The sequence below is a fragment of the Hemicordylus capensis genome, chromosome 2 (genome assembly GCF_027244095.1).
Source record: "Hemicordylus capensis ecotype Gifberg chromosome 2, rHemCap1.1.pri, whole genome shotgun sequence".
NCBI lineage: Eukaryota > Metazoa > Chordata > Lepidosauria > Squamata > Cordylidae > Hemicordylus > Hemicordylus capensis.
In genome coordinates this window covers 104,955,430-105,243,787 of record NC_069658.1, presented here as the reverse complement: position 1 = coordinate 105,243,787, position 288,358 = coordinate 104,955,430, and the positions used below count along the sequence as shown (strand labels likewise).

General features: G+C 43.5%; 3 protein-coding genes, 2 long non-coding RNA genes and 1 other non-coding gene across 9 annotated transcripts in view; 4 read left to right on the top strand and 2 right to left on the bottom strand.

Annotated features, from left to right (window-relative positions):
- The window catches only part of TMC1 (transmembrane channel like 1), a 108,351-nt gene extending 17,587 nt beyond the window's left edge, over positions 1-90,764 (top strand). Inside the window, exons 5-20 of one of the 3 annotated variants that reach the window (XM_053302876.1) lie at positions 5,297-5,387; positions 6,076-6,157; positions 10,956-11,062; positions 18,206-18,304; positions 31,943-32,085; positions 36,342-36,486; positions 37,886-38,080; positions 48,201-48,380; positions 49,601-49,753; positions 53,002-53,130; positions 59,551-59,618; positions 68,808-69,047; positions 72,694-72,819; positions 73,550-73,628; positions 73,724-73,832; positions 89,330-90,764. In XM_053302876.1, coding sequence (XP_053158851.1) covers positions 5,297-5,387; positions 6,076-6,157; positions 10,956-11,062; positions 18,206-18,304; positions 31,943-32,085; positions 36,342-36,486; positions 37,886-38,080; positions 48,201-48,380; positions 49,601-49,753; positions 53,002-53,130; positions 59,551-59,618; positions 68,808-69,047; positions 72,694-72,819; positions 73,550-73,628; positions 73,724-73,832; positions 89,330-89,577 — 2,194 coding nt within the window. In that variant the 3' untranslated portion in view covers positions 89,578-90,764. Of the gene's footprint in view, positions 1-5,296; positions 5,388-6,075; positions 6,158-10,955; positions 11,063-18,205; positions 18,305-31,942; positions 32,086-36,341; positions 36,487-37,885; positions 38,081-48,200; positions 48,381-49,600; positions 49,754-53,001; positions 53,131-59,550; positions 59,619-68,807; positions 69,048-72,658; positions 72,820-73,549; positions 73,629-73,723; positions 73,833-86,584; positions 86,861-89,329 lie in introns of those variants that run through there. The other 2 variants (XM_053302877.1, XR_008317702.1) reach the window with 2 other exon arrangements.
- A 30,133-nt stretch (positions 90,765-120,897) lies between these two features.
- Positions 120,898-208,062, bottom strand: ALDH1A1 (aldehyde dehydrogenase 1 family member A1). The gene is made up of 15 exons (XM_053295366.1): positions 208,030-208,062; positions 204,240-204,319; positions 181,927-182,036; positions 168,009-168,113; positions 163,242-163,382; positions 155,742-155,871; positions 152,737-152,798; positions 151,547-151,675; positions 140,068-140,181; positions 137,683-137,785; positions 136,053-136,237; positions 132,082-132,246; positions 127,248-127,405; positions 124,111-124,185; positions 120,898-121,271 (listed from the first exon to the last, which is right to left on the bottom strand). Exons 3-15 carry the CDS (start codon positions 182,020-182,022, stop codon positions 121,199-121,201), a joined length of 1,536 nt encoding a protein of 511 aa, XP_053151341.1. The 5' UTR covers positions 182,023-182,036; positions 204,240-204,319; positions 208,030-208,062; the 3' UTR covers positions 120,898-121,198.
- On the top strand, positions 198,749-260,804 carry LOC128344680 (uncharacterized). The gene is made up of 3 exons (XR_008315985.1): positions 198,749-198,798; positions 234,777-234,852; positions 260,610-260,804. It is a non-coding gene; the product is annotated as an uncharacterized LOC128344680 (long non-coding RNA).
- On the bottom strand, positions 215,904-263,662 carry LOC128344681 (uncharacterized). Its single transcript, XR_008315986.1, has 3 exons — positions 263,248-263,662; positions 219,283-219,368; positions 215,904-216,808 (listed from the first exon to the last, which is right to left on the bottom strand). It is a non-coding gene; the product is annotated as an uncharacterized LOC128344681 (long non-coding RNA).
- On the top strand, positions 263,452-276,971 carry LOC128344678 (cytochrome P450 1A1-like). 2 transcript variants are annotated; one of them, XM_053295365.1, is made up of 7 exons: positions 263,452-263,759; positions 267,755-268,606; positions 271,018-271,141; positions 273,078-273,167; positions 273,271-273,391; positions 274,974-275,060; positions 275,809-276,971. In XM_053295365.1, the coding sequence occupies exons 2-7, from the start codon at positions 267,770-267,772 to the stop codon at positions 276,089-276,091; spliced, it is 1,542 nt and encodes a 513-aa protein (XP_053151340.1). In that variant the 5' UTR covers positions 263,452-263,759; positions 267,755-267,769; the 3' UTR covers positions 276,092-276,971. The 2 variants fall into 2 exon arrangements, with proteins under 2 accessions (XP_053151340.1, XP_053151339.1); XM_053295364.1 differs by having other exon boundaries at positions 263,452-263,918.
- A 906-nt stretch (positions 276,972-277,877) lies between these two features.
- Positions 277,878-277,986, top strand: LOC128348386 (U6 spliceosomal RNA). The gene has a single exon (XR_008318116.1). It is a non-coding gene; the product is annotated as a U6 spliceosomal RNA (small nuclear RNA).
- Positions 277,987-288,358: the final 10,372 nt, after the last annotated feature.

Sequence of the window (288,358 nt, the reverse complement as noted above, 5' to 3'; positions counted from 1 at the left end):
ATGCTCTAGATAGAGTAGGCTATTGACTTCAAAGGTTCATGGCACAACAAGTTGAGGGAGTGTAGTGTAGTGGTTAGAGTGCTGGACTAGGACCAGGGAGACCCAAGTTCAAATCCCCATTCAGCCATGATACTGGCTGAGTGACTCTGGGCCAGTCAATTCTCTTTCAGCCTATCCTACTTCATAGGATTGTTGTGAGGAGAAACCTAAGTATGTAGTACACTCCTCTGGGCTCCTTGGAGAAAGAGTGGGATATAAAATGTAATAATAAAATAAAATAAAATAAAATAATAATAATAATAATAATAAATCTTTAAGACTCCTTGTCAGTTTTGGTGCTTTTAAGTGAAGTTGGGTCACACCTTCAGCTGTGAGTGACCACCAGGTGTTAAGAAATCAAGTGATGGAAATGCATGTGTGAACCACCTCAAAGATGCAGATTTAAACAAGTTCTCCCCAATATGTATGAATGGAAAGCTGCAACAGATCCAAAAACGGGAACGAAACAGTGTTTATAACCCTTGAACTGGACTCCCTCCTTCCATGGTGGAAGTCCAGTCCATGAACTGGACTCCCTCCTTCCATGGCGGGCTCTGAGGAAGTCACTCCAACATCACCACACAAAGGCTATGGCACAGAGGTGAACTCAGGGGTCAGCAATGGGCTGTTCTGAGGGCTATGGGTCTTCAGCAGCTGCCCAGTGATGCTGACCCTGTGTGTGATGATGCCCTGTGTCATTAATGTGGGTACAAAGTTGCATTGGTTTTTTAAAATAAAAAACACCCAGCATTACATCCCTGGCACACTTTAAATGGAGCTATCACCTAGCAACAACTATGTTTTTGTCATTTTTTCAAAACCAACCTTTTAAATGAGTTGAGTTGGAGTCTAAGCTGGTTGATATTAAGACCGCATGTCTCTTTAATGAGATTTGAGCTGGTGACTGAAACCATCTTGACCTGTTACTGAAAAGTTGAGCAATCCACCTGAATCCTCTTCTTCAACTATGACCTCTTAAGTTCAGTAACCCATTCTCCAGTTTTGCAGGCCTGAAACAGCCTAAGTACAGTACACCTAGCACTTTGGGAGCTGCAACCCCATACTTGCCATGAATTATTAAGACAGGCCATTTAAGGACAATAATACCTGTGCTCATGAAACATTGATGCTCCTCCTTGTGTTGGTAATTAGATTAATGTTTCTTTGAATTTAATAAAGTTTTCATGGCTAGCTGAAAGGGTACACTTTGGCCTATATTGTGATACTGATAATTTACTTATAACACATGATCCGACAGGTTACAAAGCCCAGTTTTGTATTTCCTATGTTTTTGACACTTTCTCATCTTTGAGTAAGGAAGTACAAGGTTTGCTTTTTGTTTTAAAAGATGCTTAATGAACATACAGACTGTGCAAACACCTTGCATTTATATAGTGCCATTCAAAGAGCTTCATATAGATTATCTCAGTTGTCATTACAATAACCCTGTAAGGTCAGTCAGGATTATTTTCTCTGGCTTCTTTCTTTATTAGTTAAGGTAAACTCTGCTCAGTCTAATCTTTTAGATCTAAGATCTTGCAAGGAAACATCACCCAGCTTGATGTCATTCAATTTACTCCTCATCCTTAAAATACAGGTGAAACTCGGAAAATTAGAATATCGTGCAAAAGTCCATTAATTTCAGTAATGCAAATTAAAAGGTGAAACTGATATATGAGACAGACGCATTACATGCAAAGCGAGATAAGTCAAGCCTTAATTTGTTATAATTGTGATGATCATGGCGTATAGCTCATGAAAACCCCAAATCCACAATCTCAGAAAATTAGAATATTACATGGAACCAAGAAGACAAGGCTTGAAGAATAGAACAATATCGGACCTCTGAAAAGTATAAGCATGCATATGTATTCAGTACTTGGTTTGGGCCCCTTTTGCAGCAATTACTGCCTCAATGCGGCGTGGCATGGATGCTATCAGCCTGTGGCACTGATGAGGTATTATGGAAGACCAGGATGCTTCATTAGCGGCCTTCAGCAATTCTGCATTGTTTGGTCTCATGTCTCTCATCCTTCTCTTGGCAATGCCCCATAGATTCTCTGTGGGGTCAGGTCAGGTGAGTTTGCTGGCCAGTCAAGCACAGTACACTGTATACTTTTCAGAGGTCCGATATTGTTCTGTTCTTCAATCCTTGGTTCCATGTAATATTCTAATTTTCTGAGATTGTGGATTTGGGGTTTTCATGAGCTATACGCCATGATCATCACAATTATAACAAATTAAGGCTTGACTTATCTCGCTTTGCATGTAATGCATCTGTCTCATATATCAGTTTCACCTTTTAATTTGCATTACTGAAATTAATGGACTTTTGCACGATATTCTAATTTTCCGAGTTTCACCTGTATAGTAATGTGGAGATCGTTATTGTTCTTGATTTTTATCATGCATCTAAAAATATTATCTTAATGAATATGTGTGTGCACAAACATGCTTTTTAAAGCTTTGCTGCTATGAATTAAGTACATTTAGTACCTATTTACAAAACAGGTGGAAGAGCTTTAATGTCCCTCTTTTGGATTTTCTAAAGTGGCAGGTGTTGTTGGTTTTGCCAGTAAGAATGTTAAATGGTGGTAGATCTCTTACATAAATTGAATGATGAGAGCCAAAAGCATAATTATTTCCTTTCAAGGTCCTTTATGCTGCTGCAGCTTAGGATACAACTACAGTAGATGTTATAGTAGTAAGACCCAACCCAACTCTGGCTGGGCTGCGCTGGGGTTGGGGGGAAGCACATCCTGCCCACATTTCCCCACCTCCATCTGCTTTTACCATTTATCTCCTTGTGGAGGTTGCTCCTGGGCATGGTGTCCCACCTGGACAAAACCAGTAAAACACCAGTTTAGAGGGAAAGTTCAGGGAGAGTCTTCTCATGGGTCCATGTCAAGTTATAAATCTCCCCTACCATGCTACTTTATAAGGATTTGATGGCAGGCCTAATTCTACACAAGGGCCTGCTGTCATCATGTGAAATTTTACCAGCATGGCGGCTATGCATGGCCATTTGCACATTTAAAAAGTGTTGACCAATTGCCAACTATGCCTCAGGGTGGCGATTATGTTCCTGAAGCCCTCTGACATATGCTGTCTATCCTTATAATATCCTTTAATAATATATAATATATAATAATAATAATAAATAATATAATCCTTTTTATTTTGTACACATTCTAGGCAGCACGTTGGTATTTCCATATTGTAAAAAAAAACTGTTGATAACATGATTTACACAAATGAAGTCAATGCAGTGTAAATCAGTCAGTCTAGAGAAGTTAGTTGGAACAAAAGATAAAGTACTCTAATATCTGCTTGTTGACTGCATCAGCGGACTTTTTCTAATTAGCTCATTGCACATAATAGCATGTACATACTTTTTATCATTACCCAACAGCCCTCTTTTGAGATATTATCCTCTAGCAGCAGATTTGCTTTTCATATGTTATGTTTAAAAAGATCCAGTGAGGATGCTTCCTAGAACAAAATTCTCACTGAGATCTTCAATGAAGAACTCATCAAATAAAACACGAATTAATCATGCATGGTGCCGCTTATGAATAGGTTACTTGAGAATCCATACTAGTTGTTGTGTATACTGGCATGTGGCAGGACTGCCTCTGTGCTGATGTTATGCAGTGTTAGTCAAATTGGCAATGTAATTCAGTCTGAAATGGGTATAATGTAGTATTTTCAGGTGACAATGAACTCTTTCAGTTTATACTTGTCTGTGGCAGAGGCCAGTGAAACAGCTCTTTATTTTCTGTAGACTATTTTGTATTGCTGTGGTATCTAGTTCTCTGTTTTTCTTTGATCTGACTGCTACTATTTTCCTTTCACTGTTCAAATATTTATCTGAAGATGTGTAGGCAAAGTGAGCAAAGCCATGCCTCTTCATGACTTCTGGTCCCAGATTCTCCATGCAGGTCCTAATAATAATAATCACCATCAGCCAATTACAAAAAGCAACTTTACTGGGAACAGCCTATATTTTGCGACGATATCTATAATAACCAACAGTATTGATGATATAATTCAGCCATCCTAGGTCCTTGGGAAGGACTCGATGTCTGGATAAAACAAGCTAGTCAATAACACCTGTCTGACTGTGTAAACAAGAAATAATAATAATAATAATAATAAATGTACACATGTATAAACTGTAGGCATATAGGCTCTGTCCATACAATTGTGGACCTGCCTATTCAGTAGGCCACAATAGCAACAACAGAGCCTATGCACATACAAACTGTCTTCCTACCTTGTCCAGCTGAAAACCCACAGCGCATAAGCAGCTCAGTGAAAGCCTTTTTTTTTTTTTTTTGCAGCCTTCTGGAACTGCAAAACTAGTGTGGCTGCAGCGTGGGGAGGCAGGATGGGCTCTGAGTACCCTTGGGAGCCCTTCAAATACACCTAGGGGTACTAATACTCCTGTTTAGAGGAAATTTTGGAGCCTAAAGGCCTTTGGAGGGGCCCCACCCCGCACCACTGCAAGTTAAGCATCACCCCCCCCCACACACACACAGAGATTATTTTAACATGTGGGTTCTGGAGGGAACAAATAGCAACTGAACTCAAAAGAATAAAACAGGTATATTTATACAAATATGCATTAGCAGAAACATTTCAACACACAACTGAACATATTCACATCCCACCTATTTCTTTCCCCACTCCCCACTCTCTCTCTCTAAAGCAAAGGTCACATTTGCCCCCCACCCCCAGCACAGGTCACAGTCACGCTTGGCTGCCCAGCACAACGGGGGCCGGCATTGTGGCATCACAACCACATCACCTGGGACAGTCTAAAGAGGATCTTGGGGGCCCCAGGGGGTGTGGAAGCCCTTGACTTCCAACCAGAAGTCCAGGGGTAAGATTTCACCTCTGCCCCTGTTAAGAATCCCTGCACTAGATGTTTCACAGGGCAATGGGAAACCAGAGCCATAGCTGCTCTTTTTATGGTGGCATTTAGCATAATGTCTAGTTTGGCCCTAAAATCAGGTGATTTCTATATCAAACATGTGCAAAGCAATAAGACCCCCCCTTTTTATAATAAAGAATATATAACAAACACTGTTGATATGAGTGTCCTTTGTGCTGTTATGTTGGCTCTAAGACAACATGCTGTAGGGAAGTTAAGGCGTGAATAATGTTGTGTGCCCTTTAACATGTCTTTAGAAGAAACAATGAGGGGGACTTTCTTTTAGGATAACCTCCATTGTTTTATGTTTTCCTTTTCCAGAGATGCCAAGCGGTTTGTGGAAAAATTTGAAGGGGCTCTTGGCAAAGGCAAAGGCAAACAGTTTTATGTCTATAAAGTGATGATGATGAAAGTAAGGCTGATCTCTCATTTATTTCTGCCAAATGCACATTGCTTATGCATACACCCTCCCAACTCTTCTAGCTCAGCCACTTTTATGCCCATCCCCAGGAATAAGAGATGAGACATCAAAATCCAGGTTATACTCAGGATACAATATTCTGAATTAATTTACAGAGCAATGCCATGACTATAAACCACACTACAGAGCAGTTCAACTCTTGGGCTAAGGCTGTGTCCACAACACAACTACTGCCTTCTGCTTTGTGAATGAGCAGTGTGGGTTACAATTCTAGGAACGGTCACAAGACTTCTTCTGCCTCCTCATTACCACAGAGCTAGCTATATGGAGAGAGGTTTTGCCCAGGTTATTGCCTGCCTCCCAAGCCCCAAGGCTCCACTCCCAGTCCTTCTAACCCCTAAAACCCTTAGAGGCTGCATGGAACATTCACACCTCTTCAAACACCATAAGCAGGGGGAGTGGTGTGAGGCTGGTTGATGCTTTTCGGTGCTGATACACTGTTGGGAGTCCTCTGGAATGCTGTACACAAGTACAGCCTTTCTTAAAACACCCGAACATGGCTTATGAGCATAGTGGTTGAGCACATCAAACAGTATTAACTGAAATTGTTTTTCTTCCATTTCTTTCCTAGCTGTTATAGTATGAGTGCAATTTTGTTCTTTTAAATCTTTTTTTCCAGAAATGGATGAAATTTCAACGTGATTTTGAGAATTTTAAAACAGCCTGCATACCCTGGGAAATGAAAATCAAAGAAATTGAAAGTAAGTGACCGAGAAAAAGCATATAAACAGTGTGCATGTCACTGGGAAGCATGAATAAAAGCGCTTGAGTTCCAAGAAAATGTCCAAAAGATATAATTTCCAGTATTTAATTGGTTATCAACATCTTATATTGTTAATATTCCTGTTAGTTAATAAATGTAGTTGTTATTTTTGTAAGTTGCTTTGAGAGCTTATTCAGCTGAAAAGCAATTAACAAATGTATAAAATAAATGAATGAATGATCCTTTAGTCATAATGTTTATAGTTATGTTTATATTTATATTTATATCTATATACTGCCCTTCATCCTAAGACCTCAGAGCAGTTAACAGCAAGATAAAAACAATAATAAAATTCCAATTGAAAACAACCTAAAATGGAGAACAAACACAACTTAAAACGAGAGTGGGGGACAGGACACAGGTCTTAGGTATTGTTGAGTGTGTAGCAGCAACCTTTCTGGATTCAAGATTCACATCGAGGCATGAATAATGAAACTTTTGTATGTGGCAACGGGACTAAATTGACAGACCCCTTGGGACTGAAAAAGGCTTTGAGATGCTCTGTCATCCATGGAGGAGAATGGAAACGATGTTAATATCTTGCTTAAGGATTCAGAATATCTGCATCACCCTAGAAGCATGATATAAACTCCAGAGGAGCCATATACAGAAGCTCTGGAACAGAAAATGCCTGCTTACAGCTTGATTCTCAAAAGGATTGAAACCCAGGCTTCATTGGGTTTCAAGTCAAGACAGTGGCAGTCTTCACACATAACAGCAAACCGCGGGTCCAGTGGACCCACAGTTTGCCACCATTCCCCTCCATGTGCTCCCAGATGATCCGATATGCAGTCTGGGAGACTGCAAAGGGGAAAGCCGCCTTTAAATCTGAGGTCTCAGAGGCCAAACTCATTACAGAACTATGGTAAAAAATGCATTTTGTGGACTAAAACTGGTTCAGCTATGAAACCCTGTTTTTCTGCATCCAGACTACTATCTTTTTAAACCTCTGGCACGTTTGCCTCTGGTTTGCTGTTATGTGTGAAGGCGGTGAGATTCTGATAATGAGAACTGAGTCATATTGGGTCCATTTTTGCTCCAACAAGAAAAGAGGGGAAGAAAAATAGCACCTCTGAGCAATAAATAAATAAATAAATAAATAAATAAATGGGGGGGAAGCAACCCCAAGGGATTATGAAAAAAAGTTGTATTGATTTTAACCACAAAATAAATTCAAATAAATGAAAACATTCAATAAGATATTGTCCTTAGCACCTTGGGGTTGCTCCCTTTCTTTTTTAGTCCATTTTTGCTTCACTCAGGGTCCTGTAGCAGAAGAATTGATGCTAGGTATGGTGAAAGCATGGACAAAATGTTCACCCTGGTACTTGTATCGTTCTTCAGACTAGGAGCCTAAAGTGCAAAATGTACTTCTAAGTCAGCCCTAGGCTACAGCAGCCTGGAACATGTCAGCAACCACTCATTTGCCTATATAGAATTCTACTCAGCAACCTCAACACTGCATGCCTTATCAACGTTGGATGCAGGACAAAGAGGTTGTTCTCTAAATGAGACCGCTTCATGGTATGGAGAAGAGGTCACCTTCCCATCACTGATATTTTGTGAAGATTTCGGTGTGACTTCTAAAATATCCTACGTTAATATTTATTTATTTAATTTTTATACCCCCTCCCACAATATCTAGGCGGTATAAAATGACTAATTTTATAGATGCTATAATCTATATATTTTATTCTCTTATGGCCGACTGAGGAGAGAACTGCGTGGGGATGAGGAGATGAGTGGGGATGTTTGGCAAGCCCCGACCCCACTGCAGCCATGACCAATGAAAAGGCAGGGGCGGAGCTGCAGCTCAGTGCCGGGACAGACAACAGGCTTAGGAGGCAATGTGGTGGCAGCATGGGCACACAAAAATGGCTGGCTGGCTGGCTGGCTGGCAGGCAGGCAGGCAGGGAGGGAGTCTGGTGGCGGGCAAGAGGGAAGTGGGGGACAGAACGTGAGCAAGAGGGTGGTGGGGGCAGAGCGCGAGGATTGGGGGCGGCAGAGCATGAGGGTTGTGGGGGCAGACTGCATGAGAGAGAGGGTTGTGGGGGCAGAGAACGCGAGCGAGAGGGTTGTGGGGGAGAGAGTTGTTGGGGAAGACAGAAAAAGAGAGCAAGTTGGGGGGGAGAGTGAGTTGTGGGAGGAGAGAGGGGAATGCCACAGGCTCAGTGTACTACCACACAGATGCTCTATGCGGGTTCAGCTAGTTTTAAACTATTACTCTTACCATTCAGCAGCTTCTATGTACACAAAGGCATTCTCTTACCAGGGGTGCTGCAATGTCTTTGTTATACTGTATAATCACATGTGAATTACTTTTACCAATGTAAAATCAATAACTCTAGCCTCTTGTGATTTTGTCAGGACTGTTAGATAATCAGTAGTAATCTTCTTTTAATGCATAAGACCTCTTTAATGTGTAAATAAAACATAAAAATGTTCAAAGATAGCAAATGTTTCTTTGTGACTCATCAGCTTCAGTGCTATACAGCAATAGCTAAGACAATAACTCAACATCATGACTCAGCAAAACTAGTAGCAATTAGCCATTCCTGTTACCTTTGTGGACATGACATTCCTGTCTCCTGTTGTGAGAAAATAGGCAGGAAACTGAGTGTTATGTTTTCACCATTAAGGGTAGTGAAGGCTTAGCAGAAGTTTGTTCACAATGTAATGTGTTTAGGTTTAATGGGGAATATTATGAGCAGAAATGTGGTTAGCCATGGGAAATCATCTGGCCCCCACTTTTTGGCTATAAGTTACATGCATTCTATTGCAAGGAGATATATAAATCAAAATATTATCTTGTATAAGAGGTACATTGATGATATATTCATTATAACTAAAAATAAAGATAATATGGAACCGGTGTTTATGTACCTGAATGAAATGGGAGTGTTAAATTAACCAGGGAAAAACCTGATGCCAGAGGATGGTTACCTTTTCTGGACACGGAAATAAAATTAAAAGGGAAGGGGGGAATTGAGACAAAGTGGTATAGAAAACCAACTAATAAGAAAATAATAATGAACTGTAGATCAGCAAACCCACAGGGGAGAAAAATACATACAGTGAAAAGTATGATACAGAGAACTATGGGAGTATCATCAAAAGAGAATGTAGAATAATCTAGGAGGAAAGCAGAGGAAATAGGGAAAACTAATGGTTATGAATTTCAATTAAAAGAAGATAGGAGTATTCAATGTAGGTGAGGGTACCCAGTACTTAAAATTCCATATGTGACTGATAGGTTTAATTGGGAGGCACAGTAAGTCAATTTTATTTGTATAGCCCCTATTAGGGGTGTGCATGGAACTGGTTCTGTGCATACCCCGGGAGGCAGGCGGGGGGTCCTTTAAGGTGTGGGCAGGGTGCTCTTACCTCCCCTGCTGCACTTCCCCTCCAGCACTGCTGTAATAACTGCTGGCTGTATTCCCTCTTGCTGCCCTGGTCAGCATAATACCAGAAGTGGTGGGTGCAACCAGTTCGAATGCAGGGGTTCTGAACCTGTTGGGCCTTCTAGGAATAGAACACTGAACAGGTTCATGCACATCCCTAGTCCCTATGACCTTGAGACAGCATTTAGTGAAGTCAAGACTGTATGACAACAAATGTGGAGATGGAGGATTGCCAGATTTGTGAGAACAATGAAGGAAGGTGTCAAACAAAGGGGATGGTATATAACATGGTTTGCAAGGAATGCATCCAGTTTTATATCAGGGAGGCAGGCAGACCCTTGAAAAAAAGATACAAAGAATATCTGGCAGACATACAGCATAAAGAAAGAACAAAACTGTGGGCAGTGCATGTTATAGGGAAACATCAAGGGAAAACAGTGAATATAAAGATATTCACTTTGGCTGTGGTGGCTGATGTGAGTGGAAAATTAGGGAAGCTATGTCCACAGAACAGCTGTATCCAGGGGCATAACTATAATAGGACAAGGGGAGACAGTTGTCTGGGGCCCACTGCCTTGGGGGCCCCCCCAGAGGCAAGTCACATGACTGACTCCTCCAGCCGCGCACCCGCCCGGGCTTCCTTCAGTTGTATTCATCCTCCGAAATTGATGTGAGTGTTAAGACCTGGAGCGACCAGAACAGCATGTCTTTCTCTAGTACCATTAAATGACTTGCATTGTCCACAATTTACAAAACTGTTTTAAAAATAATTTAGAGGCCTATTTTTAAATCTTGTCTCTGGGCCCAATCCAACCTTGCTACGCCCCTGGCTGTATCTCACCATAAATGTAAGGGAAGTGGTGAAATTCATTGGCTATTGAGTGAGGGTGGGAATTTCCACTTTCTCCCTTCTATTATGCGAGAGTGGGGGTTTTAACTCTCTCCCTCCTATTATGAGACATTGGGGGTTTGTAACACAATTGGATGACATTGGCACTGTAACAGGATTGGTTAATTGCTGTCAGTATTGCTGTGTCATGAGCATGTTTCAGCTACTACTGTATAGCACTGAAGCTGATGTGTCACATCAAAACGTTTGCTATCTTTGAACATCTGTTTTTATATTTTATTTACACATTAAAGAGGTCTTTAAAAAAGAAGATTGTGGATTTAGGAAGATACGTATCACATCGCCATTATACCGTCTTAATTGGTAATATGTCATTATGGGAAAAGTGTTTCACTGGAGAAACTGTGATGTGTGATAGATTAAACAAGCATAAGCAAAATAAAAGATGACGATTCTGCTCTTGTATTTCACTTCATATTTCATAGGTCATTTTGGCTCTTCAGTTGCCTCCTATTTCATATTTTTGCGATGGATGTATGGAATAAATGTAATTCTGTTTGGATTGACCTTTGGTCTCATCATGGTACCTGAGGTGAGGATGATGCATTTCATATGCTCCACTTATTTGGTCTTGGTTTTTGAGCTTAAATATCATACAAGAACATGAGTTAAGGTCTTAGATGGAGGGCTAAAGATAGTCAGGCTTTTAGTTTGTAGTTTAGAAGCTTCGGTTTTAGTGTTTTTTAAATTGTATTTTAAATTGTTTTAATTAGGTTAATGTTTGAATAGTTTTATATTGTGAACCACCCAGAGACTTTTTTGTATGGGGTGGTATATAAATGTAAAAAACAAAACAAAACATATCGCAGTAACTGCAAAATTGTTGAAATTTCACAGTGAAGAAGCCATCTAAAGTTGCTGCACCAGCCCATTCAAAATAACATCCTCCCACATTCAATGGATGTGAGGGGAAAATAGGATCATACTCACTAGCCATGTCCCCCAATGTTGGCATGTCTGCTGTCCATGTCCCCCAGTGGCCACACATTTGGCATTTGTCTACAAGGGGCAGTGCTAAACACATGGAAGATTTTTCCATGTTCATCTTCACCATATGGCCTGTCACTATAGATGACTGGCACCCCACACTGTTTTAGCTATTGTACAGTGAGATTCTAAGTCTCCACTATGGTGATGTGTCACCTGAATTTATTCTTAGACTCACTTGTGGCTTTTCAAATGTAAGTACAGTAGGAATTGCAGGAGGTTTTCCAAACGTTGATTTACTCATGCTTCACTATGCATAGGGTAGTGAGGAGTTCATTCAAGGGAGGAATTTTCAGCGACTTCAGTACAGTAACAGGAAATGTCACTGCCATGTCTTCCAGCATCTGGGCAGGTTGACAAGGGAATATCACAGCACGGTTGGAGCAAGCCTCAGAGGTTTTGTAGAACATCCCCTGTGGCAGGGCTTCTTCTACTTCAGACAGCCCCCCTTGATGGTGCTCTTAAGCTGAGTCACAGAGCACTCATCAGCATAGGCCCTCCTCAGAAACTGGCCCCTCATCATCCGCCAGTTCTCCTTTAGGTCTTGGGAAATCTTGCGAGAGCTCAGACTGGAATAAGATCGTGCCCCAAAATCTCACAAGATTGCAGACCACATGAGAATTCAGCCCGTCATTAGGGATGTGCAAATTGATTTGGGTACAAATTGATTTGTAACCAAATCTAGCTGATTCGGGTGATTTAAAGACAAAACAAATCACCCCTGTGGTCCATTGGCTAGATTCGGATCCAAATTGAATTGTGCCTGATTCTATTCAAATCTATTTGAGATGTGGATCCCTCCTATTAATATCCCCAGATTTCCAGCTTTCATTTTTTTAAAAAGCTAAGCTCTAGCCCTTATAGAAGTGGAGTTATAGAAGTGGACTTCTAGCCCTTGTAGAAGTAGAGAATAGTGTGTGTTCACTATTTTTTAAATGTTTGGATTATTTGGTGTATAATAACTTTCGCTCAGTGAATCCCTATGAGGATTCATTACACACTTTCATTTCTTCTATTCATTTTGACTGACTTAGACAGTGAAACATAGGAACATAGGAAGCTGCCAAATACTGAGTCAGACCATTGGTCTATCTAGCTCAGTATTATCTTCACAGACTGGCAGCGGCTTCTCCAAGGTTGCAGGCAGGAATCTCTCTCAGCCCTATCTTGGAGATGCTGTTCCCAGAGAGGCTCCATCCCCTGAGGGGAATATCTTACAGCGCTCACACTTCTAGTCTCCCATTCATTTGTAACTAGGGTGGACCCTGCTTAACTAAGGGGACAAGTCATGCTTGCTACCACAAGACCAGCTCTCCTCGCATGACAGTGCCAAGTGTCAACTGTCATGTGCCAACTATACCCCACTTCCACCCACAAGGCAGTGGAGTACTACTCAGTTTATGTTCTAGGATTCCCCCCCCCCCCAATTATTTAGACTCTTTGGTGTCAAATAACCTTTTCTCATAATGAATCCGTATGAGGATCCATTACATACCAAAGAGTCTAAACACCTCACAAATTCCTAAAATATAAACTAAGTACCCAGCAGCTTGTGGGTTGAGGGGTGGCTGGAATATGGGATGCCACAAATTCCCCACCCCTACCTGCAAAGCAGTGGGGTCAAAATGAACAGAAGAAATGAAGGTGTGTAATGAAGACACCAAATAATCTAAACACTTCAAAAATACCTTAAAAATAAATTGAGTACCCCAGTGTGTGTGGGGGGGGGGAGGGTGTAGTTGGCACATGGCAGTTGACAGTAGTTGGCACTGTCCAGTGATAGTCAAAATGAACAGAACAAATAAAGGCGTATAATGAATCCTCATAGGGATTCATTATGAGGAAAAGTTATTATACATCAAAGAATCTAAACATTTCAATATTCCTAAAAATTTAAATGAGTACCCCACTGCCTTGCAGGTGGGGGCGGGTGGGGTGTAGTTGGCACATGGCAGTTGACAGTTGGCACTGTCCAGTGACAGTAAAAATGAACAGAAGAAATGAAGGTGTGCAATGAATCTTCATAGGGATTCATTATGAGGAAAGGTTATTATTATTAAGAATCTGAACACTTGAAAAATAATGACCGTACATTTTGCTCCGTAACTCCACTTCTACAAGGACTAGAGCTTAGCTTTTTAAAAAAATGAAAGCTGGAGATCCGTGTTAGGGTTAGGATATGGCAACATCGAATACCCATTATTTCCTATGATGGAAATGTTCTAAATCAGTAAAAAATAAAATAATGCATTAAAAATCAACCAAGTGTCCTACTGTGTTGGAATTTGGTTGTTAGGTGGCACCCATGGGGCCCTATCAACCACCCAGACTTGGTGTCCCTAGGACCTTGTTAAGTGGTCCAAATCGATCCAAATCCAAATCAAATCAGAGCAAATACAAATCGAATTTGGGGTGATGGGGGTAGATTTGGACACACACACACAAAAATCAGGGTTGATTTGTCTGGGGCACAAATCAAATCAAAAAAATTGATTTGGGCACATCCCTACCTATCATCCTGTTGAGGCCAACCTGGGCTGAATTCGCCCCCTGCATGCTCACCTTTACCCTCAAGTTGGGGCAGCAGGCATGCTGCATGGCATGATGGCTGGGCTCTCCCCATCATTGGAGTAAGTTCCCCTGCTTTCTCCCACCCCACAATTGCCATCCCCATTTATACAGCTAATGGCTTTTTCCCCATGACGACTGGTCCTTAATACGTACTATAAACATGTTTTAAAACTTGCAGTTTGGGAGTGTTGAAAATGGCAGTGAAGGAGGTTTTTTTGGCAGTCTGGTGATTTTGCTGCACTGTACAGAGAAACCCTGTGGATAAAGCAGTTGAAGTGAGAAGTGGAGGTGTGGCTTCCTGCCTGAAAGTGACTTTAGGGAGTGTCGGCTCCACCCGCCACCCCTCTCTATTCCTAACCTGGCAGACTTGTTTTCTGTGCCCTACTGGAATGGAATGGAATCTTTATTTTGGTCATTGACCAGACAAAAATACAACACAATAGATAAGCAGTAACCTCCAGCAATCATGATTCTGCCAGTACTTTCTTACCAAACACCATTTACAATCTAACAATACATAGTACAGTCGATGTGATTTTATCAATTGCTTCCTTACACAGCTTGCAATGTGGGAAAATTTTGCCACCTTGGTGGAAACATTAATATAATAGTCAGACAAAAGGAGAGACACATAAAAGGCTGATGGCCTACTTGGCCAATCTAGACAAAATAGGGGACAAAAGCGATAGCTGGATATCTATAAAATAAACAGTGAAGCAACATATGACCAATTGTCTCAACCGCTCCTGACAGACACAGGTATAACCTTTGAGCAAAAGGAATACTGAGATAATGACCCTCTAAGAGAGCTGAGGGCATTGCATTCAAGTGTGCAAAGGCAAATGCCTTTCTTGATTTGGCAAGAACAGGCTCATTTAAATATTTAGCTGGTCTAAGAGGGTGAGTTGCATTACCTAAGTAAGGTAAATGTCTGACTTGGGTGTTGTCTTCCTGAGTCACTATGTCCCAAATTCACTGCCTAATTATCTGCTTGGCTTTTAAGATCTCTAAGGGGACCAATATTGGGATACCTAGCCCATAACTTCCTCATTTCCTCTCAACTCCTTCATTTCCTGTAGATGCAAAGTTGTCTTTCAGGACCAGAGCTGCAAGGCCTGCTTGGCCAAGATTTAATTTCAAATAATAAGAGATCTTTGCAACCCAGACATGTGCTTCAGTTGGTACTAACCCCAGTTCCAGCCTTAATGCGCTCTCTCTCTCTCTCTCTCTCTTTTCCCTCCAGTGGTCTTGTGCACTGCCAATGAGCAAGAACAATGGATGTTCAGATTTAAAAAAAAAAAAAAAATCCTATAGGCAGCTGTAGGCTTTTTTGTTTGAGAAGGTGCTCTTGCACAACTGTGCTACTTCAAAATTATTTCTGATTTGTTTTCTTCCTTTTGCAATTCTGGGGATATACAGGAGCACATTGCAAACAAAGAAACAAAATTTCAGAACACAGAAATGACTAGGCAGAGAGCTATGAAAATTGGCACACATGTAGTAGATGATGGCAGGGCTCTGTGTATTTAATTTCAAGTAATTTGGTCCATGTGTTGTTTTTAATGATGTTTTAAAAATTCAGTGATTCTCAGATGTGAAGTTGTTTTTTCCATGAATCTATGTTAGTACGATTTCAACTTAATCTGTAAAAGATAATTAAAAATCAACACATTGACCGAGTAACTTGAAATTAAATGCACAGCCACCCTCAACTACCTGTATGCCAAATTTCAGAGCTCTCTTCCCAGCTATTACCTTGTTTTGTTGTTTTCTCTCTCTTTCCCTATAGATGGCTGTGTCAGTTTGAGAAGGTGCTCTTGTACAACTGTGCTACTTCAAAAGGATCTCTGACTTGTTTTCTTCCTTTTGCCATAGTGAGGGTGTGCAAAAACACCGAAAAAATATTGTAATAATAAACAAAAGTGGGGAAATCCCTGAGAAGTATGCATGCACAGTACCTGGTGCCTGGGCTTCCCGTCCCCTCCCAATGAGAGCCCCAAAGTTGAAGCAGCACTTAATGACAGTAAATGTAATATGGAATACTGGTTTGTGCTCCCATGCAGATATACTTGTGTGCAAGACCACCAGGTCTTTTTAAAAAGCAAACATTTGAAAAAATAAGCAAAATCCTGCATACACACACTTACTCCTTGCCTACTTGGGCACAAGTGAAGGCACCAACAGGAAGCAGTAGGTGGGGTACTCCTTCCTCTGCCACACAATTGCCCAGGAATGGGTGGGACAGATGCGGAGATGCCATATGAAAAAGCCAAGGTTTGAAAAACCACAACAAACTGTTATCAACTGTAATAAAAAGCAGCAATGTGAGCTGCCCAGATTTACTCCCATGTATGCTTATTTTGTACTGATACATGCTTATAGGCACCTTATATACTTTTGTACTAATGCATCCTACCTTAAACCAATTCCTCTTGCAGTAAAGACCCTCATCCTGGCAGAGGGTATCTAGGGAAAAGAGCGCCTAGGGCAAGCACTGAAATTGCGCCCCCTGTCCAAACATCCGACACCCATCTTTCAGATAACTTTACCATAATATCAGCTGAAAAATACAAGTCAAGCTCGTTAATCTTTTAATATTTCAAAAACTATTTAGCTGTGGATGTAGCCAGACAAAAAGTGCTGGAAAACTATAAAAATTTCAGTATGCTGGGGCTCATGAAATACTCAAATACTATGTGGAGGTGTACTTGGAAAACTAATGTCTAATTCTCTACTATGCATTGTAGCATCACTATTACATAAGTTTTAAAAATAAATGGAGAATTTGACTTTTCCCAGATACTCTGAAAATAATTAAAGGATATTCAGAGTAAACTGTTTCACTGCTTGGAATATATTCTAGTATTTCATAAAGACAGTTAAAATGAGAGAAAGAGAGCAAGAAACTCCCAGTGGGGCTTAATACTAAGGATTTCACACTGATTCAAAGACAAACTCACCATTAATAGCCATATTATTAAGACATCACATTTAACTCACTTATCACAAGAAGCAAAGTAAGAGCAAATGAATACAATCCTAGCTCATAAGCGTCAGCTCATTATTCACAAGCCCTGATTCTCTGTACATAGTGCCAAACTGAATATATGTACAGTGACATATTATATTAAATTTAAAAAAAACCTGTAACTCTTTTGGGGGATTCCTAAAGGCTGTGGGGTGGGTCTGCAAAAGTTCCCCCTCCCATCGCTGGCCTCTAGAGCTTTGCAGGGACCATTTGAACATGTGCAGTGGCTATCTATCTATATGGCTACTGAAAACAAAATGGCTGCCATGCATGCTCAAATGGCCTCTGCAAGGCCTGGTATGGCCTAGGGCCTCACAGAGGCCATTTGAGCATGCACAGTGGCCATTTTGTTTTTGGTGGCAATTTTTAAATTTTTAAATTTTTTTAAAAATGGTGCCCCCTTCAAGTGGTGCCCGGGGCACGTGCCCTGCCTGCCCTACCCTAGATACGCCCCTTGGAAATCTCCAGATTAATTAATTGTCAATGAACTTTTCTCCCAATGCACCATAGTCTCAAGATGGAAATTTTGCTGCCCCGAGGATTTAGAATGCGCTTCCTAGTGAAATAAGATCCTCCCCATCTCTGACAGTTTTTAAAAAGTATTTAAAGACGCATCTGTTCACTCAGGCTTTTAACTGATACTGTTTTGCTTGTTTTTAATGTTGTTTTAGAATATTGTTTTTAAAATTTAAAATTATTGTTTTAAATTTCTTGTTTTTGTTTTTAACTAACGTTTTAATGTTGTTTTTATCCTGTTATAAACCGCCCAGAGACGTAAGTTTTGGGCGGTACAAAATTATGTTAAATAAAAATAAATAAAATAATAAATAAAAAGCCTGAATAACTGAGATCTCCCTAGTGTAGTGATTATTATTATTTAATTAGTGCCCAACGTAATGTACATAGATTAATGATTTTGTAAGCTGCAATTTCATGTAAAATGATTAAATAAGCATTAGCAGTGTGTGGTGGGGTACAAAGAGAAGAAGTAGTTAGAAACCTTGTTTCCTGCTGTATTTGTTTATTGGTCTTCTGTTTGTTGGGATTGTGTTTAACATTTTAACACTTCCCCCCTATGTTTAACTGCAGGCACTGATGGGGAAACCCTATGGGACTTTACCTAGAAAAACTGTGCCAAGAGCAGAGGAAGCAAGCGCTATGAACTTTGCTACTTTGTATGATTTCAGTGTAAGCACACTTCCCAACAATCATGTACTAATCTGTTGGGGTTTTTTTTGCTGGTGTAAACTTTTTGATTTCAGCAATACATTATGCAAGTTCACTAATGTAGTGGAATTTAATACAAATTTAAGCCCCAATTATTTTAATTCTGGATAAAGGGACACAACCTGGGACCAAAATTCAGTGGGATTTCCCCATGTCATGAAATAAAGCTTGCTGTTGACTTGACACAGCAGTTTCTGATGTGTACAATCAGTCAAAAGGGGCCAGGATGAAAGGCAGCTCAATGCAGTGTGTTTTTTGGCTTTACATTTATACAGTGTACGTGTCATAAAAGGTCCCCAAGGCCCACTATGTTGAACTATTCCAGGCCAATTTCATGAGGTTCAAACACACTGCAGGTGGACTTGCTTCAGTAGAGTGTGCTATGGTATTAATTTGGCCTTTTCTAGTTATATGAAATAACAAGCCTGCGAAGTGACAAAAGAAAGATAAACAAGGTAGAAGAGCTGAAGTGCTAGGCATGTGTTTCACTGCTTGCTACCTTTAGGGATGAAGGGGTAATGTTCATATCAACAGCCACTGTGGGATTTACTGTAAGCTACTTAGTAGAGTGTGTTATATTATTTTGGGAACATCCTACAGTAGTTTAAAGCGCTCTGGGAGCTGTTTCCTGAGGGACACACACAGTCACACAATTCCTGTAAATACTTGCTACAACCTGTCCTAGCTGCAAAGCATCTTGGAATGCTTTGTGCTATGCAGTCAGGGATTTGACCAAGATTTGAATGTGCTATGTACTGCCAGGTTTTTGATCAAGTCTGCTTCAGTGCCTGCATTGGGGATTAGGGTGAGAAAGCCAGCCAAGTCCTTGCCACTGGTCCTGGCTGGCAGAAGAGAAGGGAAGTTGTCTACACACTCACAACCAAGATCAATGGCTAGGGGATCTTTGGGGGCTGTTGAGAAGAGTCAGTGGCTGGCATTCTCTCAGCAGTCAAGTCAAGCAAAAGTGGTGATTGGTCCCTGCAGCCCATCTGGAGCTGAGAAGAAGGACTGGCTGAATTTCTGCCTGTGCTCGAGATGGGAGAAGGCAAAGGGATACCTTGTTCTTCTCTTTGCACAATGCAAGGGTACTTTCTTGTGGCCTGGATAGATGATGATGATGATGATGATGATGATGATGATGATGATGATGATGATTTTGTTACATATCAGTAGTGAGCAGAGCTCCCATAACCAGGTTTCAAATTTGGATCAGAGCATCACTATATTTTGAACATAAGAACAGCCCTGTTGGATCAGGCCCAAGGCCCATCTAGTCCAGCATCCTGTTTCACACAGTGGCCCACATCTTTCCCACACTCAGAAGATAGCTTAGTTTATTTTTTGGCCAAATTTCAAGCTAATCGGACCCTATCATGCCCCAATGATGTAATCAGGAGCACTCTCCTAGGCAAGTCTCCAACTGCCCCCCCATCTCTCTGCCACCCCCCCCCCCCCCCAGTTACCCACTTTCTTGGGTTGGTGATCCATGAGCGGCAGCAGTGGAATGGAGGAAAGGAGGGACATCTCTCTCTTCCCATTCCCTCTCTGGAGCCAGGCATGCTGGAACAGCTCTAAGCGAAGCATCAGGAGCACTGACAACAGTAGTTTTCTTAGCGCTGCTGAAGCAGCAAGCCTGGATAGGGGGACCAGGGTTTGGAAGTGGGTGGGTGAATAGTTTTTCTCTGGCTAAGGTTGTTCATGCCACTTTTATGCCCCCGTTCAATAGTAGCGTGTTTTATTAATACTACAAAGATATGTTGCTCCTTGAAGATTGTTTCTGTGGTACACTTTCCCTTTAAAGTAAAAATTCTCATTTGTTTTCTTATATCTATTTCTAAGAGAGCTGGAAATGTTATGATCCTCATGGATGAGTAACCAGAGTACTTGCGGATGAGAGGAAGGTACTGGCAGACTTGGGTTAGCTCACAGATACATTTAGTTTCACAAAAACTTGAAGAAACAAACCTAAGGGGATAACGCCCCCCCCCCACACACACACCTGCTCCAGTGTAACTCAATGGAGTGGAATGTTTGTGGATTCAGGGGGCAATAGGCAACCAAGTGGGAGGAACTAATGAAACTCAGTGGTGAGGTGTGGGGAAGGAGGGCTTGAACAAAATGAGCAGGAAATGTCTCAGTTTGAATAATACTCTCTCAAGACAGTCACATTAGGGGTGTGCACGGAACCGGTTTGAACAGTTTGGTCCAAATTCATCCAGTCCGTCTGACTAAACCAACTCAAACCAGCTCACTAGTTCAAGTGCCTTTAAAGGGGAATCTTGTGAGGATTCCCCTTTGCTTCCAAAGGTAATAAAAGGTGCCAGGGGAGTGGAAAGAGAGAGAGGCACCTTGAAATCTGAAAGAGAAGGTACTCACCAGCAGGCCGGTGTGGCACTCCTTCTCAGTAGCGGTGGCGGCATGCAAAGTGGGGGGGGAGGGGCTGAGGGCTGCACAGGCCTGTTGGTAAGTGCCTTCTCTTTCAGTTTTAAAGGCGCCTCTCTCTCGCTGCTCCCCCACTGCCCTTTATTGGCTTTGGAATAATGCTCTCTCACTGGATAATAATCCTCACTGGATTCCCTTTTAAAGGCTCTCAAACTGGTGAGCTGATCTACGGATGAGCTTGGTTTGGTCCAGTTCAATCATGGACTGGACCCCTTTCGCTGGGGCCAGTCCAGCCCACAGTCAAAATGGTCGAACCAGCCCAGTTCGATTGAGGCCAAGTTTGGCATACCCCTAAGTCACTTACTGCTTCTGAGAGAGAAAGGTGCCTAACACTTTCACCATACCGATGCATAGGTTCAGGTAACACATGCACATCAAAGATATACTGCAACACTTTGTTGTGGGTCCATACTTGTATTTATTACTGCTACTACTACTACTACTACTACTACTACTGTTTACACAGTCAGACAGGTGTTATTCACTAGTTTGTTTTATCCAGACATCGAGTCCTTCCGAAGGAACTGAGATGGCTGAATTTTATTGTCAATGTTGTTGCTGTTAGAGATATCGTTGCAGAATATAGGCTGTTCCGAGTAAAGTTGCTTTTTGTAATTGGCTGATGGTGATTTCTTTGGCCCCTATGGTGTTGAGGTGCTCTTCAGGTTGTTTTGGAATTGCACCCAGGGCGCCAATTACCAATGGGATTATTTTGGTCTTTTTCTGCCACAGCCTTTCAATTTCAATTTGCTATCCCCTGGTATTGCTATGTCGATTTATTTTAACTTGTTTTTCTTTCTTCTCGACTACAGTTATATCTGGTGTATTGTGTGGCAGATGTTTGTTTGTAGTCGGAAGTCCCATAATATTTTTACATCTTCATTTTCTTCACCTTTTTCAATTGTATGGTCCCAAAATTTTTTGGCTACTGGTAGCTTGTATTTTTTGCAGATGTTCCAGTGTATCATCCCTGCTACCTTGTCATGCCTTTGTTTGTAGTCAGTCTATGCAATCTTTTTACAACAGCTGATTAGGTGGTATTATTATTATTATCTTTTATTGATCAGTTGACCACATGCAACCATCAAACATTATAATTGTATTGTTGACTCAGTAGTATCAATCCAGTAAATTACTGGATTAATGTGTCAGTCAGAAAGAAATATTTTATTGACAGCAACCACTTCCCAATTAAACACACTGAACCCAGCTGCAATGTTCATGAAACAAAGATCAGTTCTGTTCTCCTGTATAATGCTTTCCCTCAGTTTAGGAATGCATGGTAAATGATATGTCAAGTACACGGGAAATGTTATGTCAAAATGAAAAAATTCCACATGAATTGTTCACGAAAGAGCTAAAAGCAGCTGCTGGTAGGAATGTTGTAATCTGTTCACAGATCTTTCATGTAAAATCCACATTCTGGTGTAATCTCTTTCACATCTGCTCATCTATGGAGTCAAAATATTACATCAAAATTGGCACCTAATTGCACATTAAGCAGGGATTAATTGAAGGCAAATACCAATATGGGCACCATATTGGCAAAGAACCAGAGTCTTAAAGCAGATTTCAGAGGGGCTGCTGTGTTCATCTGTTGCAGCAGAGGCAACAAAAAATCTTGTTATGGCTTATGGGAGAAACTGTGATACAAAGAAGCATGCCAGGAGCATCCATGCATGCATGGATACTTTTCTTTTCTCCCCCTGCCCCAAGAGCTGCTCTCACACGGCAAGCTGCTTTTATCTATCTATCTATCTATCTATCTATCTATCTATCTATCTATCTATCTATCTATCATATGTCTATACAGCCTGACATGGGCATCTCTAGGAAATATAACCCTGTCCAGAACAGGAAGATCTAAACCACCTCTCGAGTTATGACCCCCCACAGTCCATACCTCCGTCTAATTTGGATTCAATTTCAGTTTGTTATCCTTCTTCCAGCCCTTTACCACCTACAGGCAGGCATTTAAGGAAGTTATGTCATTACCTGATAAAGCTGATATTGAGAAATAGATTTTGGTGTCATCAGCATACTGATAGCCCTGCACCAAATCTCCTGATAATCTATCCCAGCGGTTTCATGCAAAAGTTAAAAAGCATTGGATACTGAATGAAGCCTTGTGGAACTACATACATTAAATCCTGCTTTGCAGAGCAACAGTTTCCAAGTGACACTATCTGGAATCTTCCAGAGAGGTAGGAACAGAACCACTATAAAAAGTGCCACCCAATCCCAACTCCCTCAGGTGATCTAGAACGATACCGTAGTCAATGGCCACCAAGATCCAAAAGGATCAACAGAGTCACACTCTCTCTGTCAATACCCAATTGAAGATCACCAGTCAGGCCGACTAAGGCAATCTCAACACATAGCCAACCCGAAAGCCAGTTTGAAATGGGTCTAGATAATCTGTTTCCTCAAAGACTGCCTGGAGCTGAGGTCACCACGCGCTCAGTCACCTTGCCCAACCATGGAAGATAGGAAACAGGTCTATAATTGGCTAACTCTGAGGGATACATGCAGATTTCTTCAAGTAATTTCTAATAATAGCTTCCTTAAGGCAAGGAGGCATCCTGCCCTCCCTCAGAGAAGCATTTAGAATATGTACGAGACCCTCTCTGATAGTACTAATGGCAGCTGAAATGAGCCAAGTTGGGCAAGAGTCAAGAGAACAGGCGATAGGATGTACAGTCTGAGGCAGCTTGTCCACATCCTCAAGAGTCACAAACTGAAAGTCATCAAGTGTTATTCCTTTAGAAGAGTTGTTGGACACCTCCCTAGTAGACTCTATTTGGATGCAAAAGGGAGAGGCAGAAGAATTAAAACCCACTTTACAACTCTGCAAAGCAGCTCCCTAATACAGGGACACTGAGACAATAAACATGATGGAGCCCTTGTAGTGTCTCCTTGGAGAGGAGAGCCAGTCTTGTGGTAGCAAGCATGACTTGTCCCCATAGCTAAGCAGGGTCTGCCCTGGTTGCATCTGAATGGGACACTTGATGTGTGAGCACTGCAAGATATTCCCCTCAGGGGACGAAGCCGCTCTGGGAAGAGCAGAAGGTTTCAAGTTCCCTCCCTGGCTTCTCCAAGATAGGGCTGAGAGAGATTCCTGCCTGCAACCTTGGAGAAGCCGCTGCCAGTCTGTGAAGACACTACTGAGCTAGATAGACCAATGGTATGACTCCGTATATGGCAGTTTCCTATGTTCCTATGTCTCAGGGGCATAGCCCATGACACACCTGTTTTCCTCTTCTCCGGGCCCTATCCAGGAACCACAGCAATGGTGATCAGAACTAAAATGATCCAATGGGAGAGCAGTAGCCTCATGAAATAGCACAGGTTCTGCAAGGAAAAGGTCCACATTTCACCTTGGCCATAGTCACTCAGGTAAAAGGGCTGGGAAGAAGCACACACCTGAAGCAGTGACATGATGTAGTAAATTAAAGGAAGTAGTGCAAGGACCTGTGGCTTCCTTCAGGTAGCTGCCAAACTTCAGGATGTCTTCCATTATGCTGAGTGTTTTATAGCTGCTTCTCGCATAATCACATAGTCTTAACTTGGTTTAACTAAGACTTTATTCAGAAACAACTCATTTTTTCTCCTTACCCTCCCTTTTCTTTCTGACTCCACCCCCACATTCTCTACTGGATCCCCACTGGGACAAACTTCTAAAATCACAAAGCATAAAAGACTACTAGAAAGAATACAACACATCCTTCCCCTTTATAACCACCAGAACTGAATTGATTTAAATTTCAGTGACAAAGTCTTGAAGTTTTTCAGGTGGTCTCCTGTCACACACTCTTCTCCTAATTCTTGGGGTCTCTGGCACAGAAGCTGTTAGTGATTTATTTTCTGGAACAGAGAATTGTCCATCACTTTCATCAGCCTCTTCTGTAAGGTCAAAACTGGAGACACAATTAAATTCCTCTCTGAGATCAGACTCCCTTCCCTCTTTTCTTAAAGTATGCATGCTAGAAAGTTTCAAACTGTTCCATTTCTTTTCAGCATGCAATATGACAGAATCTCCTAAGATTTTGATTATTTATTTTGGTCCAGAATATCGGGAACATCCCTTTTCACATTTTATAAGGCACCCTTATAAAGTATTCAAACCAAGTATTCGAACAAAGAATCCCACCTGAAATGTTTGCTGTTTTGCACCCTGTTTCTGATCCACATACAATTTATATTTTTGTTGCTTTTCCTTTTTCTCGCACCTGTTGCAAAGTGACCTTCTGTACAGGACAGTGAGCAAAATTGGCATTGTGGGCAGAGCCTCCACATAAGTAGCTTTTCCTTTCTTGTGCTGAGACTTTCTGGGGCAGTGCCATATGAGAAGATAGGGATTGGAAGAATTTAGACCAGGCCTGCTCAACTTAGGCCCCCCAGCTGTTTTTGAACCACAACTCCCATAAACCCCAGCCACAGTGGCCAATAGCCAGGGATTATGGGAGTTGTAGGCCAACATCTGCAGGAGATATGAAGTTGAGCAGCCCTGATTTAGACTGAACAACCTGGATTCCAGGAGGTTGGTTTTAGGGGTGTGCAAAGAACCAGGAAGCCCAGTTCATTTCAAACAGAACCAGACTTGAACCGAACCAGGCCCGGTTTGGTTCCGTGAATGTTGAGCTGGGCCCCAGTTCGGCTCAAGGCCAAACCAGTTTGGACCTGGCTTGGAGGAGGGTGTTTTTAGAATGAATGAATGAATGAATAAATAAATAAATAAATAAATAAATAAATAGAAAACTTATTGCCTGGTCCAGTGGCCTCTGGGGGTGCAGCCACAGGAGGTTTCCAATGACGCCCACAGCCAGTAGTACATAATGGCTATTTGCGACCTGGGCACACAAATGGCCAGTCCACATATGCTGAGGCCGCTCGACCAGTTGGTAAGTTTAAAAAAAAAGATTTGTAAAAGAACTTCTAGAACTCCTGAGCCGGCCCAGGGGGGTTGGCTTGAAGTCGTACCGTACCAAACCAGGCCCTGTTGGGCTCGAGGGTGAAAAGGCCCAGTTTGATGGCAAACTGGCTTGACCCTGAGCCGGTTCGTACATCCTTAGATGGTTTTGGAGTATCAAAGAGAGTGATCTGGCACAGTACGAGCATCTTCCACCCGCCTAGCTATCTTGATAACTTTATCCAGGGTTAGTTTCTGCTCTTGTAAGAGTTTTTCACACAGTTTGGAACAGTTTGTTTTCATAACGATCTGATCCCTGATCAGTTCATCAGTAAAATTGGCAAACTCACATGTTACACTTAAGGCATGCAGTGCTATGACATACTGATTGATAGATGCACCAGGCAATTGGACTCTAGAATAGAACTTGTAATGTTCATCAGTCACATTCAAAGTAGGGTTGAATGATCAGCTAAGTTTTGAAGGGCAGCTTCATATGGGTTTGCATCCCCTTCCAAGCTGGTAGAAAAGGGCAAATGGTTATATATTCTTTGGCCTTCAGGGCCCAGGCAGTGAAGCAATGTAGCTTTCTGCTTTGCTGGAACAAAATAAGAGGTATGTATAGTGAGGATGTAATTGCAGAAGTAAGACCTCACCTGTTTCCACGGATCAATAGGTTCTCCTGGGGTGGACAAGAAAAAAGGTGGTTGTGGGATTTGAGCCATGCTGCAGTGGGATCCAGTGAACAACAGAGTCCAGGATTGAAAGGGAAAAGTGCCTTCAGGGATTGTGCAGATCAAGAAGCTGGAGGAGCAATCAGCAGCAGCAATAGCAGAATGAAGCAGTTCAGGAATGCAGACACAGTAATGGAATGAAAGAAAGATGGAGAAACATACACAAGTTTTGCAGACTCACACGCATAGTTGGTTGAAAATCTCATCACCAAATGTGTTACAGCTGCTTCCCTCATAAACAAGAAGTAGTCTTAACTTGGTTTAACTAAGACTTAGGAGCATAGGGAGGCCAGCGGCAGCCCAGGTTCTGCAGCTGCCCCCTAGACCCACCCCCTGCATCTGACGTCAGAAGCAGGGAGCATTTAGCCATGTCCCTGTGTCTGATGTCAGATATGGGGGTGTAGTTTAGCTCCCAAAAAGGGCTGCGCAGCCCCATTTGGGAGCTAAACTGGCCAGGAGTGGCTCTCCTTGCCTCTAAAAGGGGGCAGCAGCCAGGTTCTTTGAACCCATCCGCTCAATGGTGGCTCTGCCCCTGCTACGACTTTATTCTGAACCAACTCTATTTTTCTTCTCCTTTCCCTCCCCTTTCTTTCTGACTCCACCCCACACACTTTCTCACAGGATCCCCATTGGGAGAAATTTCTAAAATCACAAAACGTACAACACTACTCAATAGAATACAACACCCAGTCCCCTCCATTGTATTTGACCACACTTGCTTTGATATCCTATAAAGTTGTTTTAAACAATGGCACCACTTCTATTGCTAGTGTAAGTAAAAATTGACTATCTTACACACTAAATTTTCCTAGGTTTCCAAAATCAGTTCCTGAATGCAAGAATTCTATGAAAATCTCCTAAACATATAGATATGGATCTGAAGTTGAGATTTAAAAGAAAAAAGACTCCTTAGTTTTAAAATAGTTATTGAAATTACTGTTGAGTCTACCTTTTTTTTTAACACTTTGTTTTAACATCCAGGCAAGTGCTGTGCTGGTGTGAGGGGGGAAAGGGCATGGCCCTTAGGGATTTATTTTTGAGAGGCACCATAGGCTTCAGAGGAAAGGGGAAATCAACACAAGCTATTCCTCCATCATAGCACCAGTGCAGCATGAGTCTGGATATCAGGCTGCACTTGACAATTACCCAAACAGGCCTTATCTAACAAAAATCAGAGCTAAAATAATTTTCTTGAACTGTGCTGTCATCTTCTATTGCTGCTTTTGAGTTTTAATATAGCTTTTATGCTGCCCTTGTGCTATTTATAGTGTGTGTGTTTTTAAATCTTGATCTTTGATATTTTAATATTGTGCTGTGTTCTTATTCTAGCCTGGAAACCAGCTTGGCAAACTGAAAGGCAGGAGATATATATATATATATATATATATATATATATATATATATATATATACACACACACACACACACACACACACACACACACACACACACACATATATTCATTCTTAGGCTCCGTGAGCTTTACAAAACTGGAGACAATTCCAAAGGTTGTTAATCAGAATGCTTTTTCAATTACGCATTCTTATTAGGGATGTGCACAAAATGGATTTTCTGTTTTGTTTCAAGCTGATTGAAATGTTTCGCAAAACGCAAATGGTGGAAATGTTTCGTCAAAACAATTGTCGTTTGTTTTGTCAAAACAAAGCTCACACATTTTGAGTATTTCAGCCATAGGGAACAATGGGGAAACTTGAAACACCCCATAGTTCCCCATGGGTAGCTCCTAGGGACATGATGGATCCTATGGGGGTTTGGGGGAAAGGTTAAAATTGTTTGAAATTGCCTGCTTGCCCCATTTCTTTTGTCGATAGGGTGATAGGTAGCACCCATCATGCTCTACCACACAACCCACTTTGGTGTCCCTAGAAACTACCCATGGAGAACAATGGAGTGTTTTGGGTTTCCCCATTGTTCCCTATGGCTGGAACAAGCTGCACTCACAGAATGCACAGATATGTTTTGCATTTCAATTTGCAATGCATTTTGCAATCCTGTCTTGAAAAACACTCAGAAACACACAGTAATAGGGAACCTGTCCCTCCCAACCACAGAACACACATTTCAAACACAGTCCAAAAATGCCCCCAAAAGAATCACTGACCCAGAATCCACTGCCAGCCACAATGCCAGTGCTGCAGTAACGTTATTGGAACAAGTTGCTCTCTCACACACAATTATGACTCCTTACTTCCTAGCATTGCAAGAGCTGCAGCAAGCATAGCCATAAGCTCAACTAGAGCAACTCCAGTCACATTTTGACGGAGTACACCTTGCAATGAAAATTGCAGAGCAGACCAGAGCAGTGACTGAAGCACAAGTTAGTCTCAAGGCCAGACATGGAGTTCATCACAGCAATCACCAAGAAATATTATACACACATACAGAGCTGCCACTGTCAATTTCTCACCACAATTCTATCTCACAAATAAATAAAACTACAACTCAAGGCAGGCAGACAGGCACCCAAGTTCTTCATTTGTCAACCTGAGATCCAGCAAAGCCATATAGCTGTAGCAGCAATAGCACAGCAGTGCCACAAAATTAAACCTCCTTTGATTCCTTCCTCCTCTCCTGATGTATTCTTTTCTTCAGGAAAGACAGACACAGTACAAGGGCTCTCTCTGCCTCCCAGTCCCTTCGAATACATTTGGAACACCCTTCATTTGTGTTCCACTCTCCCTCCCTCATCCATCCAGCAAATGGGGGCACAGTTGCCCATGGAAACACTTGATTTGTATGATAACAGCCATCCAAGAAGCAAGGAGATAGTAAGCCAGTTGGAAGCAGTGCCAGAAAACAAATCTACAAGGGAAAAACAGGTCTCCAAAACAGTATTTGAAAGTGAAACGCTGAAATGTTTCGAATTGAAACAGGGTTGTTTTTCCCCAAGTTCAAAATAGGCCTTTTATTTAAAGGGTATTTTGTTTCGAGCTCAAGAAACTCAAAATTGCCCATTTCAGGTTGAAACATTTCAATGTCAATATGTTTGGAACATCCCTTTTACTTATAACATATTAGGCAGCCAATCGACAGGTCCTTTGGGTCAGAGACAGTGACATGTGTAGACTAGCAAAGGGAAATGAGCAGAGGAGGAAAGAAAGATGGAAAGGACAACCGATTCTGCTCTTCCCTCAGTCTCTGTTGTCGAAAAACCCAGTCAAGAGAGAACTGAGGGGCAGAATTAAGATCCATATGCTTCAACTGTGTGTGCTTTTTCTATTCTGAACATTATACAGTATGTCCAGTAGGACTTGTTCATGGCACTTTAATAAGGGGAAAATACTGGTTATCTGGCAACAATTGTTGACTTTTACACAGACATGAGTAGGTGTTCTGTAAATAATAAAAATGTTGACGATCTCTGAGTTCCATCATTCCCCATCAGAGACCATGTCAGAACCAGCGCAATTGAGGAAACAGGTTGATAACTGTAGCAGAAATCTATTAATCTTTCCTTGTCATGTGTTAAAATATTTCATTTTCACCACTGCCAGGATTGCAAATGAGGCTTAGCAGGCAAACACTGTGACTCATTTCAGACAGCCCAACAGTCACAATATATCAAATGCATGGCTTGTGATTAAATGAAACAGAAGGATGCTAGCCTATTGACTTTTTAATCTACTAATGGTTTACTTTTAAGAAATAACCAGCAGCTAAATAGCAGAAGGAAAGGGAATAAATGCATTTCACTTGCTAGAGGACTAAACCCCTTTGCATTATCGCAGTCAATTAAAACCCTTTCCAATCCATCCACAGGCCATTGGCAGATTACAAGGGCACATGCTGAACTCGCATGTCTGTTCTGGCCACTTGCAAGCTTTACTGTTATGTGATGCTTATCAAAGGGTGATTCCAGCAGTAACAGATGTATATTGTAACCAAAAGACAGAGAGGAACTATGATTGGGACATGTCAGTTATTTTATTTGCAGGCAGTAGAGAGAAATGTTTCTCCCTCTCTCTCAGCTCCAGAACCAGGGGTCATCCCATGAAAATGACTGCCAGGAAATTTAGGACCAACAAAAGGAAGTACTTTTTCCACACAGGACATAATTAATCTATGGAAATCTCTGCCATGTGGTGATGGCCACTAGATTCGATGGCTTTAAAAAGAGCTTAGACAAATTTATGGGGGACAGGTCTATCAATGGTTACTAGTCTGGTGGCTATTGGCCACCTCCAGCCTCAGAGGTATGATGCCTCTCAACCAGTTGCAGGGGAGCAACAGCTGGAAAGAGGGCATGCACATACCTCTTGCCTTTGGACTTTTCAGAGGCATCTGGTGGGCCACAGTGTGAAACAAGATGCCGGAATAGATAAGCTTTGGACCTGATCTAGCAGGGCTGTTGTTATGTTATTATTTACAGCATATTCCTTTGTTTTGGAAAGCAACCACAATTTTATCTAATACATTCATGTTTGTATACTTTAAAAAAAGTTTCTAATGGCAGATGATTTAGTGGGCTTTGATTTATCTATTGCTTTTCAGACACAATCCAAAATGCTGGATTTAATTTTTAAGGCCCTGCCTGGCTCAGTCCCAACCTACCTCAGAATGTAGCCTCCCTTAAGATATGTTCCATTGTGATCTTTCAGGTTGATTAGGAACGCCCTCAGCAAAAGAGCTTTCATATGCTATATTCCTTGTGTGAATAAGGTCCCAGGTCCATCCCAGGTCCTTTGGAATCGATGTCTGGATAAAACAAACCAAAACAAACAAATAACACCTGTTTGTGTAAACAAGAGATAATAATAATAATTACTAATAATAGGTTACCAAAGCATGAGTAACTGTGGCCAAGCTATCTCTATCCAGGTAAGGTCAGTTGGTGTATTAGCTGACTGCAGCCCAGAGCATATACTATCATTTCTTACACAGTTTAATCACTAGGTTGGAAATAGGACATCTGTTGTACCGTATAGAGCCCTGTCTCACAATCAGGGAGAAGGACTTGGTGGAGGAAGGTGGATGTACCTTCCCTGCAGATGATCCCTCGTTGCTCCCTGGGCTGGCGGATCGCCCCTGGGCACGGAGGGTCAGGGGACAGGATGCATCCTCCCAGCCCTCAGAACTCCCATAATACACTGCACAAGTTTAGCCCAGGAGTAGGAGGGCTGAATCGAGCCTTGACTATGGTGATGAAATGTTCCTGTTACAGCCAGCCTTTTGCAAAATGGGGTAGCCTCTTCAGGTGGCAGATGTGGACCTCAGGGGTGGCATGGTAGCCAGAGAGTCAATAAACACAAACACCTTCTCTTTTCAAATGGAATATTTCCCCTTCTGGAATTGGCTCTTGCCCCTTTCCTTCCTTCTGTTTCTTCTGTGTCTCTGGAGACTTCTTTGGTTTGCACAATGATCCCCAAAATTTAGCTGAATTAGCACAGTCAGAAAAATCATTTTGCCTCTTTTGCAAGGCTTATTTCCTTCAGAGTATTGCCTGAAGTATTTTGTTAAAAGTTTTTAAATTGCTCTTTGTCATTGACTTTTCAGGGCTTTGCACAATATTCTGTGCTGTTTTACGGCTACTACAATAACCAGAGAACAATTGGGTGGCTGAAGTTCCGGATGCCTCTCTCCTACTTTCTTGTGGGAGTTGGATGCATTGCTTACAGTTTCATGGTTGTGATCCGCACGTAAGTTTCTTTTAATGGAAAAAATTAGAATATTTATGAAATCTATACCTGTACAGTACATCTGACTAACGACCCCTGTTACTACAGACAGACTCCGAGTTAAGATGCTTCGAGTTAAGATGAATGGTGCTTGGAACCTGTAAATTGTCACCTTGTTTCAACTTCATAACTGGGTATCAACTTTACAACACTCATCACAGGGCAGGAGGCTCACTAGATGGCTGCTGGGCATGGGATGGAGAAGGAATAGGAGGCAACAATGGCGGGTCAGGCTCACATTGGCATTGAGATTGGCAATCCTGGCACCAACTGCTGCTGCACCTGAGGCTGGGGAGACATGGTCTGACTCACCCATCCAACATGCTTCCCCAGCTGCTGCCACTGCTGCTTCGGCTCCTCCTTTTCCAGGCTCAGCTATGGTGCTGTGACAGCAAAAGGGGAAAGAAACTTATTTTCTGTTCCTATTTCCAGTACACATGCTTCTTCCTGCCTACCCTCCTTTATTCCCTAATCCCTGCCCAACCCAATGCTCAGAAGGAAGAGATGGAGTCAAGCTACCCAGTTATCTCCCTTCTGAGTGAAGACATTTCAACCTAAGGCTCCATTTTCAGGAACCAATTGTGCTGTCAATACAAGAAATTCCTGTATTGTGCACGGAGTCACAGCCTATTTGTGTACACTGCTAACTGGGCAAAGAGCCACTTTTAATGTGGTGGTTCTCTTTATTTAGCAGGGGGAGAGTAACTGGCCCTATCCACCCCCAGCACTTTACCTCCAGTGACTGTTGCTGGTGTCTGTCTTACATTTCTTTTTAGATTGTGAGCCCTTTCGGGTCAGGGATCCATCTTATTTGTTTATTATTTCTTTATGTAAACTGCTTTGGAAACTTTCGTTGAAAAGCAGTATGTAAATATTTGTTGTTGTTGTACACTGGGAAGGAAGATGATGATGGCAGAGATGGATAGTGCTCCCCTGAACTGCCTCTGGGCCCTGGCAAATGCCCCACCCTGTCCACTGCTCATGCTGGCCATTCCTGCCTCATCCTAAGGTTCTTCATATTTCATAGTAATGTAAAAACTAAATGCATAGAATTCATTTTAATGATAGGGTGTTCCCCCTCACCCATTAAAACCCCCACCAAGATTAAAAAAGACCCATCAAACTATTTCCTAGCTCAATCGCTGTCCCAAAAAGGAAGGTTTGTGGAAATAAGGGTTTTTTTGGGGGGGGGATGGGTTGTGTGTTGTTGTGGTGCGTAGTTGGTTGTATTTAGTGGCCTTTCCCTGCTGTATTCAGTATCAGGAATAATAAGTTTTGGTTAAAAAAGAAAACTGAGCAGGAAGCCCTGGGTTACTTTACTACTATTTAGCATTCTAAATCCAATGTTTATGTATTCATATTAGAAGGAGTTTCAGTCTGGCAGAAGTGAGGAAAAGTATAACATGTGTTCTGTGCAGTTAAGAAATGTAACATAGATGTATAACAAAGAGAGTAGCAATGTCAACTTTTTTTTTTAAGTTTTCAATCTTACACAGTGTCACATAACACCCAGAAATTACAATCATTCCTCTTTATCTGGCTTTGCAAGGGTGAGAGGAAGGGCAGGAACATATGGTCCAGAATCCGACTGCAAAATCACAGAGTAGTAAATGGCTGTCTGCAGGATTGTGTAGTGGTTAGCTTAAGCCTGCACAGTTGTTTTCAAGAATTAAAGGCAATAGTCATGAAAAAGGATTAATACCTTAAGGCAGAAAGCATGATCTCCACTTGCGTTTTCTCTTTGAAAATCCTACGTAAAACATAGCTCCACCATTGTTTTCCACAGTTCGAATGAAAGAGGATTTCCTCTCCTTTCTTTGGGCCAATATTCTGCCTAATTCAGTGCCCCAGTACATGGTTTCTGGATGCCTAAAGGTCTTATCTGTAATTAAAACATAGAATCGGAAGCTGTTGCACAATGTCTAAGGGCCAATTACCATGTTCACTTTTGACAAGATAATGTCAGAATGAGGTAATTACCTCAAGAGTTAACTCACAAATATTTCTCTTGAAGCTGGTATTTACCACTTTGAGATGGCTAGAATGGAGAAAGATGCCAACAATTAAGGGTGCCATTATCACATCCTCCCTCAGTGCTCAAATCAGTGTAGGTGCTCTGTGTGTGTGTGTGAGAGAGAGAGAGAGAGACCCCCACCTCTCTTTTCCTTGTGAACCTCAGCATGAAGCTATGATGCAACTATCCTAAATCAAATTCTAGTTTCATTATCCTGCTTTGTAAACCAAAGTTAAACCATAGCACCTGGGCTTGAACAATGCATGGAACTGAGGTTTTACAAGGCAGAATTCTGTTGCATGTGAGGTGAGAAGGAAGCATGCAGGCTTGCCCCTCCTTACGTTTGAACTAGACCAGATAGAGAATATGGTTAAGTATAGGATGAGGGTTGAATTCTTTGCTTAAGGCACTGTAATACATTGGCACTAGACTTACAGTATTCAGGAGAAAGTTAAACCAGGTGACAAAGCTCTAAGGCCCAAGAAGTGCATATAGCCAATTGATTCAGTCTTTTCACTTCCAAAATATGCTTAAGTACAAAATATTTCACTGCCAAAATTTATACATTTGATCCAGTTATGAACAAGCTGTTGTATCCTATCCAGTTATCTTTTGCAGTTTGTTTGGACATTTGTTCCAAGGGGAATCCTGTAGAGAGTGTGGGGGAGGAGTCAAAAAGGAAGGGGAAGGAGAAGGAGAAAACTGGGTGGTTGCTGAATAAACCTTTAGTAAAATCCACATAAGATTTCCTTGTGTGCATGAAGGAAGCAGCTATAAAACAGAAGCTGTTAAAACATATTTCTTTGATACCATTATTTGTGAAAATTATTTTCACTGAATTATCTCAGGAAATTATAATTGAGTGGCTGCCAGTCTCCCAGTTTAAAAAAATAAAAATAAAAAACCCTCGCAGCACATTCCCTGGGGCCTAAACAAAAGGAATATCCTTGGGTGAACAAGTACTGTATGTGCTAAATTTCCATCTGGCCAAAAGATAATCTTGATCTATATTTAGGTAACCTTAGGAGTAAATCCTCTTATATTATTTGGCTTGCTGATGATTTCACAGAAAACAATATGATAAGTGCAAAAGACCACTGTAACTGTGAGCTTTTTTTTTGGTTAGCTGTTTTTCTGCCATTGGCCAGATAGACAAAGAAAAGACAAAAAGAAAGGAATTGACACTACATTTATAAAAACCATAAATCAATCCTTAAATATTACCATTTTCCTGTTTCTGACATTTTCAAGAGAATTACCTGTTGGTCTTAATTTTAATGATGCAATAAATCTGTTGCTACTTTAATTTCAGATTCTTTGGAATAAATTCTCAAATTATGAAGCTACACACAGGCCTGGAACATTATTTACTGACATCTTCTCCTGCTCAAGCCCTATTAATTTCCATGGTCCTTGAACAGGAATATTGCTTGGTGTTGCAAATTAACAAATATAAGGGCTACCATTTTAAATCACATTAATCTACGGATAAATCATTTAAAGTTGTAGTTGTTTAATTGGCAGGGATAAATGCTCATCAATGGGGCTACGAGTAGAGAACACTCTGGTCTATTTTAATTTTGGTCCTGGTTAGTTGCTAGGAAAAAGAATAAAGAAGAAAATATGAAAGATGGCCTTTTATTCTTGGAATAAATTGTAGCATTTGTCTATTGAATTGTAATTTATCAAACTTGCTTCAATTTCTCAAAAAGGTACCTATATTGAGATTTTGATAACATGCAAATGCAATTAAATTGACTTGTTTAATTAAACAATTGAAGGGTTAAAGGTAAATGATTAACATGGGATGTTTCAGATGTAATGCAGAGCCAGAATGAAACCCTAATTTTGCAAGAAATCTTCCAGCCTTGGTCATGAGTGCTCCACATTCCCCTTCATGCATGTGGGAGGAAGGATTCTACTCTCTCCCCTCACACATGGACTGGTTCTCTTCCTGGAAAAGAACAAGTCAGGATTCCTCTTAATATATGAACTGGGAGATCTTGGCTTATTCTAGTTAGAGTTCTAAAATAAGGCAGGATCTGATGTTATCATTTTCACTCAGAGTTTCATCTGAACCAGGCCTCAGACCTTTTAATCAGTTTACAGGCTTAATAAACAGAACTGGAACATTATTCTATCCCCCTGTCCCTTCCCCACTAAAGCATTTTCAGGCCTATTTAATGCATTATGTTGTTTTCAGAATGGCAAAGAATGCACATGATGATGGTGGTGGAGATGATACAAGTTTTAATTTCAGTTGGAAAATGTTTACCAGCTGGGACTACTTGATTGGCAATCCTGAAACAGCAGATAACAAATTTGCATCAATTACTACTAGTTTCAAGGTAATATATGGCCCACTGCTTTGTCAATCTGGTCCCAAGCATGAATACTACATCACTGAATGGACTTATATAGTTATAAAAGAAGTGTTATAGTGAAACTAATATCTCTGTAGTTACTATTTCCTCCTATAAAGTAGGTAGCACATCTAATTAACAACCCTTAGAATTCCTGGATGCATTTTAGTATAGCAGTTCATTAGTCTGGAGCTACTATCAGCTAATTATATTTTTGCTCATGACCTACTTATTGGTCCCTACCCTTCCCTCCATCTGAAAGGTCTATGTCTCTTGATTTAAAGCCCACATCTTCTGTGTTGATGCTTTTGCATTCATATGTCTAAATATAAAGTAAAAGCAAATCTCATAGTAAGTCCTATTGTCAACACTTGTTGATGGGAGTAAATATCCCAGATCCAAGGTATTCCTTATTTGTTTGGTGCTTAACATCACACACACAGAGTCATATTTAGAAGGCCCACTTCTGGAAACACGCAGACAATAACACTGCAAGAGAATAAAGGTAAAGTGTGCCATCAAGTCGATTTCGACTCCTAGCACCCACAGAGCCCTGTGGTTTTCTTTGGTAGAATACAGGAGAGGTTTACCATTGCCTCCTCCCACACAGTATGAGATTATGCCTTTCAGCACCTTCCTATGTTGCTGCTGCCCAATATAGTACCAGCGGGGATTCAAACCAGCAACCTTCTGCTTGTTAGTCAAGCATTCCCCTGCTGCGAATAGCACACATACAAAAATGGAAGCTTTGGATGTTGTCAGTGCATCTTTGAAGCCTACTGTTGTATTGTGAATCAATGCCAAATAGCAAAAGCCTAAATTCAAGTAGTGTGATATGATGAAGTTATTGCAGCTGTGATCCTCATATGGGAGTAAGTCCCATTGAATTCAGCTGGAATTTTTTCTGAGTAATTATGCACAGGATTGGACAGCATATTTTTAAAACTAGCCATTCTAGTGTGCTCCTTGAACAGAAGCAGGGTGGTTCTTAGGGTGGGGTCCCACTCTTTGGAGGGGCCCCTGCACTGGCTGATTTGCCCCCCCCCGAACCCACACCTGTCAGGTCTCACTAAGGATGACCCTGATTAGAAGACTAGAAGGCAGTGCACATTTACTCTTACTGAGTAATTTGTGGATGGGTAGAGCAGGGTGTGTACATTTCCTCTCATATTTCCATAAGTTAAGAACAAGATACTTCCCCCCCCCCCAAAGAGAAAACTGAAAATGCATGGAGGAAATCTTGAATATGTGTGGGAGAGGAGGAGATCACATAAGCCTCCACACAATCTAGAACTCTAGCAAGGGAAAATGGTGTTTTTCAGATTGCTCATTTAAAATGAACCCTTTTCTCTCTCTCTCTCTCTTTCCCCCCTAATAAGTACAGGAAGCAATTGTTGAGGAACAAGAGAGTCGGAAAGAAGAGAACATACATTTGGTCCGATTTCTGAGGGTGCTTGCTAATTTTTTCGCATTCTGCACGCTGGCTGGGAGTGGCTATCTCATCTACTTTGTTGTGAGGAGATCCCAGCAATTTGCTTTGGAAGACATGGAAAACCTTGGATGGTGGGAGAGAAATGAAGTTCGTCCCTGCATGCTTTCTAAAATAGATATGATTGAAAAACATGGGTTTTTACTTTGCATAGTGCTAGAGTTCCAATAATGGGATGGAAAACAAACCTTCCAAAGGGGAATTGCCATATACCATTCTTTTCTCCATGATTTGCTTCTATATTTACCTGAATCCAAGACTAGGGTTTTTTTTGCAAGTTCTTTGATGTTAGAAATTGAGGGGTCATCTTAAATTCAAAGTGCTTTTCCTTTTGGGTAAATTTTGGAATAGCCTGTATTTAACCAGTAGATAGCCACTTTCGGGTCTGCTCCATGATTTGCAGTAGATAGACAGGGTCAGCCCTAACATGAAGTAGGGTGAAGAGGCCTCTTCAGGTGGCAGATGTGGGCCTCAGGGGTGGCATGGTAGACAGAGGCACTCTTACCCCTGGACTTCGGGGCCAGTCCAGGGCCTCCACACCCCATGGGGCACCCAAAATCATCTTTAGTCTGTCCTAGGTGGTGTGGTTTGTGCCTTCAAGAACCTAAATGTTAAAAAAATGATGCTTAACTTGCAGCGGGGGGCCTCCAAAGGCCTTTAGGTCCAGGCTCCAAAACTACCTAGGTGCACCTCTGATGGTAGTTCACTCAGCACCCTAACCCATAAATGGCCTGCAGAGGAAGGAGGGCAAAATAGCACATCATTGATTTTCCTAATAGAAAATGAAGAGGGAAGGTTTAAAATAAGGAAGGAACTGAGAGTGTGACTTTAATAGAGAAAAACAAAAATAAAGGGGAGAAAAGAGAAGGGGTAGCATTCAGTGTTTCTGCTTCAGGTAGTAAAATGACAGGAGCCAGCACTGGAGTCTGTCCGTAGATGATGTAAAACTAAATCGGAGTAATAGAATTACATTACATAACAGTTTGTCATCATTTATGCTCAGCTATGCTAGGTGGTTGTGTATTATGTGCCCCCTCTTACTCAGGCTTTCATTCCGATGGTGGGCACAGGAACTGTTACAGACAATTAGTAGTTACTCACTGGTTATTTTAATGAAAGACATTGGATTGAGTGGTAACAATTGCCAAAGCCATCTAATTACCGGTTGCTTGTGTATAATCAATGCAGTAATAGATTTTTTAGTAGAACAGGTGACAAAATTTACTTGTGTTGAAACAAATGTTCACTAACATTTGAAATAGAGCCACATTTTTTTTTTAAATGATGGGCAAAATTTCTTGTCTGATTATGAATTTAGAATTTGATGTTTACATATGGGTGTCATAAAATCTGGAAGGATCATGATTTTTAAAAGTCTCCATCTAGGATGTTTGGTGTTTACCTGTTTCTACCAATGATATATTGAGGCTAACTGTGGCTGGCACACTCAAGTGGGGAAAATCCCAAGAATGCACCGCACACTTGCATGGTGCATTATTGGAGTTCCAGGGAGTGCAGCAACATGCAGCAGCATGTCATGGCACCCTGACCCCCAGAGCGGCTGGGTGAGCTGCTGGTCATCTGGGTGTGCAACCCACCTGCACAGAGACACAGTGGAGATTGTCTGTGGGGAAGGTAGGTCAAACCCGCTTTCTCTCTAGTCTGCCCGCCAGCTCTTCTCACTGATCATGAGAAAAGCTCTATTGAGAGTGGTTGCATGCATTTTTAACAAACCTGAATGCTTGCTTGTCTGGATGTTGACATTTCTTCAGATCTAATATACATAGAATCAGTGAGTGATCTCTCTTGGGTATCAGGAAGGTTAATTATTATCCTGTTCCAGGCAGAGCCAAGGTCTCCACCAAGCAGTAGGGATGTGCACGAAACACATTTTGCATTTTGTTTTGAGGTCGAAACAAAACGCAGGTGGCCAAAATGTTTTGTTGAAATAGTGGTTGACCCAGTTATTTCAACAGAACAAACCTAGAAACATTTCAAGTGTTTTGGCCATAGGGAACAATGGGGAAATTCAAAATACCCCATTGGACAGCTCCCAGGGACACCAAAGTGAGAGTGATAGAGCATGTGGGTGATAGAGGATGATAGTGAATGATAGAACATGATAGGTGCTATCTACCACCCAACCCACCAAAGAAATGGGCAAGCAGGTGATTTTAAACAAATTTTTAACCTTTCCCCCCAAACCCCATAGGATCCTACATTTTTAACAGCCTATCATAGGATTGGATCCCTACATTTTTTAACTCCCTCCTTTTGCCCCCTCCCCCAGCCAATGGGGCACCATTGCCCATGACAAAACTTGATTTGTATAATAACAAGCCAACCAAGAAGCAAGGAGATTGCAAACCAATTGGAAGCCAGTGTCAGAAAACCAATCAGCAAGGGAAAAGCAGGCTTCCAAAATGGTGCTCAAAACATCAAAATGTTTGAATCAAAATAGGGTTGCTTTGTCCCTTTATTTAAAAGGTGTTTTGTTTCGAGCTTGAGACACTCAAAATAGTTCTTTTCAAGTTGAAACATTTTGTTCATCCCTACAAGGCAAGAATCCAGGAGTGCACAGACCTCAGACAGCACCAAGGGCAAGAGTCAGAACCTCAACAAGTGCTGAGCAGGCAGACAGGAGCGGGGCACTATAATAGAGAAGGAATACAGCTCTGGTACCTTCCTGCACAGACTGCTGGTTTTTATACCTGCTGCCCTGACAGGATGAATTGGCCACCACACCACTTCCCTAGGAAAGGCTCTGTTTCTTAAAGGGGCCTTTTCCAATTCCTTAAGCTCTGGCTCTAGCAGCATTGGGGAGTGGGGCTCAATTAAGACTTGTAGATCAGGGGACTCCTCTGAATTTGAGGATGAAGGCAGGGCTGTGAGTTGTAGTAGGGTGCTGACTCAGGTTCCCCAATTCTGCTGGTGTGGGATGTCCCACAGACACAGGATCATCCAGGGTCTGGATCCTAGGTTCCTCTCACCTGTCACATCCCTTGAACTTTCTGCCTCATCCTCAGTTTGGGGAGGAGAGAGCTGGATCCAGGGTCATGACAATTATCGTACCAACTTGTTTTGCCATCCTTCCGTAGGGCCACTTTATACATTAAGCGTAGCAAATGTGTACATGATATTGCATGTTCATCATCCAGCTACAGCAAACCTTGCCTTTCTGGCATATACATTGGCATATTACACACAGGCAGGATGCACTAAAGTTCTATATGTCTTCTCTAAAGGTCAACAGATATATGAAAAATGTTTTGCATATCTATATATTTAATTTCCTAAGGCATACCCATGGCTAATCCCATGCGTGCCAGCTCGAGAGAGAGTTCGCAAGCAGAAGCACCATGGTGATTGGGCAGTGGGGACTCCATATGCAGATAGGGAGGAAGAGCCTGTGGCACCGTGGTGACTGGGAGGTGAGGATTCCATAGGCAGATAGGGAGGAGGAGCCTGTGGCACCATGGTGACTGGGAGGTGAGGATTCCATAGGCAGATAGGGAGGAGGAGCCTGTGGCACCATGGTGACTGGGAGGTGAGGATTCCATAGGCAGATAGGGAGGAGGAGCCTGTGGCACCATGGTGATTGGGTAGTCAGGATTCCATATGCAGATAGGGAGGAAGAGCCTGTGGCACCGTGGTGATTGGGCAGTGGGGATTCCATATTCAGATAGGGAGGAAGAGCCTGTGGCACCATGGTGACTGGGAGGTGAGGATTCCATAGGCAGATAGGGAGGAGGAACCTGTGGCACCATGGTGACTGGGCCTGTGATGCTTAATGTCAATTGGAATGCAACTGTTACTGGTCAGAAGATGTTCTTGATTGTAGAGGAGAGGAATCTCTCTCTCTCTCTCTCTCTCTCTATATATATATATATATACTAGGTTTTTTAAGGCCCGTTAAATTAATGGGCGCTAGGAGAGTTGTGCGCTCCGCCTGTGGCCTCCGCGGGCGGGCTGGGCCGGGCCCGCCGCCGCCTCTCCCCCCCCCCGCAACCCAGTCTCTGGCCAGGCCGTCTCCGGCCAGGCTGCGGCCGGCCTCCGTGGCCGGGCAAGGGCCCCAAATTCTCCCTCCCGCCCGGCTCCGGCGGCGCCGCCAGGCCTCGGCCGGCTTTCCCTGCCGCCTCTTCCCCCCGCCCGGCTTTGGCGGTGCAGCCAGGCCTCAGCCGCGCCGCGTCCTCTGGCCAGGGCGGCGGCATTGCCGCCGCCTCGCCCAGTTCCCCCCGCCGCCGCATACCCGGCTTCTTCGGGACGGCCGCTTCTGGCCGCCCAAGATGGCCGCCAGGTGCTGGTGGTCGTGTCTCCCTTGCCCTGTTCTGGGAGGCCCAGGGAGGCACGAACGCACGCCTTGGTGTCCGTCCATGGACGGACACTAAGGCTTTTATTAGAGAGGATATATATATATATATATATATATATATATATATATATATATATATACACACACACACACACACACACACACACACACATACAGACATATACAGACGTGTGTGTGTGTATATGTATATGTGTGTGTGTATAGTGGGCAGGGGTCTGCAAAGAGAGGGGTCATGAGGGAGGAAAGAACCCCTTCAGGAGAAGGAGGCTGCTGTTGTGTGAATTAGATGAGGAAACAAGATGAACAAGATCTATTAATTCAGGGAGGGAGGGAGGGGGGATGGGAAGAGAGAAAGACGGAAGGGCAAGGGACGGGCCCAAGCCTGTCAGCGGCCTGAGGGAACGAGTGGCCGTGGCGGTGGCAGCAAGGCAGATCCCAGTCAACCACTGCTGCTGTTTGGGGCTACCAAGGCCATTGGCGGAGGCAGTCAGGCAAGGGATGGGCCAGGGCCTGTCAGCAGCCTGAGGGGAACGAGTGGCCATGGTGGTAGCAGCAGTGAGGAAGGGCCCAGTCAACTGCTGCTGCTCCTATGGGAAGGAGCAGGAGCGGGGCTCAGGTGTGGGTAGGAGGTCCCTGGGAATAAGGGGCTGCAGCTTGGCTAATAGGCACCACAATGCTGCAGCCACAACCAAGAGGGGTGAGCAGGATGGAGTAAAGGGATGGAGGAGTAGGAACAGGAGTGCAGCTCAGGTTAGGGTAGAGGTGAGGGGTGAAGTGAAGGGGCTGTGGCAGGGGGTGAGGGGAGCAATCAAGTACCAGTGCCCAGATGCTCTGCACAGGTTAAGCTAGTACCCTTTAAAAATGTAATTGTGTCAAGTGACTCCTAGCCTGTGTTGAATAGAATCTTGCACATTTAATATTTGGAGACAGTGGCCAGGATCTCAGGATCCATTTAACTAGTTCTGTGCATCTAAGTGTGCATCAGTCATGTGTTTCTGGAGCATCTTTGTCCCAATACCGCATGGCAAAAGGCTTTGGAAATTTAGTGGAAAAGCCGTTTGTGATATGATATGTAGGATGTTTCCTATTTTTGTTTCTTCACCTGAAGTAGTTTTTTGGATTCCATCTGTAGAATCCAAGGGAAAGAGTTGTGGTATGCAAGGACAAGGCAGTGGAGTATAATCAGGAATATTAATGAAATAGATACTATGTACAGAGAGGCAAATGCAGACTGCTTTTCAGTGCTCTTGCTGCTGGCTGTTTGTTTGCCCTACTTCTACTCCTGGATTGGAATATAAGTAACAAAAGCCCCATTCAAAAATTGGCCTGGATCAAGGAATGGATTAACCAAAAACATCACACCATTCGGTGTTGAATGCAGTGTTGAATGCATTCTTTATGCAATTATTTCAACAAAGTAAGATGTGCTAGGGTTAAAAATGTTGGCATTCATTTGTGAAGAACAAGAACAAACAATTTCTCAAATGGCTATTGATCGGATACCTTCCATTCAGCTGCATTATCTTACACTTTCTTCCTCTTCTCTGTTTCCCATTCCTACAGATTTTACTTCATATATCAGTCTGACAGTAATGTATCAGGAAATATATCTAACATGCATGAATATTAGAGCAAGGAAACTGCAGAACCTTCTTTAAGTGACCATATTATATAGCCTGAAATGCATATCACTCTTACTTCCAAGCATCTACTATCTTGATAAAATGTCTTGTTTCTAGAAGCTGATATGTGGTATATGAAAAATAATAAATCTAAAGGTCTTTTTAAAAAAAAGATGTAGCTATTTATTACTTTTTGTATCCATAGGCCATGATGAAAGTAGATAAAACATTACCAACATGAAAATACAAGGGGCATATCACATACACGCATAATTAAATATCTGACAAATTTTAAAAAGCTGCATCCTTACAGCAGACTGCATTATTTTACAATAAATCAGAAAATGAAACAATGACTGAAATATATATAAGCTTTGGTGTCAAGACACAATAATGTATATATGCCATTCTAATTTATGGTAAGCAGACACATAATCATGTATTCTTGGCAGGCCACATGGAACCACATGGAGTAGTTTTACAATGTTGGGGGACCATTGGTTTTAGTAGTGTTATAAACAATTCACATAAAGAAAGCAAGATGAAAATCCAGGCTTAAAGAGAGTTAGCAATGATACCTTGACTCAAGCTCTAGGTATGTCTTAGGCTGAGAAATCTCCACAGCATGTAATTACTTAGCAGGATTATTTATTTGTTGGGTTCAGCATGAGATGTTTCTGTACAAACAATAGAAAGAAGGGTTGAATGATAGTAAAATATTTTAATTCTGCTTCCAGAAGCATAGAGGTCCTTTGCTTTTCAGAGCCTCACAGTACATTGCTAAAGGTTGTTCTTGACAGCAATTAACTTCTTATAAGAAGATGCATTCCCAGTTATAAATTCATGGAAATCTGTGAATCCTTGGCCCATCACGATAGGGGTCTAAAAAGCCAAAACAAGAGTTGAAACAAAACAATTTAATTTCGGGCTGACTTATCTAATTAAAAAACCACATTCTGTAGCTATTTACACAACCACATGGGTGGATGGGTGGGAGGGTGGGTGGGTGCAGGAAAGGCAGGGTTCAACCTACCTTCCCTCAGACGATTGCTCTTCCTTTCTTCCTTTCTCAGGCATGCAGCCTCAGGCATGCTCTCCTCTTCCTTTCTCAGGCGTGCAGCCTGAGGAGACTCACGATCCCGGCAGTGATCCCGGTAGCCGAGTTAAGGGAGCACTTGCTCCCGTAACCTCAGCTAAGAGCCATACTAGGAAATGGGGTAGGCTGGGTGGGAGTGTCAGGATCCTCACGGCATTCCCTCTCTCTCTCTGCATGTATGTGTTTGTGCATGTATGTCCCCCACCATCAGCTTTGCAATGCCTGGACCAATATGATCAAAATTTGCTACAGCTGTAGGGACACATAGGGACACCTCAGTGGAGTAGTTTGTAATGATGTCATCCACCCCGATTCAAGTTGGCAGATGCGTGAATGTTTGAGGCGCAAGTGGGCTAACTTGTGGACCATCTAACCAATTTGTCCCAGATTTGGTCGTGAGTGACACATAGGGACACCTCAGTGGTGTAAGCTGTGATGATGTCACCCACCCCAATGATGTCACCCACCCCACAATGGAGGACGTATGAACATTTGACGTATGCACAAGTGGACGTATGCACAAGTGGGCTAACTTGTGAACCACCTAACTGATTTGAACCAAATCTGGAACAGATGTAGGGACACATAAGCAGGGCTGTCCTTAGGGCAGAGTGACCGGGGCAATTGCCCCGAGCCCCGTGCTGGCACAGGCCCTGCTCTTGGCACACTGAAGTGTAGCCTGCCCTCCTCTCTCCCCTAGTCCAGCCACATCTTCCCCCGCAGCCAATTTTTTGTGTCTGTGTGCAGCTTGAAAGGCTCCCAGGCAAACTGCTAGAGTTCCCTCTTTCCCCGCCTCTCAGCTGTTCTGTGGGTGGGTGGAGCTTCCAGAGAGGCCTCCATGCAGGCCTCGCTGAAGCCTGAAGCTCAGGAAAGAAGCTAGCAGGCAGGCAGCGAGAGTCCAACACCAGAGCTCTCTGCAGACCCTCTGCCCAGCCTAGCCCAGCCCAGCCCTAGTAATGGAGGTATGATGTAATTTCCTTTTTGTGGTTATTCCCTCCTCCCACTTGAATATTTAGGGATTGGCTTGCCATAGGGCTTTGGTATTGAGCAGAGATGTAGGGCAGGGTGGGAGGAATGTGTATATTTAAACTGAAATGGATTGGACAAATTGTTGGGTTTTTTAAAAAAACCCATCCAAAAAGTCCTATAAGTGGTTTGTTTCTGGAACAAACAATATATTTTATATTTTTATGTGTATATTGATTGATTGATTGATTCACTATGCTCAAGTTGATTTGCAACCCAGAAGGTCTGAGAACTGTGAAGCATGTGCTGTGCTTTTTAATTTTTATTTCTTTAGAAATGCATTATATGTCCAAGCTGGTTGGACATGTCCAAAAACCTCTCTCACACGATTTACACTGTATGTCATCAATCAGTATGTTTCTGTAACGATATGAAATGTTAAGGAGGCCCCGCATATGCTGATTCGCCCCCAGCCCCACACCCCACTAGGGATGGCCCTGCACGTAGGGACACATGAATTGCATAGTTTGTGATGTCATCCATTGTATTCAAGATGGTGGATGCATGAACGTTTGAGGCACAACTAGGCGAACTTATGAACCGCCTAACTGGTTTGAACCAAATTTGCAACAGCTGTAGGGACACATAGGGACAGCTCAAGTGTGTAGTTTGTAATGATGTCATCCAACGCAATTCAAGATGGTGGACGTGTGAACATTTGAGGTGCAAGTGGGCTAACTTGTGGACCGCCTAACTGATTTAGACCAAATATGGTGCAGTTGTAGTTAGTGATATAACGGGACACCTCAATGGCATAGTTTGTGATGCTGTCATCCACCCCAATTCAAGATGGCAGACATGCGAATGTTTGAGGTGAGAGTAGGAACCAATTTGAAGCAAATTTGGTACAGTTGTAGGGTCACATAGGGACACCTCAAAGGCATAGTGTGTGATGATGTCGTCCACCCAAATTCAAGGTGGCAGACGTGAATGTTTGAGGTGCAAGTGGGCTAATGTGAAATGTCTAACCAATTTAGACCAAATTAAGTCCTGTTGTAGGGATAGTGAAAGAAAAGTAGGCACATTAGTTCTTACCATAACTTCTTGATGAGGTATTATGAAACTCTTCAGTCACTGAAGTAGTGTCAGGGCCCACCTGTACCTGGATTCTGAATCAATGAGACTTCCTCCAAAGAGGAGGAACAGAACCTTACAGAACTGACCCTTCTGTGCTGAGAAGGGTCTCTCAACACAGATTGGAACCCTTAAGGGACAGACTGTAGCTGTCCTTCAGACAACATGTCAGTTGTGGAGGCTACCATATTGAGGGACCCAACCCATCCTTCAGGATTCTGTTTGGGACCACATTTTTTAACTACACAAATGTTCATTGGACCTGCAGGGACCAGCACATTTTGCATCTGGTTGCGCATTATTAAAGAAAAGAGGGGGCATGTTTTTTTCTTTAATAATGCGCAACCAGATGCAAAATATACTGGTCCATGCAGGTCCAATGAACATTTGTGTAGTTAAAAAATGCAAGACCTGCAAAAGTTGCATTGTGTCAGCTGATGTAAACAATGACTGATAACAATGTGAAAAGTAAAGTGAGCAGTCCGGGCTCCTCTAGAACCCCACACCCTGGTACTGCAAGCAAGCTCATTACTGTGAGGGAATATATGAAGCTCTGGTATAGTAGATCATGCTTAAGGATGCTTATTCAAACCTGTTTCCCTATGTATCTATGTATCATGTCCTGACCTTATAAGATTAACTGGAGAAAAGGGTCTCCGAACGTCATCAGAGTTCAATAACCACAATGCACAGGTGTGTTGCAGTAGCATGCACTACACACACACTACACTCACATACCACCGTGCAGTTCTGCATTTTCTTTTTTAAAAGCCCTGGTGGGGAGAGGTGGGCTAAAAATCACCCTCAGAGACACTATTTGCTCCAAAAACAGCTATTTGCCACAAACAGTACAGTAATATGTTGAATAATATGTATACTAGAAATAGTATTACTATAGTATTTGTGGCAAATAGCTGCTTTAGGGGCAAATATTGTTGCTTCCAAAGCATTTGGGGGCAAATAATGCTGTTGACCACAACTTAGAATACGAAATGTAGCAGCACTGGAGGGACATATGAGCATGTAGTGAAATATCTTAAACTTTTTTTTTAACCACAGGTGAACATGGTTATGTCCCTTCTGGGAATGTTTTGCCCCACTGTGTTTGATGTAATCAGTGCTCTGGAAAACTATCACCCTCGAATAGCCCTCCGGTGGCAGCTGGGGCGCATCTTTGCTCTCTTCCTGGGCAACCTATACACATTCATTATTGCTTTGATGGATGAAATAAATCTCAAGGTAAGGAGAATAGTCACTAATACATCTTGTGTTTACCTGCAGCTTTCTACAAGGAGTTCTCAGTCTGAAGTTATGAACTCTCGAAGGTTACAACAATTTACGTTGTATGTGTTGGGAATTCTCTCTGGTAAGAGAAACCCTTTTTCATTATAGCAGAATGCACAGAGGCACAACACAGTGGAATTTAGTGAGGCATGCGTGTATGCTGAGAGTAAAGTAACTTGGAGCCAGTTCATAGATTCAAATCAATGTAAATGGTATTTATTAGAGAACTCCATTCTAGATAGGAAAGTGAGGAGTTAGGATCTCTAATCTATCTATCTAGCTGGATGCAGATGGATTCTGCATCTCTGCACACATGGTGCAGGGGAGAGGAGCTTGCATGTTGCAAGTTAGAAGGAACAGGAAGAGAAGGGAGAGAGGAAGTGCAAAGCAGGAAGGAAGGGAGTTAGTCTCTAAGAGTAGCAATCTACATTCCAAAGGGATAGTTTCAGAGCAGTAGAGAAGAGATGACCAATGTCTTGACCCTCTAGGCCTCTGACTCACTAGTCTGTCCTCCACTGTCTTTGAGACAAGAGCCAGCGCAAAGTCCTTCACTTCCAACAGTATGGACCCTGATCCAGCTATCTTGTCATGAAAAAAATGCCATTGAAACCAATGGAACAAGTTACTCCTTGTTTCAACTGGAATTAACTATTACTGGTGGACACACCTGTGAATTATATCTGACTATTATAATATCTGACTATTGCTGTGCTACTCATTTATATCCTGGCCAAAAGGGAGAAATTTTTTCTAGGGGGAGGGAATTAAGGAAGGGATGGGAGTTCCTAAACAACAACAACAACTAGTTGTTATAATATAATACATTACATTAGATTACATTATATTTTCTGTTATAATAATATTATAGTTATATTACTCTATCTATCTATCTATCTATCTATCTATCTATCTATCTATCTAATTTTAGAAAGATTACAAGTGCCTTACATGCTTTGTCTCAGTCATCCTAACATCCCTGTAAGGTAGGTCAAGAATTATCATCTCCATATTGCACATGATGGGTTTCTGAAGGCTTGCCAGAGATCACCTAATGACTGAGATGTGAACATCAGACTATTGCAGCTCAGTTTACTTCCTGCTATGCTATGTTAATTCTGTATGATATAAGTTAATATGATTTCTGCTATTGAAAAATATCTACTTTTATTTTTTAGCTGGAAGAAGAGAAGCTTGTAGTGCAGAACATGACAATTTGGTTAGCCAATGTGTACAATGGGACCATCCCAGAAAATGTCACTGGTCTTCCACCACATGTAGACCTTGCAGATGTCCCTAGAGGCCCGTGTTGGGAAACAATGGTTGGCCAGGTAATGCTGGTTTATTTTTGGAACACTTGTAGATACAAACCCTGATATATTAAAATAATAGTTGCACACGATTTAACCCTCCATTTTGTGGGAGTAATCAATCAATGTCTGAAAGCAATTTCTCCTTATTAACACAGAATGGCTTCTCATTAGGTACCAGACAGTGGCTCAACTCCACTTTTGTCTGCAGTTACCACTGTACTTTCTCATAGTCTGTGTCATAGTGTCACAGCACTCATTTCAATTGCTATGGGGATGCAGTTGAAAATGGTTCCTGCCCATGTTGAGTGATTCTCACCCTGCCTGCAATGTATTTGGCCAAAGCCTGAAAAACATAATCAGGGGGGCTTTAAACTCTTTCCTGTGGGGGCATGGAGACAAAAGCTCAAAGGTAAGTACCAATGTAGGTACTAAAGATAGAGACTTGGGTGTTAAAGAAGGAATTGGAGGATTTTTGTGGATGCTTAGCAGATCCCACAATAACATAGCAGGAGAGATATTGGAGCATGAGATCTGTGGTTTTGATGTCTATATGCTAATAAACATTCAGGACAATCACACAATCAAAATCTGTGTTCTACCTGGGTTTGGGAGCTTTGTGTGCTCCCAGTTTTTGGTTGTATGGAAGCAAGGCAGGAGGAAAACCTGGGTAGAAGTGATTCTGTGGAAGCAAGGTAGGAGGAAAACCTGGGTGGCTTTTCTTCTTACCTTGTTTCTGTTGGGGATTCTCTGTGGTAAGAGAATCCCTTTTTCATTATAGCAGAGTGTACAGAGGCACAACACAGCGGAATTTACTTAGGCATGCATGTATGCTGAGAGTAAAGTAACTTGGAGCCAATTCATAGTTTCAAATCAATATATAAGGCATTTATTAAGGAACTCCATTCTAGATAGGAAAGTGAGGAGTTAGGATCTCTAATCTATCTATCGAGCTGGATGCAGATGGATTCTGCATCTCTGCACACATGGTGTGGGGAGAGGAGCTTGCCATGTTGCAAGGTAGAAGGACAGGAAGGGAAGAGAGAGGAAGGAAGTAAATCCCTAAAAGTACCAATCTACATTTCAAAGGGATAGTGTCAGAGCAGTGGAGAAGGGGTGACCAATATCTTGACCCTCTAGCCCTCTGACTCACTAGTCTGTCCTCCACTGTCTGAGACAAGAGACAGCGCAAAGTCCTTTAACTTCCAACAGTTTCCACACAATCTCTTCTACCCAGCTTTTCCTCTTACCTTTCCTCCATACAATCAAAAATTGGGAGCACACACAGCTCCCAAACCTGGGAAGAACACAGTTTTTGATTCAGCCTGTTCTCATGAGCAGCCTAGCCCAGGCTGCCTATATTGGTACTTCCGCCCAGCCTGACCTTGCTCCCAATCACGGCTCTAAGTCCAGAGTAAGAGAGCAAGCACTTCCTTAACCTGGCTGCTGGGCTCATGTGTTTCCTCAGGCTCTAAAAGCCTGAGGAGACACAGACGGGTGTCTAGAGCATCCGTCTGATGGAGGATCCCATCAATGCACTATGCTTATTGGATCTCCAGAGGCTGGGATGTGTTGTCCTGGCCTCCGGAGCTCCGTGCTGGGTGGTGCAAAATGGATCATCTGTGGAGCACAGTCCACTCTCAGCAGCCTTTTTGTGATCATCTGGGGTAAGTTGGAGCATCCTTTCCCCTCACCCGACCCCCTGCCCACCAGTCGTGTGAATGCCCCCATTGTGTAAGTGACTAATTTTATAGGAAACAGAAAAACCTGGTACATGAAGGTAAATATGACTTGACAGATAGAACTGAAACTTGGTTGGATGACTCTCAGGATAGGATGCCTCAATTAAAGAAGATAACTTGTTCAGAAAGAACAGATGCAACAGGAAGTGGGGGGGAGCTGCATCATATGTCAAAAACATATACACCTACACAGAAATTCAAGAGAGAAAACATGGTCGCTCATTTGAGAATATTGGGTAAAAATAATGGAGAAAGATTGTGGTTGATCTATGGTTCTGAGATCAATGTTTAGAAATACTTTCTATTTTGAGATTGACCACTACATCATGTGCATATACACACACACACACACGCAGCAGCAGCAGCAGAAACATGAACTGAGGTCACAGAGGCTTTTTTCCTGAGTTACAAATTGGACCAAAGTTTTCCTGAAATGCAATGATTTTGTGACATTTGAAATAATATTTTGTCCTTTTGTTTGGACTTAGAAGCTGTGAAAGATTCCGATGCCTGACACCAAAAACCGAGGGCAGACTGTGTTTAAACATGGATGTGGAAAGGCTTTTAAAAACTAGGCCTTCAGCAAGCTCGTACAGAGAAATTTGTTGGATTTCCCCCCCTAGGACTCATATATTTATTTCCCTAGGACTCGTATATATATATATATCCCCCACACACACACCCCGCAGGACTCATTCTCATATATTTCATTTGTCTCTTCACAAATTTCTGATGACTGCTTTGAAAGAGAATTATCTATATGGATAGCATATCCATGTAGGGAAGAGGCATGCTCACCACATGTAAAGTAAGGTAAAGTGTGCTGTCGAGTCAATGTTGACTCCTGGCAACCACAGAGCCCTGTGGTTGTCTTTGGTAGAATGCAGGAGGGGTTTACCATTGCCATCTCCTGCGCAATATGAGATAATGCCTTTCAGCATCTTCCTATATTGCTGCTACCCAATATAGGTGTTTCCAGTGGGGATTTGAACTGGCAACCTCTGGCTTTCTAGTCAAGTCATTTCCCCGCTGTGCCATGAGGTGGCTCACCACATGTACAGTGCTTAAAAAGTTCTTTTGCTGCCTATACATGTGCTTAGTTTCCAGCATATGCATACCATGAGTGTTTACTCAGCTAGCTAAATGGGTGATCTTCACATTGAACAGAAAGACTATCCATGTATAACATTTCAATGCTTTTGAAAAATAGTAGGCAAAGAACAGAGGGAACGCTCTAAACACTATAGTTCAAAATTTTACAGTGAGGCAAAGGGCACAGAGGAGGCATTTCATAAGATGAATCTGCTGGCAAAACACTTTATGGCTTCTCTTTTATCTGTGTACATAATTCAAAAGCAATGTTACGGTGTTTGTGAAGTATCTGAATGGCTAGTTTCAACAAAAATGAAAGGCAGCAGAAAACACCTTTGCATTTTCAGAGTTTGCCAGACATTCCAGTGAAACAAATGTAGTCAAATGCATTGCTTTTCCTAAAAAAACACAACCCAACTGTTTTTTTAAATGCAGGAATTTGTGCGGCTGACGGTCTCCGACACTGTGACAACCTACGTCACAATTTTAATTGGTGACTTCCTGAAAGCTGTCTTTGTCAGGTTTTTCAATTACTGCTGGTGTTGGGACTTGGAATATGGCTATGTACGTATCATGCATCTTCTTGTCTCCTGAATTTTAAGAATTTAGTTCTGAAATTATTTATTTATTTATTTATTTATTTACACAGTCAGACAGGTGTTATTGACTGGTTTGTTTTATCCAGACATTGAGTCCTTTCCAAGGACCTGGGATGGCTGAATTTCATTGTCAATGTTGTTGCTGTTGTTGTTGTTATTTTTATTTACATATACAACACCCTCTAGGTGCATAGTGCTTTACACAGAATGAAAAAACACATGTCCAAGGGGCTCACAATCTATACATTTTTATTTATCATTATCATAATTATAACCGTGATCAATGTGACTATACACCATGCTGCACTATATTTGCAGTTCTGTTCTGTATTTTCCAGTGTATAGAAGATATATGCCAGGTTCAAAATCTGTGTTACTGAGCCACTATCTTTAGGAAAGTGATGCTAAGCTGTTCTTTAGCAAATTAATACTGCCTAAGAAAAATATTTCCAAAGTGATAGAGCTTGCTATATTTTACTGAACAAACTCCATATTCAAAAGTCAATCATATAAGACAATTTGTCTTCTGTTGTGTGATAAGGAACAAAGAACTTTGCATTGCTGGATGAGACTATGGCCCATCAAGTACCGCATTCTGTTTCCAACCATGGCCACTTCTGAAAGCTCACAAGCAAGGCATGGAGATAATAACCATGCACTCTGGTTTGTCCTCAGGATTTAGTGCTCGGTGGCATCCTGTTTCTATCTCGCTCTCGGCTAACAGTCACTGATAGACCTATCTTCCATAAACTGCCTACTCACTTTTAAAAGCCATTTGTGCAAGTGGCCATCACTACCCTTTGTGATGAATTCCATATGAGAGAGGAACATCCCCTTTTACATCAATCCCAGGCATCTGAATTGAAGTCAGAATGGCTTAGGAACCAATTTAGTGTAAGAACCTGCCTACAAGGGATATGCACCAATTTGTCTGAGTTTCTTGTCAGTGTTTACCCTTGCCAACTGAGCAAAGAAGCACTTTTTAAAAGCACAGCATAATTCCAGTGGCCGTTGCTGGTATCTACCTTATGTTTGTTTTTAGACTGTGAGCCCTCTTGTGGCAGGGAACCATCTTATCTATCTATCTATCTATCTATCTATCTATGTAAGCCCTTTTGAGAACTTTTGTTGAAAAGTGGTATATAAGTAGTAGTAGTAGTGTATCAGTGTGCAAAAAATATTGGTGCTCCTACCACGCAGCGAACCACTGATCCAAGCGAGAAGTGCACTCACTGCTTCAAAATCTCTATAAAGCAGGCCCATGCTGCTTCCAGTGGCAGGGCTACTGCGACCCTGCCATGGATTGTGTCAATGCAGTTGCAGTGGTACCCCCATCATTCCCAATGGGAGTGCCATCACAACTGCATTTACTCAGTAGGCATGCTGCAGCCCTGTTGTTAGGAGCATTGCGGGCTCTTGCTTGGATCGGCATCTCGCTGTGCAGTATGGGAGCCATTTTGATTTAAGTTATTATAAAATTAATTTTTTAAAAAATACAACTACATAAGAATTTTAGATTGCAAAAGCCACCTTAGAAGCATCCAGTTCTATGTGAAAGAGAATGGGATCACCCCTTCTAAGAAGATGCCTGGTATGGAACTTGCCTGGGATGTCTGATGCCTGTTGGATCAGAAAGGTACTGGTGCAATTGAGCTTTGTCTTCAAAACAATTTGAAGACTGAAATCCTAAATGAACTTAATGGAAATAAGACTCTATCAAGCACAGTGTTTGCTATCCAGAGCAGCACTTCATGGGTATGCCAGGAGTGTGCACCTGTACTGAGCAAATCTTTTCCTCCACCACTGCACCCATGTATGTTGGGGGAGAAACAAATTTCATTATTTGTGCTGCCTCTCGAAGTGCCTGGTATCACCCAAAAATATGTCCCTGATGGTCATGCAGCTCTCAGGGGCATATTTTTGAGTGGCACAGGGCACTTCTGGAGGAAGCACAAATCATCAAACTTTGCTTCCCCCTTCTGTGCACCCAATGTGGCACAGCTAGGAAAGCTTTCTGTAGTGCAGAGGCATCTTCCTGATTTGTTTGTGGAGTGATGCTATGCATGTCAGCCAGTGGAACTACCCTGCATAGGATAACATGCATCAGACTGCCCTGCAAGTTCTGCTCAGACATTCAGAAAGAAGGTTCTTATTAGTCCTTTTGGACATTATGTTGTATGTGCATTCACGTGTCTGTGCACATATACATGTTTTTGTGTGAATGACTATACATTCATTCATTTTAAAAGCAAGCCTGGAAACAGACCCTCTCAAATGCAGGTGTAGGAAAGAAGCGTATTGCTGTACATGTACTGAACATTATTTGTGAATAACTGTACATGTGTACAGAGCTGACCTTGCTGACACTATACACAGATGGTCTGTTCATTGAACAAAATGTGTGAATAAGGCTATTGTGCCAGAGAAAATGGGAATGTGGTCAGTGATTCAGTGAGCTGTATGCAGAAGGAAGATAAATAGGCAACACCAAGATGGCCAGATTCCAAGGAGGGCAAAGCGCCTGTGCGTTTAACAGTAGTTGCATTCTGCAAGTATAAAGTCAGTAGGACATAACTTTCAAGGACAAAACTTCTAGCCAAGTCATTAGTTGAAGCACATAATTCACCATGTTTCATTGCCATGTTTAGGTGAAGAAGCCTATAGAACACACTTGGATAGGACTTGGAATCAAATCTTTGACTGCTCTCCCAATATGCCCTGGAAGTGAACATGAGATTTTGGTGCAGTTTTTCCTCCATGCTAAGATTTTAATGACATCCAGGAAATATTTAATATGGCAGGCAACACCTTGCTTTTATTTTATTTATATTATTGTTTGCTATTATTTGTCCAGTGTGAACAAGATATTTTCCCTTTAATGATGTCAGATGAGCCAAGGATGATTAATAATGCCATATTCAAGATGTAATGACTATATGATTTGCTCTGTTTATATGATTACAATTAAGGGAGTATGATATACCATGGGGGCATACCTCCAATACAAAGTATCTGAGCCCAGCCAAGCATTTTGATATATATAGACAATAATGTGTTTGGCAGGGCTCCTGTGTTTTTAACAGCTGGTGACAAGCAGAAATTCGGCAAATGTATTTTTCCATCCAACACTGCATCTGCATGCCAGGAAAAATGTTCTCTGCTGACTTTTCGCTTGTCATGCAATTGCTGAAGACCAAGAAGCCCCGCCAGCAAAAAGTTGATAACTGTAGCAAGTATTGATAGTACTGATGTTGCAGTTTCTCTTTTGCATTTTAAAACTGCATGGAGGAAATTGTTCAGAAAGTGTACTGGGATGTCACTTGAGAATGTTGGATGTTTCAGGTATGAGTAAGAGATATGTGACCCCCTCCACTCAAGAGAAGGTTCAGGGCCTCATTCTTGAGTGTTTCACCTTTCCAAAGACAAGTCATAATCTTCTTGCTTTAATATTTTAAAAAAGAGGAGAAAAATGTAACGTTAGAAGTAAATGGAGGCCCTGCCCCCCGTATTCCCACTTCCAGTACTGTGGATAGTTAATGTCATTTAAAAATCAGTGGACCGGGTCTCACGATCAGTGAGACTCGGTTTTTCCTTGTGAGCAGGAAGAGTGGGTTAAGCCCGCTCCCCCTGCTCACGAGCAGGCAGGGAGCCGTGGGTGGCCAGATCGGCTGCCCACACGATGGCCAGCTCCGTGACGGAGCCGGCGGGGGTGGGGGGAGTGGGGGCCCCACGGCCCCCATAAGCCCCAGTATGCCCTGCACGAGTGCTCAGGACATACTGGGGAGACCCCCAGAGCTGGGAGGTGGCTTTTTGCCTCCCGGCCGGGGGTCTACTCATGAGTAGGCATGGCACGAAGATGGGGTGCAGCTACTCACGATTGCAAAAAGCAGGCTTGCAGGAGCGCTCGTTCCGCAAACCTGCTTTTTAGCAGGGCTTCTTGAGCGGGTTACCCGCTCAAGAACCACTGGGCACTGCTGCGAGCCCAGTGGTTCTTATGGTCACCAAAAATTGGGCTAGCATCTGCTAGCCCGATTTTTGCTGATCATGAGAAGCACCCCAATATGTTTGATTTTCACAGATATATCAGTAATATAGCAATAGCAATAGCACTTACATTTATATACCGCTCTATAGCCGAAGCTCTCTAAGCGGTTTACAATGATTTAGCATATTGCCCCCAACATTCTGGGTACTCATTTTACCGACCTCGGAAGGATGGAAGGCTGAGTGAACCTTGAGCCCCTGGTCAGGATCGAACTTGTAACCTTCTGGTTACAGGGCGGCAGTTTTACCACTGCGCCACCAGGGGCTCATATGAGGGCCATTAAAAGAAAAGGAACCCTGTATAATCAAAAGATGTTCATATCTGTTTTATTCATTATTGCCCATGATTGTGGAATTTTGTTCATTTGCTTCAGGAAACACTGGTCTGGTTCAAATGTAACAACAAGCTATGTTTTGTTGTTAAGTGCATAAGTTATGGTGAGCCTGGGGCTCACACGCTCTGCTTCTTCTTCACATGGGAGGGCAGGAACTCAGAAGCTTCCATTTGTGGTATGCAAAAAATTGCAATTCATAATTTTGGATGAAAGTAGCAAACTGTGTTTTTTGCAAACCATAGTATGCTCCTTTTGAATGGAATGGCAAACTGTGGTCTGTTGCAACCCATGAAGAGAAGCTTCTAACTTTCCCCCTTGTATTTAAAGCAGGTGGAATGAAAAGTGGGAAGCTCATAAACCTGAAACTCACTATGGCCGCCTACAGACATAACAGTAAACCCTTGTCCAATGGACAGCAAACCCTGGTCCCTGGTCCAAACCAAAAAAGTTTGTTTGTTTGTTTGTTTATTATTTATTTATCATATTTCTATATCTCCTGATATATACATCTCTAGGCAGTGTAAAAATTAGATAAGACAACTATTAAAGCAGTTAAACACTATTAAAGCAGTTAAAATCCACAAAACAAAAATTATCTCATAAGATAAAAACACATTAAATAGTTTAGCATTTTCAGTTAAAAGCCTGAGAAAACAGGTACATCTTGAGGGTTTTCCTGAAAGCCAACAGAGAAGGAGATGCTCTTATTTCAACAGGGAGCATATTCCAAAGCTCCGGGGCAACCACAGAGAAGGCCCGGTCCTGAGTTGCCACTAAACGAGCTGGGGACAACTGTAGCCAGACCTCTGCAGATGATCTTAATAGTTGGCAGGGTTCATGACAAAGAAGGTACTCTCTTAAGTATCCTGGACCAAACTGGACCCCTGGCTCACTCCTAGACAAAAGTCCTTTGCAGTACAGGAGACTGCAAAGGTGGAGTAACTGGCTGTGCAAGTTTCTTCCAGTGCAAGAAGGACAGCCATGGCAGCCAATTGCATTTGAGGGGAAGGAGCTTACTTCCCTTAACAAGCTGTACAAACTGGACAACACACTGGAGGCTACGGAGCCTTGGTTGGGTGAGTGAAACCTAATTCCAACCAAGGGTTCATTCCCAAGTTTGGTGGAAGAATCTGAACCGTGGCTGGGTCCAGAAACCACAGTTCCAATCATTCGGCCATCACAGGAGGCCAACCTGAGGTGAGTTTGCCTCAGGTTCCCCGTGACGTCCGAAGGTGGCCAATGGCTCATACACATGACAAACCACGGTTTGTTGTCATATCTGAACTGGGCCACTGTTCATAATGTTAAGATTGCAGTGTAACGGTTGTGCAGTGCAATCCTCTGAATGCTTATTCAGCAATAAGTCACAGAATAAAAGAATTCTGGAGTTGGAAGGGACCTTGGAGGCCTAGAGGCCAAACCTTGCTCAGTGTAGGAGACTGCTGTACAGTAGAGGTAGTTTCAGGGCTCCCAGGGGGTCCTCAGAGCCCTCCTGCCTCCCCACACTGCAGCCACACCATAGATGGCTACTCTAGTCATTGGATTAAGTTACTCAGAAGCAGTCTTACTGGAATTAAAATGAATGGGACAAATGTACTTGCCCCACTAATTTCAATGGGAGTATTCATGAGCAGCTTAGTCTAAATGTAAGCCAGTGACTGGAGTAGCCTATCTCATCACTCACACACACACACACACACACACACACACACACCATCTCTATGGGGATACCTGAGCTGAAAGTTTGGAACAGAAGGAGTACTCTAATAAAACATTTTGAACCCCTGTGCTGCAGCATCCCTGATGGCTGGCTGATCAGCCTCTATTTGAAATCCTCCAGTGAAGAGGAGCCCACCACTGCACGAGGCAGACTTCTCCACTATCTTACAGTGTTCAGTGAAATTTACTCAAGTGTAAAGTGTGTACAGAATTGCATCTTTAGTCTTTGTATATAATTTTTAAACCAATATGCAACTCTAAGGTGATCCACTCTTTCCCTCCCTCAGCCTTCCTATTCAGAATTTGACATTAGTGGAAATGTGCTGGGCCTGATCTTCAATCAAGGCATGATCTGGTAAGTGTGTCCTAGAGCAATACAGCAAAACCAAAGCCTGTGCAAAATGCCAGGGTTAGGCTGTCCAACATGGCTGTGATTTCTATCACGTTGCTTGTGAAGACTAGTTTTAAGAAAATCACACCTGTCATTTCTGGTTTTGATTCCGCACTTCATTCTCCCAGTTGCACTCTGGTGTGACTAAATTGAGATCATGCCTGAATGCTGTGAAAGATACGAGAAGGAACTGAGAGTAACAAAATAGATGCCAGCACTTTCTCTGAAGATTTAGTGCTATCGGGTGTCACTTTTCAGGTCTGACAAATGGCTGCCCCACAGTTATTATTGCTGATGAACGGAAAAGCCAAACATTAGGAAGTATGCTATGAATGTGGCAGTTATTAAAGAAACATTTCTTATTCCGTGCTGCATTTATGCCCCTACATTTTGCTTCTCTTCTCTGAGAAAAACCTCCAGAACTCAAGAAATAATGTGACAAGTTATGTCTATGGGCTAGATGTCATCTCTCGAGAAGGATCAGTCCAGCACTGGCAAGAGCTGCTGTGAATCTTTCTGAACATAAAGCCTGCATGCCTAAGGCTTGCCTGATGGGGGATAACAAAAGAGCTAGGACGTTTAGGAAACCTGCCTTGAAGTGACAGCTTCTTGCTGCAGACAGACTAGCTGCTTTTTCTGATGCTACATAACATTTTTGCAGTGAAGCCCTTGCATAGAATGTATATCACAGTCACAGGGATGTGGACCTGTTGCTCCTGGGTTCTTCGGCCACAGCCAAGACATGATCTGTTAAGTGTGTCATGCAGCAAAACAGAGCAAGGGAAAAGTCAAGAGCTGTTGAGTAGAATTCAAAGAATTGGCTTTTAATGAGGGAAATCCTGGCTTCAATTAGAGCTGCAGCATTTAGTCAACTAGGCCGTTTGATTATTATTATTTTTTTAATTTAAAGCATTTTACAATGGTTTTATATACAAGTACCTATTAAAAAAACCCCTTCAGATTTCAAATGCCACCTTAGAAATGTCCAATCCTATGGGAAAGAGAATAGGTATTCAAAGATGATGTCTTGTGTGGGACCTGTGTGAATAATCAAATGACAAAGAAGTGTTATTTTTTGTTTAAGTGGTTTTTATATGCAAATTGAATTGGTTAATTAATCCATCAATCAATTGTAAAACTCATAAAGATTAATCAATTGAAATTTCTTTAATTCGACAAGAGTTTAAATCATTTATGAATCTCATTGGGTAGCCAGAGGCAAGTTACAATTTCCCAGCCTGGCCTTTCTCTCTTCAGATTGTAGGGGTGGGATAATGACGCCACCGTTTATGCTGCATTGAGCTTGGAGGAAATGGAGGAGATTAATGTAGGAAAACAGGTGCAGCTTGAAGAAGGAAGCATATGGAGAGGAAATCAAAGTAGCCACACTGTGAATATCTGAAGGATTTATGTTCTAAGTTGAACTCTGTAGTATTGTAGCACTCTGATTTAGTGCTGAACATTTGAAGCAGGGGTACTTGTAGGGACAGTTCCCCCATAAGTCAAAATGAGGCAATTGCTTCAAGTGGTGCCTTTGGGGCCTTTTTCAAGGTGACAGCAAGTGTCAGCTGCATCATAATGATCATCATTGCCCCTTGCCCACAGCTCGTGGTGACTCCACTCTGCTCCTTTTCAGGCCTTGCCTCCCACTTAACTGGCCAGATGCTACCCCTCTTCCTTGCCCTTCACTGGCCTCACCTTCTGCCCTCTGGCTCAGCTCCCCACTACTCACCAGAGCAGCACTGACAATGAGGACAGTCTAGTGGACAGGCCAGCATGGCTGTCATGTTGCAAATAACAGCATGGGCCAGAGAGCAGGGTGCACCTGGAACATGAGTCCAGCACACGGGAAAGAGGGGCAGTATTGGGCTGGCAAGGTAGACGATGGGCCAGTGAGGGGACTGGGTGGAATCAGTGCCAGCTCTGGACAAGTGTGGTGGGGCCTATGAAGGAGGCAAGGTAGAGCCAGGAAGGTGGGTGGAGCGGCAACTAAGTGAAAATGGTTGCTTGAATGCCAGAAAGCAGAACTGGGTCTGGCATAACCCATCTCCAGCAGGCCACTACCTTGATTCTGCCTTCCCTCATCCTCTCTAGTCACCTTACCTTCCTTCAGGTTCCTCTTTCTCAGTCCATTGCCTACATTGCACCCTTCCTCCAGCCTCTAAGTGCCCCTTTGTGTCAGGGGCACTTAGCATCCCTATGTTCTGGGACCTTGTCCTGGTCATTGGCATGTGCAGGATTGGAATCCCAGCCAAACAGACAACTTCCTGTTCCCTCACAAAAAGTCAGTTGCAAATTGCTGGATTTCCTAAGTAACTAGACATTTTATTTCATTTCCTATGTAAACCACTTTCAGAATATTTTTGTTAAAAACCAATATATGAACAACATTATGTATTGTACACCAGCTCAGCAAACAAGAAGTTCCATCATCTCAAATGCAAAACAACATAGATATTCATGAATGTTTAGGCTATTATAAATTCAGCTTGACATTTCAGCGATTATATTAAACTATTAAATTAAAAAAAATACTAGCTATTTTATTTTCCCCCATATTTTCAATTCTATTACTACTCACCCAAAGTTATTCAAATGCTGACTTGAAGGGTTCCAATATTAGATGCTATATATTTTTCCTGAAAGCAGTGGTGTCAACTAAAAAGGGTGGAGATCAGCCTGTAACAGGAATTCCCAGATGTTGTTTCCCAGAATCCCCAGAATCCATGGCCAAAGTACATTGCAGCAAGGGATTCTAGGAGCTGGAGGCAACAACATCTGGGAATTATTGTTACAGGGAACACTGGTGAGGGCTGTAGCTCACTGACAGAGCATATATGGTGCATGCAGAAGGCTTGAGGTTCTCTGGCATCTCCAGTAGGGCTGGGAAAGAAACCCTGGCTGAAACTCCAGAGAGCTGCTGCTAGTCAATACAGATAATATAAACAAGATGGGGCCTAAGGATTTGACTCAGTATAAGGCAGCTTTCCCCATTCACAAAGCAATTTGTTCTGATTTCAGAAAATATTAGGGAAAATCTAACTGTGTCAAATTTCAAAGTTATACCCTGTAGTGAATAGCGGATTTAAGCCCAGCCTTTGTCTCAGAGAAAGCCCACGTGGAGGAAAGAAAAATGCTGCATCATTCCTTCCATGTTTGCTTAACAAATGTTGTTCCTTTCAAACTTAACCATTCCTTTGATAGTTATATCCCTGCCACCATGCCCACTTTTTAACAGAGTTTAATCCTTCCCTGGTGTGGGTGAAATTCCAGGGAAAACTCTCCTTCTCTTTGCCAATGGAAAAATACCAAAACCCCTCCACGTGCAGCCTACACATGAAGAGAACACTTGGTAGTGATTTACTGAGCAATCAAATTTGAGATATGTTTGCACCAGAGTAAAATACCTTATTCTGAATTAAAAATCCACTCGGAGGAAGGTAAAATACAAAGAACAAAGAGAGAGAAAATTTATTCAAAATACTATGGACTGCTTCGGTCTGAGGCTCTCTCAGCTTTTAGTTACAGGTAACGGAAACATTCAGTACTTGCAAGAATAGTTCAAAAAGCACCCGCAGATTATATTGGGGTGGCACAATTCAAAAATTGTGGTTACCCAGTTACATAGAACATAAACGTAAGAAAGTACAAAAAGCGCTTTGGGGAGTCTACAGAGACTTTTGTAACGCCCTAGTTGTAAAGAAAGGGCAGAGGCTCAGTTTCTCTTAGTTGGTTACTTTACAAATAAAAACACAATAAACCATTTGTAAGGATTTGCATAGCACAAAAAGAAAGAAATCTAATGCAAGCTAACTAACTGTTCCCTCGCTAAACCCTTCAGAAGCCCCAAAGCCCTGGCTTCCTTCCCCCTTGAAACTCACCCCAAACTCCAGGAGAGATTTCAAGTTTCCTGCAATCCTGTCTCTCAAGGATCTGCAGATGTCCTTCCATGAGAGAATTCTTCAGACTAGCTTTTGATTATGAGGCAGCAAAAGCTCCATTGCTGCGGCTCATTCAGCCTTCCACCTGTCCTCTCTCATCTCCCTCCTAGCTCCTCTGAGAACAAAGAACCCCTTCACTTCCTGCCACAAGGCCCTCCAGGAGCTGCCCACTGTGTGCTGAGTGGCTGATCCCTAGAGGCCACTGTCTGTCAGTTAGGACAGGGTTCACTTCCGGTTCACTCTTTAGGAGAGGGGAGGGCTGATTGTTACATACCCAAATTCAGACATTACATTGTATGTGTGGTTCAGGTATCTGTACACACACATACATGTTTTTGTCTGAACGACTGTACATGTATTCATTTTGTTTGTGGACCTGGGTACAGACCCTCATAAATGCAGATAAAACTGCTATTTATGTGTTCAGCATAAAATGTGAGCAACTCTACCTGTGCTGTACATACATACACTGTACACAGATTTTATTTGTTTGTTTGTTTGTTTGTTTGTTTGTTTGTTTGTTTAAAATATTTATACTCCAGTACCCTACTGCTAGAGGCGGCTCACAACATTTATAAAATAGTTACAATGTAAAATCAAACTAGTAAAATTAACCAAATTAAGCTAAAAAAGTTAAAAATCCAAGATAAAACCACAATCAGAATTACAGATCTTAAAATTCAAATTAAAAGTTATTTTAAAGAACTAAAAATTAAGATTGTGCATATGTTGAGCATCATGTGTGAATAGGGCTTGTCATCCTTTTCCCCTTTTTTTTCTGGTGAAATTCTGTTTCATATCAACTGCTAGATCCCAGTTCACCTTAGAAAAGTATATTATCAAGCAGAAAGGAAAACTAAAAGACAAAACTAAATTAGCTCCCCATGGCTAAATCTAACTGTGTTTACAAATATCAATAACGGCTACCTATGGTGACTGCTAAGATAGTGATCATACTAATTATGATAAACTGAAATGCTTGTCACTTCAGGAAACATGGCCAGTGAGTTGGAAAGTGTAATATAAGATGATAAAAATTACAGGTTAGGTTGTTGTTGTGCTATTCAAAAGGAGTGATAGCTGTGAGCTTTCGGAATATCTGTTTGTAGACATGGATGATTGTTTATGCAATGAGGTTTAATAATCACATTGTTTAATGGAAAGTTATGGGGACTATGTTTGCAGATGCAGCTGGTCAAACATCCTTGAAAATACATTGTATAGGAGGTAAAGAGCTACTTAGAAGCACAAAAGCACGTCCATGTACACACTGTGGGTGACCTTATTTTCCCTAATTAAGGCAGAAGTTCCTTATACTGCAATCAGGGCACAGGCATTTTACCAATTTCTGGTGATCCAGGGGTGGGGTGCTCAGTCTAGCCTGCTGCCCTATTACCATAGGGGGAAAAATTGAGGCGAAATGGTAGATCAAGTTGCAGAATGTGTCTGCAAATATGATTTTGCTGTATCTATATGCAGAAGTGTGGAGAGGGGGCCCATGTTAACCCCTCTCCACTGTGGACCCTCGGAGTGAGGGAGATAATGAAGAAAATAGGGAGGGGTGGACCTGGGGGCCCCCTCAGGAGCTGAGAGGCCTGGGTTCCTTGAACCCATCTGCTCAATTATAACTATGGTCGTGTCTAAATGAGATCTAGTCACATTGGCTGGAGCCAAGATCTAGTCAGATTGGCTGGAGCCAATCAAAGGCAGTTCAGAACAAGCACTATTCAGAACAGTGAGCTGCTGGCCCAGGCCCTCCTCTAGAACAAAGTAGGTCAGAGAGGGAGCAGAGGCGCTCATACCTCCAGACCTTGGGGCCCTAGCCTGTGGCCTCCAAGGTCCAAGGGGGCCTCCAAAGGGCCAGGGGGCTTCCTGCCGCCACCCTGCACCCGCCGCCGCTGCCCTGCCACGAGGCCGATCCACCAATTTTCCAGTAATTCTAGCTGCCAGGGGTGGGGGGTGAGATATGCAGGCCTCCCTGGCCTCCCCTGTGGTGGCGGTAGCAGGTGAAGCGGGAGTGGCTGCTGGGCCTGACCATCGAGCCCTGCAGCCCCTGGGAACTGCGAGGCGCTCGAGCATGATGCTCTATTCCAACTGCGCAGGTGCGCTGCAGTGCCTTGCAGTTCTCAGGGGCTGCTGGGCTGGACAGACAGGCCCAGCGGCCACTCTCGTTCTGCCTGCTACTGCCAGGGGGGAGGCCAGGGAGGCCTGCTCAGCTTGCCCCCACCCCCCGGCAGCTAGAATTATTGAAAAAATTGGTGATTAGGCTTTGCGGTGGCAGGGGAACCCTCGGGGGGGGGGGGTTTCACAGTGGTGGTGGGGAGCCTTGCAGAAGCAGGGGGACCCTTGTGGTGGCGGGGTGGGGGGGCTTACAGTAGTTGCCTTCTGGGTGCCAAAATTACCTAGGTGTGCCACTGAGAGGGAAAGAGCATTAGTTAGTGCAGGGAAAACTAGAACAAGTCATGCAAGGTGTGCGCAGTGTCACCCTACTGTGCCATGCTCTCTGAAGAGCAAGCAGAGTTCCTTAGTTCCAGCCTGCATTTCTGTTTAGAGACAGAAGGAGTCAAGAGGACATGGTAGCCAATGGGCAGGAAAAGGGGAGGGGAGGAGCCATAAAAATCAGCAACGTGGAGATCCAAGAAAGAGTGGGAGCTAGTGCTGTTGAGAGGGTTTACAGGTCCTAGTTTATAGGTCCTAGAGAAGGTTTTACTCACAAAAGTGAGTGATTGAATTGGAACTCTGGTCTCCAGTGTGCATAGAAGAACTGACACTAGATCCAGGGGCATAGAGGGCTTGCTGTCAGCCCATGGACAGGGTGATACCCTCCCTCAACTGCTGCCCACTCCTGCTTACTAGCCACACCTCATGCATTGATGTCAAATGCACATCAATGCAGGGGCACCTAGAAGGGAGGATATGTGGCCCCTCTACTGCTCCTTCCCAGCCGATGCATTGTTTACCTTGCTCAGAGCAAGAGAGAGAGCACAAGGACCAAACAAAGGGCTGGCCAGGAGTGGGCAAGGGGCCACACCTTGTTCTCCCAGCTAGCGAGTGCTTCATTTGCCAGCTGAGTGGGGGAGGAGGCAGGGGCGTAATGATAGGGGGGCAGGCAGGGCACGTGCCTTGGGCACCACCCCGGCGGGCCACTGGGGGGGGCGCCAAAAAGTGGCAATCCCCCCGCCCCCCGGATCGCCCGCCGAGTGTGGCGGCGGGCGTGCGGCGGCAATTCGGCGGTGGCGTGCGGCAGCAGCGGGTCGCCCGCCGAGTGTGGCAGTGGCTGGTGGCTGGCGGCGATGTAGCGGCCCGAGCGGCGGCGGATCGCCCGCTGAGGAGTGCAGGCAGAGCGACGCCGAGGCCTGCCGTCTGGCCCGGCGTCGCTTCCCAACTGCGCAGGTGCGCCTGCGCGTGCCTGTGCAGTTGGGAAGCGACGCCGGGCCAGAAGGCAGGCCTCGGCGTCGCTCTGCCTGCACTCCTCGGCGGGCAATCCACCGCCGCTCGGGCTGCTACAGCCAATCGCCGCCAGCCACCAGCCACTGCCGCACTCGGCAGGCGACCCGCCGCCACCCGCCACCGCCGAATCGCTGCCACCGCCGCCGCACTCGGCGGGCGACCCGCCGCCTCCCGCCACCGCTGAATCGCTGCCACCGCCGGCGATCTGCCACCTGGGGCGCCACCAGTACAGGTATGTGGGGGGCGGGGGGGCACCATTTCAGGGCCAGAGCTTGACCTGGGCACCGTTTCCCCCCGATACGCCACTGGGAGGAGGACAAAGTGTTCTCTGGGGGCAGGGGCAAAATAGCAGCACCCTGATGCAGGCATTTGTCCCCCGCCCCTTTCCACTCGTGGCTATGCCACTGACTAGATCTCATCATTGTCTTAAGGGCATTTATCACTTGTTAACACATGTCCAGATTCCTAATCTGGACTGTGTCCAATGCTCCTTCTCAGACAGAGGGCCAATTTGGATGATACTTTGTCCAGGGGCATAGCAAGGTTGGAGTGGGCCCAGAGACAAGATTTTAAAATGGGCCCGTCACTGATATACACAAACACACTTCACAATATATAGTGCACTCACACTCACATCCCCCTTATGAATACGGTGAATATCTAGTTCACATTGAATCTAGTTTTTTTACTCTCTGCTACTGCTGATCTCCAAGAGACTCAACATAATTCATAGGGGGTGCAACACAGGCGGGTGGGGAGTCATGTGAAGTGCCTCTGGGGGCCCTCTCAAGGCAGTGGGGCCCCAAGACGACTGTCTCCCCTTGCCTAATGATAGTTATGCCCCTGATTTTGTCCACTGGCTGTCCCCCCCCCCCACACACACATACAGAACATGAATGCACTATATGTATACGCATCCCTTCTCCTGATGTGCTGGTGAGCTTTTTTTCCAATTGCATGGAGAGGCAGTTCATGCAAACCATTCCTCTATGTGTGTTAGAAATACTAATTTAAACCAAACCACACCTCATGCAATTAAAAAAACACACACATGCCAGTGTGTTGAGGGGATGGGGGGACGGGCTGGCACATTCATGGTATGTGCACATCTGTATCATGTGTGGGGAGCTGGCAGACAAAGTATTGCCTGAAATGGCGCATAACTGGTTGAATCTTGTCTGCTTGTGCAACCAGGCTTTTCTACTTCCTCATCCCCACAGCAGTCCCCTGTGCTCTCCAAAAATGCTTCTCTTGAGGATAGAAGAATCTTCCAGAAGAGGCTGAGATAAAGTGTGGGTGGCTGCCTGGGGGGAATAGCAGAAATAGATCAGAGGCACTTTCTTTGAGCGGAGCTCTGCTTGTGCAAGGTGCCTCCACCCAATTTTTGGTGAGTGACCCCTCCAGCTGCAACTCCTATGTCCTATCCCCACAGCCTAATAAGAGGCTTTTTGAGGGTGCATTGGGTTTCTGAGTGAGAAGGCAGGAAGAAAGCCTAGTTGCATGAGAGGACTTCAGTTTTCACAACTCTGGATGTAACCCATTAATTAAAAAGTCCCTTAGGGACATGGCAGTTTGGGAAAGAACACTGCATATCTTTGTCTGCATTAATTCAGATACTGATGAGGGTAAAGAACAATTTTTTGCAAACTCCAAGGCACTGATGTAGTAAGCAAAGGAATATAAAGCTCCATTGTGATGGCTATGACATATATTTACTACATAGTGCCTTATTATGACTGAATGATGTCTTGAACGTTTTCAGGATGGGATCTTTTTATGCCCCTTGCCTCCCAGCTATCAACGTGATCCGTCTCCATACTTCCATGTACCTGCAGTGTTGGGCTGTGATGTGCTGTAACGTCCCCCATGAGAGAGTCTTCAAAGCTTCAAGATCAAACAACTTCTACATGGCCATGCTGCTTTTTATTCTCTTCCTCTCCACACTACCAGTTGTCTACACGGTTGTTTCCGTCCCACCATCTTTTGATTGTGGCCCATTCAGGTCTATTGCATTCCATATCCATTTCTTTTTTTGGCTGATGCGGGACCACTAAATAGAAGTGACACAAATGGTTTTCACCAGAAGGGATAGACAAGGTTTTGCTTGCCAAAATGAATTATGCTTGCATGGGTCTATTGACAAAAAAAAAAACACTTGGAAGAAAGAGTGCTTCTTTGAATGAGCAGCAGGTTTGAATGAAAGCCATTGTTCTTAATTGGCTTCCATACTTTTTCATTTCCAGAACAAAGTCCTTCATGGCCGCTTTCGCACATCATGGGAAACCTGAGGCAAATCCACCTCAGGTTGGCCCTCCATGACATCTGAATAATCAGAATCATGGTTCCTGGACCCAACCACAGTTCCAATTCCTTCCCCAAACCTCAGAATGAACCCTCAGTTTGTAGTGAGTTACACTTACCAAACCAAGGGTTGGTAGCCTCCACTGTGTCATCCAGTTTGGGTGATTTGGTCGAGTAAAGGAAGGAAACTCCTCCCACCCCTTAAAATCCATTGGCTCACGTGGCTTTCCTTCAAGGACCAGGGGAAGCCTGCACAGTCAGTTCCACCCTCTTTGTGGCCTCCCAGATTGTAGTTCCTGATTGTCTGGGAGACCGCTGGATGTCTGAGAGGCAAACTGTGAGTTTACTGGACCCACAGTTACACGCACACCCTAAAGTGGCCTATATTTAAAGCTACCTGGAGCTCTGCCCCAACCAACCTTTCTGTCATCATTTGCATGATCTCCTGCTCTCTGCCCGTGTTTGACCTTCCGTCCTCCAGTGCTGTCATCCCCATTGACCAAAAGCCCACAACTCTGCCTCTTCTTCCTTGCACGCAGGATGCCTGGAACTCTTTCCTATGTGGGGTCATGCCCCTTCCTTTACATTCTTCCTCAAAACCCCAGTTTCCCGATAAGCCTAAGCCCTTTGTTCTTGTGCCCAAGTGAAACTACATGCAAGTGAAACTACATGCAATTGCATTTGTTCACATCACGTCTTGGGACTCCCTCCTTTCCATTCCTTTTATTGTCTTTCTCCCCACCCCATTGTTGTTGCCATCAGCTTCTCCTTCTCCTTCGCTGCAACTTTGAAAAGTGCCATTGATGGCACTATATAAATAATGGTTTGTATCCAAAGGGCACCTTGCCTGACTGAAAAGGCGCTTCTCCTCACTCAAGGTGATTTGGTTTTTAGTGAATCCCTCCTTTCTATTGCATTCCCACCCCCCACCTCACCCCCGGTAACCCATCTCTAGAGGGTCCCCTGACCCTCAAGAGCAGATCTTTGGAGGGGGAGGCACAAGGGACTGCAGAGGGGAGATAGGAAATACAGTGAATCCCTGTTGCATGAGCAGGGTTCTACTTTCTACTTTAATACAACTCAATGATCCCAGAGCCTTCTGAAAATCCAGAAATTGTGCTTCACTTTGGGCACAAGCCTGGGCTTTTGCCTAAATTAACAGCATAATCAAAACCAGTTCTGGATCCATAGCTCGCTGCCTTACATTTATCTTCCAAAGAGTTTGTCACTTTTTGTACATGGAAATGTCTTTGGAAAGGCAATAGCCACAAAGTGGGTAAGCTGAGGAAAGTTACTTTTCATTGCCAGTGATGGAAAACCACGGGTGACATCTAGAGGAAGTTATGTGTAAATACAGTTTTATAGCTTGCACAAAAAGGTAGACTTACAAGAAGGTGTTTAATTATAGTCAAACAATTGTATAAATAGTCAGTGTTTTCCCTAGCACTAGTGCCCATTGTGCAGTTTAAAGTGAACCAATGCCAGAGCATTTTCCACTATTAAGAAGATTTTTCAAAAAACTTGAGTCCAATAGCTCTGAATTCTTGTCTGCTCCCACCATTGAGACTTTGGAGAAGCTCAGTATAAAACTCCACTGGGACCAAATGGAATTTGTTGAGTAATTACATTCACCTGTTGGAAATGAGATGTTAATGCAGATTGTGGAATACCTGAAAATGGCTTCTGGGCAGCAGTGCAGCACACCTCCCATTGCATTCTGCAGCCTCGTTGCTACACCATTGGGACTACCTGTTGTGCTGACAGGGCCTTGTCAGTGACAGAAAACTGCCCACCATGTATTTTTCAGACTTCTGTTTCAGCATTTTCTTAATTCCTCACTTTGGTCCATGGCCTGTGCCTTCTGGAATATGGTTGCCCTGTATCTATAATAAGCATGACTTGGGGAAACACCTAACCCCATGATGGGAAATTAGATCACTGACTATTCCTAACCTTGATCTTGTGGTAGCAAGCATGACTTGTCCCCTTAGCTAAGCAGGGTCCACCCTGGTTGCATATGAATGGGAGACTAGAAGTGTGAGCACTGTAAGATATTCCCCTTAGGGGATGGAGCTGCTCTGGGAAGAGCAGAAGGTTTCAAGTTCCCTCCCTGGCTCCTCCAAGATAGGGCTGAGAGAGATTCCTGCCTGCAGCCTTGGAGAAGCCGCTGCCAGTCTGTGGAGACAATACTGAACTAAATAGATCAATGGTCTAACTCAGTATATGGCAGCTTCCTATGAACCTATGGTTCCAGTGTTAGGCTACAGTTTTCAGAGCACCATTTCCCATCAGGCTTACCTGTTGCTTCTCTGGCCATCTGTTTGGCAGGGTTTGCACAGGCAGCAGAATGTGGGTGTGTCATTTCAGAGTACAGGTGAGGCATACCTCATCTGAATGTTTCTTCCATATAAAATGTCTAGAATGGGCCTCAAACATGGTTCTAAATTACCACAAATAGCAAATGAGGTAGCAGAACTCTGCTTCTGTTCCACTTCAGAATGCATATGAGGAGTAATGCAATGGAATGCTTCTCCACTAATAACAATAACAAAAATAATAAATCCAAAACATAGTAAATGAGCATGTCAGGCTAGATTACATCCCTTCTTCCTGACATCTAATCTTTTTCTATACAGGGACTATTTTTGTATGGAGGAGGATTCATTCATGTGAGGCCCAATCTACAATCTGTTATGGTATAGTCCAGACACAGGCCCTCACTCTGCACTTTGTGAGAATTAGGTCAAAAATGGCCAGACTCCATGTACAAGACTTGCATTCAACAGTTAGTGAAAAAAGAAGACAAGATCTTCCATCACTTAGGAACAGTTCACACCTGAAGTGGCTCCTATCTAATCTCAGAAGCACACGCTGTTGTGGCTGGGCTCACAGGTAGACTTGCAAGGCGTACTCCTTGAACCAATGTCTCCCCATGATTGGTTCATATGTGATTACCCTGATTCCAGTTTCTTGAATAACCACTTTTGTGGGAACTGGGATATCTGTGAGAATGCATCATTCATGAGCATGCACCAGTTCATGCAGACTGAACCCCACCAACCTTAATCCAGTAGTGACACCCAGACCATCACACCTGTGAGTCAGCTCCAAAAGAGTAGAAACTGTACATAACAGAATTCTCCCTTCTGCCCTGTTGAGGTTGCATGAGCCCTCTATTGTAGGGAACCTCATAACTATACAGTTTGAAGAGATTATATTCATAGTCAGCAGCACTGATATTTTGGCATTACTATAGATGTGATTTATTTTTATTAGTATTATTTTTACAAAAATACACTCCAATCTCTTCAGCTTTCTTCCCCCTTTGTGTATGTGTGTATTGACAGTGGAAAAGTCAGAATGTTTGAAGTCATTGGAGAAACTCTGGAACACGATTTCCCTTCCTGGTTTCGGAAAGTATTTAGACTCGCCTCAAATCCTGGAGTGATTCTACCCTTCATCCTGCTGATGGTGTATGTATAGCATCATTGTGGAGCTTTTCTGAGGGAATTCACTTCCCTGTTTGGGGGGGGGCGATTTTTGTGCTCGAGGGGGAGGATATGGTGATAGAGGGAGGGATGGGTTAACTTCTTTTCTTGGAATGCTCTCTAATTTCCCTGCAAGGCTTACCTGATGCACTAGAAGTAGGGAGAAATTATGTCAAGGAAGATGAATCAGTGTGTGTGTGTGTGTGTGTGTGTGTGTGAATGGTGGTGAAGGAGATTCAACTGCAAGCACTCTGTGGACATTATATCACATTTTTGTGTAGGATTCAATTAGGATTCAGTTAATTTGGATCAGCTATAGATAATGTAGTTCATTATTATAAATGTATTAAAATGTTTGCCTTAATCATGATATGGCATAGATTCTTGTCATTCATTCATTCATTTTTAAAACACCACCCCCAGGAGTTAGGAAGGCAATTTTAACCTCCCCAGGAGTTAGGAAGGCAAGTGTTTAAGTTTTGATATGTCTATAATAATTTTATAAGTATGAAATGCTGCTGTCTCATTGTTAGTTTAAGCTGTGTACTTTTAGTTGATTTATATATAGAAGGATTTTCTTAGTTTCTTTGGTTTTATTGGTTGAAGTAGAAGTTTGATTAGTTTCTCTTTTATATCTGTTTTATCTTTGTGCTGGTCGTCGACTGAAATAAAGATTTTTTTAAAAAAATTATTTATTTATTTATTTATTCTTTAGCTTGAGTATCTACTATCTCAATGCTACCTCGAAGGCCTACAAGGATATGAACTTGGAGCTTAAAAAGAAATTGCAAAATGTAAGGAAATTACAAAGATTGTGGGTTTTCCCCCTCTCATTAGTGATCATCCTTAATAATTATAATGGGATGCTTATTTTATTCTTCATGAACAGCAAGCTGATGAAAACAAAAGGAAGAACAAACAAAAAGCACAGGAAGCACGACAGGCTCTAGAAAAGGCACAGGAGACTTCCAAACAGGACCCTGCAAAAGCAAGTCAAGGTGAGGAAGGGTTTCAAAGCCATCACACTGACTGCAGTGTCCTTCATTTCATCACCCTGACCCGTTCTCTGCCCTTGCTGTGAGGGGTGTCACTTCCCCCCACCCCTGAGAAAAGCTATATTCCTCTAATAAGCAAGCCAGAAGGCAGAAATCCAGAGGTCCACCTTTGCCCACACTGCAGTTTCATTCCTGGAAAATGGCACCTGTAGAATTCCTGTCTGGGAAGCAGCCATTAAAGGCATGAAGGAAAAAGCCTGCAACAGTGCTTCTTAAATATCCATAAAAACATAACCAGATTGCAAAGAACCAAATTCTGAATCATGAAACCTGCATGGCACTTTGCATCTCATCCCTATACATATCAATAGCTGAGATGGGATGGGATGGGATGTGGTGACGTGAGTGCAAAAGCATGTTGTGCCAGATGTGTGGAGCAGCCTCTTCCTATCAGGCGCCTTGTCACTTGCAGTCCCACTCCAATGCCTTCACCCTATTCCGACAATACATCATACCCACATACAGGGGTTTGTACACATCTGCATGTGTCTGTGTGAATGGCTGTGCATTTTAAAAGGGAACAATAGAGAGTACAGATAGGGAAGGTACTGCTGTATATGTGTTGAACATAATGTGTGAATAACTGTACATGTGTACAGATCTATCTGTGCATATGCTGTACACAGACTGCATATGCATTGAATGTAACCTGTGATATGGCTGGTAATCAGGGATGTGCACAAAACCGGTTCACCTGGTTCAGTTCAAATTTGAACCGGGTTCGAACCCGGAGGGGGAGGTTCGGTTTTGGTTTTGCTCGAACCCCCCCGGTTCATTTTGAATTCAAACTGTTTCAAACTGAATTGAACCTCCAAAAGTGGTTAGGGGTAGTTGGCACCCATGGATGCCTACCACTCCCCAAAGTAATCGGACACTCGTACGATTTTTTAAAATGAATGTTTGAATATTTTCCTCATCAGATATAATGGGACTTGAACCAGACTATTATTCTCTATTGTGGAGCACCCATGGGTGCCAACTACCACCCAAACTCTGAAGCAATTGGACACTCCTATGATTTTTTATGAATATTTGAAATAATTTTAATTTTTCTCATAGGGTAAAATGGGACTTGAACGAGCCCATTTCCCCCAGTTGTGGAGCACCTAGGGGCACAAAAGTGGGGTGGGTGGTGCCTACCACCCACCAAACCCCAAGGCAATCAGACACTCCTCTGATTATTGGTGAATTTTAAAATTATGTTTGAATTTCTCATAGGGAATAATGAGGATTCCAGAAAATGTATCACTTCATGTCAGGGGGAAAGGGGTGGCCTAGAATGGAGTGTGGTGGGTGGTAGGTCCCAAGGGGGGCAAGGAAGCTACCAGAATTATTTCAAAGAAATTGGGCAAAGGGCTGATTTTTAAGTGATTTTTGAAGTTTACAAATCTTTAAGGTTTTTCTCCATAAGGAAGAATGGAGGTTTCAGCAGCCCCATAACTGCACTTAGGGGATGCTGGGGTGGCCCAGAGCGAGTGGTGGTGTTGTGCACATTGGGTGACAACTACCTTCATGGGTTGCTAACCCATGGGGTACAGGGTTTTGTTGTTTCTGAGGTGTCCTGAGTGTAGATTCTCTGGTAGCAAATGAGAGTGGATTAATGGTTTGTCATTGTCCGATTGCCTTGGGGTTTGGTGGGTGGTAGACACCCCTGGGTGCCTACCACCCACCCCACTTTTGTGCCTCTAGGTGCTCCACAGTAGGGGATAATGGGCTGGTTTGAGTCCTATTATACTCTATGAGAAAAATAATTAAATATATTTCAAAAATACATAAAAAATCATAGGAGTGCTTTGGGGGTTGGGTGGTAGGCACCCATGGGTGCCAACTACCACCCCACCCACTTTTGGAGGTTTGAACTGGTTCGAATTGGAACATACACACACACACACACACACAGAGTTGGGTTCAAATTCAAACCTGCATCTTGAACCTGATGGCTGGTTCGGATCGAATTCGAACCATCAAACCGAACCAGTTCAAATTCAAACTGGTTTGCACATCCCTACTGGTGATCAGTATGGTTATTACCAGTCATATCATCATGTTATATTCAATATTCTTATCATCACCATATCTAAGGCACAAAAGGTTTTATGCTGGTCAGAATAACTTTCCGTGGCCATGCTTTAAGCACTTTCATTTCATTTCATTTCATTTTAGGCATTTATATATCACTTTTAAGGCAGAACTCCCAAAGCCGTTTACATAAAAGCTTCAATTAAAAAAACCATACCTCAAGCCTCATATGCTGAGAATTTATGTTGAAAAGTATTTTTGTTTTGCAGATACATATTACTTTCCATTTAAAGGGGTTGCTATGGGGAGTCCCATGGCTCCTAGTATTGCCAATTTATATATGACACATCTAGAAATGGATATTATTTTAAATGGAGATGTAAATCCATACTATAAATATCTGCTGTATTATGGTCATTTCATTGACTAAATTTGTATTATTTCCAAATCGGATTGTCCACTCCAATTGTTTGTTGATTGGATTAACATTATAAATGAGCATATTCAATTTTCCAGTCACATGGAACCACACCATATATCCTTTTTGGATGTATGTATATACAAACAATCCAGTAAAATCATGACAAAGGGTTATCATAAACCCACATTTAGGAATTCTGTTCTACATTATGACAGTTTTCTTCCTAGATGCATTCAAGACAACACAACATTTGGCCAATTTTTAAGACTGTACATCTCTGAAAATATTTGGTCAACAAAGAGCTGCATTTGTATCTGCATTAATATAAATATAATATAATATTAATATTAGGAGGCTACCCCCAGCAAGTTATAGAAGTGGCTAAGAAACAATCTGATGAAGTTCCTAGATCTAAACTTTTTGAAAAGCAAAATGAGGACAAACCAAAGAGATCAAATCTATTGGTCTGTTAGGTTTGGTTCCAAAGCTTGGTCTATAAGACATATTATTTTTAAGTACTGACACTGAGTCCAAGATTACTCTTCCCCCTTGCATTGGATATCATCGTAAATACAGTTTAAAAGACCGGTTAGTTCATTTAGCTATATGCAGGACACAAGTCATTGTTTCCAGTTTGAGAGGACATTAGAAATGTGGACATTGTACATGTTGCCATGAATCTTTACAAATAAAAGAATTCATTTAATCCACCTGATGATAAGAAGATTATATTAAAAACTTTCAGCACTTGCCAATCCACTGGTGCTGTTTATGCAATTGTTTGTCCATGAGAACTCTTTAAATGTAGGTCAGACTAGTAGACTTTGAAGTATTCTCATTATAGAACATAAGAGTAAGATTAGAACTATGAATATGGAGGCTCACTTTATTGTTCATTTTATTAAATATAGACACCAGAAACAATAAATGTTTTGCTATAGAGAAAGTGACAGTCAATACAAGAAGAAATCAGGATTTCTCTTTAAAATTGACTTAAAGGGAAGCCTTCAGTTTATTTACTCTTAAGTCAATTTTAGGGGTGTGCAACCCGACTCGAATTGAGCTCGGCTCACAGGCTTACACTCAAGCCATACCGGTCCATACAGTGAAGCCAGTCTAAGCTCAAGTCGAGCCAGGCCCAGCATGAAGAGCTTGCTTGCGGGCTGGTTCAAGGAGCTTAAGAACACAAGAACAGCCCTGCTGGGTCAGGCCCAAGGCCCATCTAGTCCAGCATCCTGTTTCACACAGTAGCCCACCAGATGCCGCTGGAAGCCTACAGGCAGGGGTTGAGGGCATGCCCTCCCTCCTGCTGTTACTCCCCTGCAACTGGTACTCAGAGACATCCTGCCTTTGAGGCTGGAGGCGGCCTATAGCCCTTCGAGTAGTAGCCGATAATAGAGCTCTCCTCCATCAAGTTATCCAAACCCCTCTTACAGCCATCCAGGTTATTGGCTGTTACCACATCTTGTGGCAGAGAATTCCGCAAGCTGAATATGTGTTGTGTGAAAAAGTACTTCAGTTTGCTGGTCCTAAATTTCCTGGCAATCAATTTCATGGGATGCCCCTGGTTCTAGTGTTATGTGAGAGGGAGAAGAATTTCTCTCTATCCACTTTCTCCACACCATGCATGATTTTACAGACCTCTATCATATCTCCCCGCAGTCATCTTTTTTCTAAACTAAATAGCCCCAGGGGTTGTAGTCTTGCCTCACAAGAAAGGTGCTCCAGGCCCCTGATCATCTTGGTTGCTCTCTTTTGCACCTTTTCCAGTTCTACAGTGTCCTTTTTTAGATGTGGTGAACAGAATCGCAAAGAGTACTCCAGGTGTGGCCACACTATAGTTTTGTATACGGACATTATAATATTAGCAGTTTTATTTTCATTCCCCTTCCTAATGATCCTTAGCATAGAATTGGCCTTTTTCACAGCTGCCGCACATTGAGTTGACACGTTCAACGAGCTGCAGCCTTGTTTGGGAGGGAGACCACATCCCCCTCGTCTGACATCAGACGCAGGGTCAGGGGGCTGCAGCGGCAGCTGCACATGGGCTGCTGCCATCCTCCCTATGCTGCTGGACTCAGTTCTTTAGCCTCCATCCCTGAAAGGCCTGGTTCCTGAAGAGCTATATGCTCAATATCCTCTGCTGCAAAGTTGGATGCAAAGAACTCATTTAGCTTCTCTGCAACCTCCATATCCTCCCTTTCACTCTCTCATTGTCTAATGGTCCAACCGCCTCCCTGGCAGGTTTCCTGCATCTGATGTATTTAAAGAAGTTTTTGTTATCCCCCTTGACGCATTTAGCTAAATGTTCCTCAAACTCTCTTTTCGCTTCCCTTATTGTAACCTTGCATTTCTTTTGCCAGAGTTTGTGTTCCTTTCTGTTCCTTTCATTTTGACAAGCCTTCCAATTCCAGAAGGAAATCTTATTCCCTTTTATGGCTTCCTTGACATTACCAGTTAGCCATGCCGGCATCCTCCTGGGCTTAGTGGTATCTTTCCTCCTTTTGGGTATACAATCTAACTAGGCTTCTAGTATTGTGATTTTGAGTAAACTCCATGCATTCTGGAGCAAAGTGACTCTCCTGATTTTCCCTTTCAGCTTTCTTTTCACCATACTTCTCATTTGGGAGAAGTTTCCTCTTCTGAAATTCAAAGTGTCTGTGTTAGACTTCCTTGCTGATTCTCTCCCTGCATGTATGCTGAATTTGATCGCACTATGATCACTGTTCCTTAAAGCGTCGATGACACTGACATCACATACCAGGTCCTGGGTGCCACTCAGGATCAAGTCCAAGGTCGCCTTCTCTCTGGTTGGTTCCAAGAGCAACTGTTCTAGGGCCCAGTCATTCAGCATTTCCAGAAATTTGACATCTTTGTTATTACCTGACTGTGAATTTACCCAGTCTATGTGTGGGTAATTGAAATCACCCATTATTACTGCCCTGCCTCTCCTTGATGCCTCCCTGATTTCCTGCTGCAACTCCCAGTCACAGTCAGCGTTTTGATCTAGAGGGCAATCCAAGTCCCCAGTAGCACATTTCCTTTCAGGCCTTGTATTTTCACCCACAGGGTTTCTATAGAGGACTCCGGTCCACCTAGGTTTTCTACTTTGTAAGATTCTATCCCTTCTTTAACATACAGTGCTACTCCACCTCTAAGGCACCCCTCCCTGTCCTTTCTATAGAGTTTATATCCAGGGATAACAGTGTCCCACTGGTTCTCACTGTCCCACCATGTTATGCCCACTATATCTATTTCTGTGTTAGCAACCAAGCACTCCAGCTCACCCATCTTGACTCGGAGGCTTCTGGCATTGGCATATAAGCACCTATACGCTGAATCTCTTACCTGGTGTCTGCTATCTTTCTTTGGACTCTTTGACCAGCCTTCTGTCTGCTCTTTATGTGGTTCTGCTCTGTCCCCTTCTGTTTTATTTGAATCCTTTGCACCCTCGCACTTTAAAGAATGGCATTTGCCAAACCGGATACTGCCCAGCTCCCGTCGGCTATTCCACAGGTGTCATTTTAAAAGCTGTTCTGCAAACCTTTTGATTTTAAGTTCCAGCAGTCGGGTTCCATCTTGGTTCAAGTGCAGCCTGTCCCTTTTGTACAGGCCTTGCTTTCCCCAAAATGTGTCCCACTGCCTAACAAATCTAAACCCCTCCTCCCGGCACCAACGTGTCATCCACGCATTGAAACCCCCCAGCTCTGCCTGTCTCACTGTACTTACATGTGGAACAGGCAGCATTTCTGAGAGTGTTATCTTGGGGGTCCTGGACTTCAATACACTACCTATCAGCCTAAATTTGGCTTCCAGGACCTCCCAACTACATTTCCCCACATCGTTCGTGCCAGTGTGCACCATGACAGCTGTCTCCTCCCCAGTACTGCCTAAGAGCCTATCGAGATGCTGCGTGATGTCTGCAGCCTTCGCACAAGGCAGGCAAATCACCTCTCTATACCTCTAATGATCGAATCACCCACTACAAGGAGGCCCCCACCCCCCTGGAGGAGTATCCCCTGTGCGAGAGGACATGGGCTCATCTTCCACAGAAGGGGTCCCTTCTAAAGGAGCATTTCCCTCTTCCTCAGACCGATGTCCTCCTTCCCCGAGGTCTTCATTCTCCCTGACAGTAGAGGAGCTATCAGCCCTGGATGGGATGCCTCTTCCCCATCCCTGGAGTCTTGTCCGCATGCTTCTCTGTCACCCTGAGCTTCTCCAGATCCATCATCTTGGCCTCAAGGGAATGAATTTGTTCCCTGAGAGCCAGGAGCTCCTTGCACCAAGCACACACTCAAGACTTCTGCCCATGGAACAAATAGTCATACATGTGGCACTCTGAGCAATACACTGGAAAGTGCCCCCTCCCCTGCTGACCTTCTATCTTCATACTGGTTTTGTTGGCTGTTTACAGTATTTAGAGATAGTTTATTAGAAGGATAGGCCTCAGCTGTAATAGTCAGCTATTTAACTATCCAAACAGACGTTCTCAAGAATATGAGGGAGAGATCAGTAATTATATGAGGAAGGGATTTGTGTTACCTTCTTTTCTCCATCTCCACCGTGCTCCTTGTGATCACAGGGGCTTGCTCCAGGCTTCCCCACACACTTCCCGCCAACGTCCTGTTGCTATTCCTGTTGGATATGCTCTGTTTGCTATGCTCTCGGGCCTTCACCCCTTATGTAGAGAGTAGGTTTCAAACTGAGACACAGGATGTGGGTCAAAGGAATGTGGAGCCTCCCACAGCCCTAGCCGGCTCCACCCCCTCCAGGGAGGGAGAAACAAAAACACTGGCATTTGCTAGCCCTGGCAAATCACACACACACACACACACACACACACACACACACACACACAGACTTATCCCATTAAGAGAAACCAGCCCCTCAAAATCTTGCCTCCTCAGTAGTGGCCGGTGAGGGCGCTGGTGGAGGGGCGGCAAGAGGCACCTTTAAGATTCAAAGAATTGGTGCTTCCATCTGCTCTCGCTGCACCTGAACGCTAGCAGCATGCTGCCCAGCACCCCCTGCCACGGGATCACCTCCGCCACGCACCTTGCTGCGGGTAGGCATTTGGCTCCATGGAAGCCAGGTGAGTGGTGGAGGCAATCCCCTGTCGCAGGGGGTGCTGGGTAGCATGCTGCTAGCATTCAGGCACAGTGAGAGTGGAGGGAAGCACCAATTCTTTGACTCTTAAAGGTGCCTCTCGCCTCCCCTCAATTGGCGCCCTCACCAGCTGCTACTGCTCCTCTTGTTAGTTTGAAGGGGGGAAAGGCTAGATGTTGTTCTGTTTAGTAAAGCTTGCTCACCTCCTGAAGCTGCTTCTGCTCTTCCCAGAGTAGGCTTCAAACTGTAGGCTTCAAACTTCAAGCTTGAGGGGGTATCCAATACCTTCTCTTGTGTGGTTAAATTGGATCAGTTCAAGTTTGTGATTCCTGAGGATGTGAACCAACTGCTTGGAACTCTGCATCCTACCACCTGCTCTCTTGACCATTGTCTGATATGGCTTATATTATAAAGCAGGGAGATTATGGGAGATGGCCTGGTTGAGAATATAAATGCTTCTCTGAGGGAAGATAGGATGCCTCCTTTTTTAAAGGAGGCAATTATTAGAGCTCTGTTGAAGAAGCCTGCACTTGATCTCACAGAGTTAAGCAATTATAGACCCGTTTCCAGTCTCCCATGGTTGGCCAAGGTGATTGAGAAGGTGGTGGCTTCTTCACTCCAGGCAGTCTTGGATGAAACAGATTATCTAGAGCTATTTCAAACTGGTTTTCGGGGAGGCTTTAGTGGGGAGACTGCCTTGGTCGGCCTGATGGATGATCTCCAAAGGGGAATTGACAGAGGGAGAGTGACTCTATTGGTCCTTTTGGATCTCTTGGAGGCTTTCAGTACCATCAGTCATGGTATCCTTCTGGATTGCCTGAGGGCACTGGGTGTAGGGGACACTGATTTGCTGTGGTTCAGCTCATACCTCTCAGGCAAATTCCAGAAGGTGTTACTTGGAGAGTGTTGCTCTATGAAGAGAGAGCTTTGTATGGTGTTCCTGAGGGCTCCTTATGTCTCCATTGCTTTTTAACATCTGCATGAAACTGCTGGGAGAGACAGGGGATTTGGTGCAGGGTGTTATCAGTACTCTGATGACACCTAAATCTATTTCTCCATGTCAGTTTCATCAGGTGATGGCATAACTTCCCTGAATGCTTGCCTTGAGGCAGTAATGGGCTGGATGAGGAATAACAAACTGAGACTGAATCCAAACAAGGGAGGTGCTTATTGTAGGAAGTTGCAGTTTGAGAAATGGGATAGATCTGCCAGTTCTGGATGGGGTTACACTCCTCTGGAAGGAACAGTTCCACAGTTTGGGAGTACTTCTGGACCCAACCCTCTCTCTGGTACCTCAGGTGGAGGCGGTGGCCACAGGTTCTTTCTATCACAAGTGCTTTCTATTAATTGTAAACCACCCAGAGATGAAAATTTTGGGTGGTATAGAAATATTTTAAATAGATAAATAAAAATCAGCTTTGACTGGTTTGCCAACTGAGCCCTTTCCTGGAAGTGAGTGATCTTAAGACAGTGGTGATCTTGCTAACCTCCAGACATGACTCCTGGGGAGATTTGCTAACAGGAGTTTGCAAACAGATAATGAAGGAGTTTTGCAGGAGTTTAGTCCGAGATTGGTGGGAAAAGCTGTGGGGAGTTAAGGTGTGAAGGTGAACATGTTTTGGATAAACGAGAAGGGGACAGTGTAGAGTCAGGAGTTGAGCAGAAGGCACAGGACAGCTTGCCAAATAAGTCAAATGATGGTAAGGGGGATAGATGAGGGACCCAGTGTATAGGTGTCTGTATACCAGTGCCAGAATCCTCCGAGCCAAGATGGGTGAGATGGAATACTTAGTTACTAATGAAAACATAGATATAGTGGGTGTAACAGAAACCTGGTGGAATGGTGAGAACCAGTGGGACACGATTATTCATGGATATAAACTCTATAGAAGGGACATGGAGAGGAGGGTTGGGGGAGGAGTGGCGCTATATATCAAAGAAGGGATAGATTCCAATAAGCTAGAAAACCTAGGTGGACCAGAGTCCTCCACACAATCATTATGGGTAACATTACGAGGACTGAAAGGAAATGTGTTACTAGGGACATGCTATTGCCCTCTGGATCAAAGTGCTGAGAGTGACCTGGAGTTGGAGAAACAAATAAGCGAGGCGTCAAAGAGAGACAGAGCAGTAATAATGGGTGACTTCAACTACCCACGCATAGACTGGGTAAATTCACATTCAGATTATCTATCTATCTATTTCTATAATGCCCAAAACTTACATCTCTGGGCGGTTTACAACAATAGCAATAGCAGTAGCAATAGTACTTACATTTATATACCGCTCTATAGCCGGAGCTCTCTAAGCGGTTTACAATGATTTAGCATATTGCCCCCAACATTCTGGGTACTCATTTTACCGACCTCGGAAGGATGGAAGGCTGAGTCAAAGCAAAACAACAGAAAAAAGTTAAAACCTTAGTTAAAATAAATGACCACAGAAGGATTAAAACATTAGTTTAAAACAAAATAAATGATACAGAAAAGGTTAAAACATCACAACAGTTTAAAATTTTACAACAGTATTTTTCTAACTCAGGTCTTGTAATGACAGAGAGTCCACATTTCTAGATGTGCTAAATGACTGTGCCTTAGAACAGTTAGTCACGGAACCAATGAGAGAGATGGCGACTTTGGATTTAATCCTGTGTGGTGCCCAGGACCTGCTGCAAGATGTCAGAGTTGCAGGACCATTGGGTAGCAGTGTCCCAATTCAGCATATATGCAAGTGGAGAATTGTCAAGGAAGTCCAACACAGATGCGTTGGACTTCAGAAGAGGAAACTCCTAAAAAATGAGGGGACTAGTAAGAAGGAAGTTGAAAGGGAAAATCAGGAGGGTCAAATCACTCCAGAAAGCATAGAACTTATTTAAAACCACAATACTAGAAGCACAGTCAGAATGTATACCAAGGAGGAGGAAAAGTACCACCAAGTTCAGGAGGATGCCAGCATAGCTAACAAGTAGAGTCAGGGAGGCTATAAAAGGAAAGAAGACTTCCTTCAGAAAATGGAAGTCCTGCCCAAATGAAGAGAACAGGAAGGAACAAAACTCTGGCAAAAGAAATGCAAGGACACAATAAGGGATGCAAAGAGAGAGTTTGAGGAGCATATAGCTAGAAGTGTCAAGGGGAATAATAAAAACTTCTTTAAATATATCAGAAGTAGAAAACCTGCCAGGGAGGCGGTTGGACCCTTAGATGATGATGGTGTGAAAGGGATTATTAAGGAGGATAAGGAGATTGCAGAGAAGCTGAATGAGTTCTTTGCATCTGTCTTCACGGCAGAGGCTACTGACCAGAGGATACTCCTCTCCATAATGGAATTTTTCAGGTTTAGCAGTTGAGGAACTGGGCAAATTTGAGGTGACAAGGGAAGATGTTCTAAAATGTATTGAAAAGCTAAAAATTAACAAATCACCAGGGCCAGATGGCATCCACCCAGGAGTACTGAAGGAACTCAAATGTGAAATTGTCGGTCTCCTAGCAAAAATATATAACTTGTCCCTACAATCAGGCTCTGTACCAGTGTGTACCAGTAGCTCTGTACCAGTAGCCAGTGTGACTCCAGTTCTCAAGAAGGGGTCCAGGGGGGATCCTGGAAATTACAGGCCAGTCAGCTTAACTTTGGTGCTGGGTAAATTGATGGAAAGCATACTTAAGGACAAAATTGTTAAGCATATAGAAGAACAGGCCTTGTTGAAGGAGAACCAGCATGGCTTATGCAAGGGAAAGTCTTACCTCACTAACCTTTTGGAGTTCTTCGATAGTGTCAACAGGCATGTAGATAAAGGTGATCTGGTTGACATAATATACTTGGACTTCCCAAAAGCTTTTGCTAAAGTTCCCCACCAAAGGCTCTTGAGTAAACTTAGCAGTCATGGAATAAGGGGACAGGTTCATGTGTAGATCAGTAACTGATTGACGGACAGGAAACAGAGAGTAGGAATAAATGGACAGTTTTAACAATGGAGGGAGGGAGGGAGGAAGTGAGGTCCCCCAAGGATCAGTACTGGGACCAGTGCTCTTTAATTTGTTAATAAACGATCTAGAAGTTGGGGTGACCAACGAAGTGGCTAAATTTGCAGATGACACTAGACTATTTAGGGCAGTGAAATTCACAACGGATTGTGAGGAACTCCAGAAAGATCTCTCCAAACTGTGGGTGTGGGCGACAAAATGGCAAATGCAGTTCAATGTAAGCAAGTGTAAAGTGGTGCACATTGGGGCAAAAAACCCCAATTTCACATATACACTGATGGGATCTGAGCTGTCAGTGACTGACCAGGAGAGAGATCTTGGGGTCATGGTGGACAGCTCATTGAAGTGTCATCTCTGTGTGGAGGAGTAAGGTTCCTGAACCATCTAGGAAGGTCCAGTTGTGGTTGCCACCGATTTGGTTGTGGAGACGCAAAACCTAGCCTTTTTTAGAGTTGCCCCAGGGACTCTGGAACATGCTTTCTAATGAAATTAGAGTTTTCTCTTCTCAGAATGTTTTTAAGAAGGATCTGAAAACATAGCTGTTTAGCTAGGCTTTTAGTGTATAGTGTTAAAGCTTCACGTTTTAGAGTTTTTATTTATATTTTTAAATTGCTTTAATCATGTTAATGTTCTAATGGTTTTTAGATTGTGAGCCACCCAGGTACCTTTTTGTATGAGGTGGTATAGAAATGTGATAGACAGACAGACAGAAACAATTTGGTGAGATATTTACAATATTCGATGAGATGATTATACAAGTTTGGCTTTAAATGTTATATACTGATAAGAGGAACAGTCTAGACAAGTCTGATTGATAAGAACTTTTAAAAGGATTGTGTAGACATTTATAGTCAGTGAAGGAACTCATATCATGAGTTACCTATGGGGAAGAACTTCTTTTTAGATTTAGTCACTTTGAAATAGTGTTTTATCTTATGGAATATTGATTGGTGTTTGTCACTCATTCACAAGATGTTCTGTAGGAATTCCAAGAATTTTTAGACATGTTAATCATATGATTGAATATTAGCCATTTAGGGACATTTAACATTCTTTGAGTATTGGATTTAATAAAGGAGTATGGAGAAATTTTGTCTGTTCTATAAATAGGATATCATGAAGTTAGTACTAATTTGATGTATATGGGTGGAAATATGTATATTTTATAGGAATTGTTGCATCATAAGAGAAGATTTGAAGTTCCTTATGAAGAGGATTTATTCCATTTCTTCAAAAGTTTTTCCCAACATGATTCTGAAGTCACAATGAAGATATGGTTGATGTTCATGGGAGATAATACAAACTCATAGATGAACACTTGATAAAACAGCTTATCACCAGGTTGCTGTCATCTTAACATATATCATGGACTACATAGTTCTTTTTTGATTGGATGTTGTTTAGTGTTTGATTCTATAATGTGCAATACAGTCAAAGTTTACATATTTCATTTCTCATGTGTGGTTTTTCCCCCCATTTATTGTATCATTGGATCTGTTGGGTTGCAATTTGCATTCTTTGTTTCAGATCCATTTACACTAATTGTGTGGTACAGGTGTTTGTATACATCTGTATGTGTCTTTGTGAATGACTGTTCATGTGTACATTTTGAAAAGGAAATAGGAGGTTCCTCAAATGCAGGGTACCGATAGGAAACATACGTCTGTATATGTGTTGAACATGTGTCTTTCTAACTGCACAAGTGTGCAGATCTGTTTGTACATATGCTGTACACAGACTACATAAGCACTGAACATAACCTGTGATATGGCTGATGAGCGATATGGCTATCATCAGCCATCTCACATGTCATATTTAATATTCTTATCACCATATCTAAGGCACAAAAGATGGTAAGTGTAGCTGGTTTTGTGCTGGGCAAGATACCTTTTAGGTGCCATGCTTTAAGAAAATTTATGTTGAAAAGTGGCATTGGGGGTGTAGGAAGGTTGGCAACAACCCTGGGATAGGATGTGAGGGTGGGCACGGCACACACACACACACCCCGCCAGTGTTGGCCAGACAGACAGCCTGACCCCCTCTCCAGCAGCTAAGGGCAAGTGCTTTCTTTGCTGACTGGTTGCTTCCTTCCTCTCTCTGGCTCATGAGTGACTCTTGAAATGAGTCCTTTATTCATTTATTTTATTATGATATTTATAGACTACTTTTCAACTCATTAAATTTTCAATATAATTTTTTAATTATTATATTTATAGACTACTTTTTTCATGTAAAGCGGGTTTACATGGGGATAGGAATAGGATGGTTTCCAGTCCCAATAGGGCTCAGCATCTCAAAGGAAGCACAAGAGAGCACAAGGAAGCACCAGCATCCACTGGGCCATTCCCAGATGGTGCTTTTACTTTGCTTCACCCCAGGAAGGGCAGGTGTGCATTCACACATTGGGCGGATTTTCGTTGAAGTCCGTGAGAGATATGGGGGAGCACTCCATAAACGATTTGGGTTTCCCCCTGCACCTTGGAGCTTAGCCCACATTATCTCTGTGCTAAGAAGTTACACTTTTTATGGCAGCTTTTGGGGATACTTTGATATATTTGATATACACAGACGTTTCTTCTGAGATTTATGGAGGGACCATGATGATAGAGCGCCTTTTCTTAAGGCTTCACCTTTCTCAATCTTTTTTAAAACATTTGCTTGGTGATCTTGTGGACATGGTTTTATCACTCCCACTGGTGTGGGTGCATAGATAGATGTTCTACAAGATCACCAAGCAAATGCCGCCCCGCCCCTTGAGAAAAATGAATGAACCCTGCACAGATTTGATCAGTCGAGAAGTCCCCTTTCTGCAAAGCTGAAACAAAAAGAAGAAGAAGGAACTGATCTCCAGAAGGGATCAAAGAGAGACCCAGGAGCAAGCAGTATGAATGGGGCATGGGAAAAATTCAGCAGGCACCAAGAGGAACTCTATTAAAGCAGCCCTATGTGAATGGCCCCCAGGTTTCTTCAAATTATTTTTATTGCAGCTAATATATGACCTCATAACTCACTCTGCTTCACTTAATCCTACGATTAAGCCCATTGTTTGGGGGGGCGGGGGAAACCCCCAGAAAGATGTTGTCAGACTGAATAGGGCTAATTGCTGCTAAATACAAGAGAGCCCACACTTTAAAAGGTGTCTCATTGCCTAGTTAGCAGGGGTCAGTACACTTGCTCATCTTCAGAAGGTGTTCACATAAGTGCATTGTTAACCAGGTTGCTCTACCATAGCCTATTAGGGTTGCCTTCTGCTGGCTGCAAGCAGTCTAATGATCTTTTATTTAATTATTTAAAGCAGTCTAATTATCATATTAATAATTGTTAATTGTTTAAGCTAGTCTAATGATCTCTTTTGTTGCCACAGTCAGTTTTTAAGTTCAGCCTGTTGTTTCGGCAATGGGAAATGGGATATTTGCATACCTTTCAATGGTTTGGGTTGTATGCAAGCCACCTTTTGGGAGGCCAAGGAAGGCTATGAAAGAAGTGCTGGCAAGAGAACACCACAAGCAATCAGATTGTTTCTAATAAAAGAAAGAAATACATTTTGTCAATCCACCTTCAGATCTCTGCTTCACTGAAATCCGGTCCTTCTTTCAAGGAGTTCAGGGTAGCTTTTAACCTTGCAAGATAGGACAGGCCAAGAGATACTGACTGGCCCAAGCTTAGACCAGTGAGCTTTCTGGCTGCATTGAGCTTTGAAGCCAGGCTCAACACTCTAACCACTATACCACACTGGCTCTCATGTTCAGAATGAAACCCTGAATACCCTTGATGCTCTGTTGTAGTGTAAATGCAGTCAGCCTTTGCTGCTGCCAAATGTGTACAAAATGTACACCAGCATGCCAAGTTTCAATTAGGAATTCACATTCTGAGTGTGGGTGTTTAAAATTCCTGTTTACCAAAATGTGTTTCAGAGAAAGAAAAAGGAGATAATCCATCCAAGAAAAAGCAGGAAGAAAAGCCCCCTCCAGGCGGGGTTGCAAACGGAAGCTGTCCCCCCGCTGGCAGAGGCGGCAGCGGCAGCGCTGTCCCTCCCCCGCAGATAGCAGTGACTCGGCCACCTGCACCGAGGGGCTATGACATGAATGGGCACCTTCCAGGAAATCCACGCTTTGGAGGTCCCGCTCTGCAAAGGCTGCCGGGACCACCTCCCAGTTACTGAGAAGAAAAATTCCCTGGCTTCTCTGCAAGACAAGCCTTCTGTCATGTTATGTGATATTGCACTTCAAATAATTGAAAAGGATAGATGGCTACAGTGAGGATTTGCACTGGCACTAGGAGATTCAGGGCTTGAACCAGGTGAGGTGGCTGGGCCTGAGCTTACGGAGCCAGTGTGGGATTAGACCTGTTGGGACTCAGAGGTTCTTGGTGTCTAGTAGGAAATGGGGATCTGCTTCATGGATTGGCCAGCAGCATGCCTCTGATCAAGCTAGAGATCAAAGGCAGCCTGGCTTTTGAATCTCACTTAGTCAGCAGAATGAGAATGCAGACTGGTTCCCAGGTTCTCTCTTTGAGACCTCTGTGCTCCACTTCCAGGCTCTCTCTCAATCCATTCTCAGAGGTGCAGCTAAGTAATTTTGGAGCTGGGACCTAAAGGCCTTTTCTCCCCCCCTTCCCTGCAAGATTAAATATCATCCCCCTACTCACACCGTGACAAATGCAGTATTTTTAACACATGGGTTCTTGAGGGCCCAAACAGCAACTGAACTCACAAGGATATAATGATGTAAAGTGACTCTTGATGCAGATTTGCATTAGCAAAAACATTTTAACATGTAATTTAACATATCCCACATAGTCCTTCCTCCACCCACCCACCCAGCATCATGCTCTATTGAACTTTTGCGTAACACATGAGAGAGTCCAGTGATACTGGGAGACTCTTTTTTTCTAAGGGCACCCAGGCAGCAGCACAATCCAACACAGGGCATACCCAGCAGGGTTTAGTCTACATGCTTCTTCAAACGGCAAATTAAGCCAGTACAGCACCACCACCACCACCCCGGCCACCATTCCCAACCTGGGAGCATCTCCCAAAATGCTCATGGGGGTGGGGGCAGCGAAGGGGGTCTGAGAATGAGCAGAGGACTTAAAGGAAGAGACAAAGAGGAGAAAGGAAAGGAAAAGAGGAGGAGAAGAAAAAGGTGCCTGGGAAAAATCGAAGGAGATTTATTTCCCTTCCCAAACTATAGTTGAGGACTGAGACAATTGTTTCACATCTGTTTCTATGACTCTGTTCCTTATTAAATCCCCATATTTCCAAATGCCCATAAACCTAGTTCCTATACTGCACATTCCCACCCCCCACTACTGCAGGAAAATGTGTAAAATTATTTTGTTTCGTCACCAGCCATTTCACAGCTTTATGTTTTTGATGGGGGGAGGGGTTTGAGGGGGGGGGAAGCTGGGACTGAGTGCAAGCCATCTTGCCCCCTCCCCACAAACTACCAGAAAACAGATGATAAAAGTTGAAGCACCAGATTGCTCTCGGAGTCCCAGCACTCTCCGCGCACCCCCCCCCCCCGTGACTCTCTCTCACCCACTTCAAGACCCCAATCCACATTGTAACATAAGAACTCAGTACTGCTTCCTGGGACACCAGTTGGCTTGGTGCACACAACACTCACTTCACCTGTTGTGCTCTCTGTCCTTGGTGGAGTGTGTGTGTGTGTGTGTGTGTGTGTGACACAAGCAAACCAGACAGGCACGTGCTAGTCGGCTTGTTGCAGGTGTGCCTGCTTGGCCACTGCTGCTGCTGCTTTCCCCCCTCCACACGTGGTTGCCCCTGCCTGCCCTGTGGTCACTGGAGCTGGTGCTGATAGGCCTGGGCCAGGAGCTCCAGCCAGAGCCTTTGAGCAGGAGAGTCAGTGCCTGCCTGCCTCTCCCTCACCTGCTCTGGGGGCTCCCGGCCTCACCGTAGGTCCTGCTACCTCGCAGCTTGCGTGGTTCATGCTGGTTGCTCGATCATGCTCAACGCTGTCACGTTGCACATGCACTTGCTGATGTGGCCGGGCAGAGTCGGCTGTTGGCTTGGCAGGCTGCTCATCCGGCCCCACCGCTACTGCGGCGCCCGGGAGAAGATTGGGCCAGCCACAGGCTCACACAGTTGCACTCAGCTGCCGGGCACAGGATCGGCAGCGGTGCAGTGCAGCCACCCAGGACCAAATAGAGGTTATTTGGGGGTGCCAGGCACTGCAGACGACCGGACGTCCGCCCTGAAGTCTGGGAGGAATAGCGCTTCTGTCCATGCTTGCTTCTCTGTGATCTAGCTGTCCCCTCCAAGTCTCATATAATGTCTCCAGATTCTGCTTAGCTCCTGTGTTTCTGAGCAGGGGGAATGCAATCACTCATAACTCAGGTTAGATCCATTTCCAGGCCTGAGTCTCAGGAGAAGTGGCCTATGGTCCAGCTGGGCTTGGACATCCCTATACATAAGTAGTGCACATACAAGCTCTTTCTGTGCATGACAGTTGTAGCTGTGGGGTTTTGCCTTCTAATATCGACTCTACTACAGGACTGCCAGCTCTTCTTGTTTTCCAGTCATCTCCTGGCTTTAATCATCTTCCAAATACCCAAAATCATGAGAGATCAGAAGAATTATTAAGAAATATTATGCACTTGTGGTTGAAAATATAATTTTGGCACATTGCAAAGGTATAGAAATGAAAAGACAAAAGTCAAAGCAGCGATGTAAAACATCCCATTGAAGAAAAGGCCAGTTTTCTTTTTAAAAGATATTTTTTAGATACACTCTGCAGTGCATTAGTAATAGTAAAAGGTAAAGTGTGCTGTTGAGTCGGTGTCGACTCCTGATGACCACAGAGCCCCGTGGTTGCGTTTGGTAGAATACAGGAGGGGTTTACCATTGCCATCTCCTGCGCAGTATGAGATGATACCTTCAGCATCTTCCTATATCATGGCTGTTTCCCATAGTTTGGGAAACATAGCAGCAGGGATTCAAATCAGCAACCTCTGGCTTGCTAATAAAGTCATTTCCCCGCTGCACCATTAGGTAGCTGTGCATTAGTAATGCAACACCCATAATAAAGACCCCTGGTTGGTTTAGTGACATTTCCTCCTGGTTTGTGTGTGCAAGGTTTGTTTTAAAATAAACACGAATCTACAGGGGAAAAAGTTCTAATTATTTCCAATGCTGCGACAAAGGTAGATGTGCAAAAGGAAAGTTGACTCCTTATCTGAGTATTTGCTAATGATGACGTTGGCTTACAAACTGGCTTACACACCCAAAAGGGATGCGAGTTCACTGCTTGTGGGGCACTTACCAGCCCGTTTCTGCTCGTAGCCCAGGCAGCGGGAGCTCCATGCTAATGACACTATGCATCAGTGTAGCTGCACCTGACTTCCATTGGGAGATCTGGGAGTGGGACACACCTGCTCTGATGCACAAAGTAGTTAGCCCAGAGCCTTCCTAGCCTGTGCCAGGAGCAGTGATGGACTCTTAAGTGCCCCACAAGCAGCAAGCCTGCATATCTCTTGACTCCCTGCGCAGTATGGAAGTCCTTGTGTCTTACCTAATGTCTTCGGCAGAGTACAGGAAGCTCTCTTGTGGGAGCCCCATATAAATGGCCTGGGAGTCAATGGGGCTTGTGTAGGAGAACTTAGTGGGGGGGGGAGTTGCACCCCCCCAAATTTGCTAATTAAAATTGAATGTATTGTGGGGAATTCAAAATGTATTATCTGTAAATATTAAATATCACAATACATTTTTACCAGAAAAAGAGGACAAACATAATTTTGCTGTAGTTCTGGTTTTCCAAAGACACTTTTATGGCTTTTGTTATATAAATGAAAAGGAAAGGAAAATAGTCGTCTTGACATGACATTTTCTTTTTGGTGTTTTTTGAATGTCTTGCTTCCTCTCCATCCTCTTCCTTTGCCCTCTTGGATTGCCCAGGGATTTAAAAAAAAATGACACATCAATAAGTTTTCTCTGTTTGAAATCAGGATGAAAGCTTGCCTTTATTGAAAGGTGACTTTTTGTAAGTGGACCAAAGGTTTCATTCATTTGTGTGTAATAGAGCCACAGCACCACCAGAGGGCAGGGCTCAACTTGGCTTAGCTAAACTCTCTCAGCTCTGTGTGACTGAGTCTTTCCTCTCTTATTGAAAAGGTGAGCATCAGTGTAGTGATTGTTGTAATATAGAAATATCTCTATAGGGAATGTAGAGGATGGGAATTTACCAAGGACCCCTGGCAGTTTTAGGGGGCAAAGGAGCTACACTGGCTGCTGATAAGTTTCAGGGCAAAATACAAGGTGCTGGTTATAACCTATAAAGCCCTAAACAGTTTGGGCCCTGGGTATTTAAGGGAACGCATTCTTCTGCATGAACCCCTCTGAGATCTGCTGGAGAAGTCCGTCTGCAGTTGCCACCAGCTCGTCTGGTGGCCACTCAGGGAAGGGCCTTCTCCGCTGCTGCCCCAAGGCTTTGGAACACGCTCCCTAGTGAAATAAGAGCCTCCCCATCTCTGACAACTTTTTATAAGTCTTTAAAGACACATCTGTTCACCCAGGCTTTTAATTAATATTGTTTTAATGGTTTTAATGCTGTTTTAAAATATTGTTTTAAAATTTTTAAATTGTTGTAATGTTTTAAACTTTTTATTTCTGTTTTAACAAAAAAAAATTTACTTTGTTTTTATTTTGTTGTAAAATGCCCAGAGACGTAAGTTTTGGGCAGTATAAAAATATGTTGATAAATAAATAAATAATAAATACAATTAAATAAGTAAAAATGAAGCTGCTCAAGAGGGAGCTTTACCAGAAGCAGCAGGAGCATTTTCAGACAGCAGACCTTACCATGAGTTTAATGCAAGGCTTTACTGTGAGTTTGAAGTTGCCAAAAAAAGGAGGGGAGGGGAGGATTCAGTCTCAGCTTGTTATCTCTCATCCAGCCCAATATCGCCTCCAGGCAGGCACTTAGTGGGGTCGTGCCATTTCCCGATGAAGTTGGGTATGGAGAAATAGATCTGGGTGTCATCAGCATATTGATAGCATCCCAGACCAAACTTCCTGATAATCTCTCCCAGCAGTTTCATGTAGATGTTAAAAAGCATTGCAGACATTATGGAGCCTTGTGGAACCCCAAACTTTAGCTCTCATTTTTCAGAGCAACAGTCTCCAAGTGACACCATCTGGAATCTGCCAGAAAGGTAGGAGCAGAACCATTGTAAAACAGTGCCACCCAATCCCACCTCCATCAAGTGACCCAGCAGGATACCATGGTCAATGGTATTGAAAGCCGCCGAGATATCCAAAAGGATCAGCAGAGACACACTCCCTCTGTCTATCGCCAGCTGGAGATCATCCATCAGGCTGACCAAGGCAGTCTCAACCCCATAGCCCACCCAAAAGCCAGTGTGGAAAGGATCTAAATAATCTGTGTCATCCCAAACTCCCTGGAGCTGAGAAGCAACCACTCCCTCAATCACCTTGCCCAACCAAGGAAGATTAGAGACGGGTCAGTAATTAGCTAACTCTGAGGGATCCAATGCAGGTTTCTTCAAATAAGATATAACAATAGCCTCCTTAAGACAAGGAGGCATCCTGCCCTCCCTCAGAGAAGCATTTGTGATATTTACAGACCCTCTCTGATAATATGATTGCTGCATGAAATAAGTCAAGTTGGGCAAGTGTCAAGAGAGCAGGTGGTGGGGCATACAGTCTGAAGCAGTTTATCCACCTCCTCAGAAGTAACAAACTGAAAGTGATCCAATTCAGTCCCACAAGAGGGGTTGCTGGGTACTTCTACGATAGACTCTGCAGTAAATGTGGAGTCAAGTTCAGCACGAATACAAGATATTTTATCTGCAAAAAAGTTGTTAAACACATCACAGCAAGTAACAGATTGCTCCAAGTTCAAATTCAAGGCAGAGGGGGAATGAACTAGCCCCCTCACAACCCTAGACAACTCAGCTGGATGTGAACTTGTAAAAGCAATGCAGGCAGAGGAGAAGCACTTCTTTGCTGTCTGCACTGCCAGAACATAGATCCTCCATTGAGCTCTGTGTTGCAATCTGCCAGATTCGCCCTGAGTCTTCCTCTGCTTGCGCTCTAGTTGTCTACCTCACCGCTTCAACTCATGCAGTTCATCCAAATACCACAGGGCTGACTTTAAAGCAGGTCAGAGAGGACACATAGGAGCGATTATGTCTACCGCTCTAGTAAGTTCATTATTCCATATTTGCACCAGAGCATCAACAGACTCACTAGCAGAGCCAGCTTGAAACCCTTCCAAGGCTTCTTGGAATCCTATTGGATCCAATAATGTTCTCGGGCGGACCAAATGAATGGATCCTTCACACCTGCAGAGGTAGTTTGTAGCTGCAAGTCCTACCTTAACCAGATGGTGATACATCCATGACAGTGGAGAAATAACAGGAGTCCCCACCCACGGAACACCACCCTGATCAGAGCAGAAGACCAAGTTAAGCGTGTGACTTGCATCATGTGTTGGTCCAGAGAGCACTTGGGATAGGCCCATAGTCGTCATGGCTACTATGAACTCCTCAGTCACCCCTGACAACCCAGTCCTGAAATGGACATCAAAGTCCCCCACCACCAACAGCCTAGTCTACTCCAATGCCAATTCCACAACCAGGTCCATTAGCTCTGTTAGGGACTCCGCTGGACAACGGGGTGATCGGTATACCAACAGAAGTCCCAATCTATCCTTGGTCCCTAGACTTAGGAACACACATTCAATATAGGCAACTCCCTGACAGGGAAATAGTATTCTTATAGACCACAGCCACCCCACCTCCCCGCTCACATCCTCTCACCTGCTCCACCACAGAGTAACCCATTGGGAGGAGCTGGGACCAAACCAGGCCACTAGCCTCTCCCAACCAGGTCTCCCTAATGCACACTAGGGGTGTGCAATTTGGATTTTTGGTGTTTTGATTCGGATCTGAACCGAAAAACCCCTGTTCTGTTTTGTATCCAAATATGGCCCATCCGAATCACCCCTGATTAGATTCGGATCCGAATTAATCCAAATCCAAATCCAAATCGATTCAGATTAAAAAAATGGGTCCCAGGGGCAAAATAGTGGGGTGGGGTGGTAGTGCCCAATGGGTGGAGGCTACCACCCAAATTTCAGGGGGATTGGTCAAAGGGCTGGTTTTTTGGTGAATTTTTGAGGTTTTAGTGTCTTTGGGGCAGATCAGGGGCATAACGTGGGATCTGGGCCAAAAGAGTGGGGTGGGGTGGTAGTGCCTAATGGGTTGAGGCTTATACCCCAATTGCAGAGTGATTGGGCAGAGGGCTGATTTTTGGTGAATTTCTGAAGTTTACGCATTTTTAAGGTTTTCCCCCATTAGGTATAATGGAGGGTGTATCGTTTCACGTCAGGGGGAAAGGGGTGGCCTAGAGTGGTGTGGGGTTGGTGGTAGTGCTGGGTAGGGGCAAGGAAGCTACCTGAATTTTTTCAAAGGATTTGGGCAGAGGGCTGATTTTTGGTTAATTGTTGAAGTTTACGCGTCTTTAAGGTTTTTCCTCATAAGTTATAATATAATGGAGCTTTCAGCAGCCCCATAAGTGCACTTGGGGGATGCTGGGGTGGCCCAGAGTGAGTGGGGGTGTAGTGCACATAGGGTGCCAACCACCCCCATGGGTTTCTAACCCATGGCGTACAGGGTTCTGTTGTTTCTGAGGTATTCTGAGTGTGGATTCTATGATAGCAAATTAGAGTGGATTCATGGTGTCTCATTGAAAATCTCATTTGCTATTATCCGAATAATATTCGGATCCGAATATTTCGGATCCGAAACAGGGGTGATTCGTTTCAGATCCGAAATTATTCGGGGCTCTTCGTGGGTGATTCGGTTCGGATCCGAATCACTCGAAATTCACTGTTTCGGGTACAGATCGTTCTATACCTGAAACGTTTCCCTAATGCACACCAGGTCGGCATCTTCATCAAAGATCAAGTCATGGATGATCTCAGACTTATTTTGGACTGACCAGGCATTACAAAGCAATAAGGTGAGGTTCTATGGGTTGTAGGCACTGCTCTCCAAGGTCAAAGAGGTAGTAGGCCTGATTGAGGGGGAACAACTATTAAATTACTAAATTCCCTTCCTCTGTTATGACCTGCTGATCTATCAGTACCAAATCATGGTCGATTCCTACCACTACTGGAATAGCTGCCCCAGAGACTCCCCCTGCCTTCCCCCATCTCTGGATGACCCAAGACACATACCTACACCAGGGTCAGCTAACCACAAGGCAACAGCAATATAACAGAAGGATCCCTTCCAGGAGTCTAAAAGAATGCATTGACCTCAGCCCCACCCCCAAAGGCCACCACCAAAGGCTATGCTTCCAGCAGAGGCCTCCTCCTTTCAAAGGCCAAAGAGTTGAAAAGCCCAGGCAGCTGACTCTCACTCAGCAAATGGGCAGGCTTGGCCCCAAGTGCTTGGTGTTAGAGCAAATTAGAAGGAAAGGCCACCTCTGTAGGCAGCCTGGGGGTGGAGAGGAGCCTTTGGCAGAGCCTGGAGCTAGCCTGACCACCCCAAACAGGGAAGACAGGGAGGAAGGGGGATGGAATGCACAGTAACCTCCTCCTGAGTCTCCTGCCAGTGCCAGCTCTGACACCCCCCGCCCTGCATTCCGTATGTGAACACACCCCCTCCATTCTGGAGGAGATGCGAGTTAAAGGGCTTCAAAAGCCCCGTGTGAAAAGCTTCCAAGAGACTTTGGTCTTGGGCAGTACACAAATATATTAAGCAAACAAACAAACAAACAAACAATCAAAAGCCTTGTGTGAAAAAGCTCCAGGGAAGCTATATCTGTTCAGTATTAAAATGTAAGCACACAGGAGGGAAAAGCACCGTGCCAACAGGTAAGAAGGAAGGGAATGGGAACGGTGCAATATGGTTTATTAAAGAGTAGATCCTGACATGTTTCAAGTAAAAACTCTTCTTCAAGGGACTACACCATGTAAAATATAACAATGAAGAAATAATAACCAAAACACTATTAAAAGGTAGATAAAAACAAGCCATCATTATGAGCTTATATAAAAAAGGAATAAGATAAACCTCAAATGGAAAGCAATTAGCAAGTTCAAACAGTATAGCAAATATGTTAAAACTAACTGAACCAAGAATATAATAAACTAGCTGACCTGGCGCAGATCATCTGCGCCTTTAGTCCTCCCCTGGCGGCCGGCCATTTGCCAGGTCACCACTTCTCTCCCTGCCCCCTCTGCCCGCAGCCGGCTGTTCGCTGGGCCGCTGCTTCTCCTCTCTTGGTGGCTGGCCATTCCCCTTGCTAATCATCAGCTCGCTTGTGCAGTCTCGCGAGAGCTGCCACACATGAGATTAATGACGGGTACGTCTAGGAGAATTAAATATATAGATTAGGGATGTAGATGTGCAAACCGGTTCGGGGGTTTGCGGATTGTGGTTTTGGGGGTTCGATGGTTCGGGGTCGAACCCCCCCTTGGTTCCGTCCAGAATGGAACTGAAACTCACCCCTGGTGAGTTTGGATTTTTATTTTTTTTAACCTTTTAACCCTTTCGGGAAGCTTCATCTAGGCTGCGGGGGGGGGGGTGTCCACGAAGGTTCCCCCTCCCCCTGCCAGCCTCCCTCATCACTGCCACAGCCCGTTCGGCCACTTTATTAGGCCCATTCAGGCCTCTGTAGACTCGCACGGTGGCCATTTTTTCCACCTGTTGCACATGCCCAAATGGCCTTTGAGAGGCCTGGCATGGCCTAGGGCCTGGCAGAGGCCATTTGCGCATTTGCGGTGGCCTTTAAAAAAAAAATTAAAAATGGCCACCAAAATAAAATGGCTGCTGTGCTTGCGCAAATGGCTTCTGCGAGGCCCTAGGCCATGCTAGGCCTCGCAGAGGCCATTTGCACATAGACAGTGGTGGACAAAAATTTGCGAAACCTCCCCCCTGGACTGGACCGAACCGGGGGAGGGTTCGAGGGGGTGCAGAACCGAACTGGGCTGGTCAGGTCCGAGTCCGAGTCCAGTTCAGACTTGAACTGAACCGGGCCAGCCGGTTCCAGGCATACCTTTGATACAGATAACTTCTTACTAGCAAATTCAAACAAAGATATTTAAACAAACTAAACCATGGATTATAATAAATAAGTTCTCACTTACAAACTAAAAGGTTTAAATAAAAACAAAAATCCTCAAACTGACTAAACCAAGATGAACACAACACATGAGGTGACAAGTCCACATACAGATAAACAAATGACACCTTGACTCAGATTGATATAGGGGTGGGGGAGAGACTAAAATACAGGAAATAGAAAAGAGTAACACAGTGACTCACAGTGGTTTGCAGGGCACAGCTTAGCTGTTCAGGAGAGAAGTCCTCATATTATATAAGGTGAGGAGATCACAGGTGCATGGCCTAATGAGTTTAACAACAAACCATGAGTGAAACACAATGAAACTAACTTAACACTTACAATGCAGGTTTACAAGGTTCAAGCACTTTATTATTAAGATAGAATGAACTATCCATGGAAAAACCCAATAAGAGTGTAAACACAACAACAATACTTGGCTTATATATCAAGGCTGTAAAATCAAGATCCTCATTGAGACCCCTTGGGACTAAGCAGCTCAATCTAAAGTTCTATCTAGCCTCTTTTGTCAACAAGATCCTATTAGGTCATGAAGTTATATGTTGTAAAGCCCAGAATGGAAAATGAGATAAAGTATGTTTTTGTTGTAAGCAGTGTTCAACCGATGGTGCTTTGGTATTTTTATGTTTGATGTTGCATAAATGTTCACCAATCCTCTTTTTTAGAGTTCTTATAGTTTTGCCCACATACAGTAGATGATGGGAACACTGAACAAGATAAACTAGAGGCAAAATTACATGTGATAAAATGATATAAAGTGTGTGTCTTTTGGTTGACAGGATTGGTAAATTCATTATGTTTAGAAGTGTAGCAGCAATATACTAGGGGTGTGCCTGAGCCATTTGATGTTGAACTGGTTCACACCGAACCGGACAGTTCAGCAGCTCGATTGCACAGAAGCTGCAACTGTGCCTCCACCACGCAGGCAGCTTGGTAAATTTGGAGTCCACACACTTGGGCAGTATTGCGAGGGTGTGAGTGGCAGTGCTGGCAGCTGCACTGGCCAGTAAGGAATTTACATTACTTGCCCCACTCCCCCCCACCCCCTTGTAGATTTCCCCACCCCTTTTACAAGTATAACCAAATCGCCAAACTGGTTCACTCAAATGGACCAGCAGTCTGATTCCATCTTGGTTCAAGTGGAGCCTGTCCCTTTTGTAAAGGCTCTGCTTGCCCCAAAACGTACACCAGTGTCTACCAAATCGAAACCCCTCCTCCCAGCACCACTATATCATCCACACATTGAGAACCCTGAGCTCTACCTATCTTGCTGGCCCTGGAACAAGTAGCAATTTAGATCATGCTACTCTGGGGGGTCCTGGACTTCTATATGCTACGTAGCAGCCTAAATTAGGCTTACAGGACCTCCCAACTGCATTTCCCATCCCAACATTGTTGGTGCTGACATGCATCATGACTGCTGATTCCTTCTCATCATTTCCTAACAGCCTATCTAGACACTGAGGCTATTCACACGATGGGACGAAATCGGGCTAGCCTCCGCTAGCCCGATTTTGTCCCATCGTGAGAATCACCGGGCTCGGCTGTGAACCCGGTGGTTCTTAATTGGGTCACCCGCTTAAGTAGCCCTCCCCGAAGCCCGGGTTAGTGGAGCAAGCGCTCCGCTAACCCAGGCTTCTCGATTGTGAGTTGCTGCGGTACGGTTCCGCAGTGCTGCTACTCATGAGTAGACCCCCAGCTGGGAGCCTGAAAAGCAGCCTCCCGGCTCGGGGGTCCCTCCAGCATGCCCTGCGCACTCGCGTAGAGCATGCTGGAACTTCCAGGGGCCACGTGGCCCCCGAACTCCCCAGCCCCGGCTGGCCCCATGATAGAGCCAGCAGTCGTGTGGGCAGCTGCTGCAGCTGCCCGGAACAGACTGTTTGCTCGTCTGTGGGGAGAGTGGGCTAAGCCCACTCTCCCCGCAAACCCTCTAGAGGTTCTTGACAGTAATTGTGTGAAGAGCCTCACTGTGTGATATCTGCAACCTTCGCACCAGGCAGGCAAGTCACCATGTGGTCTACAGACAGGTCACCAATTCATCTTTCTGTGCTCCTAACAATCAAATCACCCACTACTAGGAGGCCCTCAACCCTTGGAGGAGTCTCCTCTGTGTGAGAGCATATGGGTGCATCACCCAAGGAAGGGGTCCCTTCCAAGGGAGCATGCCCCTCTTCCTCAGTCCTCCTTCCTTGAGGCCTTCATTCTGCATGACAGCAGAGGAGCTGCCAGCTTGGGAGTGGGATACCTCTATCCCTGACTGAACACTGAAGTACTTAGATGCATCAGAGTACTTCAGTGTTCAGTCACCCAGGTCTTAAGAAGTTAAATATCTGTTTATGGAGTGGATGAACCTTGAGACAATTCGCATTCATATATATACATGCATATGGACATGAAATGCCAATACAATGGGCTGGTTCTCATGATTCATCTGTGTTAGCTAAGGCACCAAATTTTGGGCATCGAAAGGAGGAGGCAGCATGCACACTCCCGATTCCCAGTTGTTTGCAGAGTAAAAAGGACCGGGAAGTGATTGTGTGGGAAGGATCCATTGCAGTTGCTCAGCGCAGGCAACCAACATCGGCGACCCGACTTAAAACCTGAGACTGCCAATGTCAGTTGACCATGATGGACCCCATTGACTAACCCTGCAAATAGCTGCTGTGCATGCATGGAAGCCATGTGCGTGCTGGCGTCGCACGAGAGAGTAGGGATGTTCACGGAACCGGCTGGCCCAGTTCGGCCCGGCACCCCCTCGAACCCTACCCCCGGTTCAGTTCGGTCCAGGGGGGTTAGTGAGTCACTTTTTAAGTCACCTTTTAAGTCACCCCCTTTGGAAGAGTTCCTTGAGGTGGCGGGGGAGGGGTTGTCCACAGAGTTTCCCCCTCCCGCCACCGGCCTCCCTTATTGCCGCCATCAGCCCATTCGGCCACTTTTTCAGCCTTCGAACTGAGGCACGGTGGCCATTTTGGACACTGCCGTGCCTGCGCAATTGGCTTCTGTGAGGTAATCGGCTCTGTCCCCCTGAACCACCATATTGCATCCCTCTCTGCCTCCCTTGCCCCGCCACTATTTTGTACCTGGCTTCAGTTTGTGAGTTATAGGGTTTCGGTAATAAACAAAGTTGATCCTGTAAGCCTGAAGTCTTCACACCTCAAGCACCAGTGAAAACTGATCCATCCTCTTGAGCAGCTTAAATGGTTCATCTTGCAGAATGTTTGATCAAGAACAATTTCTCCTAGATACTCTGTTGTCTTCAAATGGTTACTTATAAGGGTAAACAAAGCTCGAGACCCTAAGTTGTATAGTGTGTGTGTGTGTGTGTGTGTGTGTTAAAGAGTGTGTGTGTGTGTACACACACACACATTTCACAATGGCAAATGATTCCTCTCAAGCTTCGATGAATACAGATTAGACAGGTGTTTTCTATTTATTTGTACAATGCCTTCTTTAAACAGTGAACATTTTTAGTTTTAAATATTTAGCTTGTTCCTGGGTTCCTTCGCTTCGTGGGCACTTGTCTCTGCAAAGTGTCGTGGTTTGAATTCTGCTTTGTTAGACATTTCCTTAGTGTCTGGTCCAGAGCTGTCATGCAACATTTCACCTTCAAAATAAACCATTTATTCTATGAACATCCCAAAGTTACTGTTGTAGGAAGAGTGGTCTGGTATTTTTAAAAACAAGAGAGCTGGTATGAATCTCTCTAGTTCTCAAACTTTTAGACTGGGTAAAGTTGTAAAAGCAAAAACAATCTTAGGCAGTATTTATAAAACCAGTCTTCCTTTTTTAAAAAAAAAAATCTTGGTCACTTCCAGACAGAGTGTTTACTCTGGTATTGTCACTCATTCTGTACAGGGATTTACAAGGACTTCATTATCTGTCCATTGCTGTCCTGTAAATTCTCTGTGCTTAAATCAGCACACTGATTTAATGGGTGTTTTTCTTACTTATTTAATTTTCAAAAGTGGTATAGTGGCACAATGGCTACATTTATCTGCAGTTATTATTGCTAATATTTTGTACAGGCTATATGCTTTTTACATAGCAATATAAATGCACATGGAATGCTCACTGTGGTAGGCTGCTGTTAAAGGCATAGGAACAATAGCAATCTTAGAGAAAAGTAACCTTGGAATTAGTGCCTAATTTAGTGCTAGCAGCCTTTGTTTCCGGCAGGATTCCATTGCCCTTAATATCTACATGTGAAATTGCCTTTTCACCATATCTCCCTGCTAAGAACAGGTTCTGCTGTTAAAAGCAGCGGAGCCCTGTTGGAAAAGAGATGGCAACCCTACATTAAGTAACCAAAGTGAGCTTAGGTATAAGCAAAGACTTAAGCAAAGTCAGAGATGTCCTGCAACACAAGAAACAAATAATGATCTACCATCTTGAACTAATGGTCTATGGAAGCAGCTACTTGAGCAATGTTGTGGTGCACTGCTCAAGTATTTTGAGGAGAACTAAATCAATAGCTCATTTCCAGTGGATGATGGTAGGCAGTTATTCATCCACTTGTGCATACCCACCCACATGAAGAGGTTTCCGTGGTTGTAGTGAAGAGCTTATTGGAGAAAACCAGGCAAACATGAGGATACAAATAATGTTCAGAGACTCATTTTTGCAGCACACACACCCTTTTTTGAAAGCAGGATTAATTCATTCCCCCCACCCCCGTTTATTGCTCTTTAGAAACGTCTAACAAAGGCTTGTGCTCATACAGCATGCTGCTGTTAACAAATAGCCTAGATCAACCCTTGGACACCAACAGAGGTTAGTCAGTTCACTTTCAATCAAGTGTTTAAAAAACATTTTGTGTGTGTTTTGCTGAATTTCTGCTTCTGCTCACAGAACGCACCATGATGGAAGAAGATGACAAAAAGAGGTATTTTTCAGTTTCACATTTAATATTCAGGCAAGCCTTTGTAATGACATCTGGGATATGGACTTGCAAAAGGACGGGAGTCTGGCCACCCATTGTTTGGAGGTTGAAAAACCATAGTAAAGATTTCCCTCAGGCAAAATATCTTTATAATCTTGTAACATCCAAGTACCAGAGAGCTTTCACCTTAGCCTGGCTTAATACACTGCCATCAGCTCTAAAGGAGGGGAGAGACCTCCAAATTCCCTATGCAGATCGGATTTGTTCTGACCAGATGGGGACATTGGAAATGTGATGTTATATGGCCAGTTTTATAGATATATTCACTTTCTTTTTATAACCACAGTTTTAAGGACATTCCAAAGCAGGTCAGATAAATTCTATACCTCTTTTCTTTTTTCAGGCTACAATACAGACATTTCTTTCAATGTTGCAAAATTTTGCTCCAGGGCCTGCCCCATTAGGAGTCAGGTGGTTAAATCTGCAATTTGGTTTCCTGGGGAAGTGCTGGTCTCTGAAGACTGAATTAGTGTATCCATAATATTGTAAATGGAAGTGATGTAAGCTATACACTGTACTGGTTTTTCTGTAATTTTGCATCCCACCCCATCCCAGTTTGTTTGTTTGTTTTCTGGACTTGGGCCATAGTAAACTTAATTTGATTCTGGGATACTTCTGGTTGATAACCATTCCCAGCACAGCATCCCTCCAGTGGATGGTGCGGGTGTCTATCTTATGTTTCTTTTTTTAGATTGTGAGCCTGTTGGGAACAAGGAGCCATTTGTTTGTTGGTAAACCACATTGGGAACATTTGTTGAAAAGCAGTTCATAAATATTCACCATATTTGCATTCTTATGTTTGCAGTCAGAAGATGAGGAAGCATGAAACAGAGGTTGGGCAATCTGGCCCTTCACTGGATTGGTTCACTCTCCTGGCTATTGCCTGATGTGGACCTGAAACCACTGTGCAAGAAAGCTGATGGCTGAATTGCACATGCCAAGCCAGCGTTTAAAGTGGTGATTCTCTTATATTATTGATTGATTGATTGATTGATTGATTTGATTTATATACCACCCTTCCAAAATGGCTCAGGGCGGTTTACAATTAAAACAAACCACTAAAACAGTAAAGAGCTAAAACAAATTAAGACAATATAACAATTAACAATTTAAAAACATTTTAAAACAACAATTAAACAATTACAGTGATTAAAAGCCCCAAAATCGGGTTAGAATATTAAAACAGATTAAAAAATCCTGGAAAGCCAGACCAAAAAAAAAAAAAAAATGTTTTAAGGGCTCTCCTGAAGGCTAATAGAGAATTCAAATTGCGGATTTCCGCAGGGAGCGCATTCCACAGCCCCGGAGCAGCTATAGAGAAGGCCCACCTCTGAGTCGCCACCAGACGAGCTAGTGGTAACTGGAAACATACCTCCTCAGGTGACCTAAATGTGCGGTTGGGATCATGCAGAAGAAGGCGCTTTCTAAGGTAACTCGGGCCTAAGCCGTTCAGGGCTTTAAAGGTAATAACCAGCACTTTGTATTTTGCCTGGAAACATATCAGCAGCCAGTGCAATTGTTTCAAAATAGGCGTAATATGGTCTCTCCGGGTTACCCCAGAGACCAATCTGGCTGCTGCATTCTGAACTAATTGAAGTTTCCGAACTACATACAAAGGCAGCCCCATGTAGAGCGCATTACAATAGTCAAGCCGGGAGGTTACCAGCTGATGCAGCACTGTTTTAAGGTCATCCTCCTCAAGGAATGGGTGCAGCTGTTTAATCAGCTGAACCTGGTAAAAAGCACTCCTGGCCATGGCCTCCACCTGAGAAACCAGGGTGAGGCCTGGGTCCAGGAGTACTCCCAAGCTGCGCACCTGCTCCTTATGGGGGAGTGTAACCCCATCCAGCACAGGAAGATCCAACTCACCCCTCAGATTCTGAGCCCCCACAATGAGCACCTCCGTCTTGCTTGGATTCAGCTTCAATTTGTTCTCCCTCATCCAGCCCATTACTGCCTGTAGGCAGGCATTTAGAGAATGAGTGCCATTTCCTGGGGATGAAAAGGAGAAGTAGATTTGGGTGTCATCAGCATACTAATAACACCCAGCGCCAAATCTCCTGATGACCTCACCCAGTGGTTTCATGTAGATATTGAAAAGCATTGGTGACAGAATGGAGCCCTGAGGGACTCCATATAACAGCTCCTGCTTTGAGAAGCGACTGTCACCAAGCTCCACCATCTGAGATCTACCCGAGAGATAGGAACAGAACCACTGCAGAGCAGTGCCCCCTATTCTCAACTCCCCCAGGCGACCCAGAAGGATACCATGGTCAATGCTATCGAATGCCGCCGAGAGATCCAAGAGGACCAACAGAGTCACACTCCCTCTGTTGATTCCCCAGTAAAGGTCATCCATCAGACCGACCATCACAGCAGAGAATCCCCGGGAGCTTATTTGAGGCAGAAGGAGCAGAGATTATACTCCTCACCACCCGGGATAACTCTGCCGTACACGAACCCGCAGACGCAATGAGCGCTGACCAAAACCACTTTTTTGCTGCGCGCACTGCCATCGCGTAGGTCTTCAAATGGGTTCTATGCTGTATCCTGTCAGATTCAAGCCGAGTTCTCCTCCACTTGCGTTCTAGTTGCCTACCAAGCCGCTTCATCCCCCGCAACTCCTCCGTAAACCAGGGGGCCATCTTAGAAGCAGGCCTGGAGGGACGCTTAGGAGCAATAATATCTATTGCCCTGGTGAATTCTCTATTCCAGTTTCCCACCAGGGCATCGACAGAATCACCGGCCGCACCAATATCGAAACCCTCCAAGGCCTTTTGGAAACCTGCTGGGTCCAGCAGCCTCTTTTGGGGGACCATCCTAATAGGTCCATCACCCCTGCAGGGGTGGGTTGTGACCATGATACCGACCTTAACCAGAAAGTGGTCCGTCCATGACAATGGGGGAACCACCGGATCCCCCACCCACGGAACACCCCCCTGATCGAACAGAAGACCAAATCCAGTGTGTGGCCGGCAACATGAGTTGGTTCAGAAATTAATTGGGATAGGCCCATAGTTGTCATGGCCGCTATGAACTCCTGAGCCGCACCAGACAAGCCAGCCCCAAAGTGGATATTGAAGACCCCCAGCACCAAGAGCCTGGGAGACTCCAACACCAACTTCGCGACCAGCTCCGACAGCTCAGTTAGGGAGTCAGTTGGGCAGCTGGGGGAGAGCAACTGGCCATATCCAGCCCCAGCACAGCATCCCTCCAGTGGCTGTTGCTGGTATCTGCCTCATGTTTCATTTAGATTGTGAACCCTTTGGGGACAGGGGACCATTTTATTTATGCATTATTTATTTTTCTTTGTGAACTTTGGTTGAAGAGCGGTATATAAATATTCGTTGTTGTTGTTGTCGTCGTCATTGTCATCGTAGTAGTAGTAGGCGGCAGCAAAATCATAGTGCAGTGGCTTTTCCTTGCTGTAGCCATATGGTATAATAGGCCTGTGAACCAGCTTCCTTGTAGTAACATCACAAACTAGTGTCCCCATCTTGAGAAGCTGTAGAATTTCTTTAAGGATAAAGGTAAAGAGCTAGTTCTGTGCTGTCCCAGTCATACGATGGCTGTATCCAGTGCACAGCGCAACTCGTGATGACCTGTCTCTGGGGTCAGCATAGTTGCATGTGAATCAGGTCCTGTCATCAAGGAGTTACTTTTTCACCTTACCAGTGACTGAATTGTGTTTATTAGCTTATGATGGTGGTGGAAAACATAATAAATGTGCAATTTATTTCCATGATTTGAAGGCAATTATGCATTGATTGCTTTCTTGCTGTTTTTACTGTTGTTCTTCACTGCCTTGCATCTGTGTGAGGATATAAGTGGTTGTTTTATCTAAATACATGCATGAAAGCAAGTGTATGTCTGAGGGAGACTGATCTGGATTGCACTGATTGGTGTGGATGGGTGGGTGGAAGGCGTGTGGGCAGGCATGAAGTTGCCACTGCAAGAGAAGAGGAGGCTCTGGGCAATGGGTCTGCTCCAAAAGCTCACCTGGTCTGCCCAAGGCAATGCTTCGAGGCCGTTCCTTTGCAGAGGGAGAACAAGCTCCAGCGAGCCAGCTAGCAGCAGATGTTCTGGTGTTGCCTAGGTGTGGACACTACCATCGTTTGAACAAATAGCCTGTTGCTGAACATTGAGTGCTCATGTGGAAGGATGGAGTGACTGAGCTTTGCAAAGTGCTGAGCTTTGCAAAGCACTTGGGTGGATGCTGCTCTCCACCTACAGAGGAGTGAGGCGGCAGGAAGGCACTTGCATTCCTTCTGGTAGAGCCCAGTTTGAGGAGGTTGCTAAAAAAAAAAAGGCCGCATGGCTTCCTGCTTGCAGTTCATAAGAGGACTCCAGTTCCATGGCTGAGTGATTCTTTTGATCAGGGTGTATCTAGCCAATGTTCACCCCCATCTATCAAGCAGTTATTTTGCAGTCAGGGCTTAATATTCTCGGAGCTTCCCCCACACCCAGACTTTAATGTCATCTTCATTATATTTTATTTTGACGTATAGATTTTCTAGAAATCACCTGTATGAGAATTTCCACTCTTTTCCTGCATAACAGCTGCACAACAGGCAGAAATTCAACAGGCTGTGCTTTCCCCATCAACATTGCTATGTGGTTGTGGGGAACAGAAGAAGTAATACTGGCAGGTCAGCAGGCTGTTACAGGAGAAGGGAAATCATAAATTTAATTGCTGTTTCCCATTACAGCTGTCCTGCCAGCTCTTTGACCTTGGGGAGTGGTGCCAACTACCCTTGGAACCTCACCTTGCTCCTTTGTAATGCCAGGTCTGTCCAGAACAAATTAGAAACCGTCCATGACTTGATTCTGGATGAAGGAGCTGACCTGGTATGTATTACAGAGACCTGACTGGAGGAGGCTGGTGGCCCACTCTGGTCCCAGCTTCTCCCTCCAGGGTACTCCGTTGAGGAGCAGGTGCGAAGTTGTGGGCTGGGAGATGGAATGGCTGTGGTTTATAAGAATAACATATCCCTTACCAGATCCCTTTTGAAGTGTCTGACCATATTGAATGTTTGTACTTCGGTTTGGGGACCAGGGACAGACTACGTGTCCTCTCTGACCCACTTCAAAATTGGCCACTGGGTATATGAAAGAACTTCAGGGGCTGAAGTGGAAAGGTAGACGACTGGAGCGCAAGTTACCCTTTCCCGGTGTCATGCCCTTCCTTCTGCCGTTCTGGAAGGCAAATGCAGGAAGATCTCACTCATGGAAAGGCTTTGCCCCTGTGACTCTGGGGAGGGGGAAACCATAGATCATGCACTCCTCTCTCGTCCCTTTTATAAATACAGCCATGACAAGCTCATATCTCCTCTGCTCCTCAAATACCCTGGTCGCTCTAGTCAAGACTATACCAGGATGCTGCTCTCGGATGATAATCAAGAACAATGCTGCCAGGTTCTGTGTGGCAGCATGCAAGACCCGTCGGGTCCTGACTGCCAGCCAATACCCCTTGCAGCAGTTTTTAAACTACTGATCATTTTACCTGATTGTCTAATTTTAATTGGCTGCTCTACTTCACATGTTAGCTTTTATACGTTATCTTAACTATTTTATAGTTTTAGATGCCCTACTCTTAAAAATAGTTGTATACTTACCCTTATTTTATCTCTATTTTACTAATCTCCCCACAGCTTCTAGGAAACATAATTTTACCCCTGTTTTACCTTGTTTTATTAATCACCCCACAATGTATTAGAGTTGTACTTCACTAATCGTAATCTTATAGTCTAATTAACTAACCCCTGCTAACTTGGCAACCCCTGTTAACTTGGCAAAGAGGCACCTTTTAACATGGTGATTCTCTTTATTTAGCAGGGAGAGTAACTGGCCTATCCACCCCCAGCACAGTACCTCCAGTGGCTGTTGCTGCTGGTGTCTATCTTATGTTTCTTTTAGATTGTGAGCCCTTTGGGGACAGGGATCCATCTTATCTATCTATCTATCTATCTATCTATCTATCTATCTATCTATCTATCTATCTATCTATCTATCTATCTATCTATTATTTCTCTGTGTAAACCGCCCTGAGCCATTTTTGGAAGGGCGGTATAGAAATCGAATAAATAATAATAATAATTATTATTATTATTCGCAGCATTATAGTTGTACCTATCTGATTTATCTTTACTATATCCTGTGCTGGTCTTTGGCTGTAATAAAGATGATTGATTGATTGATTGATATGCAATGGCTACTTGCTGGTATTCAGTGAAGAGAAGTGAAACACTCTGCACATGCTTAGAGGCACCCTTCAAGTTTCAGTGCCAAATCATGCATTAAACGGTTTCATATCTAACAATTGGGTTAAAGGAAGCTCACAGTTCATCATAGGGGTACACAGCATTTCTCTTCTACCCGAGCAGTTTCAAGATTATTTTTCCTGCTGTACAATGCTGCAAACCTTCATCAGATGGCCATACCTATGAAACTATGTATGCCTGATAAATGGCACTGGCTTCCTTGCAATTTTGTTTAGTCCTTTCCCAGACCATAGTCATGTGGACACTCCTGCCCGTAGCCTTTGGCACACTCTCAGCTGTTGCAAAGTAAATGCAGGTATCTAAGAGTGTCTCTTGACAGATCTTGCAGCACCCACAGAGTTTCTGGTTTTCTTCCTTCAAGCATATCTCAGCCTTGAGCAAACATAAACATGTTCAGACTTCAGAATGCTTAATTGACAAAAGACGTATCTCTTTGTTTTGGCAGAACCTGGGGACAAATTCAGCCCAACATCAGATTTGGCTTGGCTCAGCACATGGAAAGAAATGTGTGCTGAATTACTCTTTGGATGAAAGGGAGGATTTCAGAAGTATAATGGCACTACTGCAACCATTTCCTGGATGCTTTAGGTGCTCAGAAGTGCCACATTACATAAGACACATGAAGATCATTCTCATGACCATTGCAGCCCGGCAGGGAAGGTGTGCTGGTGGTGGCGAGGGGGAGGCAAGATAGCTCTTACCTTCCGCCCAGATGACCAGGAAACTTGTGTGGAATGTGAGGTTCGCACACCCACACAATCTGCACTGCTCTGGGCAGCATGGATTTCTGGAGACTGGGAAAATGTAGCCTGGCCTACAGATATCCTTAAATGCACAGCATCATGATTTCCCTTCAAGCTAGGCATTCTAGGCGCCCGGCTATGTGTCTGCTTGGGCTGCCTGCAGGCCGAGCAGACACACAATTGGGGACCGGGGTAAAAAGGTGTGCTCACTCCCTTTTAACCAGGTAAAAGTCTGGGGGAAATTCCTGGGCTACCTGGCGAGGTGGCATGAGGATCAGCCATGATTTGGGTGTTTCATACAAGCAGCCCTACCCAGTTAGATCTGTCCAAACCTGGGTAGGGCTGCTCGTGTAAACAACCTCAGGGAATGGTGACTCGATTTTAACTCTTCTGGGTGCGTTCTAGTTTACCCGCTCAACAGCCTTAAAATGCTTCAGTTTGGGCAGATTGCATTCAAAACGTAAATAAAGGCTGTTGTGCAAAGCTACCAGCAGGGGGAGCAGGCTTGCAAAAACTCCACAACCAGAAAAATACAGGGTTTTTTTGCACTGCAAATGCAATGTTATAGCGATTAAATCCGAAACAAGGCATCCAAAATGTGAATGGCACTTTGCTGACAGTGTAGGGACTGCGGTGTCACAACATAGGAAGTATGAAAGCACACTTAGGAGATACATCATGACCCTGTTGTAGGGGCTAATCTATAAAGCGCCCTGTAGCACTTAAAGAGTTTTACTCATTTTTGTTTACTTATTGTTGCTCAAGACTGATTTTACTTTCTTTCCAGTTTTTCTCTGCCTGCCAAAGCAGCCTCTCTTGCTCCCCTCCAGCCCTGCAGCAAAATTATCCTGGAATTCAGTGGCTCTGTCGATCTAAATGTTTATAATGGTTGCCATTTTGTGACCGGTTCAATTCCTCCAGGCTATTTCATGCTGCTATTGCTGCAGGTTCTGGCAAAAGCCTTAAACTCCCAGCAGCCTTAAGCCGGCCCATCCCTGCATTAGAGTATTGTCTTAATGTAAGCACATGCACACTAAGGTCCCATGCAGTGCATAGCCTGCCGCTTGACACTCTACAGGTGTCAAGGTTTACCTTGGACTATTATTGTATAATCTGGCCATTTCCCCCTCCTAACAGATTTTGACCTAAAAAGACAAACACCCATTTTACTGTTTTAAAAGTGGAGAACAAGCTATTGCAGGAATCAAGAGCTACAGTACATAGGCAGGTGGTGAAGGGCCTTTAGCAATTGGTAATGGCTGGCGCAAAGAAGCTCAGGCAGTGATCTTTGGTATAGAAATAGGCATGTTCCCACTTTCAGTAATAAACCATCAGAAGACACGCCTTCTTCCTCTCTTGTTTTTCCTTTCCTAGCATTTGTCATCATCTTGGCTTCATGATTTTGTTTTTCAAATGGAGGCAGATATGTTTTGTAGAGTGAATGAATATGAACAGGTTAGGATTTTCAAAATACATATAACTTTTTCTAGCACTCCTGCTTTTAACAGCACCTGATACACAGGAATTTAGCAGGTGAAGTCATCCAGACAGGAAATAAGTGATGAGAAAAGCTTTATTGCTCAATTGCGGTGTATCAGGTTGCTGTTAAAGCCCCAGGAGCACAGACAGTTAAGAGGAAAAGTGTCAACCATGGGGTTGGCCTCTATCTGTTTTGTGACGGGACAATGATTTCCAAACTTGCACATGTGATTTTCTTGAAATTTCTCATTTCAGACAAATGGGCAGGCATTCTGCTTGCAACTGCAGAATAGCCCAGTTTAATTGTGCAGCCTGGCATGTCACATTGCCCATTCACTCAGGGCATAGGATGAGATTGCTCTTGCCAGGAACTGCTAAGTCTGCTGGTGGCTATAACACACAGGGCCGATTGGGGGTGGGGAGCTCGTACAAATTACCGGGGCCCGGTGGTCCAGAGCGGGGCACAGCCAGGGTGTGTGCTTAGGCAGCGATAACACTCCTTCAGGGACCGTCGCTGCTGCCTCTTGGTTTTCAAGCAAGAAATGTGGAGTACAGCCTTCCAGGGAGAGGGAGGGAGAAAGAGTAGCAGGGATCCTTAGAAAGATGAAGGGAGAGGAGAAAATCCACCCCCAAACACACACACAGCTCGTCTCTCCCCCCCCCTTCCTGTCCGTGCCTGCGCTGTAAAGCAAGGCACAAAGGAACAGCAGAGCTGCAGAGAAGGCGGGAAGAAGGAGCAGAGGAAAAGAGGCACACTAGAGTCTTCACTTTTTGTTCAGCTGCGTAGAAGGGGTGAGAGATAAAGAGTTGTGTGAGTGCATGCATGTGTGAACAGGCCACCTGTACATTCCCAGGGAGAAACCCAGGACACACAGCCACATGCCCACTCCCCTGCTTACTCATTACTCCTCCTTCCCTTCCCCACCACCTACTTGACAGCCACGAGACATCTCCTCCCTGCACATCTCTCAGAAGAACGCGAGCAAGGCAGGCTTGCAGTTGCTAGAGAGTGACGGTCTGAGTGCACACTGGCAGAGATCAAGCAAAGAGGAAAGGCCCTCCCTACCCACTTCCATAGGGTCTTCCTCCTCCTCTCTCCCCTCACACCTTGGGGGTTTTGCACCCTGCTGCAAAAATGGCTGAGGTGAGCCCTCCTGTATTCAATTCTTTTTCCTGAAGAAGTCTCTCTGATCACTGCAGTATTTCTCTTCCTATTCTGCACCCCCACCACCAAATCTGCTGTTTTCCTCCCCCGCTCTCAGGGAATAAGTGGGCACCCATCCAAATATTTCCAGTTTCCCCTTCTGGTACCTGCCCTACCCCGGGCAAAGACAGAATAGCTTCCATTTGTTAACAGAAGAACGTTTATTTTTATTTTATTTTTTACATTTTATATCCTGCTCTTCCTCCAAGGAGCCCAGAGCGGTGTACTACATACTTAGGTTTCTCCTCACAACAATCCTGTGAAGTAGGTTAGGCTGAGAGAGAAGTGGCTGGCCCAGAGTCACCCAGCTAGTATCATGGCTGAATGGGGATTTGAACTCGGATCTCCCTGGTCCTAGTCCAGCACTCTAACCACTACACCACGCTGGCTTAAGTTAACATCACAGTTAACATCACAGTTAACAAGTTAACATCACAGTCTGAATTCAGCCTGTACGTTCCATGACCTAAGCTTGAAAATGGTTTAACTTAAGCTAATGAGATCATTCTTTCTCTTTTATATTCTGTTAAAGTGTGTGACAAAATCCTTGTCTTTGTTACAAATTCATTCTCCAGTACTCATTTTTAGGATGCATACTGAGATGTCAATTACTACTGAACAACATTCTTGTAATATGTAGAACAGTATGGTTAAAGAATGGCAAAAAGGTGGAGTTAGGTTTATAGTCTATGTTAGTACCTTTGAGTATAGCATCACAAAGTTCTAGTTTAAATGATCCAGAATAAATACATACATGGTTTTATGGCTGAAATGTAAGCTTTACTGCTTCGCCTTCTACAATCATTCTTTCAACTTGTGTTACAGGTCAAGTACCCCTTATCTGGACATCCAAAATCCGGAATGCTCTAAAGTCCGGACACCATGCTGTAACCGCCCTGCCTCAGCTTACTTTAAAAATGTGGTCAAGCCTTCCTCAGGGCCAGGGCCATCCCACCGCCTCCCTTAGGGCCAGGCTGGGCCGTCCCGCTGCTGCCACCACTGGTGCTTCCTGCCTCCTCCGCTAGCCTCCTCTGCTTGCTCACCTCCTTGCCGCCACTGCCACCGGTGCCTCCTGCGCTCACCCACCTCCTCGCTGCAGCCTCCTTGCCGCCATTGTTTTTTGGTGCTGGAACTCTCGCGAGAGTTCCGCCTCACTTTACTATTTATGGATGATTCCAAAATTTGGAAAAGTCCAAAATCTGGAACCTATCCGTTCCCAAGCAGTCCAGATAAGTGATACTCGACCTGTACTTCTTTCCCCATTCTTGTGCTCAATGTATTGTGGTGTCCTAGAACTATCCTCCATGAATTAATCATCTTCTCACCTTTTATCCCATAATTGTTTCTTAAGTTGTTCCCCCTCCCCCATTGTTCCATTCTGTTCTTGTTGCATGGCCCAAAATCCATTGGCAGATTTAGGTTTACTGTCAGTTGAGGCTGAATTAATGAGAAAATGCAATTTTTCTGACATTATTGATGTATTTACAAATTGTAAATCTCCACTGATATAAATATGATACAGTAAATTTTGCAAAATGCAAGCTTCCTGAATCGATTGTCACAAAAATGTAGCTTTGCATGAATAAAATTGCAATTTGGGGATTCGGGGTAAAATTTTATTTTATTGTGACAAAGTATATATTTTATTTTATTTTAGTTATTCTTTAATTACAAAAGGTTAAATGGCCTACATATATATTTTGCAAAAATCAAACACCCAATTTATTTTTAAAAAATATTTATAACTGTATTTTCTCTTAGCTTTCAAATAAACAAGATCTCATGTCAAAATTATAAAAATGTTCCTTAAGAATAAATGTTTTCTTTTCCTGTTCCATGTTTCATTTCTATACCAGGAGGTTATTCGCACTAGGCTTCAGGTTTCAGGGTAAATGTTGAGTGAAGCCACTTCGAAGTACACTCATGGCATTGAAGGAAGCAGCCCCTCCCCTCTGCTCCTGGCTTTCGTTTTTGCAAGTACACATGGCAGGATTCAGTGTTTTCTTTCCTAGCCAATGGAAGCAGGGGGGGAGGAGAGTTCCCCACAGAGACAGATCTGCATTTCTGAAAAGACCATGCCTCTTATCATATGGCAAATATTTTATGGCAAATATTTATATACCGCTTTTCAACAAAAGTTCCCAAAGTGGTTTACATAGATATAAATAAATAAATAAAATGGTTCCCTGTCCCCAAAGGGCTCACAATCTAGAATCATGCTAATGATTCTACGTCAGCACCTCTCCCTGTTAGCTCCGGCATTTTCAGAAAAAGTAGTTTAAAACCAGCATTTTAAAAATCCAGAAATACCTCGAGTTAAGCTAGAATTTGCATCACAAAGCCCAACTTGTGTGTGGAGTGGGTCCAAGGATCTCAAAAGGACTTTGGGGTAGTTTTGGCTGGTGTGTGAACGCACACACTCTCTCCCAAACTAGATTCAGGGCAGAAGCGCTATCTGTAAAGCCTCCAGGCAGGGTATATTGGGGGGGGGGCACAGCAATACATGTCCCGTGTAACGATTTATAGCCACTCCGCCATTGCTGGGGGCCCCCAATTCCACTCCCACCAGGGCCCAAACCAGCTCTCGGAGGCCCTGATAACACATGGTGCTTCATGGAATTTTGTTAGGTATTAATTGCGTCCTTCAGGACATTAGCCCTCTTCAGACATTATTTGAGATGCCTGCTGTAAGCAGACTGGGCCTGCTGATAATGGAAACAGCAGCAGTCATGATAAGGACATTTGCCTCTCCTCAAGGTGAGATGAACACCCTCAAGCGTGTGCGCAGAGCTGGTTGCAAGATGAATGGCGCAGTCAGAGCTTTTCAATTCCCTTTTCCCGGCCTTCAAACTTACAGTGGGCTATTGTCATCTGTCTATGGGGCAGTGAAAGCTGGAATAAATACTCAATAGGGAGCTCCTGCGTCAATAGGCTTAGAGTGCTGAATGCTTCTACTATGATGGCTTCATTCTTCAAGGGGAATGTCTAGTGCCTTGGGAAGTGTGCAGGGACATTGATGAGTTATGTACTGTCTTGAATTCCATGAGGGCACAGTTTCTAGTTCTAGGAACCTGCACCTCTATATAGGAGCAGCTTGCACAGTTATGGTGGCTCAAACAAGAGCTTCTGTGACCACGTAAATGTGGCAGTTGTGCGGACAGACTCCCACGCCCCCACCAAGTAGAGATACCAGTTTATATGAAAGGACCATCCGCATAATCTTGACCAGGCAAAAAGTGCATGCGGGCCACTGTAGGAAATGAACATACATGTATTAGAAATTCACTCTACATTGGTCTGTATGCAACTACCTTGAATCTGTAGAAGGGACTGTATTTAGGGGTGTGTGGTTCAATTTGAACCAGCCTGGTTCAACCAGTTTGAGCTTGAACTGGTCTGGCCCCCCAAAAAAGGGGGCCAGTCTGAGTTCAAGCTGAACTGGGCCCAGTTCGGATTGAACCAGTTCAGTCTAGTTCAACTGGTTCAGGGTGCTTGTAAAGGGAAATCTGGTAAAGATTCCCCCTTTACAAGCATTGGGGATCCCAAGTGACTGAAATGGGGTTGAAAAGGGCAGATAGGGATTGGGTGGGAGGTCACCTTATATGCCGCAGTGGCTCCTCAGTGGTGGCGCCTTCTCGGTGGCCGTGTCTTCTTGGTGGCAGCAGCGGTGGGTTGGTGGCAGTTCCCCCACGCCCTACCAGCATTGATCCATCAGCACGGGCTGGTGGGGGACCTGGTTCAGGCCTGTACACATTCATGGAAGCCATTTGTGTGACTTCTGTGCATGCACAGAAACCATTTTCATCATTACGCTGATGGGGGGAGCGCGCTGATGGAGAGAGTGCCAGCAGGGTCTGGGGAGGGGCACTGCCACTGCTGAGGAGCCGCCACTGTGCATACAGTGACCTCCTGCCTGTACCCCCTTTTTAACCCCCATTTCAGTTGCTAGGGATCCCCAATGCTTGTAAAGGGAAGTCTTTACTAGGGATGTGCACGAACCAGTCTGGCGGTTCGGCACTGAGGGGGGGTCTACCTTTAAGGGCGGGGGGAGTAGTACTTACCCCTCCCGCCGCTCTTCCCCCTCCGGCGCTACATTTAGGCTTGTAGATTTGGGGGAGGCAGCGTTCCTCCCTGCCGCCCCTGCCCCCATCGTTGCCCAGAAGTTGCGAAAATATGAGCACGCATGCGCCCGTCGCAGCGCGCACATGCCTGTTGCCACCATGTGCGTGCGTGCCACATATGTCACACACAGCGTGCGTGTGATGTATGCGGCGCGCACGCACAGCGGCGACAGGCACACGTGCCACAACGGGCGCATGCGTGCTCATATTTTCGCAACGTCCGGGCAACGACGGGGGCAGGGGCGGCAGGGAGGAACGCTGCCACCCCCAAATCTACAAGCCTAAATGTAGCGCCGGAGGGGGAAGAGCAGCGGGAGGGGTAAGTACTACCCCCCCTCCCTTAAAGGTAGACCCCCCTCAGTACCGAACCGTGCTGCAGTTGTTCTGTGCACACCACTAGTCTTTACCAGATTCCCCTTTACAAGCATACTGAACCAGTTGAAATGGGCCAAACCAGTTTGAGCACATGAACTGAACAGTCAACCAGTTCTAATTAAATGGTTCACGGACTGGCAGTTTGGTTCAAATTCAGTCCAAATTCAAACTGGAACTCCTAGAAGGTTCCATGCACATCCCTAACTGTATTGTACCATTGAAAGAGTTCTTTTATTTTTTTGAAACTGTGCATCCAACTTCTTAATGCTCTGTTGACAAGGTACAATTTCTAACTGTAATAACTCAAACCTACAACAGAAAATTATAGTGGAAAGAATAGTGATTTTAATAAAGTTTACATCCAGAATACCTCTGTACAATAGTTAATATGGACAGATTCAAGACTAAGACATGTTCCAAACGCTAGCTAACAGCCCCCCCCCCACAAAGTGGTCAGATTTAGAGAAAATTATTGTTTCACACTAAGAGAACAAGTTAAAGATAGGGCTGTGCAGAATGTTTCAACTTGAAATGGGCTGTTTCGAATGTTATGCACTCAAAACAAAACACCCTTTAAATGAAGGCCCTGTTTCAAGCTCTGAACAAAACAACCCTGTTATGATCATAATGTTTTGACATTTTGAGCACCATTTTGGAGGCCTTTCCCCCCCTTACTGGTTGGTTTTCTGGCATGAGCTTCCAATCTCCTTGCTTCTTTCTTGGCTTGTTATACAGAGCAAGTGTTGTCATGTGCAACTGTGCCCCCATTCGTTGGGAGGAGGGCGGAGGGAACACAAAAGGAGGGAGTTTCAAAATGTATTTGAAGGAACTAGGAGTCAGAAAGAGCCCTTATAGTGTGCTTCTCTTGAAGAAGAGGATACATCAGGAAAGGAATCAAGGAAAGTTTGATTTGGTGGTTTTCTCAGCACTGAGTATAATATGCTGTGCTATTGCTGCTATAACTATCTGCTTTTGCTGGATCTCAGATTGACAAAGGCAAAACTTGGGTGCCTGCCTTCCTTGAGTTGTGGTTTGTTTTGTTTGTGAAATAGTGTTGTGGTGAGAAACGGACAGTGGTACAATGAACTCCAGGTCTGGTCTTGAGACTAACTTGTGCTTCACTCACTGCTCTGGTCTGCGATGCAATCTGCATTGCAAGGTGTACTCAGTCAAATTGTGGCTGAAGTTGCTCTAGTTGAGCTTATGGATATGCTTGCTGCTAAGGGTGCTGCTGTGGCAGCTCTTGCAATGCTAGGAATGTAAGGAGTCATAATTGCGTGAGAGAGAGCAATTTGTGCCAGTGATGTTACTGCAGCACAGGCACTATGGGTGGCAGTGGATTCTGGGTCAGTGGTTATTTTTTGGCCATTTCTGGACTGTATTTGAAATGTGTGTTCTGTGTTGGAAGGAACAGATCCCCTTTTATTGTGTGCTTCTGCTGTGTGTTTCAAGGCAGGGTTGCAAAATGTATTGCAAATTGCAATGCAAAACTTATGTGTGCACTCTGTGAGTGCAGAACACCAATGTAGGTTGGGTGATGAGGCATGATGCGTGTTATCTGCCACCTAACCCACAAAAGAAATGGGCAAGCAGGCAATTTTAAACAAATTTTTATCCTTTCCCCAAAAGGGAAGTTTAAAGATTTGTTAAAAATAGCCCGCTTGCTCATTTCTTTTATGGGCTGGGTGGTAAGTAGCACCCATCATACCTTACTGCCCAACTCACTTTGGTGTCCCTAGGAGCTATCCATGGGGAACAATGGGGTGTTTCAAGTTCCCCATTGTCCCCTATGGCCAAAACAACTGAAACATTTTGAGTTTGTTCTGCTGAAACACCTGGGGTCGACCACTGTTTCGAGGAAATATTTCAGCCATATGCGTTCATTTCAAGCTCGAAAAAGGAAGGTTTGAAGGAAGGTTTGAAGGAAACCACAGTTCTAAGTCTGGGCATAACAAGAACCTATGGTTTCCTTCACACTGAAAGTAAAAGCACTCCCTCCACCTCATGTGTAGAAGAGGGAGGAATGCATAAGCCAGTGGCTTTCCAGGGCCTCTTCTCTAAGTGGGAAACCATGGTTTCCTGTTACATTAGAATCTGCCCACTATCTATTTGATAATACTATTGACATACAAGTGCTTTTGCCAACTTCATTAAAGAAAGAAAGACAGCTATTTAGCTAACAATTCTAGAACAGTGCGCTAACACAAATGATGTAAATATTTATTTTCCACAACACTACAGATATAATCAAATAGGAAAATCACCTTCCCCCCAAAGAAGATTCTAGACTGTGTTAATCGTGTTTTAGATATTAAGATTTCCCTTTTTCAGTTAACCAGATTTAAGATTTTTGAAATTACCTTTTACAGTCACTAAAAGCATTTGTTTTTACAGATAGAAACACAAATTAAATGAAAATGTCTGCTACAAAACATTTCACAATGTAGCTGGTCTTTGCCATTCTGATTAGAACTTGACAACTTCACGAACTGTCTGCTGAGGTGACCTTATGAATTCTTCTGTGGAATTTTGATTGTGACCGTCTTAACTTCTGTATACTCATGAAGACCATATTCTCCCCTTTAAAAGATAAGGAGTGGGGGAGAAACTCATAAGAATACCCTTTTCAACAGTACTGGTGAACTAGAATCTTCATGCATATGAGTTGTGAATGGGACCCAGAAATGAATGTTGATCTGCCAAGATGTTACAGAAGAGCTGTACCTACAGAAATGTTGCCGTCTCCATGGCTGCCATTGGTTTAATAGCTGTGATGACACAGAAGGCTGCCAAGACAACTCCAGCCTGCCCGAGTGCTAAGTAGGACCGGACAACACTTAGAAATTAAATCATATGGGCCATGCCAGTGGCTTTCAAATGAGACCTTGGTGGTCTTAACTAGCTGTATGATTTGGGTGTGTTTGAATGCACATAGAGAGGCAGCATTCCCGGCTTATATAAATGAGCTCTTGTTCAATTCCTATGAATCCCTGTGGGAGCATTCTAGTGTGCTTTATGAAGGACATACTTCTAGTAACTGTGTCCAAGTCTCTGGCGAAGCAACCCTTGCTCTATGAATATCCTTGACCACCTCTGAGGGTTGCCACATGGCCTGTGCTAGACGCTACTTCAGACTACAAAGCAGTTTCTTCACCAAGAAAGATTCTTGTACATCAAGAAAGCACACAGACTTCCATTTTGTATGGCTCTGTGATATCAGGGCAAGTAATGGCTTTTATGAAGCCTTTTCTTGGAGAGTCTGGGTCAGTTCAGGAACTCGCCATGATTTATTCATTATTCTTGCATACACACAGAATAATATAATTAAAAACAAACATCTTTTTGTTTTAATTTCAAAAAATACGTCCCGTAAAAGGTAATTTAAATATTAGCAGCACATTAGCTTTGTTCTTTTTCAGGTCAACGTTACTATTTGAATGGAAAATAGGAACAGATACTTCTAAGATCATACAATGGATTAGCCTATAATGCGTTGAGGCCATTCACGTGACCAGGAGGGCCGGAGGCAGGGTGAAACTCACCTCCCTCCCCGCCAGACAATTGTGAAAATGTTGCTGGCAGCATGAACTGTGCTGCACCAAGCAGTGCGGATCAACAGAGGTTGGGATGCTGTGCCCCGGCCTCCAGATATCCCACAAGGCACCACATGATGAGTGCAGTGCCTTGGGGGATCCTCTCATCAGATGGGCGCTCTAGGTGGCCGTCCTTGTTTCTCCATGGGCTGCGTGCAGCCTAAGGGGGCACACAATCGTGGCAGCTGGGTTAAGGGTACACTCGTGCTGTTAACCTTGGCTAAGAGCCGGGCTATAAAGTGGGGTTAGGCTAGGCAGGAGCGCCGGGATCTGTGCAGATCCTGGTGCTCCATATGAGTAGCCTAGCCCAGGCTCCTTAACCTGGGTTCAGCAGCTCATGAGAACAGCCTTATTCTGTATTATGGTGAACTGAAAATGAATGGCCACTTACCATGAAGCTATTACTTCAAAAATCCCCTCTTTGAGGGCGGAGAGAATGAATAAGTTACAAGTTCACCTCCCACCCAGTCCAAGTGGCCACAGGGGAGGTACTGAAGTGACAAATGTACAGGAAGTCATCCTAACTGAGGAGTGTCAACAATGCCTCAAAGCAGAAGAGTTAGGGCATTTGGGGGCACAAATGCCCCAAAGCCCGAATTTCCATTGCATAGGGTGGTGAGAAATTCACTGCTTCAGACTGAGGCTGCTACAGTCACCTTTTCGAGCAGGCTGGGAATGCGTGCGGATCATATAGCATGGAGTTAAATCCTGCTAAGATGGATACTTTTAAAGCTTACTTTTCACATGTTCTATGAATGGAAGAAAAATTAAGGGAGGAGTGGACACAGCCCAAATTAAGTGGGACATGTCTCTCATCTGCCCTCTCTATAGCCCAGTGTAAGGGAAAGGGACAACATTTGTTGAAATACCCACCCCAGTTGCTCATCCTTAAACATGAAATTTAGGGAGTATGAGAATCCCAGCTAGCTGAGCAAAGAGACACCTTTTAAAGTGGCAATTCTCTGTATATTCACTGTAGAAGGGGGAAAGTGACTGTCCCTATCTAGTTTTTCCACAACATCCCTCCAGTGATTGTTCCTGATGTCTGCCTTATGTTTCTTTTTAGATGGAGTCATTTTGGGCCTGCACAGCATTATTATTTATCGATGCAAGCTGCTCTGAGAACTTTGCTGAAAAGTGGTAGACAAATATTTGTCGTTGTGGTAACACGGGGTCAGAAGAGTTCTGGGAATTGTCCTGGCTGCCTTATTGAAGGACTAATAAGGAAGGAGGGAAGGAAGATCCTGGGGAAAGGAGAGGTTTCATCAGGGAAGGAAGATCCTGGGGAGAGGGAAGGTTCACAGTACCTGCTTCCCCATCTCCACCAGGCACTGCACCTTGTTAAATCTCTCTTGGTTTCTCTAGGGTTCAACTGGAATGCTTCTCCCCGCTGCTGCCTCCATATCTCGGGACCCATCCCTAAACAGTCCCTGGCAGGCCTTGCCAATCTCATGAGAAACCAAAATCCTGCTCGGCGAGATTTTGGCCTTTGCGAGATCTCGGCTGTTGCTTCCTCTTGCCAGCCTCCTTCAGCTGGCCCCAAGTGCCAGGGCATCTCCCTCTGCTCTCTCTTTCTCATCCCAGGTGAGTGTTCCCCGATCATCTCACAGGGATCTCACCCCATGGTCGGGCTCACTCCAGCTGTGGTTGGATCAGTGGGGAGTCCTGACAGTAGTCATGGAACAATCCCCCTAAAAATAGGAATGCTGTATTGATATTTTGCTGTAAAAACTGATAATCTGAACTTGCCAAAAAAATTTAGCAGGTTTCATACAGTTAAATTCCAACATCTGTATATGAAACAAATCATCATTAACATTACTTACAGCTCTCGGCCATTCCCTGACATTTTGAATCCTCCAAAAGGGCATTGAGAAGATATTACACTATAGCAATTAACCCTGGGGGGAAAAATTGAGAAGATGATTACAGCTTATTCATAAACATGATTTGTAGGTAGTCACAACTTACAGCCTCTTGAGTTTCTTTATAGTTTTTCACCATGTACAGAATTTTTAAAATTTAAGAATAAGCTTTATAAAGGAACTATCCTCCAGCCTCTCCCCCTCATATCTTTAATACCAAAAAATTAGTCATCATCTATCTAGTGTTGTAGATCTTCAATGCTGCTTCAAGTTCTTCTGTATGTTCACAGCCACATAGCAGAAACTGTTGTATTATGTGACTCACCTTGTTCCTGCATTCCTTGTTAATATTGTGCAGTGTATGACAATAGAAAACACAGAATGTGCAACTGCCTAGGAAGGGAATGGCATACTATTCAGTTCATGGTAGACCTACTGGATAGTAACCTTGGGGACTTGGACTAAAAACCCTCTTTAGCTAAGGGTTCTGCAGGTGGCAAATCTCTGATTTGTGAAGTATGGGTTAGCACTTTGGTTGGTTCACCAACTGTGCCCTTTTTCTGGAGTGGAATAACCAAGCCATGATTATTAATACTGTAGTCATATCTAGATTAGACTAATGTCATACTCTCTATCTGGAGCTGCCTTTGAAATGTGTCTAGAAACTGCACTGATTCAAAATGTACTTCTTGCCAGGGTGCTGACTGGTGCACCAATTTGCAACCATTTAATCAGCTCCCATTTGATGTCTAGGCCCAGTTCAAAGTGCTGATTTTGACCTTTAAAGCCCTCAATAGCCTGGCCTTTCAGGAGCATATGAACCTACTTGGAGAACTGCCAACTCGACAGAAGCGATTCCTGGATATTCCTCCAGCTCCATATTTTCCCACTATTTTTCACAACACAGGCAAACCTCGCCATTCACGGAACCGACACCCATGGTTCCACATATCTGTGGTTGAGTAACTGACACCTGGCCTTGCCATACGCAGGGGGGAAAGGCTCACAAGGGGTTAATTTTGCAAATCTGTGGGTTGTGGGTGGCTAGAAATGACTTCCAAGGTAATTTCCGGTCATCATTTTGGGAAAAGGGCCATTCTATGGCTCATTTTAAGGGGGGGGGGAAGAATTTTTCCCACATGGCGGAATGAGAACTGGGAGGGGGGCATTCCTGGACAGGTGGAGATCTGTGGAGCATGGTAGGGCACTTTATTTCCCCCCTTTTGCCATTTTCCTCCAATTTTTCCCCAGCTGCCAGGAACCTAATCCCCCATTAACGGAGCGCTCGCTCTGCTAACCTCATTTAAGGGGAGGGTATTTTAGGCAGCTAGCCACCTTGCGAGCACTGGGCTCGCCCCCAAGCCCAGTGGTTCCACAATCAATGGAAATCTCCGTTGATCATGGGAATAGCCTCAATATCACTGAAATAGCCATTGATTCCCTGTTGATTGTGGGAATAGCCTCAATATGTTGTATTGCTCTTAATATGTTTTGTTGACCACTCTGATTAAAAGGCAGGCTACAGGTATTTTTAATCAACTTTCAACTGTAACCCTCAGTTTGTGGAAATAGCAACAAGATTCTCCTTCATAACAGTTAACTGAGGTATGAATACAGTGTGTGTACTGTAATGCAACAAGGTTTAAATCAGGGCTGCTCTCAGCCCTCCTGCAGATGTTGACCTACAATTCCCATAATCCCTGGCTATTGGCTACTGTAGCTGGGGATTATGGGAGTTGTTCAAAAACAGCTTGGGGCCCCACTAACTTGAGCAGGCCTCATTTAAAGTCTTGAGTGTGTACATTCAGTTCATAAATGGTCAGAGGGCTGTGGGCCACCTCCAGCCTCAAAGGCAGGATGCCTCTGAGTACCAGTTGAAGGGGAGTAACAGCAGGAGAGATGGCATGACCTAAACTACTTCCTGTAGGCTTCCAGCGGCATCTGGTGGGCCACTGTGTGAAACAGGATGCTGGACTAAATGGGCCTTGGGCCTGATCCAGCAGGGCTGTTCTTATGGTCTTATGGTCTTATGGCGACAGGTGTTCGATGAACAGAGAAGATCCATTCACAGCAAGGTAGAAAACATAAAGGCAAGGGATTGAATATGAACTTGTAGAGAATGGGACAAACTGGAAGGGGAGAAATACTGACTTACAATGCTAAAGCACAGCACTCTGCCAGTCCAAGAGCAGCACCTGCATGCGTTCATTCAGTGCCTCTCCAAACCATGTCTACAGCTCACAGAGGATCTGTTGCTACCAATGCTGTAGCAAAGTTGCTATCATTGCTGTAGTGATGATCCTTCTATTATTCCCAATGGGAGGCTCGTTGCGACAGTGATGATTCAATTGCTGGTGAGGTAGCCTCTGTAAGCTAGTTAGCAGCACAGATGTGGTAGAGGCACAGAATGAGCATGCCCCACTCTTGGTTTGGCAAGGCACTGTGCTGTATGTATGTTACTCTTTTGGCACAGATTGACTTGTCAGCATCACTCCACAGTTCATACAGATAACACAACAGTTACACCAGTAAGTTGCAACAGAAATCACTTTCTGAAGCATGATTATACATTGGTGTGTTCCCAGTTCATAGCTACAGATTATGCCCATGTGTGACAATCACATACTTTAGGTATGTTTGATTGCACTTGATGAACATATTGAGCCATCACATGGAGTTACATTAATGCTGACATTTCCTAGCTTACCTACAACTACAAAGATTGAAGAAAACAATATTTTGCAGTATTTCTTCTAAGCAAACAGGGGCATTACTAGGTGCTTAAAAGATCTGGGCCTCAGGCCCACAGCCCCACTTCTGACAATGGAACCCACTAATTATAAATGGTGTTTTTAAAAAAGTCTAGTAATATAATACAGCACCTATGAAGGTGGAAGCAGCAGAGAACTGTGAGGCTAGAAACTTTCCTATACTCTGTGCAGGTGCCTCCACTGCTGCAATTCCCTTCTGAAAGAGGTCATGGAGGAGGGAGGTGGCTGATAAGATACAGGACTGAGCAATTCAATGAGGGCCTGTGCCTATGGGCCACCCCATAGAAAAGCAGGTTGGGCAAAGAGAGCAGCAACCAGGATACATACCATACAGTTCCAGCCTGAAGAGCGGCAGCAAACGTCAGAGCTTTATCGATATCTTTGGTGAACACTGCAGCTGATAAACCATAGTGAGTATTGTTTGCTCTTTTGATAACCTCATCTATAGTTTTGAATTTCATGATTTGCTGGACTGGCCCAAATATCTGTTTGAAACCAAAACAAAGCAATTAATAAGCTGTGGGACAAAAATCAGTGGAAAAAACTAGGAGGCATATTATTTACAATGCTGGCATATTCCATGGCAAAGAATGCTTATCAGCCGGCTCTCCATATATTATTTTCACATGTAATAAAATCAGTGGCTTTTGACAAACTCAGCACAATAGACTCCATGGTTGGCACGGAGGTGCACGCATTTGTTTTGGGCACTACTGTCTCCCATCACTTCAACATATGGTGAAATTCAGGGCCGGCATCAAGGGTTAGCACTGTTGGCAGAGATGGGCAGTATCTAAAATACAAGTATTGAAAATATGTATTTTCAATACTTTTGTATTTTGTATCTAAAATACATTTGTTTGGATATTTTGTATTTTTACAATGCATTGCCAAAACCAGAATACATCTCAGCCAATCATTGCTTTGCTTTTTTGCTTCAGGAGCTGCCTTTTTATTGCAAGCAGGTAGCCCATTGGCTTCCAAGCATCCTCGTGTGTGTACTCTGTTCTTCCCTCTCTGTCTAGATTGATAAGGAGCAGCATTCCAGATTCAGATAAATATAGTGTCTCCTGGTATAGTCATTGTCACCTATGTGTTTGGAATGGAGCAGGAAAAGTCCTGCTTCCTATATCATTACATACAGAAGAGGTATGGAGTTTAGTGCTTCTAAATTAGTCCCTTCTGATATCTATGAGGCTGATTTGGATGATACTTTGCCCAACTGGCCTGCCCACATGATAAAGATGGCAATGTACCATGAATGCATGTGTCTCCTTGCAAGCATGCAATTCCTTAAATGCAAAGAGATGTGGTTCATCTCAACTGTGCCTCTGCATGTGCTCCTCCACATACTGTCTTAAATAACCCCCCATGTGAATAAGAAATGGTGCATTTCTGAAGGTGATGTGTGCACTCATGTCTTTATCACATGGAGTGAGCTGGTCAGGCAAAGTATAGTCTCACCTTACCCCTAGGAGGATGGGGGATGAATAGTCCAATTGGGCTGGTCAGCCAATCTTTTTTCTTTAATGACTTGCATCCATAAGTTGGCCAACGCTGAATGCATATAGGATCATTTCTCAAGAAGGAGGTGTAGCATGTAAGCTGCCTTATGCAGGATCAATCACTGGCCATCTTGCTATGGATTGTCTAAACTGGCTGTCTTTCTCAGCCTGATCTGGAGATGCCAGGAATTGAACCTGGGACCTTCTCCATTCAAAACCTGTGCTCTCCCATTGAGCTACAGTCCCATGGGGCAACTGCACAAATCATTAGCAAATGTTGTAAAATAGCTACCTAAATTCACCCTACTTCTGAGCATGGAAGTAACTAAAAAAAAATTGAGTATCTGCGTTGAAGTAAATTGTTGTTAGACTATTTATTTTGGTTAGCTTCTATTTAAAAATTAAAGACACATTTGTGTTTTCTTCTCATAAATGTTAACAAGACTTGTTTTTCTATCTCCACAAGTTGCTGTGTAGGCGAAGAAGCCAAGTAATTTTTTGTTATTGGAACTATTATTACAAGGAAATATTTCCACTAGACTCAGCTCTTTTATTAGTGAGCCATTAGTTAACCTCAGTATTCTCATCCCAATTAAAAAGCATAATATTTTTGTTATTAGAGTTCTGGCAAGAATATTTCATATTAACTTTTTTTTTGTTCCCATCAAATTCATGGAATTGCATCTATTATGCTAGCACTAATTAAAAGTGTAAGGCAGTGGTTCCCAATCTGGGTTCCTCCAGATATTTCTGAACTACAATTGTGGCTGGGGATTGTCATTCAGCAACATCTGGAGGAACCCAGGTTGGGAACCACTGGTTTAAGGACTGGCAGGCCAGGTCACATCTTCAAAAGAAGCCAGCCAGACAATCACAAAGACATTCACAAGCTAGGTATGATGGCATTTCCATATCCTCTTTGTCCCTAATACAAGGGGTGATTATTACTAGTTATCACAGCTGAGAGCTGCTAACTGGAGACTGACAATAGTCTTGAAGGCAGGTGAGAATCATTTGAGAGAAAGCTCATTTCTAATGGTGTTCACATACTTCCTTTTGTCCTGCTGTAGTATTTTTGAAATAATACAAAAACCTGTTTAGAAGAAGTCAAGGTGGGATGAGCAGGAATTGTCCTCAATATGATTCTCTCATATTGTCTTCAATTCTGCAAACTTCTATGCCTCCAGCATCTGGTAGGCTTATTCTCCATTAAGTTATCTAGTTCTTTGAAATCCATCAAAATTGTTGGCTATCATCACATCCTGTGGCAATGAATTCCACAGGCTAAAATCACTCCTTCAGATAAAGAATATTCCCTTTGAAAAATGGATCCCTGCTATCTGGGAAAAGAGACAATTTTTAAAGCCGTGGTTCTCTTATATTTAGGAGAGGGAGAACAACTGTCCCTTTTCAACCCAGCCCAGCCCAGCCTTTCTCCAGCAGCTGTTCGTGATGTCATCTTTGTGTTTTTTGTTTATAGGTTTTGTTTAAGATCATGAGCCCTTCTGGGACAGGGAACCATTTCTCCATATCTTTTGCTAGGTAAATTGCTTTGAGAACATTTTATTGATTTAGTTGTTTGAAAATACATATTTTTAAGAGTGACTCCCTTTGGTCTTAAAACTACTTATTATTATCTCCAAAACATGAGATTTTGTATTTTAAGAAGGAACATTTGCCCCCTCTATACACTCTCTCCACACAACCCTCATACCACTATAAAATTGTATGTTTGTTGATGTCTTTGGTAAACATTACAACTGCTAAGCCGTGTCGTATTTTTCTCTGTCCTCCAAACCCCCTGTAATTAAGTATTCCCTTGAATCTATATATTTAATTCTCCTGGGTGTGCCTTGGAATGTGCATCCCAGCTGATTGGCTGGGCAGCGGACATGCCTGATTGGCTGAGGTGCACCCAGGAGGATTGGTCACCACGGCGGCGGGCCCAGTCGCGGAGGCCAGAGAGGGCGGTGGGCCCGGCCTGGCCATGGAGAAAAGGCTCAGGAGGGGGGAAAGAAAGTGTGGGGGCAGAAGTGGCAGTGGGGAGGAGAGGCGGCTGGGCCTGGAAGCGGAGACTGGGGCAGAAGGTGGTGGGGGAGGAAGAGGTAACTGCCGGCCCCAAAGAGCACACAGATGCTCTGTGCGGGGTTGGCTAGTAGCAAATGATTGTTTTAACTACATGATCTCCAAATGGATTTTGTTGTGCTATATGGATCTGAGGTAGAAAAACCAGAAATGCATGCAGTATTCAAATGCAGTACAGACCGATGCAATGAAATCGAAATACTGGCTTTATTTTTATTCTTTCTGTCACGAGAAACTATACATATTAATATTTCCACTGCCATACATGACCAGAACAGATGCACTGGCATTCATTTGCATACTTCTGAATATTCAAAATAGTGGCTGACATGTTCCACCATGTAACATGAGCTATCTGTGCTGCTGTAGGCTCCTAAGAAGCCACTGGTGGCCTTTCATGGCTGTTCTTTGGAAATAGCACTTCCGAAGTACAGGTGCACTATTTTAATTATGTGCACTCTAATACTGTTGACAACTCCCTAGGAACCCACAGCAGTGTAGGGGGCTTAGGCGAGCCTCTGCTACATTGCAGAACATGTCAACTAGTAATCAGTAATTCAAGTCTATCATTTGTTGTCTAAAAAAAAGAGAGAGAGACCACCCACAAGAATAAGGGAATAGTTTCAAAAATTATGGGAAATCTTAATACAGGACAAATTATCCTCACAAATTAAAGTATTTTTGAATGGTGAGTTATAAATTTTTTAGAAATTCTTAGAATTAAACCTCTTCTTAATTTTGACAATTCTAAGCCCACTTAGACTAGGCCAGAGTGGTTAAAGATAGTTATTATGTGAAACATTTACATTTGAAATATGGATATTTTCTGTGTCCTTTACAATATAAATTGTGTTGAATTTTGTTGGTATTTTGTTTTATTTTGTTTACTAGTTCTGTGTGATGTTTATATTGCATGTGTGTTTAAATGAAATAATTTTTAAAATAAAAAATTCAAGTCCATGACCATCTCAGAACTTGCTTGCAGGGGAAAAGGGGGGTGGGGGGGAAGGAAGATGGCCTCAGCTGCCTGGACAATTAGCAGGACCTGCTGTGGTGGGAAGAGCAGAGAGGCCTGCTTTTCTTGTTGCCTGTCATTTGATCTCAGTTTCCCTCCTTCCACTTCTGCCTCTGGTCCAGCTGGAGTCATGGGCAGCTACTGGTGTTCCCGGATGTGGATGCACATCTTCATTCACATCTGAAGAAGCAGCCAATTGGGCTCAGATACTCATCACAATGGACAAGTGTATCCAGCCATGGCTAGTATGGGTGAATTGAGGGCGAGGTAGTAAATGACCCTCAGGTGAGGCTTGTTATCACTCGTCTCTCCTGGTCACAGCTGCTTTGCTCTCCCTCACTGCACCTGGCTGCAGCATTATTCTTATTTAGCATAGTTATATGCCACATGATGTGTATCCTTAGGCAGTGTACATGATTTAAAAATACAACATAAAAACACAAACTGTGTGTATCAGAAGCTGTATCAACAATGCTCACGAAAGACTGTTTATTACTGCTTCCAATGCGTGTGGAAGACTGTCTTAAAATCTAATGAAAACAGAGAATGAGCTTACCTCTTCTTTGGCAATGCGCATGTCATCAGTAACATCAGAGAAAACGGTCGGCTGGATGAAGAAGCCTTTGTCTCCCCAAGGGCCTCCTCCACATTCCAGCTTGGCTCCTTCTTTTTTCCCACTCTCAATCAGCTTGAGGATTCTATCATACTGCTCCTTATCAATCTAGACAGAAAATATTGCACGGATAAATCACTCCCCAGCCACTTGTTTTGACCTTAGACTAGCAAAGCAGAAACAAATCCTTAGCCAGCAACAATGAAGCAACTGGAGAGCAACAATTTGCTTTTAAGAAGTTGGGTCTTGGCCAGCTTTTCCCATGAAGGTCAGTAATGAGAATTTTAAGCTCAGAGGAAGAAAAAAGCAGCAGTGCCATGTAAGCATCTTAGTATTTACAAGCATCAAGTGTTCTCTTAGCATCAAACTGCACATTATGTTAAGACTACCATTGGCTTCTGTGCTTAGTTTTTGTTTCCCAAGTAGCAACTATAGCGAGCCCTGATTGGAACTTCAATGAGGGCAAAGGGTAAGATCTCCTCTCCCTCATTGCTGTCCTTATCCTGGTGACCCTCCCGCCAGAAGTTGCTATTTAGGAAACAAAAATCCATAATTATTACATGCTTAACATAACATGTAATTTGACCCTCAAACTCCTTTTTCTCAGAACTGCTTTCATTTCTACCAAAAGCAGCTTTCTAGACTATGTTGCAAACTACTTCAGGACCCTTGAATATAGAAACCATTTAATGCTGGCAGAAAATGTCATAGGATGATTTGGTTTTAATTTTATAGAAATTTGATGTGATTTTTAAAACCAACCCCCCCCCACCCCATTATGATGACATGTCTACTATAATGGCTTTTTTGGTATAAACATACAAAATATTGTGTATTATTAAAATAGTAAATAATTCATTCTTCCCACAGTATTTTTATTCAGTGGGTTATGATGTCTTGCAGTTTATCTATTTGCATGGGCCATGCTCCCCCCCCCACTAAAAATCTATATTTGGATATCATCCACAAACCAATTAATCTGGAGCAGTTAGTCTGACTTAACTGATTTTGCAACTACAGTTACATACAGCAGTTAACAAGAGTCAGAAATAAACAGCTTCTGTTTAATTTGCACTGTATTCTTCATTCAGGTCATTTTCTGCATCCCAGGATCATAATCTGAGGGAGCTCTGCAGAATGTCTTTTTACAGTATTCAGAGGTTCTCATTGAAGAACTCCTGATAGTTAGTTAGTTAGTTAGTTATAAACTGCCCCAGCCAGAGGCTCTGGGCGGTGTACAACAACTTTTAAAAAGACATAAAAACAACACAGTGCTAAAAACAATAGAAAAACAATTCAAAAACAATTCAAACCATTTAAAACCAATTAAAATACTTTAAAAAAACAACACTTTATAAGCCTTGGAAAGCCAGGCCAAACAAATAGGTTTTTAGGGCTCTCTTGAAGGCCAACAGCGAGCCTAAACTGCAGATATCTGCCGGGAGAGAATTCCATAGACCAGGAGCAGCTACAGAAAAGGCCTGGTTCCAAGTCGCCACCAGACATACCAGTGATAACTGGAGACAAACCTCTCCAGATGACCTCAGCGAGCAATGGGGATCATACAGAAGAAGGCGCTCTCTAAGGTAGCCCGGACCCAAGCCATTCAGAGCTTTGAAAGTAATAACCAGCACTTTGTTTTTCGCCCGGAAACATATCGGCAGCCAGTGCAGCTGTTTTAAGACAGGCATAATATGGTCTCTCCGGGTTACCCCAGAGACCAATCTGGCTGCCACCTTTTGAACTAACGGAAGTTTCATAACTATGTACAAAGGCAGGCCCATGTAGAGCGCATTGCAGTAGTCAAGCCTGGAGGTTACCAGCTGATGCACCACTGTTTTGAGATCGTTCTCTTCAAGGAATGGACTCAGCTGTAGAATCAGCTGAAGTTGATAGAAAGCGCTCTTGGCCATAGCCTCCACCTGAGATACCACGGTGAGGCCTGGATCCAAGAGTACTCCCAAGCTGTGTACCTGTTCCTTCTGGGAGAGTGTAACCCCATCGAGCACAGGAAGATCTAACTCATCCCTTAAATTCTGATAGACTCCAGAAATTGTAATGTCATCCTTCAGAGACACGAGTCTGGGTCCTGGACAAGATCATCAATTGCCAGGGGCCAGAAAATTCTGCAGATCAACAGATGAGCTGATTCTATAGGTTATCTGCATTACTGGCCAACCCCTATGTCCATCTGTAGCTCCTTCTGGCATCTCTCTCTGGCGGGAGAAGCATAAAACCTGGATTACACCATTGTCTGCCACCAGGGACCTGAAGAGACTTCTATAAAGTCTCCAGTGTATCTCTTAAGATATTTTACCTTGTGGGAATCATCACTGTAAACTGCTTTAGGAGCCAATCTAGGTGAGAAAGTGGGATATAAATATAATTTGCTGTGCTAGAATTAATAATGGTTTCCCCCTTTCATGAGCATTTCAGAAGACATTTCCAAAGGTAGGTGTTGGGGCTTGGCTGTTTTTCAGTAGTATCGATTTCTGGTAGGCAATCCAATTTCCATCACTACTGATTTAAAAGCTGCTCACCACAAGGATGACCCAGACCCTGGGGGAAAGTTTTCAAGGTAACCACACACATCCTTGCAACCCTTTTGGATGATGCCTCCATGATGAACTGCTTACAAATGACTCACCATATGAACTGGGTCTATATTTACAGCAACTATATGCTTTATCATACATATAGGCAAGACAGGCTGAGGCTTGCTGTTTTATGACCTCCTGAATGGTGATATTTTCCTGCTCCCAAAGACATTGCTGCAGACCAGCTAATCCAGTTTAAGTAGTTTGTGGATTGATTGCACAGCTCATGAAGTTGAGTCCCAGATCTGTCCAAGGGTTTTTGAAAATAAGTTGCTCCTGGTCAAACTACAGGAGTATCGCTGAGCTGTCTGCTGCTGTCACTAACACACTGATGCATACATATACTAGTATTGCTGGTCTTTTAATATGTGGAGAGCTGATGAAGACTGTCCGTTTGTCTATAGGCAAATTTGGAGGCATCTCTAATGATGTATTGTAAAGCATTTGTGCCAGCTTGCCAAAGTGTCACATAATAGTGTGGAGGTAGGATAGAGTTCTGTGCCCTTCCTGTGGGTTGGACTGAAAAGTCAAACGGCAAAATGTGGCAGAGTTGCTTGTTTAAAAGGGAAGCTGAAATCAGTTGCCTGGAGGCAGCTCAACCATGCCAGGCAGGCACAAGAGTGGGGAAAATGGGTAGTGGGTGCCAGGCAGGGACAGGAAACAGAGGTGTTTTGATGCACAAAGTCCATGGACAGGAAGGGGAAGCGATATAGGGACAGGAAAGGGCAGAGGTCAATCACAATGAGAGAGGGTACTGCTGGGCTAAGTGCTTGTATAACTGCTTTGGCTCAAGAAGGCCTGTGGTTTTCAAAAGTATTATGGTGGTTTAAGGCAGTGCTTTCCAAGCCTTTTCAACCCAAGGCACTCTTACATTTAAAATGAATGGGGCACACTGCCTCCCCAACAAACATACCTTATTTTTCTACCAGCACAAAGCTGTTGCACAATTTTTATTTCTTTCCGTTTCCTTCCTCCTCTTTCTTCTGATATTCTTATTGTAGCTGTCCCTTATTGTAGCTGTCCCTCACATGTGCTGCTTCTGGTGCATGAAGGAGTGAGCCAATTCCAAAGGTGGGGAGATTAAACTTGCTTCTTTATGCACTGGGAAGCACATATTTTTCTTGGTGCATTATGGGGCAAGTCAGATTCCAAAGCAGGAGACTCCCCACTTTTGGCGCAGACTCAGTGTCCCAAGACATACCGGTTGGGAAACGCTGGTTTAAGGAATACAGCTCCAACCAATCTCCCAGAAGGTTGGTGTTTTGCATGCACCTGTGGCTGATAACCCTTTCACAGCATACTATTACTGACACTTACCTGAGGACCCTGACTGACTCCAAGAGTAAGAGGATTCCCAAGGACATTTTCCTTAGCTCTTGCAACGCTCCTGCGGACAAACTCATCATATATCGACTCTTCCACAAAAATCCTAGACCCAGCTATACAGCATTGCCCTTGATGGTAGAACAGGCCGATGTGTGCATACTCCACAGCACTGTCCACTGCAATGACATATATGCATAATGATACCTTCAGTATGTATCTTAGTCTACGACTATGACTACAAATATTTATATTCCATGTTTCAACAAAACTTGTCAAAGATTTTCTGTGTTTCTTAGGAAAATAAATAATTAATAAAATTGCTTCCCATTCCCCAAGGGGCTCACAATCAAAAAGGAAACACAAAGTAGACACCAGCAACAACCATTGATGCTGTGCTGGGGTTGGATAGGGACAGTTGTTCTCCCCCTGCCAAATACATGAGTATCACCACATTTAAAAGATGCCTCTTTGCTCAGTTAGCAGGCTCCTTTCACAATAACGAGCTGTAAGTCTTTAAATCAGAATTCCCAAGTTTTTGTTTTCCCACAGTTCAAATCTTGCTTGCTTGCTTAAGTGCTGTCCAGTCAGTGTCAACTCTTAGTGATCACATAGATAGATTCTCTCCAGGATGATCTGTCTTCAATTTGGCCTTTAAGGTCTCTCAGTGGTGCATTCATTGCTGTTGTAATCAAGTCCATCTACCTTGCTGCTGTTCATCCTCTTCTCTTTCCTTCAACTGTTGCCAGCATAATGGACTTCTCGAGGGAGCTGGATCTTCGCATAATATGTCCAAAGTATGATAGTTTGAGCCTGGTCATTTGTGCCTCAAGTGAAAATTCTGGATTGATTTGTTCTATGGTTCTATTGATTTGTTCTATGTTTGTTTTCCTGGCTATCCATAGTATCCTCAAAAGCCTTCTCCAGCACCAAAGTTCAAAAGCGTCAATACTTTTTCTATCCTTCTTCTTCTAAGTCCAGCTTTCGCATCCATAGAGTGTCAGGGGGAAAACCATTGTCTGAATGATTCTAATCTTTGTAGGTGTAGACAAGCTACGGCATCTAAATATCCTTTTCAAGGCCTTCATTGCAACCCTACCATGTGCTAGTCTGTGGCGTATTTCTTGACTGCTGGATACTTTGATGTTGATGGTCGACCCTAAAAGGCAGAAGCTATTCACCACTTCACTGTCTTCATTATCAATTCTGAGGCTGGTTGCTGTACCATTGTCATTACTTTAGTCTTCTTTACATTTAGTTGTAGTCCCATTTTCCCCCTGTGTTCCTTGATTTTAATTACTAGAGCTTGCAGATCATCTGCTTTCTCAGCTATCAGAGTGGTGTCATCACCATAGCTCAGGTTATTGATGTTTCTTCCTCCAACTTTAAAACCATGCACATCTTCTTCCAATCCAGCTTCTCTCAGTATATGTTCAGCATATAAGTTTAATAAATTTCAACTTGCTTAGGCAACTTGCTAAAGCAAATTTCACTTGCTTAGACATCCTCAAAACCAACATGCAATAAAAAAAATTTAAAAAAAAAATTTTTTTGTAAGTGCCTGGCTAAATAGTTTAACTACGGCCACTTCTAAAAAGAAACCCAAGAGAAATATGCCACTCACAATCGGCATCTGCAAATATTATATTGGGGCTTTTCCCTCCAAGTTCCAGGGTGACTCTCTTCAGGTTGCTCCTTCCAGCAGCTTCTTTGATCATCTTGCCAACCTGAAAGGGAGAGTAAATGAAAACTTTGAACAAGAAGCAAAGAGACTTCCTTGTACTCAAGACCCTGCCATTGCTTTGCAGAACCTGAAAGTCAGAGACAATGGCTTAATGAGGGAATATGTTTTTGAACATATGTATTTTGGAGGCAGGATTCATGCTGCAGGGCTGCAAGGATTTCTTACAGCGGTCACAATAATCCTTACAAATGCAAAGGTGACTCCTGTGAAGCTAACAGGATTCCAATAGACTGATTTTAATAGAATTCCAACCTCTACATCAGGCTCACTTCACTCATACAGCAATGGGGGAACCTACTTTCTCATAAAGTAATCTTACACCAGGGAAAGAATGTGAACTTACAAAGTCATATGGAGCCAATCATACAAGTCTCTTTCACTGGCCCTCAGCCATGTGCATGTTTAATTCACACACTCCCCAGCAGCATAGAATCATACCACAGCTCCTGAAGGGGTGGAGGGGAGAAAAACTCTATATGAGTGAAGGAGGCCTCCACCATCCTATCTGGTGGAGATGTAATGGCATCTTCCCCTGAATTATATAGCTAGTTGCTATATTATTAGAAGGTGAATTTGGAAGGTGGCAGAAGTGCAAAACCTCTTGTGTTAAAGAGCTTGGAGGGGAGATTTATTTATCTACCGCAGCTGCAGCAGAAGTGCACAGGTATGGAGAGCACTGCTGATTAATATTGTCTGGAGACATGGAGTTAAAGTTCTAAATAAAGCAGCCTATTTAGGAAATCCATCAGGGAGATAGATTAGGCCTACATGGCTTGCTGCTAGTTACATACAGGAAGAGGGAAGGGTGAAGATGCAAGTCTCTATCTCCAGGTGAGAGAATGAAACTTGAGATATTCTAACAAAGGGGAGGTAGAGTAGAGGAAGTGTACTCAGAGAGGGAATGCCCTTACCAGCTGTCTCTACCCCAATGTCCCTAGTGGTCAATAGGGTTGCTGGTGCTAAGAGTGGAAGCCATCAGGAGCTGCATCTCCAACATCTTGGAACCTAACACTGGCTTAATACTGACTGCTTGTGACCAAGTATGGGTAACATTTGCAGGCAAGGGCCATACCTCAGTGGTACAGCACATGTCCTCCATACAGAAGGTCCCAGGCTGAATCCCTGGCATCTTTACGGAGTTCTGGGGAAGAACCCTGTCTGATACATTGGGGAGCTGCTGGCAGGCATTGGCCGACATACTGCACAACAGTACATCAGCCTAATAATGAGTTTCACAGATGAGATTACATAAGAGAGAGCCTGTCATTTCCAATGGACTTACTCTTGTGTGACACCATTTGTGCAACTTGCATGCATACACGATGCACAGTATGTCAGCCAGTGCCAACAAGACTGAGCTAGATGGACCAGTGGCTTGACTCAGTAGTAGGTAGCTTCCTATGTTAAAATTGACAGAAACATTTCTATCAAGTATCCCTCACAGTGATGAACATTCTTCTTCAAAAGTTGTCCTTTGCAATACTATATGTTGGGTATTCTCACATTGAAGCCAACATTAGTGGGGTAGCAGGAGAGGATGTGGTTGCTATTAGGATAATTAGTAAGTATAAATCAATAGGCCAGACTAGTGTGTATTCAGATAGCTGTAGGTAATTTGTAATATATTTTCAAATTGTAATACATGTAGAGCTGTTGCCATTGCTAAATTTTCAACTATTTATTCACTATGTTAGCATATTCTGCTGTGATATATTATCTTTGATCAGTGATTGTAACAATGATGATGATGATGATGATGATGATGATGATGATGATGATGATGATGGACATTCTCACAATGTTGAGAATATAGAATATGCTGCCTATTTATGATGCATAGCTTTTAGCTGATATTTTGTGCATAAAACTGCAGCTGGAATGTGGAAAGAAGACATGTGCACATGTATGCGCGCGTACACACACACACACACACACACACACACACACACACTAAACAGTGCAATAAAATGAAACAAAGGCTTGTATTACAATCTTTTGCCATGCCCTAAGCTTAAGAAACAGCATTGCTATGATTTATAAATCATGATTTATGATTTAGTTTTATTTCTTCAATTCATGGACTGTATAACTATATCTGAGATGGTTACAATAATGAACAAATCATTTAAATGACATTGTTTAACAAGCTTGCAGTCTGAAAAAGTTAATGTAGTTACAAAAGGCAAGTTAGGTAGTAAATCATTTGTCAAAATCAGGGAGTTAAGGACTTAATGTTTACATTTATTTCTAGTGCTGCAGAAATACCTCAGTAGAGCCGGTGAATGCCACTTTATCTATATCCATGTGACTGGAGATGGCTGCTCCAGCAGTTGGCCCATACCCTGGCACAATATTCACCACTCCAGGTGGAATTCCTGCCTGAATTTCAGAGAGGGAAAAGCCACAATTTTAACTTTCAGTTACACAGTTACACTATTAATATTTATTTTACACATTTTTATCCTTTAGCTCATGGCAATGAACATGCTCTCCCACAACTTTTTCTTAACTGTCACAGCAACCCTATGGGGTAGGTTAGGCTGACAGACAATAACTAGTCCAGGTCCCACAGCAGGTTTTGTGTCTCAATAAGAGCCTGGGTCTTCCCACACCAGTCTTTACATCACACTAACTTTCCAATGTGAATATATTCTATTACCAGACCCTCAAATTCCCATTAAAGATTCCCTCTGATATGGTCACCTGATGATGAAGTTATTAAAAAAATCTTAGGGACACAGGCCTGTTAAAGGATACATTACAGAACACCTCAATTCACATGTTACCATTGCCACACAGATGCCACTCCCATGTGGTCTAGCCCTACACTGTTCCATGCCAGGGTAAGTGGATGGTCTAATTATTTCCACATTCATATTGCTGTAGGGATGTGCACAAAACAAGTTTGCCCAGTTCGGTTTGAATTCGAACCGGGAGGGGGAGGTTCGGTTTTGGTTTTGCTCGAACCCCCCCAGTTTGGTTTGGATTAGAACTGATTTGAACCGGTTCAAACTGGTTCAAACCTCAAAAAGTGGCTGGGGTGGTATCTGGCACCCATGGGTACTACCACTGAACCCCCAAAGCAAGCGGAAACTCGTACGATTTTTTATGAATTTTTGAAATTGTATTTTATTTTTTTCTCATAGGGTATAATGGGACTCGAACCAGACCATTATTCCCTATTGTGGAGCACCCATGGGTGCCAACAACCCCCAAAGCAATCAGACACTCTTAAGAATTTATATGGATATTTGAATTATTTTTAATTATTTTTCTCATAGGATATAATGGGACTCAAACCAGCCCATTATCCCCTATTGTGGAGCACCTAGAGACACAAAAGTGGGGTGGATGGTAGGCACTCAGGGGTGCCTACTAACCACAATACTCCAAGGCAATTGGACACTCCTCCGATTATTGGTGAATTTTAAAAGTATTTTTGAATTCCTCATAAGGAATAATGAGGATTCCAGCAAATGTATAGCTTCACATCAGGGGAAAAGGGGTGGCCTAGAGCGGAGTATGGTGGGTGGTAGTTCCCAAGGGGTCAAGGAAGCTACCAGAATTATTTGAAAGGAATTGGGCAAAGGGCTGATTTTTAAGTGATTTTTGAAGTTTACGCATCTTTAAGGTTCTTCTCCATAAGAAAGAATGGAGGTTTCAGCAGCCCCATAACTGCACTTGCTGGGGTGGCCCAGAGCGAGTGGTGGTGTAGTGGACAGAGAGTGCCAACCACCCCCATTGGTTGCTAACCCATGGGGTACTGGGTTTTGTTGTTTCTGAGGTGTTCTGAGTGTAGATTCTCTGGTAGCAAATGAGAGTGGATTCATGGTTTATCATTGAAAATCTCATATGCTACCAGAGAATCTACACTCAGAACACCTCCCTATGAGGAATTCAAAAATACTAATTAAAAATATTTCAAATATTCATAAAAAATCACAGGAGTGTCTGATTGCTTCGGGGTTTGGGTGGTTGTTGGCACCCATGGGTGCTCCACAACAGGGAATAATGGGCTGGGTTGAGTCCCATTATACCCTATGAGCAAAAAATTAAAATTAACCTCAAAAATTCATTTAAAAATCGCACAACTCTCCGATTGCTTTGGGGGCTGGGTGGTAGGTACCCATGGGTGCCACTCCACCCACTTTTGGAAGTTCAAACTGGTTTAAACCGGTTAAAATTGAACACCACCACCACCACCACCCCCAGTTTGGTTCGAATTTGAACCTGCAGCTCAAACCTGATGGCTGGTTTGGTTCAAATTTGAACCGGTTCGCACATCGCTATATCGCTGGTATGGAGGGCAACCCTGGAAAGAGGGCATGTTATCTGGCAGCTGCATGCAGTTCCTGTTTACAGATTTGGTTAGACTGGACCATGCAAAAATAGCTCCCATGCTACACTGGCAGGTATGAACTGGGGCCAAAAGCTGCTGTATTATGAACTTCTTTAAAAGATTGGGGATTGTACAGAGGATGGAGGGGCGGAAGGGACTACAGCTCAGGGGTTAGGGCACCTGCTTTGCATACCAAGGTGGTATGCTTTTGCATACCAAGTTCAGACCTTGGCATCTACAGATAGGGTGAGGACCAACCATTGGTTGGCATCCAGAGTAATGCAGCACTCGTGTAAACATGCTGCGCTAGCTAGTTCCATTAAGTTGGAGGGTTTGCATTCCAGACTAGTGTAGCGCTGGTGCAAAAGGGCACATTTGTGCAGTGTGGCATGCCTCCTGATGTGAAATCTCTTCCTTAGTTTTGTGTGCCAGTGCATTGCGAAGAGTGATGCAAAGCTAACCTTGTTGCACAAGAGGAATGAGAGTGCAAGAGACTGTGCCAGGGTGTAGCTATAATTGAGCAGATGGGTTCAAAGAACCCAGGGGTCCCAGCTCCTGAGGGCCCCCCAGCTCTACCCCTCCCTATTTTCTCCATTATCTCCCTCTGAGAGGCCCGCTCTCCCCTAGCTACACCCACGGGTCCCCTCTCCCCTAGCTGTGCCTCTGGACTGCGCAACAACCTTGAGCATTTGCTTCGCTATGCCAACCTCTTGCATGTGTGCACCTTTGTTTATTGTACTAGTACAACGTTAATCCGGATGTCAGCCACTGTCTTAAGTCCTGAAAAGTCACTGCCAATCAGTGCAAACAATACTGCTTTAGACAGACCAATAGTCTTTCAGTATAAAGCAGCTTTGTTGGTTCAAGTGGTGCATGACGGATTGCCTTATAAGGCAGCCGGTCTGCTTCTTAGCATATAGTCTGTGATGAAAACACACATTAAAAGTTGTTGTTGTTGTTATTTAGTTTTCTATAACACCCTTCCAAGAATGGCTCAGGGCAGTTTAGACAGAGAAATAATAATTAAATAAGATGGATCCCTGTCCCCAAAGGGCTCACAATCTAAAAGAAACATAAGATAGACACCAGCAACAGTCACTGGAGGTTGTTCTCCCCAGTTACTCTCCCCCTGCTAAATAAAGAGAATCACCACGTTAAAAGGCGCCTCTTTGCCAAGTTAGCAGGGGAGAGCAATATGAGAGCATTTAGCATTGGCACCTAACACTTTCAGTGATCATGCCATCTAACACAGCTTTATTGACTAATCAATTAAGCCAGAGTACTTCCTTTGAAGCAGAGAGTTAGTCCCAGGGATTTCAACTAAACCTGCTTAATAATTCCACCTTTTCCAGTTTAACTGGTCTGTGAGTCAGATAATGGTCTGGAACGTGCCAAGTCTGATATGTGTGCACATGCATGCACACAAAGACCCACACTCAGCAGTGGACTACACACAGGACCCTGTGCTGCCAAAGAGATCTCTGTCAGTGAGTCATCAGTCTCGGAGGGTAAAGTGAGTTTAGAAGACGAGTTGAGTTCAGGATGTTTGTGAAACACTTTGGCAGTGTCCAGAGTCAGAATATTTCAGGTCATTAACTGGCTGACTCAGAAACCAGTTAAACTGGAGCTTACTTGGAATAATTCAGCTGATTTAGTTTAAACCCATGGGACTGTATAGAAGGATCTGCAGACTGGGTCACTAATCCAACACTGGCATTAGAAGAAAACTTCTAATTAGATGTTAGGAAAGAAAAACACAGAAGATGATATTGCACATTTCCTTCTAAAACCAAGCAGCTAGGCAAGAAGGCAGCAGTGGGGAGGAACAGCTGTGGCCAAGAGTTCCCAGATACTTCCTAAGATTGTACACATGTCCAATACAGGGGCGGGGCAGGCGGGAAGCCTGGGATGAACCTACCTTCCCCCCAGATGATCAATGTGCTTCTCTTTGATGTGCCGGCATACCCCCCACTTGAGGCACACTGCTCCTGGCAGCACAGATCATTGGAGGCTGGGAAAATGAGTCCCTGCCTCCAGGAACCCCAAAATGCATTAGGCAAGCAGTGTGATGCATTGGGGGATTCCCCTGTGAGTCTGTGTATGCAGCCTGACCATACACATGATCCCAGACCTGGTTAAAAGCCGGGTTAGAAGCCCAGGCTTCTGGGGGAGCCGGGATAGTTCCTGTTTGCATTCTGCATTTCAGTGGAGGCCTGTATTTAGGCTCACTTTTAAAATGAGCAGAGAGGGTCATTCATACATTGTACTGAATGCATGCACAACAGTATTCCTATCCCTACCAATATTTGAGAGGGTACCCAGGTTCACATTTAAAATGAACGCATGTACAGTCATTCAGACACCTCTACACAAATCCAGGCATTATGCTGCACAAGGCATAAGGTGAACGTGGGGAGTGTTTATGAGAAAAGTGTTTCTGTCTGCTGCAGGATCCTCTTCCTTCTTTGAACTCTAAGCCCTTCCCCACATGTCTTGGTCCCCCACTCAAGGGGAGGTTCCTCCACAGTGAGATAAACTCTAGAATACAGTATACTCTATAGTTTATAGAATACAATAAACTCTAGAATACAGTATAGCTGTATTTGTGCATTTTTATTTACTTTTTCAGACCTGATTCTTCCTAAGGGCTCAGACTTTGAAAACCTGCTCAAATCATATCTTGCTTATGATTGGACCAGCCTATATCTTTGACTTACAGATTTAATAACAGACAATTATATTTTTGAAAGAAACAAATGTGAATTCCCTGTATGATTTACAACATGAGTCATTAGTAGCAGTGTCACTTTTTGACTCTTGACCATTTGAGTGAAAATAGCATTTCCCCATATGCTTATTTTTGATGACTCACCACGTTGTGGCAAGAAGTAAAATGTGCTGAATCACTTTAGGTAATACTTTATCTGGCTACTGTAATGTTAATTATTAACAATGATCAACAAACCTTGCTAACTAGACAAAGAGGCACCTTTTCAAGTGGTGGCTCTTACATTTAGCAGGAGGAAAGCAACTGTCCCTATTCAACCCAGCACAGTGTCTCTCCAAAGACCATTGCTGGTGTCTCCCTTGCATTTGTTTTATGATCATAAGTTGTTTGGGGACAGGGAGCCACCCTCACATTCCTTTCATTATGTACAATGCTTTGTAAAAATTTTGTGGAAAAACACTATAAAAATAGCATCTGACATCAAGAGCAGCCTGAAAAGGAAGACATGCTGGTGTGAGGGAGAGCTTTCCTAGCTGTGCTGAGGCTGTGCAGCCTCAGGCACAGGAGGGAGAGTGAATCTTGATCATTTTCTCTGGCTCCAGGAGTGCCCTGTGTCACCCCCAAATATGTCCCTGATGGACTCATAGCCCTCTGGGGCATGTTTTTGGGTGACATAGGGCAACCTCAAAGCCTGAGGAAATAATAAAAATTTGCTCTCCCTACTGTGTGCCTGAGGCTGTGCAGCTGGAGTGGTAGTGGGGAAGATCTCCCTCAAGCTGGCATGGATTCTTTCATTCTACCAAAAGGGTGCTCTGGATTAATTATTATATACTAGTGTTTTTAAGCCCGTTAGAATAACGGGTGCTAGACTATTCTCCCTCTTTTCATGCATTGTGTGTGTGTATGTGTGTGTGTGGGTGGGGTTTTTTATGCTGTGCTGTTGGGGGGGGGAGTGCTGGTCTCGCTTGTGGCCACTGCCTCAGTTTTTTATTTTTTTAATTAATGTAGTGTGTTGTGCTTTGTGTTACTTTTTGTGGCTGTTGTAGTGCTTAGTGTTACTTTTATGTTGTTGTGGTTCTGATCCGGGGGGGCGAGGCGGTGGGGGAAAGAGAGCAGGAGCGACAGAGACGGCACCGGGGAGACAGGGACCATACTCCGGGGGCCGAGCGGAGGCTGTTCCGTTAAAGCCTGAAAGGGTTAAAGCTGCCCCCGCCGTTGCAGCGAAACTCCCACCCTTCCTCCCAGCTTCAGTGACCACCTCACCCTGGCCCTTTTCAGCTGGCTGAAGGAAAACTGGCATAGAAGAGGGAGAGAGAAGATTGCAAGCAGTGCTTCTCTCTCTGCAATGCCTGTTCCTGAACTGGCGCTTGGACGGAAAGGACGCCTCTTGCGTCCTTTCCGCCCAAAGCAGCAGTTCAGGCAGAGTCTGTGCAGAGAGAGGAGCTCTGCCTGCGTGCTGCTCACTTCCTCTTCAATGCCGGTATTTCATCATCCAGCTTACATGGGACAGGGTAAGGTGGTTTTGGAAGTTGGGAGGGAGGGTGGGAGTTTGGCGGCGGCGGCAGCATTCTCCCTGTCAGGCTTTTTCGGAACAGCCTCCACTCGGCCCCCGGAGTTTGCTTCGGGGTTTGTCTCGTTCAGGTCCTGCTGGTTGGTCCTCGTTTTCCCGGTGGCCTCGTTGGTGTTCGTTTTCCCGGTGCTCGTGTTTCTGGCTCGTTTTCCTCGTTGGTGTTTTCCTGCTTTTTCCCTGGTACCAGCAAGCGTGTCTCCCTTGCCCTGTTCTGCGCCTGCGCTTCGCGCAGGCGCAGAACACGGCAGGGAGGCACGGACACACGCTTGGTGTCCGTCCACGGACGGACACCAAGCGTTTTATTAGAGAGGATTATTATTATTGGCTGACATGATGAGTAAAATTTATTTAAGTAGTCAAGCTAAAATTGAAAGGACAAGTTAAGGTAAGTATAAACTGTTCTTTTAATTTCAATGGAACTACTTTGAATATTTTTCCCCACCATATAGGCCATTTATTATTATTTGTCCGGTTACAGTTGACACCAGCTTGTTTGGGGGCAACCGAGGACTGGGCTTTCTCTGTGGCTGCCCCAGGGCTTTGGAATACGCTCCCTGCTGAAATAAGAGCATCTCCTTCTCTGTCTGTTTTCAGGAAGACCCTCAAAACTCACATGTTCTTACAGGCTTTTAAATAGAATTAATTTTAATAATTTGTTTTAAAATTTGTGTTATGCTACTTTTTTGTGTTTCTGTTTTTATGCTACTGATTTTATCATTTTGTGTATTTTAATATGTGATTATTAAATATTTTAAATTTTGTATACCGCCTAGAGATACGCATATCAGCCGGTATAAAAACAGGATGGATGGATGGATGGATAGATAGATTAGATTTTTTGTTGTATTTGCCATAGCCACATCTATTTTCTTTTTGCCTTTGTATCATGGATACAAAGGAAGTGGGCAGAGAGCTTAACCATTCTTCAGTGTCTCGACCAAGGCAGCACAACTTCAGCCCTCCAGGTGCTGTTAGACTAGAACTCTACAAGTCTAGTCTACAAGACTAGAACTCTACAGCATTGTTCCCTCTAACAGGGATTCCCCGATGTTGTTGACTACAATGCCCATAATCCCCAAACAAAAGCCATTGCAGCTGGGGATTCTGGGAGTTGCAATTAACATTGGGGAATCCCTGTTAGAGAGAACACTGCATCCTAGCCAGAGTGGCCAATAGATTGGCATGGTGGGTAGGGATGTGCATGGAACCGGTTTAGAGGCCCTTTATGGGCTTCTGAACTGATTAGAAGAACTGGAGGTTCTGCTGGTTCGACGGTGGGGGGTGTCTAACTTTAAGGGCAGGGGAGGGTGCACTCACCCCTCCCATTGCCCCCCCCCGGCATCCAATTTTGTCAAAGCCCATTGGGGCAGCAGCTTACCTCCCTGCTGCCCTGTTGCCCCCATTGTCCGGATGTAACCTGAAGTATCCGACGTGCATGGCACAGCCGATGCATGCATGGTGTGGCCAACACACACTCATGCCCGACATGTGCGCCAGCGCATCAGATACTTCTGGTTATATCCGGACAGTGGGGGGCACTGGGGTGGCAGGGAGGTAAGCTACAGCCCTGATGGCTTTGACAAAAACGGATGCTGGTGGGGGAAAACAGAAGGAGGGGTAAGTGCACCCTCCCCTGCCCTTAAAGCAGCACCCCCGCCACCTTCGAGCCTCCCTTGCTCAGTTCTGTGGACATCCCTAATGGTGGGAGTTGCAGTCCAACAGCAGGAGGGCTATGCTTGTGGTGGCTTGTTATTTAGTCCATTTGATCATTATACAGGTTGCATAGCAAATTGATTGCTCTGAAAAAGAATGCTAAAAATGATTGTACCATACAGGTATACACCAAACCTAACCATGTTTGCTAGCAAGTAAGCCTCATCGACATATGCTGCAGAATGAGGCCACAGAATCTTGAGGTGAGAGAGTGGACTGTACCACTTCAGAGTGTATGTAGGGTATTAAATAATGCTTCTCCACCAAAAACCCCCCACAAAATTCTGCAAGAAGAAAAGCTGCACATAAGCACAGAGAATTGTTCATATGGGGAATATTCAAAATCTGACACCCCCACCTGAAATAGCTGACTTGGACTCCACTATTTTTGCAGAGTCTATTAGGGAGTTGTCTAGCAATCCTTCTTGCAGTATTAGATTGGACCACTTTCAATCTGTAATGTCTGAGGACGTGGACAAGCTGCTTGGGGTGGTGTGGCCTACCACTTGGTCTCTGGATCCTTGCCCTATTTGGCTGCTTCTACTTAGCAGGGAAATTGTTGGAGATGGCCTAGTTAATATCATTAACTCATCACTGAGGGAGGGTAGGATGGCTCCTTGTTTGAAGGAGGCAATGATTAGACCGCTTCATAAGAAGCCTACCCTAGATCCCTCAGTGATAGATAGTAATAGGCTGGTCTCCAATCTGCCATGGTTGGGCAAGGTGATTGAGAGAGTGGTGGCTAACCAACTCCAGGTAGTTTTGGAGAACCCAATTATCTAGACCCATTTCAAACTGGCTTTAGAGCAGGCTATGGGGCTGGGTCTGCCTTGGTCGGCCTGATGGATGACCTTTACCAGGGAATTGACAGAAGGAGTGTGACTCTGTTGGTTCTTTTGGATCTCTCTGCGGCATTCGATACCATTGACCATGGTATCCTTCTGGATTGTCTGGGGGAATTGGGGATAGGAGGCACTGCTCTGCAGTGGTTCCACTCCTATCTCTCAGGCAAATTCCAGATGGTAGAGCTTCATAATGGTTGATCTTCAAAATGGGAGCTATTATATGGAGACCCTCAGGGCTCCATTCTGGACCAACGCTTTTTAACATAATAAAACCACTGGGTGAGGTCATCAGGAGATTTGGTGCAGGGTGTTATCAGTATGCTGATAACACCAAAATTGATTTCTCCTTATCATCATCATCATCAGGAAATGGCATTCATTCCCTAAATACCTGCCTATGGGCAGTAATGGGCTGGATGAGGGATAACAAATTGAAACTGAATCCAAGAAAGATGGAGGTACTCATTGTGGGTGATCAGAATTTGGGGGATGAGTTAGATCTTCCTGTGCTGGATGGGGTCCAGAGGGAGTGTCCCTCTGTCCTGGGGGAGTATCATACACTTCCCAGAAGGAACAGGTACGTAGCTTGGGAGTGCTCTTGGATCGAGGCCTCACCCTGGAATCTCAGGTGGAGGCTATGGCCAGGAGCGCTTTCCATCAACTTCGGCTGATTCGACAGCTGCGTCCATTCTTTTGAGAGAATGATCTCAAAACAGTGGTGCATCATCTGGTAACCTCCAGGCTTGACTATTGCAATGTGCTCTGCGTGCGGCTGCCTTTGTACATATTTTGGAAACTTCAGTAAGTTCAAAATGCAGCAGCCAGACTGGTCTCTGAGGTAACCCAGCAAGACCATATTGTGCCTGTTTTAAAACAGTTGCACTGGCTGCCTATACGTTTCCAGGCAAAATACAAAGTGCTGGTTATTACCTTTAAAGCCCTGAATGGCTTGGGTCTGGGCTACCTTAGAGAGCTCCTTCTGTATGATCCCTATCACACATTGAGGTCATCCAGAGAGGTCTTTCTCCAGTTACCACCGGTACATCTGGTGACAACTCAGAACCCGGCCTTCTCTTTAGCTGCTCCTGGCCTATGGAATGCACTCCTGGCAGATATCTGCAGTTTAGGCTCACTGTTGGCCTTTAAGAGAGCCCTGACAACTTGTTTGGCCTGGCCTTGCAAGGTTTTTAAATTGTTTTGGGATATTTTAATTGGTTTTAAATGGTTTTTAATTGTTTTTAAATTGTATTTATTTTTTTATTTTTTTAATGTATATACTGCCCTTCCAAAAATGTCTCAGGGCAGTTTACACCAAAATAAAAACAAAATAAAATCAATTAAAAATCAATTAAAACTAATTTAAACATTAAAATCATTAACATTAAAATCATTTGAAACCAACATTAAAAATTTAAAACCATAAATCTAATTAAAAGCCTGGGTGAATAAATGTGTCTTCAGTGCCTTTTAAAAAGTTGCCAGAGATAGGGAGGCTCTTCTTTCAACTGGGAGCTCATTCCAAAGTCCAGGAGCAGCCAGGAAGAAGGCCCGTTCCCGAGTAGCCACCAAACAAGTTGGCGACACCCGTAGACAGACCTCTCCAGATGATCTTAACAGGGATGGTGAAGAAGACGTTCTCTTAAATACCCAGGGCCTAAGTTGTTTAGGGCTTTATGGGTAATAACCAGCACCTTGTATTTTTAATATTGTTTTAAGTAGTATGTTTTAGATGGTGTTTTTTGACTTTTTAAATTTGTTGCACACCACCCAGAGCTTTTGGATGGGGTGGTATATAAATGTAATAAACAAACAAACAGTACAGTTCAGTTTATGACATTTCATTTTGATACACGTGAGGATCCAACCTAAGTTCTGTTACATAAGAACATAAGAACAGCCCTGCTGGATCAGGCCCAAGGCCCATCTAGTCCCGCATGCTGTTTTGCACAGTGGCCCACCAGATGCTGCTGGAAGCCACAGGCAGGAGTTGTTGACTGAAATCAGGCTGACTTCCAGAGGTTTTCGATTACAGCCATGTAACAGATGCAACTTATCACACTGAACCCGACACCTGGCATTTTCATGCTGTTCCTCTTCAATTAACGGGCAGGGCAAATATTTCAGTAAAGAGTTAAATTAAAATATCCAGCTGCATACAAAGTTTCATTACCGAGATGCTCATGTGTGTGAGAGAAAACAAGCCACCCCACATGACCCAACACTTTGCTTTTCTGAGCTCTTGTTTGCTTTTGACTCCAGCAGGCACAATGCCTGCCAAGACGTTCAGTTTACTAAGCTGCTAATGATTTGTTTTCTGAGCAATTTAGGCTGGGGGAAAAAAAGTGAGCTTCTTGCCCTTGATTTGCTTCAGTGGCTTTGCAGTACATTGCAATTCCCCAAGACAAGGCTAAACATGCTTTGAACTGTACTGACACTGACTAGCCCTTACTGCCTTTTGTATAAGCACCACAACATAAAGCTATGTGTTTATTTACATTTAGTCCTCCTAGTAGGAGGGCGCATACAGTAGCTTTGCTATGGCAACTCACCTCTATAATTAAAGAGCCCATATGAAGAGCAGTGAGTGGAGTTTGCTCTGCTGGTTTGACAACCACTGTGTTCCCGCAACACAAAGCAGGGGCAATCTTCCAAATGAACATAACCAGGGGGAAGTTCCACTAAAAACACAGTATAAAAAGTGGTTACATAACATCACTCCAACACATTATCCAGTCATTATGCTTCCCAATCCAGTGTATAGTGAGCCAGGGTATTGCTATGATCAATAAGCAATAGGGGTGTGCACAAACTGTTCAACAGTGAACTGTTCTGCAACAAACTGGGCTGGTTTGCTGGTTCGATCTGAACCAGCCTCCAGGAGAGACGGGCCGAACCACTGTGGACTGGTTCGACTCAGTTTGATGGTTCGAGGGCTGCTTATGCTTGTAAAGGGGAATTCGGTGATGCAGGTGTTACATTGGATGATCATACGAATCAACTCTTAACTGCATTTATGAGGAACAGGGGACAGAGCAGGGTGATTCAGTCTTAAGCAAAGTACAAAAACAACCCTAGGAATTGGAAAGAGGAGAGGGAACTCTGGAAAGGAAGAATGGCTGCTTTATTTGACAAATGGTGCCTTGACCATCTAGTGTCTTGCTTTTGGTCACTCTCTGGGAGCAGTGATGATGTATGCTGCTGTATTCAGGACTCTTAACAGCTACAGTAAAGTTTACAACCAGGAGACTGACCATTGGAGCACAATTAATATAAAAGTGAATAGGTTTGTTAGAACTTAAATTCAGAGCTCCTAGCTGCTGCCATAATCTTGTTTCTGGGCCCAAACTATATGTTACACAGAGATTCATGATTAGATCTCAATTTTTAATTGCTGTAGTTGCAGGGAGTTACAAATTTGCTTGCAGAGACTGGGGGGGGTAGAAGTTAGCCTCCTCTACATTTTTTTAAAAGATTGAAATCAGCTGCATTTCAGCTAAGAAAAACTGAAATGTCTAATCATGGCTCTCCTGTATAACATGGAGTTTGGTCCTCAGACTCTAAAGAAAAATTCTCATTTGATCCTCAGTTATTCTGCATCCTTTCCTCATACTTGCTTGAAGCCACACAATATATTTAACAGTCCTATTAACACCTAATCAAAATACCCACAAATAATGTTGAATTTCATGTCACTTAAATAAAAGGCACATTGTCCATTGTGTAAATGTGATCAACTTACAGGAATAATTTGGCCACATACTCCAACAGGCTCATGTCTTGTAAATGTGAAATAGTTTCCATCTACACAAGATAACAAGAACACATTGGTGAGGTACATGTAGGGTTAAAGGAAATATTTCTAGTTCCTCAGCACTGCAGCATGCTATTATGAAATGAAATGATACAGATGAAAGAAAAAGTAACCATATCTAGGTGCAATATTGATCAACCAAACAAGCTTGGAGGATTAGAGTGGCTCACCTTTCCGTATTAGGGCTCTTGTACCTTTAACAGTTATGCACAAGAAGATTTCAACAGGAGCAGCTTACCATTGTACAAAGCTGTAGGGGTCTGAAAAGCTGAACTATTTGTCTATTCTCCCCACCCCATCAACATTTTAGTGTGTAAGTTTCTGGGGCAGGGACCTATCTTTTCTTTTGGCCTATGCTACTCTGAAAAGCAGGATCAAGATGCTGCATAAACAAAGTACAAATATAATCTAGCAAGGCTACAGGTGAAACTCGGAAAATTAGAATATCGTGCAAAAGTCCATTAATTTCAGTAATGCAAATTAAAAGGTGAAACTGATATATGAGACAGACGCATTACATGCAAAGCGAGATAAGTCAAGCCTTAATTTGTTATAATTGTGATGATCATGGCGTACAGCTCATGAAAACCCCAAATCCACAATCTCAGAAAATTAGAATATTACATGGAACCAAGAAGACAAGGCTTGAAGAATAGAACAATATCGGACCTCTGAAAAGTATAAGCATGCATATGTATTCAGTACTTGGTTTGGGCCCCTTTTGCAGCAATTACTGCCTCAATGCGGCGTGGCATGGATGCTATCAGCCTGTGGCACTGATGAGGTGTTATGGAAGACCAGGATGCTTCATTAGCGGCCTTCAGCTCTTCTGCATTGTTTGGTCTCATGTCTCTCATCCTTCTCTTGGCAATGCCCCATAGATTCTCTATGGGGTCAGGTCAGGCGAGTTTGCTGGCCAATCAAGCACAGTACACTGTATACTTTTCAGAGGTCCGATATTGTTCTATTCTTCAAGCCTTGTCTTCTTGGTTCCATGTAATATTCTAATTTTCTGAGATTGTGGATTTGGGGTTTTCATGAGCTGTACGCCATGATCATCACAATTATAACAAATTAAGGCTTGACTTATCTCGCTTTGCATGTAATGCGTCTGTCTTATATATCGGTTTCACCTTTTAATTTGCATTACTGAAATTAATGGACTTTTGCACGATATTCTAATTTTCCGAGTTTCACCTGTATATCATACCAGCTAGATTAATTAGGATTTTTAAGATAAACAGGTATAATTCTTGGAAACACACAGAGGGTGAATTGATATTGATTTCCCCCATATATGGTGGGTAGGTCCAAGGATTAAGAAAAAATCCTGGAAGATAGTCCTCTGTACAGTATAATATGATCTAGGAAAGCAGTTTTTCTAGACCTTGTACATAACTATAGTAGCCAAAAAAAGCCATTTGCTAGACATTGGAACTCTAATGGGAAAACAGGAGTTTGGGACAATTTACTTCCAGTTCTGTGATACAGAGAGACTGTTCTCATGAGCAGGCAAGACCAGGCGAAGACAGCCAACCCCGGGCTTGGTGCCCATGAGAACTGATGGGAGTCGAGTGTCTCCTGGTGGTGACGTGGAAGCAAACCCACCTATGGAACCTGCCAGTGAGTCAAGCTGAAGGGCACATGTGCGCCCTTAACTTGGGCTAATTCCTCTTTTGCGAGTGCTGGCTGCTCTTAGCCGGCGCTCACACAGGAGCAGGGTCCTGGCTATTGCCAGGAGGGGTGGATTGTGGATCCCCATAATGCACCACTCACTTGTGTGGTGCATTGTGGGAGTTCTGGGGGCCTGGACAATGCCTCCCAACCCCCACAGCTCCGCGCTGCTGGAGGCAGCAGCGGACCATCTGGGCACGCGATCTGCACATGCAGCAACATCTGGGTGATCAGCTGCAGGGGAGGTGAGCTTTCCAAGGCTTCCTCCCTTCCTGCCCGGCTGCTCTCACACTTAGTCATGAGAACAGCCCCAGATATTTTTTATTTATAGTGTTCAATATTGTATACTGGCTTAAAATGAAAGATTATATACTGATCTAATGTGCATATGTTGTGATGGAATAAGAAAAATGTTTACAAAATCAAGGACTGCTTTCAAGAAGTAAGTTGGGGCTCAAAACGTTTTAGAAATCCCACTTCATCTTAGAACTCTTCCCCTGTGATGTAGAGCCTGGGTGTGATTCTGCAGGGCTAGTTCCTACTTTACGTGAGAGCCATGTTTGTTGTTTGGTTGGATCCCATATTATGCTTGAAATGTCTGCATTGTGAGAATATGCAGAGTGGGAGGTTTGCATAACTAAATAACTTTATTACGGTCTTTGACCAGTACAGAAGCTGGCAGGTTTGCATATTTATTTCCCTCAGGAGCAGGACCTGACCATGAAGATGCAGCCACCATCATTTCAATTGTGGTGGTGGCTCTTCTTCTCTAGAACCTTTCAGACAGAGGCTAGATGGCCATCTGTCAATGCAGTTTTCTGCACTGAGCAGGGAGCAGGACTGGGTCCCTTCCATTTCTAACATTCTATGATCATTTGGCAAATGTAATATAAGGACTGGGATTGCCCCAAACATGGTCTTGTTGTGAAGAAGGGAGCTAGAAGGCCTACTAACACTTTGCTATAACATGACCTATTTTTTAATCACATATTTATCTTGGGGCTCTGCCAATCTGTCAATGTAGAAATTTCACTGAAAAGAGTATAGAGTTAAACATGGGAGACACAAAATGTGCTAACTGTACAAAAAAAACTACTGGCTGATAAGCCTTAACCCAACCCAAATCTATGTTTATGTAACAGATTGCTAAAGGTTACATTTTTCCCAGGCTACAAATTTCTTTTAGCTGAAGAAGGTTAAATAATGAAATGATTTCCAAATCAGCCTTGTACTTAAAACATCTTGTCAGAATGACTCACCCATCGGGATGGTACGTCCTTGGATTTTGTCAGCCCAGCCTGCACAATAGCGGAGAGTGTTGATGCAAGCACCCAGGTCCATTAGGTAGGAGTTGGCAAAAAGTTTTCCCCCATTAATGCTCTCCATTGTCTATTTAAAAAGATGTCAAGAAACTAGTCATAATAAATAAATACCTAATTCAGTAGGCTATCACCAAGAGTGCATGCCATTAAGCATTAAGTGAAGCAGGCGATCATGTTATAGCAGTGGTTCTCAAACATGGGTTCCCAGATGCTGTGGACTACAGTTCCCATTATCCCCAGCCACAATGACCATGACTGTGCTATAGAACTGGCAAGCTGGAACCAAGTTGGAGTAGCCTGAAGGAAGATGGGTATTATAGGTATTCCACCAAATTCCTTGTGCCAAAATTCATGATGGAATGCATAGTTCTAACCTCCCCTCTTCCCGGCAGATTGAATGTTACAGTTTATAGATTCTATGCATTCTGTATGTTTGCATAAATATAGGTACTTAAATGTAGACTGTACTTTGCAATGTATTATTGCACCCACTGTTCAAGCAGGAAACATGAAAATATTAAAATACATATATTTAGTGACAGGGGACAAATATTTGGGGATTGTCAGGAGAATGAAAATCAAGGGAAGCCATGAAGTTTGGATGGAGCACATCACAGAGACTGGTCCATCCCTATCGTCACTGCCTTTCATACAGAAATCCAAACAGCACAAGAGGGAGCCTGTCACTGACTGGGCAAAGTCATTTTGCAAAGAGTACACTGCTAGGAAAGTTCAAGAAATAAAATCCAGGAGGTCCTCTAACATCAAGGGGGTAATGTTTTGCAGTAACCATGGTATTGGAATTCTTGACCTAACCCCCCAGGTGGGGCTAGGTTCCTTAGCTAAAGAAGCCACTCTCACAGCAAGGATGGATGGAATAGCTTGCATGGGGGCAGTGGCTATGTCAACTTTAAACCTCTCTGCACATCAGCTGAGAAGCACAGGAAGGTTGAAGTAGCCATTCTCCCCCCTTCTCAGATGACATGCAGGAAGGTTTAAAGAAGCGGCACAGGAGGTGAGAGTGGATGGAGCAGCCTGAGCCACTTGTGCCACTTTAGATCTCTCCCTGCGCCAGCTGAGAAGCAGGGAGAACAGCTATTTAAAATGTATGCCCATCTGGCCACCCAGGGACGGCTGGATGCTCGCCTGCGGGGAGAGCAGGTCAAGCCCATTCTCCCCTTCAGAAGCCCTGCAGGCTCTCCCCACTGCTTGTGTGGAGTGCCTAATTGTATTGAATAATTCCTACACATGCTAAGTTAGACTCGTAGTAGATTTGAATCTGAGAAAGATCTGCTTCTCTTGAGCATGTCATATTGGAGTTATGGATCTGATTGAGTGTTAAAACTCTGTTGGGAACAATAAAATCTGCTGATTATATTCAGAATTTCTTCTAAAAAAGTAAAATAAAAACAAACCTTTCCCCCAGCATATTCCAGTGTAAAAAGTAGTGCATTCAGCTAATTTCACTGGAAGGATTGTGTATGCAAAGTTTGGTATCTGCAGTTCCTCAGGAAGTATAACTATTTTGTACCAAACAACCTCTTCAAAAACATCTTCTACAGATTGTGGAAGAGATAATGTTCACCTAGAGTTGTCAACTCCATGACTGGCCTGGACTGGAGTCTCCAGGAATTGCCATCAATCTAGATATTGCCATCAAGGTGGATATTGAGAGCAATCCTGAAGATTTGAATGACTTGATGTTGTGAAAAATACTGTGGGGAAGGAAGTGGGGGGGAAACCTCTTCAGGTATAGCTTCAGTGTTGGCAACCTTCTGTGGTTGCCTCTCCCATATTTAACAGGGGGAGAGCAGGTATCCACATAGCCCAGCAGAGTGTCCCTTCCAATGGCCGCTCCTGGTGTTTCCCTCGTGTTTCTTTTTAGACAGCGAACCTCTTTGCAAGAGGAATAAACTTCTCATTCCTCTTGCTATATAAACTAGGGGTGTGCAATTCGGATTTTCTGTGTTTTGATTTGTAACCGAATCAAAACAGCCCTGATTCGATTTGGATCGCATCTGACCCATCCGAATCACCCCAAATTCGATGTGGATCCGAATCGCGGCTGATCCAAATTGAATCGATCTGGGTTTCGGATCTGTCCTATTAATTTCCCCAGATTCCCAGCTTTCATTTTTTTTAAAAAAGCTAAGCTCTAGCCCTTATAGAAGTAGAGTTATGGTGCAAAACGTGTGGTCAACTATTTTTCAAGTGTTCGGATTCTTCGGTGTATAATAGCTTTCACTCAATGAATCCTTATGAGGATTCATTACACACCTTCATTTCTTCTATTCATTTTGACTGTCTTTTAGACAGTGCCAATTTTCAACTGCCATGTGCCAACCACACCCCACTCCCACCCACAAGGCAGTGAGGTACTACTCAGTTTAAGTTAAGTGCCTAATGGGTGGAGGCTACCTGCCAAATTGCAGAGGAATTGGACAAAGGGCTGATTTTTGGTGAACTGTTGAAGGTTTAGTGTCTTTGAGGCAGATTTGGGGCATAAAGTGGGATCTGGGGTAGAAGAGTGTGGTGAGGTGGTAGTGCCTAATGGGTGGAGCCTATGACCCAAATTATTATTATTATTATTATGCTTGTTTACACAGTCAGACAGGTGTTATTGACTGGTTTGTTTTATTCAGACATGGAGTCCTTCCCAAGGACCTGGGATGGCTGAATTTTATTGTCAGTTGTTATAGATATTGTAGCAGAATATAGGCTGTTCCCAGTAAAGCTGCTTTTTGTAATTGGCTGATGGTGATTTCTGTGGCCCCTATGGTGTTGAGGTGCTCTTCAAGGTATTTTGGAACTGCACCCAGGGCGCCAATTACCACTGGGATTTTTGGGTCTTTTTCTGCCACAGCCTTTCAATTTCAATTTGTAGATCTTTGTATTTGGTGATTTTTTCTATTTCTTTTTCTTCTATTCTGCTATCCCCTGGTATTGCTATGTCGATTATTTTGACTTGTTTTTCTTTCTTCTCGACTACAGTGATATCTGGTGTATTGTGTGGCAGATGTTTGTCTGTTTGGAGTCGGAAGTCCCATAATATTTTTACATCTTCATTTTCAACAACTTTTTCAATTTTATGGTCCCACCAATGTTTGGCTACAGGTAGCTTGTATTTTTTGCAGATGTTCCAGTGTTGTTTTGTTGTTGTTGTTGTTGTTATTTCTTGTTTACACAGTCAGACAGGTGTTATTGACTGGTTTGTTTTATCCAGACATCGAGTCCTTCCCAAGGACCTGGGATGGCTGAATTTTATTATCAGTTGTTATAGATATTGTTGCAGAATATAGGCTGTTCCCAGTAAAGCTGCTTTTTCTAATTGGCTGATGGTGATTTCTGTGGCCCCTATGGTGTTGAGGTGCTCTTCAAGGTCTTTTGGAACTGCACCCAGGGCGCCAGTGGCCACTGGGATTATTTTGGTCTTTTTCTGCCACAGCCTTTCAATTTCAATTTGTAGATCTTTGTATTTGGTGATTTTTTCTATTTCTTTTTCTTCCCGCTCTACCTCAAAGGAGCCCAGAGCGGTGTACTACATACTTGAGTTTCTCTTTCACAACAAGCCTGTGAAGTAGGCTTGTTTCTCTTTCACAACAAGCCTGTGAAGGCTGAGAGAGAAGTGACTGGCCCAGAGTCACCCAGCTAGTTTCATAGCTGAATGGGGATTTGAATTCAGGTCTCCCCAGTCCTAGTCCAGCACTCTAACCACTACACCATGCTGGCTCTCTAATTGCAGAGGGATTGGGCAAAGGGCTAGGTTTTGGTGAATAGTTGAAGGTTTAGTGTCTTTGAGGAAGATTTGGGGCATAAAGTGGGATCTGGGGTGGAAGAGTGTGGTGAGGTGGTAGGGCCTAATGGGTGGAGGCTACCACCCAAATTGTAGAGGGATTGGGCAAAGGGCTAGTTTTTGGTTAATAGTTGAAGGTTTAGTGTCTTTGAGGCAGATTTGGGGCATAAAGTGGGATCTGGGGTGGAAGAGTGTGGTGAGGTGGTAGTGCCTAATGGGTGGAGGCTACCACCCAAATTGCAGAGGGATTGGGCAAAGGGCTGGTTTTTGGTGAATAGTTGAAGTTTACTCATCTTTAAGGTTTTCCCCTATAAGGTATAATGGAGGTTTCAGCAGCCCCATAAGTGCACTTGGAGGGTGCTGGGGTGGCCCAGAGTGAGTGGTGGTGTAGTGCACATAGGGTGCCAGCCACTCCCATGGGGTTGCTAACTCATGGGGTACAGGGTTCTGTTGTTTCTGAGGTGGTCCGCGTGTAGATTCTATGGTAGCAAATGAGAGTGGATTCATGGTTTGTATTGAAAATCTCATTTCCTACCTGAGAATCTACACTCAGAACACCTCAGAAACAACAGAACCCTGAACCCCATGGGCTAGAAACCCATGAGGGTGGCTGGCACCCTCTGTTCACTACACCATCACTCACTCTGGGCCACCCCAACACCCCCCAAGTGCGGTTATGGGGCTGCTGAAACCTACATGATTTCCTATGGAAAACTTCAACAATTCACCAAAAATCAGCCCTTTGCCCAATCCCTCTGCAATTTGGGTGGTAGCCTCTACCCATTAGGCACTTAACTTAAACTGAGTAGTACCTCACTGCCTTGCGGGTAGGAGTGGTGTGTAGTTGGCAGTTGACGATTGGCACTGTCTAAAAGACAGTCAAAATGAATAGAAGAAATGAAGGTGTGTAATGAATCCTCATAAGGATTCATTGAGTGAAAGCTATTAAACACCAAAGAATCCGAACTCTTGAAAAATAGTGACCACACATTTTGCTCCATAACTCCACTTCTATAAGGGCTAGAGCTTAGCTTTTTTTAAAAAAACGAAAGCTGGGAATCTGGGGAAATTAATAGGACAGATCCGAAACCCGAATCGATTCGAATTGAATCAGCCACGATTCGATTTGTATCCGAATCCAGCCAATGGACCACAGGGGTGATTCGTTTTGTCTCTGAATCACCCGAATCAGCTAGATTCGGATACAAATTGATTTGTATCCAAATCGATTCGCACATCCCTAATATAAACTGCTTTATGAGCATTGTTTCTGAAAAGCAGTATATACATATCCTTAATAAATAAAATAATAAATAGAATTCCCATTATGTCATTTCCTTCCTCACCTATCACACACACCCTATTTCAATGTTTTCTGTTGCAAGGACCTGGAGCAGGTAGTGCCTCCCATTGACAGTAAGTATGCTCCCTGACGGATGGTTTGTTAGGAATAGGCAAAGCTTCAGCTGAAGTGGAACACTCCACAGTCCCCTTGGTACTGGTCAGAGACAACTCCCATGGGAGAAGCTCTGGGAGGAACTACTTTCCCCAGATATCCCCAGCCTTTCCCCTGAATAACTCCTCGTGGATGCTTCTGGTATTCTCCACATACATTCAGCCTTCCCCACACCAGTGCTGAGTCAGGATTGAAAGAACCTCCACCCTACTACCTGGGGTATATGCCCTGCAGTTGGCTGCTGCCCTGTGGAGTGGAGAAAGAATTGCACAATCTGGAGTTCCGATACTCCTGATAAGACAGGCCTACTCTCAAGCCCCAGCACCATCTTGGAAGGCATGCACTGAGCACTGGGAAATGTAGTCCTTACCAGAGCTTTCTTCATAGAGCTCTATAGGGAAAGCACCAGGAAGGTGCTCTGTACATGTCCTCCAAGATGGTGCTAGAATTCAACAAGACTGTTTCTCTTAAAAGAATTCTCCCCCAACACTGGGAAAAGCAGAGCACGGTATGCAGGTCAGCAATGTAGAAAATGGGTTTCACATTGAAGGTTTTTGAAGAAGTGGCCACCACTTGAAAAATAGTGAAGATAACTGCCCTATTTAATTACAATTCCTTTTTATCCCAGCTTCCAGTGAACAGAACTATTGCTAAAATGGCACTTAGGCATTGATGGTGGGGGCACTCCAAGCCCAACAACCCAACCCAGTGGACCAACCTTTCCACTTTGTTGCATTTCTCATAGAGATTAAAAATGATGGATAATTCCCCCAAATATTGAAGAGTTGTTCATATGTAACATTTTTTGTGCAGAACAACTTCCATAACAGGACCTGCTTGAAGCGGTCTTGATTAGTAAGATATGCCTTTATGGAAAAATAAATACTTTATAGCCTAACAGTAGATTTGTTATTGTTGGCTAAGCAAAGAGTGGAAAAGAAATGAGTAAATCTTCTAGGTTAGTTTCCACATTTGTTTTCATTCTTCCATCCCAGGCAAATACACCTACATTATCTGAGATAAGCCAGATCATCCACTCATTCCATCTCAGCAATTTTCCCTTTGTTTGGGAGATGTTAATCCCTGTCAGGTCCCAGGAACAAATATTTTTCTTAGTTAAAGAAATCACCAAAATATTTAGACAACAAACATACTAGCAGTTATTGTTAGTGTTAAATTTAAGAAGACAACTGAACACATTAGAGCGCAGATTATTCAGATCCTGCTGACAAATAGGAAAGGCACTGCCTTGGAGTTCTCTAGAGCATGAGTTCCCAAATGTCTCCAGATGTTCTGAATTACAGCTCCCATCATCTCTAGCCACAATGGCCAAAGGTCAAAACTTTTCTGGCTGGGGATGATGGGAGCTGTAGTCCAACAATACCTTGAGACCAAAGGTTGAGATCCTCCACTCTGGAGATACAGGCTGGCTGCTGGAGACACAGCAGCATCCTGCTGCCTTGGATGCAACAATGCCATTCTTACATTCTTAATATTCATATGAAAACATGAACACTTTGTGCTTGTTTGTTTTACATAGATAAATATAAGTAAATGCAGTTTAGTTTAGATCAGGTTTGGTCTAGATCAAGGCTGCCCATCTTTGGCCCTCCAGCTGTTTTTGGATTTAAGAACATAAGAACAGCCCTGCTGGATCAGGCCCAAGGCCTATCAAGTCCAGCATCCTGCTTCACACAGTGGCCCACCAGATGCCTCTGGGAAGCCCATAGGCAAGAGGTGAGGGTATGCCTTCTCTTTGGCTGTTGCTCCCCTGGTATTTAGAGGCATCTTGACTCTGAGGCTGGAGGTGGCCTATTACCCTCATACTAGTAGCCATTGATAGATCTATCCTCCATGAAGTTATCTAAACCCCTCTTAAAGCCATCCAAGCTGTTAACTGTCATCACAACTTGTGGTAGAGAATTCCATAAGTTGATTATGCATTGTCTGAAAAAGTACTTCCTTCAAACTGGCCCCTCTTTCGGATTAAACACAACTGCAGTTTTTGATGTGTTCAGATTGCTTAATATGAATGTTATCTTTATCCCTCTTATTGTTTTAAAATCCATTTTATGTGACTAAGCAGCATCTACTCAAATGCATCTGAGATAGATAGATAGATAGATAGATAGATAGATATGTATTTAAGATGTGGTAGCTTAGCACATGGCCATGATTTGCTACTTACAGCTAAGAGAAGTCGGTCCCTTTCGATTAAATCAGCCAGTTTGCTTAACAGCCTTCCTCTTTCAGAGGCATCCATGGTTCGCCAGCGGGACCCAAACTCAAAAGCTTTTCTTGCTGCCTTAACAGCTTTGTCAACATCCACCTGCATGGACAATCAATTTAAATAAATAAGCACTTGATGATGGATTAATTTTGTTTGAAATTGAACCTCAATTGTTCTCCTTGAGGTCATGCATGCCAGTGAAATGTGGAATCTGCACTCTCAGTTCCCCTGAAACTCCATATAGGTTGGCCCAGAGTCTCCAAGCACTTCACTTTTTAGCATGCTCTGCAGTCACTTCTTCCTCCAGCACCTGTGGGTGTCACAACCAGTGCTATCTATTGTGGTCCAATACACAAATCCTATTGTGTGATCCTCACACACAAATCTTATCTGAATGCTTTGGAAAACCCTGTTCCTAATGAAGGTCAGTGGAAACACACTCTTTGATCTCAATGGAAACCAGAGTTAACACTGACTTCCTCCTTTGTTTTCAATTTTAGTTGCACATCAAGAAACTTGCCTGCCCCACAGCTAATGACTACTGTACCAGAAAGTGAAAATTAAATCTAGTCAGCAAAAGAAAAAAGTCTGCCCTTCATGCTTCATATTTAATTTAACAGTATGGAAGTCTATACTAGGAGACAAACACATATTACAATTCCCCAGGTCAAGTTTACAAGGATTTTAAAAATACTTGCAATAAACATGCTCTATGTTAAATCCCACTGGCCATTTGTTAAATAAATGTAATCTTGCTATAGTATTACCTTTTAGGCTTAGTGAATGTAGCCTGCATGAGCAATCTAATTGAAAGGATACTATTTCCCCACTTCCATGTATGTCTCTGATTTGTAATCTCCTCTTGATTTTTTGAAGTAAAAAAATAAAATGGAAAGGAAACCTACAATGCTTTGTTAGTTCTATTGTATATGCAGATTAAAGTCCTAAATTCCCTTGGCTCATTATCCAAGTACTAGACTCTGGAATATCAAGTTTGCAATTACTTGTATAATTTGTTGGATTTGTGCATTTCAGAGAACTGTTTAGTCAACAGCAATTGTCAATCTACATTAATTTGAAAAGTTGCTGAAGAGAAAGCAAACTTGAGCACTGATGCCATCATCATTTTTGTCAAGCAAATGGGCATCTGTTGCATTTGCACTGGCTCTGAGCCCAAGCTGCACTGAGTGCAGAAGACTATGGAGCCTCCTCCGCAATCATTCAGCCCTTGGTTGTAGGACTGACTGGCATGAGCTCAGGGGAACAGCCCAGCTTGCCGTGCTTTCCCTCTGAGACCAAGCAAACCCTCCCATACATGCTGGAAGTAGAGATCATCTGAGCAAGCTGTCGAGTTGACAGTCCCATGAGTGCTTCAGGGCAGAGATCGGCTGACTTGACTCATCTTTGCCTGTAGAGCAATCTTGGCAGCTCCAGCTGGCCATTTTCCCTCCTCACATTATTCCACGAGCAGTGGCAGGAAAGGATTTCAAGTAAAACAGTCTCAGTTTTATTTACTACATTTATATTTGCTCTTCCTCCAAGGAGCCCAGAGTGGTACACATGGTTATGTTTATCCTCACAGCATCCTTTTGAGTTAAGTAAGGCTAAGAGATAAATGACTGGCCCAGAGCCACCCAGTGAGTTTCATTATTGAATGAAGATTTGAACTCGGGTCTCCCTGGCCCAAGACTAACCACAGCACCACACTGGCTCCTTAGAAGGAAATATAAATGTAGTAAATATAATGTGCAAATATAAATGTGGTAAATAATAGTACTGAACGTCAAGGAGCACAGTGAAAGAATGGGACTACGGCAAAATGTAAAGAAGACCAAATTAATGTCAACAGGTACAACAACCAGCCTCAGAATTGATAATGAAGACATTGAAGTGGTGGATAGCTTTTGCCTTCTAGGATTGACCATCAACAGTAAAGGATCCAGCACTCAAGAAATACGCCGCAGACTAGCATTGGAAAGGATATTTAGATGCCATGATGTGTCCATACCTACAGAGATTAGAATTGTTCAGACAGTGGTTTTCCCCGTGACACTCTATGGATGCAAAAGCTGGACTTAGAAGAAGCAGGGCAGAAAAAGCATTGATGCTTTTGAACTTTGGTGCTGGAGAAGACATTTGAGGATACCATGGACAGCCAGGAAAGCAGACAAGTGGACCATCAAACAAATCAATCCAGTATTTTTACTCAAGGTACAAATGACTAGGGAGTTATTCACACATGCCTTCATGCCGCGGGGTATCTGAAGAGTGAATCTGCTTCACAGCAGATTCCCAAGATATTTAATTCAGGGGCTTAAATGGACAGTTCACATGCGGTCGGCTCCTCTCCGCAATCCCTGGCAGATCTGTTTCCTGTGCGTTCCCACCAGCTTGCTCTGCATTTTTCCTCCAACCAATCACAGAGAGGAGGAGGAGAGAGAGCTTTTTTGTTGTTGTTAGTTTGACAGCTTTGGAGGAATGGAAGACTGGCATGACAAGTTCCAAAAGCTGGATCAAATAGCAGAATGCTTAACCCTTGCCTTTGTGAGTGACTGCCTTCATCACCTCATCTCCCCCCAAAACACACACCCAGACGACTGAAGAGGCAGGGAAGTTTAAAGCAGAAATCAGAGCTTTCTCTCTGTCATGAAGAAAATTGCAGGCTAATGGAATCAGCTCAGACAAAAAGGCTCAGGTTACATCCATTCTGAATATCTAAAGCCTATGTAAACTCTCATTCATTGAGTTTTGAAAAATGCCAAATTACTGGCATGGCCGCTGCACACATCAAGGGAGAAGTGGTGGGGCATAACAGAAGCCTCGGATTTTTTTTCAAAAGTCACTGAAACTAGAGCATTTTTAAAAGCCAGACATACTTCGGGCTAAGCCAGAATGTGCAGTCTTGATTTGGGGGAACACATAGTCCTGTCTGTATTGGTCCCTGATAGCCTGCAGCTACTGATAGGGGTGTGCACAGAACCGGTTCGGAGGCCCTTTATGGGCTTCTGAACTGGTTCGAAGAACTGGCGGTTCTGCCAGTTTGAAGGCAGTGGGTGTCTCCCTTTAAGAGCAGGGGGAGGGTGCACTTACCCCTCCTGCTGCTTTCCCCCCGCCGGCATCAGGTTTTTTAGCAGCCCATTGTGGCGGCAGAGTACATCCCTGCTGCCCTGTTGCCCTCCCCTTCTGGATATGACCAGAAGTTGCTGATGCACCTGCGCCCGCCGGCACATAAGCAGCTTCTGATTATATCCGGAAGAGGAGGGCAACGGGGAAGAATGGAGGTACGCTGCTGCCCTGATAGGCTGCTAAAAAAACCGATGCCAGTGGGAGAAAAGTGGCAGGAGGGGTAATTGTACCCTCCCCCCATTCTTAAAGGGAGACCCCCGCCACCTTCGATCCGCCCTGCCACAGTTCCATGCACATTCCCACTTTGGGGTAAATCCAACTAAAACATGGACTGGCACACTCCATTCCAGAGGAGATTCAAAGCAAAAGTTCTATGTGTAAAGCTCCAGGCTCAAACTATCCTACTTCAGGCATTTTATGCAAAGACCCAGCTCCCTTGAGAAGTGCATAATGTTGGGAAAAGTTGAAGGAAAGAGAAGAAGAGGATGACCAGCAGCAAGGTGGATGGACCCGATCATGACAGCAATTAATGCATCACTGAGAGACCTAAAAGGCCAAGTTGAAGACAGATCATCCTGGAGAGAAGCTATCTATGTGGTCACTAAGAGTGGCACTTAATCAATCAATCAATCAATCAATCAATCAATCAATCAATCAAATAAATACAAGGACCACACCATACAGTATTTCTGAAACTGTCATTCAGCTCTTAAGTGAAAGTATGCAAACAGTGGGCCTTTCTTTAAGGTTTGCAACTTTAATCTCAGATGCCAAAACCTGTAAGCCCAGAACCTTCACCATATAAATAAAGAGACAGAGGCATCAGCCAATACTGAAGGTTTTGGAAGAGTAAGGATAATAGAATATAAAAATAGAATTCACAGCAGGTCCCTCAGTTGCAATGTGAGCATAGCAATCTTCTGCCTAGCGTAGCAATTTGAATGACAGATTCATATACTGGTAAATCAAATACTTGTTCAGCTGTCAGACTTGCCACTCCCCAGCGCTTCAGGCAAGCTGCTTGTCTCTAACACGTTGTTAAAGAATTGCATCTATGTTTATCCATTCACTTGTCATCTTATGAATAAAAATGTTTTTTGAAAGTTCTCTAGGGATCGGAGGAGTGTATTCTTGGTGACATGATGGGCATTAGCCAATCAGCACTGTGCACAGCTGACATCTGCAAACTTGCAGAAATTGTTTCGTAAGAGCTTGACCAGAGAGAGAGAGAGAGAGACTGAGACTTCTGGTCTGAATGCAATGGGCTCTAGACTGGCTTCCTTGCTTTAAAATCTTACATTGGTTTTCTTATTCGAATGTTCCCTTTGTTTCAGGTTTCTTCCAGGTCCAGTTTGGTGCCCAAACCAGAATTCTGATTAGCTGGGGACCCACTGTGGGTCAGATCAGTCCTATTCCTATAACTTCTGACAATCAAGTTGAGACTTCTTCACTTATGGACCTTGCTTCACCAAACATGGCCCTTACCTTTCCCTATCTGGTTTTGCCACAGATTGCATCCCCAGAAAACGACCCAGAGAGCAGAGAGTTTTAAAACCAAAGGAAGAGAAGTTCCATGCTACAGCAAAGCCAAAATCCTACCTTATCTCCTTCTTCCACCTCACAAATTTTCTCTCCAGTTGCAGGGTTAATGACTGGGAATTTTTTGCCACTAGTTGAATCATGCCATTCATTGTTTATAAATATCTGCAAGGAAATACAAGACAGAAGGAGAGATCAATGTTATTTAACTACTTTCCCCATGTTTATTCCCCTCCCCCCACTCAGAGAATGTTTCTTTCTGAAATGAAAAATGATACTCAACCATAGTCTGGCTTAATGGAATGTTGTAACAGTAAACTGTTTACTGCAGAGTTCCAAAGAGTGATCTATATTATACTCCTATATCTCCATGCCATGGGTGGGAGGGAAATATACAACTCATTCCAGCTTTTTCACATCCTCCTGACTCATGTAGTGTTATACTGAAAATTTTGCCATTAAAACCTAATTAATGTGTACGTACAGCACAAGGTTGTATGTGTGTTTGTGTGTAAATGTACATGAGAGAGAGAGAGAGATTCTGGCTCCTTTGATATCTCCAAATTTGATAGTGGTATAAACTGGCCTAAAGACCTGATTGAGGAGGTGAAAGCTACAAGTGAATGAGTTCTTTGTTCACAGCCCACATGCGGGATTAAACATTTTTATTGCCTCTCATTTTCACTACTTCACTGACCACTAAAGAGCACTTTAGTGCCATTTCAGCTCTGCTAAGCCATCTTCTGTTCTCGCTTACTCCCACAAAGTCCTTCTTCAACCAGGCTTGCACCACTTCTCTTGCCAGGGCAGACACAACCTACTTGCCATACATGGCGGCCCTCCTGTGACTTGGTAAATTGCTACTTTTTGCTTCCTGCCTGGGGTTGTTGCAGAACCAGAAAGGTGGTTAAGCACCTGACAAGCCACAATACATGGTTGGTAGGCTGCAGCCACCTCAGTGGATTACAGGTTATGCAAAACATTCTCTGAACGCCTCAGTTTGCTGCTATGAACTGTTCCTCTCCAGTGTCAAACAAGCCCTTCCCAACTGCCCTTGTCTTAAGTGAATTTGAATAAAGCAGAAAGCAAACACAAAAGCACAGTGGCTCACGGGGTGGAGCTATCATTGGGCAATGGGCTCAAAGAACCCGGGCCACGCCCAATCAGGGGCTGCGCTTTGCGGCCCCAACATGCCCCCTGCGTCTGATGTCAGACGCTGGGGTGCTAATGTAGCTCCCGAGCAGGGGCTGAGCGGCCCCTTCAGGAACTAAACTAAGGCTGGCGCTGCGTTCGCAGTGCCAGCCAGGAGTGGCTCTTCCCTGCTAAGGCTGGGGAGAGCTGCTTCTGGCTGCGCTGCAAATGGAGCGCCAGCCTAAGTAGCTCCTGAAGGGGCCGCGTGGCCCCTTCAGGAGTTAAAAGGCTGCTCACAGCACAGCTACGGTAGGAGCGGCTCTTCCTTGCAGGGAACAGCCGCTCCTGGCTGTGCTGTGAACACAGTGCCAGCCTTAGTTTAACGCCCGAAGGAGCTGCACAGCCCCTTCGAGAGTTAAACTGCAATTCCTGAACAGAGCCTCAAGGCTCCGTTCTGGAACCAGACCCCACCCCCCGCGTCTGACATCAGATGTGGGGGGCATGGCTAGCCCCACATCTGATGTCAGGCGCAGGGGGCGGGGTTAGCGGGGTGGCCACCACGGCCACACACAGGCCGCTGGCAGTCCCGCTCTGCTGCTGGTGGCTTAGTTGCTGTTCATTACAGTTGGATTTGCACAGAAGAAATAAGCGATGGATTTTGCCCCAAACTACAGAAACATTTTTCATAGAACTTCACAGTTCATTCTCTCATTTGTTTCTGTTGTTCAGGAGAAGCTGGTGGTGGCAGTGACTCCAGATTACTAAGGGCAGGATTGGAGGATATGCCTCCATGATCTGGCCTGTAGTATGTGTGGTGAGAAGAGAGAGCATGCTGGATATCCATGCAGGGGTGCAGTGTTTGAATATGGGCTACACAGTAAATCCAGTGTGGGAGGATGGTCTTTGAATTGTCCACCCTTGTGTGGATGTCCAGAGATGTTGGAGCCTGCCCTGTCATATCTGATGAGCAAGGAAGGAAGACATGCTCTTACTCCCTGCCTTCTATATGGGCTGAATTGGGGAGAGCAGGGCAGCCATTCCATGAGGCAAGGAGAATCAGTCACCTCAGGCAGCAGAATACTGGGGTGCCAGTGAGGTGGCAAGATGTCCTTCTGCCCCTCCTTTAAAAAACAAAGGGTGAGGAGTGTGCACACAAGCCTGGGCAGCATTTGGTGTCTTGCCGTGGGTGCATAGCAAGCAGGCTTGAGCTGCCACAGGAGAGAGGCAACATCCAAAATGTTTTTCCTCCATATTCTTATTTATCATCCAATGTTGATCTGTAGTTTTGTTCGCAGATGCAGTATGGAACAAAGGCAGACTTACTTTTCCACCCAAGAAAGGTATCAGGATGTAAGAGTAATCACTCCACTAATATCATCTTACACATATTGTGGTTTGAGAGCATGATGGCTTACTCATGATGGCTTACTGTGATGGCAGGAATAAAATAGCCATTCTTAAATGAATGTATTCAGTTAGGAAGCATTTACATATGCAGTGTTGACCTTTAAAGATGCAGGAAGCAGAAGGTACTCCAAATCCCTTTTTAAAGGTAGAATAAATGTCTCCCACACTGAGTGAAAAACTTCATAGGAAAACTGATAGCAGGTCCAGATGTACTTTTTAAAAACCGTAAGGACCGAGTCATGATCTGTTACTGCAAAAAGTAAATTAGGCATGAGTACAGAGCACACAGTCAGGGTATTAAATGAAGGAAACCCTACTTGGCAACAAGGCTGGTTCCTAAATAAATAGAGACAGAGAAAGTAAAAGGTAAATATTAATATTATAGCACTGTGTGATGCAACAGCATGTCAAATTCATATCTGTTTGCAAAAGTTAAAATTGTAAAACATACCTTTTTTGGAAGTTTTGCTAGCATTTACTTATAGCTGCATTTGGTCACTGACTGAAAGGGGCTTTATATCAGGGAACTTCTATTATCTTCTCATGTCATTCATTAATTCCAAATCATAACTTGGCCATATCAGGGCAAGAATAATGGCAACAAATAGTTAGGTAAGTTTAGGTGGTGGGGAAATGTATACACTCAAATTTATTTCAAATATTTTTACTGAACATCACCTATGCACTCAGAAGCGACAAAGATCTCTAATAAATCAAATCCATTCAATATAACCGCACACAATTGCAAAACAGCAAACAAAATACCAATTTAATATATCATCAATTAAAACTACAGAATTTTAAAGCAGCCAACAGCTCCCAAGCGTCTGTATGCACTCCCTCCTTCAAAGGCACACTTAAAAGGTGGGCGGGGAGACCACACAGACGTCTTCAGTGAGAGTCTTTCAGAGTCCCTGGTCACCACCTGCCTCACTTCTGATGGACCACTTAGAGCAGGACTCTTGATGACACCATAGCACTGAAGCAGGCTCACATTGGAGCAATACACTGATTGCCCTTATTTCTAATTGGGAAGCTGGGCTCACTTGTATGACAGAATGCATCCAGTAATGAAAGAAATGTCATATGTTGACAGCCAGAACAAGTGAACAAATAAGTTTGTGAGGACTTCAACAGCTGTTCTAGGCCTGTCTGAACTGGTCCTCTTTGCTCCTGATGAGCAAGAACAAGTACTGAAAAGTACAACATGATGAGGTGTCCTCTGTGGTGTTTATTTTTCTAACTATGGCTTTGGTTTCCATGTGTAGCACAATACAGCATAGGTGCCCTCTTGTACCATTTCTGACTCACTGAGTTTAGGTTTGGGAAGAAGGAAAACATTTTCAACAAGACCCTGTAGCCAAAGAAATATGCTAGCATGCAGACACTATGGTCACCGTTAGATGTATGTTTTAGTGCTCATATGAAGGCCTTTTCTTTTCCTCATCCTCTTTGCCTTCTTTGTCTCTTCTGGTGGCTGTGATACCACATCAGGCATCATAACCCCTTTAGTTGCCATTGGTTAGCTGAGATGATACCACCAAGGGAAGCTTGAGCCAGGCAGTTTCCTCCTGGAGGGGGAGGGGCTTGGGAGATACTGAATTTTACATTTCAAGGACTTTAGGACAGTTCATGGCTCTGAACTATTTGCAATTTGTTTTTAGATTGTTTTAAGCAGTTTGTTTTAAATGGTGTTTTTCTTGTTTTTAACTTGTGCACTGCCAAAGCTTTTGGATGGGGCAGTATAGAAATGTTGTTGTTGTTTAATAACTAATGGCAACTTCTGTTACATTAAACCATGTAAGTAATACCTAGACCAGAGGTAGTCAGTCAGCAGTCCATGATCTGGATTGGGCCTGCAAAGCACAGCAATTGTCTCTGGCCCTCAGGGGCTCTACCAAATTTTAATCAAAGGACACACACACAAAAAGTTCACCTACAATTTCACTCATAAGGAAAACAAAAATGTTTTTAAAAGTGACATTAAAAAACTGAGATTTAAACACCACAATTTAATGTTGTTATTCCTTTTTCAGTTCTGTGTTCCGTGCCCGGGCCATTCCAAGTGTAAGTGCTCCATAACCATGATGCTTCCACTGCCAAGTGGCTCTGGCTTTATAAAAAGGCCTGCCCACCCATAAGGAGGTCTTATTATGCAACAAAATGCATTTTTGGCCATCCTGAGCCACTGTCTGGAAAGGCCCTCCAACTGCAGAGAAATTGGCCAGCCTGGACCAAAATACTATGGGTTTTCAAATTACAGCCATTTACTGCTAATTGGTTGAATGGTTTCAGAGGCTTTGTATGAAAATAGAGAGACATACTGTCCACACTTGCTACTTATGGTATATAATGCTTCTATGGCCATTTTGCAGAGTAAATAATCCATTTCCATTGCCTTTCAGCATTCCCGCCAAAGACATCTTAGCGGTAAGAAGAATTTTCTTCTTCCTCTTCATGTAACTATCAGATATGCAACTATTTTAAAAATAATAATAATGCCAAGTTGAAAGTGCGATAAAGAGAGAAAAAATTCATAGGACAACAAGATTAGCCGAGTAATCATTATTTAACTCCTGGGCGTTACCAAGTAAAATATTTACCAGGACATGTATATCAAAGACCCATTCCTGCATTCCTTACCCACCCACCATGCTCACAGGTCTTGTTAAGAGGTTTGGCTGATTCTTAGTTTGAGTTCTGGGCATGGAAGGAATGCAGGATTAAAGAGCAGTTTATGATACAAATTTCTAGCCTGCAAACTCACAACTCGCGTGGAGTTAAGCGATTAAGGCCAGTTCTCACAACCAAACTGTTGTGGCAATGCGACAGTTAAACTGATCCATACTGATTTTGGATGCATGATGAAGTGATAATGTGGACATTCTACTTTGCTTGTGATCCACCCAGCCCAACATAGCCATGCGTGGTGGTACTTCAGCAGGCAGATGCGTCTGCCCAGGACTGCAGCATTCATCAGCACCACACATGTTGCTAATACATGGGTGATGGGCAGTGTTCCCTCTAAGAGGGATTCCCAGATGTTGTTGACTACAAGTCCCAGAATCCCCAGCTGCAATGGCTTTTGCTTGCGGGTTCTGGGAGTTGTAGTCAACAACACCTGGGAATCCTTCTTAGAGGGAACACTGGTGAACATTGGTTAAATGGATCAAATTGTACAGACTTGATCAAGAACAAGGATGCACACTCCAGCCCTCCAGCTGCTGCTGGACTACAACTCCCTTCATTTCTCTTGGCCAATATGATGGGAATTGCAAGCTAATGACAGTGGGAGGGCTGATGCTGTGCACCTCTGATATAGGACATGAGCAACCAACCTGTGGTACAGGTGCCATGAACAGCACAGTCAATGGCAGCTAATGGCACACTGAGGCAAGAATAGGGGGCCCCTAAGTCCTGGCTATGGCACAGAGTCTGGTCCATACTCCTGTCTACTTATTCCATACTGCACTGCTGCCTGGCTGATGAAATGGGGGCTGGCAGATTGTAGGTGTAGAGCCAGTGTCAGACTTGGAGTGGGAAGACTTAGGTTCAAACTCCTACTCAGCCATGGAGTTTGCAGGGTCATATTTGGCCAGTTGCTATCTCTATAGCCAGCTGTGAGTATAAAAATGGGTGGGTAGGGAGGGAGCCTTGAGCTCCTTGAAGAGAAATGTAAATCATCATCTTTTCATCTCTATTCTGCAGAATAGTGTGGCACTGGCCTTTATGTCTGACTTGCCAAAATGGTTGGCTCGCTGCCACCGATACTGGAATTTTTTTACTTCATGTTCACATTTCAGTATGCAGCTACAAAAGGCTTTCAATAACAGTTTGGGTCTAGTGTGGTAAATTCAGTGTTCCAAAACCCAAGCACGTGTTCCCCAAGCCAACCATGCAAAATACATCATCACATACCCCACATGGTTTGCATTCTTAGAATGCAAAAGAATCTTTCGTGAAAGACACAAATCAGTTTGATACCATCCTCAATGTTCCTTCCAGAGCATGCTGATCTGCAGAGGGTGGGGTGGGTTTTTGTTTTGTTTTGTTTTTTTGGTCCTTTTCTGTGTTTGCTTTTCCCAGAAAGCTAGTTTTGCCCAGAGAGTTATTAGGAGGCTTCTTGTTCTCCTAATAACTCTCTGTAAAATGCTGGGGCCGGGGGGGGAGGTGTTATGAAAAAAGGAACAGATCAGAATTCAAGGGCAAGTCCCAATTTTTTATTTTTTTGAGAGAGAGCCATAATCAAAGTGTTAATGATTCCACTAGTTAGTGAATTTTGTATAAAGGTTCCACCATTTTCCTTTCCCCCTGTTCCCCCTGACACAAATATTTGCAGGGTGTACATTTTTCTCAATGCGCTGAAAAATATGCCACCACACCCTTGGACTGATAATTTCATATCTGAACAGATTAACCAGAGAATTAATATCTGAACAGATTAACCAGAGAACTGGTAATTGCATCAGTACAAAATGTTACACTTTGAAATGACACAGCTCAAAATATTGCCAGCAATCTGTCCAGATCTCTACTTGGACTTTGTAACTCAAGTATTCCCAACAGGTGCCTGTCCAGACTTCCCTCAAGAGGAAAAAAGTATTCTTAACATAGGCTATTTATAACATGCGATGCTACTGTTCATTTGATGTTATTAAACACAGATCCTTTCCAGGCAATGGATTTTGTGCATACATCAAGAGCAGCAGAACTCCAGACAAAGGTGAGCTGGCATCAACAGAAATCTCTTTGGAAGAGACTTGACAGGCGCTTTTCCATGCAGGGCTTTTAGTTCACATCTCCTCCAGAATGGAGGGTGTGCATTCACATATCAGCACATTTACCCCAAAGTCACTGTGAGCTATCAGGGAGCACTTCACATTTTTCATTTTTTCCCTTCATTTTAGGGTATAGAGTATAGAGTTTTTCATTTTAGAGTTTAGCCCAATTTATATCTGCAATAAAAAATAATAATCAATTTTTTCACATCAGGGTTTCTTTGCTTTTTTGGCAATTTGAACTCGCAGTAAAGCCTCACAGTAAACCCTCAGTAAAGCCTGCTGTCTGAAAATGCTCCAGGACTACTACTACTATAAGAAATATTTATATGCCACTCTTCAACCAAAGTTCCCAAAGCGGTTCAGATAGATATACACAAATAGATAAGATGGCACCCTGTCCCCAAAGGGCAATTTAAAAAGAATCATAAAGGTAGACACCAGCAACAGCCACTGGAGGGATGCTGAGCTGGGGATGGATAGGGCCAGTTGCTTTCCCCCTGCTAAATAAAGAGTATCACCACTTTAAAAATGGTGCCTCTTTTTTCAGTTAGCAGGAGTCTCTTCAGGTCCTTCTTACCCTTAGGAATACGCACATCCCACCCACCCATGCCCCACCAATGGATTTCTGCTACACAGCCATCTTTCTGTTTTTCCTAGTTAAAGTGTCACTCACCACCTACATTTCCCTTTTGCTATCCGTTCCACAGGGTGATCTGTCTGCACCAGTGGCAAACAAATGACTGACACTGAAAGTGGTACACCTAAAGCTCATCACCAGGTATCCTTATTGTAAGCATTTGCTTAAGGGATTCTTGCATCAATTAAAGTAAAAAGATTAGGCTGTTTAGATATCAAGCATGCTGGTTATTCTGCAGTCACGTATAGCAGATTCTAGGAACTCCTATGCTGGCTAATTTGGTCATAAGGCAAATTAACAGGGAGGGTTTCAAAATGTTCTTTTTTATTAAACACACGCACACACACCCCTTTTGTAAAACCTTGCATTTTACAAACTTACACACACACACACACACACACACGAGCAGCAGCTCCAGTGCCTATTTTACATTCAAGGTTAGTTAAGTTGAACTCTGCTTCAGTTTCTGCAACCTGTTAAATATTGTCCAACAAGTTACAACTCTGCAGCCCTTACTGAGGAAATACAACTAGTGAGATGGGTGTGGGGCTGTTGCTGGTGGTTGAGGCAAGGCTGGAAAATTGGGTCCAGCTTCCAAGTGTATCAACATGAAAATATTTAATTTGGGAATAAAGATAAATAGTAGCTTCAAATTAATGAATAGAGTATTTTCCTATCACTTTAAGGGCATCTCAGTAGAGTATCCCTGACTCTTGACACCTTTACTTGTAAAACAGTGTGTATTTTGTGGACAATCCAGCCACGTTAAGCAGTTTTAAATCCCACTGAGAGTAAAATTCTCCACCACTGAATTCAATGGGATTTAGAAATGCTTAGTGTTGGTTTAGGTTTGCCTGCTGACCACAAGGGAAAAAAAGTTCTCCCTTACCCTTTTGCCTTTAATAGAAGTATAATGTGCAGAAATCAACAGGAACCTTTTCAGACAGTGGGCTTTACCGTGAGTTTACCATGAGGCTTTACTGTAAGTTCGAAGTTGCCACCAAAAAATCAGTGCTAAGAGTGGATATTTTACACCGGATATAAACCGGGCTACACTCTAACATGCAGTGAAAAACTTGAATAGTGTGTGAAGAGCTCTCCGATAGCTCACAGGGACTCTGGGGTAAATCTGGCCGATATGTGGACACACACCCTCCATTCTAGAGGAGACATGAGCTAAAAGCCAGATGTGAAAAAGCTCCAGGTGAACTTTTAGACAGCATGGAGATAAATGTCATATCCTGCCAATGCCTACACACACCAAATCCAACTTTGGTTAGATGATTCCCTTTGTTTCTTCTCCAGATTCTCCAGTGAAGGACAATAGTGAACGGAATGATAAGCAAAAGGCCCCAAGCATGCAACAATGCTTAATTGCATTCACTTGCCCCACCACCACGCAACCTAATCTCCACATTTTGCAGAGTTCAAATAAGCTTGCTAACCATCTGGTCAAAGTTCAGAGAGAACTTCAGCAGTCTGCATATACTACAAGTGAAGTAAAGGCAGGTGGGGGTGGGAAGGAAGACTGGTCTAAAGGTTAATTGAGATAATAAGTTTCATCTCATCTGTTTCTTTCTACAGGAGCATGGCAAAGAATTTGCGGTTATACCTTTGCTTTTAATGCAGACTCATTTGCACCAAGGATTTCCCTCGTCCTGTTTAAAAATAAAAATAAAGCTAAGCTCTAGCCCTTGTAGAAGCATTATGGAGCAAAACGTGCAGTCACTATTCTGCTCAGAAATTATTTTCAAGTCAAATTACATAATATGCAAATTAGGCACCTGGATTTGGAAAGCCAGAATATGGCAGCCCTAATTCAAGGAATACAGTAATGCACATTCCTATCCCACACCTTCAGTACAAATTGGGATTATATCCAAATGCACATCAATACCTGGTCTAGCAAGGGCATTGTGGGTGACAGTCTGCTTCTTCTGGATTGGAGCAAGCACGTAACATGTATCTGGAGGGATATCCCAGTTTTCTTATAATAGGCATAGATCATTTAAACTGGAATATCTAAATTTAAACCAGTTTGATCCCAGTGAAGTGAATAATTCCAAATTGGTTTAAATCCAGAGACTGAACTGAAATCCAGAGACTATAATACTAGTAGTTTTTTGATTAGGTTATGGCCCCATGTATTTAAGGGCCTCCAACCTGATTATAATAGTTAAGCCAAAATGCAGAGTTTGCAGTCCAGTTAGCCCCCTTGAAATCTATCGGACCAGCATTTTGACCCTGCACATATTCCCTGAAGAAACATAGGAAACATAGGAAACTGCCATATACTGAGTCAGACCATTGGTCTATCTAGCTCAGTATTGTCTTCACAGACTGGCAGCGGCTTCTCCAAGGTTGCAGGCAGGAATCTCTCTCAGCCCTATCTTGAAGAAGCCAGGTAGGGAACTTGAAACCTTCTGCTCTTCCCAGAGCATCTTCATCCCCTGAGGGGAATATCTTGCAGTGCTCACACATCAAGTCTCCCATTCATATGCAACCAGGGCAGACCCTGCTTAGCTATGGGGACAAGTCTTGCTTGCTACCACAAGACCAGCTCTCCTCTCCTTTTATACATTTTTCTCCTCTACATTTTTCTCTGTTAGTCCTCATGCCCTAGTCCACAGGGACATTCTTTGATGTTGCCCCAAGACAGGGGCGTACCATTAATTAGACAAAGGGAGACAAATGTCTCCTGGCCCACAGCCTCTGAGGGCCCCCCCAGGCCAGTCCTTGCCACCGTCCCCTCTAAGCCACGTGGCTGCACACGCAGAGCCTTCAACCCCGCCATGCAGTGATCCCAAAGAGCCACTCACTGAGCCGCTCACTTGCCCTCTTGCTGCCACTGTGGCTGCTGCTCCCACCTTGAGTCCCCTAATCCTTGCCGCTTGCTCCACAACTGCGCCCGCATTGCCTTTCCCCATTGCCCGTAGTATTCCCACCCTCCACCTTAATTGTTCTGCTTTCCCCGCTCTACCTTTGCCTTTCAGAGCCCACATGGCAGTGGCAGCGGCAGCAAACGGGCGGCGGGACTCCGAGCAGAAGCTGAAGCCGATTCCCCTGATCTTTCCCCCCACCTTCGCCTTTCCCCTGATGCATTTCTAGGTTGGTGCTAGGCATTGCAGGGTAAAGATTGGAATGGGGAGCTGTGTGGAAGGGGCCGGATGGCGGTGGTGGTTCTGCAGCAGTGTGGCAGAAGTGAACTCCCTCTCTGCAGGGACAAGCGGCAGGTGACACGATGGTGGGGCAGTGGGTCCCCAGGGGTTGAAATTGGAAAGCAGGTGTGGCTATGCTGGGCTCTACAAAAGCCTGTCCCTCTGCAAGGGGAACATCATGTTGCAGCAGAAAGACGAACCTTCTTGCCTCGCCTCTCCCCCCACCTCCCATGATGGAAATTGAAATTCTGTTTTGGAAGAGATGCTGATACAGGTCCTGGGAAGCTAGGGGCACATGGGGGTGGGTGGGAGGCGGCCATGAGTAGCGGTGGATGGCATTAGGCAGCAGCGCTATAAAAGAAAGATGAAATTGCCGCCCGAAAACAAGCAGCCTGGGAGGCTTGCCTACGTAAGATTGCTGGTTCTCACTGTAGTCCATGGGCTGCAAAACAGGCATGGTCGGTTGTCCTCTGGTATCCCTTTGCCTCCCCCCGTCCCTCCTTTCCCTTTGCTCTGAATAATCTCTCTGCTGCCCCACATCTCCTTGCCCCGAGCAGCTGGGAGGAGGAGATGGCTCAGGCTCGGGCTTTGTCTCCCCCCTCTCCTGAATACTTCAACAGGTTTGTGCAAAAAGGAGATACTAGTCCTGGAGGAGGGCAGGCTGGGGAGGCAGATTACCCCTGGCAGTCTGCTGCTTGCTGATGACCATGTTTTACTAAATGACTCACTCCCTTTTCCAAGCCCCTTCTCGTTTCCGAATCCATCTATATGTCAAGCATGGGTGTGTAAGTGTGTGTCCGTGTGCTTGTGTCTCTTGGACAGCTATTATTTTTGAAAGCATGCCTCTACACGCATTAAGCTGGAGGAGAGAAGATGAATGAGGACATCGCTGACAACTGGGCTCTTGCATGGCTAGATTGGGGGAATCCGCTCCAGCCTCTGCTCCAAGGCCTGTCGCCTGTTTGCTGCAGCCACCACTGCCCTGTGGGCTTTGGAGCGAAGGTGGAGAGAGGGGAGAATGGAACAGCGAAGGTGGGTGGTGGGTGGGAATATTACAGGCAACAGGGAAAGGCAGCGGCGGGGTGGGGGAGCAATAGCTGTGGAGGCGGAGCAAGTGGCGGGGGGAGGAGGCTCGGTCAAGACAGGGGGCTTTATCCCGGTGTTTCTGGTTACTCTCAACCAGACTGGCACAGTGCCTTTTCTTCCCTTCCAACGGTGTGTTCTCTCTCTCCTTTCCCCATCTCCCTTTTGCCTCCTATGCTCCCACAGTGCCTTCTCTTCTCTTCCAATTGTGTATTCCTTCTCTCTCTCTCTCTCCTTTCCCCATCCCCCTTTTGCCTCCTTTGCTCCCTCTTCCTTCATATATGGTGTGATAGCCAATAATTTCTCACCCCGTCTTGTATAGTTTCGTATTTTTGGTGCTGGAAAGGTTGCCAAATACTGTTGTTCTCACTGTGCTTCTGTTACCAAAGAGTTCAGGTTCCCAGACAGCAACATGATCCGATATCCCTGCTTTTATTCCCAGTTTGTGTTCATTACCTCCATGCATGCATAGGCTCTCACCAGTGATCTCTTTAAATTCCCTTTAACCTATCTGTGTATTAAATCAAACATCCTCTTGGAATTTTAATTATGCATGAATGAGGTACATTTGTTTGTTAGTAGGCTGCCCAGTGTGTCAAGGTAATGTTGATGCTCCAGCATTATACATGCAATAATAATTTAAAAAGAAATATATAAAATGATGATGACTAAAATCATTACATTCCTATAGAATAAAATGTGACCAGCATTCTTCATTTCAGACGTAGTTCTGTGAAAGTATCTAATAGTTTAAATCCAATGTTATTTTAACACTATACTGCAAATGTATGACTGGGAGGCTATTTTAAGAAATATTTATTAAGGAAATTGGTTCAGATACGGTTGTATTATATTGTTCTGCTATTGTTTACACCTTGTAACTGTAGTCTCCTGTCCTCTGTTAATCTTCTACACTATATTACACGTGCCCTTAATGTTCTTCTGCAGCAGACATGGGGCCAGGGGAAGGAGAGGAAGGCAGAGAGGGGCCCATTTTAAAATCTCATCTCCAGGCCCACTCCAACCTTGGTATGCCCCTGCCCCAAGATTCTTGAATGCGCTCCCTGATTAAAGGAGGGCCCCTCCCCTCCTTTAATCAGGAGGGGAGAACTTTAAAAAAGTCTCTAAAGACTTATTTTTTCACTCAAGCTTTTTAACTGGGCTGTGATTTTAAATTGTTTTTAAGGTTTTCATTTTTGTTTTCATTTGCTTTATGTTGCTGTAAACTGCCCAGAGACAGAGGTTTGGGCAGTCTACAAATCTGATAAATAAAATAACATAAAATAAAAAATGCTATGGCTGTAGAGAATAATGCTATAATTTCTATGGAGTTTACTTCCAAGTCATACCGCCCGCCCCACAACCAAAATAAGGTCCTAGTACAATCCTATGCACACTTCCTTGAAAGGAAGTACTGCTGAACTCAGTAGGACTTACTTTTGAGTAAACCTGCACAAGATAAAGCTCTTAATTCAATGGCGCTTACTTACATTGCAGGTGTAGTGTACTTAGGATCAAAGTCCTAAGATCCTGTTGGCCCATAAAATTATAGTTTTAGGCATGCTTGTTCTGAACAGCAATTCGCAGAACAGCAATCACAACCTCTCTGGAAGATCAACAGCAGCAGCAGTACTATGCAGGTCAAAAGACACAAGAACGTTTGAATAAATCCATAACTGAGCTAAAGGGAGTTCTGTAGGTCTGCACAGAATGACAGCAACCAACTCGCAAGGACATCACATACTTCAATGTCACTGCTGTTATTTATAAACATAACTAACCTTGGTATACTTAATCTTCAGATCACTGAGAGGTGCAGGCAAAGACGGCGGAGCTGGAGTGGAACCGGATTCAGATTTCTTTTTTTCGGCTGACATGTTTTGATTAGTTCCTGAAACGCAGGTGAAAGGAGGTTTTAGAAAAGTTCAGTGATATTTGCCCTGACTGAGCACTTAGATTTAATTGTGCCTTTTTATCTGAACAGGCTATAGTATATTTGCATGCAAGAGGATGATTGGACGAACAACTGCACAGCAAAGGGTGGAAAAAAAAGACTATTGATGTGTAACACCTAGAAAAGCAGGCTATGTGCCCAGAGGCAAAAGTCTATATGAGGTTATGGCATTCTAGAAGTTTTCAGATAAAGAAATTTGCTGCTTTCTCTCTTTTTTTAACCTGTAAGAAGAGTTTATTGGGTTAGACGTACCTAATGGGGGTTCTGAAATCAGTTCAGTGCTTCAGAGAGTAACACAAATGTGCTGTTTTGTTTTTTTTTTTAAATCAGTGAATATCTTGTAACCACTGCATAGTGGGTGTAAATTCAACAGGTTCTGCTTTTTCCTGGCACAGAACCATGGGGGGGTGGGGAGAGGATGCTATTAAAATGCCAAAGTGTTGACAGAAAGCAAGGTGAAAACCTTAGCTAGAAACATTGCCCCTCTGCAAAATGAGGGGTGTCTGTGTTGGGACTGTTGAAGCAAAAGCAGCAAAAGAAGGCTTGGGGTACCTTAAGAACACTCAGATTTGTTGTGACACACATTTCTGCACAAACGTTGGTGGACTCGACTCACTTCGCCAGATTAATGAGGTGTTTCCTCAGACATTCCACATGCACAATTGGAACCCTTCTTTACAATTCTAAGTCTGCAATCCTATGCATACTTACTTGGGTGGCAGCTCCACTGAACTCAGTAGGATTTATTTCTGAGAAAACATGCCTAGGATCAGGCTGTAAGAGCTGGCAAGACATAATAGTAAAAATCTTTTTCCTCCTAGGGACTATCAAATCTGTATGACACACACCAAAATACAAAATAAAAAAGTACAAAAATACAATTCCCCATCAAGGAGATGTAATGACAAAGCCATACCTGTTGAATTTCTGCTGTGAGAGAGCTACTGTAAGGGTAAAAGTGGAAAGGAACCTTGGCCAGGGTAGAAGTGGCAGCCCTACTGATCATACGCACAGAGCCTAGCCTACATCACAAGGTTGTTGTGAGGATAAACATACTGTAATCAAGTACACCACTCTAGGCTCCTTGGAGGAAGTGGGATATAAATGTAAAATGAATAAACAAAAGGGAAGCCATGTCACATTTGTGTTGCTGCTTTGCTTTCTTTGCCAAAATGTTTTCCTCCGCCTTTCTGCTTAATAGGCAATTGTGTGCCTACAGCGTGTGCGATACTCTGAAATATCAGAAGGCTTTATGTACTTAGACTTGCCCTTTAGTCCTGCTCATTGCAACATAGGCTTGGCACAGGGTTGTTTGCCTTACAACATATCTTGCTGACAGCCTTACAGTTTCTTAAATACTTGTTCTCCAATATATCTTCCTGCAGAAACTGAGCTGTTCCACTTTCACACAGATGGGAACTCCAATACCCATATACAGGAGACCCCCTGATGGTGCCCATCTGCACGGAGTAACCTCTAGGCCTCTAGTCACTCTCTTCTTTTTCCTGCTTGCTTCATTTTGTATTCCTCTGTTACTCCATGACTGAGGAACAGAAAACAGAGTGATCTGTTCAGCATATGTATGTTTTGAAAGCATTGCTTTCTATTAGCTCATTCATCCAGAATGTGATTTTCAATGGGGCCAGGGCTCAAGCATGCCAGAAAATACCATGCCCTGTTCTAGGAGCGCCCACCTTTTCCCTGGCTCTGCTTCTGTGCCCTCAGATAAAATGACAGGAAAAGCTTAACTTGCTTGATTTCTTCCTAGCAGGCTGCTGCGAAAGGCATGGGAACAGGGCCAGTAAAATGGCAAACCTACGCTGACCCACAATCCTAACGTCAAATTCCAGAAGTGAAGGAATTGTTGCAGTTAGTCTGTGGTGAGGAAAAAAAAATACTTGGCACATGCCCAGTGGCACTTTCTTTTCACTACTTCACATGCTCCAAAGCTGGACAGTGAGACTGGCCACACAGTCCAGGCTTCTCCTTCAGGCATCTCAGAACCAGAGTGTGATCACATGTTGAAAAAGATGGCATCTGCCTGAAATGTTTCCCCTGTACCACATTCTGGTTTTTCCCATCAGTCGCTCCATTTTACTACTGTATTGACCTGAACCCAGTCTAGGTTTCCCCCCAATTTTTTGATATTAAACAGAGAGGAGAGCTGGTCTTGTGGTATCAAGCATGACTTGTCCCCTTAGCTAAGCAGGTTGCATATGAGTGGAAGACTAGAAGTGTGAGCACTGTAAGATATTCCCCTTAGGGGATGGAGCCGCTCTGGGAAGAGCAGAAGGTTCCATATTCCCTCCCTGGCAGCATCTCCAAGATAGGTCTGAGAGAGATTCCTGCCTGCAACTTTGGAGAAGCTGCTGCCAGTCTGTGAAGACAATACTGAACTAGATAGACCAATAGTCTGACTCAGTGGGGCTATTCTCACGATTAACAAAGATCGGGCTAGGAGAGCCTAGCCCGAGTTTTGTTAATCGTAAGAACCACCAGGCTTGGCTATGAGCCCAGTGGTTCTAGAGCGGGTAGCCCGCTCGAGAACCCCTGGTCAAAAACCAGGTTTGCGGAGCAAGCGCTCCACAAACCTGGTTTTTAGTATCGTGTGTAGCCGCGGTGCAGCTTCGTGCCACGCCTACTCACGAGTAGACCACCGGAGAGGAGGCGAAAAGCTGCCTCTCGTCTCTGGGGGTCTCCCCAGTATGCCCTGCATGCTCGCGCAGGGCATACGGGGGCTTGCAGCCCCCGCTCCCCCCAGCCCCCACCGGCTCTGTCACGGAGCCAGCAATTGTGTGGGCGGCCAGCTCGGCTGCCCAGGGCTCTCTCCCCACTCACTAGCCCCAAACCGGGTCTCACGGATCGTGAGACCCGGCTCTGTATATGGCAGCTTCCTATGTTCCTATGTTCCTATCAAAATAGATTGTTTTAAATTCAGAGTCCTGTTCCTTTTGAGTAAATGTAGGTATAACCTGTATTTAGCCTCAACTTTTAAAGGGGGGCATCTTAACTTCAGAGACATCTTCGATTTGGTTAAATATGGCACTGTCCTGTCCTTCCCTTCCTCTTTAGCTACAAACCATGGTTTTTCTTGCTGCAGCAAATCTTAAGTTGCTCACCAGTGGTCGAGGGACATTTGCTGGTGGCTCCCGTCTCTCCATTGTTTGTCTTGTACACGTGCATCAGTGCATGCTGACCACACCTCCAGTTATGACATCATACATGGTGGCATGACCATTATAGGCAGGACAGGCCATGCTGTCTTTCTGCCACTCCCATTCAGCATCTTTGTTAAAGCACTGTATGAGTGTGTTCTTTCTCTGTTCTGAGCAAGGCAGAGAAAGAAGCACCCAGCCAGCATTTGAACATTGCCTTGGCTGGGAGCAGCGGCCACTACTCCTCCCACCAGTGTCCATGGGCAGGTAGGGAGGTGATGGTTGTGTCTGGCAGCCCCCAGAAGGAGTGAGTGGGGAGGGGATGAGAGACTTTGGCAGCTCCTAGAGGTGCTGGCCAGAGGGAGAAGGGACTCGCCTCTGGTGGCCCCCAGAAGTGCTCAGGGTGGCAGTGGCCTAAGGACAGCTGTCCCCCATGCTCTATAGTATCCACTCACCTGACAAAACCAAATTATTTGTTGGAGCAAGCAAAACCATGGTCAGTGGAAGCACTCCAGAAAAGAGCCCCATAAAGTCTATTAAACAAGGCTTTCCTAGAGCATATAAAGGTAAGAAGGTTGCCTAATCTCTCTCTGAAAGAAAGAAAATATTAGAAAGGATATCTCCTTCTTGCTTGCAGTGAAGGAACGAGGCCTAGACCTCTTGGGTTTCTGTAAATAAGCCCCTGTATTGTTATTAATATTCCCAAACCTCTTCTTGTAAATAAGCCCTGATAAATGAATTGTATTGAGGCTCTCCACATGAGCAGTGTGGAGAGCCTACGAGGGTTCTGCGGGGAGAGCGAGCTTGGCCCGCTCTCCCCACAGATGATCAGGCGACTAGCCCTGGGTGTCCGGATTGGCTGCCCACATGTTTAACGGCTCCATCACGGAGCCAGGAGAGGCAGTGGGGATCGGGGGCCTCCTGGCCCCTGGAAGTCCCGACATGTCCCACGCGAGTGCACAGGGCATTCTGGGGAGACCCCCATGCCAGGAAGCTTGTTGCAGCTTCCTGGTTGGGGGGGGTGTTTCCTCGTGAGTCGCTGTGGCATGGAGCCATGCCATGGCGACTCATGACTGGGGGGAAATGGGGTTAGCGGAGCGTGCACTCTGCTCAGCTTGTTTAAGGGGAGGGGCAATTAGGGAGGTTTGCTGCCAGGAGCCATGTGGCTCCTGTTGCAGCACATGACCAGGAAAAGCCAGGCTATGCTGCCTTAGCCCGGTTTCTCCTGGTCCTGGGAATAACCTCATTATATTATATTCCCAAAACTTCATTATTGTATATAGGATTCTGTGGTTGCAAATCCCTGTGCAGGGAGAAGGCTGGCAGGGTCAAAAGTTCATTCTTATTTCACTTTTGGTTAGGCATTTTGAGAGCTGATTTTTGGAAGGAAAAGAGGTTTAGAAAAATAGAGGGAATTTTTGTTTGTTCTGATTGGCTGGGTAGTCTGTTGGAGCAAGCCAGAGCTGGAGGTTGCAGAAGAAGCAGGCTGCAAGTCAGAGTCCTGGAAATCAGAGTCAAGTCAAATCTTCTGGAGTAAGTCCAGGAAAGCAGAAAGTCAGCAGCCAGCAAGAAGTGAAGCTTAGCTGAAATCATGAGAAGAAAAGGAAGAGGCAGGCTGGACTGAGCCCCAGACCTGTGCTGTAATTGCAACAAGAGACTACCCAGCAAGCCAGGCGCTGAAAACAAAGCACAGAGGACTTATTATTTATTATTATTATTTCTTGTTTACACAGTCAGGCAGGTGTTATTGACTGGTTTGTTTTATCCAGACATCGAGTCCTTCCCAAGGACCTGGGATGCCAGAATTTTATTGTCAGTTGTTATAGATATCGTCGCAGAATATAGGCTGTTCCCAGTAAAGCTGCTTTTTGTAATTGGCTGGTGGTGATTTCTGTGGCCCCTATAGTGTTGAGGTGCTCTTCAAGGTCTTTTGGAACTGCACCCTGGGCGCCAATTACCACTGGGATTATTTTGGTCTTTTTCTGCCACAGCCTTTCAATTTCCATTTGTAGATCTTTTTATTTGGTGATTTTTTCTATTTCTTTTTCTTCTATTCTGCTATCCCCTGGTATTATATCTGCTATCCCCTGGTTATATCTGGTGTATTGTGTGGCAGATGTTTGTCTGTTTGTAGTCGGAAGTCCCATAATATTTTTACATTTTCATTTTCTACCACTTTTTCAATTTTATGGTCCCACCAAATGTTTGGCTACAGGTAGCTTGTATTTTTTGCAGATGTTCCAGTGTATCATCCCTGCTACCTTGTCATGCCTTTGTTTGAAGTCAGTCTGTGCTATCTTTTTACAACAGCTGATTAGGTGGTCCACGGTTTCATCTGCTTCTTTACAAAGGCGGCACTTGCTGTTTGTGGTGGATTTTTCAACTTTTGCTCTTATTGCATTTGTTCTTAGTGCCTGTTCTTGTGCAGCCAGTATTAAACCCTATGTTTCTTTCTTCAAGTTGCCATTCTTAAGCCATTGCCAGGTCTTGGTGATGTCTGATTTTCCACTTATATTGTGCAAATATTGACCATGCAGTGGCTTATTTTTCCATTTTTCTGCTCGGTTCTTGACTTGTTCTTTCTTGTAGGGCTGCTTTGTTTCATTGGTGTTGAATAGTTTCACATTATTGACCATTTGAAGTGCATCTTCTTCACTGTCCTTGATATATTCTTCACGGCCTCTTTTCTCCTCCTCTACTGTTTGATGGACTTGCAGCATTCCTCTTACATCTGAGCTGCAAGGGAGGTATAGCCTATCGACATCACTGCGGGGGTGCAGAGCATGATTGATGGTCATGATTTTCCTGGTCTTACGATCTAGCGTCTCTAGCTCTGCCTGGGTCCAGTCTATTATTCCTGCAGTGTATCTGATAACAGGTATAACCCAGGTGTTTATGGCTTGTATGGTGTTCCCGCCATTGAGTTTGGACTTGAGGATTTTTCTAACTCTCATGATGTATTCACTTCCAATTTTTCTTTTAACTTCAGTGTGTGCGATGTTATCAGCCTGGAGAATGCTCAAGTATTTGTAATGTTCTTTCTCTTCCAGGTTCTTGACCTTGCTTCCATTGGGCAGTTCTATTCCTTCTGTTTTTCTTATTTTCCCTCTGTTCATTATTAATGCAGCACACTTGTCTAGTCCAAACTCCATTGCTATAGCGCTACTGAATATACGGACAGTGTTTAGCAGTGATTTGATTTCTGACTGGGACTTTCCATACAACTTCAGATCGTCCATGTACAGCAGATGGTTGAGTTTACTTGATGTTTTAGATGTTTGGTATCCGAGGCCTGTTTTATGTAGTATTTGTGAAAGTGGGGTCATGGCAATTACAAACAACAGAGGGGATAGTGAGTCCCCTTGGAAAATGCCTCTTCTAATGCTAACCTGTCCAAGTGTCTCGCCATTGATTGTTAACTGTGTACTCCACATGCTCATTGCTTTTTTAATAAATATCTGAATGTTTTTGCTGACACCAGTTGTTTCTAAACATTTTAGTATCCATGTGTGAGGCAATGAGTCAAAGGCCTTCTTGTAGTAAATCCATGCAACACTTAGATTGGTTTTTCTTCTCTTGCAATTTTCTAAGATCATTTTGTCAATCAGCAGCTGGTCTTTTGTGCCTCTGGTGTTCGGGCAATTTCCTTTCTGTTCAACTGGAAGCTGTTTGTTAGTTAATAAGTGTTGCATCACTTCATCTGCTATTATTCCAGTTAATCATTTGAACATGGTTGGCAGGCAGGTTATCGGTCTATAATTACTTTGAACTGCACCTTTTTGGGTCTTTCATGATGAGATGAGTTTTCCCAGTTGTTAGCCATTGTTCAATATCACCTCCTTGCAAAATGTGATTGAACTGTTTTGATAGTTGTTTATGAAGGCTTGTTAGGTGTTTAAGCCAAAAGCCATGCAGTTCATCGTCGCCTGGAGCAGTCCAATATTTAATTTTCTTTGCTCTTTCACTTATTAATTCTGGTGTTGTTATTAGATCTTGCATTTGTTGGTTACATTTTTTGACCTCTTTCATCCAGCCTGCTTTTTTATTATAATCTATTGGATTGTCCCATAATTTCCGCCAGAATTGCACTGTTTATTCTTTATTTGGTGTTTCTATGTTTCTTGCAGTTTCTCCTTCTATGCTTTGGTAGAAACGTCTCTGATTCAACTGGAATTGGAGATTCTGCCTGTGTTGTGTAATTCTGGCTTCATATATTTTATTATTATTATTATTATTATTATTATTATTATTATTATTATTATTATTATTTACATTTATAAACTGCTCCATCCAAAGGCTCTGGGCAGTGTACAACACTTGGAGTAGGGACCAGTAGAGAGCCAGGTAGTGATTGCGTTTTACCAATTTTTATTTTTCCCTGACCTGCTCTGTTAATAACTGTTTTGAATTTGTATTTTATTGCTACAAAAGTAATGTTTTAATTTAACCAATTTTTCTAAAAGTAAACATTCTTGTTCTTTTTAAAAAATTAGAAGCTTGTTGATTGTCTCCACCCCATGCCTATAAGCTTTTCCATACTACTGAGGTTTTGGGGGGGTATTGGGTTATGTGATGTTTAAAAAAAAATTATTCATAAAGTGAAGGGCTGTTATAGTGGACCCAGCCATACTAGAAGTCCACTTGGTGGCAGAGGTAAAAAGGTTAGGAGGAATAGAAAGTCATTCCTCCAAACATGGTCGTAGCGGTGGGATCTGTCACCCATGGTAGCGCAGTTCCTCCACACTTGCCAAACTAGAAGACATGATGCAGCCACTTTGATGAAGCTAAGCAAGTCTGTGAAGCTTGCGGACAAGCCCGGTGGTTCCAAGGCAGCTAGCCCACCTAATTCCCCCTCTCCTTAAACTAGGTTAACGGAGTGAGTGCTCCATTAACCTTGTTTTTTTTAATCTTGTGCTGCTGCGGCATGTGGCGACACATGAGTAGACCCCCAACCAGGAGGCTACAAGCAGCCTCCCGGTGTTGGGGGTCCCCCCCCCCAGAATGCCCTGTACACTTGCACAGGGCATTCTGGGTCTTCTGGGGGCCAGGTAGCCCCGATCCCTGCAGCCTTCACTGACTCTGTGATGGAGGCAGTAGTCGTGTGGGTGGCCTATCCGCCCACCCAGGGCTAGGAGCTTCACCCAGGTTGTGTGAAGTGCCTCTGTATCTGGTCAGTGTTTGGATGGGTGACTTCCAGAGAATCCTCTACACATTGCCTTCAGTTCCATGAAAGAAGAAAGATTGGGTATAAATGTAACAACTATAAACGTTCCCCCCACCATGCTCCCATAATGTGATCGTGTGAATGGAGAAAATTTCCCCAATCTCTGGTTGGCAAATCCAAGATGATCTACTTCATGCCGGGTTGGTATTTTGCCTACTCAAGATCAGGGAAAATTTATCAGCTTACACGATTGCTCCATGGGAACACGCACCCATTACAGGAATCTCCCCACTATACAGGCAAGAGTTTTGATAGCAGCAACAAATATAAATCTACACCAGATATCAAAGAAGTCCAAATGGATGCCACAATGACATAGCCCTGGACAGTAACCTAGATGACAACAGGGAAGAATTCTACAATATTGGTGCCACCAATGACATTTTATTATGGTCAATGACCTGTTAATATACTAAGTCACATAGAATACAAAAAACCCAAAATCGACATAGATTTAGTATGTGAAACCATCAAACAATTCATTTAAATACTCAGACAATCCTAGCATCCATAATTAATTCCTTTTTGGTTAACTGTTGCCAGATACTACAGGCTGTAGCACAGAACTTAGCCACATTATAAGATATGGTTGGGTTCTGGTCTGAGCGGAGGATAGAAACATAAAATTTAACAGACCTGCCTGGCAAATTCACTAAAAAGGTTGAAATAAAACTGTAGAGAATGTATCAATAAAAAGAACAGATCCCATTTCAACTTCATTCACTCACTTTGCAAGGGCATTTTATTTATTTACTTATGTACACCTATGATAACCGCTTTGAGAACTTTTGTTGAAAGGTGATATATAAATATTCATCATATGTGTAAGTGTATTTGGGAACTGGGCTGCTCCAGTACCTGCACTCAAGCAAAGCCAGGGCCAGAACATTAAAGTGCACTATTGTAAATGCCCTCCGGTGTTTCAAGAGTATGAGGTTGGAAAGATGATTAGCTGCATAAAGTTAAACCTAGCACCTGCTAGACAAGAATGCCTAGGATCCAGACTCAGATCATTTTGCAGCTTCAAATCCAGAATACCCTGCTGAAGAGTCATTTTGGCACTGTAGTATTGCAGTGATATAAAGAACCAGGGGAGAACCCATAAGACGCAATCTTTCCCCCAAGGGCCCTCCAGTCATATTGAAAAACATCAAAAGGGGTCCAGAGACAGACCCACCAGAAAAAAATGTTTAAAATGTTAAAAATTTGTGCCAGAACTTAAAGAGGTGGAGCCAAGTTCATTAATCCCCCCCTCAGAAACAAGACAACATTTGGCACACAATGGGCAACAGAGAAAATAGTACTCAGAAATTTTGACTGAGAGCCAAAATTACAACAAAAACATAGCTGGGTGCCATATAACAACCAGGCTAGGGCTTTTGCTCAAACACATAAGTTTCTGAGAGGGGTATATGATTTTTTTTTAATGAGTTGTGTGCTTTCATTTGTAGAACAAACAAAAATTATTAAATAGTTCACCAAACCAGCTGAATGGGGTTTATGTCTTGCTTTTAAAAATGATATATAAGAAGAGTGTTTAATGTTCTCTATAGGAATATATAAGATAAATAAGAATTCAGTGTTTATAATTTACTTTTATTCTAAAAGGCTAGATTAAGTTATTATTATTGAAATGGTTTTTGAAGGTTTCCCTGAAAGAGTTGTATCATCATAAATCTTGATTTAGTTTTGGTTCAGTTTTCCACTGTTCAAGAGAGCTTCCAGAGCAAGGGAAGAGCGGTGAAAATCTCACACACCTCTTGCACAAAAGTGCCCTTGCTTCAGAAGGGCACAGGCTAGCGCTGTGTGTGTGCTTTTGTTAGAAGCACGTGTGTACCTTCAGTCAGGATGTCCACCACTATTTAATATTTTTTTAAAGCTGTCATTTTAAAAACAAACAAAAATACACAGACCTACATGTTACGCAGGCTTAGGGAGGGCAGAGCAAGAGTGCCACCCTTGCAAGGAGCCAGTAATCTAGTTGCCCTCAAGGCTTGCCTTGCAGTGCAGCATGTGGGAAGCAGGGTGAGGATGTGATTTTTGCTTCTCTCCCCTCCCCTCAAGAGTCATGTTTGTTGCCAGGACATGGGGGGGGTGGGAATCTATTAAGGCAAGGGGGGGTTCATCCCCCCAAATTAATTCTCCCAGTGTCCCCTCTCCCACCAAGCATATCACCCATCCATCCATTCATTCCCTCTCTCATTTATTTATTTATTTATTTATTTATTTATTTATTTATTTATTTATTTGTGTGTTTGTCTATTTCTCAGTCACTCACTCACACTGATTGCTTTTGGACTGCTTCCTCTGGCTCCTTACCAGGCATGACTCAACCTCCACCGCACCCAAAACACAGGAAGCATGGTACTTTGTCCCTGCCCAGTTAGCAATCAATCAACATGTAGAATCTATCAGTGTGTGTCTTTTTATTTCCCTTTTCCTCCAGGGATGGCCTTTTTTACCAACTCTACCCAATCAGAAGCCAATCAGAACCCTACCCAATCAGAATAGTTGACAGACAGCTATTCTCAGTTTTTAGCTTTTAAAATAACTTTTAATTTGGAACTTTTTAAAAAAATATTAAAAGTTGTTGTTATTAACAACAACAACAACATAAATGCGGTTTTTGCCTAGTTTTAACTTCTTTAGGTTAAATTTGGTTACTTTTATTAGTCTAATTTTACATTGTATCTTTTTATTAATGTTGTGAGCTGCCCCAAGCAGTAGTGTACTGCAGAGGCGGAGTATAAATACTTCAAACAAGCAAACAAACAATTCTGGTCAGTCCCAGCAACAAGAAAGTTAGCCCAGTCATTTGATCTCCTAGGATAGGTTGCATTCAGTATATGTGGAGAGAGAGAGAAAGGCAAGAGAAGGGTGGGAGGAGGTAGTTGAGGAAGCACCTTTCTCCTCTAGGAAATTCTATGAAGAGGCCTGCAAGAGCTCCTGAGGCAGGGACCCTCTGCTGCTGACTGATTCCGGAGACAGAGCTGTGAGCTATATTTTTAATGGCTGGTGGGGCAGGGCAGGGCTGGAGGAAGAGGGAGTTTGTCCTCAAAGCACCAAGCAAAGAGTTAAAGAGGTGGACAATGCAGTGGCTACAGCTGGCTGTGTGCTTACATTAGTATAATGACTGGTATAATTAAATTGCAGCATTATTTAATTGCAGCTTTTAGAATAATAATAATATATGGTTCAGCAACAATCCAGCAATGGAGGGGGAGCTACTTCTCTGGGATGGAATCTTTGCCCACCCCCACAGCTACCTTTTTAGAAATAATTTTAGATATAATTGACTTAAGCAATTGCTTCAGTGGTATCATACATATAACTTTTAGTGATCAGTCAATCTGTGGACTCTCATATCAGGGGCTCACTTTCAAAGCTTGCTAAAACGATTTGAAGAAATAGCTACTTTGGGGACCAATAGTAACTATTGTGCGCATAGGCATGCAGCCCCCCCAAAGACATATCCCAGAAATGTTTCTATTGTCTTTGCTAAAAAAACAAACAAACCTGTGTGTACCTACTTGTGAGAGGAAAGGAAACTAGTGAATTATCTGTGTGGCCAAATGCCTTGTGGTATTTTGAAGCAGTGTACAACCTGTGTGTCCACAGGGGCACTCAAGACTCTATCCCCAACTGGCCCTATCCAACCCCAGCACAGCATCCCTCCAGTGGCTGTTGCTGGTATTTGTCTTATGTTTCTTTTTAGATTGTGAGCCCTTTGGGAACAGGGGACAATCTTATTTATGTATTATTTATTTTTCTGTGTAAATGGCTGTCCATCCATCTTATTTATTTATTATGTCTCTATGTAAACTGCCCTGAGCCATTTTTTGGAAGGGAATTCCATTTTTTGGAATTTCTATCTTCATAGAAATTGAATGAATGAATGAATGAATAAATGTGTGAACTTTGGTTGAAGAGCAGTATATAAAATATCAGTAGTAGTAGTAGCAGCAGCAGCTCAGCTCAGCTCATCTTTGCCTGTTCCTGCATGGGGAGGGAAAGCCTGAGATTGTGGGTGGGAGAAGAAATTGAGGTAGTGGTGATAGAAGAAGAAGGGGAGAAGCGATTGAGAAGAGCTATGAGGACTTTTGAGAGGGAGGGAGTTGCTGCTTTCCATGTTGACACCTAGAAGTAAGCTGTCTCAGGGCATGATTCCTTTACTTGCAGCCAATCAAGGGGCAAAACAGCCAGCTGCCAAGTGCTGGTGGGAATGACAGAGATTTTAGTTGAGACAAGTAAACCACTTCATAGGTTGGAGAAAAGCATGGGGTGGAGGATTGCTGCCAATTCTTCTCAAATTATTTCAGGATTGGACCTGCCTGCTGTTAGCCATGCCTACCATTGGCCTCAGCTGTGGTCTCCCCTGGCTATGTCTACCAGCAGCTGCTCTGCATCCCCAGCCCCAAAGGCCACCAGCTGCCATTGTGCCAGGGATATGTTGCTGTGGCCCTCACAGGCCTCGATGACATATTCCTGGCAGCTAAAAAGGTTTGGGAAGGAGGCAAGAGAAGCAAACATTGAATCTTCATCCCCCCGTGCTGCACTAACAGGCAAGCCTTGAGCGCAGCTAGTCTAACGGTCCTTTGTGAGAGCAGAGCTCTTGCTCTGCCCTCCTAAGCATGATTCCTTTCCTGTTTTAATGGTTTTAATGCCGTTTTAAAATATTATTTTAAAAAATTTAAATTGTTGTAATGTGTTTAAACTTGTGTTTTAACTCATGTTTTACTTTCTGTTTTTATTTTGTTGTAAACCGCCCAGAGATGTAAGTTTTGGGCGGTATAAAAATATGTGAAATAAATAAATAAATAAGCCTGTATAACATGTGGGCCTGTGCATTTTGTTTGTTTAAATCCTTTAAAATGATTTAAAATAACCTTTTTAACAAACATAGAACAAGGCAGAAAACATAGGGAAATAAAACATTAATCTGACACTTGAAAGCTAAGTGCTTGACGACTGAACCAATTATTTTGTATTAGGTACCAGTTTGTGTGTTAGGGCTTCAGCTCCCCTTCAGGGTCAAGGCAACCAAGAGATTCTAGGTTCCGTACTGGGCACTTTCCAGCCTAGCCGCTCAAAAGCGGCAAAATGGTCTGTTCAGGCAAATCACTTTCAAAACGTAAAACCTGAAGGGGGAGCAGTCTTGCGGAAACTAACAACCTGAAAAAAACAACACCTTTTTAACACCAGATAAACAATGTCATAGCACTAAGTCACAGCGATTAAATTCGAAACAAGGCATCCGACATATGAACGGCGCCCTGGCGCTTTCGTCGGGACTGCAGTGTCATGACACAGGAAGTGTGGAAGCACTTTCATGCAGGAGTCTTTCATGCAGGGCTTATAGCTCACATCTCCTCCGGAATGGAGGGTGTGCATTCATATATCGGCCAGATTTACCCTGAATACCCTGCGAGCTATTGAGGAGCACTTCACACATGATTCAAGTTCTAGAATTGTCAGTTGCCTGTTTCCCACAGTGGCTCACTAGATTATGATGAATATTTACAATGAATATTTTTTTACAATGAATATTTTTATTCCGCTTTCAACAAGAGTTTCCAAAGTGGTTTACATAGATATAAATAAATACGTAAAATGGCTCCTTGTCCCCAAGGGACTCACAATCTTAAAACAAACAAGACAGACACCAGCAACAGCCACTGGAGGGATGCTGTGCTGGGGATAGATAGGGCCAGTTGCTCTCCCCCGATAAATAAAGAGAATCACCACTTTAAAAAATGTGCCTCCTTTGTTCAATTAGCAGAGGCAGTTCAGTTAGATGCCTCTGGGAAGCTTACAAGCAAAAAATGAAGGCATGCCCCCTCTCTTGCTTCTGGTATTCAGAGACATCTGAACCTGGAGATAGCTTATAACAATCAAGATTTGTTGTCATTGATAGACTTGTCCTCAATGAAGTTGTCTAAGCCACATTTAATAAGAATATAATGCTCCACTCTGTCTTAAAGTTGTACACAAGTTGCATGGCGCAATGCCCATTATTTCCAATGGCTGTTGTGCTGTGCAACTGCATTTGTGCAACTTTAAGACAGAGCAGAACAACCCTGTTCCGCAACACCGCCAGCAGTGTTTACACACAGGTGGCAGTATTTAAAGAGATGCAGCAGTGCAGGCGGTGCTCCAGCTGCTCGTGTTTCACTGTGCAGTATGTCAGCGACTATTTTCGGCTTACACCCTCTGTAAAAGGCAACCCCTGCAAGCGCCTTGGAATTATTAGATCAACATTATGCTATGGAAATAAGTCCAATTGATTTCAGTGGAACTTGTTCAGAGTAATTTGTTTAGGCATATATTATTGCTTGGAAATATATTCCACTGAACTCAGTGGAAACTGTGTGGATTTACAGAGTCCTTCTTAAATGTACCTGATTGTTCTTGGACATTCTGAAGAACATAAGAACAGCCCTGCTGGATCAGGTCCAAGGCCCATCTAGTCCAGCATCCTGTTTCACACAGTGGCCCACCAGATGCCTCTGGAAGACTACAGGCAGGAGTTGAAGGTGTGCCTTCTCTCCTGCTGTTACTCCCCTGCAACTGGTACTCAGAGGTATCCTGCCTTTGAGGCTGGAGGTGGCCTTTAATCCTCCAACTAGTAGTTGATGATAGAACTCTCATCCATAACATTATCCAAACCCCTCTTAAAGCCATCCAGGTTGTTGGCTGTCACTACATCTTGTGGCAGAGAATTCCACAAGTTGATTATGTGTTTGAAAAAATACTTCTGTTTGTTGGTCTTATATTTCCTGGTAATCAATTTCATGGGATGACCCCTGGTTCTAGTGTTGTACGAGAGGGAGAAGAATTTCTATCTATCCACTTTCTCCACACCATGCATGATTTTATAGACCTCTATCATGTCTCCCTGCAGTTGTCTTTCTTATAAACTAAAAAGCCCCAGGTCTTGTAGCCTTGCCTCATAAGAAAGGTGCTCTAGGCCCAGAGAATAATAGAAATGGCTGGCATCAGTTCCCATTATCATACTGGTGCTTTCCTCACTTGCTGCAGCCATATCAGTGGCAGAACTGATATGTTGGTTGGTAAATCTGTTGGTTTACCTGTAATGCCTGTACCTGCAAATGTATACTTGGGGAAGGGCAGAACTGTTTGTACACAAGAACAAATGAAAAACTACTGTAAGAGCCACCTCTCACTTTCAACTAAGTGTGTTTAGGACTGAAAGCAGACTGTACATCTGCTTTAAGACAAACATCTTTTGGAAAGCAAAATACAAATGACAGGTGTCCTGTTTTGCACAGTCCTACATTTATTTGTGTTTCAATTGTTGTGCACGCAGGACAGGGCCTTTTCTGTTGTTGCCCCCAGGCTCTGGAATGCTCTCCCAGTGAAAGTCCACTTTTTGACATCTGTGGCTCCTTTTAAAAAACAACGAAAGACCATTTTTGTTCAGGCTTTTACCCCTTTGGGGCTGCCAGTTCTTTCAGCTCTCCTGCTTCTATTTGTCTTTTTTATGGTTGTTTTTTGGTGTGTGTTTATACATACATACATACTGTTTAACTGGTTTTAAGGTTTTAGATGTGATTTTTATGAGATGTTATTGTATTTTAACTTTTGTTGTAAACTGCCTTGGGATGCCTTATGAAAGGCGGTATAAAAATGGAAGAATAAAATAAAATAAATTTGAAAGCATGTATAACCCACATGCGTTCCATACTAACTCAAGGCAGCTCACAGTAAAACTCAAAGAATCACAATAAATAGCAGAAATTTAAAAAAAAAATCAGCAGACCATAACAATTATAAAGCATCAGGGAAGACCTGCTGAAGAAAGGTCCTCAGTTGCTGCTTAAAGGTCAGCAGAGAGAAGAGCAGCTTAAAGATAGCAGGGGAGAGAGTTCTGGAGGCAAGGCAGGGAAGTGCCAAAAAGGCCTCCCCTTTGGAGCTTCAGATGGTTGGGGGACTTCCAGGAAAACCTCTCTGAATGATCTTAAAGGTGGGGCAGATTCATTGGGATACCTTCAGGCATCTTGGTCCTAATGGATTTCGGCTTTACATTATATTTAGGCTTTGCTTGCACATGTCCCCCTACCATATTACCATATTCCCCCTACCATATTATTTGCACAAACTCCCACACTCCAGTGAAATACCACAAGTCTAGGGATACCTGCATTAACTTGCTGCTCTGTTGCCCTCTATATCTGTGCACCCACAGTCTGCCATGTTCAAGAAAACCTTCCTTCCTTCCTTCCTTTGCAGAGACACAGCACTGCTGCAGGGGCTGGCTGGGTTGAGGATGAGCAGCTATGCAAAGAACAACAACAAAAAGGTATTCCAGCAGAGGAGTGGGAGAATGCTCAGCTGACTACATGCTGACTAGAGGTTGTCCCGGATGTTGCCTTGAGACTTTGCCAAGTTCACCTTGGTAGGCAGTGCTTCTCAAGTCACATTCAGGAGACACTGGTTGTCAGCTATGTGGAAGTGGAACTCACAAGGGCTACTTCAGATTTTGCTGTGGCAAAATCCTCTGGCAGTGTTGCCACACTAGTGTGTTCCAAATAAGGGTGGGTTTTTAGTTTTTATGGTCTATAATAAACTGTTGGAGAGGAGGTTAGGAGACTGCTGGGTCATTCACATGGGCCTTCCCCCATAGATGACTGATCTCATGTTGCTGGGAGTGCAGACGGATTGCGCTCCCAGATGATCCACACTACATGCCTGCAGCGCAGAGCTCCAGAGGCTGGGATGATGCGTCCCAACCTCTGGAAATCCCACAATACATCGCACAATGCATTGGGGGATTTCTCCAAGAGATGGGTGCTCCTGGCACCAGTCTCTGGGTTCGCTGGAGCTAAACATAGCCCCAGCGACACACGATGGGGAAGCTTGCTCCCTTAACCTTGCCTAGCAGCCGGGTTAAAAAACTGGGCTAGGCAGCACTGGCCTGCCAGGATCGGGCCCGATCCCAGCAGTTCTCACATGCAGCCTCGCCCCGGCTGGGTGTCCCTAGCCTGGGTTAGGCTATGCATGAGAACAGCCTCTGTGGCTGACATCCTGATTCAATTACTCAAGGGAAGTCCTTTCAAAAATAAGCAGACCTTTAGAGTAGCTCTTGACTAGGACTACTGAGTAACTTCATCTGGATGGTAGCCTATATCATTTATCATTTACCATATCACACACAAAAAATTAGATAACTAATAACTCACAGTTGTGATCTGCACAACAATTGGGCACTGACTGGGGGAGGGGGAGAAAATTCTATTTTATTTGCAACATAATATTTCAGTGGTGAAACATACAGTATCTCCCAAATAATATTGGCACTGGGTAGTGTGCAAGAAACTGACTGAGTACCTGGAAAGGTCTTAAGGTACCACATGGCTATTTACAGTTCTTGACCAAAAAAAAAAAAATTGGAAGCAAGCAAACTCCTCTCACATTGGTAGATTGTAGGTTCCATCGCATGGTGTTCTGAGACGATCCCTGTATCTGTGCAAGAAGGGAGAGGAGAGCTGGTCTTGTGGTAGCAAGCATGACTTGTCCCCATAGCTAAGCAGGGTCTGCCCTGGTTGCATCTGAATGGGAGACTTGATGTGTGACAAGATATTCCCTTCAGGGGATGAAGCTGCTCTGGGAAGTGCAGAAGGCTTCTCCAAGATAGGGCTGAGAGAGATTCCTGCCTGCAACCTTGGAGAAGTCACTGCCAGTCTGTGAAGACAATACTGAGCTAGATAGACCAATGGTCTGACTCAGTATATGGCAGTTTCCTATGTTCCTATGTAACAAATATTTTTTGTAGCCCTTCATGCATTCAGTGATGCACCAAGAAAAATGACCTGAGATGTGAGTGTAGTACTGGCAATACAGAGAACTGAGAGGTTTCATCACTTCTCTTTCTTCTGCAAAAACATACAAGACCGGACTAAGACTAGGCAAGTTAATTTGACGTAGGTTTCAGTTCGGGCAAATTTATGGCCCAAAGTAGTGCTTGTAGTCAAACAATATCTGTGTTTTGAGAATTGCACAATGTATTTGCCCTGGTGACTGGGTAAAGAGGCACCTTTTACCATGGTGATTCTCTTTATTTAGCAGGGGGAGAGTAACTGGCCCTCTCCACCCCCAGCACAGTACTTCCAGTGACTGTTGCTGGTGTCTATCTTATGTTTCGTTTTAGAATGTGAGCCCTTTGGGGACAGGGAGCCATCTTTTTTGTTTGTTTGTTATTTCTCTTTGTAAACCGCCCTGAGCCATTTTTGGAAGGGCGGTATAGAAATTGAATTATTATTATTATTATTATTATTATTATTAGTAGTAGTAGTAGTAGTATGTAAATCACAAAGATGTCAATAAAGGCGACTCATTTTGGTAAAGAACTGTTTACCAAAATGAGTCTCCTTTACTGACATTGTTGTGATTTGCATACATGTAATGAACAGTACATTGAGCAATTCTCAAAACAGAGGCATCATTTAACTATAAGCACAATATCTGGCCATAACGTTGCTCAAACAGAAAGCAACCTCCATTACCATTTAGAATTTAAAATCTAACAAAGTGTATGACACGACGGCAGGCAAAGCATGCAAGATATTTAAAATGAAAGATTTGTGCTTTTTATTGTACATCACCTAGAACCATCAGTCATTGTAGATCAGTAATTATCAGTCATAATTGTAATGAGAACTAATGCTGAGCTAGAGTATGACCAATTTTATATTCTGGAGCAAAATAGGGATTGTAGTATACACAATGCTCCCCCAGCCCGCCCCTACAACTCAACAGTGCCGTTAATTTGCTTCTTCTGTGGCTTCATAGCCATATAAGAAGCAAGCCACAGCACAACATTGGCAGAGCGTGTAAGCAACTAGATGACTCTCCCTATATTTCCATGCTGTGCTATGCAGCTCACAAGTTGTAATACAGTACCAAAGTGCCTGCACCATCTAGGCAATCAATTGAGCCTTCTCTCTCTTCTTTGGCCTTCCAGCTGTTTTTGGTCTACAACTCCCATTATTGTCAGTCACAGCGGCCAATAGTCCGGGATTATGGGAATGTCGTCAAGCATCTGCAGGAGAGCTGAAGTTGTGCAGCCCAGCCTTATTGCTTAAGCAACAACGAGATATGTTCCCCTCTTCCAGCACAATGGGTGAATTTTGCCTATTGTCAAAGACCCCTCAAAGCACTCAAAGGAGCGGGGCTAGAGTTGGTGTTTCAGTTCAGCCCTGGTCATAATTCATGTTCCCCAAAAAGGTTCTAAATGAGGTATTCCAGAGTCAAAGCAATATCAGCAGAGAGACAAAGCCATTCAAAATGGCATTAAACTGACCCAGAAAATCCAACACTACTTTCATTGGCTCCAATAGGAGTTCTGCCATTTACTTAATTAGTAGATATAAAATGTTATGACTGAAGAATGTATTTCAGGACCACTTGCTCAAACTTACAGATATGCCTAAATTCGAGAGAGAGAGAGAGAGAGAGAGAGAGAGAGAGAGAGAGAGAGAGAGAGAGAATGAATGAATTAGTATCCACTGAGCAACATTAATTGTCAAATTTCAGGGAATACTATGTTGTGTTTGTGTATAGTGCTGAGCCATTTGATTATCAGTTGGTTGGGATTTATCAAATAATGACATGCACATCAATCCTAAACACATTTGCTTGAGGTAAACCCAAAGTTGCTATGTTATTTATTTATTTCCAAGGAAGGACACATTGAAGTTGCTGTAATGAAGTCAATTCAATGAGCTCCATCAAAGGCCTAAAAGCATATCTCCAGGTGAATAGGTAACAACATGGTGAATTAGATCAAGTGGTGCATATTGGGGCAAAAAACCCCTAGCTTCACATGTACACTGATGGACTCTAAACTAACCAACCAAGAATGAGATCTTGGGAATATGATGGATAGCTCAATATGTGGCACTAGTGAAAATGGCAAATTCCATGCTAGGGATGATTAAGGAATGGACTGTAAATAAGATGGCCAGTATCCAAATGCCTTTATATAAATCTAGCACATGACCTCCATTGGAAAAGTTTATAGCTCTGGTCATCTCAGTACCAGATTTAGGCACAAATTAAGTTAGCCACAGCTTAGGGCCTCACATTCTGAAGAGCCTCTGAACACCAAACAATGACTAAATTTCAAGTTTGGTTGAAAAATAAAGTGGGGGGGGGGAGACTAAAACAGACATTATCGTTCTGATAAGACAAAAATAGACTTCTTTGGCTACACAATTATTTATCATTTTGAGATTATAAATCTGTGCAGAAATTACTGTCAATTACTGTCAGTTATAACAAACTTTTATTAGACCGGGGCTCAATTTAGACCAACACCTGCCATCACAGTGTTTGCCTCTTTAGACTAACACTGCTGTAACTGGGAGCAGTGTGGTGAGGAGGGATGAGTGATGTTCCAGATCAGGACTTCTGACAGGTTTTGTAATGTTATGGGGCCTTTTAAGCTTGCCATATCTTAGGGCCTCAACATATCTTAATCTGGCCCTGGGTCACCTCATCTCAGAATAACATATACCTGAGAAACAATACAGAAAAGGGTGACTAAAATGATCAAAAGAGTTGGAACACTTTCCTATAAGGAAAAGCTAAAATGAGTTTGGGTCTTTTAGTTCAAGGCATAAAGATGAACTGTGGGCTGTGATCAAGATTTATGAAATGATGGATGTTGTGGGGATAGTGGATACAGGTGATTATTTTTCTACCTCTTTCTTTTCAGTGGTCACCCAGTGAAATTGATTAGTAGCAGATTCAAGCTACACAAGAGAAAGTACCTCTACGCATTATGTATTATGCATGGAATTCAATATCACAAGATGTGGTGATGGCCACCATCTTTGATGGCTTTAAAAAGGAATTAGATGAATTCATACAGGATAGATCCATCAATGGCATTAGCCATTATAGATACAGAGAACCTCCAGGTCAAGAGGCAGTGTATACTATTGAATACCAGTTGCTGGAGAGCAATATCTGGACAGAGGGATTGTCTTCATAACCTGCTTATGTGCTTCCCAGAAGCATCTAGCTAGACATGGAGAAAACAGGATGCTGGACTGCATGGATCTTTTGGCCTGATCCAGCAGTGATCTTCGGATGTTTCATTTCAGATCCCTGTACTTCATTCTAATGTCCATATAGCCACAGGGGCATATCCAGACTATGAAATGCATGCAGCTGTTTTGTATCCAGCAAAACAGTCCTGGGGGGAAAGTCCTGGGGGGAAATAGCATTAGCTTTTTTGGCAGCACATTCTCTCATGTTCTCAGTTGTGCACTTTAACACAAGATCACAAGGTCAGGAATTTTTCTCTGGATGTCCTGTAAGGGCTCTTTTTCAGAGAGGCAGAAGCAACTTCCCCTTGAGCGCCACAGTGGTCCCTCTGCTCATCCTGCTGCAGTTGGATGTTCACTGTACAAACAAAATGGCAGGGAGAGGGAAGCTATGCCGCAGTACAGATAGTCTTGCAGCAAGGGAAAGAACCATTCACTTCGTAAAACAAAAACTGTAAACTCTGGTACGGGAGGGATATCACATACCCTTCCAAGTAAGAGCACCCCATTACAGTGGGGAAAGAGATAACCTTCTACTGAATTGTTGCTGTTGCTTTTTAAGCTACATAAGCACATGCCGTTTATTAAACAATACACCGAAACGCAGTAAAAACTGTTCTAGATTGTGTCTCATCAACAGTGTTTACACTATTTAATAGGTGCCAGTAACAATCATACATAATGTACTCACCTGTATCCCAGTAGCTCTGCCAGGCCTCTGAGGAGGTGATTTTCGATTCTAGGAGATACTCTGGAGGTGTTATGAAATCCCTGAAAAATCAGTTTGCCAGCAGCAGATGTGTGAGAAAAAAGAAATTAATATGGGGATCAATGCAACAAGAGGAGCAAAAGATACCTTGAAAGAGTTAAAGCTGTACAAGCCCTTAAGTGTTCAGTACGTTGGTTTGTAAACATTTCCAGCCCAGTTTCATGGAAGGAAAAATCCACAGAAACCTTTTGGATTAGCCTCCATATAAATGTGTTTGGGACTGGAGCATCTATCTTTAACATCCATGTGTAGAAGGAAGCTCTATCAAAATAAATTACTAGCAACAAATCAATACTAAATGTCTTTAGGCTTGGGGTGTACATTTATTTACAGATATTCTTTATTGTAGTTACAGATTGCTTGTAAAAAAACCTATACACAAAGATATATGAACTGGATTCAACAAATTCTGATATGTGAGATTACTTAAACAGAAGTCATCACATACTTAATAGAGCAGAAAATCAAGGCATAGTGCAAAGCCTGGATTTAACTAGCAGTCTTTTAGGTGACCAATTTTAAAATCTGGATTATGGCCCAGAACTATGAGCTGCTGCAGGAAAAGTCTGAAAAAGTGCTAGGTTCAAGTATGCTATTAGCACATGCTCTGGATGATGGTCAGTATACTAGGATCAGGGATATTGTTACTTCATAGATTGTTAGGAAAAATGTAAAGTGTGCTGTCGATTTGGTGTCAACTCCTGATGGCCACCGAGTCCTGTGGTTGTCTTTGGTAGAATACAGGAGGGGTTTATCATTGCCATCTCCCGCACAGTATGAGATGATGCCTTTCAACATCTTCCTGTATCGCTGCTGCCTGATATAGGCATTTCCCATAGTCTGGGAAACATACCAGTGGGGATTCAAACTGGCAACCTCTGGCTTGCTTGTCAAGTCATTTCCCCACTGTGCCATTAGGTGGCTTCATAGATTGTTACCTCAGTCTAATATTTACCTAGAAATCCCCTTCATTGGAATGAGACAACTTAGGGTGTGAGCATATTTAATTGGTATGACACACATTTAATTGGAAGTATGTTCCATTAAAATCAGTGGGATATATTTTCAAGCCAATTTACCTACAACTGGGGTATCAATACCCTTTAAAATAGAATATTTAAGTTTAATTTGGACAGACAATTGCATGGGGAGAATGTCAATGAGACACTTCTAAAGAATGCATATTGGATTGGGTGCCCAATGAAATCCCACATCATGATAATTTTAATGTCTTTTTTTCCAAGTTCTAAAGGGGCAGCATCCAACCTTTTCATAATGAAAAAGAAATGAAGTCAGAATAATTATTGTATATGTGTTTGTCTTAAGAAAGCAGTCATTGCAAAGGAAATTATTCCCATGCAATAAATACATTTGTCTGAATTTTGCCTTTCTAGTGCCTAGAAATATATGTAACTGCTGTGGTTTCAGACAACAACATTTGTGGAGCAAATTTCTGAATAACTCAACTTGTCTTAAGATGCAGGATCTGGTGCACATATGTCCAAGCCTATGCACAGGTGCAGTTCACCCATAAACATTTGAGGAGTTTCCCCTGACCATTGTAGTGAACACTCCCCAAACATACCTAATCATCTCTATCTTCAATCCCTAAAACATTTTTTCCTTCCCCCGCAAAGTGTCCCCCAACCCCGCCAAAATGAATAAATAATGAGGAGTTTCTCCTCAAGCTTTCCTTCTGTCTTTAGCCCTTTCCCCTTTAGCCTTTAGGGTCTGTGGAGACTTTCCAGTTATCAAATAAAAAGGAAGATGAGGAAGCAGAGAAGAAATCCTTTAAAGTGATGTTGTGAGAAAAATTACGTGGCCTACATTCCACATAAGCAACGGCTTTCATATATTGGAGGCTGGTCCTACTAATATAGTCTGGGCAACTGAATGTAAGAAATTGGCCTGATATTTCAGGTTAACTGCATTAAATATGTGAGATATATATATATATATATATGATGCAGTGCAGCCTTTTGAGGACAGAACATATGCAACTATTAATATCCTCCTGTGTGTTCTTTGATGAAATGCTATTGTGTTAAAGGCAAAATGATATATACATGAAAATCCCATAAAGTACTGTTGAAGGGGCTACAAGCTCATCACAAATGCAGAGACTATGTTGCAAAGTAGGATGCAGCTATTTCCATCATGAACCACATATTCAAACTTTAGTGCCTCCCCCTTGACCTCTTAGATCTGCAGTATTTTAAATGTATCCCAGCAATTCCCCCCCCCCACCCCATAACCTATTAAAATGTTAAATCCCAAATTCTGACTTAGGGTTAGTTTATGGAGCCAATGGATTTGTTAGGGTGAGTGTTTCAGAGAAAAATAATGAAAGCCTCATAAGGAGGAGCCAGTTTATAGCCAATATAGGGGAAATTTTGTTTAAGCAGAAACTGTGGCAAAAGATTTAGCAAAAGATATTCATGAAGCAATGCAAGTAATACAAGAGTTTTTAAAGGACAAATTCAGAGTCCATGTAGGATAAGTATTTCAAGTTCTTATGCTAATCAGCACTGGTATCAGCAGATACGATTGGTGATTCTGGTATTATGAAGAACTGGAATAACTTTATTGAAGTCGAAGCATTATTTTAATTTTGTACAGTTTTTTTACACATCAAAGACAAGCCTCTGCTTTCTGTATATATCAAATACTATTGTATTAGGTCATATTTTAAAAGCTGTTTTGATTACAACAAAATGTTGCAATCTCTATTTTAATTAAAGGTAATTTTTTTATCATCATCATTGCTTTGCAAGCATAGATTTACTAGCATCTTATACCCAACACGGGCAAATGTTAGAAGATCTAACATATTTTCTTTTAAATCAAAAGAAAACCCTTCTGGAAAATCTCCCATGAAAAACAAACCAGTTGAAGGCTAACCTGACTATTTTATTACACTTGAGAAGTATGAATGCTTCAAGGATAATGGGACAGTATTCTAAGGACAGTATGGTGAGGATTTTCTCTTAAAATTCACTACTAACAGCAAAATATATATTGCTGCCTACATTCTAGTGTGTTCTGCCTAGCTTGGATTGCCATTACTAGAAATACATTCAGAATACCAATGTCCACAGATTTTTGTTTGGAAAGGATGTTTTGTTACCAGGTTTACGTATTACAGCTGGTCTAATTACAAATTTTTCTGTAGGTTTCGTTACCCATTCATTTTTCTTTGTTTCAAATGCACAGTCATTCCCAATGAGAAGCATAAGCAGCACATTGTTCCTAGTGAATGTAATGTTACTTTTAATCTAAGTTTGATAAAGAAGTAATTCCCATTGATGTCAGAGGAACACATTGTGTCCTCAGGACTGCTGACTGCTTTCTTCTCAAATATAGTATCTGCACATTAGTCCTGAAAAGGGATGACTGGCATGTTTTTCAGTTTCAAAGCAATTTCAAACTGAATTTATCAGTTACTAAATCAGTAATATAAGAGCATCTTTTTAATCAGCTATATAAGAGCATCTGGAAACCAAATTCTGAGTATTACTCTTTCTAAGCCTTGTTTTTCTGTAGTTTCCTTTCTGGAGCAAATAGGCTGCAATACACTCTCTAGAGCATTCCTGAAATGGTCTCCCAGATAGTAAAGTTCTCTATGACCGTTGTAAAGTAGGTGGATTTGAGGGTTGCAGCTATAATTCAAAAAAAGGCATGTAGAAATATAATCAAGAATTCAAGACCTTACCTTTCCTCTTGGAGGTTGATTTCTTAGATGTGATACACTTCGCCTCAGTGGCACACTCCGTCCTATAGCCTGTGATCAACAAAGTCAAAGCACCATGCATGACCTCTATATATATATGCACACAGCAGTAGCAGCAACAAGTGGCTTTCAAGAGTTCTACTTCAGCCCAGTGTTTATCAAGTGAGATTACTCACAGAAAGAGATCCTTCAAACAAACACTAAATCGGCACTGAATTGGGAGGAATCTGGAACACACACTTGGAGGGGGGGGGGGAGAAGGATCTTTTTTATGACACAGCAGATGAAAATAGCACATGAAAGTACATGGTAATGCACGTACCATTCATTCTGTTAACCATGTAATATACATTGTCATTTTGACGTTCAGACCATTTCTCTTCTTCCATCACCTCCATGTCAATCCAATTCACTCATTCTTACCAATGATTAAATGGGGGGCGGAGAGGAAACATGGAAAGATTGTTATCTTAGATCGTGTATTTGTGGGACATTTTAAAGCCAGTCAGATTAAGCATTGGGAAGATGTTGGCCTTGATAAAGGAAGCCCCACTGCCTTTCTGTCTCCCCGAGACAATGAAATCACATAGTTGTGTCTGCCGCTCTCTGTTTTGGATTGTTCTGTATTAACACATAAGAGAGACACTGAAGGCCAGCGACTATTCCTAATTAACTCAAGTTAAACTAATGAGAGTGGTGGTGGAGGGGAGAGGGAGAGCAATAGAAAGTGGGGGAGGAGGGATGGCCACAAAAAGAAAAGGGATCATTAACTAAAAGGGGCTCAGTTTCAGCTTAAAAGAGTAGGCAGAGGAATGGATACAGTTAGCCAGTGTTTTTCACTGGGGAAGGGTTTGCAAAGATTTGTTCTTTTACTGCACTTAAAATATTTCATTATCACAACACCTAGAAGCCAGTGACAGTTTGGAAATAAATTCTTGCTCCTACCTGGATGCTTCTCAAAGGACAGATTCTGAAGCTGAGCCTTACTGCCTTGCTGCCACCCCTTGCTTTGTCTCTTCTGCCTCATTTCCACCCAGTGTGGCCTCTATGCAGAGGTAGTGGAGGCTCCATGTGAGGACCATAACATGGAGCACAACCAAATGTTTGCCTCTGCAACAGAGCATGGAGAGTCTCTAGTGCTGAGGAGCTTCCAGCAACGCTGTTGTCTCCACAAAATGAGCAGCATCCAGGTTGTAAGCAAGCAACATTCTTTATTATGGCCCTTCTAGTTGGGCAGTGATCACATGGAAATGTTTTCCAGCATCTTTCATGTGGGAGCCATCCTCTATAGATTTACTTTAAAATCACATGATTTGTTTCTGTTCCCCCCTGCCCCAAAGAAATAGTCCCATCTAGTTCACAATATATTGGACTTGGCATGTACCCAGAGAGCATTCAGTTGAATAAAAGGATAGATGTTTTAAAAATAAATAAAAGATATATATTGTATGGCCTCTATGAGGTCCTTGACGCATCACCATCCATCCTGCTGGTAAAAAGAGCTGCCATAGAGTGGTGCCTGTCACTCACTCATAGACACATTTGTGCAACAAATCTAGCTGCTTGATAATTATAGTGGAAAATGCCATTCAAACACATTAAAAGGAATTGCAATACTTTGCTCATAAAGTTGAGCATAGTTTTCATATTATGTTGCTATAGCATTAGTTACTACAACACTACAGCTGCACATGCATCAGATAAGATGACAGAAATAGTTGAGGAAGGTTAAGGAAATATTCACTGGAACGTTATAGTCTAATTGAATACAATTTTACTACCTACATAAATACCTGTGTGGGTGCACACAGATGAATTCAGTGTGAGCAACAGAACAGAACACCCACAGCATGTCATTGATATAATCCTGCATTTCTCTATATCACTAAACACTGATGTGCATGATACACAAATAGCTGTTTAATGATAGATTGAAATATAGATCCTTGTCCCCAAACGATTCAGTCTATATATTTTACAGATAATCTTTTAAAATATTAAGTATCATTGTTTACATCTCATCAAGTTTCTGTAATACTCTTAAATTGATTAAAGAGCAGTGCTGTAGCAGCACTAACATATAGGGGTAGAAAGAGGACATTTTATATTTTCATTCCCCCAGTGACTATGTGTTGTTGTTGTTTTTAAGTCTTAAGTTTATGTTTTAATTTTTTCTTATTGTCAGCAGCTTTGAAGATCTGTTGTCAGGGAGAAAGGTGTCATATCCAGACTAATACTGGGTGCACACAATAGTGTTTTGCTTCCAAGGAGGGAAGGTTGATTTTTGTTGATTCCCATCTTATCCAATCAATCATTGGTGACTCCCAAAAATATGTGCCTGAGGGTCCACCAACCTTCAAGACATATTTTCAAGAGGCATAAAGGGCTGGATATGGAAGAGGAGATTGGCAAAAATCACCCCTCCCCTATTGCACATGTGAATGTTACACCACATGTGCAATGTTACATTAGATGTTGGCCATTATTTTTAGCCTACTTTCCAGTAGGCTTATGAGATCATCCAGCATTCCGTGTGTGTGTCCCATCAACTTTGCAATGCCTGGACCAATAAGAACCAAATTTAGTACAATTGTAGGGACACATAGGGATACCTCAACAGCGTAGTTTGTGGTGATGTCATCCACCCCAATTCAAAATGGCAGATGTGTAAACCTTGAGGCACGTGGGCTAACTTGCAAACCACCAAATTTAGTTGAACCCAATTTGCTGCAGCTGTAAGGTCACATAGGGCTGCCTCAACGACATGGTTTGTAATGATGTTATCCACCCTGATTCAAGTTAATGGATGCATGAATGTTTGAGGTGCAAGTGGGCTAACTTGTGATCCAGCTAACCAATTTGGACCAAATTTAGTCCAGTTGTAGGGACAGTGAAAGGAAAGTAGGCAGATTAGTTCTTATTAGAACAACTTGTTTATTCAAATTGTGGCCATCATTTCCACATTGTTCTCTGCATTCAAACTCTGTCCAACTTAATTTGTGGTGGTGTAAAAGGTGGCTAAATGTGTTTGACTGAGGTACCTAGTGCTCTGCATGTCACTCTCCCATGGGTTAAACCCACAGTGTTTCTTTAACATTTAGAGGTGCACAACCATACAACAGGACTAATAATGCAGGTCCTTAACACAAATGTGTTGCTCACAGTCCTGGCCATCTTTCATTTGAAAGACCAAGAGGACTGGCCCAGCTCAGCCCACAGGGTTACAACTTGCAGGTCTTTAAATATGACTGGAGCACTGTGGCATGAAGCCACAGAAAAATGGCTTCCACCGTGCTACTGTAAATTTAGACAGCAGCTAGGATAGACATTTTTCCCTTTGCCCGTCACCAGGCATACTGGAATAGAATGCTACAGTAGAATGCATGTGCACTCTAATGGCAGAGAGAGTACAGAGACTGTCAACAGACCATAGCACTGTGCTGTGTTTCCCTGTCAGGGGTTAAAAATAACCATGGAAGCTCTCTGGCTGATAAATATGTGCTAATACAAGAGAGGAAACCCTCAGAATGCATCCAGTATGGTAAGCATGTGTTGTGGACATGTGCTACCACAATAGGAGGGAAACCACTTCTTTAATCCTGTTCTAACTTTATGTTGCAAGAAGACTTGGTAAAAAAAAAAAACTTTGTTTAATGCAGGATCACAGCTTGTGAGTCACTACACTGAATACTGGCCACCAGTCATGTCTGGCAGTTTTACCAGAGGTTTGACTCTTGTGTTTGCTGCCACCTAGAACTACCAAAACCACGGAAGTCACCAGGCACTGGCAGGCAACAATACTAGTGCGGTGGGCTGCTTCCAATCTAGTGAGTCACAAGTTGCACTGGCCTGACTTCATGCCACTGGCTGGAGAACCAAGAAGGTTACACTTCTGCTGTATGTCTCATCAGCAGTGCTACCTGCCAGACAAAATGATGCCTTGTTTTTCCAAAGACAGCATGGTAAAAGGAGATATTTCGGCAGAGACAGAAAACGCTGCCCTCCCACTGGCAACAGCAAACATCAGTGTCCTTCTGTTGGAAGTACCTAAAACTGTATGACTTCTGCACAGGCCAGGCACAAACAACAGGGCTGCTCACGCCATATCTGTGCATTGTAGATGCCTATACTGCATAGTTTACTTCTTTGCTAGACTAGTAATATTTGAACTCTAGATCTCTGGCCCCGAGTGTGGAGTACCAGAGGTATTTGGGTCTCAAACCAGGACTCCCAGCAGTTAGGCTCAGGGCCTACATCCAATACCACTTCTGGGCTGTCTCAACTGCAAGCCCAGCAGGCTAAGGTAGGTGCTTCAGGGGCACCACCTAGGTGGCAATATCAGTCTGCCTGAACACTTGGCTAGCAATCCCCAAGGGAGGGTCCCTCCTTATCCACCAAGCTCATCCCTCAGTCTGAGCATCTTGTCTCTGCACCCTTGGCCTTGTTGCAGCCTTGGATCTTGACTCCTTCCTTGTTTGGAGCTGGCACCTGCTTCTGGATCGCTTGATCTTTTGCTGCCTTACTATTTTACCTCTGCCTGTTGGCGACTAAGCATTTGCTCCTGGGGCATTTGGACTGCCAGCCATTTCCCCCTGGATTCCAGAGCTTTACCCTTTCCATGGGGTGAAGCTCTGGGGGACAGGCAGCTCTGGGGGACAGGCAGCTCACATGATAGGATCCCACACTATGTTGAACCTATATACCTCTTAAGAAGGCTGGGCTACTATGCATTTTTGTCTGTAAGTCCTATTGGCTTACAGACAAAAGTATCTATGTATTCTGAGTATTCTCAGTATCCATGCAAAGTCTTGTTGTTTCAGTTTATTTTAGCAGGATCTTAAGCTGGCTTCTCTACCATCTTGATTCAAGGCCCTTCCCGCCCTGTTTTTGCACATGGCATAAAATTTATTTGAGGGGGCAGCATCGGTGCTTAAGTGCAACTATAAACATTCAGCATGAAGGAAAAGATTACTCCTAAGTGTGGGAATCTGGAAAGGGAGAGTCAATGGCACTGGAAAAGCAAAGCAAGGGCTGTAGTAAAAAATGGCTGGTTGCCTTTGTTTTTTTGGGGGCAGAAGACTAGGCCAAGGAGGAACAATTGCTAAAATGCAACTCACCCAAGATTTATGGAAGTGAGCCAAGGCAGTTAGCTAAGATAAGTAGGAGGAGTTACAGCCAGAGGGGTCTAAGACATGAACATGAAAAGAGGGGGCAGTGGTAGAGAGCATGTCAGGATCTGTGTGATTGGGTGGGCTCAGAAGAACTTTGCACCCTTTCTGTGCTTCAGGTCAGTTACAAGATGAAAGCAGAGCCCTTGGGAAAGCCTTTGTTGTCTATACATTTGTTCAGCTCTTTGTCGGCCATGGCCTTGAACGGGGTTAATAATAAAGCATTGGCAGCTTTAGCAAAAGCCGAGGGGATGTGACAGGTAACTGAGAAGGAAACTGCCGGCTGCCTTTGGCTTGCTGTCGTTATTTGTGTCTAACGAGGCCAGCCCGTCGCCAGCCTCTTTGCAGATGAAATGAAGCGATGGGCTGAAACAAGGCAAAGGAGGCGCCGTGTCCTGACAGGCTGAGGTGTGACCTGATGTAGCCTAACCATCGCAGACGTTGTCAGAAGAGCAAGGCGGTGGAGGGGTACGGAGTCCAGAGTTGGGGTGCCTGGAGAAAGGAACTGAAGGAGAAAAAGGATAAGGCTCCAGAATACTTCATTCAGAGCCAGGAAAGGAGTGCGGGGGCAGGTGGGTGGGTGAGAATGCTTTCAAAACACAAAGAAACACTGAGATCTGGTAACATTTATTGAAATGAACATTTGTAAGAAGCCAAACTTTGTCCATATTTCAGATGGGATGCACAAACTAGTCTATTAAAAATGTGCCCAGGATAGATCACAATTTCAGGTGTGCGGAGTAGGGAGGGTTCTTTTTCAGAAAAAAGAATTCCTAGGAGTTGCGCCAAAGTACGGAAGCTGTCTTCACTGAACACAGTGAAATACCTACTGATACAGTCGAGAAGAGCCAAAGGGTTATTCCCCCACCCCTGTCCCCTGGTCAGTTTTCTCAGTAGGATACCTATGCCCATTGCATTCACTTTTGATATAGACACATATGCGCAGTGGGTACTAAGTATATTCATATGCATAGGTAAATATACTTTACTTAGTGTCCATTGGGCTTGTGGCTGCATGGTTATTCTGAGATAAGTGTTCATAGATAGTCTACCCAAATTACATTTTTTTAATTGTCCACAATTGGGTGCACCATTATGTTCCTCTGAAAAATGCAATGAGCTTAAGCCTACATAACTCTTTGCCAGACGATAGCCATGTTGAAGGGCCAAACTGCACCTAATGAGAGAGAAAGATGATCAGATCTCTCTCTCTCAGGGAAAGGGAAAGGGCTTAACTCTCTTTTCAGTGTCACTGACCCAGTAAATTTTGGGGAGCCCTATGCACATTTGAGATTGTTCTTAAAAAAAAAAAAAGTCGGGAGATCCAAGTTCTTGCATCACATGTTGTTTGGTCCTTAATGATTCTTAAGAAATCTTGAACATGTTCTATCTTGAATTACAAGGTCTTACTTTCAGCCAGAACGTAGATTATTTATAGAGAGGTAAGGCCTATATGGATTTACTTCAGGTATATATATTTAGGATTGCAACCTAATCTGAATTTGTTCATCTTTGGCTTGGAAAGAAGAAGCCTCTGGGAAAATGGCAGGACTACAAAATTGCAGAACTCAGTATAAGGCAGTCTTGGATTATTTTGGAAATCCCCACACATCGGGGGATCAGGTAATCTGACTGCTAGTGAGTTTGTTGCTATTTATTTATTTAAAATGTTTATAACAGCCCCTCCAGTATAATGCTGCTCGGGGTGACTCACAGAAAACAAAATAATATAAAACAAATAAAATTAACAATGCTACTAAAAACTGGAACCTATTAAATTCAAATTTAAAATTTGCAAGTTAAAAACCTGCCCAATATGAGCTGCATATAAATTTAAAATGCCTCTCTATAAAGATGGGCCTTCAGCGGTTTTTAATGATCCAGATATTCTTGACTTTCCTGTCACTGTTGCATTTATAGTTTCTTTTGGTTTTCTGTGGCTTCAATCTATTTTCATTTACTTTGTATTGCTATTTATTATTTAATTTGATTCTGTTAATGTCCTTGAATCTTGTTTATGAGGGAAAGGCAAGATAAAAGTATTTTAATAAATACTTATTTAGATAGCATTTGCATTTGCTTTGCATGTTTTAAATATTTTGTGCAGGGCAACACTTCTGTGCTATTCATCAAAGGTATGAGTTAGAAATCTATCAGTTTTTAATTACTCTTTTACAGGTTTTCCTGAAATCTCTCTCACTGCCTATTGCGTAAACCCCTATTTAATTTAGCTATGCTATGTAAAATAAAAAGGGGGGAAATCTGTATACTTCAACAAATGTGATCATATCGTTAGGACATTTCCTCACATGTAGCATAGTCCCTCATACAGTATTGAGGCTGTCAAGTAACCAATTTTTGTCAGAGTAAGCTGGTTTTGATCCCCATATTTGACATACCATAAACTGTTAATTTGGCCATAATTTCAGTGTTCCACAGTTTCAGCAACCATTGATATTACAGGCTCCCAATGCTGTCCATATATGAGCCTCATAAATTCTATTTTATTTAAGAGCATTCCTATGCTTTTGTTTTTCAAACATAATTTAAATAAAATTGGAAGATCTAATTGTAGTATATATCCAGTGATTTCTTCTAGAATTTTAATAATAATTTCACAGAGGGAAAATTGTACATCGCTACCATAGGTGAAGAACATCATTTTTTCATTTACTACAGTACCAACAATTGCCAATATTAGTTTTATTAATGTTATATTTTCATGTTTTTTTCAGAGAAACATGTACTGTTACATCATAAGTTTAGAATATTTTTTCCTCTTAAGTTTAAACACAGAAAACTTAGAACTTCCCTCTAGGGGAGTAGCTAGGGGTAGGGGGCCTGTGTTCTCCCCTCTCCCCAGCAGCCCCTCAGAGAGAGGGAGATAATGAAGAAAACAGGGAAGGGTGGAGCTGGGGCCCCCAGGTTCTTTGAACCCATCCATTCAATTAGAGCTACACCCCTGTTACCCTCTCATAAGCATTCCAAACCATTCCATGGATTCTTCTTCCTAGATCTTTCTCCAACGTTAACATTTTTCTGAAAACAGACATATCTTAATACATGGATATATTTTAGATATATACTCCCTTTATCATAATATTTAAGGGTAAAGCTGAGAATCTCAGGATTATATTAGAAACAACTGAAAGCAAAACACCCAGTTGGACAGCATGGTAATTTAACAGCACAAGCCTGTGCGTGTTTACTCAGAAGTCTCACTCCAATGAAGCTTCCCAATAAATAAGTTATTAGTCTTCTATTGAAGTACCAGTTACCCCCTGCTAACTGGGCAAAGAGGCACCTTTTTAACACAGTGATTCTCATTTATTTAGCAGGGGGAGAGTAACTGGCCTTATCCACACCCAGCACAGTACTTCCAGTGACTGTTGCTGGTGTCTATCTTGTGTTTCCTTTTAGATTATGAGTCCTTTGGGGACAGGGATCCATCTTTGTTAATTTGTTATTTCTCTATGTAAACCACTTTGGAAACGTTTGTTGAAAAGCAGTATATAAATATTTGTTGCTGTTGTTGTCGTTGCTGCTACTTTTCTGATATATTGTTAGCTGGAACAAAGGGCAAATGCTGGATCCTGCACAGGGGAAGGGAAAAGGCCAGAGATAAATTAATATCAAAGCTTCCATTCTCTCCTGATGTCAGCTGAACAAAGAGTTTCACTTCCTCAGCTGAGCACAATAGTCAATCACAATAGGAAGGGCTAAAGTCCTTTCTGGGACATACTGAGTTCATCTAATCCAAAAGGTATTTCCAAATGTACAAAGAGTACATATTGATTAGCAATGAACTGCTCTAAAAATTAACTGTTTTCCTGAAGAACAGGTTAGATACTGAAAGCAGCACCTTTGCAGAAAACACTCTTGTGCTAGTCAAACAAAATATATCTTCAAAAGCAGTTTACCTGCATACTAATCTATACTAATCTATAGATAAACTAAGTATCGTAAATCTGTAATACAGACCACAATCTAAGAAGCACATCTTGCTTTTAATACGTCTGGACATACTGAGGAAAATGTATTTTGGAAGCAAGCAAGCAGGCACCATAAGTAGTATCCTTCAGCCTTTGTAACCTACAGCAATTGTTTTTAGACCCTGTCCAGTTGAACCAAGTTGAAAGGTTCCTGCCAAATTCTAGACGTTTGGTCAATGGCATGAACAGTTGTCTTGACATGCAGTATGCACTCTGCCAATACCATCCGTGATATGTCATGCTGGTAGGCTGCCACCTATTTTCCGGACAGAGCTTCTGTGTTTTTCAAAGCTGTGTGATATGCAGAAGTTGGACAGATATGCAAACATCCAACATGTGCAGCTTCCCCTACCACCACATCTCCAAACCGCACAACTGCTGATGGCCTACCATCATGCAAACATGCAACAGGCGCAGCTTCCCCTGCCACCATACTGGGCAAAGTGCCATCTGTCCCATTTCTGAATATCATACAGCTGTGAAAGTGGCAGCCTACCAGCAGGGCATAATATGAATGGTATAAGCAGCGTGCATACTGCATGTCAAGACAACCGTTCATGCCACTGGCCAAACTTCTAGGATTTCTCAATAACCTTACAATTTGGTTCCTATCTATAAGGATCATCAGTGCTCCAACAGCTACCTTTGCTGCCAGTGCATTTCCAGCTGGTTGTTAGGTTTAAATGAGACCTGGGTGCCTGAGGGACCATTTCCTACCATATGAGATTGTGCAACCTCACTGTAATAATCAGAAGCCCTCCTCTGCGTCTTCCATCATCTGAAGTTAAGCAGGTGGAGACTGGTGAGAGGGCTCTCCTGGCTGAGGAGCCTGCCTATGAAATACCCAGAAACTAGCCCACTAACTGTGAAGTCTTTTCAGAGCTAGGCAAAAACTGTTTTTGTTCACTATGACATTCCAGGGTGAACAAAAAACACGCATAGCTGGTTTTAATGGCCATTTCACAGTTGAGCTTGTTTTTATTCATTATGTGGCCATTGCTCCCGGCTTTTTTCTATTGAATTTGTTTTGTTTCACGGTTCTATTTGAATATGTATGTCTTAAAGGGCAACTTATACATTAATAGATGATTATCTAGATGATATTGAATTGCATGCATTTTACCAGATTTTACAAATGAACTTTACTGTGAATGAAAATAGCTTCAAAACAATAATTCAGGGATTTGAAATACAGTAAACAGCCTCTTAATTAGCTTACTATCTCATTTGCCATGCAACTTCATTCTGTGTGGCTTTCAAGTTTGGCATTTTTCCTGAGTAACACATGTTTTTGCTGTAGACTTTACCATTTTGCAACACCCACACCTGAAATTTCATCTCATTTACCTTGAAAATCTGAAATTGTATACTCCACATGAAGGAATGATTGAGCTTACTTGCTTTGTGCTTAAACTCACAGAGGGGAGCCCATATTGTTCGTATCCAGGCTGACCTGGATGTTAAGATCTTTGCAGGACCAGAACTGAATATTGCCGATGTACCATCTGGTCCTGTTAGATTGGATACTTTACAGATTGTGTTGCCTAAGGAGGCAAACAGGCTGCTTGGACATCTGAGACCTACCACATGTGTGCTCATTCCTTGCCCTTTGTGAGCGGCCAGAGAGGGACTGGGACCATGAGCGGAAGGGATGCTAAATGCCTCCCATCAGGGGGTAGTGCCCTCCATGTTAAAGGAGGTAGTAACTAGACCACTCCTGGGGGGAAAAGCCTATTTTAGGCCCAACCACCTTAAACAACTTCTGGCTGGTTTCTAACCTGCCATTCTTGGGTAAGGGATTGGAGCATGTGGTGGCATCTCAGCTCCAAGCAGCCCTGGATGAAACTGATAATTTGGATCTTTTCCAGTCTGGCTTCCGGCCTGGACATGGGATGGAAACTGCCTTGCTCCCCCTGGTGGATGACCTACATTGGGAGATAGACAGGAGGAGTGCCACCCTGTTGATTCTCCTGGAACTTTCAGTGGCTTTCGATACCATTGACCATGGTATGCTTTTGGGCTGCCTCTCTAGTTTGGGACTTGGGGGAACTGTGATATGGTGGCTCTGGTCTTACCTTGAGGGCCTCTCCCAGAAGGTGGTGCTGGGGATATAGCTCACTTCAGCTATACACAACACGGGCCCATCAGCAACTCCCATCATCTTTTGCAATGTTAGAAAATGATATATTGGCAAAGGCATTGTGAATACAATTAATCATCTTTATTATGATCATAGACCAGTATAAAATGCAGGGGGTGATTACACAGTACAAAGTATAATTCATAATGATACGTTAAAAGGCCTAAGGAAACTTTTAAAAGCATTTAAACACATAAAAGGGCATAAAATAACACAAAAAGGCATACAAGTCATAAAGGTATAAAGGCATAAAAAAGGATAAAAAGGGATAAAAGGCACAAAAAGGCATCACTGCATAAAAGCTTAAGTGATAAAGTACAGCGAGACTATATAACTATATATAAACAGCGCAAAGCCATAGTGCAAAAAAGTGGGAGGAGCATATGTCTTTCAGATTGCATGCATTCCAGTGGGGTGAAACTGGAAGGGACCCATTTGTGTGTCGTAAAGAAGCTGGCTACTGGTTTGGCAATGAACAGATCAAAAGCTGTGGGCATTGTGAGTACATCTGCTATCATCTTCTCTATAGGGCAGTATTCCAACTCCACAAGACCCTTTTCTTATACATTAAGTACATAAAGATATTTTGTGTCAATATGCTGTTTTGGATTTTGTTTTGTTCTGGGTTTTGTTTTCTCCATTTGTGAAAGTGAAAGTGAAAGACAACTTTGATGTATTTGAGGTGGCATAGGCTCCCACCTCTCCCAGCAATGAAAGCCTGTCCACCCAATGGGGTGTGACCCCAGCTCCCATGGCTGCTTGCCAACACAGACCTGGAGAGCTCATGCTGTCCTAGGGGAGGGAGTTGTCATGTGGTGATGGGGCACACTCTTGGGGGGGGGCAATGCAACAGTGCACTAGAAATTTATTTCACCTAAATCTGTATCCTGTTCTCCTTCTTCATGCCCCCTCCCTATAACATCACCTGAGAGAGAAGATCCCAGCCATCCACAACCTGTGCTCGAAGAACCAGAGATGCCTGCTGTGCCCAATGCACCCACAGACCATCTGGATCCTGCCCCACATAGGCCAATGACCCAAGCCTTCCACCTGTACAGGTTGCGAGGCTCTCCTGCAAAGGAGGGAATTCTAGGTCCAGGAATTGGCAAGTGCGGGGTGGGGGTGGGGCTGGGGAGAGGGGACCCACACAGAGACAGAAGGAAAAGGGTTAGAATCCTCCAACAACCAAGTAGGATGTGCTGCAAAGAGCCCAAAAACTGGTCATATCCATTTTTTCATGCCCTTATGGGCATGAAGCAGGAAGAAAGCTGTGGTGGTCCTGGAAGCAGCTGGCCAGAACCAGGCAGGGCAGGGCACAAAGAATGGAAGCTCCCTCCCTCCCTGAAACACCGCCCCTTTGTTCCTGCAGCTGTGTGAGTTAGGTGGGCGGGCACCACCCCCACCACGCCGGATACCCCAAGAGGGTGGCATGCACCATTTAATCCTCCATGAGGGCATACGCCATCACTATCTTCCCTCCCAGCAAGAGAGGAAAAGCTTTGCCATGGTTGGCACAACACCCAGCATTGCTGCCCACACTATGATGCAGATGGTCCTCAGTACCAGGGAGGAGGAGGCAAGACACAGAGCCCAGCAAAGGAACCACTTGCTGTAGGTACTGGGGCATTTGGGATCTGCGGGTGCAGCAGCTGCCTGTAGTGTGGCTGCAAGGCTCTTCACGGTCTCCAGGAGATCTGAGGGGCTGATTGTGTGCTCCAGGGCAGCTGCCCAGAGACATGCAGCAGCCCTCTCCTCTGCTTCCCACCTCCTGCAGGAAGATTGGACAGGGGAAAGGAGGTAGGTGCTGCAAAGGTACAACAGGACCTGGAGGACTATGTGGGTGAGTGGAACAATGAGTACTTTCAAAGCAGCTTTAGGAAACTTCTCAGGAGACTTCCTGGCAAGCCAGGAGACTTCTCAGGAGACTTCCTGGCAAGCCAGATGAAGCCCGTGCTCCACCGGCAGGACACTGTGATGTGCTGCATGGTGCCAGTGTGCAAGCAAGCAGCTCGCCATAACAATTTTCAAGCTGGCCTCCAACATGAACTACCTGTCCTGGAGCAACCTGTTTGCAATTAGAAGATCCACTGTCTGCGAGATAGTCAAGGAAGTGGTGGACCTCCAGATGGAAATGTTCCTGGAGAATGTGATATACATGGATGACCCACAGGGATGATGTTGGGGTTCCAGGAGATGCATTTCCCAGGCATCCTTGGCTGTATAAATGGCACACATGTGGAGATTTTAGCACCCCTTATGCCACGATGTGTACTTCAGCTGAAAGCACTATTACAACATGACCTTCTAAGGTGTGGTGGACTCGACGGGCCAGTTCATGGACAGCTACACTGGGGTGTCAGGTAGAAGCCATGACACGACCATTTTCTGGACCTCCCTGCTCACCTCAAAGTTGCACTCCAGTAACTGAATGAACATTCCACCCATGCAGGTGGGTGGGTGACAGGTGAAACCTTGATATTCGGGCACCAGGGATACAGCCTGCATGAGTGGATGGTCACCCCCAACACGCACCCAGAGATGCCTGGGAGAGGAATTTCAACTTCAGGCATAGTAGCATGAGGATTGTGATGGAGCAGACACTTGGGAGGCTGAAGGCCTGGGGGAGCACTCTCTATACCTTGCTGGATGTGGAGGAGGATCTTCTGCCAAAGGTGATCATGACCTGCTGTGGCCTACACAACCTTTACAAATACAGGGGAAATGTCTTGATGGAGGAGCAAGTGGACTCGCCCACACATCCAGAGGGCAGAGGGTTGTCCGGTGGAGATGGGGATGCTGTGCAGCAGCAGGGAGGTGTGGGCAGTGAGAGCTGCCTTGGTAAAACATACCTGGGGGCATCTCCCTCTGACCCACCATCAAGGCATGGAGTTGGAAGGCTGCACCACCACCACCACCACCACCTCACCTGCAGCAGCATCAGGATCAGCAATTGCAAACACCTGTCCATGCCTTGGTAATGAAAGGGCTACCAGTATATTCAGTGTTGTAGCTGCAAATTTCTGGACCCAAACCTCTCAATTTATTTCTCAGGTTGAGTCAGTGGCCAGGAGTGCTTTCTATCAGCTTTGGCTGATTCGTCAGTTATGTCCATTTCTGGAGATAAACAACCTTAAAACAGTGGTACATATGCTGGTAACATCCAGCTTGACTACTGCAATGCGCTCTATGTTGGGCTGCCTTTGTATGTCGTTCAGAAACTGCAGTTAGTACAGAATTCAGCAACCAGGTGGGTCTCCAGGGCTGCCTGAAGAGATCATATTACATCCAGTTTGAAAGAACTACACTGGCTGCCAATAAGCTCCCAGGAAAAATACAAAATGCTGGTCATTACCTATAAAGCCCTTAATGGCTTGGGTCCAAGGTATTTAAAAGAACACCTTCTTCTTCATCAACCTATCCACTGGCCCTATCCACCCCCAGCACAGTATCTCCAGTGAATGTTGGTGTGTATCTTATGTTTCTTTTTAGACTGTGAGCCCTTTGGGGACAGGGAGCCATCTTATTTATTTGTAATTTCTCTGTGTAAACCACCCTGAGCCATTTTTGGAAGGGTGGTATAGAAATTGAATGAATGAATGAATGAATGAATGAATGAATGAATGAATGATAACCCCACTGCCTCTCAAAGATCATCTGGGGAGGTCCAGTTGAGGTTGCCACCAGCTCGACTGGTGGCGACTCGAAACCAGACCTTTTCTAGAGTTGCGCTGGAACTCGCTTCCTAATGAAATTAGTTTCCCCTTCTCTGAATGTTTTAAAGAAGGAAATAAAAACATACCTGTTTAGTCAGGCTTTTAGTTTATAGGTTTAAAGCTTTGGTTTTAGAGTTGTTATTGTATTTTAAGTTGTTTTAATTATGTTAATGTTTTAATGGTTTTTATATTGTGAACTGCCCAGGGACTTTTTCTAAAGTCTAAATTCAATAACTAACTAACTAAATTCAGAAGTGCAGGAACTCTCCATGATAGTTACCGGTACCATAGACATGCCCATCCCTGACAAGCCATCCCCCATAGCCATGCCCCCCCCCCGCCACATCCTCAATACAAAACAATGTCAGACAAATGACCTCTTTAAATATTTTTCATTTTTTAAGATAAAAAACTTTTTGTATTTTGAAATAACTTAAAAACATTATTGTGTTCTACAATAACTTGTTTAGCCAATTGTTTTACTGTTTTGTCTGCAAACATGCAGGCTGTAAGAAAACCATTTGAGGGGAAAAACCTGCCCAAAGTTAAAGAACTAGATTAGCACCACCAGTGCTAATACATGACATTTATTATATAAAGTTTAGTGGACACCCGTAATGACTTGTTTATGAGTTGTGTGGAGCACCCAAAATGGATGTATTTCCTCTTTCTGGCCAACAGCTACTCTGGTCCTGGTGTCATCATCATCAGGGCTTATAATAAATTTAAAACTAACAGGGGGGACACTAATTACAAGGGCAGTTACACTAGAGAATGCATCCATCAATCCCCTCCAAATTTATTTGCCTCCCTCAGACGTACAGAATCCAGTGGGATGGGCTCCCTTCCCAAACAGCAGCAGCAGTTTGAACAGTAAAGGCATGCTAGTTCCAGATCAGGGATAAGAACATAGGAAGTAGTCTCCCATTGAAATGCAAATGGTCTACCAACCTCAATGGGAGGGATGGCGGGGGTGGGGGCACCACAGAACCCTTTCCACAGTTCAAACACCTCTGGATCACAGAAACCCGTGGGGCAAATGGGGCATTTTAATTTCATTTTTAAGTGGGGAGAGGGAAACCACCACAGAGCTCTTTCCACACAGTTCAAACACCAGCAAATTAATCAAGCAAAGTTTTTCCTGGCATGGAAAAGTATTCCTGGGATTCCACTATCTCAGAATGCAGGAAGTCACACATGCTCAAATGCTGTATACACACACACACACACACACACACACACACACACACACACCTCTGACCCTGATCCACCAGTCAGCTATCTGAAGGAGGAGGAGTGGGGAAGGTGAATCCAGCATCTCTCTACCAGCTGATTAGCAGCTGCCTAGCTTTTATTGTGTTTATACAACCACTGCCAGGTTGTGATGTTTAGGTATCTACCTCATGGTTTTCTAGTAACTCTAATATGCCAGAATCTGGAGTTTATTCAGGACTCAAGCTCACTCCTCACAAGGAAGATCTCTTCTGGCAGCAATGAAACACTCTGGAGGGTCTTACTCTAAAGATGGGTTGCTGTTCAAGTTGTTCAGTAAAAACACACTTTTACTTTGAATACTTCTTTGGCATTTTCTGAGTCCCATTCAGCTAGGAATATACCATTAGATGCTGCCTGTTTCAGTAGGGTAAGCCCCCTGCTGGATTGGGGTATCTGTCAATAGTAGGGCCAAACTAGATGTGACTTTAATCATGTCAGTGCTCAGGGGCATAGCTATAATTGAGAGAAAGGGTTCAAACAACACGGGCCCCCATCTCCTGAGGGCCCTCCAGGTCCATCTCTCCCCATTTTCTTCATTATCTCCCTCAATCTGAGGGGCCACCAGAGAGAGGGATGAACATGGGCCCCCTCTCCCCTAGCTACACCCCTGTAAACTGTGCTTGCTTTCTTCCCTCGCTACCTAAATAGCACTCATAGGAGGGGGAATGATCTGGATCAGGACCACAGTGGGTGTAGGGGTAAGACTTTACACTAGCCCCCTTTTCATTGTCCCAGTCTGAATCCCCCATGCATGTTCTTTACAGAGCAGGAAAAACAGGCATTCCAAGATCAATGACTTGAATAAGGATGGATCCAGTTTTGTGTTTTGAAAACAAAAATGGTCTTGGCATACACAGTTGTGTGCATCTTTCTCTCAAAGATAGAAAGATAGATAGATTGATAGATAGATAGATAGCCTGGAAGTAGGGGAATGGCAAGAGGCATCTCTTTTTCAAAATTGCCCCACAGTTGCTTCTCCCCACCCCAAGGGAAAAGATACAGGTACCCATCCAGAGAGGGATTAACTCTTTAATGGTACCAGGGGTGTAGCAAGGTTGGAGTGGGCCTGGAGATGAGATTTTAAAATGGGCCCCTCACTGCTGATTAACAAAGGAGACTTTCAACCATGCAATGCGATCCTCTGTATCTTTTCTAATAAATCCTAACAAATTCAGTACAGTTTGCTTCCAGGTAAGTGTGTAGAGAATTGCAGCCTCAGGCAGCAAATCTAACCACATTTAGCTGGAAGTACATTTCAATGAAACCTAAAGGACTGTAATTTTTTGTCACGAAACAAGTCACTTATAGGACTTTTTAATGGTTTTTTAATTTTAAAAAAATATTAAAAACCAACAATTTGTCCAACCACTTCAATCTAAATACACGTATTCCTCCCACATCTCTCTGCTCAAAACCAAAGCTCTATGCCCAGTCATTCCCAGTGATCTAAAGGCTGGGGCTGAAATGGGGTTAGTTTTTTATGAAGGCAAAGGGCAGATTCTTCCATATCGGGTGGAACTACTTTTTTTAAAAAATAGGGTTTTTTTTAATTAAAAAAATATTTTAAACCAGCAAATTCCTCAGTCTCTGAATTAAATATTCAGAGGCATTTCAATCTGCCCTACATCCCCCCACCTTATATTAAAGCTCTATGGCAAGCAATCCCTAAAAGGTGTGTGTGGGGGGGATAACCACAAAAAGGAAATCACATCCTACCTCCATTACTAAACCTAAGGAGTCAAAAGCTGGGCAGAGTTGCGATGGGCAAGGGCAGCCAGTGCTGGCCACCCTCCCTCCCTCCCTCCCTCCCTTGCTGCCTGCCTGCCAGCGCTCGAGTTCAGGCTTCAGGGAGGCCTGCACGGAGGCCTCTCTGGAAGCCCTGCCCACCCGCCAAACAGCTGAGAGGCAGAGACTGAAGGAGCTGCAGAAGCTTGCAGGCTGCTTCACTCCCCTGGCCAGAGCAGGAGGGCTAGCAGGAGAGGGGGCCATGAGGCAAGGCAAGGTAAGGGGGACTGGCTAAGGGGCCTTGGGGGCCCCTCCAGGCCCCATGGGCCTAGAGACATTTGTCTCCCCATTGCCCAGTGGAACTTACATCCCTGAATGGTACTGAGAGTTGCACATAGAAAACATGGGGGAAATCCCAAGATTTTAGTGTAGCTGTTGGGAAACAGTAGCGTTGTACAGGGGTGTTCTCTGTGCACTCTGGACTGGATCCAGTGCCAAGAGAAGCACCAGAATGGTGCTCCTGAGCACTCCAGCCCAACGACACCTGTGAGTATATTACGGTCAAATAAAATGAAAGCAGTCTTTATTAAACCAGTGCATTTCTTTCAAAATGCAAGTGCAAAGTGACATAGCTCAGAGTACAATTAGGAAAGGGTTAAACTTCACCAGCCTGAGGGAGCCGGCTGGCAAAGCCAGAGCAAGCTGAGCACGATCGGCATGCCCCCTTTGGAATCGTGGCCAATGGCAGCTGCCCAGACGCACTGACCCCTGCCCTCAGTCTGGCAACACGAGTGGCACATGGCTGCCAGGGATACAGCCTCGGTGGCCAACAGCAGGAAGGGGCCACCCTGTCCTGAAACCAGAGGCTGCCAAACCTAGGTTGGATGAATGTCAGTGAAGCAATTCATGGTTTCAAATTGAAACCACAGTTTCGTCAACCTCTGGTTTCACGTTACTTGTGAACATGGCTATAGTCAGTAATAATTGGTTCATTTTTTCTCATTGGGAGCGAAGAAATATATGGTTTCCTGAATGAGCAATATACCTGCAGTGTTGGTTCTGAGCTCAGTGGCTGACATCCAGACTGATGAAATACCAATAGAAGGGTGATATCCATTCCACAAAGGGAAAGTGGTGACATTTGGCAATCCCCTTTCCTCCTACAGCCGCCTGTGCCTCCAAAAGTATTCCTTCTCCTTGTGCTATGGAGACATTTCTTCTGCCAGGATGTCATTAGGCTGGATGTCAGTCAGCATTCTGTCAGGGGGATGTGTGGCAGAAAAACAGACAGTTTGCTATTTGAAACCGAGGCAGATAATTATTAGCTGGGATTAGCTAAAAATGAGGTATCCTTTGGGTGACAGTTGTGAATCTGACACAGGATTAGCAGTTGTGTGCCCATTTTAAAAAAATGGGTTAGCTTGCTCCCAGTGTAGTCTGCTTGTATAATTTGTAATTGATCAGATAGTACATGGGCAAAATGAGTGTCTAGTGTTCCCTCATCCAAAGGAAACTGAGACCTCTAATACTACCCTTCTTACTTCTCACCAGGGAGTTATTTGCACATGGCTTCATGCTTCAGGGTAAATGTTGAGCGAAGCAACTTCGAATCACACTCATGGCATTGAGGGAAGCAGCCCCTCCCATCTGCTCTTGGGTTTTGTTTTGATGCAAGTTCACATGGCATGCCTCCATGTTTTCCTTCTAGCCAATATGGGGTGGGGGGAGAGCTTTCTAAAGAGTTATATCTGCATTTCTAAAGAGAGTGTGCTCTCATCATGCTAATGATTCTATGTCACTCCCTCTCCCTATTTGCTCCAGCGCTTTCAGAAAAAGTAGCTTAAAACTAGCATTTTAGAAACCCAAGAAGACACTGAGATAAGCTAGAATCCACAAGGCAAAGCCTGACTTGTGTGTGTAGTGGGTCCAAAGATTTTGAAGGGACTTCGGGGTAAGTTTGACTGGTGTGTGAATGCACACACTCTCTTCCAAAGGAGATTCGAGGTAACAGCCCTGTCTGTAAAGCCTCCAGGGACTTCTTATTTATTCAGGGGAGTGAGATGTGCTGAATAAAACAAATATAGTTTGAGAACACATATTATGGGTAAATTGGCTGGTTAACATATAATTAAATTACCAAAATATATATCAGCCTACATTTCTGAGATGGGAGGAGAATGGTGTACACTTCAGTCGTTATTTATTTTATTTATTTATTATTTATTTTTGCATTTTTATACCGCCTTTTGTTAAAAAGATAGCCCCAAGGCGGGCTATCCATCTCCTTCCACTACTCTTGTTCTCTGCTTTGTTATTCCCTCTTCCTTGGGAACCTGAAGTTCTCTGCTGTCAGATGCGGGGAGAGCTCGGATCTTTAGAGGATTCTTAGCATCATAATCAAACAAAAATTCCTAGGGTTTTTCAGGGAACACGATCTTACATCTAAAGGTATAAAGCATATTTAAATTTGTACTGCAGCTAGGCCTAAGAGTCTAACAAGGCCATAGAGCTTTTAGGCACAGAATAATATTCATAGCTTGATTGTAAGATATGCAATTGTGTTTACTGACCCTTATAACTTTGAATCAATATCTTTACTTTCAAATGTAGGTATTAAATGTATGTTTAATCTCACATTAAAATAACTCTGTAATCCTCTTGAGCTGAAGCACATTCTGCTGCTTATATGACAGGCACTTCCTTTAAATCCAGATGGCTGTTGAGACCTACTACCAGTTTGTATGAGCTGTATTGCAAAATGAATGGTGATTTTGTTCTTGCCAATACCTAAAGTAATTTTTGAAAAATGAGACTATTGAGTCAAATGAGGACAAACTGAAAGGTGCCCTTCTCCTAGCAGAACGCCTCTTCCACTCAGAGAAGGTCTGTTTCCTACTTAATGCAAGAACACTCTGTGAGAAAAACAGCCCCAAATCCAGAGAGGTTCCTCTCTTTATGCAAGCACTTTTCGACCCTTTTTTGTGGCTAGGCGGCCATTTGACATAACTCCTGTCTTCCTTATTCACCAAGTTCATATGCCACAGCTATCTGCCTTATTCACCATGTGTCTTGTACATACATAATGCTGTATGTACGTACACCCTAATACATAATGGTGCTCACAGTGAGAAGTCTTTCACTAGGGCTTGCACAAGAGTACACAAAACAGCGTTAAGTCACTTACTTCATTTGCTCGCTGGGTTTTGAATCCAAGCCTTCAACATTTTACAAAAAAGGCTCTAGTAACTGTTGAAAATGTTTATTTCTTGATCAGATACCATTCAAGTTCATTCTTATAAAAGTATTTAGTTAATACTTGAAATAAATTATTGGCGGTGGCACATGACGTCATTGGCTATTTTGTCTGTACTATGTCAATTGGAGGCTCTCCAGCAGAGGTTTAGTTAGGATAGCACTAAATGTGTTGCCAGGCAACCATCTCTGCCATCTCTGGTTCTAAAGCTCATAATCACAAAGGGTAGGGGGGAACTAAAAAAAGTTTTTTCCCCCTTAAACAAAGGGGAACTGGTGAGTGATTTTCAGATGCTGGGAAACAGAAATCTAGTAGAGATTTCTCTAGAAGTGTCTTCTGTTTCTGAACTCTCTTTTAGGATGTTTAGCATGGCTGTTACTAAGCCATCTCCTAATGTCGGGGACAATAACATCTGCAAGTGAATCCTGTCATGCTAAAGGCATCTAAGGTGAAACTATGAGGAAACACCATCCTTCAGGTCACCAAGAGCTACAGAGCGAATCAGTTGACTCTCCAATGAATTTCCCACCAGAAGATCCAGAAATGGATGAGGAAGATAATCAAGGCCAGGTGTTCTTGTGTGCTTGCACCTGGAAATGTTCTATTTAATATTTGGCATTTCTCAAGAGTTGTGCTGGATACACACTGTGTCTAGCAATCTAAAACAGTAAAAACAAGATGCCGGAAGCTGGATAAGATATTCGTGCCTATTCATTAAAAGCTTGGTCAAAAGACAACTGCTCGCTAGTGTTGGTTTGTGAGTGGGACATACAACATGAATGTCTTTTTTTGAGCCATGTAAACTATACTGTTGTCTATAAAGAGTGGCTTTGTTAAACATGGGGTTCCTTTGAAACTGAGAGAATATCTTAGCAAAGAGAAGCTGCTTCTGTGGAGGACCTGGTGTCTTACCAGGGAAAGAATTTACATTGAATCTTTGCTGAACAATCAATTAATATGAATCGGCATTTATCTGACCCTACTGTCACTGTTTGAAATGGATTTGGGACTTTTGTTGAGACAGCTTGGCAACTGATGTACTAAAAGCGAATACAGTTGCGGTATGAAACTAATCAGCAGCTTTAGTTATGGATGGAACCCAGAAGGGAAACATCTTACTTCTCCAAGGTGGGCATATTAACTGAATTAATTAATATCTATTCTGAATAGCATATGCACACTGACTATGAATGATGTATATGGTAGTTTACAAAACAGCATTCTGTATATAATTTATTTGTGCCTCTCAATATGTGAACACCAATTTTAAAAGTTAAAAATGTATATTGTGCTCTTGCTGATTAGCACACCACTGATATCTAAATCCAATCTATTATGAGACCTGTGAGATTATGCTTCAAATATTGCTAAAATTAGCAATCAGTGCTTTTGAGAGGAAACAAATATATTAAAATCTACAAGTGAAAACTACTGCTACAAATAAGATATAAATGTCTACAGAACAGAACAGAACAGAACTTTATTATGGTCATAGACCAATATACAGAGAAATAAACACAATGCATCATGTAAATAAAATAAAAAAAGAGAAGAGAGAAATGTATAAACTACTTATGAAATGCATTGCTAAAGATCAGATCGAGTTTTGCAGATTATAAAACAAAACCTGGCCACTATATTAGTAATGTCTACATTTATCACCAATAACCTGGAATCATAATCACCAATAACCTGGAATTTTCTTCACTAACTCCCCTATACAGGAACTATAAATTAAATCATATTATAAGATGTGTTTATTTTAATGTGATTTCTCTACCACATAGCATTTCCATCTTCTTTGCATTTACCTGGAAGTAAATCCACAGATTTTAGGGATTTTTCACGTGCTTCAAATTCTATCATCTGCTGCAATTTATACAAAATCTATTTTAATCTGATAAACAAAAAGCGAGCCTTTAAAAAGTTTTCACCAGAATAATTAAGACCAAACTGTACTAATTATCCTGATGAACACTTTCTGAAAGCTAGATTTTAAAAATCAGATTTGTTACAGAGCTAATATTTGGACAGTTTTTTGTGAATATTGATATTGAATATGAAGTCAGTGGAATAGAAAAGTGTCATCTATACTTGATTCTGAACTCAGTAACAATTATGTTAAAATAAGGGAAATGCACAGATCATTTTCATGGCTATGGAGAGGATTATACAAATATCTGCTAATCATCCCAACTGTAAATCAGGAGTATATCCACAAAGTACAAAATCTATATGCAAAAGAATGAAAGCAGCCATTTCCAGATATAAGAACTGACATATCGGAATTGGGAGATCAGGATTAAGAGCAGTGAAGACCAACATCAAAATGCTAGCAAGAAGTTATGTTTGTTCATAGAAGTACGGTAATATTTCAGATGTAAAATGTTGCTTTGTTATTGCTTGAATATTGTCATATTCTGAGTTTTGCTTTCAAATGAACAACTTTTAGCTATCTCAAAAGAAGAAACCAACATTAGTTGTAGTCTTTGTTATACTGTAAACGAATATATGACTAGTTTTTTCTTCCCTTGTGGAACAGTTCTTCTTGTGGATTACAGTTGTTCAGGCTGAAAAGTCTGTCCATATAGTGATGCGGGGGGGGGGGGGGCACAGTCTAACATAGAGTTAGGCATACTGAAGACAAGCTTTAACAGTTTCAATCACACTTGTGCATGTCACTGCAGACTAGATTGTGATCAGAGTGTTTCAAAGTAACTGTAAATAAAAATCTGTGAACATGTTAAATCTGTTTTCACGCTCAGGATAGAACAAAATGGTGCTTGCATAAATGAGACGCTGTGCTGTGATCTTTAATCATGGAACATTGTGCTATCCTGCTTTATTTTGGAAGAGAATTATCACTCTCTCTTTATATGTAGGATTTGTGAAAGAAGTTTATTTTGGTGCAAAATATTGGTTGCTAATTTAAAGCAATTTTCTCCATGAAGCTACATGATGATTAAACATTTATCAAATTATAATCAAAATAACATTAGAAGAAGGAACAAAGATCCTTAGAGAGAAAAAATCTAGTTGTGTCATTTTTCTGGACCCATACCTGAAATCAAGTTCTGTTGATTTCAATAGAATTTAATTCCAAATAAGCATGAGTAATATTGACACTGTTATAGTTTTGTTCTACGGATGTTGCTCCATTCTATTTTATGACTTTGAAGGAAATTGCTGGCTGACATCCAGATTATGGAAGTGCTGCCACTGCTAATGAGGCACCTTTTAACGTGGTGATTCTCTTTATTTAGCAGGGGGAGAGTAACTGGCCCTATCCACCCCCCGCACAGTACTTCCAGTGACTGTTGCTCGTGTCTATCTTATGTTTCTTTTAGATTGTGAGCCCTTTGGGGACAGGGATCCATCTTATTTATTTATTATTTCTCTGTGTAAACCGCCCTGAGCCATTTTTGGAAGGGCGATATATAAATCAAATTAATAAATAATAATAATAATAATAATAATAATGCACTGTGTTACAGGGAGGGGCAATTTCCATTGATCCCCTCTTCCCTCTAAAGATCCACTATTCCTCCTGAAAATGTGTTCCTGAGGGCAGCACAATGTTCAGGGACATATTTTCACAATAGTTCGCAATAGGCTTTAAAAGGAACAGGAGATCAATGAAAATCACCCCTCCACTGTAGCACCAGTGCAGTTTTACTGCACTAGCACTTCGTTGTGGACTTCATAGTTGTATAGCTTCATAGTCTTTATAACTTCATAGCCTAGTATTTGCTGTTTGTAGTCATACGGCATATGCCTTTTATGCCTCCCCTGTCTTCATAACGTGTTTTTAAAACTCTCACAGCCTTTATGCAATGTTAGAGTTGTACTATTTGCAGGGTTGCTATTATGCATGCCTCTTGTAAATCACCTTATACTTTGTACTGGTTTATGACCATAATAAAAATTGATTGATTTACTAATGTTGTGTATACCAACCCCTGCTAACTCAAAGAGTCTGGTCAAAGATGCACTTTTCAAAGTGGTGATTCTTTTATATTTAGCAGGGGGAGAGCAACTGGTCCTATTCAAACCAGCATCCCTCCAGCGACTATTGCTGATGTTTAACTTGTGTCCTCTGGGGACAGGGAGCCATCTTTTTCTTTTCGATGTAAACCATTTTGAGAACTTTTTTTTGGTTGAAAACCAGTTTATAAATGATAGTGGTTGACATAGCATGCAATGCTCCTTCTGCCTGGAATGTTTGTGCAGTTTCGCAAGATCACAAAATTGGACAAATTGAGTTATTACCAATGGCCCTCTGTAGCGGAATTCTGTTTATACAATTCTGCAGTCCTGTGCAAGAGCACTCCTGAGCAACAGCACAAATGCTCAATAGCAAGGGAAATGAAGCATTGTGTGGTTTGTCAGCCAGCAATAATAGTAATGTTTCACATGTACAATGGGGAGGGGTGATTTTTGCCAATTCTCGCTTCTTTCTGCAGCCCTCTATTCCTCCTGAAAATATTATTTATTTATTTAATTTTTACATTTTATATCCCACTCTTCCTCCAAGAAGCCCAGAGCGGTGTACTACATACTTGAGTTTCTCCTCACAACAACCCTGTGAAGTAGGTTAGGCTGAGAGAGAAGTGACTGGCCCAGAGTCACCCAGCAAGTACCATGGCTGAATGGGGATTTGAACTCTGGTCTCCCTGGTCCTAGTCCAGCAAGACCCTGCAACTCTCAAGGTCGTATTTTGGGAGGAACAGAGGGTTGCAAAGGGAAGAGGGGAATCAGTGAAAATTTCCCCCATTGCATGCACAAAATGTTATTCAGTGTGCACAGTGTTAGTCTGGATGTCAGCCAGTGATTTCAGAAGGGCTTCATGTTATGTAATATAGGAGTGTGCATGAGTCATTCTGCGATTTGATTTGGCATTCGATTGTTCAGCCCTGAACAATGGAAGGAATAAGATGGATCTACCTGTGCGTTAGCATGAAACGCTGCTGCAGGGAACAAAGCAGAGACTGATAATAGTTTTGTATTATTGTTATTATTAATAATTACTACTACTACTACTATGAATGTTTATGGTATATACTGCTCTTCAACAAAGAAGTTTACAAAGCAGTTTACATTAAAACAGAAATTAAAATAAGATGATGCCCTGTCCTGGAAGGGTTCATGATCAATCAAAATCTCTATCTCTCTCTCTCTCTCTCTCTCTCTCTCTCACACACACACACACACACACACAGAGCTAGACACCATAAACAGCCACTAGAAAAACACTGTGCTGGAGTTCGATAGAGACAGTTAGCCTCCCCCTGCTCAATATAAGAGAGTCACTATTTTAAAAGGCACCTCTGCTCAGATAACGGGATTTCTTATGAAGACAATAGTGAGCTGTTAGTATTATACCAAGTATTATAGCCTTATCTATTACTACAGTAAAGCTGTCTTGGACATTACTTTCTCCTCATTTATTTTGTATCCATCCAGGGTTTCCCCCAGCCAACAGCTTCTAAGCTTCCTTCTCTGCAGAGCAATATCAATGAAGAAGAAAAAAAGAGTTCTGGTAAGAACTAATCTGCCTATTTTCCTTTCACTATCCCTACAACTAGACTAAATTTGGTCTATACACTAGTGTCTAAATAAATCACCTTTGTGTAGAATTTTTTTCAAGGGGAAAAACATTCACACAGGTTGGTTATCTGTTAGCAATATTTGTTACATATAATATTGACACTTTTGATTGACAGAAGAAAGTAGAAAGAAGCAGTCTGTTCTATTGGAAAAATATAGTAAATGTTTTGATGAACATTTACTTTCCAGCTGAAATGTTAAACTATTTTTCTGCTACGCAATTCTTCTGTGATCTTTGAATCATGACACAGTTGTAGGTATTTGGTTTTTATGGTTTACATTCTCAAAATCCCAATCTCCCATCTTTGTCATCTCCTTGTGCTGGGTGTGAGAGTTAAGAAGTGGGGAAAAACATGTTCTGGATGGTGTTACACTCCCTTGGAAAGAGCAGGTACGTAGTCTGGGAGTACTTCTGGACCCCAACCTCTCCCTGGTTTTGTAGGTTGAGGCAGTGGCCAGGAGGGCTTTCTATCAGCTTTGGCTGATATGCCAGCTACGTCCATTTCTGGAGATAAATGACCTTAAAACAGTGGTGCATATGCTGGTAATATCCAGACCTGACGACTGCAATGTGCTCTATGATGGGCTGCATTTGTAAATAGTCTGGAAACTGCAGCTGGTACAGAATGAAGCAGCCAGGCTGGTCTCCAGGGTTACCCAAAGATATATTACACTCATTTTAAAAGAACTACAATGGCTGCAAAGTATTGAGGTGAAACACAAAGTACTGTTATTACCTATAAAGCCCTGAATGGCTTGCATCCAAGGTATTTAAGAGGACGCCTTCTTTTTCATGAACTGTGGTTGCCACCGGGCCTTTTCCAGGGTTGCCCCAGGATTTTGGAACACATTTCATAATGGAATTAGAGCCTCCCCTTCTCAAGATGTTTTTAAGGACCTGAAAACATACCTGTTTAGCCAGGCTTTTAGATTATACTCTTAGTTTTATGTTTTAGGTTTTATATCTGTATTCTAAATTGTTTTAATTGTGTTAATGTTTTGTTTTATTTTATTTTATTTTATTTTATTTTATTTTAGATTTTGAACTGCCCAGGGACTTACATACGTATAGATAGATAGATAGATAGATAGATAGATAGATAGATAGATAGATAGATTCTCCTCTTCTCTCTCTGCCTGCCTGCTTTTAATGAGAATATTGAAATGGCATGGCCTTGACTTCATGGCCAAAAAGAACATTCTTCAAACTTTCTCTTGCACATAGAATGTCTCTTTGTAAGATGATACTTCTCATCTGCAATCTTTATTAGTACCTGTATTCATTTATTTTACTTATTTATTTTTAAATCTGTTGCCATTTTTAGTCAATTGATCGTTCACATTCTTCAGCAACCTGAGAAGTCTTGTGAAAATCTTGATTATGCAAGCTTATAAATGCACATCTGCATCTTTTTTAATCATTACATCCTGAGCACTGGTGCATGTTGCTCAAGTCAACTGACAGTTTAGTTCTCAGGAGAGCAAAATAAACAAGAAACTGAAGATATAGCTGCATACCTGGAAGACAACAGAAACTAAGAACCCTGAAACAGAAACTATTTTTAAAAGCTTGTGTAGAGTTTCAAAGTAACTCACTATCTGTTTAACGTTTTGTTGTATAAATGTAGGCTTATCATTCCCACAGCAAATTAAGAGAATGAGTAAACACGTCTTAAACGCACAAAGTCCCCCCCACCCCCAAGATAAGCTAATGCAATACGCCCTCTGAATTTTAAAACTTAGGGCTATGGTGTACCTAGTGTTCCATGATTAGAAGGCACCTTTCCTTGATTTCCTCACTGCCCAGCCACCAATTTAAAAAATAAGAACTCCCATAGTGATTTTCAAGACAGCTCTTAGTAACTATGGTTAAGCAGACAAACAAAGTACATGCTGCTCTCCTCTTATTTTTCTTGCTTGATGCTTTTTTGTTGCTTTGATATGATCTTCTAATGGTATTGTTACACATTGCTTTGAGTTCCTTTTTGAGAAAGAAAAAGGGGCATACATCTTTATGCTATTTATTTATTTATGAATGAATGCCCTTTCTTAGCTGCCAGTGGCATTATCATTAATCTCATGGCACAACCACTCATCTTGAAACATAATGCCAGTCTGTCATTTATTAAGCTCAAAGGTCACTCCTGTTTTAAGGTGGGCCCATGCTCATGGGAACAATTAAATTATTTGAATGGTATGGTGTTGAAGCATGATTTGGGACTCCCATCCCATCCTTCTGCCTTTGGTCTTGTGAGCTTCCTCTGTCAATCTCACACAAGCCCAACTTATGCATTACTACTGTGGTGTGGTTGCCACATTTAACACTACAGAAAAAGGAACTACATGGGTCAACAAACGACACCGCTTCTTGCTGCACCACTGTTACCTTTCCTTGGAGCAGGGGTAGGTAACCTTGGCTCTCTAGCTGTTGTTGAAATGCAGCTCCCATCATGCCCAGGCAAAATTTATTTGGCTGGGGGTGATGGGAGTTGTAGTTCAACAACAGCTAAGGGGAGAGGTAACATTGTTCAAGGGAGAGGTAACACCCAAGAACCACATCATTTGCCTGACACAGATGGTTCTTCTAAACATGCATATGGCACGGAAGTGGCTCCCATACTGCAACAACACATGCACTGGGAGATCCATGCTCACAAATATTCCATATCACAACTAGCTTGGGTCTACTTTTGTGGCTGTAGTGAGATTTGAACTAGGGACTTCCCTACAGCTCATGGCGTTAGCCAATAACTTAACTAAGTCACATTCCGACTCTTAAGAACATAAGAACAGCCCTGCTGGATCAGGCCCAAGGCCCATCTAGTCCAACATCCTGTTTCACACAACAGCCCACCAAATGCCACTGGACCCCTACAGGCAGGAGCTGAGAACATGCCTCGTCTCCTGCTGTTACTCCCCTGCAACTGGTATTCAGAGGCATCCTGCCTCTGAGGCTGGAGGTGGCCTATAGCTCTCAGACTAAGAGCCATTGATAGACCTCTCCTTCATAAACTTATCCAAACCCCTTCAAGGTTGTTGGCTGTCACCACATCTTGTGGCAGAGAATTCCACAAGCTGATTATGTGTTGTGTGAAAGAAGTAGTTCCGTTTGTTGGTCCTAAATTTCCTGGCAATCCATTTCATGGGATGACCCCTGGTTCTAGTATTATGTGTGTGAGAGAAATTTCTCTCTATCAACTTTTTCCACACCATGCATGATTTTATAGACCTCTATCATGTCTCCCTGCAGTCGTCTTTTTTCTAAACTAAATAGCCCCAGGTGTTGTAGTCTTGCCTCATAAGGAAGGTGCTCTAGGCCCCTGATCATCTTGGTTGCCCTCTACTGCACCTTTTTATTGATTTGATTGATTGATTGATTGATTTGATTTGTATACCGCCCTTCTAAAATGACTCAGGGCGGTTTACAATTAAAACAAACCACTAAAACAGTAAAGAGCTAAAACAAAATTTAAAAACAATATAATAATTAACAATTTAAAAACATTTTAAAACAACAATTAAACAATTACAATGATTAAAATCCCAAAATTGGGTTCTTAATTTTAAAATAAACCAGATATTAAAAACCCCAAAATTTAGGAAGTTGAGAACGCTTGGGTGAAAAGATGGGTTTTCAGGTGTTTTTTGAAAATTGTCAGAGATGGGGAGGATCGTATCTCAGCAGGGAGCGCATTCCACAATCTTGGGGCAGTGACCAAGAAGGCCCGTCTCTGTGTAGCCACCAAACGAGTTGGCACTAACTGGAGACGGACCTCCTCAGATGACCTCAATTGGTGGTGGGGTTCATAATGAAGAAGACGCTCTCTAGATACCCCGGGCTTAAGCCGTTTAGGGCTTTGTAAGTTATAACTAGCTCTTTGTATTTTGTCCAGGAACCTATTGGCAGCCAGTGTAACTCTATCAGTAAAGGAGTAACATGGTATCTCCGAGATGACCCAGAGACCAACCTGCTTGCCATGTTCTGAACCAACTGATTTTTCCAGACTATGTACAAAGGCAGCCCCACGTAGAGCACATTACAAAAGTCAAGTCTGGAGGTCACCAACAGATGTACCACTGTTTTGAGGTCATTGATCTCGAGAAATGAGCACAGCTGAATCAGCCGAAGCTGATAGAAAGCACCCCTAGCCACCGCCTCAACCTGAGAAACCAGGGAGAGATGTGAATCCAGAAGTAATCCCAGACTGCAAACCTGTTCCTTTTGGGGAAGTGTGACCCCATCTAGAACAGGCAGATCAAAATCATCTCTAGAGTTCTAACCCCGCACAATAAGTATCTCCATCTTATCTGGATTCAGCTTCAGTTTGTTCTCCCTCATCCAGCCCATTACTGCTTCCAGGCAGGCATTTAGGGAGGATATGCCAGCTCCTGAAGAAGTTGACATGGAGAAGTACATCTGCGTGCCATCAGCGTACTGGTAACACCCAGCTCCAAATCCCCTGATGATCTCTCCCAGCGGTTTCATGTAGATGTTAAAAAGCATTGGAGAAAGTATGGAGCCTTGAGGAACACCATATTTAAGCTCAGATTTTGAAGAGCAACAGTCTCCAATCGACAATCTATCCAAGAGGTAGGAGCGGAACCACTGTAAAACAGTGCCTCCCAACCCCCTCAGACATTCCAGAAGGATACTATGGTCGATAGTATCGAAAGCTGCTGAGAGATCCAAAAGGACCAACAGAATCACACTTCCTCTGTCAATTGCCAATTGGAGATCATCCATCAGGACAACCAAAGCAGTCTCCACCCATAGCCTGCCCAAAAACCAGTTTGAAATGGGTCTAGAAAATCCGTTTCCTCCAAGACCGCCTGGAGCTGAGAGGCCACCATGCTCTCAATTACCTTGCCCAGCCATGGGAGGTTGGAAACAGGCCTATAACTGCTCAACTCTGAGGGATCTAATGCAGGCCTCTTTAAAAGAGGTCTAATGATTGCCTCCCTAAGACAAGCAGACATCTTGCCCTCCCTCAGAGAAGCATTTATGATTTCCACCAGGCTGTTTACAACAACCTCCCTGCTAGATCGAACAAGCCATGTTGGATGAGGGTCAAGAGAACAAGTCGTAGGCCTAACCCCTCCAAGCAGCTTGTCCACATCCTCAGGAGTCACAAACTGAAACCGATCCAGTCGAATCACATAAGAGGAGTCGTTGGGCACCTCCAGCTCAGATATCAAATCAATTGTGGAGTCTCCATCTAGGTTGGTCCAAATCCAAGAGGTTTTATCTGCGAAAAACTCTTTAAACACATCACAGTGGGTAACTGATGACTCCAAATTCTGGTTCAAGGGAGGGGGACAGATACTAATCCCTTCATAACCCTGAACAACTCCGCTAGACATGAATTCGCAGAGGCAATACAGGCAGAAAAGAACTGCCTCTTTGCCGCACGTATTGCCTGAGCATAGATCTTTAGATGTGCTCTATGTCGCAATCTGTCAGATTTGAGTTGTGCTCCAGTTGCCCACCTTGCCGTTTCAGCCCCCGTAGATCTTCTGTATACCAAGGGGCCAATTTTGAAGCGGGTCGGAGGGGACACTTGGGAGCAATCGTGTCTACTGCCCTGGTGAGCAAGTTGTTCCAATTCTCAACCAAGGCATCAACAGGATTACCAGCAAAGCCAACATTAAATCCCTCCAAGGCTTCTTGGAATCTTAGTGGATCCAATAACCTCTTCGGGCGGACCATTCTAACACGCCCTTCGCCCATGTGGAAGTGAGAAGTGGTTGTATGTCCAACCTTAACCAGATGGTGGTCCGTCCATGACAATGGGGAAATCACAGGAGTCCCCACACACGGAACACCACCCTGATCAGAGTAAAATACCAAATCAAGCATGTGACCTGCAATATGCGTCGGTCCAGAGACCACTTGGGATAGGCCCATAGTTGTCATGGCCGCTATGAACTCCCGAGCTACCCCGGACAGATTGGTCCCAAAATGAACATTAAAGTCCCCCAGCAGCAAGAGTCTGGGAGATTCCAATGTGAGTTCCACGACCAAGTCCGTGAGCTCAGTAAGGGATTCCGCTGGGCAGAGGGGCGATCGGTTCTCCAACAGAAGTCCCAATCTCTCCCTGGTCCCCAAAGTCAAGTACACACATTCAATATGGTCCGACACCCTGACAGGGACCCTGGTAAGGGAGATGTTATCCTTATAGACCACAGCCACCCAAACTCCCCGCCCACATCCCCTCACCTGCTCCTCTACAGAATATCCTGGAGGGAGAAGCTGGGACCAAACTGGACCACTAGCCTCCCCAACCAAGTCTCGGTAATACATACCAGGTCGGCCCCTTCATCCATGATCAAATCATGGATGAGTTCAGATTTATTTTGGACCAACCTGGCATTACAGAGGAGCAGGGAAAAGCTATGTGGGTTTTTGGCAGTGCTCCCTGAGGTCAAAGAGCTGGCAGGACAGTCGGAAGGGGAGGCAGCTATTAAATTTTTGATTACCATTCCCCTGGAATGGCCCTGCCAACGTTACTTCTTCTATTTCCCACCACAGGGATAGCTGCCCCATCGTCAACGAAGGCATCCCCTGTCCCCCCATCTCCAGACGAACCCAAACACATTACAGCAACTTCAACCCAAGTCTAAAACAGCTTAACACTAATTAACCAGAAGCCCCCTAGCCCTTGCCCTCCCCCGAAGTGGCTCCCCCAGAGGGGCGACCCTGCCGCCACAAGGAGCCTTCCTATAAAGCCCAAAACTGAGCAGGTGACCTGAGGAACAGCTGAGTCACTCAGGGGCTGGTTGTAATCCTGCCCATACCTTCCGCAGATGTTAACCTGAGGCTGCAGACCCACAGGGGAAGCAAAGGCAGGCAGGCAACAGCAGAAGGAACCCCAGCACCCACCTGGAGTTTTCCAGTTCTACAATGTCCTTCTTTAGATGTGGTGACCAGAATTGTACACAGTACTCCATGTGGCTGCAATATAGTTTCGTATAAGGGCATTATAATATTAGCAGTTTTATTTTCAATCCCCTTCCTAAAGATCCCAAGCATGGAATTGGTCTTTTTCACAGCTGCCACACATTGAATCGACACTTTCAATGAGCTGTCCACCATGGCTCCAAGATCCCTCTCCGGGGCAGTCACCAACAGCTCAGATCCCATATGCATCACTTTACACTTGCAAACATTGAACCACATTTGCCATTTTGTCGCCCATTCATCCAGTTTGGAGAGATCCTTTTGGAGCTCCTCACAGTCTTTTTTGGATTTCATTACCTGAAAGAGTTTGGTGTCATCTGCAAATCTGGCCACCTCTCTGCTTATCCCAACCTCTAGATTGTTTATGAATAAATTAAAAACCACCAGTCTCAGTACAGATCTCTGGGGGACCTCAATTCTTACTTCCCTCCATTGTGAAATCTCTCCAGTTATACCTACCCTCTGTTTCCTGTCCTTCTGCCAGTTACCAATCCACACATGTACTTTTCCCCTTATCCCATTACTGCTAAGTTTTCTCAGGATTCTTTGATGAGGAACTTTGTCGAATGCTTTTTGGAAGTCCAGGTATACTATGTCAACTGGATTTCCTTTATCCACACACTTGTTGACACTCTCAAAGAACTCCAAAAGGTTTGTGAGGCAAGCTTTACCTTTGCAGAAGCCATGCTGGTTCTTCCCTAGCAGGGCCTGTTCTTCTAGGAACTTTACAATTTTATCCTTGAGGATGCTTGATTTTCCTGGAACGGATGTTAAGCTAACCAGCCTGTAAATTTCCAGATTGTCCCTGGATCCCTTTATAAAAATCAGTGTTACATTTGCTACTTTCCAGTCTTCCAGTACAGAACCTGATTTTAGGGATAAGTTATATCTTTTTGCAAGGAGGTCGGCAATTTCACATTTGAGTTTTTTGAGGACTCTTGGATGGATGCCATCTGGCCCTGGCGATTTGCAGTTTTTCCAGACAGTTTAGATATTCTCTTGTCACTTCTAACTGACTCAGTTCTTTAGCATGGTTCAGGAACAGGTATATGCTCAGTATCATCTGCCATGAAGACAGACACAAAGAACTCATTTAGCTTCTCTGCAACCTCCATATCCTCCTTAACAACCCCTTTCACTCCCTCATTGTCTAACAGTCCAACTGCCCCCCCCCCACCCCGGGCTGGTTTCCTGCATCTAATGTATTTAAAGAAGTTTTTGCTATTCCCTTTGATGATTTTAGCTAAATGTTCCTCAAACTCTCTTTTCACCTCCCTTATTGCCACCTTGCATTTCTTTTGCCAGTGTTTGTGTTCCTTTCTGTTCTCCTCATTTGGACAGGCCTTCCAATTTTGGAAGGAAGTCTTCTTCTCCTTTATGGCTTCCTTGATGGTACCTGTTAACCATGCTGGCAGACTCCTAGACTTTGTGATACAATTCCTCCTTTTTGGTATACATTCCAACTGGGCTTCTAATACTGTGGTTTTGAGTAAACTCCATGCACTCTGCAGAAAAGTGTCTCTCCTGATTTTCCCTTTCAGCTTTCTTTTCACCATACTTCTCATTTTGGAAGCGTTTCCTCTTCTGAAATTCAAAATTCCTTGGTGATTCTCTCCCCACATGAATGCTGAATTTGATCATACTATGGTCACTGTTCCCCAAAGGGTCCATGACACTGACATCGCACACTAGGTCCTTGGTGCCACTCAGAATTAAGTCCAAGGTTGCCTTCTCTCTGGTTGGTTCCATAGCAAACTGTTCTAGGGCACAGTCATTCAGTTTATCTAGAAATTTGACTTCTTTGTCATTATCTGACTGTGAATTTACCCAGTCTATGTGTGGGTAATTTAAGTCATCCATTAGTACTGCCCTGCCTCTCCTTGACGCCTCTCTGAATTCTTCCTGCAACTCCTAGCCACTGTCAGCATTTTGATCCGGAGGGCGATAGCACATCCTCAGTAGCACATTTCCTTTCAGGCCTTGTATTGTTACCCACAGGATTTCTGTGGAGGACTCCAGTCCTCCTAGGTTTTCTAGCTTGTAAGATTCTATCCCTTCTTTAACATACAGTGCTATTCCACCTTCAAGGCACCCCTCCCTGTCCTTGCTATAGAATTTATATCCAGGGATAACAGTGTCCCACTGGTTCTTGCTGTTCCACCATGTTTCTGTTATGCCCACTATATCTATTTCTGTGTTAGCAACCAAGCACTCCACCTCGCCCACCTTGGCTCAGAGGCTTCTGGCACTGGCATATAAGCACCTATATGCTGAATCTCTTACCTGGTGTATTCTATCTTTCTTTTGTCTCTTTGATCTCTTTGACCAGCTAGCACAGACTTCTGACTGCACTTTATATGGTTCTGCTCTGTCCCCTTCTATTTTACCTGAATCTTTTACACCCTCGCACCTTAAGGGATGGCATTTGCTGAACTGGATACTGCCCAGCTCCTGTCAGCTATGCCCCAGGTGTCACTGTGAAAGTTATTCTGCAATCTTTTTGATTTTAAGCACTAGCAGTCTGGTTCTATCTTGGTTCAAGCGCAGTCCATCCCTTTTGTACAGGCTTTGCTTGCCCCCAAATGTATCCCAGTGCCTAACAAATCAAAACCCCTCCTTCTGGCACCAGTGTCTCATCCATGCATTGATACCCCTCAGCTCTGCCTGTCTCACTGAACCTGCATGTGAAACAGGTAGCATTTCTGAGAATGCTACCTTGGGGGTCCTGGACTTAAATATGCTACCTATAAGCCTAAATTTGGCTTCCAGGACCTCCCGACTACATTTCCCAGCATCGTTGGTGCCAATGTGCATGACAGCTGTCTCCTCCCCAGCACTGCCTAACAGCCCATCTAGATGCTGCATGATGTCTGCAACCTTTGCACCAGGCAGCCAAGTCATGGTGTGGTCAGCACATGGGTCACAAACCCATCACTCTATAACTCTGATTGAATTGCCCAACACAAGGAGGCCCCCACCCCCTGGAGGAATATTCCCTGTGTGAAAAGATATGGGCTCATCATCTATGGAAAGGATCCCTTCTACAGGAGCATTTCCCTCTTCCTCAGACTGATGTCCCCTTCCCCAAGACCTTCATTCTCCCTGACAGCAGAGGAGCTATCAGCCCTGGAGTGGGGTGCCTCTACATCTCTGATGGTATTGCCTGAATGCCTCTCTGAGCTTCTCCAGATCCACCACCTTGGTCTTGAGGGAACTAACTTGTTCCCTGAGAGCCAGGAACTCCTTGCACCGAGCACACACCCATGACTTCTGCCCATGGAGCAAATAGTCATACATGCAACATTCTGTGCAATACACTAGGAAGTGCCCCCTCCTCTGCTGGCTTTCTATCTGCATAACTGGTTTTGTTGGCTGTTTACAGTATTTAGACATAGTTTATTAGAAAGTTTGCCCTTAGCTGTATTGGTCAGCTATTTAACTTTTCAAACTTCCTTTATCAAGAATATAAAGGAAGGAGTAGTGCTTACCTTCTCTTCCCACTGGGCTCCTTGTGATCAAGGGGACTCATTGCAGGCTCCCCCACACACTTCCCCACTAAATTCCATGCAAAACTCCAATGCCCTGTTTGCTAAGTTCTATTCACTAAGCTCAAGGGGCTTCACCCTTGTATTCAAGACCCGCAGACAAACTGACTCTCCTCAGGAATGTGGCCCCTCCCACAAGCTGAGGCACTCCCCTGGAATGAATCCCCCAGGCTACTCTTCTGTCAAAGACACAAACACTTCCACCCAGCTAGAAATCAAACTCTAGAAAAATCACTAGCCCTAACAAACTTAGCTTCTCTTTCCTCTCTTGTTTCCTTGCTGATTTATTTATTTTATTTCCATACTGTGTTCCCTTGCTTGATATCTTCTTTAGGAGAGAAATACAAGCTTGTTGCTTCCTCTTTCAACTACTGCTCACTGAAAGTGTCGACTCAATGTGCGGCAGCTGTGAAAAAGGCAAATTCCATGCTAGGGATCATTAGAAAGGGGATTGAAAATAAAACGGCTAACATTATAATGCCCTTATACAAAACTATGGTGCAACCACACCTGGAGTACTGCATACAATTCTGGTCACCACATCTTAAAAAGGACATTGTTGAACTGGAGAAGGTACAGAAGAGGGCAACCAAGATGATCAGGGGCCTAGAGCACCTTTCTTATGAGGCAAGACTACAACACCTGGGGCTTTTTAGTTTAGAAAAAAGACGACTGCGGGAAGACATAATAGAGGTCTATACAATCATGCATGGCGTGGAGAAAATGGAGAGAGAGAGATTCTTTTCCCTCTCACACAACACTAGAACCAGGGGTCACTCCATGAAATTGATTGCCAGGGGGTCTAGGACCAACAAACGGAAGTACTTTTTCACACAACGCGTGATCCACTTGTGGAACTCTCTGCCACAGGATGTGGTGACAGCCAACAACCTGGATGGCTTTAAGAGGGGTTTGGATGACTTCATGGAGGAGAGGTCTATCAATGGCTACTAGTCAGAGGGCTGTGGGCCACCTCCATCCTCAAAGGCAGGATGCCTCTGAGTACCAGTTGCAGGGGAGTAATGGCAGGAGAGAGGGCATACCCTCAACTCCTGTCTGTGGCTTCCAGCGGCATCTGGTGGGCCACTGTGCGAAACAGGATGCTGGACTAGATGGGCCTTGGGCCTGATCCAGCAGGGCTGTTCTTATGTTCTTATGTTCTCTTGCTCCAAGATCAGCAGGCCTTTCACTCAAGTGAAACTGAATAAATTACTCTTTAAAACAATCACAGAAAACCAAATTACTTGAACGTACAATGTCACCTTAGCTTGATAATAACTGGCTTATATTTAAATAAATAGTGCTAGTGATTATGATAAATTTTATTGATAACTCGGGTATTTTTAAGGGAGCAAAGGGAATTGCTTACAAAGCTTGACAGGAAAAAGGAGGAAAGTGATGAGGGCAAAGTTCTACGTTCATGTGCAGGAAAAGTAAGAGAAGAAAATAAATCACTGCAAAAGAGTTGCAAGAATTATTCGCTTCATGAAAACCCAAAGGAAATAATGGGTGGTGGTGGTGGGGATATGAAAACAACAGAAAAAGCAACAAGGCTAAAAATGAAAGTATTAGTGGCTGACATGATGAGGAAAATTATTCAAAGCAGTCCCATTAAAGTTAAAAAGTAATGCCTAACTTGGTTCAATGAGACTACTTTCAGTAATTTTCCTCATCATGTCAGCTGGTGACTCTGCCCTGAGCTTGAGACTAGATACAAGACTGGGAAGAATGTCAGATTATCTTCAACATTTGATCCGAACACAAGTTGTCAGCCTTTTGCACCCCAGGATAAGGTCTAGAACTCCTGCAACTCCTCATACTGATGCAATAGTCTTGCAGTAGCCAGGAGCTTTAGCAAGGACATGTTCCTTTGCCTTAAGGCATGAATGGGGCAAAGCTCTCCAGTTTTACTACCCTATATTACATCTCCCAGGATACTGTAGTCAGTGCTTGCAGTGTGCGCCTCTGCACAACTATGATAGCTATGGGAGGGAGAAGTTTATGATGTGTTAGAAGTGGAGATATTTGGACATGTTTCTCCCAAAAATGATATTTCAGGATGTTCAATCTTCTAAATAAGCTAAAAATTCAGAATGGCAACCAAACACATATTTGCCACTTAGGAAATATGGACAATTTAGGAAAGAGATATACACGTTTTGAACAGTTCTGCCAGTAATTGTGACAAATCAGAGTCACTTCTTGCATAACATTTTCCCATATACAGGGAGACCTCGTTATCCGCGGGGGTTCCGTTCTCGGCTGAAGCCACAGGTAGCGAAACCACGGATAACGAGGCATTTAGGCAATGGGAATCAGGGGGTTAGGTTCCTGGAGAGCAAAAAAGGCTTAAAATGAAGAAATAAGTGATATAAAGTGGCATACCATGCTCTGCAGGTCTCCAGCTGCCAAGTAATGCCCCCCACCCAATGTCACAATTCTGTCATCCCCCAAATCATGGGAATCCCCCCCCCAAGAGCCACAAAATGGTTCTGTGTCGCAAAATTGTAGCCGGAAAGGACCTTGGAGGTCATTTCCGGCCACCTAGGAACCATGTACACACAATTTTTAACCCTCTCCCCCACACCCCAACACATATACCAAGGTTGGGTTTCAATCGCCCTACTGTGGATATACGGAACCATGGATTAGGCATGTCCACAAACTAAGGTTCATGCACTGGTCTGAATGTGGTTCTGGTTTGGTGGTTTGTTGACAGTGCCAGGCGGGGTGCAGCTATTGGCACTTTTAAAAGTAAGTAAGCAGCACCCTTAAAAGCACTTACTTTTGCATGCAAAGAGGCCAGGTGTGTGCCAGTGCTGTACAGTGGCCATTTGTGGGCTGCTGGGTGCAGCGCCACGGAAGCAGGAAGCTGCCTGGAGTGGCAGTCACACAGGTTAGGAGCTGCTTACTTATTCTTATAGATCCACTCACTGCACCCCCCAGCACTGCCCTTAAACTGCCAAATCGGTTTATGGTTGAGCCAAACTGGTACGAACCAGTTCGCAGAACTACAAACCGGTCTGCACTGGGACCAGTACACGAACCTCGGTTCATGCACATGCCTACCACAGATGTCGGAACCCCGAGTAACGAGGACCACATGTACTAAGTAATGTGTCATGAGAAAGTACCATATAAGTGTTCCTTTTGCTGCATGTACTTGTACTGGAACTTAGAGGAAAAATAAACACAGACACTATACTTCATACTGTGGTGTACAGATTTCCCCCCTAAATGTTAATTATCTCCATTCAGGAAAAATGGACTAAAAATGTATGATGCAGCCGTCAAAAGTGGATATCAAGTCCTGAGGACATAGCCAGTAAAAGAAACCCAGGAAACTAAAAAGACGAAAAGAGCAAAGGAGGCAAATAAGCAAAGAAAAGGGTCAGGAATGGGAAGATATACACTTTGTCCTTCAACAATGGTGCTCTTGTTCACCTACAAAGAAAAAGGAAGCATGAGTGTTTGGAGAACCTTTTTTTAAAATTGCGGAAAATGTGGCTGAAAAAAAATTCTACTGAGCAAATTAGATGACCTTGCTATCCAAAGCAAAGGACATGCAGTGGGGTGGGGGTGGGGGCAATTGCACCTCCTGGTGGCAGTCAAAAGGTTATTAGTTTTCAGTGTATGAAGATATTTCACATGTTAAAAGTATATATGTCTAGCTTTGCGAGAACATGGCATTTGTCAAGTTATAGATTAAATTAAAATTTTTAATTCATTATTTGTTAATACAAATGTCATCACAAATTATAAACCAGTTTTTATCAATTTTATCAGTTTTTAGCAATTAAAACAAACCAATTATTAAAAAATGTGAAACATGGGAAGAGCATAAAAAATTTTGTAGAACAAAAAACAGCAGCACAGTCTAAAGATTAAAACATCATTATGCAAAAGTGTGCCTAAATAAAAGAGTCTTCACCGCTTGCCTAAAAGCAGACAGTGAAAAGGCCAGATGTGCCTCTCATTGGAGGTTATTCGAAAATCTGGGTACCACAGCCACATCCCATATACCCAGCTGCCATAGTTCAGATGGTGGAAGGACCCAAAGAAAGCCATACAAGGTGGTCAGGATCCTACAGCAAGATATCGTTCCTGAGATATTTTAGGCCCCAGGCTGACATTGTTTCTCTATTCAGATTTCTGTACATGTGTACATATTTGTGTGAAATGACTGAACCTGTGTTCATTTTAAAAATGAACAACATAACATATGAATAACAGTACTTATGTACAATATACAATATTCACATAATGAATGAATTGTTGGGCTCTAGTTTCAAGCTATTTAGGGCATTAAAGACTAAAGCTAGAACTCTGAATTGAGCTCGGAAGCAAATTGATAGCTAATAAAGCTGGCAAACAAATAGAGCAAGAGAGAGAGAATGGGCCGCTCGTGTCAACATCCTCACTGCTGCCTACTTTAAGGGATAAGTCCTAGTCTGTGTGTATGTTATTTGCCAGGGCTAGCATTTGCCAGGGCTAGAAAACTCCTGTGTTTCAGTAGGTCCCTGCCTGGAGGGGGTGGAGTCATCTAGGGCTATTGGGGATGTGCTATCGCCCTCCGGATCAAAACACTGACAGTGACTGGGAGTTGCAGGAGAAAATCAGGGAGGCATCAAGGAGAGGCAGGGCAGTAGAAGAACAGGCTCTGCTGGGAGTGAACCAGCATGGCTTCCTCAAAGGTAAATCTTGCCTCACAAACCTTTTGGAGTTCTTTGAGTGTCAACAAGTGTGTGGATCAAGGTGATCCAGTTGACATAGTATACCTGGACTTCCAAAAAGCTTTCGACAAAGTTCCTCATCAAAGATTCCTGAGGAAACTTAGTGGTCATGGGATAAGGGGAGAAGTACATGTGTGGATCGCTAACTGGTTGAAAGACAGGAAACAGAGGGTAGGTATAACTGAAGAGTTTTCACAATGGAGGGAAGAAAGAAGTGGGGTCCCCCAGGGATCTGTACTGGGACCGGTGCTTTTTAATTAATTCAGAAATGATCTAGAAGTAGGGGTAAGCAGTGAGGTGGCCAAATCTGCTGATGATACCAAACTCTTTCGGGTAGTGAAATCCAAAACTGATTGTGAGGAGCTCCAAAAGGATCTCTCCAAACTGGGTGAATGGGAAGTGGCAAATGCGGTTCAGTGTTGTCAAGTGTAAAGTGATGCACATTGGGATGAAAAACCCCAACTTCAAGTATCTGCTGATGGGATCTGAGCTGTCAGTGACTGACCAGGAGAGGGATCTTGAGGTCGTGGTGGACAGCTCATTGAAAGTGTCGACTCAATGTGTGGCAGCTGTGAAAAAGCCCAATTCCATGCTAAGGATCACTAGGAAGGGGACTGAAAAGAAAACGGCTAATATTATAATGCCCTTATACAAAACTATGGTGCGGCCACACCTGGAGTACTGTGTACAATTCTGGTCACCACATCCAAAAAAAGACATTGTAGAACTGGAAAAGTTGCAGAAAAGGGCAACTAAGGTGATCAGGGGCCTAGAGCACCTTCCTTATGAGGCAAGGCTACAACACCTCGGGCTTTTTAGTTTAGAAAAAAGATGACTGTGGAGAGACATGATAGAGGTCTATAAAATCATGCATGGTGTGGAGAAAGTTGATAGAGAGAAATTCTTCTCCCTCTCACATACCACTAGAACCAGGGGCTATCCCATAAAATGGATTGCCATGAAATTTAGGACCAACAGACGGAAGTATTTTTTCACACAACGCATAATCAGCTTGTGTAATTCTCTGCCACAAGATGTGGTGACAGCCAACAACTGGATGGCTTTAAGAGAGGTTTGGATAACTTCATGGAGGAGAGGTCTATCATCGGCTACTAGTTGGAGGAGTATAGTCCACCTCCATACTCAATGGCAGAATGCCTCTGAGTACGTTGCAGGGCAGTAATAGCAGGAGAGAGGGCACACCCTCAACTCCTGCCTGTAGTCTTCCAGAGGCATCTGGTGGGCCACTGTGTGAAACAGGATGCTGGACTAGATGGGCCTTGGACCTGATCCAGCAGGGCTGTTCTTATGTTCTGGGTTGTTTTAAGAAGCTGTCTTCAATATATTGTTTCATTTACCACAGTAATGTCTTTTCTGGTCCAGAATGCAGCAGTAAGATTCCTGACAGGAGCTGATCGTCAGTGGCTCTCCAGGCAAAGATATTTCTCATATTTGACGATGCCATAAATTTAAGTTGGCACCTTTGCATGCAAGGCATAATGCTCTACCACTAAGCTACAGCTCTTTCCTGTCTCTATGTGGGAGCAATCCCACAAAAAGCACATTTTATGTTTCCTGGGAGTTCAGGGTTTCAAACCATGGGGAAAAACCTTCCCCATGTGTTCAGCACTGCTTTTCTTGGGTAAGTGTTGAATGTGTGAATGCCTTGAGGGTGTGGCTTAGGAGTGCATTAGTACAGGCTAGGGATGTACAAACCGGCTTAACCTCAAGTCGGTTCAAAATAGAGCCCTCAAGCTGGACCAGGCTTGGTTCGGTTGGGGGGTTCTACATTTTTTGGGGGGGGGATTAACTCACTGCAGTGTACCTCCCTGCCACCCCGTTTAGCAGATACAACTGAAAGTATCTGATGCGCCTGTGCGCACAGTGGGCATGTGCGCGCTATGTGTACACACCCATGCCTGGCTCTGAGAGGCGCGTCAGATACTTCCGGTTGTATCCGGTAAATGGGGGCAATGGGACAGCAGGGAGGTATGCTGCTGCTCCGATGAACTTTGGAAAAAAGGAGCACTGGCGGGAGAAGAGCAGAAGGAGGGGTAAGTGCACCCTCCCCCGCTCTTAAGGCAGCACACACACACCCCACCATCGAACCGCCCTCACCTGGTTCCATGCACATCCCTAATGTGTGGTGGCCTCCAAAATGGCTGCTGACATCTCAGAAAGGCCTGAAGACCTGAAAATGGCCATTCAGAAGGCAAAGTAGGAGGGGAAACCACTGGAGACCCCCCCTCCCCATGGCCATGGCAGCATACCTGAGGACACCAAGCCTGGCAGTGAGTTAAAAAATATATATTTGCCTAACTTGAGAAGCCTCGAACTGGCTCGAATTCAAGCCAGGCCCCTCATTCGAGATGACAAAGCCAAACCTGCCCAGTCCGGTTTGAGTCCAGTTTGGATTCAAACCGAACCGGGCAAACTGGTTTTGTGCACAGCCCTAGGAAAGGGTTCATGGCTAGCCAGCACACCCCCATTCATTCCCTCAATGCCCTAATTAGTATCATGTAAAGAGGGGTTTGGGGGGGGGGCTTACAATTAGCTGCAGCAGCAGTGAATTGAATCAAAGATGCAATGCTACAACACTTTCTCCCTGCACCATTCAAAATCCCACCCCCCACTGCTCAGCAGCTATTAGCTGAAGAAGGGTAAAAGGGACATGTAGCCATTTTGCATCTATCCCCTCTGACCCCAACACCCATTCTGCAGCTAATAGCAGCTGTGGGGGCAGGGAGGCACTTTCGACTGGAGAAACAGGATATGGGGGGAAAGCCCTTTTCCTGCAGAATCACCCATCCCCAGTGATTGGTTTAAGGAAAGAAAAGTATCCAAAGAGATCTGATAATGGGACTAGTTCAGATAATAGTCCAATCAGTCCCACCAAATCGCATGGAGAGGAGCACAGCTCCTGTATATTCACATGGGGCAGCATGACTGAACTGCCCCCCCCATTTAAATACTAATTTAAAGTATTATTTAAATTATGAGCTTTGGATGCTCTAGCCCCACATTATTATGTGGCAGCAGAACGGCGCGTCAGATGGGGAGGAGACACGTGAGCCTAAGAGCCTCCATATGATTTGGTGTCTCATTGTGATCCAATCAGACATGTCATTTGAACTGGCTCATGGATTTCATGCTTCAAACATTATTATTCTTTGAAATTTAAAAAGATGAACATCAGAGGGCACCATAGGCTAGGCACAGACATATGTACAGAACAGAGGGGAAAAGGAAGGCAGAAGATCAATCCTGAGAAGACTGCATCAGCAGGAAAAGAGCAATTTCTTGACAACAGGCTTGACTCTTGAGTTTCATAAAATAAAAAGAAACTGGAATGGTATTCTAAAGTCAAAGCTTCAAAACTTTTCAAAGCTTCAGGCTTTGTGATTAAGTAAAGAATAGGTAGAATTGGAGCACTGGCTCAGTAAATGTGTGTAAACTAGGCCTGTGTAGTCCTATTCTGAAGAAAAAGAAGGCTGGGATAGGTTGATATTTACTCTTTTTGCCTCTCAAGTTTGGATAAGAACTGACTGCTTTGTGTGTGTGGGAGGGGAAGTCAGAAACCCATCAGTGGGGTGGACTCCTCCATTCGTTGAACCAAATTCAGCATGTATTACACAGTACCTCCTTCTTGGACAGGAGGCAGGTATGCATAGAAAGCTTAATATTATAATAAAATTATGATATAATAATTGTGTGAGACCACACTCTCTTCTTAAACTGGAGGAAGCTGGTGAAACACAGACAAATACTGACAAGACAATAAGAACCACAATGTGGTTGAAACTGCAGTTGTTGGCAAGACAATTGGAACTGTGCAGCAGCTGTGAAAAAGCCAAACGCCCTGCCTTAAGAAGAAGATTGAACATAAAAATGCTAATATTATAATGTCCTTACCAGGGTGGATTTGATTTAAATCAAATCGATTTAAATCACTAGTCAGTAAGACTAGATTTAAATCATGGCTTTTTACATAAAGACTCATTCTTCCTGGTATAATCTTAATATTTACAACTAGATGAAGGTTTCATTTTTGGAATAATAACTTTTCAGATTAGTTACAGTTATATCAAAAAGTATTGATTTGGTTATACTATTAGAAATACATTGATAATTATGAAATTATTGCAAGGCAAACTATCTCCAGTTTAATAGGTTAATCAACTTGATTCTATATACATAGATTTGCAAAGGAACAATGGGATTAAGAGGTCTTTTTCTCAACTCTGTATGTTTATTTTATAACATTTTTGCTGTGAAGAGGCATGTTATTTCTGCAGACACAAAATCACAGTTTTGAGAACTGCAAAACCAAGCATCTGTGATAATATCTTCTAGATAGAAAAATTGCCCAAAATAATCTTACAGAAACCTCTGGAAGAGCATGACATTGTGAATGGATTAATGGAATTCATTTACCAAAAATTTTGAACATTGCATATATACAGCCTCATGCTACATAATAAAAAACTAATCCTTATTTCATGATGAATAACCTTTGGACTATAATGTATCTTAAATAGAAAACTATCTTTAGATGGATTTTTTCCTCAAAAAGCATTTTATTTAAAAAATCTGATTTAAATTTTAAAAATCCAATTTAAATCAAAAGAATCCAATTTAAATAAAAAACCTCTACACACACATACACTTTAAATCATTGATTTTTATCCACCTGGCCTTAGAAAAATATATAGTGTGGCCACATTTGGAGTAATGCATACAGTTCTGGTCACCATAACTTAAGAAGGACATTTTAGAACTGGAAAAGGTGAAGGAGAGGGCAACCAAGATGATCGGGGGCTTGAAATAGCTTCCTTATGAGGTAAGGCTACAGCACCTGGGGCTTTTTAGTTAGGAAAAGAGGCAACTATGGGGATACATGATAGAGGTGTATAACATAGTGCATGGAGTAGAGAGAGTGGACAGAGAGAAATCTTTCTCCCTCTTTCACAACACTAGAACCAGGGGTCATCCCATAAAACTGAAGGCCTGGAAAATTAGGACCAACACAAGGAAGTACTGTTTCAGACAATGCATAATTAATCTATGGAATTCACTGCCATGGAATGCGGTGATGATGGCCACTAGCTTGGATACTTTAAAAGGTGCTTGGACAAATTCATGCAGACAGGTCTATCAATGGCTATTAGTCTGGTGGCTATAGACCATCTCCTGCCTCAGAGGCAAGATGCCTCTGAATACCAGTTGCAAGGGAGCAACAGCAGGAGAAAGGGCATGCTCTCACCTTTTGCCTGTGGGCTTCTCAGAGTCATCTGGTGGACCACTGCCCCATCCTAGAAAAATTCCAGCCAAAACAGCAAACTAGACAAATCCTACATAGTCCTCCGAAAAGAAGCTTGTCTGGGATAAAAGAGGGCACATGGCTACCCTACCAGGAAGTCATGGCATCTAGGTGCCCCAGGGAGTCTGTGGCGCCTAGCCTAGGATATGCAAAGTAGAGCCATTTAATAAAAACTTCATTTGTCCCAGGCAGCCCTGTTCCTGTTCTATGTAAAGGGGATAAAGAGAAACCCATTTACCCCCCCGCCTCCACAATACCCTTCACAAAGTCCTTTAGCTTTGTCAAGTGTCCATTGTATGGTTCCTACATTTCTGGGCTGGCTCTTAGATCCAAACAACTTTTGGCAAGGCTTGATTTAAAGGTTTGTCTTAAACAAATACACAGACAAATAAACAGACAAATTGAATGTACATTATTGAGGTTTATTGCTGTAAGTCGTTTTGTCTGTCTTTGAGCCAAAAAGTCAACTCGGCAGGTAAATATTTTAAATAAACCTTGCCCAGTGCTCTGGAGAGGAGAGGGAGCAACCAGATGACCCTGGAAAGGATACAATAATGTGATCATATAGGAATCCCCCCACCCACTTCCACTGAGCTGAAAAGCTGTTAACTCAATCCCCCTCAATATTTTAGTTCTCTATACAGTACCATGTCCAACTCTGCTAGATGATATATCAGACATGTGGTAAAGAAGCACTGAATCCAACTTGATGGTATTTGTCGAGAAAAGCTACTTCAGGAGGAGGTTGGTGTGCATTCCATCTGCCTCCCCCCCCCACTTTTCCCTGTTTGGGGTGGTCAGGCCAGCCCTAGGTTCTGTCGAGGGTTCCCTCTCCACACCCTGGCTGGGGGCTTTTCCTTCCTAATTGCTCTGAAACCGAGCTGCTGGCCACCTCAGCCCAATCTTGTGTGAGAGACAGATGATTGGGCTGTTCCAACTCTGTGGCCTTTAAAAAGAAGGAAGCCTCCAGTGGCCTTCGGGGGTGGGTGGGATTGAGGGGTGGGGCCAATGCATTGTTTTAGACTTCTTGTAGAAACTCTCCTGTAATTTTGCTGTTGCCCTGTGATTAGCAGTCTAAGCAGAGCCTGGTGCAGGTAAGTGTCTTGTGTTGTCCAGAGATGGGGAAGCGGGGGGTGTCTCTGGGTCAGCTATTCCAGTGGTGGTGGGGAATCAACCAAGATTTGGTGCTGACAGAGCAGCAGGTCATAATAAGGGAAGGGAATTTAGCAATTTAATCGTAGTTTCCTCCTCAATCAGGCCTCTTTGATCTTGGAGAGCAGTGCCTACAAACCACAGAATCTCGCCTTTTTGCTTGGTAATGCCAGGTCGGACCAAAATAAATCTGTGATCATCCATGACTTGATCTTGTATGAAGATGCCGACTTGGTATGCATTATGGAGACCTGGTCGGGAGAAGCTAGTGGCCCAGTTTGGTCCTAGCTCCTCCAAATGGGCTACTCTTTTGTGGAGCAGGTGGGAGGATGTGAGCAGGGAGGTGGAGTGGCTGTGGTCTATAATAATACTATTTCCCTTACCAGGATCCCTGTCAGGGAGTTGAATTGAATATGTTCTCCTAAGTCTAGGGACCAAGGATAGATTAGGACTTCTGTTGGTATACCCATCACCTCAGTGTCCAGCGGAGTCCCTAACTGAGCTGACGGACCTGGTTGCTGAGTTGGCATTGGAGTAGTCCAGGTTGCTGGTGGTGGGGGACTTCAATGACCATTTTGGGACTGGGTTGTCAGGGGCGGCTCAGGAGTTCATAGCAGCCATGACGACTATGGGCCTATCCCAAGTGGTCCCTGAACCGATGCACGATGCAGGTCACACGCTTGACTTAGTCTTCTGCTCTGATCAGGGTGGTGTTCTGTGGATGGGGACCCCTGCTATTTCCCCACTGTCATGGACGGATCACCATCTGGTTAAGATAAGACTTGCAGCCAAAACCCACCTCTGCAGGGGTGAAGGAACCATTTGGTTGTTCTGCCCGAGAAGGTAATTGGATCCAATAGGGTTCCAAGAAAACTTGGAAGGGGTTCAAGCTGGTTCTGCTAGTGATTCTGTCAATGCTCTAGTGCAAATATGGAATAATGAACTTACTAGAGCAGTAGATGCAATTGCTCCTAAGTGTCCTCTCCAACCTGCTTTAAAGTCAGCCCCGTGGTATTCAGATGAACTGCAGGAGCTGAAGCAGCGAGGTAGGTGACTAGAGCGCAAGTGGAGGAAGACTCGGTGGGGGTCCGATAGATTGCAACACAGAGCTCATTTGAGGATCTATGCTCTGGCAGTGCAGAAGGCAAAGAAGTGGTTCTTCTCTGCCCGCATTGCTTCTGCAAATTCATATCCAGCTGAATTGTCTAGGGTTGTGAGGGGGCTAGTTCATGCCCCCTCTGCCTTGAATTTGAACCTGGAACCATCTGTCACTCATTGTGATGTTTTTAACAACTTTTTTTAACAGATAAAATATCTTGTATTCGTGCTGAACTGGACTCCACAGTTACTGCAGAGTCTATTGTGGAGATGCCCAGCAATCCCTCTTGTAGGATTAAATTGGATCACTTTCAGTTTGTTACTTCTGAAGATATGGACAAACTGCTTCAGACTGTGCGTCCCACCACCTGCTCACTTGACGCTTGCCCAACTTGGCTTATTTCATCAGGCTGTCATATTATCAGAGAGGGTTTGGTAAATATCATATATGCTTCTCTGAGGGAGGGCAGGATGCCTCCTTGTCTTAAGGAGGCTATTATTAGACCTTGTCTGAAGAAACCTGCATTGGATCCCTCAGAGTTGGCTAATTACAGACCTGTCCCTAATATTCCTTGGTTGGGCAAGGTGATTGAGTGAGTGGTTGCTTCTCAGCTCCAGGCAGTTTTGGATGACACAGATTGTTTAGATCCTTTCCAGACTTGCTTCCGGGTGGGCTATAGGTTGAGACTGCCTTGGTCAGCCTGATGGATGATCTCCAATTGGCGAACGAGAGAGGGTGTGTGACAGAGCTGATCCTTTTGGATCTCTCAGCGGTTTTCGATACCATTGACCATGGTATCCTGCTGGGTCGCTTGAAGGAGGTGGGATTCGGTGGCACTTTTTTACAGTGGTTCCGTTCCTACCTCTCTGGCAGATTCCAGATGATGTCAATTGGAGACTTTCGCTCTGAAAAACAAGAGCTAAAGTGTGCTGTTCCACAGGGCTCCATACTATCTCCAGTGCTATTTAATATCTACATGAAACCGCTAGCAGAGATTGTCAGGAAGTTTGGTCTGGGGTGCGATCAATATGCTGATGACACCCAGATCTATTTCTCCATACCAACTTCATCAGGAAATGGCATGACCCCCCTAAGTGCCTGCCTGCAGACGATATTGGGCTAGATGAGTGATAACAGGCTGAAGTTGAATACAAACAAGACAGAAGTACTGTCTGTAGACGGTTGGGATCCGAGAGATGGTTTAGATCTGCCTGTTCTGGATGAGGTTACACCCCCCCTAAAAAATCAGGTTCGTAGTCTGGGAGTGCTCCTGGATCCCAAACTCTCCCTGGTTTCTTAGGTTGAGGCTGTGGCCGGGAGTGCTTTTTATCAACTTCAGCTGATACGCCAGACACGTCCATTTCTGGAGATAAATGACCTTAAAACAGTGGTACATATGCTGGTAACCTCTAGGTTTAACTACTGTAATGCATGCTACGTGGGGCTGCCTCTGTACATAGTTCAGAAACTACAATTGGTTCAGAATGCGGCAGTCAGATTGGTCTCTGGGACAACATGAAGGGACCACATAACACCGATAGTGATGTGCATGGAACCGCACCTTGGCAGTCTGGCACTGGGGAGGGGGGCTCTTTAAGGTCAGGGGAGGGTGTACTTACCCCTCCCGCCACTTTCCCCCCTCCAGCAGTCCTGGTTTTGAATGCATTTGGGGCAGCAGGTTACCCCCCTGCTGCCCATTCCTGTTCCTCAGCTAAAAGCTTCAAAAGGCTTACTGTGCGTATGCACACTGCCCACACATGTCACGTCCGTCGCATGCACGGGACACAAGGAAGTGACGCATGTGCACGGCGTGTGCATGCGCAGCCAGCATTTTGAAGCTTTTAGCCGAGGAATGGGGGAAGGGGCGGCAAGGAGGTACTCTGCCGCCCCAAATGTGTTCAAAACCAGGAGCGCTGGAGGGGGAAAAGCGGAGAGAGTGGTAAGTACACCCTCCCCCACCCTTAAAGGTCCACCCTCCCCCCCAGCGTCGAAGAGGCCCTTAGAATGGGCTCCGGACCGGTCTGTGCACATCCCTAAACACTGATTCTAAAAGAACTTCACTGGCTGCCAATATGTTTCCAAACAAAATACAAAGTACTGATTATCCTATATAATAAAGCCCTAGCGTGTGCGCCCGTGTCTCTGGTGTCTGTGTCCATGTCTCCCTCAGCTGATCTGGGCATGCGCGGAGCGCATGCCCAGAACACGCCGAGGGAGACACGACCGCAGGCACCAGGCGGCCATGTTGGCCTGTTAGTCGCCCAGCCGCGGGGAGGCCGGAGGAGGTGCCCGTGGGACCAGCCGGGCTGCAGGGAGGGCAGAGGCGGCGGGACCGGCCCTGCCGCGGGGAAAGCCGAGGCAGCAGCGGCGGGTCCGGCCCAGCCGCGGGGAGAGGAGAAACGGCGGCGGCGGGTCCGGCCCGACCGCAGGAAAGGGAAAGGCAACGGCGGCGGGATCGGACCGGCCGCGGGGAGGGGAACGGTGGCAGCGGCGGGACCGGCCCGGCCACAGGAAAGGGAGAGGTGGAGGCAGGTCCGGCCCAGCCACAGGAAAGGAAGAGACGGCGGCGACGGGACCGGACCCGACCCGGAAGGGAGAGAAACGGCGGTGGCAGGACCGGTCTACTAGCGCCCGTTATTTTAACTGGCTTAAAAATACTAGTTACCTATAAAGCCCTTAATGGCTTAGGTCCTGGGTACTTAAGAGAGCATCTTCTCTGTCATGAACCCCTGCCCCCCATTAAGATCATCTGGAGAGGTCTGGTTATGGCTGCCACAAATTCGTTTGGTGGCAACTAGGGACCTGGCCTTCTCTGTGGCTGCCCCAGCGCTTTGGAACTCACTCTCTGCTGAAATAAGAGCATCTCCTCTCTTTGTTTTTAGGAGGACCCTGAAGACATACCTGTTTTCCCAGGCACTCAGCTGACACCAAATTTTTAAATTTTAATATGTTTTAATCCATTTTATCTTTTTATGTTTTTTAAACGTTTTATGTTATGTTTTAATTCTGTAAACCACCTAGAGATTTTGATATTAGGCGGTATATAAATTCATTAAATAAATAAATTAAATCAGTAATATATGTCAGTCTATTACTATTATACTGCAGCAAAGATTTTTCTCCTCTCAAATATCTAGCCAGGGCAAAAGTCAGGCCTCAACTCTTGTCAGGAGCTTACAGGAAGTCATGATGCTGCTACGTCATAATCCATAAAAGCAGTTCCCAAGTTGTGTGTATTAGAGGAGGTACATGGATGGAGAAAGCAGAAGTTTGTAGCACAGAAGAGCAGGGACATCAAATGGAAAAAGCCAATTAGAGAAGGGGAAGGGAGTCAAGAATGCAGAAAAGACAACAGACCTGGAAACTCACATGTCACTCAAGCTTGAAATAAAGAGGAACTCAAACAGCACAGGAAAAACTCTGAGGGCCATTTTTCGTGCTGAACAAGTTTGACATTGAGCAGTTTATCACATTTATATTGTTGCCAATAAGCTGTGTTTCTTGCAGAGCAACTAATCTGGCTAGTAGCTACCATCTCTTCATGCTGGTCAGATTAGAGACGAATAGCCCTATTCAGATGTTATATTGTATGAGTATACAGATGTCTGTACACTTGTATATGAGTTTGTGTGAATGACTGTACTTGCATTCACTGAAAAAGTGAACCTGCGCACAGGTCCATCAAAAGCCCTATTCAGAAGCCCTGTTCAGATGTATTTGAAAAGATGCTGTACTTGCATACAGCATCTAAAGTGGGGTCAGAAGTCCCACCCTGGCCCCATCATTCACCCCCTTGTGTGGGTGTGGGAATCACATCCATTCAGTGATTGGGTGGCTGGGCTGCCCCAGCCTCCCAATCATGGGAACACATCATGTTCGTCTCTTCAGACCAAAACTGCTGTAACTATGGGTGGTGGTGGTGTGGGGGTTAGTGTGGCAGGGCTGAAGCAAGACTTCCAGCCCAATTTTAAGTGATGCAGCGCGGAAATGCTTGACTAACAAATCCCTGCTGGTACTATATCGGGCAACAGTGATATAGGAAGATGCTGAAAAGGTATCATCTTATACTGCAGGGGAGGAGGCAATGGAAAATCCCTACTGTATTCTACCAAAAGAAAAGCACAGGGCTCTGTGGGTGCCAGGAGTCAAAATTGACTTGACGACACACGTTACCTTTACACAAGTAGAGCATCTTTTTAAACACTTCTGAAAAGGACTATACATTATGCTCAACACTTGTATGACTGTGTTACAGTGTACACTTCAGTGCCTGGGGCATCTTTGCTAGTGCCAAGCACTCCATCCTCCTCATCTTCAGCTGAGCCTCAAAGAAGAAAGTGTAAGTGCATGGAGAGCAAGTTGGAAGGAACACAATTTGTGAAATTCTAGCACGTCTGTTAAGGCATTAGCCTTAGGTTCCAATTTCCTGGCTTCGTAGAGCTTGAGCCATAATGAAATAGCTTTAATTCTGGTTTTAACCAGCAGGGTTTAAAAAACAAAGCGAAACAAGAACTCTCTAATAAAGATCTCTGAATGACCTGAAGCTATGGACAGTTCACACACGGCACTTCCAGATGTGTTCCTTGTAGTATCATCCAATTGTTGCTGTTCCCTTGGAGTCACAACAGGAACTGCACTGCTACTTCCACCCCAGTGTGATTTTATAGGGCAATGTTCCATCCACACTCGTGGGTGGTCCATAGTATAAGAAGATGTGACTGACCCTCTCCCCTTGTGTTACTGACTCATCCCTCTTTCCCTCCTGCTGCTTACGATGAAAGGTGGTATGGCTGGGTACAGATGCAGCATGCAACCTGTGTAGACCTCTACAAGAACCTTTTTTTTTTAAGAAAATAAAAAATAAAAATAAAAGATTGGTACCATCTTGCCATATTGCTAATACATCCAAAACTGCATCCGTGGTGTGTCACTAGAAACTGGAGGTAGCACTGTCCCAAGATCATGGGAGTCTCAAGGGCAGGCAAGAGGGGGTAATTGCCCCCACCTGGACTGAGCCAGTCCCCACTGAACTCAATAGGGCATACTCCCTGCGGGGGCATATAAGATGCTGGCTTTGCCCCCCACCCCACCCCCAGAAAAAGGTGTATGGGCGCCCATGCCAAGGATTGGTCTATAAGCTAGTATACTCCTGACTAATCTTCTTCGCATTTTTTGAATTTTGTACTTGGGCATATGCAGATAGCAACACTATGAGCATTAAGTCAATATGGTGTTCTGTTGCCAGTATTAGTCAATATAGTGTTAGGTTGCAAAATGTCAACTATTAGCCTTTCAAAGGAGAAAACTCTTCCCTGCCTGCCACCACCAAGGGTAATGAACGATTGCACCCATACCCAAGTCAACATTATGCTTGGTCTCTTCTTTGTCTCATTATTCCTCAGTTACTTTTAAAAGCCCCCCCCCCCCCTTTCTGAATCATTTCCTTGTCTGCTTGGCTGGCTTCAACTTCCAACTCCACTATACAACTGCTAAGCATGCACGTGTGGGAATCAAGCTTACCAAGAAAGTCTCCGGGAGCCCCGCGCTCCCAGATCTGGAAGATGATCTGCACTCTTCGCGTGCTCAGAAACGCTCTTACTGTTCGATCATCTTGCCTGTTCCAGGCCTGAACGTTAGCAGGGCACCCCCGATGGGTTCGTTCGCCCTCTACCGAAGTTTTGATTCTGTATTTACACAACAACTCTCAGTGCTGGCGGCGGGGAATCACGAGGTAGCCTCCCCGCCTCTCCAAAGGACTTTGGCAGCGGGGGAAGCGTTGTGTTTGTTCGGGCCGGAGGAACCTGAAGGCGGTGCCTGGAAGCAGCTGGGAGCGGCACCAGGGCAGGAAGCGCCCCACTGCACGCTTACAAAGAGCGGCAACAGCTGTCTAGCTAGGGCGGCACAGGACCCCGGGAAAGCGTCACAGGAGCAACCGCCGTTCATCTACTACATACATCCACGGGCCGGTTTGCTGTGCGGAGAGGTTCTGGATCCCGCAGAGCTCAGTGGTTTTAAGAACTCCGCCGCTGCAGGTTTGCATTGCCCAGATTTGGCTCTCATATTCGCTCCGACAGTATATTCAGTTTAAATGCTCTTCTATATCTGATTCAGCCGCTTAAAGAATGGGACAAACTTATTTATCGAAAACCAAGACTATAGGCTGGAATCCAATATATGCTTATTATCTGGAAGTAAGTCCCATTGAGTTCAGTGGAAATTGTTTCTGAAGAAGCATGCACAGGATCGAGCAGTTAATTTGATTTTGTAAGGGATTGATTCCCAATCTTTCTTTTCTTTTCTTTTCTTTTTTAATGGAGAGGCTTAGCAGCAGAATATGTGAAATGGTTGTCAACATAAAGGCCTTTGAGCATGTGCAGAATTTCTTTTCCTCACTATTAGGAAACGCTTTCCCCACATTACCAGGAGACTGTAATAAAGGAAATGGAAGGTGCGTGTGTGTTCTTTTCCTCGGACCCAGACTCCTGGACACGGTGTAAAAGGGCTCCTCTCCCCAGTGGGTAGTTGTGTCTCTAAGTAGATGCAGGGTAGATGCAGTAAGTCGATAAGCTGCAAAGAGAAAGCATGTGCAACCCAGCTATCCACTTTCTGTTGCTGTTTCATGGTAAAGAGGAAGAGATAAGGCAAATCTCAGCCTGCAAACTGTTTAATAGAAGAAGAACTCTGACCTCATATAAATCATTCCTGCTGTTTAACTAACACAGCTTTGGAACTTACAAGAATAAGAGTTTTCCTGTCCAATAACATAGTTTGGGGACATAATAAACAATAGGACTTCTGAACATATGTAGAATGTCTTTCCCTCACCGATGAGCAACCACAGCTTTATCTACCCATTCATCGTGTGCTGATGCTAAACCGGGTGTGCTAGACAGGGTAAAACAAGACAGATAGGGTGATCCCTCCTTTTTGTTCAAGACCCCCAAAAAATGTTTTCACAAGTCATGGTAAGAATACCACTTTTGCCTTGAATTTGTCACTTGCGAATGTTGGTAGTGCAAAGCAGAAGAGAGGCTATTTGATAGAATTGTAGCCAATGTAGAACTTCAGACATGGGAAATGCAAAAATAGGTTTAAGCGTCATGGCCGCCTATATTTGTCTCCTCCATTCCAGTATTTCTGGTGGGTTTAAACATTAAAAATATTTTGGTGGATATAAACATTATTAAACATGCCAGTTCTTTTGACTAAGGTTTTGTACAGCTAGAGGAGATAGATGGATAGATAGATAGATCTAATAGCTTGTTTATACTTTGAAAAGTCTCATGCAAAGCAGTGTTGTCCAGAATTCCTCTTCTGAAATAACTTCAAATTCACCACATTCATCCTCACTACTCAGTTCCTGGGAGTGAAGCCAATATTTATTCCAGGAATTCTAAAGCTGCCGTAGGGAAGGCTTGCTGTAAACAATCTCTGCTTTAGAGGCACAATTGAGGAAATTACAACTCTGTGCAAAGTGAACACCCAATGGAAGCTAATTACAGTAATAGCATAAAGTATTGATAGTTCATATTCAGATCAATATACTTTCAAATACTGACTGCCCCAAGCAAAAGAGATTAATTACATTCTGATTTGTTAGAAACAATTTTAGGATGGTTTTTTCACTTGCTGTGTTTTCTCTCAAAAAATAACTGCATCTCATTCTACATCTGTACCAGAAGGAGAGCTGGTCTTGTGGTAGCTAGCATGACTTGTCCCCTTAGCTAAGCAGGGTCTGCCCTGGTTGCATATGAAAGGGAGACTAGAAGTGTGAGTGCTGTAAGATATGCCGCTCAGGAGAGAGAAGAAGGTTTCAAGTTCTTGGCTTCTCCAAGATAGGACAAGATTTTTATTTTTTTTAATAGGACAAGATTTTTTTATTGAACCAACAAACTACCAAAGCATACAGTACGTTGCCAAAGCACAATAATATACAAAGTGGTTGTTTGTACATGATATATCTACAAAGATTTACACACAATGATTTGGAAACCCACAAGGTTATGAAGTATATGCAGGTAGTACTGTAACTCGGGGGTGGGGGATTTCAAGGCACATCAGGTAATCGGTGGGGGGGGGGGTTTACGTCCGACGTCCATTTCCACAATTTGTCCCATTGCTGTTTAGAAGAGATACTCTTGTCTTTTTGCACATAACCATACAAACTTTTCCAGAAGAGTTTTACTCTCTCATCTGCGTGAACCTCTTGGTCGCGTCTTCCCTCCCTATTCCTATGTAGGAGCATTGCATAAATGACATACAGGTTTACTAACCTGATTATGAGAAGGGGAACGTTCCAATTCCCTAGTATGAGGGCACCCGTTCCGTCCCGTTTCCTTGAAGGTTTCTTTCTGGGACCTCGAAAGGAGGTTCTGTCACTCAAACCCGATGTTAGTTCTTCCCAAGTCTGTTTTTCCAAATCAGGCCACTCTAACAGCTTGCTTACTCCCTGTCACACTCTTTTGGCTACCACACACTCTTTTAAGAAATGTGAGTGGGTTTACCTGAATGTTTTACCTAGCTCACTAGCTTTCTGTTTGCAGGTGATTTTAGGGCACTCTTGCTGGTCCTCTGGGAGCCATGGCTTAGCCGCATTAAGTGGTAGTACTTGATGGTATAATCGCCACCTTGTTTCCCATAAATGGAAAGGGACCTTTTTCTCCTTAAAGAGAGTGATAGGGAGAGCGATAGATTAATTTGAACCAGGAGTGTCCAAAGGCCGGAACTTGGCTTTAGAACATATTCTATTAAAATATATTGCTTCTGTGCACACACAGAATGCCTTTCCCCTCACTAAGGAGTAATTACATCCAGTCTACCCATATGTGGGGAAATGGATTCCAGAAAAAGTTTAGCCCCTCTTAAAAATGAATGATTGTTGTTGCACACCTAATTAGTACTGTGAATGTGTAAACCCTACATTTCCAGTGGTAGTTACTGCAGCAAATCAGATACTCAAGAACTAGAAGCCAATTCTGGCATCATCAAAACTGGGGGTGTTGTTTCTTCTCATGATTGGTAAGTTGGAGCACCCCAGCATTCCATATCACCAGAAAAAACTACCGATGAATACAATGTTTGTCTCTGTAGACAAATACTTTAACTATGAATGGATTGGGGAGAAGCTTCTAAACTATTTGCAGTTTTTGCAACTGCTGATATCCCTTTTGGCTGAAATATGAGCAGTTGGTATCAAGCTACTAGACAACGTTCTATGGCTGAAGATGCTTCTAGAATCCAATGCAGATTATTTGAGGGACACAGGTGGATGCTATGAGATCTGTTGCTTGGTATTGATGGCACATTCTCTTATCAACCTATTTGTAGGATGCTGTGTATAATATCACAGTGCATTGGGCAGAAATCTTTTGGGCACATCTGTACCCAGTGATTGTAGTTCTGTTGAATTTCTGCCTGGACATTACCTATAGTAGGTGGTATTTTGAAAAAACACTTCAAAAATTCTCCTCCTAAAGAAGGAGGTTTAGTCTTGTGGTAGCGAGCACGAATTGTTCTCTTTGCTAAGCAGGGTCCACCCTGGCTTGCATTTGAATGGGAGACTACATGTGAGCCCTGTAAGATATTTCCCTTAGTGGATGGGGCCGCTCTGGGAAGAGCATCTGCATGCTTGCATGCAGATGGTTCCAAGTTCTGGCCTGGCATCTCCAAGATAGGCTTATAGACACTCCTGCCTGAAACCTTGGAAAAGCCTCTGCCAATCACTGCCAATCACTGAGCTACATGAACCAATGGTCTGACTCGGTATAAGGCAACTTCCTATGATCCTATGTTCCACTCTACCTTGTAGAGATGCATAGACTTTACAATCCTTGATAGTATTAGTATAATTTAGCCCTTAAGCCACTAGGAGAAAGTAAATGGATTTTATGGGTTGAAAGGAAGTTGGATTGCAGCATGTCTTGCTTGAGAATGATGCTTCACAAATCTATGTGCTCACACATTTTTATAGCAAGTTATTGGAGAAGGAGGAAACTAGCTTCAAAGGTTCCCTGTATTTTTTCCCCAGATTCCTTTTCTGAAAATGAATGTTGCATTTGAGGAGGTTTCCTTTTCAGAGGTGTCCATTGTCTTGTTTACTGTGATAACTGTTTTGATTTCTATATGGATGTTAATGGTGAGCATGAGAAGGAAACAACCACTTCCACCAGGACCTTGGTCACTTCCAGTTGTGGGGAACCTTCTCCAGCTTGGAGAGTATCCTTATGTTTCATTTCATCACATGAGGAAGAAGTATGGAGACGTGTTTCAGATAAAGCTTGGCATGGTCCCTGTTGTGGTGGTGAACGGCATGGAGGCAATCAAGCAGGTGCTGCTGAGAGACGGGGAGAGTTTTGCTGGCCGACCAGACATGCATACTTTTTCTTTCTTTGCCAATGGCGAAAGCATGTCATTTTCTGTCAAGTATGGTGAGAGTTGGAAGCTTCAGAAGAAAATCGCCAGCAAAGCTTTGAGATCTTTTGCCAAATCAGAAGCCAACTCCTCCTCTTGCTCTTGTCTGCTGGAAGAGCATGTCTGTGCTGAAGCTTCAGAGCTGGTGAAAACCTTCATGGAGCTCTCAGTAAAGGAAGGCAGTTTTGAGTCTTTTGACCCCAGTGCCATTATCACCTGCGCTGTCGCTAACATTGTCTGTGCCCTCTGCTTCGGCAAGAGATATGACCACAATGATGAAGAGTTTCTTGGCGTGATTAAGATAAATCATGATTTTGTGGAAGCTTCAGGGGTCTTCAACCCTGCTGACTTTATACCATGTCTTCGATATCTTCCACTTCCTGCTGCACAGGCCGCTCGTGAGTTTTATGGGAAGTTTAATAACTTTGTTGCTCGATGTGTAGAGGACCATTATACTACATATGATGAGGTAAGCTTTCAACAATGGAGGTTTTAAGCAGATGATAATGATACCTCTAGAATCACTACATGTTGAGAGATAAAGAAGAGCACATAAACCATCCAAAGGGTGAGGGAGATCCCATGTTCAAATAAATGCAACAGTTCACAATTCAGGCATTACATTCTATGCATTGTGAAGGCGTAGAATGATAAGTTGCCAAGAAAAGGGCTGACTTAAAGAAATTGTTTAAATCAAAGCTTTTGTTTTGAATCTAATATATTTATTGAACAAGCACATACTCGTGATCTTAGCCAAAAGGCTAAGATGCTAACTGATTGCTGTAACAATTAAAGCCTATTGCTTTTCAACTAAACAGAGCCTTCATAGTACCTGGGGCAATAATCTAAAATGTTTGGTCATGCAGCTCATGTGCACTGCAAAATTACACCTGTTTCGAAATGAGAAACAGATTTCTGTTTGGCACTCTGTATACAAGGACACCATGTCCAAAACTTTCCATAAGTAATGGCTGGTAGTTAATGGGCAAAATTAACTGAGCCAGCGTTGTGTAAGTGGTTAGAGTACTGGACTAGGACCGGGGAGACCTGAGTTCAAATCCCCATTCAGCCATGATACTTGCTGGGTGACTCTGGGCCAGTCACTTCTCTCTCAGCCTAACCTACTTCACAGGGTTGTTGTGAGGAGAAACTTAAGTAGGTAGTACACCGCTCTGGGCTCCTTGGAGGAAGAGCAGGATATTAATGTAAATAAATAAATAATAAAATACTGCACCTGACTTCAATAGAAAGTAAATGTCCATACTGTTTGTTTGCATTATAGAACCATAGATATTCATAATTTGAGAACTGCCCACATTGCAGTGCTCAGAGAGTTAGGAGGAGATAAAATTGGTAGAAGAGCATTCATATGACTGGCTGGCTGACAGATTCTTATTTATATATCGCTTTTCAATTCAGAAGTTCCCAAAGCAGTTTATAGAAAATAATAATAATAATAATGAATAAGGTGCTTCCTTGTTCCCAAAGTGCTCGCCATCTAAAAAGAAACATAAGATAGACACCAGCAATAGTCACTGGAGGGATTCTGCATTGGGGCTGAATAGAGATCGTTCCTCTCTCCCTGCTAAAATATAAAGAATTTGTGTTTTGAAAGGTGTCTCTTGGTGATATTAAAAAAAGATCTCTTGGATCCTAGCACTTGTGAAACTTGTTAATCTTGCAATAACAAATACAACACATGATTTATCAAGGCTGTTCTCACGAGCAGCCAAGCCTGGGCCTAGGCAGCCAAATCTGGGCTTGGCTACCTGTGAGAACTGCCAGGATCCATGCGGGTCCCAGCAGTGTGGCAGCACCAAATCCTAGTTCTTTGCCTGGGTTATTTATTTAATTTATTTATTTGATTTATTTATTTGATTTGAGCCTTCCAAAATGGCTCAGGGGAGTTTGTTTACAACAAACCACAGTTTGTTTACAGTTAAAACAAACCACTAAAAAAACAGTAAAGAGCTAAAACAAATTAAAAACAATATAACAACTAACAATTTAAAAACATTTTAAAACAACAATTAAACCATTACAGTCATTAAAAAACCCCAAATCAGGTTTTAAATTTTAAAATAAACCAGATTTTAAAAAACCCCAAAATGGAGTGAGTCCACCATTAACGCAGGCTCCAGGATTGTGTGTCAGCGCAGGCTGCTTGCAACGTGTGCTAACATGGAGACAAGTGACTAGAGCACCAGTTTCCCCGGGGAATTCCCTAATGCACCGTTCTCATTGCACGGTGCATTGTGGGATTCCCCTGGCCTCCAGAACACCGCAACGGTCATTGCTCTGGCGATTGTGTGAGCGACAGCGCAGTATGGTTGGGGCCAGTCCAAATCGTCTGTGGGGAAGGTAAGCTTAACCTTGCCTCCCCCTGGCTGCCCAGTGCCCACGTGATTGTGTGAAAGGCCCCACTGCATCAGGTATAATGTATTGTCAGAGCCTGCCCAGTGTAGAGGTGAAATAGATATGTGTGTAAAAATATCTGTAAACACCTATGTGCACTTGTTCTTCCCAGGTTTTCCAATCTGGTTTCCCAGATGTGCATGGCTATTCTAAGACATGTATTCACACATTTGCTTTCCATGCTTTTACACCAGTGTTTCCTTCAATAACTTTTAATCCTGGTATGTTCTGTACCACTTACAATAGGTAGCTCATCCTTTCCCCCCAAGTTGCTGCCCGTAGCATTGTTGCCTAAGAAATTTATTACTGCTACTGGTACCATTAACTAGCTGTTTTCCAAAGCCATTCACTTACAGGACAAATTGCAAGATAGATGCCTTCTGTCTCAAACAAATTGTTGGCTACAAAGTATGTTTGAAGTATAAATACAAAAATAGCATCAGAGGTTTTGTTTGTTTCCTGTAGAATCATCTCAGAGACATTACTGATGCTCTGATTAATGTAAGCAATGAAAAAAAAGCTGATGGGAAAGCTGCAGCCTTATCTAATGAGAAAATAATAATTACTGTTAATGACATCTTTGGTGCTGGTAAGTGTTGAACATTTTTTTAAATCATTTGTTAACATATGCTCCCCTGCTAACTTGGCAAAGAGGCACCTATTAATGTGCTGATTCTCTTTATTTAGCAGGGGGAGAGTAACTGGCCCCCAGCACAGTACCTCCAGTGACTGTTGCTGGTGTCTGTCTCATGTTTCTTTTTAGATTGTGAGCCCTTTGGGGACAGGGATCCATCTCATTTATTTATTTATTTATTTATCTCTCTCTATAAACTGTCCTGAGCCATTTTTGGAAGGGTGGTATAGAAATCAAATAAATCATCATCATCATCATCATCATCCTTAAAGTACAGTTGGCTACTGCAGAAATCTGACCTTTTGGGTAGAGAGAATGTGAATAAGGGGACCAGAAGGGCTTTATCATACATTATGACTTAAAATTGGTGAGATTAAAAAGAAGCATGATATATTCTCATCTCCCTACATCAATTTTTCCTCCTGATTCACACTGACTGTTGTGTTGAAGTCAACATGAACAGACTCTTCAATTGATGAACAGACGTTCAATTGATCCAACACATGTCTAAATCCCAGAATTCCACACAATCTGGTTTACCCCACTTTGACATTCAGTATGAAAAATATTGGAAATCTGGACATATTTTGAACCATTGACAAGACCAGCTCCAGAAGTGCAATTTGGCAGTATTGCCTTCAGATTTTACCTTAAACTGATTTGGGGCCTAAATTTGGAGTGCTGCTAAAGCAAAATTATGCTTCAAAATTGGGGAGTATGCTTACAAGAGTCTATAGTATATGCTCTATGTTCCTCCAAAGAGTACCTTATTGTTTACACAGTCTTAGACTGCAAAGCCCATGATGCACTGTAACTGTGATGGAAACAGGCATGACAAGAATAATTGCTATTAAGCAAAGTGTGTAGGCATGAAAACATCTGGAGTCCATCATTTTAAGTGAATAATTGTTATTTACAAAAACAAAGTAAAAGTCTGATGGCTTTTTACTATGGAAATCTCTCATTTCTGGTCCAGGAAAATGTGCTTCATGCAAATATTCCCTGGAATGGAGGTGTGGTTAGACGCTAATGTGTGCTGATTTCAGCGTATTAAAATGTTAATGTGATTAAGGCCTTCCTGTGAACTAGACTTTGAGTTCATTCACACACAACCAGGCGGGTGGGGAGAAGGCTTTGTTTCACTCACCTCCCCCACCACAGATGATTTTCAAAATGTTAGTGGAAGTGCTATCCACAATCCCACACGATCCATGTTTGGAGAGCAGGGACCTCATGTCCCGGCCTCCGGGAATCCCACAATGCACCACATCCCTGACTGGGGGATTCCCCCCGGAGAGGGGCGCTCCTGGCACCCGTCTCTGTGTGTGGCTGGGCTAGAAGTAGCCCAAGTTTACACATGAGTGGCAGGCCTGGGCCACTCACTCCCTTAACCGTGGCTAATGGCCAGGCTAAAAAGCTGGACCGGGCAGTGCTGCCCCACCATGATTGGCCCCAATCCCAGCAGTTCTCACATGCAGCCTAACCCAGGCTGGGCTTCCCTAGCCTGGGTTGGGCTGTGCGTGAAATCAGCCTCTTTGTGTTTGTGTATTCTGATTTAGCCACGGAGTGTTCTAATGTCCTAGGCTTTGGAATTCTCTCCCGGCTTGCCTCCACTCCTCACCTTCCACCACAGTTTTTAGAATGTGGCTCTTCACCCAGGCTTTTCAATGAGATTAGTTTTACTGCTGCTGCTCTGTGTTTTATGTATTATTGTTTTATAGAAGCTTTTTAATTTTTAAATAGAGATTATTTTTATATTTGTATTAATAGCTCTACTTTTTGTATTTTAATTGTGTATTGTCTTTAACCATATGTTGTAAATCACTTTGGGATGACTTTAATGAAAAGGGGTATAAACTGAATAATCAATAAAATAAAATTTATTTTGTAGGCTTTGGTACTGTATCATCATGTTTGCAGTGGATGTTTCTGTACTTGATAAGCAACCCAGAAATTCAAACAAAAATTCAGGAAGAAATTGGTAATGTTCTTAAAGAAAATAATTTTTTATTTTTTTTAAAAAAAGAGCAACATTGAAGTCCTTAGCTGTGAAATGCATTGCATTAAATATTTCCTCTTTGCAGATGGAAAGATTGGACTAAAACCACCAAGGTTTGGTGATCGAAAAGATCTGCATTACACAGAAGCCTTCATCAGTGAAATATTTCGGCACACCTCCTTTATACCCTTCACCATTCCTCATTGGTAACATGCAGAGTTGCGGGGGGTGGGCTGGCATGTTTTCTGTTTGTAAGAAACTCCTGCTAGTACCACTAGCCATTATGCGCAGCCTCATCCAGGCTAGGGAAGCCCAGCCTGGGTTAGGCTGCGCATGAGACCCACCGGGATAGGGCCGCATCCCAGTGGGGCAGCGCTGCCTAGTCCAGGTTTTTAGCCTGGGTTAAGGATGTGAGTGCACCCTTAGCCCAGGCTCCATGGTTGTGTGACAGAGTGCCTAGATCACCCATCTCCTGGGGGAAATCCCCCCATGCACCGGACTTGGTGCAAAGGATACGTGGAGGTCGGGACGCATCATCCCAGCTTCCAGAGCTCCGAGCTACTTGGTGCAGCAGCAGATTGTTTGAGAGCATGGACTTACATTCCCGGCAACGTAAATCAGGGAGTTGGAAAGCTAAGGTTTCACAGCCTTCTCTCCCACCCACCTTCCTTCCTGACCGGTTGTGTGAATACCCTTAGTATTTTCTACGGTGCTAATAGGGTGCTGTAGAGGGCAAAAATGATGCAGGGCCCTAGCACAAGGGATTACAGTCCAGTGTCCAGCTTAGATGGATGTGTCAAGGAAGGGGACAGAAGTCAGCTGCTGAAAGTTGCGGTAGATAGGGCTGAGGTAGAAACCAGTGACCTGGCGGGGAGGGGAAGGAAGACGACAAATTCTTTTTCAATGTGCTTGAGGAGTAGTAGTAGTAGTAGTAGTAGTTGTTGTTGTTGTTGTAAGTCAGGTGAGAGAGAGGGTGAAATTTAACTGAGAGAGTCATTCTTTATTACTAAATAGTCTCTGGGGCAGGGAAGTCTTTACTTGTGATGTTTGTATGCCACCATATAACCAGGATTTAAGAACTCTTTCTCTGCTTTGCTATAGAGATGATATACTGGATAATTGCTGCCACCATCCACGGAATTGTTGTTAATAATTCAGTGTCCAGTAGATCATGGGAAATGAAATCATCTTCTTTTATATGGAGTCTTTCCAGCTTAGTTTCATGCTTCCTGTTATTGTTGCCTCTGATCTCTTAGCCGCCTCAAGAGCTCAGTTGCACAAAAAGAGTATGAGTGAGCTATAGAGCAGTAAAACACCCAGTTTAAAATTCCCCTATCACTGAGAGAGAGAGAGAGCGCATTCCTTTCCAAAAGAAGGTACAAACTGGACATTTTTAATCAGACAAACTGAATGAAAGAGCAGTCCATACTGAGATTCAGATACACATCACTTTCCCCAAAGCACTGTCAATAGCTTAATATTTTTGAGGAGGAGGTCTACTGTCATTGTAAGAATTGCAGTCTTGCTTCAGTAATTTATAGGGTGGGACTCCTACCCATTCCCACAAGTGCTCTCAACAGTATCTAGTACCAAAACAATTCTATGTGGGCAGGAAGTGCAATGAAATGTGAATAATCCATGAAGTCTGTTTCCAGATAGAAACAGGATGTCCCCCAACATCTGTGCAAAATGACTTAAGTACAGACTATTGCAGATAGTCATGACAAAGTAAGATGATATGTTTTGCTGATCACGTTAGAGACTAAAATGATGTTTTTGGTTTTTCAGCACCACCAAAGATACCACTCTCAATGGGTATTTTATTCCCCAGAACACTTGTATCTTCATTAATCTGTATCAAGTAAATCATGATGAGTAAGTAAAATGACAGTATGATCAGTATTTTTTTCCCCTTGCATGCTAACAGCCTGAACATACAGCAAATATAGAGCCCTTTCTCACGATCTGTGAGAAGAGCTTGGCGGGTGGGCGGGCAGGCAGGAAGGACCCCAAGGTCATTTCCAGCACTTAAAACATACAACAAAAAAGTGTGACCAAACAATGCAGAATTGCTGAAGGCCGCTAATGAAGCATCCTGGTCTTCCATAATACCTCATCAGTGCCACAGAAAATTAAATTATTTTTTTTTTAAAAAGTGTGAAATAATAAGGTCATTCACACTATCAAAAACTGTGTTCTGCCTGGGTTTGGGAGCTGTGTGTGCTCCCCCAATTTTCGGTTATGTGGAAGCAAGGTAGGGGGGAAACCGGGGTAGCTTTTCCTCCTACTCTGTTTTCGCACAATCACTTCTATCCAGGTTTTCCTCCTGCCTTGCTTCCACACAACTGAAAATTGGGAGCACGCACAGCTCCCAAACCCAGGCAGAACACCGTTTTTAATTGTGTGAATGATCTCATTGTTTTCTTCACGGCTTAGTATGGGGAAGCAATGAGAAACACACTTACCTGGTTCAGACACAAACCATGTTGTAGTATTACGTGAATGTTGAATGCAGCTCCTGGGATGGATTGAAATGTTTCTTGTGGGGCCTTACAGTTGTCTTTCCCCCCTGCCTGAACGATATGTTACAGAGATCTCTAAAATATGCTTCTCTTTACAACAGAACCTTGTGGGAGGACCCTTACTTGTTCAAACCAAGCCGATTTTTGGATGAAAATGGAGAATTCAACAAGAGCTTGGCTGAGAAAGTCTTGATCTTCGGAATGGGGATACGAAAATGTTTGGGAGAAGAAGTAGCTCGCAATGAGGTTTTTGTTATAATTACCACTGTCTTGCAACAGCTGAGGCTGGAAAGTCTTCCTGAAGATAAACTAGATCTAAGTCCAATATATGGACTGTCTCTGGCACCTAAACCATACCGAATTCATGCAGTATCACGCACTTAAGTTGAACACACCTGTGTTGAGGGAAAAGCTGCATTTTAAAACCCCAATGATCATGCAGAATAATATAATATAACACAAACCATTGACTTTGTGAACCTCTAAACCAGTGGTTCCCGACCTGGAGGCCTCCAGATGTTGCTGAATTACAACTCCCATTAGCTCCAGCTACAATTTATTGAGACCTCAGGTTGGGAACCTCTGCTCTAGTCAATGTATATGCACTATTAGCCATGCTGTATTATTAATTATTTTATATCATCATCACCACCACCACCACCAGCCTGGCTTCAGCACTAATAATGTGAGATTAGCTACAGTATATGTAACTTTTAACCCAGGCTTGTCATTCACAGGCTTGTCATTTACAAGTTGCTCATGTACCTGTAAGTTTTGCCCTACAGAGCAGATGGCAATTTTGGGGGCTGTGGGGGACAGCAAGCAGGGTGGATAAAAATCTATGATTTTTTAAAAAATAAAAAATAAAAATAAATCAATTTTTTTTATTTAAATCGGATTTTTTAAAATAAAATGCTTTATGAGGAAAAAATCCATCTAAAGATAGTTTTCTATTTAAGATACATTATAGTCCAAAGGTTATTCATCATGAAATAAGGATTAGTTTTTAATTATGTAGCATGAGGCTGTATATATGCAATATTTAATTTTTTTGGTAAATGAATTCCATTAATCCGTTCACAATGTCATGCTCTTCCAGAGGTTTCTGTAAGATTATTTTGGGCAATTTTTCTATCTAGAAGATATTATCACAGATGCTTGGTTTTGCAGTTCTCAAATCTGTGATTTTGTGTCTGCAGAAATAACATGCCTCTTCTTCACAGCAAAAATGTTATAAAATAAACATACAGAGTTGAGAAAAAGACCTCTTAATCCCATTGTTCCTTTGCAAATCTGTGCACATAGAATCAAGCTGATTAACCTATTAAACTGGAGATAATTTACCTCATAATAATTCCATAATTATCTAATAGTATAACCAAATCAGTAATTTTTGATATAACTGTAACTAATCTGAAAAGTTATTATTCCAAAAATGAAACCTTCATCTGATTGTAAATATTAAGATTATACCAGGAAGAATGAGTCTTTATGTAAAAAGCCATGATTTAAATCTAGTGTTATTGACTAGTAATTTAAATCGTGATTTAAATCGATTTGATTTAAATCAAATCCAGTGCTAATACTTTATCTAGTTTGGCCCTTGGTAGCATCCATATGTTTGAACTGGAGATGCATCCTTTCTCCTTTCCCCTTCCTGACTTCAAATTAGAAGCGGGAAAAGGAGTGTAGCGAGAAGCCCCATGTGAATGTGTGGCCTAGATCTAGCCCTTGATTTCCTTTCCACCAACCTGATGGGGAAATCAGGCACAAAGCCTATTCGATAGTGATATAGTCCACATATAGGAAGAACTAAGCTGACCAGAGCAAAGGATGTGTCAGGGAAATATGTGCAAAAGTGTGAGGGAACAAGGATGAGGATAAATCAAAGGGAGGATGTGTTAGGAATGGAAAGAGAGGGCGTTTTGGATGATGTGAAAAAGAGACAATGGAATAAACTGTATGTTGCATCAAGTATCTTATTGGCCCTTTCATACTCGGACCCCCTGCCTCCCCCAATAGCTACCATGGTACATTGATACTGATTGCACTCATGGTGTGGGATAAGTAATATTTATCCCTCAGAGAGTGGTAAAGCTCTCACTTGGCATACAGGAAGTAGTGAGGTCAGCAGCCCACTGCCTCCTGCCCCCGTCATGGGCTAGTATATATGTGCTTGCTTTAGTGACATATATACTAAAACTGGAAGGATAGAGAGAAGACCAGCATGGCCCCTGAGCAAGAATGGCATGCAAATTCGTGAAGTGTTCCGTATTTGGGGGTGAGGGTATTGTGGGAGCATAGCTCTGTGGTGGGATATCTGCCAAGCATGGTCCCAGGTTCTATCCCAGGCATCTCCAGTCTGGACTGGGAAAATCTGCCTGAAACCCTGGAGAGCTGCTGCTGTCAGAGTCTGGACCAATGGCCTGGCCAGTACAAAGAGCTTCCTATGAACCTAACAGCTTGCCAGAACCTAAGGGGTATACTCGTGGGTCAAATGGGCCATAACAAACCCAGTCCAGATTGCCCACTATGGCTACTATTTAGGACAGTAAACCCTGCACACAATGGCCAGTGACATGATTGATGTAATGTATATCTGGGCCCAGAGACACTGACATGGACTCTTAGAGCTCTTCCAAAGATAATTGGTATGAGGCCTGTAAGGATGGGGTGTTTGGCTTCACGAGTCTCTTTGGACCCCTCAAGGCTGCTTCTGACATTAAAGTTTTCCATCACAAAAGCCGCGACTCTGAAGGAAATCATTAGTAGGATTTTCTTCAGGGAAAGGATTCTAGCTCTTCTGAGAAATTGGAAAGTTGAAAATCTTTCCCATCTAACAATTTATTAATAAAAATTGCCTTCCATGTTCTTTGTTATGAGCCTAAATGACAGATAAGTCCATTTCAGTCATACTTACCTTTGCAAGGGATCTTCAGGAAGGGGATTGAATATGAAAATGCTAATATTATAATGCCTTTTAACAAATCTATGATGCTGCCACATTTGGAGTACTGTGTGTAGTTCTGGTCTCTGAATCTTAAAAGGGACATTGTAGAACTGGAAAAGGTGCAGAAGAGGGCAACCAAGATGATCAGGGGCCTGGAGCACCTTCCTTATGAAGCAAGGCTACAGCATCTGGGGCTCTTCAGTTTGGAAAAGAGGCAACAACAGGGAGAGATAATGATGGAAGTGTATACAATTATGCATGGAGTAGGGAGAGTGGACAGAGAGAAACTTCCCCCCTCTCTCACAACACTAGAACCATGGTTCATCCCATGAAATTGAAGGCTAGGAATTTTAGGACCAACAAAAGAAAGTACTTTTTCACATAGCACATAATTAATCTATGGAATTCTCTGCCACAGGATGTGGTCATGGCCGCTAACTTGGATGGCTTTAAAAGGAGGACAGTTCTATCAATGGCTACTAGTCTAGTGGCTATAGGCCACCTCCAGCCTCAGAAGCAAGAGGAGCAACAGCAGGAGAGAGAGCATTGCCCTCACCTCAGAGGCATCTGGTGGGACACTGTGTGAAACAGGATGCTGGACTAGATAGGCCTTGGGCCTGATCCAGCAGGGCTGTTCTTATGAAAGGAAAAACCTTCCATAGTACATCTGTCTGATCTTTCCCCCCATTGTTATCTTGAACTTTTAATACTGTGAATTCATGGTGATATTTCAATAAATAATGTTAGTGGGGCCAGCCATGCCATAAAGCAATGCAAGCAGTTGCCTGGGCTGTCAGACCTGGTCCAAAGTTCAAGGGGCACCATGGTGCACATACATTGATCCTTTCGCTCCCTGTCTATCTGTCCCTTGTTTTCCTTCCTTGGTACAGTGATGCATGTGTATTACATTGCTGTATCCACACAAGGTGGATTCAGAAGCACAGAAGCTCTTTGTTGTAGTCAGTAAGGAGTTCCTGAAAAAGTTACTGCCAAAGAGAATCCAGCAATCTCTGGAGGAAGCCAGCCAGCCATTAGCTTCTGAGCTGACTTGGTGGTCTGGATCAAAGCTATAGTGTGAGTGAATGAGTGAGAGGGTGCAGCAGTGGCTAGTCTGCCCTCCAAATAGTTCCTGAACTTCAGGTACTTGTGTACACTGGATAGCTTGTGGAGCCAGAACAGTGTTGGGAATGGGTAAATAAGATGAGGAATCATGTGACTACTCCTTGAGTAGCAGAGAAAAAGAAAGGCGGAGAAAGCATTTGGGAAAAAGATCCAAAATTTCCCTTGGGAAGAACTATGAAAATTGGTGAAAATTTCAGTTTCTCTTTGGAAATCCTGAAACTTTGAAATTTCCATTTAAAGACTGACATCCAGACTAACAAAGCACTGGTATAGTGAATGCACTGCTCATGGTACAGTAGAGGAGTGATTTTCTTCAATCTCCCCATCCTTCTGAAATCTACTGTGACTGTAGAAAATTTGTCTCTGAGAACCGCCCAACCTTCAGGGACATGGTTTGAGAACCATAGTGATCACAGGAAGGGGAGATCAACAAAAAAGGATGTGCTGCCGATTCACTTCACCACCACTTTGTTAGTCTGGATATCAGCCTAAGTGTCTAGAGTAGGAAAATGGAAGAAGGTAGTCAATGGCCTTCAATTCCTAGGAAAAATGGGATTCGGCAAGATATTAAAGAGTTTAAAAGTATCAGGTAACAAACTCATTTTTTAGTCACTCTAAGGAATCATGAAGGGTAGTGGGAGAGGACAAAGGTTCAGTTAGCAATACTTTTCACAGGCACACAGACTGAGACAGGATTTTTCTCATCCCATTTCTAATGCTCACATATCAGCATATCACAATTTACTACCTTCTTCCATTTTCCTACTCTAGACACTTGGGCTGATATCCAGACAAACAAAGTGCTGGTGCAGTGAATCGGCAGCACACCCTATGGGGAAGGGGCATTTTTGTTGATCTCCCCTTCCTGTGATCACTGTGGTTCCCAAACCATAGTGATCACTATGGATCGCAGGATCACTATGCCTCATCCCATTCTTCCTAGGAATTGAAGGAGATTGGAAGAGGGAGATGTTAGCTTTGTGTGGTATAATCACCAGTGCTTGGTGAATCAAGAGTGTGGAACTGGGAGCCCATTCTCAAAACATCCTCAAGCACCCTGTTGGACTCTTAGTGGTATCTGCAGGTGTAAGGTTCCACCTTCTTTGTAGAGGGTTCCAGATGGCCTCAGAATTATGTCTGTTGGGGGAGTGCTACTTCACTGTCTGGCAATCTGTTCCTTTCACAGACTGCCCCAGGGAACGGCTGCCTCCAGCTCTCCAAGGGAGTCACAGAGCTCCTTCTCCTGGCAGTTCTTCTCCTAGACTGGCCCATTGGTTTATATAACTCTTGGCAATGGGGCAAGCCCCGTGAGATCTTGCGTGAGTTGCCCCCGATCCTGTGATGACTCGCTGTCTTCAAGTGACGATGCACTGCTATCCTGTGGGGAGCCAGGCAGATGCTTCCTGGCCAAGGCAAGCAGCCACCTCCAGGGCTGCATAGCCGGGAGGGACCGACACCGGCCACACTGGGAGGGTAGGTTCCTGAGTGCCGGCCTGATCTCTTGCAGTGGCCTCTGGCCCATTGAGGATCTCTGACATCAGGGTTTGCCAAGATGAACTATTGTGCATGTTTGTTAAGAGGCATAGTGCAGAATCCAATCTGCTTTTGTCATTGTGAGCACACAACCTGCCCATGGTATTTTCATCTTGCTTAAACTGAATAAAAGCTCCACAAAGGCCTGTTTTTGGGGGAAAGATGGGGAACCCTTAAAAGAAATGTGTTTTTTTAAAAAATGTTATTTAACATTGACTATAATAAACATGATTTTCTAAATGGTGAAGGGATACTAGTTATCCTGGATTAATCAAATAATTGATTGATAGAGAGGGTGTGAGCTTTGGTTTAAGGGTGACCAGGAAAAAGAGAAACATGCTGAGCCCTTTCGCACGATCTGTGAGAAGGGCTTGGCGGGTGGCCAGAGAGGAAGGTTTTGTTATCTTCCCTTCCCTGCAGACGATTCATGGAGGGAGCTGGGTGTGTGAATTGCGCACCCAGATGGTTTTCCACTACCTCCAGCAGCATGGAGAGTTGGCTGGATTTCTGCCCCCCTCAGAACTCCCATAATGCACCACACTAGTGCACAGTAAATTGTGAGTGTCCCCTAGCACTGGCCAGGAGCCCCACAGTCTGCCAGATGATCTAAAAAATGGGGCTAAGGGTGTGCTTGCTCCCTTAACCACATTTAGGCTGAGGGCTGTGCAGGCGGGTTTGCCATGGCAGTGGCGCCCACAGCTGCTTGCCTTCCATTGCTTCTCACAAGCAGCCAACAGCGGACTTGGCTGATTTAGCCCACTCTTAGCTGTTTCTGAGAACAGCCTCGTTGAGTGTGGGGCTGTTAAAACTGGACTATGAAGCATTTTATTGTCCCATATTTGATGATGATGATGTTGATGATGATGATGTGTGTGTGTGTGTACAGGCACACACACATGTGCAAAATACTACTGTACCTAAAGTGACGAAATATCTGAATGGTTCTTATCCCTGGAACTAGCTTTCTTCACTCATGTTGACCTTGTTGCTAGCGAAGGTCATTTGAGTCCATACTTCTAGGAGATACGCAGCGGGAAAAGAAGTTTCCACAACTTCCATCTTGTACACCAGGGGCTCTCAAACGTGGGTCCCCAGATGTTACCGGACTACAGCCCCCTTCAGCCATTGTGCCCAGGGATGATAGGAGTTGTACTCCACCACCATCCAGGCTCCCAAGCAGTGTTCCCTCTAACAGGGATTCCCAGATGTTGTTGACTACAATTCCCATAATTCCCAAGCAAAAGCTATTGCAGCTGGGGATTCTGGGAGTTGTGGTCAACAACATCTGGGAATCCCTGTTAGAGGGAACACTGCTCCCAAGGTTGAGAACCCCTGGTGTACAAAGTTACACAATTCAAGTCTCCTGCTTGTTTTCTGCAGCTTAGCGCTTCTGAAGGTATTTCCATATATGCCTTAGCTTAATCTCTGCATTTCCTGCCTCATGGAACGGCTTGCACTTATCTTAACTGTTCCTGTAATGATCGTTCTCGCTATTTGGAAAAACGTGGGGAAAGAATGTTTATTGCTTTACATATTCATTCAGAAATAGGCATACTTCAGTGAATCTCTCTTCTTTCAGTGTTTGAATAGCTTGCAATTTCACAGAAGGCTTTTCCACTTTGCTCTCATCTGTGCCATGCTTGACATTTCCATGCTCAGAACAATTTCTTATCATTCTAACAAAATGGGTACAATGCTCATTTTTCTAAGAAGCCTCATTCATTAAGTAAAAGAAAACATACTTCATGTGCAAGAATCAACATAATAGAATCTGGAAAAATGCTGCAAAATTGGTAATAGGTAGGACAATGGATTACATTAGAAGGTAAACAAAAGATAGATGGATCCTGGAAGCATGTGTCTGTGCTTAGTTGACCTACAGGTATGCTTGAAAGAACAAAGCCAGCTCTCTCTCTATATATAATTCTCTAAGGCGTACCCGTGGCTAATCCCGTGTATTGCAGCTTTCATGAGAGTTCACGAGCAGAAGCACCGTGGTGATTGGGCAGTGGAGATTCCATATGCAGATAGGGAGGAGGATCCTGTGATGGTTAAGGTCAGTTGGAATGCAACTGTTATTGGTTGGAAGATGCTCTTGATTGTAGAGGGGAGGAATCTCTCTATATAAAAGGATAGTGGGCAGGGGTCTGCGAAGAGAGGGGTCGTGAGGGAGGAAAGAGCCACTTCAGGAGAAGGAGGCTGCTGTTGTGTGAATTAGATGAGGAAACAAGATGAACAAGATCTGTTAACTCAGGGAGAGAGAGAGAGAGAGAAGGGAGGGGAAGAAGGAAAGAGGGGAAGAGTGAGTGGAGGAGAAAGAAAGAAGGGAGGGGAAGATAGAAAGAAGGAAGAGAGAAGGATGGCCCCGAGCCTGTCAGCGGCCTGAGGGGAACGAGTGGCTATGGTTGCGGTGGCAGCAAGGAAGGGCCCAGTCAACTGTTGCTGCTGCTCCTGTGGGGAGGAGCAGGAGTGGGGCTTGAGTGAGGGTTCGGAGGTCTCTGGGGATAGGGGGCTGCAGTTTGGCCAGTAGGCACCAGCAACGCTGCAGCTGCAACCAAGAGGAGTGAGGAGGATGAAGTAAAGGGATGAAGGAGTGACCAAGAGGAGTGAGCGGGATGGAAACAACTGGATGGAGGAGGAGGGGGAGCAGGAGTGCAGCTCAGGTGAGGGTAGAGAGATCTCTGAGCTGAGGGGGGCTTTGGCAGGGGGTGAGGGGAGCAATCAAGTACTAGCACGCAGATGCCCTGTGCGGGTTAAGCTAGTCTATATTATTGCAACACATCTGACTCTGAGACCCTGCATGGCCGGATGCATCCCTTGAGAATCAAAACCTCTGGTGCTCAGACAACAGGACAGACATGACTGCCCTGTTGTATATTTCCAAGAAGAAAGGACTGAAGTGAAGTTGTTTAATTGAGGAACAAGTCAGAATTGTAGTTGGAAATACAAGATGAAGGCTTGAAGCTCTACTGGTAAAGGGGAATCCAGTAAGAATTACCCTTTACCAGTAAAGGGGAAGGGGGACCAGGTGGCTTAGCTAAAGCAAGTTGAGGTGGGAGAGGAGTGATTTTTTCAACCTTAAAGGTGCTGCCAGTGGCAGAAGCTGTAGAGATGGTGGCGGGTGCTTGCCCCCCACTCCCGCAGGAGCAGTACAGGCTCGTTGGGGGTCTCTGCACATGCATGGAGGTCAATATGTTTTGGGCTGTATAAAAATACATTAAATAAATAAAATGTCCTCCATGCATGCGCAGAGACCATTTGCATGACCTTACCGGATTCCTCTTTACCAGTAAGTTTCGGGCCAGCTTGACCCGAACGAGGCCCAGTTCAGCTTGACCCGAACCCCTTGAGGCTGAGCGGCTTGAAGTCTAGCTGGCTCGCACACCCCTATCTTTTGGGACAGGGAACCATAGCTAGCTACCTATCTACCTACCTAAACTGCTTTGAGAACATTTGTTGAAAAGTGGCTGTCAAAGGAACTAGACAACCTCACAATTTTCCTTCCTAAGAGCTGTGGGGCCTCAGGAGGGAGGAAGAACAGGAAACAGAGATGGAAGCATGTCAGGAAATGGTGGCCCAGCCCCATCAGGCAGAGTGAAATGGTGGGGGGGAGACAGATGGGAGAGGTCAATTTGTTTCAGAGCTCATGAGAAAAGAATAGGACTTGCAGCTCAGTGAGTGATCAGTTGAGTAGGAAAGAGGTGGAGCAAGGAAGAGAACTAGTGAGACTGCTTGGGCACCCACCAAGTATGTGATTTTCAAAAGGCAAGTGATGGCTCAAGGACCAAGGCTCCATTCTGAATCCCAGGAGGCCCTTAGTTTGAGACCTCCTGCACCTGGTGGTCCTGACACACAGCTGAAAATGACAAATGGGAAAAGGACATCAGGGAGGATCAGACTGCAGTTTGGAAGGGCAGTGTTCTTTGCATCTAGGAAAGGGGGTGATAATGGAAGCAGTTATACCTAATTGTCTACACCCAAATTGGAGCTGAAAGCCATCTCCTCTACTATCCATCTTACTTCAGCAGAGAGTAGGCAGGACTAAAATGTACCATACTAAAAGCAAGGACAATTGTTTTGAGCCAGTTCGGGTTCCGTGCCTCCCTCCCATCCAAGCTTTGGGGAGAGGGGCCTCTCTCTAGTCAGTGAGTCTGCAGAGAGGCAGGGGAGCTGGCTGAGTGGGCTTCTTGACAGAAAGACAGCCTGCACAGCCAATTGGGCTGGAGTAAGGGAGGAGCTTCCTCCCTCAACTCCAGTCCCATCAGGCCCAGATTGCAGTGCCAGCATTCAAACATAGTGCTGGCTCTGCAGAAATGGCGTTTGCAGTGGCAAAATTCCAATTTGACTAAAGGTTCAGAGTGGAGTTTGATGAGGGAAACCATGGATTGCTTTCCTCCGCAATTCCATTTCCCCAGGTTTGGACATTCGGGTTAGGAAACCAGAAGTGAAGGAACCTCTGGTTTCTTATTTCACCCGAACTTGGCCCTAGTAAGTCATGCACCACAGTACAGTGGGAGACCAATCGTGCTCTCTCTTCCTGACACCCAATTCAAACAATTGGATTAGAAGATTTGTTCAAGCTAAGAAGAATGCAGTCATTGGTTAACTATATCCAGCTGTCACCTGAGGTTTTAGTGACAAACTCTGGTCAAGGAGAGCTCTTAGACTGCACATTCTCTGATAGTGTATGATAGCAATTCCCTTTGCAATGGTAATATCCCTGTGGGGGCAGCCAGGTGTTCATAGTGACTGCTCAGGTGGCATAACTGATCATACTGGACCCTCACTTCAGTACAAAAAGATGAGGCCAACAAGGACACTCCTGGGTCATCTTTGCCAAATATGGTCAATTGCTACAGATGACTAGATTTTACCATGGGTAAAATGGCTGCTATGCAGTGAGATTGCAATTGTCCATCAAGTAGAATTGTGCTTACTGAAGCCCATCTTTGTTCACAATGCTAATACTTAGAGCCTTCTTAAAACATGAGTTAGAGTGATGTTCATAAGGAGAATGTCAGCAATCACCACTGGGGTGGGAAGTAGGATAGGACAGATAATCTGTCAATTACTTTCAGCTTCTTTATATTCAGACAACCATTTTGTAGGCAGGAAAGACCATGTGGATATTGAAGTTGTAAAAGAAAGTTGCTTAGAAGGTGCTCTTAATCCTGAACTGCAGCGCCACCTGCTGTTTGTCATGATTGTCACTTTACATGCTTTGAATCCCAGCATCAATGGCAGTCATAAGGCGTGTTCAGTGTAGTTCTATCTTGGAAATTCACAAAATAAGCTACAACTATTTATTTCCATAACATTATTCCAGCAGTAGAAGTACTATTTTAAAACAGACTTTCTGCTTTAGGTATGGATAAAAGCTTTGATGGGACAAACGTTTGTTAAATCAAACAAATGATGTTTAATATAGTGCCATTGGTTTGCAGGACTGTGTTATAGAATACAAATGTTCCCTGCCCTGAGGAGCTTAAAATCTTACACACTGAAATTTGGCACAGGGAAGATGACAGAGGAAGGCGGGTGGGGAGTATGGGGACAAGGGTAAGCATGGGAAGATTATTCAGTTATAGATAGGCTCATATAACTGAATATTCTTATATTCAGAGAGATAGGCTTAATTACAATAGTATCATGGGACTAGGGAGAAAGTGCCAAGGGCTTCATGAAGAAGGTGGGGTTTTTGGAGGGACTTGAAGACTATAAAAGAGGAGACTTCACACTGGTATCCTGGCAGACAGCATAGGACTACATTTGCAAATCTGCTACCATGATGTCCTTTGAAGTTCTATAAACGTTCATTCAACATGCATAGACATTCATATTGAAAATATGTGGTAGCTATCATTACCCAAACTGTTGCTAGAAGGCCATGCAAATAGGGTACCTGGATTTCAACAACAGATCAGGGCTAACTGACATGAGCCATTCATTGTACACTTCCCTTACTGCAAACAGGAAAGAATACAAATAGGACTTCTAGTTTCTAGCCCCCTCCTCCTCCTCCTCTGCATTATATGAACATTGAATACTCCAAAGCTTTGTAATTGGTTAGAGCTTTCAACAACCCAGGTGATAAATCAAGACTTGGTAAAGGAAATATTGATGCAAGAAAACATAAATCAGGCATATAAGAAACATAAAATTGCATTTTATCTAAAGACTGCACTGTTTCCATTTAAATTCTAGTGCAGATTAGGGTTTATCTCTCAAGCATTGGAGGATTATAGTAACACTAGTATGTTTGAGCCCGTTATAATAACGGGCGCTAGCCTTCCCCCCCCCTTAAGTCTTTTTCATCTCTTTTATTTTTTTTTTAACCTGTCTGTCTGCTTCTTTCTCTCTCTGTTTCTTCCTCTTTTTCTCTTTGTTTTTGTTTTCCTGCACCATTTCCCCCCCTCTTCCCTCTCCCTTGTTCCTTTTTTGAAGTGCTGCCTCTACACTCTTCACTGCCTCTGACTCCCAGCGGCTCTCGCAGCCGCTTTGCAGCTCCGTTCAACGTTTGTAAAATGCCGTTTTGAAGTGCTGCCTCTACAGTTTTCGCGGCGGTCCTGGAGCCGGCGCCGCCTCTGACTTCCAGTGGCTCTCGTAGCCGCTTGCTTGCTCCCTCGCGTCGCCCGCTCTCCAGAGAGGAGAGACGGTTGCCAACCTTTTCGTTCTCTGTGTCTGCTCTTCCTCCTCCTCCTCCTCGGGCTGGCGCACCTTCTCATTCTGCAACCCGAGCCCCCACTCCCGCCCGCGCTCTCTCCCTCCCTCGAGTCAGTTTTCGAGGAGAGAAGGAACTTTCTCTCCATCTTTTCCTCTCTCTCTCTCTGACGGAGAGGAAGGGGCAACGGCAAGGTATTCTTCAGCACCTCCTTGAACTCTCGCTTGATCCTCTGCACCGCGATGTTGGCCTTCTCCGCAGCGGGCTCCCACGGCCCGCACAACCCCCAGGACGCTGCAGCCACCTCTCAGCCGAGCTGGGCCAAGCACCGCCACCTGTCACCACCACCCCCGCTCCCGGTGGTTAATCCCTGGCCCTTCCTAAT

What these genes read in the sequence shown, in the direction of transcription:
- ALDH1A1 (XM_053295366.1), bottom strand. Translation starts at nt 182,022, where the DNA reads ATGTCAGCCGAAAAAAAGAAATCTGAATCCGGTTCCACTCCAGCTCCG. An exon ending in AATATTTGCAGATGCCGATT is followed by an intron (nt 136,238 to 137,682) that starts GTGAGTGGCATA and finishes ATGTCATTGCAG; the next exon opens with TGGACAGTGCTGTGGAGTAT. An exon ending in TGCGCATTGCCAAAGAAGAG is followed by an intron (nt 127,406 to 132,081) that starts GTAAGCTCATTC and finishes GGTTTCAAACAG; the next exon opens with ATATTTGGGCCAGTCCAGCA.
- LOC128344678 (XM_053295364.1), top strand. Translation starts at nt 263,850, where the DNA reads ATGGGACAAACTTATTTATCGAAAACCAAGACTATAGGCTGGAATCCA. An exon ending in ATTATACTACATATGATGAG is followed by an intron (nt 268,607 to 271,017) that starts GTAAGCTTTCAA and finishes TGTTTCCTGTAG; the next exon opens with AATCATCTCAGAGACATTAC. An exon ending in TAATGACATCTTTGGTGCTG is followed by an intron (nt 271,142 to 273,077) that starts GTAAGTGTTGAA and finishes TTTATTTTGTAG; the next exon opens with GCTTTGGTACTGTATCATCA.